Here is a 288358-nt window from a genome sequence, read left to right as displayed (position 1 = left end):
AACAGAGTGCTGGGGGTTTAAATAACTTAATCGGAGACATCTGGTTGTTTTGAAGGTTTATGGTACATGAAACTTCTGCGATCTTCTGCACAAAGTTCTGTGCTAGATATTATCTGAAATAACATTGCTGCAATTATTTTAAACCTGTTTGCGACTTGGTCTTAGTTATTGTTGAACAGAGCATGAGCTAAGAAATATGGTTTTCATGGATCATTTTGGGAAGGGCTCTGACTGTTACCCAGGTACTGTGGGGAGGAACCCATTTAGTCCATCAGAGCACTATGCAGTAGTTTACTGATTCTAACTAAGTTTTCCTTGGTTAGATTACCCCAAATACTTGTAAAATATTTGTGTATTGCAAAACCACTATTTATGGTTATATTGGTGGAAGGAATGAGCTCGTTCACAATCAAGTATACATCAAGTTCAATGGTGGGTGTGAGTTTGGGTGTGGGCAGTGTGTGTGTTTGTGGCTTTCAGGCTGAAGCCCAGTCAGTAGCTGTCTGTGGCATTTTCCCACAAGGAAGTGATGGTTTGCTGTTCCTGATGTAAGGGCAGAAAGATGCAGAAGAGGGGCTGAGGGGCAGGGGAAGGAGCTTCCAAGTGCTGGCTGGTGGTTTCATGAAGGTTACTAAAGGCATCACCATCGAAGCAGGATTTACATATAAGAAATTGCTGGCCCTTGATGCTGAAATGCCAGTCCTTGTTCTAGACAAGCTTGAGATGCACTAATTGTAGAAATGGAGCACTGTGATGGTGGGAGAGGGGAATGAATTTTGAGTTTTCTTGTGTGACGAGGGTTTTTTCACTGCAGCCATGAAGATCATGGTGGAAGAAAAATCTCCAGCCCCAGGACCCAGGAAGCTCTGCTCTGAGAAGACCTTGTTATTAGGGGATAAAAGCCAAAGATGCCATGTGTTTTGCTCAGGACTTAATTGCAGTTGAACAGTTTAACAAGTAAGGTAAAATGAGGCAGACAATTTGACAGGTAATTTTGGTTCTTGCAGGAAGAAATGAAGACTGTTAAATCTTTATCTGTCTTTTTCAAATTAATTTGGCTAGTTGGAGATAGCAGGGTATTATTAACTGCAGTTGCTTGAAATGCCCTTTTTTGCCAGGAGCCTGGATGTCTGGTATACTCAGAATACTGGGGTATATAATTTCTGCACTCAAAAATAACCAGTAGTCTTGCTTGCTAGCTTGGCTTGTGGTTCTGTCAGCAGGACTGTATTTTGTCTCAGTTGGCTCTTATGGAATGATTTGAAGAGGTCCTTGAAGTGGTGACTGTTTGGGGCATATATATCAAGATTTTCTGCTTGTCTTTTATCAATGATCCCAAGGGCTTTGGTTGTCTGAGCTTGAATGTGATTTTAATGAATAGTGATATCCTTGGAATGGGGAAAAAAGTAAAACTAAACAGGCTTCCTCCCCCCCCAATGAAGGAAGCTTATTTTCAGCCTGGATGATGGTACCAGTGTCTTTGTGGGTCTTCCTTCTCAGACTGAGTGCTTGTTTTCTCTCCCACAAGCTGTAGAAGTGCTAGATGAAGGGGAGTTCAGTAGCTGAAGCTCAGCTCAAGGATGGGGAAGCTGAATGGAGATCTTAGAGGACCCTGTCTGTGCTGCAGTGGTAATAAAGGTGTTTTATTGTCACTGCTGCAGAGAAGCTTGCTGGGTAGCCTCAACTTTCAAAACTGTTAAACAAATTTAGAAGCCTAAACTTCTTGATTGGCCCATATGTTGTATCCAGGAGAATCTAGGTGCTAACACAAGTGTCTGAATATTTAGGTTTTAAGCTAAATATTTAATATATATAATATTTATATATATATATATATATAATATTTAAGCTTCTTAGTTGAGCAAGGCCTGCAATAGTCACTGTAGGTGTTGTGAGGATTCCTCTACAAAGCTTTCCATGTATAAAAAATTGAGAACCTCACTTCTTGAAGTACTAGTGTTGGTATTTCTACACATTGACTTTCTCATTACTGAGAATTATAATTTGGATGCTGATAGAAACACTGATAATTGGATGGTTGAAAAAAGTGATCAGTGTAGTCCTCTTGTAAATTTTTCCAATGAAAGATACTGCACAAGAGTCAAGTCCTTTTTTTAAAAAAGAACAAGAAAATGGACATGTCATAGGAACAGCAAAATGTGTTATCTTGAAAGAAAATGGAAATACTCCCGACAGTCTGTCACACAAGATTTGTTTAAGTAAAAGCAAAGTTGGCTGGTGCTCCTCAGTTGGTTGACTGCTGTGTTGAGTTTTTTAGTATTGTTTTTCTAAATGGACTTCAACAGGAGAGATTTTATCAAATCAGAGTAACAAAAAAATTCTGTCCTTCCAGAAAAGGTTTGTTTGTGGTTATTCTTTGATTGTTGTGGGTTTTGTTTTGGTTTCTTTGTTGTTTTTTTTTTTTTTTTAATCCTTGTACAAACAAGAATGTTAAGGTGAGGAAACCCACCAGTCTTAAAGAAAAAACCTACATATTTTAATAATGGTAGGCACAGGTGGAGTTCAAAAATTTGTGAGGATTATGGGAACCACTCCATCCTCCCCTGCCCTCCCAATTCCTGGTGTTTCTTTTATCCATTAGTGGATATGTTTATATGTATCAGTACTTTATATAAATAAAGTACTGTGAGAGTGTATGTACCCTTGAATGTGGAAATGTGCATGCACATCAGTGTTGTTGTCTCTGTGATGTCCCCCTCTGTGGAATACAGATGCTGCCCTGTTGGTGGTTTAACTCCTGTTCTTGAAGTGGGGGCTGGGGGGAATAAGGGGGAAAAGTTCATCCCAAAAATTCTGCTAGTGTTCTTAGTGTAGATGTGTTCACTAATCCTCTCCTGATTTTAGTTTTGGTTACATAATGGATTTATCAGCTGAAACAATTTCTGGTGGGTTTTTTTCCTTGCCCACCTGCAGCTGATTGCAAAGCATCTATTGCATTGCTGAGTGAGGGCAGGAAAGAGCTTTCTTACAATTTATAGTTTGGAGATCCAACTGGTGCTGGCAAGCCTTCCCTGCCTCTTGACAGCAGCGGGATGGGCTGTGATTTCTAGACGGGAGGACTGAGCTCACAGGCTTTCTCACTTTGCTCCTGTTGAGGAGGAGACAGATTCGTGTTGATTGTGGGTAGGGAATGGGTGGCCATTTGCATCCTCTGAGAGAAGGTGCAAATGGGTTTTTTGGGCTTGGTTGGTTTGGGGTTTTTTTTGTTTAAATTAGAAGAAGCATCTGTAAAATCTGTTTGTATTTTCTTATGGTAGTCAGAAATATTTAACACTTTCCATTATGCTTTTTTCACAAAAGGGAAGTTGTCTGACTCTCTTTCCTCTTGGTACTTTCCACTCATCTAATGCAGGTGGCTGGAAGGTTAAACTCGGCCAAAGGAAGCCTTTAGAGTTCAAGGGTTGCTCTTTTAAAACAGCTTTAGCTAAAATCAGTTTTAAAAATAGGTCAATTGAAACTCTTTGGTTTAATACAAATTCATTTTGGTTTTCTCCACTAAGAAGAGGCTTAGAAAAACTGCAATGAGTATGCCCATATAGAGGCTTGCTCTGGTCATCAGTGTAGGCTGAGTTTACAGGCAGGAACAGATTAATGCTTAAGCTTATGCTGCAGAATTTAAAATTAAAAAATATTTTAAATATTTAAAAGCATCTCTTGTTGGGGCAAGATGGCTACCAATTTACTTCAAATTTCTTGTTATATAAAGTAAAATCCGTATGAATAAACATTACATAGAGCTAGTGCATTTTACTTTTTGTGTCTAATTTTTGACAACACTGTTGCTTTGTATCCTCAGCAATGCAGCTGAGTTGTTCTGCTGAAGGTTTTGTTGAAATCCTGTTAATTTGTTATGGTAAATATAAGCTCTCTTTGGACTAGCAAGAGGCAAAACCTTTATAAAAGTTTTTTTGTTTGTTTGCTTGAATAGTGTCTTTGGAAAATGAATCTTAGGTCTGTCTGGCGACACAGCTTGGGATCTTGGACATTAAATAGCAGTTTCAAGCAAGGGAAAGCTAAGGTCTTAAATAGTGGGTATTAATCACTTTCCTCATATCAGAATAGTAATATATAGGATGAAATGCCAGGCCTGGTATTTCAGAAGGGCATGTGAGGAGAATCTGGGTTTGTTGAATGCTTTTTTCTTTTTTTCCTTTTTGAGAACCATGTATCTTGACAGGTTTCTCACATATTAAATGGAAGAGTTATCACTGCTGAGTTAAAAATGTCTTTCTTCAGAAGTGTGTCTTCAACTTTGTGCTAAATAGGTGTTAGCTACACCTGTGTTTTAAATAGCTCAACTACAAATTTCTTCCTTCTTTCTCAGTGACTCAGCTTTCAGTCTGATAGATTTTTTTAAAGGAAAGCATCTAGCAAGAAGTGGTTTCTTATCCGTATCTCACACTATGAAGGTGAGTTATTGCTGGCAAGGGTGGTCTCTAATCCCTGGTTTTGCCATCTCCCACAGCTCTAGTGACCCTGGGACCATGAAGGGATCATATCAACCCACTGGTGCTGTGAATTACTAAGCCACAAAAAAGGGTCTGGGGAAAAAAGTGAGGGGGAATAATTTTCCATTGGTTTAGCAGAGGTTTGTGCCGTGGTATAGCATGATGAAACTTGCTGCAAGGGAGGAGAGAGAATTTATGGCTTGGAGGAGGACTGCTCATTTTGGTAGCACACTTCTTGTTTCAATACATCAAATATCTCCTAATAGGAATAATAAAATCATTTTGGTTGGAAAGGATCTTTAAGGTCATTGAGTCCAATGGTAAAGTTAACACAGCCACATCCACCACTAAACTGTGTCCCTAGATGATGCTACATTTGTACTGGAGTGGAAGGCAATCATGGAGACCTTTTCTGTGCTTTCCTAGAAGGGGAAACTAGCCAAGTCTGATTTTTTTTCCCTTTGCCTGAAAGATGCCATTAGATACTATTCTGGAAAAGTTAGCCTTATCATTTTCCCAAATCACCTGCCAAGTGTCTCTCAGAGCAGAAGTGCTCAACCAGGAGCTAATGGCCTCCCCAGCCTTTCCCATCTGTGAGGCAGGAGAGGGTCATGGATGGAGACTGTACTTCTGGGGAAGGTTCAGTATCAGTTTCAGCATGGGAGGGACTGTTGTCCTCGAGTCCAGCCAAGGGTAACTACAAACACAGCACTCCTCTGCTGCACCCATCACTCTACCTCTCTTATTCAGAGGTCTAAAAAATCCCCGAAACCTTGGCCTTTCATTGAAAGTGACTGTGCAGTGATCTGGGCCTTAGTTTCAAAGTTCAGAGGCAGTGGAAAGTGTCTGTTTGTGAAGGATGATGAAGCAGGGTGATGGGATTGTACCTAGACTTCAGTCCTGGCTGCACACGAGCCTGCTGTAAGCAGCTCACTGTTTCCAGCTGGAGTAGGAAAGGTGCTATGCCAGCTGGCTTGGTCTCCCACCTCTGACATTAATAGGTGTCAGGCAACTAAAGAGCTGGCACTAGTTTTGAGGATGGATCCTTCCTTCCCAGGGCTTGTGCTACTGGAATAAGATGTGAGGGCTGTGGACTCCAGGAATGCAGCCAATACTTCTAAAGGTTTGTCTTTTCTAAGGTAATTGCATTTAATGTTTTCTTATGCCTTTCTAGTTACATGCATTCCAGTCTGTTTGGATCTTCCCTGGGAGTATGAAGGAGTGGAGAACCCTGACATGAAATTAAAATGAGAGGAACATGAGCATGTAGGAAGGTGGCAGGGATCTCACTGACAGCAGACTGAAGACGATGGGTAGCACGTGTTATACTTGATGTGAGAAGAGCATTTTGCTGTGCATGTTCATCTTTTTGGGCCTCAGTCAGTGGCACTAACACCCAAGAGAGCATGATGCTTTTGTAGACCTATTCTGCTTAGCTTTGTCTTGCCAGCAGTATAGTTAGAGTGACAGGCTTGTGCTTCTGTGGGGTTAAAAGCAGGTAGTATGCCTGTGATCCAGAGGGTTTGGTTGTCAATAAATACGAAGTTCTGTCAGGGAACATACTAGCAAAGAAAAATAAAATCAGTTACTCTAGTAGCAAAGATGGGCTTCTTTTGAGTTGCTTAACACTTGGGGTTTTTTTGGCTGGCACAGTTGTGTCCTTCTGCATGCATGTCTGATCTGATGGCTGTAGGTACCACAAAATTCCGTGTGTTGTGGTCAGAGTCTGTATTTCTCCCTTTCTGGACAGGCAATGCTCCTTGTCTAATCAGAAGAGGCCAGGTGTTCATACCTTGCTAGTTCTGGCACAGTCCCTTTAGTGTCAGCACAGGAGATTGATATCCAGCTGTGCAGCTCTGTTTAGACATGGTGATATGACAGAAGTGTAAGGGTCTGCACCTGGGGAATTGCTCAGGTGTTGCTCAGTGTTTTGTTTCTCCCAATTTTTTAAAATCTCTTCACTAAAGTGGATAGAAAATCTGTTAATTTAAGTGAATTCTTTTCTGCTTTCCTCATGATATCTGTAAATGAGGAAGCAGGCACTCCTCAGTCTGGTTGGTGGGTGACTGTAAGTGCTTCAGCTTTTGATGCAAAAACCAGGCAAAGATGAGTCAAGGAAGTGTTTTCTTTCATTTCTGCTCCTCAGGGGGAAAAATACATTGCTCATTGCTACAGATAATTCTCTCAATACTGGTGTAAGTGAGATCCAGGAATTCACTGCTGGCTCTCTTATAGTGTGAGCTCCCAGCTAAGGGCCTTATTTCCCTGCTGCAATTGGAGCCAGGAGTTTAACCTATTACAGGAAGGGCAGTGAGTATAAAAGTTCACCTTCATTTGTTCAAGTGCCATTAAGTTTGGCAGAATCTCAGTCCAAAGGAGAGGACACATGATCTCTGAACATGTTGCTTTCAAATGGTCAGACAATTGTCTGGCTTAAAAAAAAGAAAGGGGGGGGGAGGATGGGTGAGTAAGCAATTTTAAATCTACTTTTTCACAATCTGTTTTCCTTTTTCAAGTTGACATCAGATGCTCCTATCTTGAGTGCTGTCTTTCCTATCCCAAACATATATCATTAATGATAACTATGGTTTTCAATGTTTTGAGCAGCAATGGTGCAGAGGATACCTGCCGATCCTGAGCTATCAGGCAATGCTGTCATGATGGGCCCCACCATATGCAGTGGGGATTTGTGTCAGGAACCCCAGTTCTGCTCTGAACTGCTTCTTGACCGAAGCAATTCACATCTCCTGGCTGTGATACAGAAACGCTAATAGCATATGGGATTGGGTTAAAACTTCAAAACTGCATCATCCTGTAGTTTGAGATAGTGTAAGATAACATTAGGCTGCTTCATTTTTTCTTCTGTGTCTGAAACGATAGTGGTCTCTGTTCCTAAACTTGTGTGCATGCGTCCTGCATAAAGTATGTTATAGTGCTACGCTAAGGCTGTGTTTGCCTGTGTATTTCTTAGGATGACCTGTATTTCTAGGGAAGCTGGGGAGCAGGGGAGGCATAAGTGCCTAATAATAGCCAGATACTACAAGTTGTATAATGTTGAGGAAAACCTAAGGCAGTTTGCATAAAGCCAACACCATGCAACCAGCTGAACTTAGTGCTGAACTTGAAGCATGGTGATATAAAAGTGTTTCAGGATCTGCAGGTGATCTGCAGATTTTAGAGCTTCTGTTTCCTGAAATCCAGGTCTAAGATTTGTGTTTCTGTGTGCTCTGGGTAATACTCCTGATGCTGACTCCTTAAAGCCCAGGGTGCATATTAGCAAGTTTGCTCCCACTATACCTATCCAGACAATTGTCACATACAGGGTATCTGCAGTGTTCCTAGAAGGCATTGGATGGGATTCCATCAAAATGTTGTAGGAGACACATTGGAATATGCCCAAAACCTGGCTGGTGAAACCTCCTGGCATGGCTATGCTGACCCACACTGTCTGTGTGCATGTATGCGTGTCACAAGGCATCCTGTGGGAACACATTTAGGTTGCAGCTTCACCTGGTTTTCCCTGTGGACAAAAACCATGGGCACAGATGTGGCGCAAAGCCAGGGAGATTTGAATTAAGCTTGTTTTAATTCTGTAGTAATCTTGACTTCCTATTTTTATTAAATCCCCAATCCTGGGCTCTGTCCAAAGGCCATTAAAAGTCAATGGAGACATCCCACTTTCTGCCAGTGAGTGCTGGGACAGGCTGCCTGGAGGGTGCTGGGTGTCTTTGGTTTTGCTGTCTCAACCAGCTTGAGATGCAGGTGACCTTCACTCTGTGCAGCTTCTGGAGCTCTGGGGGCAGGGACAGTGGTGTCTTCCCTGGGCTGAAGGAACACACACTGAAAAGTTTGGTTGCCTTGAAGCAGCTCTTGCTGTTACTCCTCTGTGCACCTGCACTGTGCAGCACATCCACCCACAGAGCTGCCAGTGCAGCTCTCCTTGGGAAAGCAGCTACTTCAGCCGGCCACAGTCACTGTCCATGTTGCATAAGGAGGAAAGCATCGTAGTGATTATATAAAAGAGATTATGTAACTGGGTAATTTGGTAATCGCCTCTCTGGTGAACGCTAAGAATAGCTTGTGAATATGCATTTATTTCTGTGATAGCCATCCACAGTGATGAAGTGCTGGAAAAAGTGGGTGCTGGCACAGGGTGAAATCCTTGTGCCTGCTGTGTGTATGCTTGCAGAGATTTTGTACCTCTGCTGCTCCTGTGCTGCTGTGGTGAAACACATCAGCTGCTGTTCTCCCTGCCCCACACTGTGGTGTGACCTGATGCACAGGTGCAATGAAGGTATCCAACTGCTCTTGACAAGCCTGTGCCACCTGCCTGTATCATCCTTATGAGGATGTGCAATACATAGGCAGAACAGATGATGGAGGAGGGAACACATGTTGCTTCTCCATGAATTGGGGCCATTTTTGCTTTCTCTCCTTCCCAGAACTGTCTGTTTTTCATGGTGAAGTTGCCAGTATCTCTTCCCCCTACCTCACCCTGAGAAGTATCTAGGAGGTGCTGGAAAATTTCCAGAAACCTGATGAGGAGCAGGAAGTCTCCTTGCCTGCTTTGAGACAATTGAGAAGACCATGTGTGCTTCAGCCCCACTCTTACTTGCATCTCTGTTCATGGGTTTATTCCTCTCTTGCAGAAGGGAAGGTGACTCAAAAAAAAAAAATCAGAAAGCCAGCGAGAACTCTCTGATGCTAACTGAAGTAAAGGGAGAAACTGTGGAGGAGATGGGTGTTGTTCCTTGTGGACTCTTAGTCCTGAGAAAGCTGTGCAGGGGTGAGCTTGGGATAGCTTGGGAGAAGGCAGGAAGCTGGAAGAAAGGCTGTGGCAGGGGAGGAAGGGAGCAAAAGAAACTCTCTGAGCACCAGTAGTTCATTTGGGAACATCAGTCCTGGCTCTGTAAATGTTCCTGCAGTTTTCAGTTGGGTTTCTGGAGTCTGGGTGGCTGCTGGCTTTTTGTTGTGGGTTTGGGGTTATTTTTAATTTTTCTTTTGTGTGGTTTTAATTTGCCTTCCCATTCACTGTCCTGAAGGTACAGTTTGCCACCTTTTCTTATTGCTACAGCTATATCTTCTCTACCTTGAATTGCTTTATCAGCTCCTCATCTCTTGCTGCCTGAAGCTCAAGCTCTTTAACCTTATCTTCAAGCTGCCACATAATCTCTCCACCTACGGGTCTGACCTGGTTTCTTCCTCCTCCTCCCAGCCTTGCTCTGGACTGTTGTTCCATCCTTCTTGGCTTAGGATGGCTTTCTTCTCTCTTTTCTGCGTTATTGATTTCATGATTTGCAATAGTTTCCACTTCCCTGGCTGCTGCATCCCTGTTCTCTTTTTATTTTTTTTTCTTTGCTTTCCTCTTTTATTTTATATTCTAGGCTTTCTTCAGTTCGATCTATGATTCAGCCCTGGCATAGCCACTTCGCATGTGGGTTTTCCCTCTCCCCTAATTTCTTTACTTTTCCCTACTTGCAGAAGGAAAAGCTGCACCATCTGCCTTTAAAAGTGCCTTATAAATCAATTTTCCATGTATTGCAGTTAGGTGTTGTATGCAGATGAAAAAAAAACAAAACAATTTAAATTCTGTTCCCTTGAAAGAATTAGAGATTTCCACCCTGTCCCTTTTACCTGAATATCTGTTCCCCAGCATGTTTTTTCTCTTTTTTTGTATGTTAGACTAGAGATTTTAGAGTTCAGCTTGCAGCTTCACCGAAAAATTCCCTATGCAGAATGGGTGATTACTTGTTGCAGTTGGCTGCCTTGTGTACAGACGCCTTCTCCTTTTACTAGGGTATCAACCCTGGAATATGCTGCTGTTGCTGTCAGGGCAAAAGAATATTAGGGGAATGTTTTTAATACACATATGGTTGTTGCATAATATAGATGGAAAGTAGGCAGAGGAGACTGCATGTGCAGCACCCTATGAACTGTAGAGGGCAAGGGCAGGCACAGACCATGGATAATATGAAATTATTTTGATGCCATGTAAATTCTCAGATGCTTAATGGACTTAATTTTTCAGTCTCAAATTATACATCTGGAAACAGATATGACTAAAGTTGAGAGTTTTTGTGCAAAAGCATGTAAGGATGTGTAGAGCTGTTATGGGAACTTCTGTAATGTGGAAACTGTTTAGTTTGCATCTGTACAGATACATTAAAAATTATCCTATTTGGACTGATAGGCAAGAGTGAAGTAGTGAGAAGAGAAGGAAGCCAAAATTCATGTACTATGTTTACTTTTTAAAACCAGTGAAACTGAAATGGTATCTCATTTGTATCAATTTTGATGAAAGGTATGTATGTAAACTGCCTAGGATCAAAGAAAAACATTAGTTCTTAGTTTCATGTGGATAAGACAGTTCAAGGTGTGTGAGTATGGTATGAAAAGGTATGAAGGCAATTTTTACATTTGGTGGAGAGACACCATACAAGATTTTGCTTTACTTTTGCCTGCCTTGCCAGTGTCATATGCAGCATGTATAATCTGATTGACTTTAGTATGTTACCGTCCTTGTTCTGAAACCTCCAGATGCAAGCTTTGTCCATGTGGGTTACTAGTCTGTGACAGAAACCCTGGGGCTTATTTGGAGCATACCAATTGTATTGTATGTGATACCAAAACTCTCACTGGTAGGAAGGAGCAGAATGGGCTCCATGTTTTATGGTTTGGATTGGAGCTTGATCTCCAATCCTAATTGGTCATCTGTTTCCTTTGAAGAAAACAGACTGCAAAGATATTAAATTTCTTATGAAGGCTTAAGTTCAGTTAAATAGATTCAGTTAAAAAGATTTCCAAAAGCAAGTCCAGTGGAGGAAATAAATGAGCAATGTCTGCAAATATCCTGCTGTCTGGAAGTGCCTGATGGAGCCAAATTAATAACTTTAAGAAGTTCTCTTTTGAAATGTTCCTGCAGCAAGCTTTAAAAAGTCCCCAAAAACCAAAAAAAAACCCCAAGAAGTTTGAAAGCAGGAGCCTATTGTAAAAAGTCTTTCCTTCAAGCAAGAACATTTAGACATGATGCGAAGCAAGATTGTGAAGAGACAATTAGTACTGGGTTTCCTGATACTGTCTAGAGAAAGCCTGGCAGCTTTTTTTGCTGTGGTAGGGATGGCAGTTGTAATCTCAATGTCAGTATTTGCAAGTGTTACCTCAGCCCTGCTGGTGACTCCCTGGACATCCCCCTGAAGGTGACTGCCTCCTGTGTGAGGGTTATAAACACCCAGGTCTTCAGGAAGGAGTGAGGTCCGACTCTGAAGCCATTTGCAGGAACAAATGACTCTTCCAAGGGGATTGATCTCATGTCTGTGCAGGCTTGCCAGATGTGTCTGGACCTGACTCTCTCTCAGCCTGACAGGTGTTTTTACAGCCATTCAATGGCAGGGATGTGCCATTTTTGTGCCTGTGGCACCAGTATGATGATGACAGCTGGCAGGGCTGACATCCTTCTGCTGGGCTGGGTACAGCTCCTGCCTGCCTGCTCTGCCAGCACCTGCAGGGACAGAGGTGCTCACACTTGGATACTTGTTCCTAGAATGTGGGCTGGAGGTGGCAAAACTACATCATGCTCCTGGCTTTAATACCTGGCTCTTCAGCTGCTGAAAAAAAATCACTGTTCTTTTCTCTTTCAGTGCTTTATATTGTTCTGGAGGAGAAATTCTTTCTTAATAATGTCCTAGACTTGAATATACGTTCTGTATTCATGGTAACAGCTTCTCCAACTATCCATCTTCCAAATTAGATTAAATCTATTTGTACATTTATGGTATTTCTTTATGCTTTATTCAAACATAAGTAATCAAATAAAGAACAATTTATACTGTTACGCTTCAGAAGTTCTTGCCAGCACTTATATTTTTATGGGAAACCAGAATTTTGCAGTTGATTGTAATGAAAAAAGTATGCTTGTCTGCAGTCTCTCACAGAAGGATTTCATAGTACTTAAGCAATATTAAATATGTCATAGCATGTTCCAGTCACATCCAGTCCAGATATGTAGCCTTGTACAGATGGCTAAGTGGGCAGAAAGTATTGAAAATGTTGTGCAGGGTGTTTGTAGAAGAATTAGAAACTTAAACTTTCTGATTCCTGGTTTCCTACTCCAGTGAAGTATAAGAAAACCACTTTGACTTTGCTATAAACACTTCACAATAAGCCCTTCTTTTTCATGAAGTTATAAACATGGGCATTTTTTTGGAAGTTCCAAGCAAGGCATATTGTCAATGGTATGAATCTCTACAGGCACGTGAGTGGTCTGGAGGAAAATTTCCTGGATTAGACTCTTTTCCATGGGAATTGTCAAACTGTAATGCAGTTGTTACAGTTATGACACAACTATTTGTTCAGTGTGTCCTGTTAGTAGCGAATCTGTGATCAATAAATACTTCCAGATTCTTACCCTTGGTCTTTTGATTTATGCATTTGCGCATTTACCACTCAACTATACTTGTATTGGGATTGTATTCTAGACTTAATGACTTTCTGATGATCTTATTAACCTCAGTCTTTTAGTGGTGCCAGTATTTATTTGTGTAGAATATGAATTATATGAATTAATGGAAGTGTCCACCTGCATCTCACCTCTTTGGATAGCTGACTAAATCTGTTTAACTTATTGCTGTCTTCATACTCCTGTGCTCTGAAATACCACAGGAATTAATGCTTGTGTGAGGTTCTTTGTTGTTTTGTTTTTTTTGGTTTTTTTGTTTTTTTTTTCCTTTGGGTTTTAATTATTCATTGAATATACAGTCCTAAGACAGTCAATATTTTGCAAACTTTAGTCAATGCCACTAAGTAGATTAGGTCAAAATAGAAATAACAGATCAAAACAGTTTCAAATTTTCAAAGGCTGTTTTTGTTTAAGCACTTCCAAAAGCGAGGGAATTGAAAGTCCAGGTTTACAATGTGTTATGAGAGTGGGACTTCTCTGAAAAGCTTGGCATTCACCCAGGGCATGGGAGGCCAGTTTTGTCTCCTTTGTGTCCTCTGGATGAGTCCTTGAAACAGTTCCTCCCTAGATGGGGTATACTAGAATTGTTTTATGTCAGTTGTTTGTATTATCCCTCTTTTCCACTTATAAAGGAAACATGTACTAAACTAGGTGGAAAGTTTTACCATTGTTCAGTGGTTTAGATACTCTTTGAAGAGAGAGACCTGTGTTTGCAGCATTTATTCCAATTATACCCCTTCAGAGACTGAACATAGAAAGAAAGTTTCTTTCAGGGACTTTTGAAAGACAGAAAAAGGTGAGACATTAGGTCTACTGGTTGCAATAAACCACCATGGCCTTGTCTTGGGAAGTGCTTACATGAGGAGTTTGAGGAATCCGCTTGTGTGTGTTGGAGAAAGAGATAATTCTATCCTTGCTGCTTTTTTACACAATGTTCCAAAAATTTTGCTACTATCTGCTGATAGAGATGGGATGCTGGTGAAAATAGGTCTTTGCACCTATATTTATGCATTTCATGCAAATGCATATAGTGCATAAATATATGCGTTAATGTTGAAAAGAAACACTGCCAGCACAAAAGTTTGAGGTTCTGTCTCCTTCAATTGCCTGAAATTAAATTCTTTTCACTTCCAGGAGAGCAAGAGAGGCTTGAGTCCTTCTGAGTGGGAGATAGGAAAACAGACTTGTTATATTCTGGCAGAGCACATTAGCTGGATTGCGTGGATCTGGACTCAATTGCTACTGCACCCTTCCCCTTATACCTCTCTGTTCTGAAGATGTGTCCTTTCAGACACCTAACAGATATACAAAAACCCCAAAGGAACACTTCTGTTTTGTTTTTGCTTTAGGAATGCAGGAAGCACAGTTTCAAGATATGAAAAATACGGTTATGTGCCCAGCTCCCTAATATGAGAGGGTTTCTCAGATTTCTCTTAAAGTTTCATATCAAGCTGGCACTATCTGGAATTTACCTGCTGCTACATATTTAATTCATATGATGACATGAAATATTTATATTTAATAAATAGCTCATTAAAATCTATCTTCCCTCCTTTTTGTATTGAGAACATCTCATGGCAATGTCCTGAATGTTGCACATCCAGGCAAGGACTGTGGCAATACTGGAGAGATATATTTTAAATAATCACCATTCCTCTCCAGTAATTAGGGAGATGGGAAAGTGGTACAGTGGAGGATGCAGAGAGGGCAGTGCCTAGTATACCTTTTCCAACCTTATAGACTCTTCTAAAACAGATCCGTATAACATTTAGGCTGAGAATATTGGTAGTGTCTTTTCTAAGCACCTGATTTTTTGCAGGGCTGTTTGAATTCCTGACGCTGCTGTGCCAGGTCATGGTAGCTTCCTCAGCTCCTTCCTGCCTGATAGAGTTGAGGTTAGGGAATTTATGCTGAGGCTATTTTTGGTGCTGTTACCTTTTCCTTTAATGAACATCTTAAGGCTGTCTTGGATACTTATTTCAATTTTTATTTATATGGCCTGATGAGGTGTCCATGGAGCTGGATGTTTGCCACATTAAATGGTGAGTTTATACATTCCTGTCTAAGTCTGCTTAGACTTAGTCTGCTGCTCTCATTTGCTTTGTTTGATTTTTTTTTCCTGAATATTTTTAATTAATCCAATGATTTACATTTTTTTTTTCTGGATAGTCCAATTTTCCAATTTTATGTTTCTGTGGCTGGTGACAGAGCTGGTAAATTAGGATTTATTTAACACTTGCCACCTCTTTTGGTAAGAGAGACCATCCAAGTGTTCTAGGCAGTGAAACCACCAGGAGAAGAGAGGTAAGAATCTTCATATAAAAACATGCATATCAGCAGTATCAATCCTACTGTTCCTTGTACCAATGTGTAGAATTGGCACTCTGGGTTTCTTGTGGAATTGTGGAATTCACTGTGGATTTAAGCTTGGAGGAAACCCTGCATCTTGAGCCTGTGATCACAATTTTATGCGCATAAATAGTGCTGGATTTTACAATGTCCCCTAAGAATTCTCTGTTCTGCTATCAGGCAGGCTTGAAACAAGCTGCCTACATGTGTGCCTTGCAAATAAGCCTCAAACCTGACCTGGAGGGAATACATCTGTGGGTAGATACACAACCCAAGCTCCCCACCTCCTCAGAGCTCTGCCCCTCAGATAAAGCTGTTGGCAAAGTTAATAATGAATCCTGGTGATGGGGATGACTTTCTGTTTGGTGCAGAAGAACCCAGTTTTAACTGTTGTTAGGAAAAAAAAAATCTTACTTCTTTAAAGCGTGTCTTGTGACAGAAATAATCCGTTTCCTCATTAATGACTGTATATTTGAGGATATTTTTCCATCCAGTGCAATCTACAATACTCTGCTATACTCTGTAGTAAGCAGTTTAAAAGTATGGCCTCATGGCTAAAGGCAGTGTCACTTAGGAGAGTGGGGTTCTGCTGTTGGCTCTGTTGTCAGGCATGGGCACGTTTCTTTGTGATTTTTGTCCCACACTCTTCTTTTAGTTTAAGAAATTGTAACTTCTATTCATAGCTAGTATTGGAAGCTGTGGGTTAAAGCCATGGGCTAAAAGCCATAGGAAAGATAGTTTTCAATAGATTGAATTGAGCAGATCCTACCATTATCAGAGGTGAGGATCTCTGATATCCTTTTACTGAGTACTAGGGGTCATGACCAAGTACCACAGAATTATCTCTTGCCCTGCAACATGTTGGTTCTCACATCAAACAATGCTCACTCTAACTATGGGCTGGGGGTCCTCTTTCAGGCTATACTGTTTCATAGTTAGGAGGAGGGTTTTTTTTTAGCTAATGAATTTAATGCCTTTAATAAAACCTTGTTTTATTAAAGTAAAAAGATCTGGGTATCAATTTTATTCCCTATATTGAGAAGGATCAACTTCTCGGATTCTTTTTTCTTTTGTTTAATGCCCATGATCACATCTACTTTTCTCTTGGCCTGAAAAGCCTTAGGCAGTGCTTGGTGTGTGATACAGTTGTCATTGTACCTTAAGGAGCCACAGACATTGCCATTGCATTTTGTTAGACTCTCCTCCATAATTTGCCAGAGCTTGGCTATCCTCTTCCTCTCGCACCTTGATTCTGGAACCTGGGTACATAACTTTGCAAGAAATAAGCAAGTCCTATTTAAATCCGTGCGTCTTTCATCAGAGATTCGTCTTCAAATGAATTATAGCTCCAGCAAAGTTCACTCACAATGTTATCTAGAAATTATGGGTACACCGTGGTTTTCCAGATGCTTGCCTAAGTTTGTCAGAAAATGTTATAAATTAGAAATATTTTCCAGAGGTTTTTATTTGTCTGAAAGCCACAAAAAATTTTATGTTCCATGCTGTGGTTCAACCCTAGCTGGCAACTAAATACCATACAGGTTCTTGCTCACCTTCTCCTGGTGGGATAGGGAAGAGAATCTGAAGGGTAAGTAAACTCCTGGGTTGAGATAAAGACAGCTTAATAGGGAAAGCAAAGCAAGGAATTTATTCACTGTTTCTCCTGGGCAGAAGGGTGTTTAGCTATCCCAAGGTTCCATCACACATAAAAATTACTTGGGAAGACAAATGCCATCACTCTGATTATCTTCCCTTCCTCCTTCTTCCCACACCTGATACTTTGAGCCTGACACCATATAGTATGGAATATGTCTTTGGTCACTTGCAGACAGCTGTCCTGGCTGTGTCCCCTCCCAGCTTCCTTTGCACCCCCAGTGTCCTCCCTGGTGAGGCAGTGTGAGGCACAGAAAAGGCCTTGGCTCTGTGCAAACACTGCTCAGCAATAACTAAAATATCCCTATGTTATCAACACTGTTTTCAGCCCAAATCCCAAACATAGCCCCATACTAGCTACTGTGAATCAAGTGAACACTACCCCAGCTAAAACCAGCACATTCTGTACTGCTGATTCCATCCTATTTGCATCATGCTCAGGTCCCACACTATCCAATACATCCTCATTAACACCTACCACCCTTCGCCCACATCCTTTGGTATAATATGTAGATATCATTCCCTTAGTCAATGAACACTGTTTTAATTTAGGGGTTATGTCCTTGAGTCCATGACTTAGGGGTTCCATCTCTTATGGGGAGAACTCAGGACAGGAGAGATGAGAGATGGTGTGGAGTTACTTGTGTGGAATTACTGGGTACCACAACCAGCTTAGGTCAGGTCACTGCTGTGCTTGCACTGCTTCTTTAAGGCTTGTCTTCTGTTGGTTTGGGTGGTTTCTGCTGTAGTAATTCCCACAACATGCAACTCAAATCCTGGGTTACAGCAACTTAAAGGTATTTCCATTACAATTTCCACCCCTTGTCTCTTTGGGCCAGACCTTAGGGTTTAATAATGCAATGAACTTGACCCTGCTGCGGCTTGGATTTATCCACAGACTACAGTTCCTTAGGGTTGTACTTGGTCCAAGTGGAGCCTTATCTATGAGCCACAGTTTCTTCAGGGGTATGCCTGCTGTGGTGTGGAGAAGCATGTTCCAGCATGGCCTTTTATTCATTGCCCACAATCCCTTCAAAGGTACATCTGCTGCAGCACAGACATAACCATGGCCACAGTACCTGCTCTGGCATGGGCTTATCTGCAGCCACGGGTGCTCTGGAGTGTTCTGCTCTGGTGTGGACTTATCCACAGGTGACAGTTCTTTTGACTTGAGTTCACATTGGAATTCCATCCTGTCCAGCACAGCAGTGATGCTCTGGTCATCTGCCAGCCCAGGAAGGGAATCAGAGTAGTAGAAGGCAGAAAAAAAGCATGGTTTGAGATAAAAGCAGTTAAGCCAAAGGTTGTTCACACAAACAGAGCAAAATGAGGAATACATTCACCACTTCCCATGGGCTGGCAGGTGTTAGCCATCCCCAGGAAATCTGGGCTCCGTCATACGTAGTGGTTACTTGGGAAGACAACTGTCATCACTCTGAACATCCCCCTTTCCTTCTTCCCCCAACTTGATATGCTCGTTTTGATGCTGTATGATATGGAATATCCCTTTGGACAGTTAGGAGCACCTGTCCTGACTCTGTCTTCCCAACTTTTAGTGTACCCCCAGTCTTCTTCGCTGACATGGTGGTACAAGAAGCAGAAAAGGCCTTGAGGCTGTGTAAGCACAGCTCAGCAATAACTGAAACATCCCTGTGTTATCAACACTGTTTCCAACACAAATCCAAACTAGCTACTGTGAAGAAAATTAACTCTACCCCAGCCAAACTCAGCACATTTCATCACAATACTTTCACAAAAATCACCCTCAGTAAGCTACCATACAGACCCATCCATGTGTTACGTTCCTCTTTGGGAGGTGTTGGTCAAAATGGAACACGTCTCTAAATCCTCATCTAGCCAGTTCTGAGGCCATAAAGTTCAGTGGGACATTTGCAGGGGTGAGAGGAGATGCTCTTCCTACTTGTTGTGGCTTTGTGTTTAATTGGATGGTCTGTGTCTTGCAGGCATAGGATGATCTTTGTGTTTGTTGGGGGTTGGTTCTCTCCCTTTTCCCTCTGTGGAATTTTCCCCATTGTCATGCTAAGATACCTGTTGACTGGGCCCTGGTGACAAGGGGGAGGGGACGGGAGGGAAGAGGGAAACCCCGCGAGATTCAAACAGCCAGAAGAGGAAGCGGAAGGCTGGGCCTCGGCCCATTTCCCCCGCGGAGTTCGGACGAGAAGGACGATCGCCGCCTCTCCTCCATCTCCGCCATCCCAGCGTCGGGAAACCACCATCGGACCCTGCCCTGCTGTCTTCTCGCTGTGAACTACCACCATCCAGCACTCTGCTGAGCACCAGGACCCACACTGTGAGCGGAGGGCTCTCTCTCTCTCTCCATCTCTCTCTCCCCCTGGGACAGCGCTGCCATCACCCCCAGCCCTCCTGCGGCTCTGCGGGACCCGCCCGCCCCCAGCACTGGGAACTGCAGCTCAGGGAAAAGGTGCCTGCAGACAAAAAACACTGGGACTGAGTTACTGTTCTGTTTGTGGGTAATTTCATAGCTGTTGTTGTTCTTGTTTGTCTTGTTAGGTATACTAGTAAAGAACTGTTATTCTTACCCCCATATCTTTGCCTGAGAGCTCTCTTAATTCCAAAATTATAATAATCGGAAGATTCACATTTTTTTTTCAGTCCAAAGGGAAGCTTCTGCTTTCCTTAGCAAACACCTGTCTTTCAAACCAGGACAGTGTTTGTTTATGGTTTCATAAATCTGCAGAATGATGGGATTTGTATTCTTTGGCTGCAGCTATACAGAGGAAGTCTGAATATTTAATGGCGTATTGAATACTGCATAACTTTTCCATGTATGAATTTGGAGAAGGTGTTTAGATGGATTGGTTGGTTTGCTTCTTAAACTCTGTAGGGTCAGAGATCATGCGTCTGAAATGTTTTATACATCTTGTGTAGGTTTTAGGTAATTAATATTTCATGCTTGCTCCCAGATATGTGATAGTAGTTAAAACTCAATTGAGTAGTGATTATACAAAATGATGAATATTTAATTTATTTAATATGAAATAGGAAAAAAATATATTGCTGCCATGCTGGTTTTATTTCAAAAAACTTCGTCAAGATTATCAAGATTTTCAATCTCCTTAGTGTCCTGAATTTATTCTGATGAAAAAAATGCAAGTATTTCTTTGAGGACTTAAAAAAATGGATTCTGTTGTCATTCTTTGTAAGGATGTTTCTTCTTGTGCCTTTATAAAAGCTTTTGCCTTGTTCACCATCAGTTGCAGACCAAAATACTGTTCTGTTCACACCATTATTAATTGAGCTCTTGGTAATTGTATGTTCAGAAATATGAGTGTCTGCAACACTGAAAGAAATCAGATGGGTGAGACAAGTGTCTGTCTGTGTCTGTACTCTGTATTGGATGGTGGCAGGTGCTGTGCCAGGAAGGGCCACAAGACTGCCCACTGTGTGAGGTTCATTCCTTTCATGCCTCCCCAACATATGGACCACTTGAATCAGAGATACTAGGGTGTAGCTCCCTTTTTATTTGGTTTAATTACTGGTTTGCATCTGTCTTCCAAGGATTTGTCTAGTTCCTTTTGAATCTGTCATCTTCTGCAGTTTCCTGGGGCAAGACATCTCAGATTTTGTCTGTGTGCTGTGTAAAAAAAGTACTTCTTAAATGAATTTCCTGCTAGGAAAAGGGACACTAATTGAAACTATTGTTAGCGGGCTTGCCAAATAATAGTTCTGTACTTGGCCTCGTTCAGCTGCACATTCAACCTTTTTCTTCCTCATCACCCAGGCATCTGTTTTCCAAGTTGAAGGCTCCCAAACCTTTTAAAACCTTCTTGAAAGGCAGCTGCTCCATCTGATTATTCATTGTAGTTTTCCCTCCCTGTACATGTGATTTCTAGCTGCAAGCACTTCTTGGAAAGCAGAAATAAGGACTTTAAAATAGGGGAAAGATTGGTTACTAGTATCGTCTGAAAATTTGGGATTCACCTCCAGTATGGAAAAAGAGCTCAAATGGAACTTTAAAATACAGCTAATTTTAATTTCTAAGCTTTTAAGGAACTGTAGTAAAATAGCTCATTAATATGAGTTGGATTACAGTAGTGTTACTGACTTTTAGTTGCCTTTATTCTGTAAGGGGTTATTGGTGGAGTAACAGACTTTTCGACACAGAGAGCTAAAGAGCATGAAACCTACCACAAAAGCACATATTGACTCATGCCTCCTGAAGCTTCACTGCTTTTAATGGGGCTGGTTGAGGGGAAAATCATTCTGTGCTCACCTCCTCTGAGAGAAACTCCTCTACTTGAATTTCCAAAATTGAGTGCTCAGAGACTTGCTGGAGTGTACCTGTAGGAGGAGATGGACAGATTTTAGCCTGAAGGAGTGTGGATAAGTGCAGCTGTCAGAAGACAGTTGGAATACATGTTCTGCTTCTGCAGCCAACTCATGCTCAGCTCCCTTCTGCAGCATGAGCATAAAGGCTGCTGATCGTCACAACTGGCTCTTTAGAGCTGTATTACATAATGGAAGTTCTATTGCATGGTTTGTAGCAGGATTAAGTTTTGTTTCATATAGCTGTCCTGCCACTGCTGTGGTGGTGTCTTCCAGCGGTGTTCCCAACAGCACGGCCTATCTGTTCTGGGTCCTCTTCCAGCGAGCCGAGTAGATTTTTTTTTAAGAGGCTTGGTTGCATAGCCGATGAAACTTTGTTGTAGACAAAGGAGAGAAAGAATTAGTTTCATTATGTTTGAGGTAGGGGATATGTGTGGGAGTTTGAGGAGAGTCAGGATGGGGTGTTGGTCTTCTTTTCTGTCTTTTAACCTGTGTTGTTGAGGGAGTGCAGTTTGATGCTTGGTGCCTGTTTATTTTCTGAACCACTGATGCCTTTATGGTATATCACAAACATTGGTTATAATGCCACAGCTGGACTGAGAGATGGCAAAGGCACCCATTCCAAGATACAGACCACAAGATGAAGCTGGGACTTCCAGGGTGCTGGGATCTCTTAATGGTGCTCTGCCCTTGAAATGGTAGGCAAATTTGACCACTTGTGGATGTATATGGAGAGTCAGAGATTAATGGAAAATTGTCAAAACACATTCTACTCTGCATTTTGCACTAGTGCCACTGTGATCATAGTGGCAAAATGCAGGGGGAACTGAAAGTTGTCTGCAGATTGTTAGGATTCATATCCATGTTGTTTTCATCCATTTCTGTATGGCAGCAAATAAACAAATTTGATCCTTTTGAACATTAATTTGGTTGTCTGAACTCAAACTGGTGGTCAAGGAACTGTATTATATGCTTTGTTCTGTGTTGTAGCAATTGTATTACATCGCTGGGCTGTTAGCAGCTAGTGCTTGAGTGTGTCTTACATTAAATACTACAAATCAAAGTTCAGCTGCTAGAGATCTTACTGGGTGGGTTGGTTGCTTTTTTTTTTTTCTGGTGAGCTCCAGGTGCGGGCCTATGGTAACTGTGTTTGTTCATCAATATAGAGGTTTTTTGATAAATCATATGCCTGTGATGATTTCTATGTTCCTCATGGAAAACCAGAAGGATTTTGGGTGCTGCAGTTTTAGAGACATGTTGCTTCTCTGATTTGCCCGTTCTTTTCCAGTTCAAATGCATGCAGCCTGATTCACATAGGTCTTTGTGCATTTTAGTGTTCCTACGTTTTGCTAATGTATGGCTAGTCATATTTTTTTTTTTGAGAAGTGTAGTTTTAAGCACATCTGATTCTTAGAGTCTTTTTCTGTGTCATGTAAATGAAGAGTGATTTAATGCTGTTCCTTAGACCTGAGCTATTGAATGAATGGCACATGAAATTCAAGCACAGTAATCTTCAGTCACAGCTCTAAATTCTTCTGAGAATTTGAACCATGGGTACACTTTTTGTTTTCTTGTGAGTTGAAAATAGTATCATACCACCAACCCTCTTCTTAATTCCTAGGTCTCTTCAAAATTATTCTACAAATTTAAGAATGTCACTTGATAGAGCTTAAAAAAAAATAAGAGGACAAATTATTTGACAGCCTAATACTTAAATTAAGTAATTAAGTTCTGTTTATGTGAGGCCAGAAAAGAAGTAGCAAACTTATCAGTATAGATGGAATGTAAAAAAAAAATAAATTTCAAAATAAAATTTGTTGGTTTTGTAGGAGTGTGAGCAGGGGCTTGTTGAGAACAAAATCCTGAATTAAAATATTTGTAGGCTTGCAAGGCTAGTGCAATTACTGTGGGTGCATGGTATTTCTTTTCTCTACACTCTAGGGAAGACTTGCAGAAACACAGGGACATGAACAGTAATGTTTAAGTTGGTTGTTTGCAAAAGAAACTGGTGAGAGATTCCTTTATACATCTGATGGTTTCCTTGATATTCATGATGCTGCATGATGGTCTTGCTTTGCTCCTGCTTGGATGAAAATATAAATAGGTAGTCAGAATAAGACTTTTTGCATCTGTGTACTATCATCCTTCTCCTAGTGTTTTCTTCCTAAAATCCAACCTAGCTTTCAAATAATCCTCTGTGAAATCCTTGATAAGCCTCCTTCGTCCTGCCTTTTTCCCAAACATTGTGAAAACACTTTCAGTTTCCTCCCTTGTTTATCTGCAGGTACTGCCATGGTCTCTATGCCATGAATGCAAAAGGTGGCAGCAGTTAAGTGGCTGTATGGAGACCAGTTCCTGTCAGGACAAGAAATATTGCTTCATTGTATGCTTTTACTCTGTCTTTGCATCTTGCTTTTTGTTGTGTCTTTTGTTTAATACTTTGATAGTCTCTATTTCCTTTTTGTGTAGTGATTGTGCAGCCATGTCCTGGTTCCTGATATGGATTCTGGATGCTGCCAGTGATAAATGTGCAGTAGCAGTCATTTTGGTATACTTTTTTGTCAAACTCTGCTTCTGGTGGATTTATTTTTTTTCCCTGTGGTTCTAAGTACAGCAAGCAGCTGTCTACCAGCAGAAACTCTGGAGAGCCAGCTTTCCCACTGCTGATTTTTCTTTTGGTCCATATGAATTTCTCCTTTAGAGTGGGGAGCAGATGTACTTTGCCTGCTCAGTGGTCTAACACACCACTGGCTGCTTTTCTGCCCTGAACTCATGATAAAGTAACCTAAATTATTATAAAAGCTTTAGTATCAGCTTCATTTCATTTTAATAGACCAATGAAAGCAACCAGTGTGCAAGCTGCTGGCTCCAGTACTCCTGCACAAACCATTAGCAAAACAATATTAGTGGCTCTTGACAAAGCAAAATGGCAGTGACAAATCCAAGAATTTGCTCTGAAATTAAGTCAATCAAGTAACAGTGAATCCAGAGACTCACTCATATGTACACTGGCTGCTATGAGCTCTTTGTTTGAGGTTGAGAAGTTGGCATTTTCTCATAATTTGTTTTACATTCTGGCTTTGTCTTCTGTAAATACCGTTTGCAAAAGTGTTTGCAGCAATGCTGGTAGCTGCCTAGGCACCAGAGTACCTTTCCCAGTTAGCTTGCATGCACAGAGGTGTTGCATGGGTATTAATGGGTATTGCATTTTATACGTGAGACTGGTTCCTCTGGCTGCCTCACATGCTGTCACCCTGCAATGCTAGCAGGATTGCAGCACAATACCCCATGTGTGTTGGCTTTGAAGAGCAGGAGTCTCCCCACAGGGCCCAAAGGAGCCTCAGCATGTCTCTGCTAAGAATGAGTGCCTGTGGTTACCTCACTGGTTGTGGGCGGTGGGAAAGGAGCATCTCATGGGACCCAACATATGGAGCCTTCTGTACTGAGCAACAATAACAGCAGAAATCCTGTGAGCCTTCTATTTACCTAAGGTTTGTTAAGTGTACCTTGAACGATGCCTGTAGAGTTGTTGTACCGTGTATTCCAAAGTGTGAAACTGTAAAACTACCTACCAACTCTCAACAGATATAAACTAGTACTGTCTGCTTAGATATTATCCTCTGGTGTTTTGCTGTGTCAGATAAACAAAAGCACTGCACGTGTTTGGGTACCTGCATGGACAGACAGTGGTCTGGTATCAGACAGGGCTGCACCCTGGTACTTTCCCTTGAATGGTTAACCTCCCAGATGGTCAGGTCAGAAGACTTCTGCTCTGACACCGTTTTTCTGGGTGCTTTATGTTTAGGCTTTGCCTCAGACCTCTGCAAAAACAATACAAGATTCTGAGAGCTTTGGTCCCCTCTTCACGGTCTCTTCTTTTGCTTACCTTCTTTAAAGGTGAAAACAAAACCCCCGCCTTTTTAATTTTCCTTGCTGAGTTTAAAGATGTCATTATCATTCTTTTCCAGGAAAAGCTGTCAGCATTTCAGACTTTCCTGAGACGTACACTGATGGGAGTATGGGTGCTCCCCAAAATGTCTGGTCAACGAAGCAATTTTAAAATGTAGTATCAGCTAGAACAAGACAGATGCTGGAAGAGGGATATGGATGAACTCAGAGACAGTGGGAGGATAGGAGAGAGGATTAAATTTTCCTAAAACAGAGCTCAGAAAAGATTAGTATCTCTCTGTTACGTGCTATATCCTGGTAGTTGTACACTAAATCTAATAAGGGAACTGAGGCTTCTTTCTGTGCCCCTGTAACCTAAAGGAGCATTTATTAAGTTCATATGGACTTTTTCTTTCCATCTCTTTGCTTTTGCAGAAATGGGTGAACAGCACAGCATCATCACCTTTCCTGCTTGTCCAGATCTTGTTTCTCTCTTAAGATTTGTTTCAATGTCCCTGTACCACATCTCCCAGTCATCTAGATGGATGTGGTTGCATATATGCATTTTTAAAATTTAATTATTCTTTGATTCATTTGTGTTCATCAGTGTCATTGGCAGCAATCTGAGAGTTCACAATCTGGTGTGCTGGCATCATGTGCTTCTCTTCTTGCTTCTTTTGACGGATCTTTGTCTTTTTTCAAAGCTATTATCCATTGAAGAGTGTTTGTCCTGTTGTTTCCAGTCTCCTGATATCTGTTCTGGTTTAAAGCAGGTTCTAACCCATTAAGAATGCCTTTATAGCTAGACTTAAATTTGCAGAGCTCATCTGAAATAGAGTAAGAATTTCCAAATGATCATCCTTAGTCTCTTGGTGCATTGTGGGTTTGTTATTTTTAGTAATCTTTGCCATTTAGTTGTCAGTCTCACATTGGTGATCTTCCTTTTCTCTGCCAAGATCAGCTGCTAGAGTCTAGGGATTATGATTGCTTTAACGAATGAGCAGAGAGCTTTGTAGTCTGATAGTTGCAGACAAAAAAGTTTGATATTTCATTCTCTTTGAACAGAGTTATAGAAAGTCAACAAAAAAACATGTAAAGGATTTCAACAGTATATCACTGCATAGCCTTGCTGATTTCAGTTTCAAAGTGAAGGATTTCTCCTGATGATGTTTTCTTTCTTTCCTTTTTCTTTAAATGGATATTGTACTGTTCTAAGAGCAGTCGATGTGGATGTGCCTGGAATAAGTCATAGAGTTATCTCACAGATCTAGTCGTTATGGATGTAGGGCTTCATTTATGCTTTTCCCCTGCAAAATATATAGTAAGGCATATTTTCTTTCCTGTTTTTCTTCCTACCACTTCTACTACTCAAAAGAAAACACAGTTAGCCCTTTAGTAGTTACCTGGTAATGTAGTTGCAAGTCCTGAAATCTCACTGAAAGCTTCTGGCTGGACTAGGCTTGAAGTGTGAATAACATCATCTGGTCCCTAAGTTTCCAAACTGCTATACAAGCAGTACTTGTGCATGTTCATGTTGGTGTAATGCCAGCTTAGTTCTCCTTGCAAAACCTCTGTATTAAGGTGTTTCTTGGGGCTTAGCAATGAATCGTTTTTGTTTCACCCATTCCACACATCACCTTCGTGTTGCAATGTGTGCATGGGCATCGCTGTGGTGCCAGGTGTGTGATTCTCTGTTTCTGGAGGTTTCCTCAGTTTCCCGTGTTTCTCTGATTTTTATCTAGTTTTGCAGTTGCTCTGTGGCCAGGTAGTTGCTCACTCTGTTGGTAGCTTTAAGATTGGATTTAAAAGCTGAAGAAAATCAGTTCTGCAATCTAAGTTTCTTTCTTTATAGAGAAAATGAAATATGTCAGGAAGCGGATACCTTCTCAGAGAATATACAGTGAATGATCCCTATCAGGGACCTCTGAGTAGCAGCCACTCCTGCTTCAAACAATGAAGGCTCTGTGTTTTATGACTGGAGACTATATCCTGGCAGGTCTGTACCTGGCTGGATAGGTGCTTGTATGCCTTGATACATTTACTGTCCTGTGATGTGACCTATTATGTGGAAATATCATCTGTCACAGGAGCAGCCATACAGGAACTGAGCTGTGGACAGCCAGAACAAGTATCTAATGTGAATAACGAGTTCAGCCATGTTACTGCTGTCTCTGTAGACACCAGTGGCTTTGCTCTGTTAAACAGCAGGGGGAAGAAATAAGGAAGGACACCTTCTGTGTGCAGGATGAAGTCAGGGAGAGCCCAAAAGCCTGAAGAACAGCCCGACACCAAGCTGTCTCCAACAGGCTCTCCGCAGCTCCCACTGTTGCTTTGTCCTTTTGCAGGAAACTCCACCAAATCCAGCTGGCTGCTCTTCTCCACTCTTGGGCCAAGGGCAGGAGCACAGTGCTGTTGGCCCTGGGTGCCTGCTCCGCCTGCCTTTAGGTGCTCAGCAGTCATGGTTTTTGCCACATCTGTGCTGTCAATTGCCTTTTAAAATGGGATTTAAGCTAATCCCATGCTTTACCTGCGGGAAGGCACAGTGCCATATGTACGAAACTATTATTTATGTCTGCTTTTCAACCCAACCAGGCCATTTTCTTCCCAGCTTCAGTCACATTTGCCAGGCAGTTTATTTATATAGAGCTATCTGAACCCAAGTCTCTGATCTGTTGAGTGTTGGATTGAGCCTTTGCTTTTGCGACTGTTGGGCCAAGGCTGGATTGTTGTGGCCTTTTTATTCCTTCCTTGAGTAGATTAAAACTGTATCTGAGCATAATAGAGGGTTCTTGGCAATGTTGCAAGCTTTGTCTTAATTTAAAATTTATTTTCCCCCCTCTTTAAAACTGTTACTCACCATGTTTTAAATTTTGCTGTATCAGTGGGTCCTTAATAAGAGGAGAAGAATTTTTTTCACTAGATGTTAATTCCTAAATTCTCTGGCTTTATGACCTCTAACTGTGTTTTTATCCATGGGAATGAGGCAAATGAAGCCCAACAAAGATGGAAACTCTGTATTTCCAGGAATAGTCTGTCGTTTCCCAATTTCCTTGTCACTTCTGAGCCTTTGAATTTTGCTCCTATACATAGAGTCTTCATTTTTCTTTTGTGCTTCATTCCTCCTTATGGCTGCTGTGTGTGAATTTATAGGCATTGTCTCTCTACTAATTCTGCTCAGTCTGGTTTGTGAGTGGGTATGCATGAGAAGATGCTTAGCAACTGAAGGCAGAGCTTTAGGAGGTGTAACTAAGAAAGCATTTCTGCTGCATCTGACTTCAGTGTCTCAAAAGTGGTTTTAGTATCTAGATTCTCCTTGCCAAGCTTAAGAGGCATGTTTTGTTTTGTTTTGTTTTCTAGAAATACCAAGTACTTTATTGCTTTGTTCTGTATGAAATTTGGGAAACCCACTCATCCAGGCTATAGACAAGTTGGTTTATTCAGGGAGATAAGTGAGCAAAACCTCCCTGTGTAAATCATTTTGCACCAGAAGCACCCTATACTTAAAATAGAAAAATCAGCTCTTCAGCTGTAAAAATATTCTCCACTTCATGAATTTTTATTAGGCGCATTTTTTTTCCTGCTAAGCATGCTAGTAAGTCTGTAAGCCTGGTCTGTTCAGCTGGGGAGTCAACTAATAGCATTAAATGAGAAACAAAAAGCTGGAGAAAATGTTTGGTATGAACATCCAGTGGTTTGCATCATGTTTTCCTCCTTCCATTTCTCTACTTGCTGTAGTCGTTGACTTGCCTTTGGCATTCACATGAGCTAAGATATCTGTTTGCTGCTCAGATAGCCTTGTGCCAGGAGTGAAACTGGAGCATATTGTTCCATCATTAAACGGGCAACATTGAATACTTTGGAAATTAACAACAGATGCAAGTTCTTCAGCTATTTTTATTTGTACTGTGGTCTAATTTTTCTAGTGTGTTTGTGCTGAAGTCAGAAGAGGAAAGGAAAATAGATCCCCCAAGAGGCTGATTTTTTGTTTTTAATTAAAAAAAGCCCCTGCCTAACAAAAGCATCCATAAAACAAATAGTACCAAGGGTTGCCTAGCAGTTTACTCGGTGTTGTGTGGGCCCCTTAGTGTGATTGCTGCGTTGAATTTCTGAGTACTTTAGTGGCACCTTAGTGCATAGTGAGGTAATTGGCACTTTCCACAGTCAGTCCTCTCCTTTAAAAGTTCTGATACTTATAGCATCTGTCTTAGCCTTTTGTAAAGATTGCTGGCAGCAGACAGTTCTCCATATTATTTGTGTTTTATGCTCCTAGTCAGAGATACAAGTCAACCCCCAACAGCCACTCCGTTTGGTGGTCTTTGGATGAGGCCCTATAGGCAAGCTAGGAAAGCTTCAGAGGATGATTGTTAAACAGGATTTCTAAAGTATCCTTCAAGAACTCAGTGGATTGAATTTCTTCCCATAAGTCTCATAATCATGTGTCAGGAATGACAAGGCTGAGCCTTATCCTTCCTGAAGGTTCAGGAAGATGCTCCTTAGAGTAACTGTAGGAACCAGGCGTAAGTGCATTGTTTCTGTATTTGAAAAGTAATTTAGCAAGAATGTATTTTTTCCCTTTAACTGAAGAGAGAGGTGGTCCAGTTCTTTTTCCAGTTATGTGACCTAACTTTTTATTAGGCTGGACATCGTTTTAGAAGACTGCATACCACTATGGGAGTTTATAGACATTCCTTTAGAAGTGTGGAATATTGGTTGGTATATTTCTGGATTTGAGTGGAAATGAATAAAGGCAATGGTTTGCTGTTCATACTCAGTTACTTAAAATTTTATGGGAGAACTAGACCTGTTCTCCTTAACACAGGTGCACTGTGAATAGTAAGAGGAGTCTTCTTTGTATATGGAGCCCTATTGACATACTTGAAGGACTGAGCCTTTCTTTAGTGTCTGGTGTCCGATTTGGGAGTCTCTATGCTGGTGAAAACTTCTGCTTCTTTAGATGAACATGACTTTATTGACATGGGTTAGCACCCTTGCATTTAAGCTATTAGAAGTTTTCATCTTCTTTTTGAAGAATGATAGCAAGCATGAACCAAAGGTGAGCAACCTCTCAATGGTGAGGTGCCAGGCTTTTCCTTTCCCAAATTAGGGGCTAAGCACACTACACAAAACAGGAGATGATTTATTTTTTTTTGCCTTGCACTGTTGGAAGATGATAAAAAGATTTCTGCCCTGGGCTCACAGGAGGAGCTGTAGCTAATTCATGCTGTTATGATTTTGTGTCAGAAAGGGCTCAAGGTACAAAACTTGGTTGTAGGTGAAAAACTGGAACTGCTGCCTTGCATGGAGAACAGGTGTACCAGTTATCTGTCTGTAGGATAAAAATGACAAAGCCAGTGGAGTTGTCCCTTCATCATTACCTTTGCAAGATGCTGTCATTCCTATATAGTGGCCAGTAATTCAGAGACTACCTCTGTGATTTCTTTGGCTGCCACCCTGTTGGCTTCTGTCCTCTGAAGTCTATGGGGAAGCATGCTGGGAAGAAGGTTTGGCTGTGGCTCAGAGTCAGTGCCATTTATTCCAGTTAGCCCTAGCTTTTATTCCACTTCATATTTTTCTGGTTTTCTTGGGCATGTCATTGTCTTCCTTGCTTCTGTGCCCTGCTGCTCCTGTTCTTTCTTTCTTTCTTTCTTTCTCTCTCATCCATGAGTTTGCATTTGTAGTTACAGTATAAAGGGTCCTTTGCCTGAGTGGAATTGCCCTGGAAAAATGTAGGAGCATTAGTGCCTTTGTACTACAGTGCTGTTTCCCCTCTAAGATGAACCCAGCACTCGGAAGAGCAGCTGGCAGGCCTGTGAAGAGAGGGGCAGTAAGCCAAACCATATCCTGTGAAAGCAGAAGCAATGCCCTTGAAATCTCTGGAATTGCCCACTACATGCACAGGGATTAAATTTTCTCTGAAAGTTCAGTTTATGCAACATTATCAACACTGACCAAAATATGCAAGTGTGTCTGCACTCGTCTCTGAGCTCTTGGTGCTATTTCCATCTCCTAGTGTGGGCAGGCACTATTAAAATCCTCAGCACTTTCAGTCTAGTTGAATAATTTTCTAGCTGCTAGGTTTATAAATTAAACATTTATGGCCATATCTCATGCTATTATCCATCCATAGCAATACCTCCAGGCAAGGAACTTGAGCTTTTTTGGAGTGTAGGCCATGTGTTAAAGAAGAGTGAATGTTTCATTTATGCCTCATCTTATTCTTGCACTTCTCAGTTGCAGAACATCCCTGAGGTAACCTCAGATATTTCTTGGGAGGAAATAACCTTAGTAAGAAGATTTTTGATGTCTGTGTTTTCTGTGTCAAAGGAAAGAGCAGAGTTCACTCAGTATCCCAAAATTTTTTTGTGTCTTTTCAAGTAACTTCCCAACACACAAATACGATCTGTCATCTGCAAGCTGGAAAAAAGAAAAACATCGCATGAACCACAGACCACAGGAGTGGTAGCAAGAGGTCTAGCAGTGATAACTGGGACATTTGCATTTTAACTGTTATTAATGGATGCTGAAAGCTTGATGGTGTCCCAGAAATCTCTGTGTATATGGACAGATGTTTGAACGAGGGGCATGCACTGATTAACATTGAGAGGAAGCATGTAAAAAGCTACCCACATCCTGCATGTCCTTCATCAAATTGTGAAGTGAGTGGTTTCAGGGGTGAAAGGAAGTTGTGAGCCAAGTTGTGGCTTCTATACACAACCAAAGAGATTGTGCAAATTTGTCTGGTTATGTGTGTCTAGTATCTCTTTCTAAACAGTTATCTTAAGAATTTCTTTTTCTCCTTCTTCCAGGAAGCTGTTTTGAGTATGATAAAATTCAGGTGATAACTCAAAGCAAGATGATAGAAAAATGTCAAAACTCATGTGCTTCTGGTTTAAATGAAGAGATTTGTGACATTCTTAGTGGTTTAGGTTGAAATTGGACAGTCTGGGCATTGTAGATTATTGTTTAGGTGCATTCAGGTTCCTAATAAAAGAAAAGCAAGTATTAAGGTCTTATGTAGGAAGTTACTTCATTTGGAAAAATGCTTCGCCATCATTGTTACTTGCCTGAAAGAGTTGTCTATTTATTTGCTATTTCCTTTAAAAGGAAATACTCCAAGAACAAATGCTTAGTATCTCTTCCTGTTCAAATAAGTAGTTCTGAGGTACAGCTGTTAGATTTGACTCACTGGAATTTAATAATCATATGCTCTTGCTATGGCAGTGTATTGGACAGTCTGAATAGGAGTCAGTTTAGGTTCTTATTTTAAATTAAAAGGCATTGATGTTTCAGTTTACCTGGTGAGTGTCTGCCTAAAAGCCACAACACAGCATCACCCTAGAAGCTTGAATTGACTTGTTAAACAAATACAAATTACATTCAGTCAACTCTTCTGCTGTTTCTTCCTGTGAGGTGAGTTTTTGATTGAGAGAGATGTTTGCTGCTGATCAGTAGGAACTTTAATAAACTGTGTGCAAGAATAAAAAATTGTGATTATTAGCCTGGATGAACCCAAGCCCATAAACTTCTCCCAGTGTTCTAGTAAGCGAGTGCCAGAGCAAGTGGGTTTCTGGACTGCGACATGGAGATGAATGTATGGCAGCCGTGTTGGATGAGCCAGCCTTGCAGACTAGGCCATGCCTGCCTTTGCTGTGTTACTGTCTGAATTTCAACATTTACTTCAAGGTAGTTACTCTAATGTAGCTGGAACAAATGAACTAAAGCTTCCTTTAGAACTGTTTCTCCAGTCCCAGTATGGTTGTTAAATCAGATTGGATTTGTACCATCAAATATACATTGTCACTTTTCCCTTGAGAGACTGAGTGACCTTGTGAGGATGCGAAGGACACGGTAATGATGGCTGTTAGTATGTAGGTAATAATTGACTTCACTGTTAAGCAGGTGGGAGTTGACCAAGTGGGAAGCCCCCAACAAAGCATTCAAGTAGATGCTTCTCCCCAAAAAAGTACCTGGATTCTCACTTGCCAGGGTGTTTTTTAGAAACTGCTTTTCAAATATCAGAATGTTTCCAAGGTAACCTCTTTAATCTCCATTGTGTTCAAATGCTTACTAATTTAATACACTCATGACATGTGTAATCTGATTTAAAATTAACAGACGCTCCTAAAAACAATCTACACTGAATGTGATGGGGTTCTAGAATAACTTCTTCAAGGTGAGAACTGGCCTTGGCATTTTTTACCTTCCAGGTAACAGGAAAAGCACTTAGATACTATTGCATTATTGACTTCTTTTGTTCTGTGCACCACTGAGTGTGTGATTGGTAATGGACTCTGCATCTTTTTTCGAGACTGGGGATTTGATATCTTCAGTCTTACAGATGTTTTCAGGACTTCTAAGCACAAAGCATTTTGATCCAGTATTTGCAGTTTTGGAATAAATACCTCAGAAAAGTGAGAAGATAAGAGTCTTAGTTGAATAAAAAAAAGTTTTGTTTTCCAACAACTCCTCCTAAGAAGGATCTGAGGAAGGTGCACAAGATTAAATGTCAAGAATGAAAAATAAGGGTATTAGGGAGGGGGGAGCAAGATTTGCTATGATTATACAGCTGTGCTCTGTCCTCTCAGCTCACGCTCTCTCTGTGGAGCAAATGAGCATGTAGAGGGTGCATAACACCAACAGAACAGAGCCTGGGAACTCCCAAAGCAGCTGCCCTATGTCCTAGGGGACCATCCAAGGCACGTATTTTCCTGCAGCCGTTGAAGGGATGTCACAACTTAACTAACCAGAATCTGTACTGCAGTGCTGTTAAGTGCTTCAATCTTGTCTGCACTGTGGATGACTAAGAAAGTTGAGTCTGAATTCATCTTATTTTGCTCAGTCTCTCTTTGCTTTGGTTTTACTAGTTTGGTAGATGAAAGACAGCCCCTGAGGTTTTAAGTGCTAGCTAATTTAAAGGCTGTTTTCATTCTTGAGATGTTAAAGTGGAAGAATGAAATGCATGTAGGAAGCAGGCAAATTAGTCAGCTCAGCATGGACTGGTGTAGTTTTAGATAAAAACTGGGGAAACCTAAAACTAGACGTTGCCCTTAATAGTCCCCTAAATAGCATCAATTGCTGCCAGCAGAAAGTGCCCACACAGGGTTGGAGATGAACCAAGCTTCTAGTTCTTAGTCAAAGAAAAGATGGTTTGGTGTCTGTATTCATAGTGTTCATTAGAGGCATAAAAGTAAAAACTTTGTGTCACCAAATGAACTTAGATTAAAAAATTCATTTAGGTTTGCTTCATTTTTAAAGAGATTGAAGGTGAAAATAGTGGATATCCTCACTCTTGGCATGGTCTTCCTTTCAATTTCTGTCAAGTGAACCTTTCCTCCCATGCACCCTACTTTATGGATTGTTTTATGATGTGACTTGTTCTGTAGTTAAAGAATGCAAATAACAATATCCTTGGTTTTATTTCTCAGGCACATGTAAAAGGAAACAGAGTAATTGCAGAAGCTAATTCAATTTTTGGAGTTGTGGAACCTGCCCAGTACCATTTGGAATGGATCAACCTCTTCAAGTGGAGTTGGGAAAATGTTGCATCTGTTTCCTTGTAGTTGAAACAAAAACAGTCTGCCACTACCCCCTTGAAGCTGCTGAGACTCCAGTAGAATGCTGAGTCTTTTTTGCTTTTCTTGGGTGAAAATGCCTTCATTATGTGGCATGGCTCATGCTTTCTTGCAGGTCCAACATTAGAACTTTCAGTGTAAGGTCAATTCCACCAGGAAGTTTTAAACATCCCCACTCCCCAACTTTAATGTTTGTGCAATTATTGCTGCATTCATGGGTGTAGAAATGAAAGAAAGAAAGAAAGAAGGTAAAGCAAGTCTTAAACTTCTCTGATACCGAGGCTCTCTTGGCACTTTTGTAAGCATCTGGTCTTGACATTCTGATGTAGAATTGAGCTGGGTATTTCACATAACTATGACAAGTATCAGAACTATTCTTTCCAAAGAGTTTGAAAAAGACTGAGTACAGCTGTTCCATCCAAGGCAGTCTGATGATGGTTTGTGTTGATGTGAAGTTGGATATGAGTCAACAGTATGCCCTGGAAGCCAAAAGGGCCAAATGTGTCCTGAATGCATAAAGTGTCAGCTGGTCCAGGAAAGCTGGTCCAATGTCCTGCTCTACACTGCATTGGTGTGGCTCCATCTGGAGTCCTTTGTGCAGTTTTGGGTGCCACAATATTAGAAGAACATAAAATTATTAGAGAGCATGAAGAGGAGGGTGACTGAGGTGGTGAAAGACCTTGAGGGCAAGACTTAATGACAGGCAACTGGGATCACTCATTTTATGGAGCATAGAGAAGAGGGCTGAGGGGTGATCTCGTTGAAGTCTTAAAACTTCTTCAAGAGGGGTAGTGGATGAGGAGGTGCTAATCTCTTTCTGGTGACCAGCAGTAAGACATGAGGGGATGGAATGAAGCTTCATTAATGGAAGTTCAGATTGGACATTAGGATAAAGATCTTTGCTGAGAAGATCACTGGAACAGCCTATCCAGGGAAGTGGTTATGGCACCAAGCCTGTCAGAGTTCAAGGAGCATCTCGATTATGCTCTTAGTCATATGGTGTAATGTTAGGTAACCCTGTGAAGAACAGGGACCTGAACTGAATGATTTTTCTGGGGCCCTTCCAAGATATCCTGTGATTCTGTTGCAGTTGTGCTTATTAATTTCTCATATTAGTGCTCACACATGTGAAGAGAAAATTAGTAGGTGTGGCTACTATGGCTAGGTGTAGGTGAGAACGGAGAGAGAACTGAGAGCTGAGTGAGGTGATATGTGTGGGTGAGGTTTTGTACAGATAATTTATTGCCCCAGTCGGGATGTGGGGAAGGTGCAGCAGCACCGGGGCAGGGAGGGAGGATGCTGTCCGCAGTGCTGAGCGCCGGCCCTGCACCCTCCCTGTGCTGGGCTCTGAAAATAAGGGTGCCTTGCTTTGCCTTTCGTTTCTTCCTTTTTTCCTCCCCTGGATATGGATGAAGGAATTATATTCAGTTGAAATGGTATTGTTCTGGGACTGAAGTGCATTTGCAATTTGCTTCATAATGGCCAAAAAAAAATTTTAAAAAAAGGGAAAAAAATTAAACAAATAAATGAGTCAGGTTCCTGAAGTGAAATGGCACACAAGGGATATTTGTATTTCCACTCTGGGAAAGGTTAATAGATCTAAATGTAAAATAATGCTTTGTGATGGGAAGCTATCTAATTCTAAACCCACATTAATTCTAAATAAAAATATTATAATTAATACATGTTCTCTGAACAGCACAAGGAGTTATAAGAATTAGATGCTTGTGCTGAAAATCTTTACTGTTACAAAACACATACTGATTAAATCAAGGTGGAAAAGTTGTTTCTTTTACAAATCCTGTTACCAGAAATATTCCCTTCTTTCTTAGAGAACAGAAAAACAGTCTAACCAAAGCCAGTTGTCTTAACCAAAAAGTTTTAACCGGAAGCATTTAATTTCCTTATGAAATATATGAAAATCATTATTTATACTGTGAGTTATATGACTTTGTAATCTTGGTGTTGGTGAAAGAGTTGTATAGCAAAATAGTATTTGTTCTCTTTACTATTAAATGGGAGGGAAAGCTTCATAAATGATTGGCATCCTTTTATATGTGAGTTTCCTGCTGTGTTCTCATTACTTCATTAAATAGAAATACCTTAACATAAACCTGAATTTTAGTAAAAGTTGCTCCTGTCTTTTGCAACAAGGGTATATGTTGAAATCACTGGCTCAGTGACTTAGAATAGTTTTGCAGAAGGGCTGCTTTCACCCTCAGCTGTTAGCATCACCAGGGAAGAAGTAGGGATGAATTTTGATGGATTCAGACAAGCCTAAAACAAAACGTGTTTTCTCTAGCGAAGTGTTTTCACCCTTAGGCTGCATTTTCCAGATTCAGGATATGCTGTCTCTTACTTTAATGGATAGTTTGCCCTTTTCTTGGCAATGGAAAACCAGGATGCCTCATATTCTTTCGTCTGCAAATACAGTCTTTCAAACTTTCAGCAAACAGAAGTCCTTCTGATACAGCCCAGCTTGTATCTCATAAAGTTTCCAGCTCTTGTCTAGGCACTGAAGGTGATAGTGTTCTGAAAGCTGATGCAGTTTTAAAGGTCAGATCCCATAAAACATTGTGATTTGTTGCCAATAATGTGCCTTCTGGAACTGCTTATTTAGTCTGGAGTTGCACCATAGACTTTATATTCATTTTGTCTGGGCTTCATCAAATATTTTGCAGGTGCAGTGACCAATAAAACCAGGAAATATCTGAATTTTGCAAGTGGCCTTCTGTAAGAGAGGCAGCAGGTATAGACAGTTGTTTCTCAGATGCTGTGGAGCTGTATGGTAAGAAAGGTGTTGTTCTTCCCATTTTCTCAGTTACTAGTTTGATCCAACAGTGTGGAAGACAGAGTTCTGGCTCTGTGTTGGAATAAGATTGTGTGATGCTTAGAAACAGTAAGATGTTTAAGATGTTAAAGATACTTCTAGCTCTTTTTTCCTGTTCATCTGTGTATTAATCCAAGCAGAGCCTCAGAGGCTGTAGCCACAAGAACTGGCATGTGAATCATCTTGAACCCTACAAATGTGTAGCATATACCCGGCTAAATGGGAGGTTACAGCCATTAAGCAGGAAATCCCAAAATACCAGGAGCCATTTCCATCATATCAGTATGGTAGGTCACTGTTAAATACCTGTTTTTGTTCTGAATCTACCTTGGATCCTTATAACTGTAATACGTAATGGAAAATAAAGGCTCCCCCTGAGTTGCTGGTAACTGATAGGTTTTCATTGGCCTTGTGACTGGTAGGAGCCCTGTGCCTCCTACAGAATTTGGCTTTGAGCAGATGTCACAAATTCATCTGGATGTCCTTTCAGCATACAGATACCAACTGCCCTCCATTTGCCCTCCACAGGCATGGCTGTCCACAGCAGGCTGCTGTTTTCATTGGTACCCATAACAAAAATGGACTGTACTCATACTGGAATATGCATATGGGGCTTTATTTGCTTTTACTTTTTTGTTATTAATTTCCAAACCTCCGCTGAAGGCACTGGCTGTGAATCCCTTGATGATAAAGAGCAATTAATTGATCAGATCTGTTTTATTTTCATTGTCCTGTGGACTGAGAGATAATGGTGTGCAATGTGGAGGATATTCCTACTAGAGATAGGATTTGCAGAAATACTATCTGTGGAGTACCACCCGACATTCAGTGGGCTGGCTGATTGCTCCAGCATCCCCCACACCATGTGCCTATATGTGCATTTTGTATTCTGTATTTTATGGTGTGATCAAAACCAGTCTTTGGCTAATGTTTTGAAAACTCCCATTTCTAACTGCTCTTACTAGCAGCCATAAGATTTGCAATATCAATTTGCAGCAGAAGCAGGTTTCCTTTTTTAAAGGAGATCTGAAATAATTTAGAGGCTGCAGAAAAAGACAGCTTGCAATTCACATTGCTACACATTCGCATTGCTTGCAATTCACATTGCAGAGGAAACAGGCTACAAGACAGATGCTGATTTATTTAAAATCAGACAAACAAAAAACTAAGTCTTGTGTTTTTTCTCTTCCTCTGCTTTCCTTTGCAAACTTAAGGAATGTATTCAAGCATCTGGCTAATTCACATACTGTTAATTCTCTAAAGATTACATATGCACACCCAATTAGACCTGCATAATTTATTTTTAAAATGAATGTACTCTCATATTTATATTTTATAGCTGTGCCAAATTCTTAAAGGGCATAGAAGGGAGAATTCTGCAGAGTCCTTTCCCTAGAAAAGCTGGAAGTATCAGTAGGGCAGTACCTAATCTTAGTTTTAAAACCATAGACAGGCTGTTTTGGCTATTAGTGAATGGGTAATTGGCTTTTTAAATACATGAATGAATGCTTGTTAGAAAGTCTGAGATACAGCCTGTCTTCGTATGGGAGCTGGCAGAGTGGGCACCCATCCTGATGTGTGAGGTCCTATTGTATTGCAGCAATATGACTAATCTTTCCTTTGCATCTGGTTTGTGGGCTGCAGTAAGTTCCTGCCAGCTGTGCTTTCTTGAGGGTTTAATAACCTCAAACAACTACAAGGACATTGGTTTCCAAAGGCTGAGAGCCTGATGTTGATGGCATATGTCTCCTCTTACTCTCGTGTGGCTCTCCACCAGCTTAGTTATTGAGGCCAGTACCACTCAGAAGAATAATTTGGATCTTGGCAAGCGGCGGATTATCATAGCCTTCTTCAGAGGATGCAAGTGGGATGGGAAAAGCTAATCTGTACCCTGACCCACGTTCATCTCTGGTGCCTGAGTGCTAAAGGCTCTCAAATCCTTAGAGGCAGTGACATTCTCGACTTATTCTCAGCATCGAATTCCTGCAAAGTCTGCTAACCAGCAGTAGAGAGGGTGGTTAGTACCGCCTGCTTTGTGTCAGGCTTTACTGGAGGAAAGTTGCCATGGAGATGAGTGGGAGTTTAACTGAGCAGGGAGCTCGGCGGTTTGCCCTTGTTCGTGTAAATCTGTCTGACATGTCATGTGGATCAGATTTGGCTCTGCTGCTCATATTTGAAGTCCACTTGCTTTTTTTGCCCGATTCTCATGTAGGAGAGCTGAACAACTGCCATGCAGTATTCATAGCACTGTGATATTAAAAAAGGCAGAACTGGGATTGGTGCCTGCTCTTCCAGGGCCAATTTAAAACTAAATCTCAGCAGCAAAGGATGTTTAGTGCAGATATCTAAGCCCTGTAAGCTGGAAGGAACTTTCCCAGGCTGGAGCCTTTCTTGTGACAGCAGTAAGCATATTGGCTGTCTGAAAAAGAGTTATTTAGAGGCAGAAACAGAAATCCTACAGTTAGGGAGATGTTGAAAGGTGGAATCTTCCCAATTAATTTTAGGACTTGTAAAGCAGATTAAAATATGGGGGGAGAGTGCTGAATATAAATGTCTGATTTACACACACAAAGGGTATGCAGGCTCCACGTGCTCAGAAACATTTCTGGGAAAACAGCAATTAAAATCCTTGAGACTGACAAAAGACTTCAAGGCTGTTGAGGTAAATGGTGACTCATACTGGCTGAGAAGCAAAAAGGAAAAACATTTAATGGCAGTGCACACCCCAAGCTGTACTCTGAAGTGAAGCTTCCCAGGGGATTAACCTGCAGGCACTGGAATTTTAGCCAACGTCTGCTGATCTACAGCCTTCGAAGGTGAAGAGCCAAAATATTTTTTGGTGACTTGACAGCATGCCTACTGGGTTTTTCAATGCATGTATGTTTGCATGGTGTTATGGAGAGAAACTTGACATATTTCTAATTTTACAGTAAGAGGAAAAGGCCAGCTGGTGAAAATATTTGGAAGGAAGGGTTAAAAAGTTGGAAGCTTTGAAGGAGGGGGGAGAAAGACAGCATAGGGCAAATGTAGAGATGGATCTTTGAACACCACTTGCTTCAGCAGAAGCTAAGGAGTCCTCCTAAATTTACTGCCTGAACCATGGCATCAGTTTGAGAGAGGAACAAGTTTTCTGCTGTGTTTATCCTAGGGAAAAAGGACTGGTCCTTCCAGCATAAGTTAAAGCTTGTGCATCTTGAAGACTGGTGTGAGCCCATTGTGTTACTGGAAAAAGGCCTGATTACATGCATCAAAAGCATCTCCTCCTCCTCCAGTCTCCTGCACCACTCGTAACAATTTAATCCATAGCAGTTTGTCTTCACAGGCTGTAATTGATCTGTCTGTGATTTAGCTCATCAGACACTCATTAAGGAGTTTGCAGCCTTTTTTATTCATGAAGAGTGAGAGTCAAGGATCTAAAACCACTTTGTCTTTGTCTTAACTGGATTCATTTAGTATTCTGGGATTTGGGAAGGCTAATAAACTTAAACGAGCTATTATTTAAAGGTGAGCTGCCAAGTGAACATGAAGAATGATCCAAACACTGGCAGTGTGCCAGGAGCTCTCTGTCATCAGGTGTCAGGTGTGAGCAGCAGAGGGAATTGTTGCTAAAACCTCAGATATTCCTCAGTGCTCTGCAGGGGAGCTGCTGGAGCTGTGTCTGCTGTGGAGATGGCATTTTGTGCTAGTGATGTCAGTGGGATACACAGAAATATTTTGTGCGTTGTGTAGAGCTTGAGCTTGACATCTGGTTTTCTTTATTAGGGGCTGCTATTGTTGTGAGCTGCTGCCTGTGCTCTGGCAGTTCCCGTAATGATGAGTGCTTCTCAGGTCGCTGGCACACACATGCCGAAAAAATGCCTCTCCTTTCACAGGGATACACCGGCAATCCGCAAAAGAGAGCAATGTGCCTGAGCTGGAGAAAGCAGTTTCCTTTCCCCACTACTTCAATGAACACTTGAGACGTTTCCAAGCTGTAGGAAGAGGAGATGGGATAGGTGGTTCTCCGTTCTGCTCCTTCCTGAGCCTGGCTCCACATGTCACACACTTCCAGAAAGATGAATAATTCCCTATAACTGTTGAATTTACTGTGTAGTCATATGTGTAGTATCATCAAATTGATTGTGCCTTGGAGGTCTTGTAAGGGGCTATAACCGTGCATGAGCTCTTAAGTTGTCCATGGTCTTTTTAAGGCAGCAGTTCTTCCAGGGAGCACATGCAGCTCAGTCCTGGGTCGGCGCCAGATGTACTGACTTTGTTCGGGAACTGTGGGAAGCCGGTGGGGCCTTGCAGACAAAGCCCTCCCTGCATGAGGGATCTGAATCCTGGCAGGACATGCTGCCATTTACATGAACTGACTTCCCACTTGCTGTGTGAATCTGGATTGGGAAATCTTTGGGAATATAAACTTTTCCTAACTGCTCGGAGTCACAGTATTTATAAATACTCTAAGCTTGTGTTTATAACTCTACATAATCCTATGTAAATTTTAATACCATATTTTTCTTTCTTTGTAGTGTACAGAGGCCAAAAAGCATTGCTGGTACTTTGAAGGATTATATCCTACATATTATATGTAAGTAGTCATTGCTTTTGATTTTCAAAGAGAATTAGATTCTGTAGGCTCTTAGACTGTTACTCTTTTACTAATTATACTTTTTCTGTAACTTCTGTGAGATTTTTGCAAATTAAAAAATGAAGATGCAGTAAACTTTCATTTCCCTCCTTGCCTGTAACCTATCTCTTTCCTTTTTTCCTTGTTAAAAAAAGCGTACAGATTCATTTTGCTGCACATATCAGATGACCTTTCCAACTGAAAACAAAGCTCAAGTACTTGAGCAGCTCTTATTTCAGAACACTGAAAGGAAACATAAGTAGAGCAACGTGAAGGCAGTTATCCCTTTGTTTTGCACAGTCACAGGTGATCAGACAGAATACCAAGAATGCTTTGAAAGTAACTCTGTCCCTGTGCTAATAGTGTTGTTTAATTTAGAGATTGTTTAATGGATTACTGTTGTTTAATTTGAGGTGATCAGTTATCCATGGCATAATTGTCCTTTTGATGAGTGGCATCTACATTCACATCAGGCTTGGGCATGAACCAAATGTCAGCAACTTGTAGGTGTATGACTGAGGGTCTCTAATTGCAGTTTTCTGTTTCATACTGCCCATGTAATGACAAAAAAAGTGGAGGAAATATGTATGGATAGGAGGTACATTCCATGTGGATTTGGGGGCAGAAAGGAGATAAATGTAGTAAACTTTTTGCCTGGGTTGTATAACTTTAAAATTACAAACAACTGTAAACGTAAATTTAAAAAAAAATAAAGTGAGGTAGAAGAGCATTGGGTTATCTGTTCTCAGAGCAAGCTCTGTTTTGCTGAAGGATTGAAAATTACTGTAATCCTAATTCTTATGCTACCCAAGAACTTCCCTCCCTTTTCCACCTCCACTTCATCTGCGAGAAGCAGGAGAGAAATGCTAGAGACAAAAAGCAGCCAGGAAGCCAGCTGCAAAACAAAGCCCACAGAAAGAATGAAACACCATGATTTAATCATCTTTGATCCTCGATATTAACTGCTGAGGAAGTGTTTGTGCCTAGAACTCACTGTCCTTTTTTCAGGTGACTGTAATGTTGAGAATTACTCATAAATGGTTGGCCAGAACAGATGGGGGAATTTAAATAAGTTCATTATCTTTGCATGCTAATAACAACAAACTTTGGTTCCACCCACATTTTATTTTGCTTCTCTGTAATATGGGAAGGAAGCTGGGATGTTACAAAATTGTGAAAATCCCACTGTACCTTGACATTCAGGGGTGTGTTATTCAACATTGCCTTGGTGTTTTGCTTACCTTTCTGCCCACGTGCTTTCACAGGTAGTGGTTTGTCTCCCATGGCAATACAAAGGGCTGGCTACTTGGAGACTGGGTATTGGTTCAGACCCTTTGTGTACATACAGAGTCCCGCATAAGCAAGGGTTACAAAAAAAAATCCTGTTGTATATTGACACTGTCAGGCCAATCAGAAGACTGTCACTAGTCATGTATTTTGTGGTAGTTACTGCAGCACCATGTTATCCAAGTCATTGCATGATAATGCTGTTGGTTGCCACTCTCCTGAATAGTGTAAGTAAATGGAAAAAGGAAGGGGGAAGGGCCAGGATGTGTGCGCTCAGCAATTGTTCCAATGATGATGAATGTCACATTAATGCTAATGTTGTTGCTGTGGTTATGAGTTTAAGTGGGCAAGAAGAAACTCTAGGAAAAGATGATAAGGATTTGGGGATGGTAAAGCTCAGAGGATCAATACTATGTGTAACAAGTGAAGGAATAGGGAAAGGAGTGGGGATCGGGTATTTGGAGTGCACAGGAGCCCAGTAGGGTTAAAGAAGGGGGTGATGCATCAAAAGCAATAGGAAGGTCATGCATGTCTGCATTGCCTGGGCTGTTCTACTTTGTTACTCTGCAATTTCACTTTCTGTTATCTAGGGTCCCCTGCTGCTTTCTACCTGCTCTGTCTTTTCACAGCTGTATGGTGGAGGAGAGGTGGAACTCCAATCTCAATATCTTAGGGCGAAGTCCCATTGCTTCAGCACTTGTTTCACCCTTCACTGAGTTAATTCAATTTGCTATTCCCACAGAAAGTTGTTCATTTTAGCACATTCGAGTAAGTGTTGAATCAGCTTGGTATAGTTTTTGGCAAACACTGGTGAAATGGGTGGAAGGGAGTATTCTGCATATTGTGGGGGAGGAGGCATGAATAGCATCATCTCCTTCAGCATATGGTTACATGTTAAATTATCTGAAGGCATAATACTTAACTTTGTCCTGAGAGTGCCTCCTCTGAACAAATCTAGATCTGGGTTGTGCTGTAGCAAAACAGGTTTTATTTTATCTTACAATTTCTGTAGTCCATACGAAGCAGATATATTTAGATATACATGTAAAGGAGTTCACAATAGATTCCATTTGTTTCTATCACTGGTTTTCTGAACAAACTTTTTTCTAACCAGTTAATATATGTAGTCTCTCCTTTGGTCTCAAAACTATCTTTCGAGACTTACAAAACCCAGCAGTGCAATCCTTTTTAATGATTTCCCTGTGATTTCAGTCCCATGCTGACACTGTGTCACATCTCTCACTGAGACAGTTGGTATTATAATGAAAAGGTTGGCATGTCAGCTCAGAAATGCCAAGTGCTGTGTCTGTTTTCACAAATGCAGTATGGCATGCTGGGACTGAGAGAGTCCTGAACTGGCCCATCTGCATGTCTTACCACTGCTGGGTAGGCATATCCTCCTAGAAGCTGCCTACCTCTCTTCAAATTACCCAGAGTAATAGAAATCTGGCGGACTGTCATATAAAGTGGTGGTTTGCTTTTATCAGAAGTTTAAAGGCAAGATAGCTGAGTTCTTTCCTGTAAAGGCTCTGCTTCTGCCATCCAAAGACAGATAATGTGTCTGCTAAGCCAGAGGAACAAGTTGCCAGAAGAAGTGTTCTGGAAATTCAGCTAGATTTGGGTGGGTAAAACTTGAAATTATATGACAGTTCCTCTTTTGGAGCTTAAGGTTTTTTTAGGGTTTTTTATTCAATCTGCCTTCCAGTATAATGATTTTAAAAAGAAAAATCTGTCAGAGATATTGTTCAAAACTTTCTTAAAACATGTCTGTTATGCTTTCTGTCTTAACAGCTAGGGCAAAGGTTGGAGACTGCTGTTCCACAACTAATGATGCGTCTTTCTGTCCAATTATTTAATGGTATTAGTATTTTTTAAAAATAATTTTCCTCATGAGCATAATTAGTCTATCCTTCAGATATCATCACTATGCTTTAGTTTAATTCAAGTGTGTTTCTTTCAACTGTAATTCCATTTCTTAAGGCTAGACTGAGGAATTGATAATTTTCCAAAATTTTTTCCCTCTCCTTTGTGAGTAAGATACACCAGAAGTGAACATGGAAAGCTTACCAAGAATTTGAGAGACTTACACTTGTCTTTTGTCATTAACACAGAGAACTTCCAAGACTGCTCTTAACTTAGTTTGCTAACCTATCCAACCGTTTCTCCATGTCCTTGTTGCCTGAGTCACCAGAGACTGTTGTCAGTTCGATATTTTTCTCCTACTTCAGCAAAATAGTTTTTTAATATGACTTAGAAAAATAAGTAAGCAAATATAAAGCGGAAAAGGGAATTAGTCGTTGGAGTCTAATTCTTATCCTCTGGAAAAGCAGGGAACCAAGTTGTTCCTGACTTTTTGTAAAGAATTAGATCATATGTCTTCTTGTGTGGATGCAGAGAAAGTGTTTCAGAGTTTAGAGCTGTCTCAAGAAATTTGACTGATGCTCTACAAGGATCCTCATCTCTCTCTCACTTAATTAAGTCAGCTCAGCCTTATCTCAGATGTGCTGATGGTTGGCAGAAACAGTCAAGGTACTTTTCTTCCACGGCAAGAATGTGAATAGTAACGTAGAGAATGCATTAGATTGCAAAACCACCTTCCCTTCAGGCAAATGCCAGCAGCACTTAATATACTCCGGTTGGTTTTTCACTTCTAAATTGGGCATGAGTAGGAGAGTGAAGGCTGCCTTATGTTTTGCTGATGGGTAGTAGTTTGATTTGAATTATTATAAATGTCTCTTTCACTGCAGGGTGAAGTATATTTCCAGGTATGGCTGATCAATCCTGTAGGTATTTTCTGTTTATTTTTCCTTCAGTTGTTAGCTACCATCATACTGGGGCTTTAAATGAGGTGGCAAATTCGAGATGCATGTTTCTAATCCTCTCCTTGTCAGGCTTCATGGCATATTTATAAAACAGCAGGAATATTTTTGAGTATGAGTGGTAGGCAAGTGTCCACAGCAATAGATATACTATGGCTGATGTCACTGAGTCAGTGAAGGACCCACCCATAGGGAGGGTGACCCATTATCCCCTGCCCTCCGAGCCTCACCATGATGTTTCTGTTTGTGTTTTTTTTAACCCATTTTCCTGCATGCCTGTCCAGACTGTAAGGTCTGCAGTTGGTTATGAGAATTTTGAGGGAGATAGTGTGGAAAGCTGTGCTGAAGTTAGGGTAATGACATCTCCCACTCTCTGGTTTGTCCACAGATGACTTCCACTGCCAGTGTAGTGCTAGAGGCTCTTCTTGCTGGACTTGGTATCCCTTCCAACTACTAGTTGTAGGTGAGGCCTTAAACAATAACAATGCAAAATGTCACAACTAGCTCCAAAAGTCAGTGCCCTTGAGGTGGCTTACTCCTTGCTTCAAATAAGAGGCTAGAGTTACCCAGCAGGCAGGTGCCTTGCAACAAACTAGAATTTTCTTCAATGAATCAGTTATCTAAAGCAATCTGGGGTGAATTAAACTGCCAAATTAACACCCAGTTCAACTTGCTAGGAGTAGGTCCTGGAGAGGAGTTTAATATCTCAACCTTCACAGGCCATGAAACAGGTGTTTGTTGTAATGCACGTTTATGGTTTTGTGTTGCACTGAAGATGGTTTGTTTTGTTTCCCCTCTCGGTTTGTAACGTGATTCTCCCCTCCCCTTAACCCCTCCCTTTTCCCCTTGGCCAGCCCTGAGTGGCTGTGATCCGGGGTTCCACGTCCCCTGAGTTGGGGTTGAAAATACTCCGCATTCTCCATGCTCTTTCTCTTCTCCCTGGAACTCTTCAGGCCAATAAACTTGGATCATCCTGTGAAGGAGAGCCTCCTCTAATCTTTTGCCTTTGTCCATGCCGGATAAAAATCCCTCTTTGACCCCAGCTGGCTGAGGCAGATCAGAAAGACCAGGGGAACCCCGGCAGGTGTTGGATCTAATTTCAGATTTAAAGTTTGGGATGATTAGGGAGTTGGAGACTGACCAGCTATAGGCAGCTAATTCTGAGAAAGGTGAGGAAAGAGGAAAAGAGGGCATCTTCTGTTTTCTAGTGGTACTCCTCTGAGACCAGACCCTCCCCTGGCTGAGCACAGAATCCAGTCCCATCCCCTTCTCATTTCCAGAGGATGTGATGACCATAGTTGTGACTTACCATGAGGGAGCCTCACTTTGTCCTGTGGAGGGTGTTTGATTTTAAATACTCATCAGGTCTTAATTCTTCCATGTCTCAGGCAAGAACCCTAATGAGAGACTTAGAATCAGTTTCTTCTGGCTTCCTGTCTGTGGGATGGGAAGGGTTGCACCTGGTTTGAGCTCTAGTGGACAGTGTCAAAGTGCATCTGACACCTAAGTAATCTTGAAGTTCTAATCCTTTCTAAGTAGGGAGACCCTGAATTAAAGTTTTGAAAGACCTGATGACACTTAACAGTTGGCCATTACTACCCCTTACTGCTTCTCTGCATTTGATCATGCAGTGGCTTGGTGCAGGAAGAAAGGTTTACTATGTGTTAGTGTCTTAAATTGAGGCAGACTGCAAATTCTTGGATACCCATCGCCCCCTGCCAGCAGACTGCTTATGATTTCCCAAAGCAGGGATGAGATGCAGTAGGACTGCCCACCCACTGGGAGCAGTTTGAGGGATGAAAGACTAATCATCTGTTTAATAAGGGGACTGATGATTAACTAGAAGTCCTTGTTCCCATTAATACGAGAAATTTACAATTCCACCTCCAGAAAATTCAAAATTGTCATACACATTATCTGTGGCTTACTTTTGTCAGAGCCTTAAGCAATGTTCCTCTTTGTTCTGTGAAAGAAAAGCCTGCAGCCTGTGTTGAAAAATACTGTTTAAGGCTCCATATACTGCCCAAGTCACTGCAATTCTTTCTAGGTTCTGCCACAAGGGAAGCAGAGAAAATTTCTAGATGGATATATGCTGGCCAGAAAGCCATGCAGTGGTACTTTTGCAGACAGCAAAGAGAGTTCCTCTGTAGGGTGGCTGTTTTCTTGGGATCTGGGAAGAGAGGGCTGGGGTTATGGTAAACCTTTGGGTAGCAGAAGATTGTGAGAAGGATTGGTTTGATAGGAGCACCTGAGCAAATACTTCTCATCCCATCAGAAGTAGGGGAGGATTTCTGTATTCTGCTGAGTTCTTGCACAGAGATGGTGTTTACAGGCTCTTCACCTAAGGAGTAATTGAGAAATAAGCCCTTTTTCAGCTGTTGCCTGCTCTTGTTTTTCACATCTGTGTGAAGGACAGGAGCCAAATATCTTGTCTTTCGGGAGATTTTAGTTGTGTCAAAGCACACAAAGGACTCTAATCTGAGAAAATATTGTTTCTGTCTCTAGTTGTTTCTACTTTGTAGAAAAAAGTTACCTGACAGCCTTTTTCCTTTCTTTTCCATCTTACTTTTTTGTATGTAGTTAAGGGCTGTGTGATTTACCAAGTACCTGGCTAAATATCTCTCTAGTGCTCTCCTTGGTACCAGTAGCAGTGATTTTACTCTCAAGTACAGATGTGCACTGAGGTCACAGCTCATTCATCTACAAAGCAGCTGTATTTATTATAATAAACTTATTCATACTTATCAGACTTGTGTTTTACAAGGCACTGTTATTTCATATGCTGAGAGGTCTTTGCTATTTATAAGAAGATAAATGATTTTGGGTGCTGAGAACCTACAGGTGTAACTACAGGCGATTGTGGTGGAATCGTGTCTGCTGAAAATTAGGCCAAGGAGACACAAATGACCCTAAGACCGAGGCTGGAATGCAGATGTTCCCTGCAGCAGCCAAAGACCTTGCCTATCTTACTGCTCCTCAAGCACTTGAGTGAATACCAGTGGAAGGATGTGGCCTTTCTGTTGCAGCATCTTTCTGGAGAGAGATGAAACCACTTTGGGACTCAAAAAATGTTACTAAGGTGTGACTCCTGAATGCAGAATTGGACTCTGTTTTGGTTTCCATGTTCTGTGGGCACCTGTAGCAAAATAGATTCCTTGGGGTAACCCCTCCATTGTGTGGTGGTCTTCCCCATGTCTGCAGCCAATAGCCTTTGTCTTTCCTTAGACAGTACTACAGGCAATGGGTTCGCCTTGAAGACTGCTTTTTATGGAAAGATGGAAATGCACTTATGGAATGTCAGAAATTAATAGAAGTCTAAGTAAATTTGGTATAAAAATAACTCTTTCTCAGGTACATGGTGCACCTTCAGTTGATCTTCCCCATTTTTCATCTGTCAGGTCTCAGTCTTGTAGCAATGTACCTCAGTGACATCACTCCTCTTTGATAGCACAATCACAACTTGGAGCTTCATCAGAATTGTTTCTGCTAGTCACTTTGTGGTGATTGTCTGCTTTTTCTTTATGTTTCAAGACTTGTTTTTTCTCTGTTCAGCATCATTGTATCCTGACAGCTGAGCTGCAAGCAGATTAGATTATTTAATTTTAAAACTTTCTTTGTTTTAGAACAAGTAAATGTGTATTCGCACTTCAGCTGTCTGCTCTCATCTGTTCCATGGGGGCAGACCTGAACCTTTTGACTTTGAGGGCTCAACATTGAATCTTCCTGGAGATGACCCAGCCTCAGCAGTTCATCCCTTACAGTTCTTACAACTCTTTCTGGTCTCTTGCCCATGCCAGTATTAGGGCTGCATCTAGCACTTCCTCAGCTTCATCTAATGCTATACCAACCCCCAAAATGTTTCCTTTTTGTTCTCAGCTTTTGTCTACTGCTGTATTTTCATTTACATAGTCCTCTGACTCCCTTTAGTTTTCTTGCCCCCCACTCCAAAACTGCCAGTGCTTCTTGTGTTTTAGTGAATCCCAGTTCGTATCATAGAATTTACAGATATGTGCATAATCATTTAACCTATGACTGGTGACCTTTTTTTGGAATTCACATCAGGCTTGTCTTCAGAACAAGATGAGGTTAGAGATGATGCAGTTTACAATATCTGGTTGTTGATGCAGGGTTGTGGTTTTATTTTACCTGCTCATCCTCTGTCTCTATCTACAGTAGGATTTCTGCCACTACATGTGGATTGACAATTTATGTTTTGCTTCAGTCTTCCAAAATATATTACTAATCAAACATCTTAAATGTTAAATCAGGTTTTGGCCCATATGATGCAAAACACTGAAAGAAAAAACCTGAGAAGAATACAGCTTATATTTCAAAGATGTAGTGGTAGTAGAGAATGCAGCTGTTTGCTGCAGCAGCTCTTCTAGGAAGGGATTTGTTCAACTGTGTAGATGCAGGTATAATTGGAGAAGAGCCATTGGACCATTTAATTGAACAGCTATTAGCCACAGAACACATGCAAGTAAAGAGTTGGTTTGTAAGGTTTGGGTCATACCATATATTTTTATGTGAAACTCTATGCTTTGCTTGTCCATGAAGGAAGAAACTTCAGTGCCATGATTTAAGTGTGAGCCCATAGAGAAATCTTGTCCCTGTAAACTGACACACTGTGTAACTTTGACTGGTAACAGCAGTTTTTCGGTGTGCCAGCAGTTCAAGACATTGGAAATGCACATACAGTCCTTTCATTCCACTGAATTATGAATGAAAAGATGTACCTTCTAAATCATAAATCCCATTGCAGACAGTTTTTGAAAGAGAGACTGTATTCTTGGTGAAGTTGTAGATTAGCAAAGCAACTAATTATGTCTTGTACTGTGTCATAGGTTAATTTTTGATCAAGGAAATGAACATTGCCTTAGTTCTGCCATTCAGTTCTTGGGATCATCACTGATCTGTGAAAAGAGGGGAATTGACTTTAGAAAAGTCTTCTGGAGATGTGTTCGGTCCAGTTTTGATTGATAGTAAGGCTCATTCTGCTTCAGTTGGCATTGGACACGTTGGTCTTTCCTTGTAAAGCAAAGCCAAAGCATGAGCTCAATTTAAAGAAAATGCATACCAATTCAATAAATATATGTGCATGTACTTAAATATGGGTTTTTTGTAATAAACCAGGGTCTTAATTCTGCTGTGATTTGTCATCAAGCAGTGAGAGATAGTACATCAAAGACTGATTATACTTAAGCTTTCATGTTACTCTATTAATAAGCTGATTTTGTTGTTGACTTTTGCCAGCTAATAAATACGGCTTTTGTGAGTGAGTTGTCATGTAACTGGGATCAATATTGTCAGGAGTTGTGTTGTTTTTCCATAGTGCATTGAATCAAGAACAAGAGATCAGCGGAACTTTTGCTGTAGCCTCATGGCAGTATCAACAAATGGAATGTTTGCTCTTCCAGTCCTTTTTGGTGCTGTTACCGAAGGAGTACAAACAGCAGGTTGGCATCATCCTTGATTCCAACATTGTTTTCAGGCTGCTACATATGGGTACATGTGTCCATTCTCACAGGCACACAGAATGAAGCACCTGTTTGGTTTTATGGTACAAAGTGACAAAGTTGCCAGTGTCAGATATCAAAGGCTTGTGAAGATTGTGGTCCTGGTTTATTTTCACGGATCTATCCAGCAAATGCAGTGCTCAGCCTGGGATGAACTGGCTCAGAAAGCTTACTGACTGCCAGGAATTGGAGCCAGGATGAGAGGCTCCTCCATTCTTTGCATCATGTTTTCAACCATTTGAAAGTTCAGTCACCTGAAATTTCTTTGATGGCCTGTTTGCTTGTCAGTCAGTGGTCTCAGGAACTTCATAAATATTCAGCAGTGTAGCCTTTCTGTTTTCCAGCTGGTGCTTTAGCCTTCTTTTGCAGGAATAAAAGCTAAGCCATCGAGACTTTAAAATGATGCTGACTCATAACCCAGATAACTTACAGAAAAAATGTAGATTGAGGTACTGTATTCCTCTACAGATGCTCCTTTAATTTTGGTGGTTTGAATGACCATAATTATATATTTTAAAATAGCCATTTCCCATCTCTTCTGGCTCTGGAGAAAACAGGTGCAAAATAAGCAAGGCATGGATGGGCATGGGGGAGGTGTGTGTGCAGTCTGTGACCTCTCTGTTTAAGTGAAGCTCTTGGGGCTCTGGGAAATAGTGCCTTCACCCTCCATCCTGTGTGTGGTCATATGTAGGTGTCTGGACTGACAGAGCAGTGTGTGGAGGCAGAGATAAAGTCTGCTCACATTCCAAAAATCCTTCTTCTGCTTTTGCATAATGGACTCAAGAAGGGCTTCTAGATTTATGGGCTCTGTTTCTTCTCTACTCTTCTGGCCCAACAAAATCCTTGCTTTGCAGCATCAGCCAAGGGAGCAAGTACCCATCACCATGGATTCAGTGCTCCAACCAAAGCATGTTGAAGAGCAAAGGGGTACCATGAGCACTGGTGTAACAGAAAGCAACAGCTTCCAGCCCATTTTGTAAGGAACCTGAATCTGTCCTTGACTTCAACATATGTCTTAAAAGCTCCTGCTGGATTAAACCACTGCGGAAGCATGGAGGAATACTTAATTTCTTGGTCCCAGGGGGACTGAAGTTAATGCTGACTTGCTAAGTTGTGTTAGTAGTTATATGAGGTTTGGTAGCTTTGAGTATGAGCAGTTGTCAGGGTCTTGGGAAGCTTTAAAGAAGAAAAATTGCAGATGAGTCACTTTCAGGTTCAATGACAGCCAAGTGGGTGTTTTCTCTTTTGGTATGAGCAACTTTCTCAGCTTAAGTCTCAAACTGGGTGCCTGAGTCTGTTAATGAACATTGCCATGATGATCATGTCAGATCCTCTGGCTTGACTGAATAAACCCTACTTATTTGTCATCAGAAGAGCATGTAACTGTTTTCACTTGCAAAACAACTGATTATGTATCCATAGAGCATCCTCCTCTGGCCCCAGTTGAGGTTGAAGCCTACATGACAATGTATTTTCTAAGTGAAGCTTTGTTAATTGAGCATGTAAATGTGTAATTGTCTGTACAGTTATTCAACTGACATGGTTTTAGTTTGCATACAAATACGGGAGCACAGTCATGCATTTGAGCAATCCGTCCAAGATCAGATGCTTAAATAAATATGTGAATTCTGCACACAGATGTGAACACCCTTAAGAAGATCAATCCAGCTGTGGTCACCTCCTCTTTTCTTATTGTATGTGGATATGCTAATTTGTTTATTTTCATCCAAGTCTGTAACATACTATAGATTCTGTGTTAACTTGGTCCTTTTCCCTACTAAGTAGACTTCATTGGTGTGGGAATAGGAGTTACCATAGGAGTTGTTCAGAGGTTGCCCTTAATGTATGTGCTTGCTTTTCATGAAGTGGTACCTCATGCTCACAATGTTTCGTGCTGTAATACCTTTAAAATGTTCTGCGGGTAGGAAATATTAATTTGAAGTGTGGGGGTTTTTTAGAGGAAAGGCTGCTTTAATAATGGGAGTTGTTGGCAGCTGTGGTCCAGTGCAACTTCTGAGAAGGAAAAGAGGGCATAAAATTTGCAAATAATGGTAGAATTGGAATTTTCTCTGCACTCAGTGATTTCTCTGCTTGGAAGCTGCTGTTTTCCAAGGAAGGGTGATCTGGCAGTTTTGTTCTGGCAGTTCTTGTCTGTTCCAGTGAAAAAAACTCCAGACATCCGTTGGGGGTCTGCAGTGTTCATTTACTGTGAAAGAAAACACAGTGATACTGTTTTTCTTTACAACTTACCCTTTTTTATATAGAATTGAACTCCATATTCAGTCTTTTTCAGGTGGTTTGAGGTTAAGTATATAGGAAGGTAGTTTCAATAACATGGAAAAAGTTCCTGAATAGGGATAGAGCTGTGCCATGTATATGATTGACAACTTTATCCAGCCAAGGGTGTCTGTTCCTAAACTGGTCGGGGTGTGAATGGTGTCAGGGTTGGGGATGCCATTTTAATCTCAGTGACAACCACTCCTCTAACACCCCTGTCTCTTTATTTCTCCACAGATGTCGCTCCTATGAGGATTGCTGTGGCTCAAGATGCTGTGTAAGAGCTCTCTCTATCCAGCGACTATGGTATTTTTGGTAGGTCCAGGGAATTTGGGAATTTTGTGTTTGTCCTAGTCTTGTTGATTGGACTTAAATCAGGGTATTGCCAGCCCTGTTATTTCAAAGTACAGTAGGTGCAAGTATGTAGGAAAATATATGTGTACACAGAAATGCATGGATTTTGGGGTTTTTTTTTGGTAAAAATTCTCCTGATGTAGTAAGAAAACACCAAAAAAGGAAGTTAATCATGTCAGGCTGACCTTTCCTGCTACTGCATCCTGCTGCTTTGTACAAGCAGTGCTTCCACTTTTATCCAGAATTTCTGAATTCTTTATGGCTGTCCCAGGTATACCAAGCAGTGACATTCTTCCTTTTTTTTTTTTTTTGGCACTCGGTTTTAAAAGAGGATCATATAAGCAGGATTGTGCTTTTAGGTAGGGTTTAATATATTCTTGCCAGCTGAATTGAGGCTTCAATTAAAAAGGAAGAGAAGTACATTTATGACTATGAGTATTTCACTGGAGATGACAGCAAAGGAAAGCAAGGCAGAAAGACTGAGCTTGTGAAACCAGCAGCTAAGTAATCTGGATAAAGCTTAAACTAATCACTGTTATATGCATAATGAAAAAATAAGGTAAATTCCTTTTGGAGAGGAATTTAAGAAAGCACCTGAATAAAACCTTCTCATTACAGTTGAGAGAAAGCCAAGACTCTCCTAGAAAACCTGATTTCAGACATTTTAATATGGAATTTGAGGACTGATTAAAAAAAAAAAGCCTTCAAAACTGAAACAAATAAACAGTGGAAAACAGAAGCCTGATGTATACTGTAATAAAGAGATTTCCCAAAGCTGACTGTGGGATTTCAGTGTACAATCCTTACTGAAAAAAGTGAAGAACTCTCTATCTCAATCTCTAGGGTGACATCATAAATCTCTGTTTTACTGTTCAGAAAAAAATCCTTTGCAGGAACACTGCCAAAGGGGAATGTATTAATATTGGCTCAGGGAAAAAGAATCTCCTTCTGCTCTCATTTCTAATGTAGAAACAAGAACAGAGTTTTAGCCTTTGCATGAAAGAATTCTTGCTGCCCGGCTGCACCACACTCTTCCTCTCAGACACCTGGGAATTCTCCAGAGGAGATAAGCATTGTGTATAGGCTTGCCTCTGGCCAACTGCTTTCCCTTCCAATAAAGCACAGTTGTCATTGTCTTCCAGTAAAAAGCCATGAAACAAGATTGCAGTTACAAGCAGAAGAACCATTCCTATTTACAGGAGCTTGCATGAGTCACTGGATAACTGATCAAGGAAACACAGTGAAAGCCACTGTCCGAAGAACAAAATCTGATGTGCCCTTGGTGCATGTTCCTGTTTCCACCACACCATGGAAAGGAAATGATGAGCACAGTTTAGTGAGGTTGGGAAAGATGATGAGAGGAGGAGAATGGTAGCTAAATTATGTCTTTTTTATGTAGAATGGGATTTCCTATATAGGAGGCACAAAAGTTTGTCGCCATCAGTACTGAATGCTTCAGTCTTCTGGCTTAAGTGCCAGCTACCATATTTCCCATGGGAGATGAAATTAAAATATTGAGTTAATTTAAGAATATCTAAAATTCTTCTTTTAATTGCAAATGCAGAATAGTATTCCTCTCTGTACCCCACAAACATCCTGAGCAGCCTAGATGCTGTAAGCCTGGGGTCTGCATCCAAGATGCGCAGTTGGAACTGTACTGACCTGGAATTTCAATTTAGCATCCCAGTGGCTAAGGTCAGGTGTGAAACCTAAACTTTTGAAAAGTTCAGGTGTTTTTACTTTTGAGTTACACGCCAGAGAACATTGACAATAGTACTAATCACCGAAGATGTCCATAATAAATCCGTAAGTGCTTCATGAGAGCTATTCCAAATGACAGACCTGCTCTCAAGAGGCAATCTATTTAAGAAACCTGTTAAAAGTTGTAGGCTGATGTATTCTCAGTGAGCATTCTGGATTTAAATGCTGCCTGAATGTGCAGGTTTTGACTTCCCTCTTCTTTTTGCTTAGGTTCCTTTTGATGATGGGAGTTTTGTTCTGTTGCGGAGCTGGTTTCTTTATCCGGAGGCGCATGTACCCTCCTCCATTAGTAGAAGAACCTACTTTTAATGTGTCTTACACCAGACAACCAGTCAACACTGCATCAGGTCAGAGACTGCTCATACAAGTTTCACTGGTTTCTTTGGCAAAGGCACTTAAAAAGGGTGGGTTTTGAGCTTTTGTTTCATTGTTTTTTGGAAACTGTGATTTGTACAAGGGATTGCACTGCACTAAAACATGCAGCCACCTCCTACAGTGAGTGATGTCTTCAGCCTTTCCAACAGCATAATTCAGCTGCAGTGTACAGAAGTGGTTTTGAAACACGTGGGATGTAAGAACTTTCAGGTCAGTTTTGGTTCCTAATACTTTACAGGTGTGTGTCCATGCATGGAAGGAGGCTAGCAAGCTCTGCCTTTGCAGTGTAGACAAAATGATTGGTGTCCAAATTCAACAGTCACAGGAAGAAAGAGTTTTAAATATAATTGATAATATCTGGCAGAGGTGAAGGAATGCCTAGCATTTTCTTCTACAATCTGGCCATCTTGCAAGTATTTTTGATTTGCCTTCAGTGTTCCATCAGCTGCAGTCTTTCTATGGCAAAATGGCCTTTTTCCCCTTGTTTGTCTGATTGCTGTCTCTCTGGTAAGTCATAATAACTGTCAGCATCAGGAGGACCTACCTAGTGAGGGCTCCTCTAATAAAACTGCTTTTGAAGTTTGTAATTTCTTCTACTCTGGTAGCTAGTTGCAGTTGGGAATTTTCCTAGGCCTAAATGGTTAAAAAAAATGTTACAGACACTGATATTTTATTAACCTTTCTTGTTTAAAATCCTAAGGGTTTTTTTCAGAGTTCCCATTCTGCATCTGCATCTGTTTTTCTCCTTGACTGAACAGAGTATTTTTCAACTGGCAGGGAGCCAAACCAACTGGACTAATATTTTTAAGCCTGGAAAATAGCCTTGAGTTTATGTGAATAGGGAGTGTCTTTGGCTGGATTGATAAACACCAGATTTAAATGTAGAACACAGTTTTACTCTTTCATGGTGCTTCATGGAAGATAAATTGTGGGCAAATATAAAATAAGCACAGGCTTTTTGATGACCTGATTATGGCACCTGCTTCCAGACTATTATTACTGTTATTTAAAAGCTTTGGGCTCTGACCTAACCCCACCATTTATTTTACTTTTTTGTTTGTTTGTTTTTTGTTTGGTTTTTTTGTTTGTTTGTTTGATTGTTTGTTTTTCTACCGATCTAGAAATATTTAACAGCAAAAGCAATGAGAATTACCAGTCAAGAAGCAAGCTCCCATTTTCCACTAGTTACTCTTCTATGTTTGGTACCAGTAGTCTCACTGTTGAGGTGGAGCCCTCAGAATGTGACTCCTTCCGTCTCACTCATTCCCTGCAGAGACAGCAGCATCTGCTGGGAATGCTTTTCTGGGACCCTGATTGGGAGAATGGGAGGGGAATATCCCTTAGAAGCTGTGTCATTATAGGAAACACAGACTGGAACCAAAAGAAGAAAACCTGTTGCTTAGCCATGACTTTTGTCCCAGTCCATCTTTATTTAAACAGACTAAACTAGCTTGAGATAGTCTTTGACTTCAGTTGCATTAAAGTCATCTTCTACGACCCACTGATATCTGAGGAGGGTTACACACCAGCTTTGTTCTTACAGCAGCAATCTCTGTTACTCCTTGTGTGTCATAGCCAAGGAATTTTGGGTTTGGCCATACACTTTCTTTCCCTGTCCCTGCAGGCTCCGATGTAATTTCCTAAACTGAATCTATGCAAAGTAATCTTGTCCCATTGTGTTAGCCAGCAGTAACTGTCGACAGCTTGGCTCTTTGCTTCATGCCGTTCACCTCTAAACTGTATTGTTCCTAGGAGGGAAATTATCCATCTGAGCTTCACTCTGTCTTATCCACAGATCCAGGACACCACAAAATAATCTCTGAAGTCCTTTTGGAAGACTTGACACTTGAGTCAGGGCCACAGTAGAGATTCCTTTGGCCAGTGTTCTGTGCAGACAGAAAAGCTTTTCTGTCAGAGCAACTGAACAGGGCTCAGTTTTCCCTTTCAAATAGTAGTTGCCTGGGGCAGTCGTGCCCTTTGTTTCACTAAGTGATTGCCATTGAATGCAAAACTGAAACTTTCTGATAGTATCTGAAGAGGTGAATGCAGTTCTGCCAGCCTGGTTTTTTTTCTGGAAGGGAGAAAGATACTCCTTGTCTTTGCTCTGATGAACATTTTGAAAGCCCTCGTCTGAGTATGCAGAGCACAGGCCCTGGGAGAGCACAACGTGATGCCTCTGCTCTTGCTGATACCTTTTCTCTCCTTCTGTTTCTTTCAGGGTCACAACAACCCGGAGTGCCGTATTACACAGATCCAGGTGGACCTGTGATGAATCCCATGGCTATGGCTTTCCACGTCCAGCCCAATTCCCCACAAGGAAACCCGGTTTACCCACCCCCACCTTCCTATTGCAACACACCACCTCCCCCCTATGAGCAGGTGGTGAAATCCTCCACATGAGGACTCTGGCTCTCTGACCTGACTGTGTGAGAAGATGCAATTGCAGAATGACCAAGATGGAGGGCACCTGCCCTTTTGAACACTTGCTAGTTCTCCAAGTCTTCTCTCCTTCCCTTCCCCACACCTTTCCTCATTAAAGTTACTTGCAAAGGGGTGATTTTTAAATTTTTGTTTCTTTTTTCCTTTTTTTTAGTAGAAGTGGATTTTTTCTTCGTCTTCAAAATGAGAGACATTGTCTTTGTAATGCTTTTAATGGAAACCTATATTTAAAACCTGTATGTCTTTCTCTTTATTTATTGTTCATTTCAATCAAGGTTTTAATTGCGTCATGGCAGGTTACTGATAGCAGTTCTTGCAACTCCAGGGTGATGTGCAGCCTCCTAAGACCCCATAGCAGAAATGCCCTCAGCTAAGGGAAACAACAGAGAAAGAAGATAAAGGTAGAAGCAACAGGGCAATGATTTTACCAGAAACTGTGACTACCATCTCTTTCTGATGTAAAACAGAAAGATGCTCTGATAAAAGTCACTGTGACTAGAGTACCAGTATTGGCTGAGTCATGGCAGGGGCTTTGCCAAGTGCCCTAGAAAAAAGGGAGTTGTTACTTTAAATGATGCATCCAAAATTGAGGACTGGGACTTGTCTTTCTTGTCCATCACCTGGACTTTGTCTGTGTGATCAGCATCTTGTCTCCCCTTGTTTTAACAGTGTTGAGATTGTATGAAACAAAATGACCTAGATGTTGGCACAAAAAGAAGGTGTTAAAGCCTCAGAGCTACTTGTGCCTCTTGATAGACCAGTTCGAAACACATAAGAAAGACATAAGTTTTCTTCCCTAAATTGGAAAATATTTACAGTAAGAAGGGATGGGAGCATAGGTACAAGTTTACTCTCTTTAGTGTTGATGGGAGTTCAGTCTCTGAGAAATAGTATCTTTCATTATAGGCGTACTGCTGCCACAAAGAGTACAAAGTAAAGCTGTCATCTTAGGTGACAGATCTGTGAATCTGCTCTCCTCTCTTGGTCAGAAAAATAATAACTTTTTTAGACAGGTTCTTAACAGCATTCTTCCACCTGATGCACAGGTGGTTTGGCTTTTAATATCTCTTAGCTCTTCATGCATTTTGTTGTGAGTGCTCATGACCAGCTCTCTGAATGACCACAAATGAACATCTTCAAATAAACACAGAGCCCCTTTGCCTGTCAGGGCTTTCACATCCATCCATGTCTAGCAAAAATTTGAAGTTGCTCTGAAACATGACTTTGTACTAATGGGACCTTCTGCCTTTGTGTATATTCAGTCATGTCACTGAGCTGTGAGAAAAAAAAAGATGCCATTGCCTCCTGCTGCTGAAAAATAACATAGCTGAGGGTAAGGAGGCCCATGTGGTCTTTTGGGTACCAGGTGAATGCTCCTGTGTGACACCACCCAGGGCACAGAGGTCTCACTGAGGTAGTTTGGAGTAATCTGAAGACCTGTGTTGCACAGGAAGCCAAAGCTTTATTACGCTGTTGTTCTGTGCCAGTGGCTTCTGAGAACTTGTTTCTAGGTGTCAAGCTGGACTTGCAAAACATCCCTTTTGGTGTACAGAATATGAGTGTCTAACAGAAAAACTTTTAAGAGCCGTTGCTTCTGCTGATGGAGTCAGCAGCCATCTGGAGCAGAGCTAGCACTGGAGGAGTTCATTCCTGACTTGGGTGAAATTGTAACCAAGGCTTTCCTTACTGTGCATCCTAATAAGGGACAAAGCAAAGTACTTCTGTGTGTTCGGTCTTAGGCTTGAGGGATACTTCAGATAACAAAAAAGTACATTTTATAGATTAATACGAGGTCCATCTGCACATCACAACTGTATGTATTTTCTAAATTAGCTTGCACTTGAAGTATAAAAGCTGTGTATGTCATTGAGTATGGTTGTGTTTGCAAAACATAATTTTTTAAAAGTAATTCCAACCTTTTTCTGTCAATAGAAATGGCAACAGACCTCATGTTAAAAGATGTTCTTAAGTCCTTTTATATTATGAAATGTATCTATGACAGCTGGCATTGTCCTGGACACATTGAATAGAAGCCTTTGTACAGTGAAATTCAACTTCAGGTGAAGTTTTCCTCAAGTCTGGCTTGTTTATTTCCTGGTGTTGATGGATGACACTACCTCGTACAACACAGGGAATTCTCTGCTATCAAACTTGCTTGGTCTTTTCTTGAAAACACAACACCTCTCTGGGCATCCATATGCATTAATTGCAAATCGTTTACATGCCTTTCCTCTAGTTTTCTTGCCAATTCCAACAAGATTTTACTTTGACAGTGGTGATGCCCTAGGAGCTGCTAGGTGCTGCATCTTGGCTTACGTGAACTTCCCCATGGGGGTTTGGTGCTTTATCTGCTGGGATTCTCTGGGTGCAGCTGCTGCATCCTCTCTCAAACATGAGAGGTTTTGGAGCCTTGCTGATGAGGCAGGGTGGTGTTTTAACTGCAAAATAAGGTTGGTTGTCATGGCTGGGAGCCCTGGGGACGTGTGGAGCACTCCCTTGCCCCTTCCTAGAGGTACTGGACCAGTGTGACTCCCAGGTGGCCTTTGAGATCTCCCCATCTACCTCAGGAAGGCAATTTTTGTGTCTTGAGCATGTATCTCCTGGTTCTTGCAGTGAGGTTTGGTCCGGGGGGGTTAAACCCCTTGGCAGGGCTTGGCCCGAATGGAGATGCTTTAGTGGAGCCAGTGAACCTGGGTGAGGAGCCAGGAACATAAGCAGTGTAACCCCTTGAGGTCCTTTCTTCAGTTGTGCATCCCCAAAATGTGTCTGGTGTATCTCTGAGGAGGCAGGAACCAGGCAGGGAAGGACACCTTTGAGGTCTCTGCTCCTGTGGCTTGGCAGCAGGAAGAATGGAAAGGGGGTCAGTACCCTTCTGCTGAAATCTCTAACTATGCAGCTTTATGAGAAGAGGCACCACCAGACACTCTTGGTTTACTCTGAATGTAACTCTGGTGGGGCCTGTGTTTCATCACTCTCAGAAGTGATAATATAGTGATAACATTTTGTGGGTGTTTTTTGTTTTTTTCCTTTGGAGCCTCTGTGATGGCTTACACTTATGTAACAACAAACAGCTGGGACTGTATTTTCCAAAAAGGTGTTCAGACCATGTGAAGAAGCAAAGGAGGTATTCTTTCTTCCCTGCTTTAAAAAACCCAACTCCAAAACCGCAGAATGGTTAGCTTCGTATACATACATCCAAAACATCACTTTTTGGCATACAGGTTAGCCAAGAAGCTGGAACACTTTTTCAGACAATGAAGCCTATCTTCTTTTTCTGATCTAACACTGCTAATTGAGTAGGTGAGCCAGGATGCCTTTATAGGCCCTGCATCTGTGGGAGCCCTCCCCTCTGATCCCCTGTCACTAGGAGCTGAGCTGCTAGTGCAGTTTGTACTGTTTGGCAGGGAAATTACTACAGAGACCCCACGCAGGGTAAGATCCAGCATGAGACAGCTTTTACAAAGCAATTGCTAGATAATAAGGCAATTAAAGATGAGAGGTGCAACTTGCAGCCCTGTTCCAATCTGCCATGTGCTGCAAGGTGAAGGGGACAGCAGAGGAGGCAGAGGGAACAGTGACAAGTAGCCCTGCCTTCCTGCACAAATCTGTTATTTTAGCTTAAACAGTGAGATGTCAGAAGGATGGATGTCTTGTTACCTGTCTCACTCTGCTTCACTCCTGCTGCCTAAACAGCAACAAGCTGGATTTACCACAATCCACTTGTAGATGTCAAGGACAGGAAGTGGTTTAAAGTCAGGTCCCTGTGCACAAATCACAGTGGCCCTCACTGTGAATTGATATGAAACCAGTGAAAACACAGGGGAAAAGAAGTGAAGTTTCACTAGGAAAGGCTGCTGCATCAAACATCCTGCTGGGCAGTGCTCAGGCAGCACAGTGGTGCCTAGCTCTGAGGTAACACACAGCACTTCTTCCACCTCTCATGTGCTATTTAGATATTAGAGGCTGTGCTAGAAAAGCCCCAGTGCAGTTATCCACCTACATTTGAATTTTTACAGATTACCTACAGACCAGACCATCTCCCTCCACGAAAAGCAGCAGCTTCTCTTAGTGGCAAAGATGGCTATGAGTGGCACAAGGGGCTTTGTGAAACAAAAATACTACCTCTTGCCTGCAGCATACTTGATGTTGCTTTCTGTTAAAGCCTAGCTAGAGGAATATTTCAAACTTCCTCAAAGTTAGGAAACAGCTGTTATGCAGCTGGACAGAGATTTTGTACGTGTGTTTTAAAAACCAGTTCATCCTGAATCTGGCTTTAGCTGCAAATGCTTCAAGGGGATCTGTGTGGCCACAAAGGAAAGCAGAGCTTTGCACTAAGCAATGTACACTAAAAATCACCGGGAAGCAGCAGCAGGAAAGGCACCTGCAGTGCTAAGAAAATGTGAAGGTTGCCTTTTTTGTAATCTGCCCTCTCTGGCATGTGTTTAATCCTGCAGGACTATGAGAGAGGGAAGCAGCTCAGCAGTCCAGATCAGTGGGACAGCTATCAACCACAGTGCTGGAGGGAAGGAAGGAGAACCACAATGAAGAAAAAAAAAAAGACACAAATTACCACCACATAGCTTGATCTTTACTAATAAAGCCAAAGAACAAAACATCAGCATTTTTTTCCTTTTTCTGCCCAAAGAGCATTTCCATTTTTAAAACTACTGTTTTTTGCAACAGGTGGGACTATTACACACAAACAAAGCAAACCAGGGAATATTAAGACATTTTCTACATTTGTAGTTTGATGTCATTTCTGAAGACAATGCCTCAGTGAAACCACCTTCACACTCTATCTCCCCTTAAGGGGCCACCTAGATATCACAACACTATGACAGACAGAGAAGAGGAGCCACGGGGAAAGTCAGGTCAGGAAGATGAGGCAGATGCACTGTCAAGACACTTCCCAGCTTGATACATTTCCAGTCTTATCAGTTCTGAGAGGATTCTGCAGAGAAAGATGGTGCCAGGCCTGCTAGGCCCCACCATGGCAGAAGGCTGGCTATGGTACAGAAGAGCAGGTAGCTGACTCGCTCATCATCTTGACAGGTACATGCCAGCAACTTGGGGATCTGCTCAGCATTCAGATGTTCTGAGTCTGTATATACCTGTATTTATAAAACTAGCAAGTTTTAATTCCCTTTAGGCTCCAGCCACCCAAACTCGCCTCCCACAGGAGCCATTCCAAGCACATTAGCCAAGGCCAATATGCATATAATCACTGAATGAAAAACCTGTCAGCAGCCCCCTAGTTAAACAGTCCATACAACAGAGGCTTGGGATTTGCCAGGGTAGCCAGTGTTTGCAGGCAGTTCCTGTAAGTGTTGTGAGCCCTTCTTCTATTAACACAACCAACATGCTCTGTTAGCCAGAGTGTAGATGAAGGAAAAAAGAGGTGGGGGTTGATGTGAAACAGGATCAGACCTGGCATCTATCTCTGCTAGTATTTCTCTGAGACTTCCTGGGCAAATTTCCTTCCTGGCTTTTCTATGGACAGGATCAGGGATCCAACAAGCTGAAGAAAGAAAGAAAGCTGGCTCTTGCCATTCTTGGCATGGAAGAATCTCTTATCAAGATGGTCTCTGCTGCTGCACTGTGCATTGCCTCTGTGACCAGCTCTTCCTGTTTCTCACTCATCCCTCACATTAATAACTCCCTCTGTCCCTCATTTTCTGCTGCTCTTGCTTCAGTCCAGCTGCTTGCCATGCAGCATTCCCCACTCTCACTTCCTTTCAGCATCTTCCCCCATCCCTGGCTGTAGAGATGCAGCTGGGTGGGTTGTTCCTACCTCACCTTCTGCCTTTGCCAGAGGGGTGGGAAAGTCTCTTCTGCTGCTCCCATATTTTAATCCTACCTGACAAGCCATCAGAGGAACTGCTACACTGTAACATTAAGCTGTTTGTGCACTGACACCGCTGCTGTTGTGCAGCAGAACTGAATGGAGAAATTATTAACAGCCCAAGGGATTTGGTAACAGACATTGGAATACACTTAAAGAAGTCACCTGCAAGGTGACAAATCAAGACCGATTTATACAGGAGCAACTATGCATCTCCAAGCCCAACCACAGATACTAGCACTCAGCAGATGGCCCATAGGTCACAGATATCCCGATGCATGCCCAAAAAGTCAAACTCTGCCATCTGCCCACTCGCATGTGACAGAAGATACCAATTAAAATCAGCACCTAGAATGACAGAGCACAAGGAGACCTGGATGACCACAGAGCCTGAGTGATTGAGAGTGCACAACACTTTAGGTACTACCTGGACACATAAATGAAGTATGTCCCATTTCTCCTTCCAAACCCATGGTCTGATACTCAGGAGCACCTGGAGGCAGGTCTAGTATTTCACAACCCCACCACACTATAGGGGAAAGCAAAGCACTAGCAGCAGTTAAGACTATGGGAAAAGAGCTTTTTCTCTGTGGATTTGAGGATGAAATACACTTCAATTACAGCCACTAGCAATGGCTTCATATTGCTCAATAATCCTCTGCAGCGTCCAATAGCAGCTGGTATTTATCACTCCTGTACTATTACATGGGAGGGGAGGGCCCAGAACAAATCACCACTTTGGTTCCAAAGAAATAACCATCCTGAGCTACCTGCACAAGAAGCTTGCCCTGGCATCCTCCCTTGTTCATCTGTATATGACATACTGCAGGACAGGTTTACTCCAAGTCTAGGTCCAGGAAAGGAGAAGCAGTTATGCTGTCCAGGCTCTGCTGTTGGTGGCAGAGGGAGGTTAGTCCAAGTGACTCCACCTCCAGTTTAATCTCATGGCATGGGATGCAGTGATGGGGAGAAGCATCTCCACCCTGCTATAAGCACCTAACACACTAACCAGCTGCAGGTATCAAAGGGAACCTTTCTTTCAGACTTTCAAAGAAGCCTCCCACAACAGCAGCAGAAGACAAGTCAGATCCCTTCCAACCTGCTAAGTTTCTGAAAATGGAAATGGCCTCATGCCTCTTCATCAAAACCAGCTGATCTCCACCAGCTTAGCTTGTAAGGACTGTGGAGAAAAAGGCAGGAAAAAAATGAACATAAAAACATTTTTCATCTCTTTTTAGAGCTGCCAGCACACCAGTGAAGCTGGGCACTGTCCTGCAGCGAACTCTCTCTGCAGGTGACCACGCTGCAGAAAGCAACACTGCTCTTGTGAGTCATGCACAAAGGTACAGGACAGAGATTCACACAGAGACCAGCTTTTGGCTAACAACAAAAGACTCGGATCAACACACAACACCAATAAACGTGCAGAGCATGGCAAAGACCTGAAGAAGACAAATACAACGGAAAAGAGAAAGTTCAGAACTTGACTTCTCTGGTCCTACATCAGAAGGTATCACTTTAACAGAACTCAAGTGTGGCTTCTCCTGTTCATGCTCTAATAACTTTGTGGTCCTTTGGGGCAGGAGGGGTGAGAAGAGGGCTTCATCCATCTGTCAGTTCAGCGTCAAGTTGGTTCACTATCAGAGGCACTAAACAGTCTCATCTCTTTTGGCATCAGTTTCCTTTCAAAATGATGGTTTTAGCCGTCCTGTTCCACTTTGTTTTCTCTCTTTTGAGGTCTAAGTTCAAACGCTGGAAACTGGGAACTCTCTGGTACTGAAATGTCTGAGAGGAAGTGAATAGCTCCAGCCATACCTAAAATATAACAAGAAGATCTTTGTGCACACTAAAATAGCACAGCTAGCAGCAAAGGCATCAGCCCCTGTTTGAACACCTCCCTCACTAGGACCTTTTTTAAAGAGGTGAACTTAGGCCCTATGGAAAGGCAAGTTCACCTGTACTTCGCCCTGGAAAGCAAATTTTATTTGAAAATATCAAAGGCAAGAATTAAGATGTCTCTGCTAACACCTCTTCAACTGAACAATCTCAATGCTATTTCAAATTAAGAAAAAGTTAATACAAGCTTGAACTGTCCTTCGTAGTTTGAGCAGCTCTTGCTTCTCATTTCACTGGTTAAAAGAAAAAGCCAAAACATTAGTAAACTTGTGAAGTACAGATTCATTTCCTCACTATTCAGGTAGAGATCAACCAGAGCCCAAAGTGCATCATCAGGTAGAACTCATAGGGTGATAGATAAGAGAGGCACAACAAGGAAATCATACAAATACAAGTTCAGTTTTATGACCAAGCTAAAATCCTATTTTATAAACAGCTAAGCACATATAAAGGAACCATTCTGAATGACAGTATCTGATGGAAGCAAAACACTCAGGACCATTCCATAAGATGTACATGCAACTTCGGATCAAAGCATGTACTTTATCAAATGCAGAACTGGACAACTGCAAGCATGATTTTGGCTACAAAAACAAAGTCCAAAGTTAAGAGGTTTTTTTTAATCACAAATATGAGACTTGTATGTTTTTCTAAAAAAAAATCCAGACAATTAAAAACTAAAATAAAAGCTATGTGTCAGCATTAAAGCACAATTCATCCTGCTGTTCACACTCTTTCACCTTCTCAACAAACTTCAAAGCTTTTATATAACAGTTTGCATGCATGCTTTCTTCCTCCCTACAAGAGCATGCAAGAGTGCTCTCAGGAATAGGAATACTCATGCTTTTCTCCTTTAAGCATTAGGAGAATAACTCTGTATTTAGAAGGGCTACATATAAACGCCTGCTCTCTTGTGTTCATTCATGCCCTAAATTGTTAATTTGCAAACACCCCTGCTCGGCTGCTGTAATTTCAAATATCTGCAGCAGGTGGCACATGAAGCTCGTTGTTCATGGAGCAGCTGCAGCCCTACCTCAAATCCCATTTGGATCTGTAATTCCTTGCTACTGGTTCTGTAATATGAGGATGATATGGGGAATAGAAAATAAGCTACATAAAAAAAATTACAAAGCTCTAGGAAAGTATATGGCAACATCTTGAACTTACAGATAAGCCATTAAGGACTCTCCTGTTCAAGTGATTCAGGTTCATATTAAAACTACCTTTTCCTTGATTGAGTATGGCAGAAGAGAAAGCCTAGTTCTGCCAGCTAGCAACTAGTTTGGGACCCCTACCCACAGCTGCTTCTCTGCCCAGTCCCTCTGAAAAACCACCTGTGACAAAACTGTTGCCTGAAATTCTGTTTGCTTTAAACCAAACTGCATCAGCACAGCAGAATTTTATTCCAGAGTAACACTGGCACTGATTTTACATTCAAACTGCTGAAATTAAAGCAGGAGTGAAAGTTGTGATAGTGAATGATTTTTTTTGTCCTTTTCTACCCCCTGTGACCCCACCTTCTTTTAAACAGAGGTGATGCTATAGGGGGGCTTTAATAGTGGAGGATCCCTCCAAAGACTTCCCAACTCCTACGCATGTGCCAAAATTGCAAGGATGCTCCTCTTTCCTGTAATACAATGCTATTTGCAACACCATCACTTTACCTTCAAAGAGGGAATAAGGTCGGTCAGGAATACGACATCCGTGTGCACCATACTCCAAACACCATTCAGCAAACTGGGGAACATATTAAAATATGTATTTTTATTCAAGACTGTTAAATGCAAGCTTGAGTATCTGAATATCATTAAGAGATACAAGATGTGAAGCAGTGTAAGCAGACACACAACACATAAATCACTGAGATCAATCTGTCCTCCTTCAACCATGGCAAAGCCACAATCAGGTTTTCAAATATGTATTTGCATGGAATGAGTTTCAGTTTCATAACCATGTAATGGTGGGCTAGACATCTGCTTTTTGTAAATCAACCCTGCTACATGCCGAGGAAAATGCTGTAAGAACAGATATACTGAGTCAAAATTTTACTAATATTGCATCAGTCTCTTATCTCTCTTGGTGCTTAATTTATCCACAAACTCAGTACTTATAGCTGTTAATTGCATTGTGGTTTTCTTTCATTTCAGTGCACCAATTTAGAGTATTAAATCCTCAGCTGTCATTAATTAGTTTTATTTACTTGCTCTCCCCAAGCCTTATGAAAAAGCATTATAAATGCAATTAGACAATTATGTACATCAGTATTTTGTTGCAGGAGATGGATTACCATTAGAAAGAGTTAACAGTGTCTTTCTCACATTTGATCAGCACTGCTGCAGTAGCTACATTAGACTCACGTGACTTATGAACCATACCTGGATCAAATCAGTAACAACCAGCTATTTCTCCTTTATGGCTCCCCAGAGCATTAGGGGGGCACAAGTTCCACTGGCATTTCTGTGCTTGGATGCAAAGCACTGCTTGTTCAAAACACATGCATAGGCTCCCGCAAAGCAAACAACTGAGAGGTGTCTCCCTGCTTCCTCTGCAATTTGCACTACCTGCTAGCAAACATCAGCCTAATGAGAGGGTGCCCCATCCATAGAGCTGGGGCTCTATGGGGTGTAAGCATGATCTCAGAGCCATTGGTCTGTTCATTACAAGGAAATGGGTGTTATCACCTCTCTTTCTCCCCTCCCCACTCCATTCTGTTTAAATATTTAACAGGGGATGAATTTTCTTCTCTTGATAGAGGTATGTGAATGTGTGTGAGTGACCTCATGAAACACAAGGAAAAACCACAAACACTGATTCACACTGTTACTAAGAACCAATTAAACACTTTTGGGCACCCTCTGGCTATAAATCTCCAAACTATGGTTTAATTTTCCCATTTAATCCTGTCTTGAATGTGAGGACCAAACATGTTTATAAACTATAATCAATTCTTGCAACATCCACATCTGATTGCACACTAACCTTTATTATTACTTCTAGCCTGGGATCTGCAACAGAAATTTTAAAAATGCACCCTAGGCTACCGAAACACAACCATCATTTGCAAGTTCATAGCTTCAGCACAACCCAGATCCAGTAAGCCACAATACCTTTTGTTTAACTGTGGGGGGGAAGGGGGAAAGAAAAAATATTTTAGGAAGTCATCTGACATTATTTGTCACACAGACTGGGCATACTAGCCACCAACAGTGGCAATCACAAGGCTGAACAGTGCAGGGCTCAGTGGTCTGTTACCTGGAGCCCAGGATGCCACAGCCCCTCTCTCCTGTTACAAACAGGCCAGCTAGGAGTGCCTCAGCCTCCTGGGTGCCTGTCTGATAATCTGAGAGGAAAGCAGTGAAGATGAAAGTGTGAATCACAAAACAGGGGTCTCTTCTATTCAAGTTCTCGTGGTTCATTTGTGAAACAGTTTCATGGCTTTTGTGAGGTAACCATGGATTCCAGGCAAGGCTCCTTTCACTGGGCCTAATATTCCCTGTGTGAAGAAGCACCCCTGGGAGGGGAGCCATCTCATTCTCTCAGTTACATGCTTCTAGGTACCAACATTAACTGTATGTTTGCTTCCCTGCATGCTCTGGGTCAGAAAGAAAAGATTTCAAGAATGCCAGACAAGCACATTCCTCTGCCTGTTTCAAGATTTCCCCTGCAAGGGGATGCTGGAGACGTTAAGCAGCAGAGTGACTGCAAATCCACTGCCTGTGGAGGGCACCTCCAGCAAACAGTCTTGGGCCACTGCATCACAACTTCCTTCTTAAAGGGAGTAACTGAGTCTCTTCCTTTTTCTAGCTTTGAGACAGACATGTTTGCTTTTCTCTACAGAGACGTGGACAAACACCAGCGCTCTCTCTTGGGCCAGATATGCAGCACCAACAGGAGCTGCCAATGCTGCACAGAGCTGCAGAAGGTGTGCTAGCATGGAAGATGATAGGCAGAGTTGACAGCCATGCTGCCAGCAATGCCTGCAGGGTACTGTGGCTCACATCAGCAGTGGATGACTTCACGTGTAATGAAGTCACACATTTGCTGTGGGAGTACTAGGGTTTTATTCCAGTATCTAGGATGCAGGTATTCTACAGATGTCCTCATAGCATGATGCTTTGATAAATGTGAGACAAGCAGTAGATCCTTAAAGCTCAGCTGACAGAGGACAGGCTGACTGCAGAGATGAATACAGTAACTTTACATATGGCCAATATTTACTAAAAAGCAGCTAGGAAGCAACTCATCAAATTTCATTTGCAATACTTTGTAACAGGCTTCAGCTAAAAAGCTCCGCATATACACAGTATGAAACCTCATGCCAGTGAATCAACTGGAAAAAAAATCCAATTAAAAAACTCAAGGCCTTACAAGGTAAGGAAACAGGCAGAGAAAGCCTTCTCCTTCAGTAACTGCTAGCATAGTCAAGAGCTGATAGCAGAACTTGGACAATCCAGTGGAGAAATTCTGAGTGTGTCTTTCTCTGCAATTTGTATTAATAAAAAAACTCTAAGTGAGGAATTTAACAACTGCAATTCAGAGCTATAAAAGCCCCAAACAGGCACTAGTCTGAAAACAAATAATTACAAAAGCCTACAAATAGTACTGATTGAGGACTTGAGGAGGACAGTGGATGCCTCAGTGGAATAATTAGCACCACATAACATCAGTCTGTTATTGTTCAGGCCGGCTAATTTTCTGACTCTTATTTTCTTCGGAATACATTTAGCCCCTCCCCTCTTTACAGATCATTTGTGTGTTTCACTCTGCTTATTAAAGACAGTGCTTGCTCCACATATGCATAGTTGAAGTTGCCCAGAAAGTGGAGCAAGTGATGGGCCTTGTTATCCCACCCAATATCCCAGCCAGCCCCAGTGCACATCAGCCCACTCCCACCCCAGTTTACCCTTGTACAGGCACTGGGATGTGAAAGGGAACAGTGACTTTGCTGGGACGTTGCAGAGCTCACCTTGCAAGCTCGGTAGAGGTACTTTCTGTCCTGAGTTAGGTTATAGAGAGACAAGAAGGAGTAACCATTGCCAGCAGTACCATGGCAGATCCCATATCCTTTTCTCAATAAACCTCTCTGCCAGATGACATCACTGCAATCCATAGCATCTTTCAAGTACTTATCCTCTTTAAAAGTCTGTGGAATAAAAACAGAGAATAAACACACATCAGTTGAAGTACTAACGAAAACAAAAGGAAGCTGCCCCTGAGAGATGCTTTGCTGTTTGTATGGGGTTTTTCCATATAAAATTTATTTTGAATTGCAATAATCCATTCTTCTTAGACTTGTCTTTTTTTTCTTACTAAGTTGTTTATCCTTTCCCTACATGGCAAAATAAAAAACTTTTCAGGTTTTTGTTTCTGAAATTAGGACCCCAAAGATAAAACTCAAATTCAAGGCCTTTAGTTCTAAAACCTATAATCTATTTGAAGGGTATGTGGTCTTTTTTTCTCCATTTTCTATTCCCAAACCACAATTTGAAAATACAGAAATGTAATGCTGCCTCCAAGAAATGTAAAACAGCATACTGGACATCAAGTCTGGTCGTAAATTGCTGGTCTGGTCTTCATGACTAATTCTCCCTGGTTACTCACGGTCTACCTTCAATTCTGCATCAAAAATGCACAAGAATATATCTCTGCATAGCACAGGACTATTTTCTCTGTCACAAATACGAGCAGGAACCCTAAATTGTCTTTATGACTACTTGTATTAGTATATTTGTATAGTATATACTCAGAAGCAGTGGTCAGTTTGACCAAAGGAACACTTGCAAAGTTTATTGCAATGGAAATGCACTTTAAACATAGAGGGCTCATCCAGAAAGAAGCAAACAAAAGCAAGTAATTTAGGTGATTAACACCAGAATTCCACCTTTATAAAGCTATTTTGTTGCTCACCTTTGCCTAAGTCACTTTACAGATCAACAAACAAAGGAAACCCCAAACCAACCACAGTAACAACAAACCCTACCAAAATAACCCCAACAAAACAAACCTGATGCACTACTGCAAAACTTTTGTCTTCTGGAGATGATATCCCCTGCCAAACTATTTAACAACATAATGGAAGCAACCAACATACAAGATTCTTAAAATTCACACACTTGATAAAGGAAATTCCTCCCTCTGAACAGGGTTTTCCAGCTGCTTAGCCATAATATTTTGAATTAAGTCCTGGCGACAGCACTTTATTTCCAGGACAAACACTGCTGTCTCTTATCACAAGTCCTGTGCCTGGTATGAAAACATAGCCAGCAAAACATGTGACAATTTTTTCTTTCAGTGCTTCAAAAAGCAGAATGAAAAGAATATGTTTCATCACCTTAACCATAGAAAGAGGCCAAAAAGGAGACTGATAATCAGAATGTGCTCCTATCCTTCTCACATCCTGTAAAAACATTATGTGCTGGGGAAAGTATCACATTGACAAAGAAGGAGAGTGAAGAAGTGTTAAGCCAACCTCCTACCACAGTCCAAAGAAAAAGCAACTGTGACTGCCGTTACACGTAGCAATGTTGAAAGAAATTTAAAGTTCACATTTCAGGCAGCAGCATGAGTAATTATTCCATAAACCAAGCCTGCTTTTCGTCAGCCCACCCAGATGCCAACCAGAGAATCTGTCAAGGAAGGCTGTTGAAAACAAGAACTGATTTGCATAAATTCAATTAAATGGCATACTTTCAAATGTCATGCAAATCAGAAGCACACAAAAGGACAGGTAGCAAGCCTAGTTAAGAATGGAGAAGGGCAAACAGCAGGCTTGTGGTAGCTCAGCAGTTTTATTTATGCCCTGGAAGGGGCCTGGCATCTTGGCTCTGATGTTAAGTTCTCAAGAGTTATATTTTAATAAAGGAGTAATTTATGAAACACATTCTTTCATAAGGCACATGAACCCATACTTTCGAAAACCAACATAATTGTTAAAACTCTTGGGATGTAGATACAAAGAATTTAGGTCAATGTCCTCACACCCAGGACTCTAATGCCAAATTGTTTAAATATATGTCTCTTTTCCAAGAAAGCCTAGTAACTGCTAGTGCTCTGAGAAGCAAATTTACCCACTTATTTCCTCTTTAAAACATACCAATGTAAGTATTCTGAGATTTTTAGGTGTCTGGCTTGGGGCTCTTGTTCAAAAGCCTAGATCCAGAAAGATACTAAATTAAAGCCTTGCAAACTTACAGGCCTGCATATATGTCTCTCTGTAAAGATAGAGGTATATATATGTATATATATTTACACATATATTAGAGTTTCATGCTAACTACACCAAGGTTGTGGGTTTGATCCCTGCATAGGCCAGTCACTTAAGGGCTGGACTTGATGATCCCTATGGGTCTCCTCCAACCCAGAATATTCTGTGAATCTGTGAAATCTATGAACACAGAATGATTCACCTTATAAGCTTGCATGAGCATGTGGATGACTCCGGGGGCACCATGGCACCAGTGAACCAGCCTGTCAGTCTCGTTACTCAGCGATGATGGGTAATTCCCAGATCGGAACTTTTTATGACGTACATAGTCAATGCTTGGCTTCACCAGCTCTGTCAGGGTCTCCTGGTCCACATTTGCAATTGGCTGAAGAAATAAAATAAACATCACTAAACACATCAACAGAAGTAGTAACAAACTGTGTATCAACACTTAATTCTACAATCTGTTTTCAAGTACCCTACATACGTGTCCTTGATCCAAATACTGTGAATCACATCCTACAGATTTAATTAATGCCTGCTTATTACACCCTTGTGAAGAGCATTTTTACAGTCATTGCAAGAGACAAAGAAATTGGGGCACCAAGTTGTTACCTGTCTTAATGGAGATGACACAGAAAGACTATGGAAGAATCGAGAACAGAATATGAAGACTCACAGCTCTATGTCTCTTTTTAACTTAAAATAGGGAGAACACTTACAGGAAAAAGACAGTTTTGTCCATATGGTATTCATAATATACACTTCCAACATACTGGGTTACATATTTTGTTTTAAAAAGTGACTATTTCCCAACAAATGAAGGAAATTGTATATAGCAGCATATCTGGCAAGAAATTTATGAGAGTCAAAGTTTTCCATCATATAAAAAGCTCCCTCAACCTATGGGCTATAAATCTGCATTTCCAATTTCAGAAGCAATAGCTACCTCACCAAATATGTAAACATCTTTGTACTACAAATTCATCTTTCAATTGCTCTTATGAACATTCTTCCTAGTTTTTTTGTTTAATTTACATCCCTGTCCAATGGAGAGTACATTCATTAGCCTCTGTTTCTTGTAACTAAAGGTTTAGAAGCCAAGTAACTTTTGTGCCTACAGTTGCTCTTGGTTGGCATTCCCTCCACTACCAGCCTATTTTCCACCATTTTACCAGCAGAACTCTCTGTTTTTACACAATATATATGACTTCTGGAATTTCTGCAACCACAGCCACTGGAGCTTATAGCAGCCTAATAACTGAGCTTATTTTTTTAAATAACATGTCTTTATTACTGTTTCAATGTTATGAAATGCCACTGTTTCCCACCAGCTCCAGCACATTTGTATTCAACAGGTGAGCACACTCCCACAATTCAAAGTCTGACAGACAAATGAAGGAAAAGTTTCAATATTTTGAGTAACCTGAAGAAACCAGAAGTCTCCATTTCCCCTCAGCCAGAAAACCTCTGCCAGACTTCTGTCTACCAGGTCCCTCAAGCAGTGTCCAGCTTTGCACTTTTCTGAGTAGAACAGAAATGTTCATGCTGTTCATCAGAAATACACCTGAATACTGAGCAGCTTGTCGTGAAAAACACCCCGAAGCTAATCAGCCCTCACTCAGAACCCTTCCTGTGAAGTAGGGAGGCTTCACAGGAATGTTTGTTTTGAGGCTTTTGATTTCACACAGCACTCCTGCAGAAGAAGGCAAAGAGGATGGGCACCAGCAATAAATGCCTTCAGTCTTGAGCTGTGCAAGGCAAGCCCAGCCCAGCTCAGAAATCCTCAGGAGGTAAATCCAGGAAGAGCAGAGCTCTTTACAAACCTCTTTACCTTGTGCTTTCAGGAAGATTTGAATACAAGTGAGTTTTTTGCCCAAGCACTGAGGTTCCCAGCTCTTACTTCAAAAACAGCTCAAGAGTAACCTACAGGTGTGCATTCTGACTTTCTGGCCAAAAGCAATGGTATGCAAACACATGCTTTTGCTTCAGGGTTAGTGAAAAGATCTTGGAGTAGAGACTCCCTAGCTAGAATTTCAGAACTCTCCCTCTACCTCCTGGATGAGTCATTTAATATGGCTAAGCTTTTATTCTTCCAGTAGCCTGTAAGTCAGTCCAGCAATGCATGTTTCCTCCAGTTTAAGAAGTGTTTGGACAATGGTCTGGGCACATGGTGTGATTCTTGGGATGTTCTGTGCAGGCCTAGGAGTTGGACTTGATGATCTTGATGTGTCCTTTCCAACTCAGTATATTCTGTGATACAGGTGTTGTACAGGAATTATCCTCAGTAATCTTCACATCTCAGGTGCAATGCTAAATGCCCTTTTTTTTTGTTATCAAATAAACACTCAACAAACCATCTCTTGAATTCTTCGATGAAAATACAGCAAAATTCACTCCATTTGGCGTGGGAGGGATGGAGAAAGGATCAGACTCTGATATGCAATCTTCTGCAGTGAGTGACTCAACTTTGGATGACTCACAGTATTTTATATACAGTGAAAAGATGGTAATCTAATGCTGCATAAACAATGGCTTTCTGGTAATTCTTAAAAGCAGCAATTACATGTAAAGAAAAAATAACTAGGATTTTAACATGTTGATAGAGTAGCTTCTGCACAAACCAAAAAGTACTGTGCAATGATTTCTGCTATGAGCCTTAAACAGTAAATGAAGGATGGGGCCTTTAAAGAGCCTGCTTTAGAAGACTAGATGTTTCTCTGAAAATCTAGCACTACTGGGGAAAGAAAAATGGAAGCCAGAAAGTTGAAGGAAGCAGAAGGGGGTGAACAACCTTGTTGAAGAAAGCAGTAGGTAAAGATAGGAGCGTGGTAAATCAGAGCAGCCTGAGGCCCCAGTGGGATGCTCACTGCAGAAAATGGGTATAGTGAGGTTAAGACACACCCCAGGTATCAGAGCAGTAGCTTCTTCTATAACAAAGTCAGCTGGTTTAATCAGAACTGCTGGTGGAACTGGTGTAAGGTAATCTGAAATGCAAATTTTTCCTAAGCAAGGAACGGCTGAGCAGTGACAGCCCCAGATACCAGCTCAGTCACTTCTGCAGTGAACATTTGTACACAGCTTCAGACTGTGAGGATGTATAGTGCTTCCATTTGCCTGAAGAAAACTCATTCTGCATGAGCTGGCAAGGAAATTGATATTTACAAAGATGTACAGACTGGCAGCAGCACCTTCAAAAACCAGAAACAGGTGTAATAAACTTTTGCAGCTCTATGGCAATCTTCTATATTGAATCATAAGGGTCTTTTCCCAGACTGTAGAACAGAAATAAGTTATACAGGTTTGTTTGGAAAAAAATCATAATCTAATTGCAAATCTCAGGGTGGGAGGAATTAATTTAAGTGTGGAAAAGAGGAGGTTTATGGAAGAGAGGAATCTCACTAAGGAAAACAGAAAGAGGAAAGCAGAGATCATAAATACACTAAAGAACATCCAACTTTTGTGTGAGAAATAGAGGAGCTAAGGAAGAAGAAAACATCTAAATAATAAAAGCATACTGAAGACTAATATGTGATTAAGGATAGTCTTCCAAAAGCATCAAGACAGTGGGGGGGAAAAAAAAAAATCACTAGAGAAGAGAGGAAGGGCACAGAGCACAGGAGGCATCAGCAGTGCTATCATTTAAAAATAGCAAAAAAATTGAGGAGTGATGGATAGTGAATAAGTGAATTTTCAGCTGTTCTAACTGCAGGTACTAGAAGAAGTAAGTATGAAGTTGAGAGAAAGCCCTTTACTGTCTTTACTGAGGACAAGAAACCAGGTCCTGAAAAACTGGTGCTCTGAACCACAACTCAACAATTAATTCATTCTAATGTGATGATATTCTAGTCAGTTTTCTTCTGCTATGAAAACCTTAGGCAGCACCTCTGCACAGTTCTGTGCTGCAGTCTAACTCCAAACAGTGAGACTCTAATCCAGTGCAACACAGCATATGCATGAAAGCTGAAGAGAAGATCCTCTGGTGTGAAACAAAAAAAAAAATAAAAAAAAATCACTGCTACTTCAACCCAAGCCAACAGAAGATGCTCTTACCTGCATGAGCATGTAATAGATCCCAGCCACTCCATGGGCTGCTCCAACATACTGCTTCCTGTGCCACTGGTACAACAGAGGACAACGGTCTGTCTTCCGTTCCTCCTTTGAAAAGTTTTTCCCCGACTCAATAATAGCATCTATTACCTAAGAAAAAGAGAACACCCTGATCATCTGTGTTGCTTACTTTGATTCAGAGGGTTCTGCTTCTGCAAACCCACAACAAACACTAAGCCACAATACAGTGGTAGGACAATATTCAATTAATTTGGATTTGAGTGTTGAGGGAAAAAAGCTGTTTTCCTTAATGATAAAATTACTTCTATTTTAAGAGTAGAAATTTAATCTATCACTATTTCTGATTACTTCTCTCCAGCCCAGGCTTTTCTGGTTCTGGTCATGAATATTCCCCACACTGAATTCCCTTTCTTTTCACTTAAAATACTTTGACACTTCTGTCTTAAGGTTTTTTTGTAACAGTGTCTCAGGTGGCCAAAACTACTTACATACAGACCTATTTCCTTGGCTAGACACAGACCCACCCACACTAGCCAGTCTCAGCTCCAGCTGGACCAGGCAAAGGGGGAAGACGCTGGATGGACAGATGAGATTGGGTTCCCAGCTCTAGGTCTCTCTTCTCTCCAGCATCCCTCTCTTAAATTGCTTGAAATATGCACGATAGTGATCCCAGTTTAACCTCACTGATAATGTGATGCTGAAGAGAGAAAAGTGTCTTACCTCTTTGATAACAGACTGTGGGACAGTGTCTGGACCGATTTCAGTGTTCAGGTACAGCAAGGCATACAGGTAACCTGCTCTTCCATAGAGCAGCTCATCTGGAAGTTCGGAATCTGTGCTGATGACTGTCCTTTGAAGTTGCAACAACCTGCATCAGACAAGGAAGGTGGGGAGAGAGAGTATTTTCTGTACAGACCACACTGGATCATGCATTGTACAAGCCACCAATCCAACCAGAAGCAGAACAAATGGTGAAGCCCCACCACCCCCCTTCAATCAGCCCAGTCCAGTTGTCTGTCAGGCTTACTTGCAGGAACTCTGCATGCCTGCCATCTTGGAGACAGGAAACTCTGAGCCAGAGCCAGGTCAGTATCAGCACAACTGTCAGGATTTTGTGCAGACAGAAACAGATGCAGGTTAGGAGAAGGAGAAGCCCAGAGAGTTAGCTACTCCAGCAAAGGCAGAAACCTCCTGGAGCCTCTGAGAATTTCAATAAAGTGAGGAACATTTAATTGTACATGTTTAAGAGGGGAAAAAAAAAAAATCAAACATAAAAAACCCCAATACCATCATTTGTCATTCCCTCTCCTACGAAAACATGTTGTCTCAAACATTCAGCAGCTTAGTTTTGAAAAGGACACTGCTATAATGCACAAATGTTTTGCTAGCCTTTTGCAATGTAAAAGCAAGAAACAAGAAGCACTGGCCATAGTAACTCTCATTTTCTCCAGAATGGTAGAGTATTAGCAGAGAGTCAATCTGTATTAGCACTGAGGTGGATCAGATATCTGTTTTCCAGCTGCTCCCTCCCTGTCTCTTCCTATTTTTTTTGATTACATTGATAATTAGATGAAACCACGGTGATGATCATCACCATGATTTTAAATTGGGGGAGGGGCAAAACCAATCTGGATTAAGACCAAATTCAATTCCCAGATTCCCCCAGCTGTTATTTCTCAGGAGAAATGTTATCATTAATACCATTCCACAGCAAAATCACTGACCTCAATCATGTGTTTATGCTGTCCCTGCTTAATACTAGGGAAAAGCTAGTCACAAATAACAGTTTTATATTTCCTTTCTCAGAACTATGCTTTGGATTTAGAATTAAATTGTTTTCTTCTAAACTGTCCACTATTAAGTTTTATTGTTGAACTCATGCAACTGGACAAGGTAAAAAGTAAAAAGTGAAATCAGAGATTGCATTCTGGCATCTCTAATGTACCACTCAGCTCCTGTTATGTATATATTTGTAAACAAAAGGTTATAAACAAATAATCAAACTAAACTCCTTTTCACTACTCCTCACAGAAATTACTTTCCAAAAGAGAGGCAACACTAAAAGATTTACTGATAATCTCATTTTGCTATACTCGTGCTTCCTGCCTTACAGCAAGCAACACTGGTTTCTGAGCTGCTCAAAATGACATGCCTAAGTTTACTGCCAGTTGTAAAAGTGAAAAACCCTAAACCTAACACTCACTTCAAAATTGAAATATTCATTCAGGAACAGCAGCAGAGACTAACCACACTAGGATTCTACACAAGAAAGAGACCAATTACATTTCCAAACATAAACCAGAATGGAGATGAGGACGTAAGCCTTGTTGCAAATTCTGCCAGCCTGAGGTATGCTGCTGAACAGCTAGCAGGTGGACTGTGGTGGTGAATGCAAACCCCATAGGGTTCCAGCGCTTCCAGCCCTTGCTGGGATAGCAATCAACTCTGTAGCAGCAAAGGAACAGTCAGCTCTCTAATGAAGCTACATCTAAATGGGATTTCTTGAGACATTTGTCCCATTTAGATTACTTTGAAAAGGGGCTGGGATTTTTTCAGGCCACCCTTCATATGCTCTGACGTAATTAAATCCCTTGCCTTTACAAATTTGCTCCTTCAAATACTTCCTCTTTGTTATATTAAATTTTTGTAATGGATCAATCTGATACACCATGTTTCTGTCTGGTTGCATCCAGATCCTGCAGTGCACATGTTTTGCAATGAATCTTCAGTTAAGACCCACTTTTTACAGAAAGCATCACATACTGCACAAGCACTGCATATTGCCAATGACAAGCATGTGGCTTTTGTTAAATGTCACTTCAATGTGACAAAATCAGAACGTGCGTGCACTACAGATATGCCCAGGACATCCTGTCCTCACAGCGATAGAGGACTCAAGATAACATTAATATGAAACAAGTACAAGTGAGCTTTAATAAAGATAAAGCCTATTTTGTATTCTTGTACCAAAAACTTATCAGGAGGAAGTGTCCCTTCTTTAATTCTGTCCTCTAAAATTTCACTTGCAAAAGTTATTGAACCAATGCTCTCTACAAATGAAAGGCATGACATTTCCCACCATCAACCACTTACTTGGCAACACATTCTTTAGATTCACTGTCGTTTTTTAGTTTGTGGTAAACCACTGCACCCACTGCCAATGGCCCAGCATCACCACAGAGGAAAGTAACTCTTCTGCCATTCAGATTGCGAAGGATTCTCTTCACATAATCAAGAGATCGCTGCAAATGGCTCTGGTTTTTTGTGACACGGTACAGTTGCAGATATAAGAGGGCAATACCTAGAACGAACACATGAAAAAGAGAGAGTTTCACTTACTTTTCTAAGTGTATCATATTCCCCTCTTTGGTGTCTGAACAAGTAACTCAAATGTGAACAGGTATTTTGGCAATAAAAGCATGTCAGTCCTAGCTTATGCAGTGTGAAGGCATTGGGCTACTATTGGATGACATTTCAATTGGATTGTGGCAAAAATAAAAATTACTGGACTGAAGGCCAATGGTAGAGTCTCAATTTCCATAAAAAAAGAAGAAAACTCATGACACAGGCCTCAACACTGAGCAAACGATATTGGGTTTGCATAGCCAAGCTGCTGATGTGCCACTGGTCAAGGATGGGCCAATTAGAAATAGTGGTAATGCCTCTGTGATAACAGATTTAGAAAGAAGAGGGGGGAAAGTTATTGTGCAGCTGCAACTGCAACCAGAAAAGAGCACAGCGAGAACATGTGAGAGGAACAACTCTGCAGATACCAAAGACAGTGAAGAAGGAGAAGGTACTCCAGGCACTGGAGCTGAGAATGCTCTGCAGGCTATGGTGCAGACCATGGTGAGGCACCTGTGCCCCTGAAGCCCATGGAGGACCAAGAGGATAGAGAGATCCACCTGCAGCCCATGGAGAAGACTCATGAAGCACACCAAAGCAGGCAGATGCCTAAGAGGAGGCTGTGACCTATTGGAAGGAGGCTGTAATGCCTGAGGAGAGAGGAGCTCAGGCTGGAACAGCTTCTGCTTGAAGGGCTGCGCCATGCTGCAGCAGTCTGCAGAAAGTTGTTGCTTGTGAGATGGACTCACACTGGACAAATTCATGAAGAACTTTCTCCTGTAGTAGAGACCCTGTGGGGGAGCAGGAGAATGACTCCTCTCCCTGAGGAGCAGGTGAAACCATGGGTAACGAACTGACCATAACCACCATTCCCTGTCTCTCTGTGCCACTGAGGGAGGATGTAGAGCTAGGAAGAAGTGAGAGTGAGTGGGAAGAAGGTGTTTTGAAGGTCTTATTTTACTTCTCATTATCCCACTCTGATTTTGTTAGCAATGAATTCAATTAATATCTTTAATTCTAGCATGTTTTGCCCATGATGATATGTGGTGAGGGATCTCTCCTGGTCTTTATCTCAACTCATGAAGCTTTTGTTACACTTTTTTCTTCCCTGTACAGCTGTGGAGGGGAGTGAGAGAGAGGCTTTGTGAGCGTCCTGCATTCAGCCAGCATTAACCCACTACACAAAGAAATGACTGAAGATCCAAAAATTTGAGCTAACTAGCACATGTATGTCTGAGTACACTAACTATACAATACTCATCTATTATATGCAAGAAGTGACTTCCCATTTGATTTTTAAAAGGATCTTTTGATGAGTTTTTGGATTCAAGTTGCAAAGTTTTTCATAACCCCTAAAAGTATTTCACAACAAGATTACAAGCCTGTACAAGTCAATCTGGTTTGTAAAAACCAGAAGTCAAACCATGGATCGGAGAATGCAAGAAGGTACTATCAAGCTTCATTCCATTAAACTCATTACATAGTTTTCCATTAAAACCAAAACCTCAGAAATAAAAGCAATGTAGGCTAAAGGAAGTGAAACAAATCCCTCTAAGTTGATGCCTACTGGCCAATTGCAAGCATACAGCTGCAGAAGTAAATCACTTATCTCCACAACACACTGTAACTCAAATCCATTTCTGAATTAAGAGAGCACTCTCCTGAGCCTAGTTCAAAGCCAAGTACACGCAAGGCTCACTCAGCTCACAGAGAGGCTACCTCAGTAGAACAAGAACAACAGCACCACAAGTGCTGCTACATCCTCACATGTTCCCTGGGCAGGCTCTGAGCAAGCCATTCTAGGTGATTCTAAAAAGAAAGCTGCAGAGCTTGGGTAGCCCAGTTCAACATCATGGGAACTTGTGGGCTATTTACAGGGATTTGTGGAACTTTTAAAGCTGCAACAAATGTGTAAATATCTTGGCTTGATCAAAGGATGATTAGAAATGTAGCCACAAAGTCCAGTTCATCTAATCCTTCCTAGCGTTTCTCAGTGCAAAACCCCTAAAATAGCTCCCCCAAAAGGTCTGGCACGTAAAAAAGTACTTGTACGATAAGATTCTCAAATGTGTCCTACTTACATATTGCTACATGCCAACAGTAGGTGTTCCAAGATTTTAAAGATGGTTCACAAAATGCAAGCCAATGCTCATGACTGAACTGTCAATAAGATTTTCTAGACTTGGTACGAAAAAGCAGGACAGTTGCTTACAGCACTACTTTTACCTTCTGATTTGCACACTAGCGAAATGCAGCAAAGAGCAAGTTTGGAGAAAAAAGTATCTGCATTAAGTATTTTAAAAAACAGACCATTTAAATACTTTTATCCAGAACCATGTCCACAGTAGCCTTGAAAGAAGTTAATAGCTTGGAATATATGTAGATGGCAATCCTTCTACAGGATGGAAAAATCCCACACTCACTAGACAACATCACTTGTTCATCTATATTCCTGTTTCAGCTAATGATGCCTGTGTTACTTTTGCCTTATGACTCATTTTCAGATGCTCTGGTTTATCAGCCATAATTTCAGTCACTGTGTCAGAACACAGCTCCCCGGGAGCTATTCTGTACTGTCAGCATGAGAAAGCCCACCACTGGAGATCTGCACACACTCAGCAGCTGGTCACTTTCAGACCCTGAAACACATCTATCTTTTAAGCCTGAATTGTCTAAAAGTTCCCCACCCATCCACCATCTATATGGAAACATCAAGAAGAAAGCAAAGACATTTTACCCTTTAATTGCAGGATTTAAGCCTAAGGATGGATGAAAGCTGGAGAGCTTTTCCAAGCTACTCACCCCTCACTACACAGAGATACAAGAACAGACCTCCTCTGGACACATTTCAAACATGTGGTGCTGTCAAAAGTTTAGTATATGCCTGAAGCTTGAGCTAGAAGAGTAGGAACAGAACATGCCATTCTACCCAGCAAAGTCCCACTTGACAGGCCTAGATGGACACATCCTGGCAACTTAAAGAACAGTAGCCACATCAGACATGAAAAATGTAGGCTCTGCCTAACGGATCCTGGTTTCAGCAGGGATAGAGTTAATTTTCTTCTCTGTAGCTACAGTGCTATGGTTTGGATTTAGTATGAAAATAACACTGATAGAACACTGATGGTTTAGCTGCTGCTGAGCAGTGCTTATCCTAAGTGAAGGACTTGTCAGTTTCCCAGGCTCTGCCAGGGAGCAGGTGCACAAGATGCTGGGAGGGACCATGGCCAGGACACCTGATATAAACTGGCCAAAGGGATATCCCTTACCATAGGACATCATGCTGTACTTCAACTGGGAGGAGCTGGCTGGAAGCCACCAATCACTGCTCAGGCATGGGCTGGACTTTGGTGAGCAGGTGGTGAAAAAAGGCATTCTGCATCACTCATTTCTCTTGCATTTTATCCCTCTCCTGTTTTCATTACAATTGTAATTATTGTTGGTTCCGTTACTATTTTTTTTTTATTTTACTTTATTTCAATTATTCAACTTCTTATCTCAGCCCATGGGTTTTATCTTTTTTTTTTTTTTCAAATCCTCCCCCTATGTAACTATGGCAGAGGAGATATAGGAGGGGAAGGGTGTGAGTGCTCAGCTGTGTGATATTTAGTTTCCAGGTGGGGTTAAATCACACCAATTAGAAGGGCTCATTTATATTTGGACAGCATCAGTGATGCAATGCTAAATGAAAAACGATCCCTAGCAATAACCATCACCTGTACATGAGGAATTTTCTTCATGATCTTCACAGTCTTGAGACTATACCTCTACACCACCCCTCCTCACACAATCATGTCACCATTTTTGTACAGACATAACAAGAACAGCCAAACTACCCAAATTCCAGATTTGAAGGCTCCAAGCTCCCAGCCACAGAACATATTCCCCTCATCTACTCTCAGTGATTAGAAGATGCTGTTACTGGTAGAAAACTGCTAACTAATAGCTTGTTGAACAGAAAAAGGTGAAAATTGACTCATTTTTAAAAGCAAACTTAAAGAAATAAGAGGCAAGGTAAAAACGCTGCCTTAGAATATTCATTCCTTTTGCAAAACAATTATCCCCATATGCAAAAGTCAATTATCATCCTGTATCTTTGTCTGCTGAAGTCAATGCAAGTTATAGACAGCAGTGACCAAGGCTTCAGAGTTAAAAGAAAAACCAACTCACAAAAATACCCATAATAGAGTATTTCTGCCAATCCTATGAGAATATCAGAATCTTCTGTGAATAAATCCAATTATATCATTTAACAAATACATTTCATCCAAATTCTAGCTTTCTCACCAGTCCAGCCAGTATAGGCAGAGCAGTCATGTGGATCTGCCGTCTTCAGCCCTTCCTCCATTTGTTGCAGAAGGTCCTTGATTTTTGCCTGGATCCGTTTTGAGAACCGAGTATTGACCTGAAAGCAGGACACAGGGAATGAGGCAGAAAAGAAACCAATGAAAGAATGCAAAGTGCCTGCTCCACTTTCTTGTTTGGGAAGAAAACCAAACCAAATCCAAACAAAAAAATAACTAGGAAATGAATAACACATACAGCAATCAGTGGCATCAAGGTGGTTCATCCTAAGTGTATCTCACATAATGCATTCTGACTACATTTTAGGGTAAGTTACAAGTATCTACACTAGACAAAAGTTACCTGTGACCTTTAAAGTCACACAAAGAGCAGCTATGGACACTGTGACAGTATGTCATTCTAATCAGGATCCTGGTACCAAGACCACATTATGGGCAAACAGCACAAGCCCCATGTTATAGGTGCTTGCTCTCATCACAAGGTCCCTGCACACCCTTTGTAGCACTACAGAGCAGGAAATAGCCCAAGGAAAAGAAATGTTCATACTCAAGACAATCAAGCCAAAGAAGATGAGCAGAAGCAGCTCAGCATCTTCAGCTCAGGCACAAAGGTAAAGAAACAAGTCGTTGATTTTACACACTGCTTGCTTTTACTTTTCACCAAAAAAAATTATATAGATGAAATACATGAAATATAACAGAGGATACTTTACAGTTGTCAGCATTTCTCTCTCATTATGCACACTTCTAGGGAAGATATCTTACTGATTACTCCCTAAAGCCTATGGAAGATGGAAATTAGCACAGGAGTAAGGTAAGTTCTTGCTTGACCACAGCACATACCAAAAGTGCGGGGTTTGGATAAATTACAGGTCCTGGATGCCACCATGCAACTGATTACTCAAGATGTACCACATTTTGTACTCTTGTTCAGAGTGGAACTTCAAATAAAAATCAATTATTTCAAACATCCATCCAACAGATTCAGAAATCAGAAAGACTGTACGAATTGCACAAGGTCTCTGACACACCAGAAATCTCCAGGGTCAATAGTTCAAATCCATTTAAAGATATCCATGGTAGGACAGGAAGGGAGAAGGAAATTGTGCCATTATATCTCACAGTGAACACGTATCATTCTAGAAACAAGCTAAAGACACCTTAACCTTCTCCAATATCTTTAGAAATAGCAACCAAACACAGTAGGCCTGTTACTCTTCAGCCCTAATATGGTGTTAAGCACCTTTAGGTGTTAAGGAATTGTACTGTGCATCCACGTCACCACCACCCCAACACCCTCCCTTTTTTAACTAGTTCAGTGAGGTCTCAACACACAGAGGAAAACCTTCTCTCCAAGGGCAGGGCTTCTCTCCTTCAAAAGACAGCTATGCCAATGCTCAGGCATATGGTGAAACAGCATGAGGATATGCACGTGGATGCATCCAGGCATAGAGCTCAGCTTATCTGACAAGAGTGAACTAAGGCTTCAGACTCCCCATTTATTTACCTACTGCACATCGCAAACATGCTGGCTATCTTTTTGTCCTGACAATACACCTGCTGTTACCAAGTCAGGATATTTTATAACAAACACCAGGTTAAATTACTTAGATTAGTAGGAGGGGAATACTAGGACCACAGGATGCCTGGGTTCTCCATTGAAAGCTCAGTCCCACACAAATAATTCAGCTCAGGTTGGTAATACATCTCTCTAAAAATTGAATTGTAACTTACTTATCTTGGTTCAGTGCTTGTAAAAGCACAGATTAAAGGATATTTTTAATTAATATTTCTGTAAGTATCTGTAAACCCGAACAAAGCTACTCCCAAACTTATGTCTGGGTGAACAGGTCACAAATGGCAACAAAGTTTTCCCCAGCTATCTACTCCTCTACCACAGCCTCTCTTTTCTCCTAATTGCTCTGAAGCTCTCACAAACAGAGCACTGTCACTGACCATTTTTTAAGATTCCCCTGTAAGCTTGTAACAGATGCTTACATGTACTAAAATAAACTAATTACATGAGGAAATGAATGTTGAAAGGTGACTTTAGAAGATTTAAACATTTCCATCAAGGAATCTTAGGGCAGCACTACAACTGAGCATAACATGCACACGTGTGTGGAGCACAGACTGATTTTCATCAAAAGCACATTCAGCTCATGAGGATGTTTCCAGCTGGCATTCAGCCTTTTCTGCAGGTGACTTGTTATTCCTGTAGGGACAAACAAAAACCAGGAAGCCAGACCTCTGATATCCAGTGGTACATTTGCTTCTGGTTCACAACAGACTGGGTGATAGCAGGAGCTGAGTACCTTTAATTAGAAAAGGCTCTCTCCAGGAATTCCACTGCTGAATTACTCCTCTGCTGCTGCAAAAAGAACAACCACTACCATCCCAAACACTCCTCAAGTTTTATTTTGTCAAAACACAAAAAAAAGAGAGAGCTCATTTCTCATTATACCAAATAGAGCCTTGTGCCATACTGGTTATGGTAACTAAAAAGCTCATTATTAATACAGAAGTAATGCAGAAAACATGAAATATGTTGATTTGGAAATTAATAGTTTTGTTATTTATTTGAACCATATCACTTCTTCCATTGCAGGGAAACAGCAGGCAAAGCTACATACCAGTACAAAGTCTTCCAAAGTTAACAAAAATGTAAAGAACATAAGTACTTACGTAACATCACTCACCTTTGGCACTAATCACAAGATGTCTAAATTACGCTGTCCTTGTCAGCAATACATGTTTCCATGCACCTGCTTTCATTTGTAGGGTTTCTAAAGAGAATTTAACTCATCTTCTATACATTCAGCACTAGAACTACACACCTACATTAGAGCACAGTGCTAATAACACCAAGGTCATGGGTTTGATCCCCATATGGGCCATTCCCTTAAGTCGGACTCAATGATTGTTATAGTTCCATCCCAACACAGAATATTCTGTGATTCTGTCATTATAAAAAATACATCATGATGCAAATAAATATCTCCTGAAAAACCGCAAACATTTCACTTTCAGTCAACATTACAATAACATACCAATTCTTACTGACCATTGCAGCCATACCCAGCTTTACAGCCAAGGCATTAAAACAAACCAGAACCAAGAGCAGATGAGGCAATAAGCAGCTTCTATGTATGTACTGTATATCATGATTTCTGGTAGGTAAGAGAAGTCTGTAACTTTAAAGTCTTGAATGCACATTTGGACCAAATATCACAGTGTTGATGCAAGTCTGACAATATGACCCTGAAGCCTTATGGCACTCCTTTTGTCATTAAAAGCAACTTTGGTTTGACAGACCCGGGATGAGTAATCTCATTTGCATTTGTCAAGGACATTTACTTACCCTTTCGTTGTTCAAAAATACCTCTTGGCAATTACTTGCTCATGACATCTATGCTAAGAGCTTATGCAGGGTCACAGCAGGGCAATGCAGACCTGAGCTCACAGCTTCCTCACAAGCTGCCTATGTACCAATCTTTCTTGCCATCACCAGCTCCCAAAACAACCATCTTGCTCTTAACTCTATTTTAATTCATCAGGTTTTGGGGGACTGATGCTATGTGCAAAACCAGACTGCAGAAGCAAACAACTGATTCTGCAGAAGTAGAAAGGAGATGACCTATATACATACTGCTATCTACCAAACTAGCAAAATACACTTTTATTTCACCTCACTTTGTTGGTGGCAATGTGTAGAACAGGACACATAACATGGTGCTGTGTTGTTTTTCAACCAAAGTGCATTTCAAAGAGAAGAAAATACAGTTCAAGTTGGTACGGCAGCAAGAACTCATTCAAAAACCAAACTTGCATAGAAGATAGCAGAAAAGATATGACAGACAATGGAGAGGAAGAATGTAGTAGGGGAAAACTCACAATTCTGCTGAAATGAGGAATCCTGGCTGTAGTGAAGTCACTGGGAATTTTGCCACTGACTGTAAGGGAGCCAGGTTTCATACCCATGCATTGGAGCATGGGTCTATTGAAGCAGGATAAGCTCTCATGCTCACCTCCACAAGTTCCTGCAATAGCAGACCAGAAGGGATGGCAGTAGGATCCCATATGCAGAATTTAGCAAGGTCTGCCAGGAGGTGACCAGCCTTTTTGTACAGAAGAACAAATTCTACTTTATTTTTACCTAAGTTAAAAGATTCTTACTGCTCCAAGAGCAGCGCTTTCTCCTCTGAGAATAGCAGATGCTGTCAAAGCTCATCGCCCAGCCTCTGAAACACTCACAGTTCTCTGATACTTCTCAGACAGGTCCTCCAGAAACAAACGCCAGTTCTGCAAAACCACATGCTTAATAAATGCTTTGAAACACTGCTGTCTGTAGAACACATTGCACTGTTTTTCAGTGATCTGTCACTTAGTGCCATACATGTAATAATAGGGAAAAAAAGTAAAAAATATTTCTTTTTAAAAAAGAAGGGGGAGGGAAGGAAGAGACAGAGAAATCAATAGCTGTAGGCAAATTCCTACACTGCTACAAATGCCATCTCAGGAATAGGCTTTAAACATAGTCATAACACTGTCTCAGAGGATATAAGGGCATGAAAAACATTATTAAAAGACAAACATTCAAGTTGTAGAAAGAACTACTTAAAGCATGTAAGAAGTAAGAAGACTCTGTCTCTAATGCGTTTGTGTCTGAAAGAAGTTATATGTCTCATTGGTTATAAGACAGCAAAAAACCCAAAGCTTAAAGATCCAGACCACCACAAGGAATCATCAAAAATCGCAAGATTATTGGTAAAAAAAAGAAACATATTATTAACAGATATCCCATGTTTTGGGAAATGCAGATTGAGAAAGCAAAAGAGGAATACTGAAAATCGCTGGTCCTCCAGGTAGCCTAACACCAGCATGCTACTTCTTGAAAGCTGAGAAAATAAGTCTGTCATGAGTATGATTTAAAGTCACTCACTACACAGAAGTCTCTGTCCCAGCTGTGACATTTTTAGGTGGTCCTCAAGTTGCAAAAAGCTAAAACCTCTACCAATTCTGTCTAAATTACATCAATGAACAGAGAGAAGATATATTCCACATATTGAGCTTGACAGCAGAACAGTGCAGTTAGATACAAATAAAATTTATTTTCACCAGGAAGCAAGTAGGCGTTATTACACTTTCCCACACAACCAGCTAGAGTAACAACTCATTAACATGCAGGTCTGCAATATAAAACTAGAAACTGATGAAGAGTGGATAGATATGTTACAATTTAATCAGAAGTTGGGGTTTGATTTTACAAAGTATTTTCATTCAGAACTGGTTGACTAAAACCAAACAGGCTTAACTCTATGGTCACCTCCTGAATGGCAGGAGAGGCTTTCACTACAAAAGCATCAGAAAAGCCCCAAGAAATGTTCAGTGATCTGTGCTGTAGGAAAGAAGCAGTTCTTCCTTTCAGGCTGTGTACAACTGCCAGGACTTAGTGAGGGACAATGAAGTATGACAAAATGATTTTCAGGCTTAGTTTTGACCAAGATTCTCAAAAAGCAAAACAAACTTTCCTTCTGAAGAATAACAGAGAATACTGCAAACCTTGTTTGTTTCAGAGTCCCCTGTAAAATAGCACAAACCTGAGTTGGAGAGCCAGGAACGTCAAAAAAGTAACAAGGGCAAGAAATGCAGCTACCTTGTCCCACATCTCTGAAAAAAAGGTGGGAAAAATTATTTACTGGCTTTGGAGGTTGAATTTTGCCTCCAGTGCAATGAGTTGTATAATTCCCACTAGTGTAAGTTATTGAGTCAGTCCCAGCACACAGAGAATTTGCTGCTCCCAGTGAGATAACTAAACCACCCAGTAAGACAACCCTAAAAAACTCTAAAAAACAAAACAAAAATCCATAATAATAAAGAAAAAGACAAAAGAATCCCCAAAAAACAAGGGAGAAGACAAGTGAGTTCATGACAAAAACCCATATATATATTTAAAAACAGAAGGAAGACTGAAAGCCACATAAAGAAATTACCAGAAGTAACAGGAGATTAAGAAAGCATTAGGAAAGTAAACATCACTAAATCACCCAAATGATAAATCTAAGTAAATATTCTGTATCACTATTAATTCTTATTTCCCAACAAGCACCATTGTCTTTGAAACAGATTCCCTGTAAGGAGTCCCCTGCAAAGACCTATAATGCATTGTATACAATTTCTCAGAACATAGCACTTTTTTCTCATAGTCTTAGAACACCATGGCAAGTCAGGAAAAAACCTATAAAGAAAGAATTTGCCCAAATAAGAACTTAAATTTTGGCATTCTAGTGACCAACTCATGAAGTCTGAATCTACTTTTGCTTCTGTCTTGTGATTCCACAACAAATTCAGACAATCTGAAAGTGAGGGCTGGGATCATATGATCACAAGGATGCACATTTTTTTACACAACCACAAAATCCACACCATTGTCTAGGCTTCCACCTTCCCCTGGCTGAGCAGGTATCAGGCCTTTTTTTCCCCCCATTGCTGGCCTGTAGTCAGTGGGAAGGGGGAATCCCAAATCATACCTGATTATACTGTAAATGTAGTCACAGGGTTGTGGTGGCTCTGAGGACAATGGGCAATAGGTCCTCGAACAAGCTATCACCACTCCTCAGCAGCAAGATCTCGTCACCCTTTTCCTTCTCAGGAAATCCTTTAGAGCTTTGTAACTCTCTACCAGACCAGGGAACTAAGAACTAGGGAGTGTTCTTTATTGAGTCTATTCATTTCTCTGCCTCCCCTGACCATCTACATTGCCATTTTGAAAACTTTTGGACTGATCACTTCAGGATAAGATCTATACGTTTTTAGGCTAAGGTATCTCTATGGGGTCACATGAAAAGGAGAAAGGTTACAGGATATATATTTAATTGAAAGACTCATTTAAACAAAGGTTTACATTTAAAATTATGTTTCTTATTGATCTAGAATTGATGATGATGAATTATTACCTTGGCTTTCTCAGACAAGTTACAGAAGCAATTTAAGTTCATGACACTTTAATGGTGAAGAAACCTAGTTATGAAAACAGTGAATTTCAACTATATGAGCAGAGCCCACACAGATAGCTGCAGTGTTTACTGTGACTATTTATAAGAAAGCAAATCAGCAACCTCAAATTCTGCTCCACTTACTCACATATCTTCAAGATTTCTGAACAATATTTTACCCACACACACTTGTATATGCAGAATTTTGTCCCAATTGTCTCACATTTCAGACAATGCCTTGAAGAGCTTCTTGTCCTTTTATCAACCAGGTCAATTTTAGACGGCAATCATGACAGACAAAGAAATCAAATGGATTAATAATGCATTGCCTTCCATGACAACAGCAGAGCCCTGCACACCTCAGGCTGTCATTACATGAGTCACTCAGCAGCAGATGGGAAGTAGGAATTATGCAGTGCACTGAGGCCTTCTGAAAGATGCTCTCATTTTTAGGAAACCTGTCTGCTTGTGTACAGAAGTTTAAGGAAGAGACTTCCTACCCAATGGAAAGTCCTTTTGTCTTCACTGGGGCTTCAAGCAGGCAAAGATACTTCTCGGATGGAATGGGAGCCATTAAATGCAAAAATAAAACACTAAAACATAAACTGAAAACAAACACCAACAAAAGCACCCCAAAGGTACCCATCATGAAATCTCATGAAACAATAGGACTAGGAGTGGCAGCATGCAAATACTCCAAAAAATATAAACACACATAAATATACTCACAGCTATATTGTAGCTCAGAAATACGTAAGATGACTCCTGAGATTTTACAGATGAAAAAGCAAAAGAAAATGTACAATTGCTTGTGCCTTCTCCTATGAGATGCACAGAATTGCTGTACAATTTTAAGTTACATGGTTTTAAGGCAGTACAGAAGATTTTTTTTCCAGAGGTGCTTCATTCTCCTCATCAAAGCCCAGACACCACCTTTTATCAAATATAGGACTACTCAGGTGCTCTAACATTGTCTGAACATGTCTGCACAAATAGCTGCTGACTGCCACTCTGTAACAAGATCCGTCAACCACCACTGATGCTGGGAAAAAACAACTGCACCCATTGTAAAACACCATTCTCATGCATAGGAGAACATAACAGGAATTCCTAATGTGAACACAGGGGTAGAAATTCTTGACTAACTCATTTCAGCTCTGCTGCAGAATTTAGTCTCTGAATTTAGATTAATTCAAGAATCAAATCCAAAGTAAATTAGATTTGAACTATTCTGCAACAGAGCTAGTATACTCTAAAACGTTATTTTTAAGGGTGTTCATCTCCTTTTGATACCTCACCATTCTTCTGGTTATCCCAGTTGAGAAAGCCTTAGTCCATCTAGAACAGCAGTAAATGAAGGAGCATCTTCTCTCTTAAAAATGGACATGAAGTGTGGGATTTAAAGCAGGTACACAAGAAAGATGATTGGCTTACAAAGGACTTGGTATGTTTTTTACCAATTTAAGAACAATATATAGTTACTGAAGTTCTGCCATCTTCTCTCTGCCTTTCTACTTGAACTCATCATACTTGGATGATTTTTATAGACTAAGCCAGATACAAGAGAACAAAGAAATAAGTTATCTTCCACAAGAAAAAAAAAGTTTTATCAACACTCAGCATACTACCCGGGAGTTGTGTACAAAACAAAGCAGACTTCACTTTTGAACCCACTCTTGCTTGACAGCTGCAATTAACGGCAGCAATTAACACACTGAAGCACCAAAGTATTCTCTTTTCTGCACCTGCTTAGCTATTTATAACTTCATAAACCTCAGTCATAAACAACTTAGTGAAACATTTCATTGCCTTGGACTGATAGTGAGCTGATGGTGTCCTGCTGGCACTTAAAATGGTCAGAGAGAATATCCCTCACACTGCTGGGCACCACCATCCTTGTCTCACTCTATCATCAGTAAGTCAAGGTAATTCCATATTGCCACAAGCAGAAAAGTACAGAGCTGATATCAACAGCTTTCTTTTATTCATCCCAGCACAGAATCAAGACAGTTAGGAAGCTAACCCCCACCCTCAATGCATTTGTGCTTGTAACAGTGTCACCATGCAGTGTTTTCCATGCGAAAGACAACAAAGCTGCACAGTATTGAAGGATGAGGCTGCACAGGGGCTAAATGACAGAAAGTCATTCCTTCTGCAGCTTAATCCAGTTTGCATGGTAACAGACCAGGCCAGAGCAGCTTCTCTGCTTAAAACCTAAGACACTCATAGTATACCAAACAGCAGCACGTGGCATCAAGGAGATAAGCAGAGCAGGAAGACTGCAAACCTCGTGTGGCCAGTCTTACCAGGCAGACGTTCTGTGGGAATGAACCGACTTCCAGGTCTCTATCATGGTGCACCTGAACCTATAAATGTGTGTATGTCAGTAAATAAACACGTGGGAACAGTCTATCTTCACCTTATGACTGAGCGGTGCTACTACTTGAGAACAAACTCTACTTTTCTAGATGGGCGCTTATTCCCTTATGCACTTCCTCTGGTGAAACTCGAGCAATTTGTGCTGACTTCTCCTGAGACACAGAACCACCGTGGTAAGAGCAGCTATAGCTGTTCTGCTATACGGCGTTCCACTACCTCCGTCCGTGGCACCGCGTTCACTCCCGTACCGGAGCAAAACAAACAGCTCGAATGAAGAGCCGCTGCTGCCGACTCCGAGCCGTGCGGCCGGGCCGAGGTCCTGCTCCTTCCCTCAGTTCACCCCGCCGCTCCCTCCCCTCGGGCGCCCCCGAGGCCGCGGTGGCCGCCCCAAGCTCGGCCGGCGTGCAGGCCGCGGGCAGCCCCACCGCCCCCGCCGCCGGGCCCGCGCCCCGCCGGAGCCGCCCCGGGGCGGAACGCAGGGCCACCCGAGCCGCGGGGCAGCCACTGCCGCCGGGAGCCAGCGACCCGCGGGTGAAGCCGGGCCCGGGGCGCGGGATACGGCGCCCGCCCGCCGCCTGGGACTCACCTTCCCGTCGGCGCCGAAGGGGAGAGACTCCTCCTCCGCCGGCGGCTTCAGCGCCCTGTCCCGGTGGGCGTCCGCCGCGCTGGGGGCTGCCACGGCTCCCTGGGGCTGGTAGTCGGGGTAGGGGTTGGGGAAAGCCCGCTCCTCCATCTCAGCTTCACCGCCCAGCTGCAGCTTCAGCCTCTTGGACATGCTCTCTCCCATCTCAGCCGGCCCCCGGCCCGCCTCCCCGCACGGCGAGCCGGCGGGGACACACTCCGCCCCGCAGAGCGGCGGCTTTGCAGCAACGCGAGCGCGGCGGCCGCCCCCGGCTACAGCTGACCCCGGCTACAGCAGCCGTCCCGCGGACGCTGGGGCTGGATCAGGAGGGCGGCTGCAGTGACAGTGCCCACGGCTGCGGGCCCATCGGGGCCGCCCTAGGGCGGAGGCGCCGCCGCCCCGGCCCCGAGCCACCGAAGCCCAACTTTGGAAGGCGAAAGGGAAAGCTGCGACGCCGCGGCTCTGCTCGGCGTCCCTGTCAGCCGGGGCGGGGGAGCGGCGAGCGCGGCGGCATCATCACAGCCTGTACAGGGGCAGAGCGCGGCCGGGGCCTCGGCCGGGCCCCCCCACGGCAAGAGGCAGCCCGCCCGCCGGCGCAGGCTGGGTGGCACCGCTGCAAAGCTCGTTCCAGCGCTTCATCCTCCCCCGCCGGGGCGTCAGTGCCTCGGGCTGCCGCTGCCGCCGGCCGCACGCCGGGCGGCGGAGCGCGGCTGCCGCCGGTTCCTTCCGCCCGTCCCCCCGCGGCGGGGGCGAGCCGCCGCCCGGCGCATCTCAGAGGAGCGGCAGCAGTAGCAGAAGGGGCACGGACAGCCCCAGGAGCAGGCAGTACGCCACCAGCTCCTTCGCCCGGCTCATCCGCACCCGCCGACGGGCCGCACTCATCTGCTGGCAGCCCCCGCGCCCGGCGCGCCGGCCCCCGGCCAGCCCCGGCGAGAGGGAGGGACGCAGCCCTCGGCTACCGCCCCTCAGCCGGCGAGAGGAGGCCGCTCCCCGAGGAGAAGGGGGGGTGGTCTGCTTTCCTCGGCCCGCCCCCGCGATGTAATGCTGGCCTGGCCGCGGTCGCTGTTCTCTCGACCGGGAGCCCGCTCGAACAAGCCAAAGCATACTAAAAAAACACCCCCAAGCCCCCCCAAAAAGACATCAGAAAACCTCACAGCCCTGGATGGGGCTGGCGGCGGTGGGTGGGGAATGCCCGCAGCTTTCGGCGGTGGCGGCTGGACGTGAAGGTGGGATCGCATCCCACCTGGGGAGGAACAGCGTCTGCATCCCGTGTGGATCGCGCGTTTGTGTCTCGGATCTAGTCCTGGGAATGGGGGGCTGAATGCCGGGACACTGTGTCATCATAAATTTAGCTCGTTGTCTTATGACACCTTCACTTTAAGCTAGGAGAAGAGCTCCAGATGAGAGGGCACAGTACAATCATCGAGGATAAATCTTTTCTGTTCACAAATAGAAAATATTTCTAGGGCAGATATTTCTATTCTATAGCTTTCAGGAATTGATACTGTGTACTGAAACATCGTTGTGTAGAGCGAGCTGGCAGAAAGCCTGCAATCTGGCCAAACACTGCGCACAGTATTGTGTGAAAATACAGGCACAGGAGACCTCATTATCCCATGAAATATTTACTCCCAACTATTACATTCCTTTTTGCCAGTAATTGTAAGTCAGATAGACCATAAATCATTAATCCAATAACTGGGCACTGCGCAGGCTTATTGATCTTATTTTTATGCATTGGGTAATTTTATTGCTGTCAAAATACATATTTGTAAGATTAAATATGGTGACATCTGTCCTGGTGCTGGCTTAATTTTACAGTTGTTTGTAGCAGTATACATGTGAATAAATGGGACATGTCAGTCACCTTGTCACAGGATATTAATTTGAATTAATACTTTATTAATTTTATTTATTTTTATTAATTGAGCTGATGACAAACTAGAAATTCCAAACAACCTGTCTGACAAGAAGTACCTTGTGTTTATTCTGGAAGCAAAGATAATCAGTCACTTTAAATTTAGAGTCATCTATAAAATACTCTCTTCTGTGATAATTAAAAAATCACTTTATGCATTATGTATTCTTTAATGAGTAAGTCTTTTGTGCTATATTGTAGGGCCTGAAAAGGTAAATGCAGAACCTTTTAAAAACATCTCTTGTCTCTGAGTAAATATTTCAAATAACATGTTTTTATCTGGTATGGTTTCCTACCTTTAGTGGAGACCAGCTGCATCAGCACAAGGAACTGCATTCCCATGATGAAGATCAGAGTTAAGCATTTAATATGAGTGTGTGTGATTTCTGTTTGCTTACACCTTCTACTGTTCTTAAATCAAAATGATGGTAATATAAAAGCAGGATCATACCAATTGGTACCTGCTCAAGGCCTGCAGATAAGGAGAGAAGGTGCTCCCTGGCACCTTGCAAGACTAGGTTCTTCCCTTCTGGAGCTGTGGGTTTGTGGGTTGCTGGGTTGGCATCTCTTCCCTTTTGCATCATTACACTGTTTGATTATCTGCATGCTGCTGCTTTTAACACCTTGTTTTTTGGAGCACTTCTTTCATGTTCACTGTTCTTCCCATTTGTTGTAATGTGGTACACTTCAAGCATACAATGCTTTCTTTTGTTCTTAGCAGGTGGGACAGAGTTCAAAAGACTTTCAGGCTTCTTTTCAGGGAGTGTTTTTTCCTTTTGTTCTTTTACCCTTGATGTATGCAGAGCTCTCCTAGCCCAAATGGGAATCATGGATGGAGGAGGAGGAAAAAAGTTGGGCTGAGTGAGGTGTCAACCTGTAACGTAAGTTTTAAGCAATAATAAATTCACATATCTCATCTCTAGTAGTAAGAAGCAGGAGGCTTTGCCTACTGAAGTAATGATTACATTTGTGTTTTCATCCAGAAAATATCTAAATGATACTTAAAGCACTGAGCCCTCACCCTTACTTCACCACTCCAGCCAAGCACTCCGGCCTTCTGCTAAGTAACCTGCCTTCTGCAACATTGGCAAATGTGCAGCCCTGCAGCAAGCTGATCTAGCTGAAAGCTGTCCTTTTCCTTTCTGTGATGTAGATAAAATCTAACTAATGTCTAAACAAAGCCTGATTTTTACTTAGAAATCAGTTTCTTCATGTAAATCATGAAAGCTCTTGCTTATCAGATCAATGGGCTATTAATTCTTTACACAAGAGGAAATCATAAACCCTTCTCTTATGGCCTTTCCTTCTCTACAATCCTCTTCACATCCCTCAGCATCTGATACTCTGCTCACGAGACTAGTGCCAATTTTTAATAGTAAAATAAAATATCTGTTACACATTTGGTCAAGACTAAACGATCAGAATCTGTATGTAAACCATTAATGATGATGTGCTTTCATAAGCATTTTGCTTGATTCCCAGCATGCGTTGTAAATTAACCTAACTAACAAGGTGGAAAAGAGCATTGTATATCACAGAGTCAACCCTCTGAGGACTAACACACAGCTGCTCTTCCCATTACGCTCCATGGGAGCTACACCATGATGCAATGTTATGTGGCTTGTGGAACGAGTGTGAGCAACCATCAGGAATCTCCATAGCCCTAGCTGTGACATGTTCAATGGTTCTTTCAGCATCTGTGATCATCCTTGTTACAGTATAATAGTGCTTATTTATTGTCATGCACAACGGCTTCACCTATGTGCAAGCAACAGCCCCATCCATGCTTTGCTTAATAGAGACAGGATGATAAGTATATGGCTTCAGCACCCATGCTAAAGTGCTTTTTAAATTCTGGGAAACCATTATAGCAGCTGGCATTAATCTCATTTTATTTCTGATTGTAGAGATCCAGCCAAAATTAATTGAGAGAAGCAAGAAATTCAGGAATGGACCCTGCTAATGTGACACATAATGGAGAACAAAACTGCACTGCTTTATTTAGTGTGGAAAAACAAGGTATGGCAATTTCTCAGCTAGCGTCAAGTAGGACAGCAGATCTGTGGAGAAGGAGTAGTTTATACCTGCTGCAAATCAGGCGTCATACTTTTATTTAACATAAATGTGGTCTTTCATACTTTCATACAAAACTTTCGCTTTTTCTCTGGTCATCTCTTCAGGCTGCACTCTGTCTGTGGTGTATCTTTTGTGCTCTGCAGAAAACCTTTTACCCCTTGATCACTATCATAGGCCTGTAGTAGCCTATAAGAAATTGCCTCTTCACCTCCCTTTCTCTGCACTTCCTAATTTCTTTTTTACCTCCACCATTGTATAAGGATATATTCTGCTATTAAATTATTTAAAGCTGTTAAGGTCTAATAAACTATGGGGGTTGCTGCTTGTAATAAACATGATATTATAACATAAAATCTGCAGGATCAGGTTTTGCATTTTAATTGCAAAGGACTTGCAGGCTTTGGACCAAGTTCAGTCCCATGTTCAGTAATGCGACATAAGAGCTAACTAGTCTGTGTCAGATGTTATTTCCATATTGTTATCAGTAGCAACAAATTGATGTTAATAACTGATCTCTTTTATTGTATCATGTTGCTATTTAAGATCTCAGAGATTCCTGTGAAACTGAGAAGACACTTTGCTATTGAACCACAACATAAATGTTTCTCTGATATAGTTATCTTCTTATTTTCTGTTCTTGTCTTTGGTTTTGTAGCAGAAAAAAAACAGTGTCTGAAGTCTGCTGTACTTCTGTTCTGATGGCTGCCTACTAATAAATTATAAGCCTGAACTGCAGTTCTTGTGCTTCAACCTGTTTTTAAAGAATGGATTTTGTTATAATCAAACATTTATATTCCTTATCTCCTTATTGCCAGTGTTTTATTTGCACATCCTGAGCAATACAAATAATGCTGAAATCATGCAAAGATGCCTGTAAATGTTAGAGGTCCTTACCATCTATGATGAAAATGGAGACAGCCCGCTGCTATTAAAATGTACCCTTTATAATAATTTGCCTAATGTTCAATTCCAAAAGGAGTTATTTCTAACCCTGACAAGGTTTGTAAGTCTGGGAAAAGTTCAGTTAGAAAACAAATGTAATCCTCCTGAAGCATGAGGAACAGAGGTGAAAGATGAGTACTGTTAGAATAACTGTGGCTGGCCAGTATCAATAAAATAGAGCAACAAAACAGTTGTTGGACAAGAGGGTTTCTTTTGCCTAAGGAAGCTGTTGCAGGCTGGACTCCTTATTTCTTCTGATATTCTTTGAATGACTCAATGTCAGGGGCTTAAAAAGCAGCCCTTGTCACTAATTTGAGGATAGGTGAAAGACTCAGGCCTAGGATTTGCCGGAGATTATGGGCATATTGCTGTGATGCATTGAGTGATCTCAGTCCTGTTTCTTCGGAGTTTGTTTATGGAGGCTTGCGATCTTCAGAGTGTATTCAGAGGTCCATAGGTTTGGGTTCCATCTTCAGTGGTTTTTGCTGAATCAGGACAGTGTGGGGAGCAAGCACCTTCAGGCTAAGTGGTTTTACAATTTTTGCAGGGTAAGAACAACCTACAAGAGTAAGGGAATGGAGAAGAAAAACAAAACAACAGGAATCAAGGGAATGCAAGAAAAACTAGACAAGAAACCATCAAGTGCTGTACTGCTCCTACCTAGTGAAAGATCTTGCTGACTTTAAATGGGGCATGTAGCTTATCTCTGCCCTGACACTGAAAGTGCAAATACAGAGAGTAGTGCTCAAGATAGTGCAACGTTGATAATGATACTAGTGAAATGGTAAGAGAGTCTCTAACACAGTATGTACCATCCACTGCCTGTTGCTGTTGGTAGTCACCACCCTTCAGAATCAGCAATATAGCACCAAGCTAGAGAGCAAACAAATTTCTCACCCGTCTTTCAGCTGCAAGAGGTCAGAGAAGTTCCTTGACGTGTTTGCTTGACCAGGTTTTAAAAAACACCACCAAGAAGGGTTTCCTCCACAGGGAGCCATCTCTGCTGTTGTCCCCTTGATCAAATTATTTCCTGTGTCAAACCTGAAAGTCCTCTGCTGAAGTTTCAGACCATGTAGAAAAGTGTTTACACTATTATTCATGCCTCTGTTGCCTTGCTAAGGAATCTAAACTAGCACAGGTACAGCTACTGTCAGCACAATGTTGGTATGTTGCTGCAAGGTGTGAGGTGTGAAATGGGCTCCATGTCTGAACAATACTCTTCTCTTTCCCCCTGCTTCCTGCCCATCCTCCTCCTTTGTATTTTAGGTATAAAGATCCTTTTTTTATCTTTGTGGAAACAGCATGGGGGGCTGGTATGTTTTTACCAAAGAGCAACCGTGACCAAGGGAGTCATAGCCCCTTTATTTCCATTGCCTAATGCAATCTTGCTCACACATTGTAAGATGGAGTCACGGGTACAAGGCTGTGCAGTACATCCATTCCAGCTTCTCCCAGTCAATGCAGGGCTTCATCTGCCCCTGCGAGGTCTACGATAACACCATTAGCATTGGTCTTCCCATGATTTCTAAATTTTGAGGCTAGGAAGGAAAGACAGAAAGAGGAACAGATCAAATTTTTCCATTAGTCACTGAAATGGTCTGTGTTAGCAAAAAACCTGTGCCTGGATGATTTTATCTTTGGAATTCTTCTTGGTCTCAAGTTCTTATTTGCATCTTTTTAAAAACCCATCTTTTTTCAGAAAGCATGAGGAAAAAGGTCAGATTTCAAAAAATGGAGGTGACTAGGATCTTACAAAAGAAACCAACTACTGCTGTAACAATGGTAAAACCCCTTTAGCTATGTAACAAAGAGCAAAGAAAGAGGTGTGAGGTTTTGTTTTATTTAAGGGAAGGATAAGGTTAAAAACCATTAAGGTTACTAAAGGTAATCTAAATCTAGTGAAAAGCAAAATTAGTATTTTTGCTCAGTATTTAGTAGCAGAGAGATTACAGAATGTGGCTGTGAAACAGGGTAATGGAAATAAGTGAAAGAGAACAAATCACCACATTCTGGGTTTGGGTGAAAACTAAACTTAGGTTATTTATTACTCAGTTTAATTTGGATTATAAAAGTTGGCAAATGAAACTGTAATCTCCGTAGTGACATTTATCCATGCAGTGAGCAAATTAGCCAGTACTGTGTGGTTGGAGAACAGCATATATAGGACCTGTCTAATCAACAGAGGAATCATGAAGCCATCCATTACCAAACATTAGTTCACCTTGTCAGGATGCAAAGATTTAGTACAGACGTTGAAGAAAAGATTAATTGGATAGATGGAGATAAATGGAAGAAAATATTATGTGGGTTTGTAATGTATCATTCACAGTGGCGAAACTCACTACTGTTCTTTGGCAAGCAAAGCAATTCTGTACCTGTCAGTTTTTGTACAATTGCAGTAACATAACTGGTAATTGTCCATGTAGCCCAGTAGCAGGTTAATACAATTGTCTTACAGTAAGTGAGGATAGAAGAAAGGGAGGCAACAATGTGCTATTGTCAAAGGGAATCATGGGGCTAGAGGAAAGGTAATAGGGTTGTTAGTAAAGTAATAAGGGAGTGGATTTGGGAGTACTTTTAACAGACATTTGTAATAACAATGTTTGTACAATAAATAAGGGGGAAAAAACCCTGTGAATTTTGCAGAGGATGATTAGAATGCTGTAGTGTAAGACCTCAGTGGAAAGGGCAGTTGTGAATGAAGTGTTGGTAGCTTTAATAGGGGTAATGGTGTATTGATCAGAGTCCAAGGTCATAGAAACCTTCCTGCAGGGGGGCTGGTCAGTTGTACTCAAAAAAATTCCATTAAAATTGGAGCAGATGCCAAAAATGGGAGAGTCTGTTTAATGAGGAAAGCTGAGAGCATTGTGGCTTGTTTAGCAGAATGAAGGCTGGAGTGATGTATAGTTGCTGTTCATAAATAAGAGAGAGATACAAATATACCACTGTATATACACTAAGGAAGTGAACAATTATTAAGGACTGTACTTGCTGCAGAAAGAATTATTATATGTTGACCATGATGAAATTCAAGCTAAAAACCAAAAAAAGAAAATAAAAGGACTGATTAACTGTCAAAAGAGGAAGATTTTGGAGCAACCTATCAGTGAGGCATTTTGGAAATACTTCAATAAACGTCTTGGGTAAAAAGTGCTATAATGTGGTTGTTCTGAGTCAGTAAACCAAGATTCTCATATTTCTGTGGCTCTGGGAAGTACAGTGGTCTCAAGGGACACAAAAGAACTTCTTATTCATCAACAATGACAGCTTCTAGGAGCCAGTGAATATGCGAACAAAGTTGTTTTTTTCTTCATAAATTCCTGCTGAGGGATGGATATTGGCAAGTGAGATGGTTGTAATATTCACTAAGCTTATGTGTGAGATTTCCCACAGCAGGCTTTTAAAGTCTAATTGCCATTAACAGTTCTGCACATGTTGTGTTTACGTGAGGATGGAGAGCAGGCATCTAAACTTGCTTCAAATTCTGCCAAGGGAATGACAAGCCAAATTACTGGTTTGACAGATATGAGAAAGTTAGAAAAGGATGGATCTAGGCAGTCTTCCATTTTATGGCTTGAAGGGAGATTTCTGTCTGAAGTGAATTCCCCATTCAGACAGTTGCCTGACATGTGTGTTTGTTTCCTCAGCTCTCTCCTGGTGTTTAACTGTACAAATATTTCCATCATCTAGTATTGAGCTTCCAGGTCTAACAATAATGAGAAGACAGCTGAAATATGAAAGTAGGGCCCTCCTGGATGCCATTTCTAACAGTCTGACATAAAAGGCTACTAATAGTGCTGTATTTAGATTTTTCCTAACCAGAACAGATAAGGAATTTATGTGGGATGTTCTCCCCCTTTTCCCTCAGATATTCTAGCTTTGAAGAGCATTTTGGGTCACAGAAAAGAGGAATGACTTGGTTGTTGTTTAGTCCCTCAATCACTATCATACTGCATGCAGTTCACCATAAGGCTTAGTATCTCTCTGCAGTTATGGAGATAAATAATAAGAAATTGCAGAATACAGAAGTTTGTGTGTTTCAACAATGAATGAGGTGACTGCTAACACCACAGAAAATCTAAATTCTGCTGAGGAAACTGCGCTGACTGGTTTAGACTTCCTTAAGTAGTTAAATAAATTAACATTACTTCTTCATATATGTGTTGCAACTCAGTTGTCATATCACATTGGAATTAAACAGATAACCTTTGCACATTTCCAGAGTAATGTTGGCTCTTACCATGCAGTACAAATATTGTTGCATCCAGGCTCAAGCAGGTCATGTTTCATTTTTTCACATCTACTTTTTTGACCAGAATCTTTCTGGCCCAGGGGCTCCTTAACACACTGGACCAATATCTGTAAAAATTATAGATTCCAGGGACTATGGGAGAGGAAATGATTGCAAAACTATTGATCATAGTTTACTATTTTAAGAAAAGGATGGCATGAGAGAAGCAAAATAGAGATAATGGGCTTCAGTAAAGCAGATGTTGGTAAAATTTGTTAGAGGATTCTTTTGGAGGGATAATTTAAGGATAAAGAAGTTCAGGAGAGATAGCAATTACTGAAAGAAGTTGTATGTAAGACACAACAACGAATTACTGTGTTGCAAAGGAGAAAGGAATCAGCATAAAAAGGAATAGCTGGAGCAGAAGCTCTTTAAAGTCTTGAATGTTTAGAAGGGATTTATTTACAAATTAAGAACAAAGACTCTGGCTGAAGCTGGGTAGAGAAAAAAAGACCCAAAGTGTATGGTTGAGCCCAGATAGATAAACCACACAATGACTTACTACTATTGAGGGAGATAACAAATTAATGTGAAAAGATTGTATGAATGCTAAGAGAGCAGAAAAAGGCAAAGTAAAATTCTGGTCCATTCCTTAATAGGCAAGGATTACAAATAATAGGCCATGATGAGAAAGATTTAATGACATCTTTGCTTCAGGCATGACATAAATTTTTAGCAAATGCCTGAAGCATTTAGGTTGTTTACAAGACTGCAGAGTAGGGAAAGAAGAGGTTAGAAAATATTTAATGTGTTACATGTATTAGAGTGGCCTGATAAAACTGATCCTGGAATATCTAAGAAACTGAGGCAATATCTGAACCTGTAACACCCATTGGTAACAAGAGAAAGTTCTCTAGGAATAGAAGAAAACCCACAGAACCCATTCTTCAAAAAAGGAATAGGTTCAGGGAGAGAACAAGACTATCTTTGTTATCCTGAAAAATACCTATGATCTGTACGTAGAGAACAATAAATTGATAAAAGTCAGAGTAGATTTGTCAGGAATAAATCATGTCTAAGTAATGGTTTCCTTCTCTGATAGGATAATTGCTCTCATAGATAAGGGAAAAGCAGAAGACATGTCTTGACTCTGCTGAGGCTTTTGGCATGGTCCCATCTAACATGCTCTGAAGGAAACAAAAGAAACATATACCTACCAAGGTCACAGTACAGTGAGCACACACTCTCATACTATGAGGTTAAACTGGGAAGGCATTACATGCAGGGGTCTGTAGAAATCATATCAGCATTTTCATCAACAGCATGAACCATGAAACACACAAGTGTCCAAACAACATGAGGCCAGAAGGGATTACAAGCTCTTTGAGACACAGGTTGAAAATTCAGAGCCATTTTGAGAAACAGCCAAGAGGCCCAAAATCACAAGGGAAAATTCAGTATTTGAATACAAACACTTAACCTTGGGAAAGGGAAGTTAAAATACATATTATAAAATAGGGAACAGAGGTGCATAGTTGCTCTTACGGAGATGTCTAATGGCGCCATGACAAATTATACTGCCATGATATGATACTTACAAAACTAGGCAAATCTCATGGTGTGAGGCCCTGACAGAAGTGTTGTGGGTAACATATGCAAGGTAATTATCCTTTCCTGCTTGATCCTGGGATGCTGACCCTGGCATGGAACAGTTTTGGACACTACACTTTCTCAAGTGTTGCCAAACTGAGAGGAATCCAGAAGAGGGAAATGAAGAAGGTAGGAGGTAGAGAAAGCATGGCCTGAAAACAAGAGCCAAAGTTGTGACTTTTGAGAAAAGATTGAAGGAAATTGCTTTGTTTCGTAAAGAAAAGAGAAGACTAGAAATAAGATATAATAATAATCCTGTAATCAAGGCCTGTTAAAGAATAAGATGGTAATTTGTTCTCAAAGACCCTTGCAAAATAGACCATGATGAACTAAATGAATTTGCATCACAGATATTTTATGGTGTGGTATTAGGAGTTTATCTGTGGTGCAGTGCCTAAATATTCTACACAAGAGAGTGTTTAAGGAAGGATTTTAAAATCAGGCTGGACAAATCATTAGACATAGTCTAGGTTTAATAGCCCAATCCTTCAGAGAGGAAAATTACTGTTAGATCCCATCCTGTCCTTACCAGGCTTGCATTGCCATTATTCTACTAAATTAAGACCAGGAAAACAGAAGGATTTGACTTTATTATCTTTGCAGTAAATTTTCAGTTCCATACTTCAAATATACAAGGTTATTTTAAGGTATCTTTTGTTTTATATGGATGTTAGACAACCACAAATAAGAAAGGAGCATGATTAAATATTCTTTTTTAACTGTCTTTAATTTTGGGCCAGTTAAGGAATAATGATATGTGGAGAACAAGATATAATTAGGAACTATGGGAGGCCTGTAAAGAATTAAATCTGGTGTGTATGATGAAGTCCCAATAATTTCAGCAGGCTGGTTGAGCTGGTAGCCTTGTTGGCAGAAAACAGGCTAATTATATCTAGCTTGAAAGTCCATTTTTAGGGTTATTTTGGAAAAGAAAATAAAGCATAAGACAGAACCTTAATGTGAAAAACCAAGCATACAAGAAATGGAAAGTCAAGGAGAGGCATAGGAAATCCTGAAGACCTTAAAAGCCAGAAGCAATAGCTGAGAAATATGTTTAATTCAAAAATCTTCTCTGTGTTTGTCATAGAATCACAGACTATCCTGACGTGGGAGGGACCCACAAGGATCATCAAGTCCAGCTCTTGTCTCTGCACAGGACAGTATCAAAAAACACACCATGAGCCTGAGAGCATTGTCCACACACTTTTGAAACTGTGTCAGGTTTGGTGCTGTGACCACTTCCCTGAAGAGCCTGTAACCTGAGCAGAGACTGTAGAGGTTTCCAAAATTGTCATTTACACCCCTGTGTTCTGCAGTCATAGTCTAGAAGGGTGGAGAATGGAGGGCTATGACCCTAACCCTCTTGGGAAGCTGTCACTTCAGTGTTGCTCCATTTGTAAGATTTCTCCCAAATAAAGGGTCTGTATGTTAAGAATATACCAGTGCTGGTTAATGAGGTCTCCTAATGCAGCAGGAACAAAGGGCATTGCTTGCTAGCTGCTGCTGTTTCTGCATTTATCAGAACAGCTTTGGGGTTTTGAATGCCAGTGGCAGGGCCCCAGATGTGAAATGCAATTACAGGAGTTACCTATGAACTGCAAATTGCAGTGCCCTTCGTCCTCAGCTGCTGGATCCATGTAGACCATGCAGTGGCTCTGAATGCTGCTGACAGCCTTGGAGGAGGGTGGCTTCACTGGCAGCAAACGGTGGATGCAAGGCTTTGGCTGGTGTCACCAGCACAGCCTCTTCCAGACAACCTAAGGGTGCCTTAAGTGCAGTGCAGAGGACAAGTGTCTGCAAACTCAGTGTCCTTCCTTGGATCTCATCTCCCAGGCACTGCAGCCTCACCCAGTCAGAACTCATTCTCAGAGATGAACTGACAGAGCTACAAAAAGGACAGAGCTCTCACCCCCCTGGGGACATGGCAGCCTTAAAATGTAGTGCCTGTACTTTCTTCCCCCAAACACTTTCCCAACTGCAACATTTGCATCTGTTTGAACCCCTCTTTTGTGGCAGCACTCATCTAAAGACAGAGGCCTTGGGATCTCTATGTTTAACATGAGTCCTGGGGCTGAATCTGGGCTACATAGCTCCTTTCACATGGGGAAGGCAGGTGGACTACCTCAGCAAAATAAGTGGGTATGCAAATGATGCAAATGAAGCTGCCCCATGGTCTGGAGCAGAAAGTTTTCCCTTTCCAACTCAGTGACCAACATACTTTACCCACCGCACCCTGAATCTTGATGCCTGGCCACAAGAGATCAATTACAATGAGGTTTCCACTCTTCAGCAGAAAGCCTGGCATCTGCTATGGTATGCTGTTTAGGAAAGGCACACAGTAGGAGGGAAGGAAGAAGCCGTTCTGAGGGAACTATATTTTCTGTGAAAGTTTCTGAAGCAAAGGGAATTAAGGTTGAATGAATTCTAGCTTTATTCCACATTAATCTCCTGACTGTTAATCTGGAGTCATTATTCTTAAACACCAGTGACTGGAAATGCCCTTCTTAGTCTTCGGAGCAGAGGCAGGGAAGTACATACAAATTGACATGCCCCTTGGAGGAGCTGCAATAGATAGTGGGCAGCAAGAGCTGGGTAAGGGAGGTAACAGGCCTTAGCAGGTGGGATTTGTTAAATCTTTGTTCTTAAGCAGACTCCTGCTCTTACATAGAAAGGAAAAGGTCTTGATATCTTCTGCATGTAGCTGAAGAAAGAAGAATGTCTGAAATACCTGATGTATGTCTATTCTAGTTTACAGGACTCAAGAATCCCATGTGTGGTATGCTTGGGGATGAAATAGAACTAGACCCTAAGGCATGGTGACCTGTAAGTCTTAAATGTGTCTACTTGATTTTTGAAAAGAGGCAGAAGCAGCCAAAAGGTCAGCATCTTTGCCTTATAAAGCCTGAGGCTTTGAAGAGTTATTCAAGGCAATAATTTACCTTGTACCTATGAGGAGTTAAACCGAAGGTTTTTTTTGCTTGGAGGAAATAACAGCAAAACTTTGTTCCTGTCAAGAAAGAAGACATGGTATCTTAATTAGCTAAGGAACAGAGTTAGTTAGCTCTTCTGCTAATGATGCCTCAGATGATCTCCCTGACCATCAACAATAAAATAGAAAATGGCTTAACATATATAGGACATATTATTTCTCTGCAAAGGGGAGGATTTATGCAAAGTGCTTACTTTAAACTTTGGATATTCTTCTTACAGTATTACAAACAAATCCTCCTCCATTAATGAGTAAGACTAAAATTTAAAATAAAAGCTTTTAATCTGTAATTTCGAGCACCTCAACAGAGAAAATTTAATATGCAATGATATGATCTTTGATTTCTATATTTGGAATGCTCATTATTGCACCTCCAGACAATGAAGTTGCCTGTGATACAGCCTGTTAAACTCAGATTCTCTTGAAGATAGGTGGAGATTTGGCCAACACCCAGTAACATGCTTTCTGTAGAACATGGTCTACTTATCTTCCTGATACCAGGAGCTATTGAGGAAACATCTAGTCTAAGAATGTACTGTGAAACAGTGCAAGCATCTCAATCTCACAGTAAATTGAGCATGTTTTGTAACAGGAGTGCTACAGAGAAGGGAGAAAAGACTTGTTACCAGAGAACGCTGATAATTTGCAAATACTGAAAAATACAGCAGGGTATGGGAACATAATTTCCCCCCTACTCCAGCTTAATCATCATCAGTGATTAGAACTTGCTTATAACATGTAGAATCTTATATCTGGGATTTAATTAAGCAATTGTCTCAATGAAAGGCAAAGCAAGTTAAAATTTGCTTTGGGCTTTCCTAAATGTACAGCATTTTTGTAGCTCACAAGACTAAGATTCAAACAACAATATTTTTATCTTGAAATCAGCACAGAAGATTCTCAATAAATGCCTGTATAAAATCAGCTGAAAAATAAAGAAACACCTTTAAAAAATGGCTACTTTCCTGATTTTACCAACAGTAAAAATATTGTGAAAAATAATTGGGAAGACTCAGTTTTAATGTATTTTAATGTAGTAAAAATTTATTTCTTTCACTGCTTCTTTCTTTGCCTCTAAGTTTACCGATTCATCTCTAGCATTCAGATTTCTATGGTTAAAATAGACTTCTGAGTATCTGTCTTTGCAAGCAATGCGAACCAAAGAGCATAACACACCAATTTCTGCAGCTAGCAAAGAATTTAACTTTGAATTATAGTGTGTTTCAAAAAAACATCTTGGCTCTTCTCTTTGTTACAAATTCTATTCAATTGCCTCTATCCTTATCAGTGGGTATTTTGGATTTTATTCGTGCTTCAGCATACCAACAAAATATCTTTTATTGAAAAGCACCTATGTGACTCTTCTTCTAAATAAAAGATACATTAACCTTATGATAGTTAAGATATTAATTTTACACATAGTATTGTGACAATATCAATTAACTCCACACCTGGTAATAACATCAAGAAAGAGTTAAATGGGCATGCAGAGGTCCTTGTGATGCTTCCATCTTATCCAGGGTGGAAGTTGAAAGGTGTTCACATAACAAGAAAAGCATCTTGTTTTGCTCTGGTCTGGCCTTTCATTAGACAAATTGATTTAAGAAAAAAAAAAGTTTGTATGCTTGTGACAACTTCAGAATTTTCAGTATTAGATAAAATATGGTACATTTAGAAAGTTTATTCTTCAGTAGATTTGCCTTTAGTGGAAGAGACCGACCTTAGTTGCATTTCCTCCCCTATCAAAGATATCACATAACTTTTTGCTGAGTTATTAATGGGTTTAGGTCTTCAAAGAGACAAGAGTAGCTGCTGGTTGCTGTAAAGTTGCTTATTGCAGAAGCACATCTGTCTCAAAGGCAAAGAATATTAAAGTCCTTTTTAAAGCTTTCTGGTATAGAGTCCTGAGCAGAAGCAGCTGCAGTACCTCTCTATTCTTTTGTTCTTCTCATTCTTCTCCTGTCTCTTCTTCCATGGGTGGTGGTGGTGATGATGATGATGGATGATGGAGGATGCTTTTATCACCCCAATACAGGGGTTTTTTAATTCATAAATCATCCAATGAGCTAAAATCACGAACCTAAAGCATTCCTTCTAAACCTACTAGAATTCTAGTTCTATAGTACCAAAGTGGTGTTAATTCTTACACATAACATAGGCATGTAGCTCTATCTATTCACATAAATGGTTCTATCTGGTCAATCTAGAAATTGTAAACAATGTTCTTACTATGTTTTCATTATGTCTGGGGCTAAGTTTCTGAACTTTCAACGAGGCCTAAACTTTACATTTAACTTCCAGGGCTTTTTATTCTCTTAAAGCACTTAAAGCATATTCTTCCTTTAAAACTTAGACTTCTATTTCATATCTATGTGACTTAATGTGACTAGGTGACTTAAATATATTTCTACTCACTTAAAACTAAAGTTTACACTTCTACTTCATATCTGTGTGGCTTAATATACTTTAATTTCTCTAAAGGTCCCTAATCCCTACATTCTTCTCTCTGTCTGAGGAACTCAGAGAGGTTTCTGTTTTACACACTCCAACAGCTTTTGAAAGAACCATTATTAACAGCATCAAACAGATATTGATGGTGACTGCAAAGAGCTCACTGCTAAAGCTGGTTACAATCTAGACCATCTCTAGATTTTACTTTGTGTTCAGTGAAAATTCATTCCTGTGCTCTTTTGGCTCTACCAGCTACGCTAGTAATGTGATATTTTCTGCCTGCTGCCTCCTGGTTTGTTAGTGTTGTGGTTTTTTTTGTTCTTGGTATCTGAATTGAGTTTGCATTGCTTAAATGACCTCTCTTTGTTCTTTTTTATCTCCTTTAAAAAATAAATACTTCCCTGTCTTCCAGTTGATCAAGGCTTAGAAACCCACTGCCTCGGGTGTTTTCAGTCTCTTTTGAGTTTAACCTTGTTTGTCAGGATTCTTGCCAAGTGACTCAGGATGCAAAAGAATCACAGACACATCATCTGAGAAAAGATTTTGTGTTCAAGCTGAGACTGAATTGACTTACTGGCTATATAGGGTACTAGAGAATACACATTCACAACGTCTGTCTTCAAGCCAGGACCTCAGTTAAGCTCAAGAGAAGCAAAACTTAAGACTAAGGTTTTAATAGAATTGTCAAGTATGTTCTGTTTGTCAATTTTTAAATTTCTTTTTCATATGCTCAGTATTTAAGTGGATGTTTTGATGTTTTCTGATGCCTAATGTTTTATAAGAAATTAAATGGCAGTATCGCGTTCAAACTATTAGAATATAATAAAAGTCATCTGATCACAGCACAAATTGTAATTCAGTCTTCTTTGGTTCTGACTATTTTCTAACTTCAAGATGAGGTTAAATATGCTAAAGCTAATCTTTCTAACTCGAAGATTGTCTGAGTTTGGATCAACATCTTGCCAAATTGCAGGATATCCTTTGATATCCTCTATAATAGTGTTGGGTCAAAACCTATGCAATTTCACAGGCATCCTTTGTCACATGGAAGGATGTGCCCTTTCTGGTGACATTGCTACCAAAATAACATGTGCTGGACAGACAACATAGGCTGACATAATGGATTTTGCAAAGTGCCAATACACCCATGTAATAATTCTCATTTTTTCCTAAATTTCATGTGCTCATGTCCCTGCACTGCCATTTGCTGTAGTATTTGAAGCTTTCAGCCATACTGTTTCTGATAATGAATACTACCAAGTCCTTGCTTTAAAAAAGATGAAGGTTGGTGGTTGAATTAGAACACAAACAGAGTCATTGGAATATCTGGAGCCAAGGATATCTAGGGGCTATTAGTATTTTCTTTTGAACTTGGCAGAATGGAGGATGTGAGATTCTGGGATACCAAGTCTCACATACAAGAACTAAGGTTGAGGGGAGCTATAGATCTCAGGTCAGGAGAGGTTTTGAAAATGTTATTTCCAACATGCCTTCCATCCTTCTCTTTACTTCTGACAACAACATTCCTGTTCTAAACTTCTAAGGTTTTTTTTTTTTCTGAAAATTTCAACAAAAATAAGCAGTTTTGTCAGGCACTGAGAAAAAGAATACAGTCAGAAAAGAGAAAACCTGTAGAGGACTGAAGACTATGGGGAATTCTTGCTTCATTTGATCTAAAACAACCTCTGTGACTTCTGTTCCAATTACTGTTCTTTTTTGACAAATCAAGGATAATCAATGTAGAATTAAACCACTTGGGAAGAAGAATAAATCACAGTCATCAAGCTGCAGAGTGCATCGTTAAGTAAAATAATCTATCAGTTTTACATGGCAAAAAACATAGAAAAAAATTGCCTTTCAACCAAAGCAGTACTGAGTCGAGAAGGCAACATCAGTGTATAGTATTCAATGACTGACAGGATGGAGCTTTGTTTATGAGATCTTCCTCCTCAGCAGGGTGCCTGCTTCTTGTGGCTGTGTCAGATCTGGCCTCCCAGAGTACATATTGCTCCAGTCAGGGCTTCATCATAATGTAAAAGAGCACAGGACTGAGGTCAGAGATCAAGAGGGATGAGAAACTGGAGAGTCAAGCAGGTGGTCTGAGGATGTGTAGGAAAGGGGGAAATAAGATAAAGGATCCCATAAGGTGAAAAAATAATGGCTTAAACTAAAAGGATGATGGTAGAATAAAGATGTGAGATGTGAAGGATTAAAAAGAGGAAAAGAAAAAGGAAACCAGTAGCACAGCCTTCTATGACTATTTTGATCAGTAAAAGCTCCTTGATCTTGGCAAGAGTTCTTTGGTCTTTTAACATAAGTAGGTGGTGAGAGTGGAGTGAGAGAAAATTAAAAGCCTGGGTGACATGATCAGAGAGGCACATCTTGCTTAAGAACGATGATAGTGGAGGTAGAAGGTGGGTTTTAGTGTTAAATTAAGCTGTGTGAGATGCAATGGGGCACGGGAGGTGTCAAGTGGAACAAGAGGAACAGACATGTTGCTGGTATGTTGGTATGAGTGATACAGATTTAGCATCCCAATCCTAGAGATGTGGGATGGGGAGGAGGGGTATGCTCTTCTCACCAGGAGTGTTTCCTTGCACCATTTCAGTTATTGCTGAACCAAATGATACTGCAGGATGGGAGAAACGAATGGATTGATGCTTCACTCCCATTCTAGATGTGAGCAAAATGGATGTGTTTTCTTGATTATTTATTGGTCTTGATGCTCAAAGAAAGTTATTGTGGTAGGTGAAGAGGCTGAAATCTTTCATATTAAATACAATCAGACATTTTAAGCTTCTGTGGTACTGAGGTCTCCTAGGGCTAGTTCTGAGGATAAACAAGCAGGCCTCTCTTCATGATGATTAGATTCAACATGTTGGTGATGCCATGATTTTATTTCAGTCATTAAACTGAATCCATCTATCTATATCACATACTTGAAACAGTCACCAGAAGATGACTTAACTTTCATCAAAGACAATTCTAAGTAGCAGTGTACCACCACTTTTGAAATTCATCCCAGTCCCCTACCAATTCCATTGGTTTTCCAGATCTATGAATATTCCTCTTTCCTTCCATCTCTGGTTTTAAATATAAACAGATGGAGAGCTTAGGAAAAACAAAAAGGAAATGCTGCATGGTTTCTGTCTATTGGTAAATACCCAGATAAAGTGTCCTTGGTAGATTAAAGAAGTAAGCTCTTAAGAAGCTTATCTAGCCTCATCTCCTACTATTTAACCTTTATTTTTTTTAGAATTAGCACTGATTTGATTTTTTCCTGAAATCATTTGCTTCCAGTGTGGTCTGTCTTTACAATGTGTGTCTCTGCCCAGTGTGTGTTTTGGTGTGGGCTGCTGATGAATAAATAGGTGGCAGCTCAGAGGACAAGCAAGTGTTCAACCACCACTTCAAACACTGGAAGATGGGGCAAAACAGGAAACAAACCATAATGTAGATAATGTGAGATGCTGAAAGCTGATGAGGCAGCAGGGAGCACAGAGATCTTGTGCTAGCATATGTCTGATAGTAAAATGCTTCATCGCTTAAAGGAAAGAATGAAGATGGGGCTCTGAACTTTTCTGTACTTTGGTCCTTGTTGAATGGGGAAAAATCAACATAAACTTCAGTATACTACCAAACTGTCTGAAAAAGTAACTGCAATTTTGAAACAGTGGATCAAAACTTTCATGAAATTGTTCAGGGGCTGAAAGTTTTAAAAAGAGCTCACTTGGAGCAGGAACTCAAATATCCCAAGACAGCCAAGCAGTATATTAGCACTGCTTAAGTTAGCACTGCTAACTTCCAGACTAAGCCTGTAAGTTGGGCAAGACAGATCCACTGTGGAAAACAACTGTCCTGGTAATCCAGAAGCTTCTATAATCCCACAGAGCTCTGCATAAGGAAGAAATAGTGTGGGTTTATAGGAGGCAGGGACATGCCTTTCCACTATGCAGTGTGAATTCAAGTCCTCTTTGAACTTTCTGGTGCTGAAAGCTTCCCTGAAAGATGAGAAATCTTTTTGTTTGTATGATGGAAACAAATGTTAGCTATATGCCTCAAAGAAGTAAAAGATGTGAAGGTTGTTGTGCGTGGAACTGAGATAAAAGCTTCTGAAATGAAAATATTTCAGAAAATCAATATAATGAACACTAACTTCCCTGTATGGAGGCCTGCTTAAAAGCTTTCACCTGTATCAAAAGATTTGCTCTTCTTCCCACAGGAAAGTTTAAGAGAAAACTCCCATTAGTAGTAGCCCATTGGTGCTTTAATGTATGTATTTGCAACCATTTGTGCACCCCAAAACCAAGAACGTCTTACCCCATTTGGACAACTCTGCTTTGCTTTCAACTCTGTCAGTAAATCATTCTTGAGGAAAACTTTCTGATATATCCAGTTACTCATTAGCAGCTTTACAGACCTAGTTTGTCACTTGCGTAATTTCCCTTAACTGACATATTGCTGAGACTGGTGGAAGTTGCAGCTGGACCAGTAAGTAGCAAATCTTACTGCTCTTGTTTAATTTTCAGTGATGCCAGCTTATCATTATTTTGTCACTGTATTGTGCTGGTTGCTGCAGAAACACAAAAACTGAAGACCTGGAGTATTCAGAGAATATAAAAATGGCATGTACTCTATTGTGGCAAAGCCTGTAAAAATTTGAAATTAACTATGTAATAAAGTATTCAGCAACATTGTGTGACTCTAAAGCAATAAAAACAGTATCAGCCAACAAAGTATATGAGAAAGTCATAGATTTCTAAAGATTAATTCAGCGCAGGAAGAAACACCTTCAATGAAGACATTACTGAGTGTTGAATGGGAAATTAAACTTTATGATCACTTTTCTAAATCTGCTAAGAAGGTTTATGAAAAAAGAGTAAAGCAACGTTTCTGTAAATGAATCAGAACTACATTTTGAAAACAACAGGAGTCAGATGGTAATCCAACTGCTAGGAGATTGTCTAAATATCTAAGCATATGTGTGCATTGAAGAATTGGGCTGTAAGTGATCTGGTTATTCAAAATCTCGTTGTAAAAGAGAGACAGACAGCTGCTTAGAAGTCTATTTCTCTGAGCTTTCATTGATGGATAAACATTATGCCATACAGTATTTTTTATGTAATCTAAGAGGAATTATATATAGAACTGTGTAGTTTGAAATACAGATTAAAAATAAAGTTTAAAATACAGTTTTACCTTTTGGATAAAAATCATAAGCTAGTGAGTTGAACTCAGCTTTTATATTATGCAAAAAAGATTGATGCTCTTGTTAGTGGCATGGCAACAAACCCTGCTGTGGTGAGGCTTCTTGGGGCACTCTCTGGCTTGGACCTTCAAGGGAACCACCAAGCTGCCTCCCCAGGATGCAAGGATGCCAGAAAAAAGCTAAGTCAGAGTAGTAACCTAAGCAGGGCTGAAGGACTTACCAGTACGTGCCAACAAGATAAATGGTCCCAAGGGCCAGTTTGCATCCATCATAGCTTTGCTCATGCTAAGGTTACATTCCTGTATTATCCCAGGAATTACTTCACTGAGTTTCTATGGGACTACTTCACAGAGCTAATATTGTATGCAAGTCTTCAAAGACCCACTTAGAGAAGTTCACTCCAGGAGAGAAGGTGATATGCCATTAGTCATGCTTTAAAGACTTCACAGGGACATAAATGTTGCATAACTTTTTACAGAAGTAGTCTACACATATGCATTTCAATAGCAAACTTAGTGGCATTTGAAGTATTTATAGAGGTGTTTTGCATTCAGTGGCCAAAAAAAAAACCAAAACAAAAAATAAAACTGTGGTTCATCTGATATCTTAAAGGGATATTTAGAAGCTTTACTACCATTTCCCCTAAGGCCCTTCCCATGATAGCTGCAATACTGAGACATAGAAGGTTAATTAGTGAATGTTTGTATAGGACTTAGAAGATGAAAAGCTTGTTTTCTTTCTTTTTTCTCTTTTCTCCTTTGTTTCTTTCTTTTTTTTTTTTTTTTTGAGCTAAACATGATGATTATAAAGGTGGGATTTCTGTCAGCCTCTTAGTTTTGTATGCTGCACTGAAGTGGTTTGCCATGAATTCAGTTTGCTGCCCGATTTTTCAGTAATTAGTTCATCTGCTTTACCTGCTGCTGACTTTTGCCATGCTGCCCTTTATCCCCTGGAGCAGCACTGCTGAGGATGCTGGCTGATGTAGAAGGGGGCTGGGCTCAAGTCCTACCCTGCACATCACCAGCAACCCCACGTGAAATTTCCTCTAACTCCATCAGAGTTACTCCTTGACTTCAACAAGCAACTGAAACATAACCTTGTAACCCAGGACACGAATGGTGCTTATTGAGCAAGATCTGTGGGGACAGCTCTTCGCATCCACAAAGGCAACCCACGCTGGCATTCTGCTTAATAGAATACATCTTAACCATTCAAGTTTGAAAAAAATGACTGCAGCTCTGTCTCTGGGAAATGTGACAAAACCTTCTTTCCAGGAAATCCAGTATAAAATATCTATATTTATAGAGTCAAGTACTAAACAGTCTGCACTAATGCATCTTATTCATTTAAACACGAGAGCTCAGCAGCAGCAATAGGCTTTGAGTCTAATTCTCCGAGCTTCCTGCTGTTTCAAAAAAAAAAAACCTTCCCCTTCTCTTCATTGAACTCATTAGGTTGTTCTTGATATACTACTTCTGCTTCCTCAGGAACTGAAACCTGGAACAAAGCAAACAGCAGTCTCCATCACACAAGCTAGTGTACTTTCATATTCAATAAAATTAGCTAATGTCATTCTACCAGCAATCTTGATGGGCCAAATTTATTAAGCTTTCATTAATCAGACCACTGCAGTATTGGAAAATTTTGTACCTCTACAAGTGGGTTTATGAAATAGCTTAAATTGCTGAAAATATGGTTTGGGGCATTTACATATTTGAATGTGTTTATAGCTGAGACATGAGGATACCTTGAGAAGATGCAAACAACAACCAGTGGACTCCATCTTAGCCACTGCTAGTTACTTGACTGCATGTTGCTTTCTTTGCCTGCATTGCTTGTACAGAGGGTGAAAAGCACCTTTCCTATAAGAAAAGGCATCCAGAGTACTATGACAAAAACCCACCCATATTGCAAGCCAATGGTGTTACTGAGTTTGTACTCAGAGGAATGTGCATACTGAGAATTTTCTAAAATTAAAGAAAAAATAAATGTAAAATTTCATTTTACAAAATGAAAAAACAAGGCCTTCCCTTAGCAAAGAGCTAAGAATCCTCTTTAGCCCAATCTGTATTAAAATATTTATTGTAGAGCAATATGATGTTGCATCCATACCTTCCATGGGAAGGCATCTATGCTACATAAATAGTTCTCCCTGTTTTTCTTGAAAGTGTATTGTTTATTATCACTATTAGTTTATTTAGCACTAATTTCCCAGCACATATGGGTAAGCAGTCTCTCTGTATTTATGTTTTCAATATAAAGAGTGTCCCCATTAGCTATTTCAAGGCAAAAATCATGGTCAATATAACAGAAGACAAGCCATAAATTTGTAAACTGATATGAAGCCCTGCTGGCTCAGTGGCTGTAAACCAGCAGGGTTCTGATCAGACCCTTTTGTGTCATACTCACTGGAGAGCTGAAGCAGCCCTAGCACCAGGAGCTAACTCTTCTGCTTGGTGAACAGGAGTGACCTGCCAAAAATGTTTCAAGAGGAGCTGGAGCCAGGGTTTCCCTCAAATTTCCATCCGTATTAAAATTCTGTCTGGGTGTCATCAGACCAAAGGTTCATATAGCAAAATATCTTTCCCAGTCGCTAAAAAGTAGGTGTTCAATGCAAGTATGTATAAGAGAAGGCATCCACGATCTTGGGATAATTCAGTTTACGATGAACCTATTCATTCATTTCCTGAATGAATGAATAGCCTCTAGGTAATTTTTTGTTATTTCTTAGTGTGAGAAAGCATAAGTCTGAGTCATGATCATTAAGTGAGTTTGAAACAGCCTTTAATAGAATAGCAGCCTTTCATCCAAGAAGGTTTTCTGAACAAACATTTTGAATGGTAACTTCAATACACAGTAACCCAGCATTGAGTACAAAATGTCACCTCTGAGCCCATTAAAGACTCCTTGAGATAATTCCTTCTCTATGTAAGCAGGTGGTAGGCTTGCAAAATAGGAAATTGTACCCTGCAAGAGGATATATATGTGCCTGTGGCTTGTTCTACCTTCTGTGCAAATGTTTCTGCATGGAAATATGAGACCAGAAGACTACACATCCAGCATCTCTCTTCAGAAGGCACACTTGGGACCTTTTTTTCCACACAAAAATCTAAGGGTCTGATTTCAAAGGGACCTAACTGTGCTAAGTACCTACAAAACCTTGCTAAGAAACATGCAGCGTACAAAACAGCCTGCAGCCTGTACATGGTTCAGCTACAGAGCTAATACTTATATAATTGCACTGACCTTTGATAAAGAGCTGTAAAAAAGGCTGCCATCACCTCGTCTAAAGTCAAAAGCATGGGCTCAAAAATTGACTTCTGTAGGTACTTCCTCCAAACTATCTCCTGCTACAGCCCATGCTTCTTCTCACTTCCAGGCAGGACATGCAGTCACTTCTCTTTCTGCAGCACTGCCCCATATGCCCCTTGCTACATCGTCCTCCACTAAGAAATACAAGTGCAAAAGACCATCCAAGAAGCAAATCTATCCAATCCTGTCCAAAATATCTCCAGCAGGCTCAAACCTTTGTCGCAAAACAAAATAACCACATATATAAAGGGATCTAGTTAATGATTTAGGAAATAAAATGCTCTTTGTGTGCATGTGCCCTTGGTCATTCAACCATGACCAAATTCTGGTGCAAATTTATTTTAAAGAAAACACCTGTTTTCCCAAGTCCGTCAACCAGTCTGACATGCCTCTTCTTAGATCAACCGTCCACCACATTTTCTTCCTATCCTTAAAAAATATGAACTTCTTCTATCCTGACAGCCCTTTACAATTCTGCCAGTGCCTATTTGCTCCCTCATCTTAGGCCATCCCACACTGGGCCAAGTTGTGTTTTTATCTCTCATTCTTTTTAAAGTTTTAAAAAAAAAGAAGTTATTTTTATTACCTGTGTGTAACAAGCTTTCCTACTTCCCAGGGTCCTTGTAAGACTAAATAGGAGTCACAAACTGTGAAACAAACAGGTGACCTCCCTCCAAGGTCTCTTCAGGATTTCTTTGGATAAATGTCCACCTACACCCTCTTGTCTCATTCCTTTGGCTTCCACCTTGTAAACCAGCCTGGTGGAAATCCTCTGATGGAGCTGGCCCAGCTACCAGTATTTCAATGAGCTCATCTCTGGCTAAATAATTATTTTAAGCTTTCCAGTGAACATTGTCCCTCTGGGAGAAGTGACCTATTGATCTGCACCAGTTTCTATTGAAGGGAAGCATTAGAAAGCCAATACAAATAGCATGCTGACAAGGCTGCTTACAAAGATGAATTTGGAGTCAATGTTACCTCTAATAACTATTGCCTAATCACATTTGGTTTAATTACATATAGATCACTGATTCTCCCAGGAATTACCTGCTGCCTGCCTGCCATTTTGTGTTGATTTCAAGTGCCCATTGTAGGCAGCTGACCATCAAGTAATTATGAAGGTGTTCCTTGCTGCTGCCTCCCCTGTGGTGGGGGAAGGTGTTGTAGGTATGCAGAGCCTTCCTCATCAGGCTTTGATATGAGACAGGGGAGAAGACAGCCTTTGGGAGGAGGGCAGCTGTGTGTGTGCTCTTGTATTGTTACATATTGCTTACAGACACATGCCTCAGAGGCATGTCCATTGCTTTCTGCTCCTAAAGTTACCAGGTTTTAGCACACATTTTGCCACTTTCTATCATTCATACAACTCATGTCTGATGAAAGCTAAATTTGTTAGCTTAGCACTAAACACCCAAGAGTAATTGAAAGTCACGATTGTTTACAGTTCTGTTCTGGCATCATTATTCACAGCAGCAAAACATAAAGTGGCCAGATTTTTTAGGCAGATCTCCATTGGATTCTAAACCAATAAAACAAGTACTAGAAATAATCTTGCATTAGCAAGCCCCAGGGGCCAATGTACTAATATTAAAAAGTATATGGAGGCAGTATTTGCATTAGGCAAAACCAAGGCATTTCTAAAACTGTCATTAACTGAAAATAATCTTTTTTTTTTTCTGCATTGTGTTCAACCTATGCTGGAACATTCCCATAAGATAAAAAAAGGCTGGATGAAGAATTCTGCTGATTCTGATATCAGAATACTGCTGGTAAGCAATATAATGGTCACAAACCAAACATGAACCTAGATGTCTTTGTTCTGACACAACCTATTTGCATTACTTTAAGATTCTTCACAGCCTCATCTGCACAATATTGCTTTTCTTGCAAGACATGAAGAAACCCAGTAATTGAGAATTGGGGAAATAGAATTATTTACAGTAACATGCCCAGGATCTTTGGAGGGCAGGAGGATGTCACACTTGTTATGATGCTGTCACTTGTGCACTTGTCACCAAGGGGTATGGTCATGTCCTTTGCATGTACATTGCCATGCCAGAAGTCAGCTCTGTGGTGCATGCAATTATCTTGCAAGCCTGCTAAAACTAAGCTGCCAAAAAGAAGGATTAATTTTCCATTGGATCAGTGCAGTGAGCCTTTCTAGCAGCATCCCATACGTAGGTGGGATTAAATGTACCATGAACCTGTACTCCAAATGGACTGGAAAATAAATCACCTACGCAAGCTCATGTTTTCAGCTTGGTTTGCTGGGAGACCTATTTTAAAGCTATGTGTGCTCTGGACAGAGTTTCTTCCTTCCAAGAGAGGGCACTATTTGCTTTCCTTCTGCTGCTCTTTGAAGCAGGGGTAACAGGAATAGTCCCATAGAGGCTTTGCATGATTGGGTTTCTTTTGGAAATCTCAGATAGCTGCAGATGTGTTCTTCGAGTGCCCCATAGGATGTCTGGCCACAGGGGCAAGGGCTGTGCCTGAAGGGTCCCACCACTGTGCTGTGCCAGAGCTGCAGTCCCATGACGTTTATACCCAGCCATGTGTGGTTTGACCTAGCATGGCCTGATCTCCATGGGCAGAAGTAGAGGTTACACATTGCTATATTTCTTACCCACAGGCAGCAAATTCACACAGAGATACCCAGCTTTTGATGATTTAACAGGCTCCAAGAGCTAGATGGAAATCTATATAATCAACCAGCTGCAACCCTTACTAGCTGTACTTTGGCTTGCTAAATCAGTGCCAGGACAAACACTGCTAAATAAAAGCTGTGTGTGGGACAAGGATACCCATCTCTTGTATCATCATTGCTACTACATGAGAGGGCAGTATAATCCATAATCTAGTGCAATCCATAAGTTTTTGTGCTTTGGAAAAGGAAAAAAAGGTGCAAATATACAATACATACATACAATGCAGGATAAAGATGAAAAATACTTATGTGCTATTTCTGAGTTAGTTCAGTTTCAGGGCTGTAACTCACTGAAGAAAGCAGTCTCTGAGGTTAACACACATGTATTAAATAACATTCCTTCTGCTCTCTTTAGAGAGAAAACAGGTTTTCAAGTAGAAGGATTTCTGCAACCAGAGCTCTGGTGTTGAACTTCACACAGATGGCACTTATTAGAGAGATTTTCATTCCCAACAAACAATTTAAAGCACAACCTGATCTGCAATTCCAGCTCCTCTCTCAAATAAACAGCAGTAATTTACATTGTGGGATTGGGGTCCTACTTCCTCTATTTATACTTACAGATGGGCTCTGAGCAGGCTACCTCATGATGTGAGGAGCAAAATCAGCCACCTTGCTGAGCAGGACATGTCCCTTTGTGCCTGCCATGTCAGTGGCACCTCTCCTGGGGGGGTCTGCCACAGGTCTGGAGCAGGTAGGTGCTGACAAAAGAACAGAGCCTATCTTGGATAGCAAACATGATGCCACTTTAAGGAAGGAGCCACCTTCACTGCTGTTCCCACCCCCTGCCTTTGGCAATTTCAAGGCCCCTCTTTCTTGTCAGACCCATGCCTGGTACAAACACCTCTTATCAAATGCTGTTGCAGAAACATTGTCTCAGTCAAGAGCCCTTCCATGTTCAGTGCTGTAGGAGGCTTGTGACTCTGTCACAGGTGCCATGGTAGGTGGTCAAGCTGTGGCTCTGGGTCTCCTCAGGACACATTATCTTATACTGGCTCCCTTGTACATTTCTGATATGTTCTGATGTAATTATTGGGCATTCAGATAGTTCCTCAAAGGCTGACTTTGTTGTTTTCCTGGGCTGCAGTCAGTAGTGCCAAAGGGTAAGGCTTACTTAGGGCTGCTGTTAATAATGACGGAGCGTGTGGAAGAGACTTGTATTCCTCTCCTATCTTTTAAAAGCAATCTTCTATATTTTATCTTAATCTGCCATATCCTGTGCAGGCAGATAGGGATGTTAAACTGCAGCTGTGTTTTTTTGGCTGTCTTCTATTCTTGCACCCTCTGTCACTCTTCTGTTTATTTGAAATTGACTGCACTGAACACTGGAATTTCTGAATGCTCATCCTTCCCAAACACCCACGCCTTTCTATACTTATACCATACTTAATTTTCAGTTCCTCTCTTTTGGTGTTTTGAAAATGGGATTTAGCAAGTCAGGGTCCTCACCTCTCTGGGGCAAGTACAAAGGTATTACTCTGCCTCTGTCAGATACAGACAACAGCAGTTTCCTGTTTGATAAGGACTTTTAAATCTACAAGTTGCTTTCTGATCTTCACAGGGGAGGCGCACAGATGTACAATGTATATTTCAATTTCCTTCTTGATACTAATTATTCTTCTTCTGAGCAATACCAACTTAACTAGAATGTTCTCAAACCAGTTGATTTCGAAGCGGGGAGGAAAGAAATAATGTGCTAAAAGAGCAAATATTTATTTAATTACTTTTATTAAAATAAAAATATCATGCATTAATACGCATTAGACATTTCTGAGAACCAGTAATATGACAATTAAGACTACATAATTTTTGCATAAAATAGGTTGAGCTGGTAAAACATGCAGCCTACGTACTGGAAGGGTCTAGATGGAAAGATGAAAATTAAAAAGGTGCTGCTGTGGCTTTTTTTTTTTTCTTTTCTGTGTACAAAATTTATCTATAAAGACAAAAACTATTTCATTTACTAATTGTGATACCAAGGACCTATCCAGGCTGAATGCATACTGACAGTCCCAGCTCCTCTCTTCTTTACTGTCTTGCCAATGCAGTGTATTTTGCTCTTCTGTGTTGAAGACCCTGCGATTCCTTTAATCTTTGTCCGCCACATGCTCCACCAGTTGGAAATTTAACATCCATACTCAGTGTACACTGGGGCTTCATTTGGCTGCCTTTGCTAACAGAATTTCTTTTCCTGCCTAGTATAGTACAACAATTTAAGTCATCAGTGTGACTCTGGTTGAGACTTTTATTTTGCCTTAGCTATGAACTTTGGAAATGGCCAACACTGTGGCTTCAAATGCCTCAGGATCAGCTTTTGAGGGATTGCTTTCACTCTGCTTCTGCTCTTGTCATGGAAATGGAGTGGGAACCTGACACATAAAAGAGCAGCTTTTTTTAGGGCCCTGATAAGCAGCACCGGGGCTTTCATATTGCACTTCCATTGGTCACAAGGGTTGCCTGTATTATTGCTCACATTATGAAACTCCAGCACTGTGCATGCAGAGAGCCAAAGAGTCTTGAAGATAGGAAAGAGTGCTGTTACTAACTTCACTAAGCTCTGGATAAATTCCCAAGGTGACAAATTTTACCAGAAAAAAGAAATCTAAGTCCATCAACAATGAACCCTTACTGTGAGCTCTCCTCTGGCTACAAGCTACAAGCTAGCCACTGCTTTTTGTTTCCCCCACATACAACAGTATATTACAGCAAAAGTCCTCCAAAAATTAAAAACAATTAAAAAGAATAATATACACCTCATTTTTTCATTGCTTATATACAAACAATCTTTGATCAACAGTATAAACCATTAAAACATATAAAAGTCAAGAGTTTCTTATTTTACAAATAGTGCTTTCATAGTTGAGTAACTTTACAATGCTGTGAGGGTACCATCTGTATTTATGGATATATTGCTTGACAGTTTATTAAAACCAAGTCATCATACCTTATACTCGGTTGATTGCATCAATACAAAGCAGCCTAAAATGGGCAATGGATCCATAGGATCTCTGATTATTGTGAGGGATTTTCAAAAATCACTCAAAACTAGCCTTGTTTTATACTCTCAGTATAATCAATTTAAACATCCCATTAATTTCAAGGAGAACATTATTAGGAATGTAAGATTAAGAAAGCAACGTAGTTATGTGAGCCAAGTCTCCTACCATTGTAGACAACTACTTTGATTATTCCCTTTAATAAAATATGAGGATAACATGGATGGTGGTTGCAAATGCACACTCTCCAGCTAGGTTATGGGAGGTAAGGAGAAGAGTCTCCTTGCTGGATAAATTCCATCCTGACTGGAAATGATATACTGTATTGCCTGTGTAGGAACACCTTTTACCAGTCCAGTTGTTAGAGGCATTTTTGATTTCTGGTTTTCACCTTATTAATCAGAAAAATCCATTACTTCAAAGTGAGAGTTAGAAAGAGACCATAGGACCTGTGCTGCTGCACATCCAGACAACCCCATCCGCACCATGTTAGAAGATGACAGCAAAGTTGATGAAGCACCAGCCCCAAATCCTGGCTGAAAATGTTCAGCCTTCTGACTGCTGATTTAATCAGTTCAACAAGTGCTGTGTCTTTTGCCAGGTAGGTCTTCAGTTACCAATTTTTTCCCTTGGGAAATCCATTTTTGGATGCTGCTGAGAGCTTAACTTAACCACTAACTGTGGTACAGCCAACTATGACTACACTTTTCTCTCCCTGCATAAAAAGAAGGAGTTGCACTAACTGGTAATCCTCAGTCCACAGAGCCATGGTAATAGACGTGGTGATCTGCCTAACACCAGACATAAAACACAGGCAGGAGACATGGCAGAAAGCAAAGCATATCATGGAAGCTCTGTGATTTCAACTCCCCTGCATATTTGAAGAAATGCATAACCAAAAGTGTTACTGTTTTAAAGTCTCACTACCTGCCTACACACTTCCTCACACAAAAAAGGTATTTCACCATGTCTCATCTTCACATCACCATATTTCTTCCCAATAGCGAGCCAAAATATAATGTATTTGCTTCTTTTTTCTTGGCTGTGTTTCTGTCTAGATACTGCATTAAATGCAATAAAGAGTAGAGGTTGTAGGTTTGGCCCTGAAGTGATACATGGTCCTGATATTCAGTTTGGTTTTCCATGGACAGGTCTCACACTCCTGCCAAGCTCTCTTGGCTCACTGGAGGTCTGACCCTGCCCCAGTGAAGGGTAGAGCTCTGTAGCTCTTCTCTATCAACGACGCTGTGGAAGTGGTGATCAATACCTTATTCCTTTAAAGCAAGAAAACAAGACATTACATCTTTGGTCCTAATGCAGCCCATTTGACAAGCTACTTTGAACGTGTCAAGTTTTTCTTTTGTATAAACCTTTTTTTTCTATTATTTTCTTTATTATTTAAAAAGGGTCCTTGAAAATTGTACGTCAGAACAAAGAGAGAACACTTATAAGAAGAAAGCTAGAAAATGGGATCCCAATATAAAAATTTAAACCAGTGGTGATAAAACATTACAAAGCCCTTTTGCTAAGTGTTATACACAGAGTCTCACATTTCACAAGTACACAGTTTCCACCAAGAAGGAAGACACAGGTACATTTTCATTGTTTGTCCTGATTCAAGTGTTTTCTCATAGAGAAGCTTTGGGGAAAACAATGGCCAGAGTACCGTAACTGTTTATTTGAGAGGCAGTGGTCAAACTAACAGAAAATGTTGAACCCTGAATGTGGAAAATGAACACTTGTCTGGAAATGCAAAGTTTCTTTTTGGCACCCTGGAACACCCGCTGACAGACCAAGAACCCCCAAGGCACCTTGTGATGGGACTTCAAGGTTGTTGAAACAAGCAGATTTGGGGTCCTGTGACTGTTGTAACTGAAACTACATCCCCCGAGGAAGAGATACTCCCCGTAGTATAAATGCCATGTACATAGGGTTTTGCACAAGCAATCTCTGCAACCCCCTTCAAATCAAGCTAGGATAAGGGACAGGAGCACCTGCAGAAACAGTCAGTGGCTTCAGTGATGTCCCTGTGCTAACTCAGCAGCTGTCTCAGGTATGGATTGGTCAGCTGCAGGCCTTCCCTGGCATTACTCTCCCTATACAAGCCCCTTCCTTTGAAACAAGCCACAGGACCTCATTTTCTAATTCTAGGGCATGTTTCAAGTGGTGGTGAGGTTGGTGGGATGGGACATCTCCCTGAGGCATTCTGGAAACCACCATCTAGTTCCAACTGCTCTCTCTAAAAAAGCTTACTTCAGTGTTGACTGTCAGCTGGGAACAAAAGCAAGCCCCTGGCCTCTGGATGAATTTACTTGACAAAATCAATTGCAGCATGAAGAAAATTTCCCAGGTCAACTCCCTTTGCAGCTGAAGAAAACAATCCAAGGCCCACAATGAAATCAAGTGCATTGACATTGCACGTAATCACTGGAAAATATCAAAGTAAGATGAAGACTCTTAACTTACATTTTCATACACTTAGAAGTTATAAAAGTCCTACATTATTATTGCAAAAGGAGTTCTGTAATAACTACTGCTTTATGATAGGTACTAAGGAATAAGTTGTGTTTTATTTCGCCTTCCATGAGTAAAAAGGGAAATTTTCCCTTTCTCAAGTGGTAGGACTGTTAGCTTTTAGAATGTAGCATTGTAGGGAATGCTACATTTCCCTAGTTAGCTGTGACTTTAAAATCAGCCTTTTCTATCCACACCTCCAGCTGACCTTTCAAGTTATTTCTGGATGTTGATTTATGCTGCTTAACCATGTTCTCCTGTATAAGCACTTATGATTTGCTGAGGTCTCTGCTGGGGCTGTTTAATGAGCATTGAGCTGCAATGGGAACACCAGGAAATTTCTGCTGCTTGTTTGGGTTTTTTTGAGGTTTTTTTTTTTTGTTCGTTCTGTTTTTTCTCCTTTACTTTTTTTACCCTGGTGGAAATGATTTAGTATATTGCTATTGTCTGCTACCCTGTGAACATCACTCTGTATTAGCACCTGTGTTTCCAGACACAGCCAGTCACTGCACAAACCCATCTGCTCCCAGTGCCACTGTATCTGCCCCTGCAGGCACTACCTAGTTTTTTCTTTTTTTGCTGGCTTTTGAATTATTACTGAGCTGCCAATTTCCAAATCATGGCTTACAGGATGCCTGTTTACCAGAAGTACTTCACAACATATAGTTGATCCCACCAATCTGAACTCTACAATCGTATCAACAGTTTGTGGTCCTACATCCTCTTTCATACTTTTTTCATCAAAACATCACATTTCAAAGAGAGATGTTTTTTCAAATTTAGATTGCTTAAGTTTTAGATCAATCTCCTTGTTTCTAGCAATGAATAACTACTGAATCCCTCCTGAATTATTTTAAAAGGGCAAGTGTTAACCTCTATTCATGCTATATAATGCTGGTGATACACACTGTTATTTCTCAGTGGCTTTCCTGTTTTAGCTAAAAGATTAAAAAGATTAAAATCAGTAAATTCCTTTGTGCAGTAATGTTTGAAAGATTCTGTGGGAGAATATGCACTATGTGATTTTCTAGTGTTCTGCTTTTAGATATAACAGTTTCAGCACATTGAAAAATTAGCTGCGAATTCTGTTAAGATCTTTTTTTAGTTTTATGCACATTTCTGCCAGGGTGGTGGGTGGGGAAAAGCAGCGCTGCCTGTGTGCACATGTTGCACACTTGTGGGAGCAACACAACAAATCTGCTCCCAGGAATGCAAGGAGAAATCTGCTGCTAATTGGTTGTGGGAACTAAATTTTTGTTACTGTTTTAAATATAAACCACTGATTATGCAAGTCAAACATTTCATCTTCCACATTGCTGTGTCTGGGTCTTGGTCATGGTAAGACACATCTAACAAACAGAACAATCTCTGGATTCTGACCCAACATGCCACTTTACCCTGTACTTTAGTGGGATTCATGAGCTGTACACACACAAACTCTAATGCATGCTATTTTAAAAAGGACTCATTTCACATGACTGATGGTCTCATTTCCTCAGTAAATCTGTAAAAACAGTATTCTAAGGATTTGCTGCTTGATCCTGGCCTTCAGATGCAACAGTTAAACTGAAACACATAATGATGTATTCAAAACACAGTAGCAACATTAATCTGAATGTTTCTTGATACTTTATATTAAGACTACAGATCCTCTCCAAGTCAGCTGTCTTTGCCACCCTCAAGCAAGTTGCCAACATTCAACTAGTTAAGGGCCTTTTTCCACAAATGAGAATTTGCTTTCTGGTCTAGTGGTTTGATTAAAATACCGCTGCCAAGCTGCTGGTGGGATCCATCTAGAGGACTGACTAAATTAATATTTTAGGCACTTTACTCCCCCTACATTCATAAGAAATGTTAGCAATGGAATAATTTTAAGGGTCACTGGAAAGAGTAACTGCCTTTGCTGCTGAGACTGATTTATATCGTCAAGCCAAAATCTTAGCCTTGCATTGCCTGCCTATACCACACTAATAACCAGAAGATGATGATGCTTATTTCAAAGAAGCAGTAGGCAACCCTGTGCTTCAGAAGAGGGAGATAATATTTTCCATCACTCCAGATTATTCTCTTTCCTTAATTAATTCTCACTGCTACTCCTGCATTGCCAGGATAGTAAGCCCAAAGTGACATGTAACCAGCCTCAGCCTCTGCCCCAGAATGGGACAACAATTGGCAGTATTTTGCCTTGAAGTGAGTGAAGTGTACTACTTAAGATACCCCTTTTCTTTGCCAAATGTATAAGGGAAAATTATTTCTGCTTTGAGCCCCTTTAGAAAGGGAAATAAAGCTGCTGAGCTATAGGTACCTGTGTTTCTTGCCTTAGTCAAGTTTAATTTAGTAGAGTTCTTCCAGTCTGTCTCATGAGTGCTCCAATTTACCTCTATTTGCATTTCCTTGGCATTTAATCAAAGGCTGTTAAACATTATCTGGCACTTCATTTTTCAGTTACGGCAACATCTTTAACAGTTTTGTTGAAAAAGAAAGGCATTTTGACAATTTGACAGCTGCATAAGGGATCAGAACAGAAAAAAAGTCTTGGGTTTGACCATCAGAAAACAGACTAGTGAGCACTTTATAATCATGTATAGGGGACTTGGAGGCCTGTTCCTCTTGTCAGTTTGTAGTAATAGTGGTCAGCAGGTGATGCATTGTGCCGTTTTGCTCCTTGTGCTAGTTTTCCTCAGACCAATCCTCTCCATACAGCCCTGGGCAGAATTGCCCATACCTCCCTCAGATGCACTTCCCACCTTTGGGCCAAAAGGCAGTATATGGAGCCAATTTGTAAAAATCTGGTGGTTTGGAATAACAGTTTCAGTTCCAGGAGATTTGGAACATAATTATTTTTCCTGCTGGTGATCTGAGCAACACTTAGCAGACGAGCAGTACAAGCATCTGATCATGTAAAAGATCCAAAAATTCCATTAGAAACATTTATAAAAATACAGAATGCATAAAGGAATTTGACTGTACAATGTGTACAGCTCTCAAGTTCATCCCAGAGTGGCTTTATACCATGCTACCATTTGAAAATTAAAGGAATGCATCCATATTTCTTCAGTCCAGGAAGATCCTGCTCCATCCCAACATGCATCCAAGCGCAGGCTATGGACCTCAGTATTACATGGAAATGGGCAAGGAAAGACCCAAACTACCATCAGACAGGCTTTGCAGTTTCAAAGCCCCATGCTGAAAAGCAGAGGTGCTTTTTGATGCATTGTGGTTGCCATTTGCTCTGAGCCAGAGTCCACTCTTGCAGCAGCCAACAGTTCACTTATTTAGCTTGCTTAGCTGCAAGAAGAAATTCCCCATGGTCATGCTGAGGCTTCAATGTATTCACTTTTTGGTGCTGCTACCCTCAAGTACTCTGGGTTTTCTGCTGCAGGAACTTTCAGGAGACCGTTAGGTTTGGTTTCCTTTGGTAAGAAGTCCTGCTGGTAGTCAGGATTGTCCAGGTTTATTTGGTGGTTGCCTGCCTGAATCCAGTATGGAGAGGTCTCAAAGACTGTCTTGGCCAGAGGAGACTGGTTGGTGTTGAGATACTCGGGGTTGTCCACAGCTGTGCTGTGTGAATTCTGGTAGCTGGAGTCTGTGGGGACCTTTGAGTTTGCTGCGAGAGAGAAGTTGTTGTAGATTGGATTCTGGACTGCTGAGGCAGATGCTTTCTTGGGCACCAATTGGTTTACATACTCTAGAATAAATAGAAAATAAAAATGAGAAGATATAAAAAATTAATGCAGCCATTTGTGTCATTTGACATTTAGCTTCAACCCAGCTGCCACTTGCTCTTTGCACATGGCATGTCTCTGAACTTCCCAGAGTGGAAAAGAGCCAAAGGCAGGGACTGCCACTCTGGGGCACCAAACATGCTGCCCTAAGGTTCATCTTCAAGAATTTTGTTTGCCAACCAGCAGAAAGATGGCTTGGACCATGAGACAGTGAGATAGCTACTTCTGATTTTAGTGGCACGTGGGTGGCTGTGTCCCAGATAGTGTTCTGAAATGGCAGTTTGGGAGGTTAGCTGCCAGAAGCTGTTTCCTTGGAAAAAAAAATGTTTGGAGATGAGGAAAATGCATAAAAAGCACAGGACTGGCAGTAAGAGTGACTCCACATTTCACGTCAATGCTATTCCTTGCAGGGTCTTTCACCCTTTTTAGCTATGGCATATTCTTGGAACTGTTGGTTGGGGTTTTTTAAGGACACAAAGCATCGTCACTGCATTATCCAGTCCTGTCTCCCTCAGTGCTCACTGGCTCTCTCTCTGACCGCCTACACTGAAAGTCCATGTGAAAACATGAACTGCCTTCTGTAGGTTAACTTCTGAAAGCAATAAAAGAACCATAAAGACCTTTATAGTATTGAAATGGTAAAAAAAATGAACTCAAATTTTTAGAGGCTATTTTCTTAAGTAGAAAACTTTAAACATATAACCACACATGAAAACTCCCTCCCTAGATGGCACACGCTGCTAACATAAGGAATCTGACTCATGAGGGAACTGAAATGAGAAATGGTCAGAAGCAGACAGATAAAGGCTAGGAAAATGGTATGTGCACACAATTCCACTCCAATTTACTGAGCCAAAAGGGTAGAAAGCATTTGAATTGCTTCATTTCTACAGACAAGGACAGAAAATGATAATATTTTCAAGAAAATGGCCGGTGAATGAGTGGCCATGGGATGGAAAAACAGGAGAGGTACTCACCTGGGGCTGGTAGGAAGCTGTCATCTATGCTGTCCTCCAAGAAAGCGCCTGTTGGGTCTGAACTATACCTCTGGACAAAGCTGTCTTCCCTCACTGGGTGTCCCTGCTAGAATGAAAGTAGAGAAAAACAATATTAAAGGGACTAACTTGTAGAAGCTGATCCACATAGGAGGAGTTGCTCCTTTATTAAAGGTCATTCTACTTACCCCATTCCTGTCAATGCAGGTTGTAGCAGAGTTGTTGCTGGTAGCACTCTTAAAAGACAGAGAAAGAAAATTATGAGACATTATGAGAAGCAGTTTATTCTAAAAATTGCATGTCATGTTTCCACAGTGGAAAATTTTCATACCAATGAGCTCAGGAGAGGAGTGCGAGATGTTGAAGGACTGTTGAAAAAGCCCTGGTGTGGCACGAGGTACTCATCCGCATCCACAATATCTTCCATGTCCTCCTCCTCCATCAGGGTGCGATAAAACTTGGAGTCCGTAGGGCTGGGCAGGTGCATCCTATCATCTCCCTGTTAAAAAAGTCAGTATGAGACAAGACTTGCAGACTCCTTTCAATCCCTCATTCTCGCCTCCTCTCTGAGACAAAGTCATTTAACAAGAGGCACAACATGCAAGCTCTTGATTCACAGATTCATAGAACATTCTGAGTTGGAAGGGACACAGAAGACAAGTCCAATGTTTAAGTAAATGGCCCATACAGAGATTTGTGTATTTAACCAAATTTATCTAGAGTTTAGAGGAACTTAAGCCTGCAATATCAGTCCATGCTGCTGTAAAATGACTGCATTTTGAAGAGGATTAAACTGTTCTCCTCTCACGACTACGGTATGTTTCTGGTCCTAGACTGAGACCAATACTGAGAAAATAGTGACCAGTCTTGATGTTTTGTTTGTGGCTCTAACTGAATGTGTTAAAACCTGGAAAGCAACAATAAATCTGGCCTTCAGTTATCCATATCGTATGTTCTCATATGCATTGACTAGTTACTTTGGGCCTCAGACGAAATGCCCATCAGTCTTCCCACCACAGTGGTTAGTACCTGTATAACAAGATAGCGTGGAGGATCACGGGCCATTTTTGAGAATTCGGCTATCAGCTCACGAAACTTGGGACGGCTGTCAGCATCAATCATCCAGCCTGCAGGAAAATCAATGCACAAACATTGTTTTGGTGATCAAACACAGAGTTTGAAATAAAATATAACAGAAAAAAAGCAGTGCCATGTGTGGAACAAAGAAAGGAGCTACCCTTAAGGGACCATCATAAAAAGTTAATTCACCAGACATGGGTGTGAATTTCAGCATTTAAAATGCAGATCTCAGCAGTTTTGGGAAGATGGAAATAAAACCCCATGTTGAAAAAGCTTCATGGCTGACTCTGTCTCCTCTCCTACTGGCCTATCTCCATGTGGACAGGGGGGTCCCACCTGAGGGATAATCCCAATTAATTTGCACTGTAAAAAGCTCTTGAAGGAGAGGAAGCAAACTGACACCAGTGGGTTCCTGCAGAGGTACCAGGATTTGACTCTCTGACAGTCACTGGACTGTTTCATGAAGTCCTGGGAGGCCTAGAGCAGAAGCCTCCCTCTGTGCCAGATGTCTTCTAAAATTCAAAACATCCTCACTGGAGACATATTGAAAGATTACTACAGCTAAGCTGTATTTAATTAATAAACTGACTTCAACAAAAGTAAGTCCTTACAGCTTAGTTTGGATCAATGTTAGAAGAGATTTCAAATATGGATACTGGAGGTTTTATATGTGATATTAGTTAGGAAACCCACATTTTCTGTAATCAACTAACAGATGAGGTGACCTAGAGGGTCTTGCGTTTAAAATTAAAAAGAATAAAGGCCAAGCTTAGTGTGTCTAGAGGAACTCAGAAGAAACAGCTTATCTATATTAATGGAAAAATGAAGTGATAATATGCATTCTGAAATCCACATTAGAGAAAGATATCCAGAGTAGACAAAATCTTGTCATTTCCAGTGACTTTTTACCATGCTAGAAATATGATTCCCCACTAATTCAAAAAGAAATGCTTCTTGCTATTAGACAAAATGGAGTGTTTGTGAGTTTGCTATTCTTGTAAGAGTAGAATCTACTGTTTCTGATTTTACCTCTAAGTTGCCTATATTTAAATGTTAGTTTTTAAATCAAAGAATAGTAATTATTTTGCAATAACTTTGAACATTTCAGCTTATACTTTCTGATTATAAAAGAGAGGACTGGGAATCCTGAATTCCTTTAGATGAATTGGCACACCTTCAATAGGGTCTGCACTGTAGCCTGCAAACATGAAGTGACCAGAGCAGCAAAAGATTTGCAAGGGGTCCTGTGCCAGCAGGAAGCCTCAGCCCCCAGATCCTCAGACTCTTGCATTTAAATTCAATGCAATGGCATGGAAAGGATGGGGACATTCTATTGGGTGTGCTTTAAAAGCAACAGATACTGGATTAGGCGCCTGGCAAAATGCCCCCTTTCTACATCTGGACTGATCCTAAGGAAAGACAGGGGCTGGCTGGGGTGTCAGTAGGGCTCAGAATCTCTGAGTAGGAGTTTACAGGACATTGTTTTGGAGTCTAGGCACCTCCAGGCTAAGTGCATACTTCTGGATGCAGTTCTTGTTACCCTGCAGAGCACAGGATCAGGCTCACCTTGTGTGGTGCTTGTCCCACCACAGCAATATGTGGATGCTCTAGCACTCCCCAGAAGTGCTGCACTATGGAGTCTTCATGGTAGCATGGCTTCTGTTTCAGGAACAGGTGCATGTTGCTACAGTGAGAAGGTCTTAAATGCCACCTAGTGGGCTTCTTATCACATCCTCAGAGCAGTGAGCAGGGATGTGGTAATCATGGCCAAGAGATGTGCAGGAAGCCAGGAATCTGACATTGAGTAGATGATGTAGATAGAATGGGGGTTTGAGGTTCAGAAGCCCTTTGATGTGACCTAAACTGGCGAAAAAGTGCTTCAGAAACCCTCTGCTCTTGAGCTACTCTACTGCAACAGCTGCATGCCATAAAGGGACCAGTCAAAAATGAGGGAGAAATTTGAAAAGGGACTCTGAATTCTCATGTGTATCTGACATTATGCTGGTGCCTGCACTCCAGACACTCCTTTAGTGATAATACAGTATCCAGTACTGTGCTTGCAGTAGAAAGCATGTTACTGAACCGAGGAGGACCTTGGAGGAGAAGGCAGTGTTGATTTTATTTCCTTGACATACAAAACCAGAGTATCAGGCAAAGTGGTTGGTGTCATGCTAATTTATACTGCCTAACCATATTGGTTTAAAATAATTGACATTAGCAGTCAGTGGGGTGAATGGTGAAAAAAACACAGCGGTTGAATGAGTGACTCGTGAAACCACATCCCATGATCCTAGGTAAAGCTCAAGGTGTGGGAACACACTCTGGTGTCACCTATCTTCACACAACCCTATTTCTGTGCCATTACCATGAACGCAGTATAAAATGAAACTGAGTTACGTATTCAACGTAGATGAGCAGCCACAACCCCAAGCGTGAACTCACACTTGACCATGATCATGTACACGTCGATGGTACAGATGGGGGGCTGTGGCAAACGCTCGCCTTTCTCCAGGACAGAGGAGATTTCACTGGCAGGGATCCCTTCATATGGCTTGGACCCAAATGTCATCAGCTCCCAGACTGTCACACCTGCAGGGTGGGAAGAGAAGATCATGAAGCAGACTGCAAAGAGTGGGACTGCTTGGCCTGGGTGTGGAGAGATGGCAAGCAGAGAGGGCTCCCCTGGAACCACTGTTTTGCCAGAACTCCAACCAGAGAAAGCATTTTCTGCCATGATTTTATAGAGAGATTAATATAACAGCTTTAAATCATCCTGCTTCTATTTAAGGTTCTGCATTTTTCCTTTTTTTTTTTTTGATCTCTGCTAATATATTAGTGCTGAATATTCTACAAACTTCCCAGCCCCACAGAAAGGAGATGCAGGTTACTGTCTCCCAACTCCAACACGGCAAGTGGTTTTAAAAGTGGAAGTTGTCTTTTTGTTTGAAAACTATCTCTCTGGAGACGACCAAAAGCAGTTTTTGAAAGACGTGTAAACTAGCTGCCTAAGCGTCAGTTGCTGACATACCATGGACTCTTGTGATGTAGCTGTTGTGATTGTCTAGTAGCTTAGGATACAAAACAAAATTTTGGATGCCAAGATACATAAATGGATTAAGACCAGAGGCTGTGCTGTTTCAAAAAGGGCATAGGATCTGACCGTCTGCATTAAATATTTTCCAGGAATGTAAGAGTCCATGGGGTGGAAATTTTGCAATAGATTGCTTTGAAAAGTTTCCTTTCTTTCAAGCTGGCTTTACAAACTATACTAAATACAAAATAAATTCTCTAAGGAGGTTATCACACTGCTTCCCTTTTAGCATTGTCCTCTCAATACCAAGATGTCACATTGCAGCTAGTCTAAAAGCTGTAACCCAAAACTCAACCAACCTAGAGGTAGGCAAGTACCTGAGTGAGTGATGATAAAACAGATTTTAAAAAAGTACAAGAATCCCAGCCAATCCATTGAATCCTAAGTGCAGATGTATCATCGGCCAAATAAATGAGTGACTCGAGACTGTAACCAATCACATGTGTATGGCCAATAAATTCAACCCCCCTATTTAAGGAGGGTGCAGAACAATAAAAGAGTTTTTGTCACATAGATCACAGAGGGATGTGTTGTCTGTCTTCCACCACGACCTCTGTCAATGTTATACTAGGACGGCATAACCATTTTAGGCCTCAGAAGAGATACACTGATTGACACTGATAGTGTGGCCAGTGATTTTAAGTCCTCCTAGTTATGTGGTTCTATTGCCAGCTCCATTATTTTTCATGTGAAGTTGCTGAAGAAAAACTTTAACAGAACTTCAGCAAATAGACCAGAGTCTCCTACTTGTAGCCCCTTTCAGGGGAAGGCTCATTACCCAAAGCCTATTCTTTGAAACACCTTACTCCTCACTCACATGCAGTTTCATGGAGATTTTACTTTGTTGAATAGGTGATTTGGCCATAGTGTTTACATATCTGATCTTTTGTTCTAATCACAATACAAAGTAAAAAGGCCAGTATAGAGTCACCAGCAAATCCTGAAAATTTCCAACTCATTTGCAATAATTATAACAGCTTTTAAACTCACCATAACTCCAGACATCACTTTGATGAGTGTAAATCCGGTGTAAAATTGACTCCAATGCCATCCATTTAATAGGAACCTAGGAAAATTCACGAAGAATCCTTTAGAGGCTGACCCAAAATTTATTTGGGATATTTACCACCATGTGGTGTGTAAATCAATAATTTGGTTGCAGAAGGAAAAAAACAAAAACAGCCAACACAACTACCTGAATTGTGAAACAGACAACTTTTGAGTCTCCCTTTATTATTTCCATATATTATGAAGAACCTGGAAATGTGTGGAATACTAGGTATATCAGAAATATCTCTTTCTAAACAGTTTTACAACATATTTAACAGTCAAATAATTTATTTTTTGCCGTCTATCAGAACAGGACACAAATCCAATCTTAGGCTACATGACTGATCTATACCCATATGGTTTCTATTTATGACCTCTGCAATATTTGTAAGCAGCTTCTCTTTAATTTCTCAGCAGCACACATTCTCTCCATTAGCACACAGTACAACATGAAGGCATGTTGAACTAAGCCTGACAGGTCTGTCTTCTGCTATAAATGTACAGCATTCCCTTTCTCTTTGTAAACTGCAGAGCCTTATTGGTGTTGGCTACACTGATGAATTTTCCCAGACATCCTGGGTGGGAATTTCAAAAGCATTTGCTGCTCTGCTACCTCTGCTCCCACTGCAGTCCCACTGGCCCAGTGCTGCTTTGGCTGATTTCAGAGGACTTCCACAGGCTTCAAAGGCAGCATGCTGAGATGGCAGCTGAGAGCTTTGAAAAACACACTCTTCCCCACCTCCCCCCCCTTTTTTTGAGGCTTGTGTGCAAGCATAAACACCGGAAAAATGCACAGTACTTCATTCTGAAGTGTGCTTTACCTTGCCTCCCTCAGCATGATATTCCTTTTCATCTGCACCGAGCAGCTTTGCCAGCCCAAAGTCTGTGATTTTCACGTGTTGAGGAGTCTTAACAAGGACGTTCCTGGCAGCAAGGTCACGGTGCACCAGGCGCCGTTCTTCCAGATAGTTCATTCCCTGCAATGTAACACACTGTTGGTAAGGCCTCGTGCACTCAGTGCTCAGACACACAAGTCACCAAACCTCAGCTGCTTTGTGGTAACTACAGATACCACCATAAACACCTGGTAAAAGTTACCCCACCTGCACTCTCCATTTACGTAATGTTTATAGCAGGGCGAGGATGAGTGCTTGCACTATTACTGCTACCCTCCAGGAGCCTTCTTGTGGGTCCAGGCACTGGTGGAGTGGTGAAGGAAGGAGAGGCAGTAGTGGAGATGTGGCTCTTTTGGGACTTAGTTGAAGAAAAACAAAATCAGGATGGAACTTACAAAAAAAGGGACAAAGGCTTCTTTTGGCTGCACTTGTGCAAAGCCAGTGATTTCAGTCCAGAGTTTAACCATCCCCTGCCATTATGTACACACACCAACCCTACAGAGAGTATTTAGACAATCACTCAAAGTTGCTCATACTGTGTTTTATTACAGGCAGTGTACTCTGCCTTTTGCCTGCTAACAATGAGGCAGTCCACTGCAATGGTAAGAATGGAGGGAAAAAAAAAATTTAAAGTCTGAACTCAGATTTGCATCCATTTTCCAGTCCTCTTTGAAAAAGGCAAGTTTTTCCAGCTTCACTGCCTCCCATGATTAGACTGGATTCGCCATAGCATATGTGTTCTTTTGGTACGATTGCCTCTCAAGGAAGAATATAACTAATTGTGCTGGTTTGACTGCTAAAGCATAAATTTAACAGGTGCGCTTCTGAACAAAGAGATTACTCCCCTTTCCCTCAACGTCAGTCTCTTGGTATATGGAATCAAAAAGCTCATGATTTCCAAGTTTCCTGCAATATCTTTTCAAAACTCACTATTATTCCCAGTCCATACATTTTTGCTGGTGGTAGTTTATGCACTTGTATTTTTATGAAGAGAATTGACAAAAAATTTCTTTTAACCTATGAAGTTGGCACAAAAATGATCATGCTGATGTGATGGCAGAGGACCGGAGGGAATAATTGGCTTCCATCCTCCACCCACTTCCTAAGCCCACTTCTAAGCTGGACCACTATCGAATCCTCCTTCCAAGTCCCTCAGCAGAACTTTACCCATGCCCTGCTAATGTTGCCAAAACAAACCACCCAAACAAACTGGCACAGTGCCACTACAAGCGTGCACTGAATCACACAAATAGATCTTTAGCAAGCAGAGCTCTTGAAACAAAAACTTCTGACCCACTGAGAGAAAACAGACCATCTTAAAAAATAATAATAATTCTGTAATCTAGCCCCAGTAGGACAAAAAAATTTCCTGCTAAAATTGACTTGCTGCAGAGGCTAATAAGACGCAGAGCTGCTGAAAGGCAGAATATCATTGTCACACTAAGCTGTTTAAGGTGCTAATGTCTGAAGACTCATGCACGTGCATATAACCACACACTGAAGATGTTGAACTGCCTGTTTAGAAAGTTCAGCAGATTTTTAATTGTGTGCAGGCCTGGAGTTTAATCCATTTTTCATCACTAAGCATAAGACCGTTGTGTTCAAAAGAGTTCCTTCACAGTGACTCTGCACGTGGAGCATTTATGCTCTGATAACACCTTGCCTGGAAGAGAGGACTCCATACTTCAGGAAAAGATAATGTTTGTAAAAGTTGAAAAGAAAACTTATTTCAAAGCTGTGAAAACAGTAACAAAAGTAAGCTTCCTAGGGAACTTGCCTCCTGCAGGTTAGTTGCCAGACATGTATTTGCTTCAATTTTTTGTCCCGCTCATAAGTAAATTTTCAAAGAGTCAGAGAATGTTAAAAAATCTGGCATAACTTTATCAGTGTAGTACCAGACACATTGGTGAGAAAAAGCTGTACATAAGATTTATGAGTGCTTAGAGGATAACTTCAGTGTTGAGCAGCACAAAGGAGTATGTTGAAGGTCAGGCATCACAGGTGAGAGTAGAAGTTGCTATGGGCAAATGTTGAACCATGAAAATATCAAATGAAAGCAAACAATTGTGAATAGCAGCCTTTCGGGCAAGCAAGACTTGCAATGCCCCAAGGACCCATTTGGGGATACATTTTGCACCTTAAAAACTTAACAAGGAGAAGAAGGAGAGGAGGGAAATATGGCCTACAGCTCATCCTCCAATGAGACTGAAACCAGGACAGAGCACTAACTGATTTTAAACAAGAAAGCAAAAGAGTCACAAAAAGTCACAAAAAAATGCAACTCACATCCCAGGTGGATACATAAATTAGATTTCACTTGTTGTGGAGAGCAATGTAAAAAAAGTACACACACACTGAGATGAAAAATGTACTCTATAGACATTTGATGGATACATTTCTGAGGTCCTCAGTATATTTCCTGAAAGCAAACCACAGCTGGGCAAGCCTGGGATGTATACAAGGCCTCAAGGGATCAATACATTTTTAAGTGTGTGGTTACCCTGCAGACCAGCATTCTTGAAATAAGCAGCATTAAAGCAATCATGTTGTGTGGACACTGCCATCTCATATAATGAATCTCCAACAAATTGCAGGGGTTTCTTTTTGCTGTTTTTGCTTTGTTCTTCCACACTTGCAAATGGCTAACCACCATCCAAACACAGCCTATTGCTGCTAAGGGCTAGAGGCTGCATTGCAGTTTCTTTGCTCCTCCTTGCAAACAGTACCAGGTACAATAATGAGTCTTTTATGGCCATGCAGTTAGATTACAGACCCAGCTCAGCACGTATGAATTACAGAATAGCTCTGGGGTGCCTGAATGCCTTTTGCTGAAAGCCAGCCTGAACAAGGATGGAGCTGGTATTCGGTAGTCAGCAGTTTCGATCCCTGGCCTCAGAGATTTCAGCATGAAACTCTCCAAGGCGCACAGGAAGATGTATTGAACATCGCTGTCCTGTGATAGCCCAAAGAAATCCACTGATGGAAGCAACATTTTGTTATGGGAATTGACAAATTCTATTGTCTTCCTGGCTGCCTGTACTGCATCACGTTTGCATCGCATTATCATTTCAATACTGGGTGTTTGTTTTGGACATAAATATCTAGGTGATAACATTAGGTGGATTAGAAGCATTTTGAACAATAGTTAAGGTTTGCTCATCAGCATAAAAACAGTAAATTGTTAAGAAAAAGTAACCACTTACTGCCCTGCATAACGTACCTAGGATCCAGGTGGTGAAACAGAAAATTTGCAGATACTGATAATTAAATAAACACATTACATGCTGTCAGATCTCTTGAGTTTTAGCTAATATAGAGCTCTGGAGTGCTTACCTTTGCAATCTGCACACACCAGTTGAGGAGGTACTGAGAGCCGATGTTGTCCTTGTGCTCTCGGATGTAATCCAGGAGGCAGCCGTAAGGCATCAGCTGTGTGATGAGCTGAACAGTCGAAGTGAGGCAGATTCCCAACAAGCGACATACATGAGGATTGTCAACACTAGCCATCACATAAGCTTCCTGAGAAGAAAGGCAAAAAAAGAAATGTGAAACACTCCCTTTGGCGTGACATGAATATTTGGAGGCAGTTTAAAATAAGTTGGTCATCCAAGAAGTTGCTAAAATACTATATGCAAACTCTGTGTCTCATATCACATATAAAATACATAAATTTCCCCCTCTGTGGACTATTTTCTGTTCAGTGAAATGTCCAGATTTTGAACATCAAATCATCATGGAGATGTCACAGGAGAGCCAGTCTCTCACTACTGTACACCAAGCAAACATTGGACATAAAATCCTGGGAGATTAAAACTTACAGGCCAAGGAGGAATTAATAAATTGAACACCAACTGGAAGTTGATGGGATTTCATAATTTTGAGCACCCAATTGCAAGGGCAACACATTTTGTGAACATGTGTCATATGGCTTTTGTCCCCACAGACCTTTTAATGAAACTGACTGGAAATCAGTATTTTTGAGAATTCTGCTCCCCTGTCAAGGTTGGTACTAACCCAGAAAGTCAAAGCTGTCATTTAGAATGTGACTGATGGTCTCATTCTTAAAGAGACCATGTTCTTCCTGACCGTGTTTTTCTTCAGTCCATATCAAACCAAATAGATTAATAATCAGTTCACCACTTTAGAAGCTTGTATTTAAGTAACAATAGTGAAAATACTGCCCTCAATTGGAAAAACTATTTTAGACTCAAATAGCAATGTAAATGGTACTAGGAAGGTACTTGGAATGTGGGAGCCCAAGCATTACAGACCCTTTGGTCAACTGGAATTTTGGGCTTAATTTCATAAATATGTGAAAAACTGTTTTTTCAAGTGTGGGTACACACTGTGTAGCTTCAGGTATCAATCTATGACACCCAAGATACCTCCTCTTCTTTTGTTTTTCTGTGAGAAGATTTCCCTCTGAAGGGAAAGATCTCTTCAGAGGCTGGCTCAAATACATTACTTAACATGGCCATGTGGTAAAAATTCCTGAGCTCATGGTTTTTGTGTGCAAAAACTACTTAAGGATTGAAAATTGAGATCTGTATTTATACTCAAATCCACTGACAAGTGCCAGCTCAAAGAATGGATTCCAGTTTGGGAAAAAAAATTAGAGCTACCGTTGTTTGTTTTCTTTAACTAACTTTGTGTCTGATTTACAGTATGTCACTTTTAGATATTTTAGAAGTGATTTGATTGAAAAACAACACAAGGGGAAATGAATGGGAATTTTTCCATTCAGTGAGCAGGTCAGCATCTTGATCCAGCATCTGGAGTAAACTCTACTATTCACCCCTTGGCAATTCGGGCTAGCAGTCCCCAAAAGCCTAAAATCATAATGAAGACACGAATGGTGTAAGGGAAAGAGCAAATCTGCTCTTTCTAAGAGCTTAAGAAAATAAATACCATAGCACTTCACTCATCATCTAGCAAGCGTTCCACAGATGTCACATAGCTCCGTAGCTGGAGAGAACTGTTATTAAACAAAGTTATTAAGGCAATGACGTTCAAGAAATAAGCAACCCAAATTCTTAAGCAATACTTTCTGGCCTGTGTGTTGTTGCTTAATGTGCCAGACTAAGCAAAACATGATGTCATGCAGCTTCTTTTGAGGTACTAGTTCTGCATTTGGTATCCTTTTTTTGGAGCCCTTAGGATGAAAATGGCCTCCAGGTAAACAGGTTAAATAGGATCTCCACCAGAACTGGTAAGAGCTCATCAACTTACTGCATGATGTGGACACACCATTGAAAAACATCCCTCTGCCATAGATAGCACTGATTGTGTGGGCTAGCTCAGGGGAAGATAAAGGGGGAATACAATCTGCTATTCAGTTTGTACATATTTGTGGCATCATTTTTTAGAGATTCTTGCAAATTTGTTATTCAATACTCAGTTGTAAGCAGAGACCAAAACAACTTCATTTCTCAGTGCTTCCAAACTGAGCCATTGTAATGATGAAGGATGCCTTGCTCCCTTGCTGGGATTCAGATCCATATTGTATTCATTTTGGCAGGGCAGGGTGGGGGGAAGACTGCAGAGTAGGAGCTGTTCTCACTGCCCATCTGCTGTGCAGCCCTCGCGGGGCTGACCTGGTGGCTGAGCACTGGGATGCTGCAGGCGCCGGGTGGGCGTTTGGGCCACACAGCTTTCAGAGAGTGTCCAAGTGTTGACACCGCCTCTTCCATTCGATACTGCAAAGGAAAATAGGCCACCGCCTCCTCTTTGCTGAAAGCAGAACAGAGCTATTGTGTGGTTGTGGGTCCCTCTAAGTAGCCCAAGACACTAAAGTGGGTCTTTGTTTCAGCTATTTATCTTGGAAATCTCTTCGGGTGCGCTCTGACCTGCTCCAAGTATGCTTGGTATTTAACAACAACCTTCTGAATTAACCCTGCCCTAATAAAGTCAGCCAGAGCTTGCCTGGATTATAAGAGCTAAAGCTGCTGTGCTTGTTCTATACCTAGTGTGATTCTGTAAGACAAATAATTTCTAATTAGACATTATTATCTTTGAGGTTCCAGTGACCTTGGAAAATTGGTTGTGTAGCAAAAATCTGGTTTGAGAAATGCTTTTGGAGTCCTCCCTCTGACTTCTTTCACTAGTTTGGTTTTTAAATGTAGTTCTGAAATACAGAGTTCCACTAACCAAATTATCTAAAAATTAACAGGATTGAAAAAGGAAGAGCTTTTTGTTAAGTATCCTAATGCAAAGGACAAGATAATGTGATGATTTGCTACAGAAATTTATTTTACAAGAGTGAGCACTTTGATACCACTGAAGAGCACACAGTCCCTTAATCTACTGCCCTGTCTAGTGATCTTGATCTGGTGAAGGAAAGATGAAGTACCACAGGCTTGTTGACTAACCCTTCCTCCAGAATACATGCCTTCAGGAATTTGATGCAGTTAAGTCCAAAGCATCCTTTGTGAATAGTGTGTTATGTTCCTTATCATTGTGAAGAACAAAATGTGGAGCAGAGCTCAGGGCAGGCAGTTTAACAACATCTCTGCCAGTTCCTCAATGCAAGGAATGCCAGTGAAGGGAGGGATCACAGGCAGGTATGAGGGCCACATATGGAGGGACCTGGGAAAGGGCTGAGAGTCTTAACTGGAGGCTAACTAGACTAAAACCAGAATGGATGTTGCCTCCTATATGGATTTGGAGATGGACCACCTATTCTGCACTGCTGCAATATGCCTATCAAATCATATGGTGCATAACACACATTCTGTTGAAGAAGAGTAATGTATTGGAATAACACTGTTTATTCCGGGTGACTTGAAAAATCCAGTGAGCTTTATTATCTTCAGTATCACAAGTGGTGGTTTGTTCACAGACATTTATCCTGACACTTCTCACTATAAGGATGGGCTTTTTGTTAAGATCTTAACCAGCCTCAACCATCTGAGATGTACCTTCCTACCTGAGTAGTAGCCAAAATTGGATTTAAAATAAATTCCTTCTAAATTCAGTCCCTACCAAAATAAAAACAATTCCAGTTTTCCTCATGGCTGAAGGACTTGTGAGCTTGATTAACATCACCATCAATTCCACACAAACAGGTCCATTTGGGACATACCAGGGACAGGACAGAAAGACAGACAAACACATCCTTCCTCTTGCTTAAGACTGAACCACAGCATGGGAAATCTGAAGCTACACTGAACTTCTGAGTGCTCCTCTCCTCACTCAGCATTCTCTTTTCCTTGTACAGAAATGCATATATTCTTGGTGCTGCATGTTCCATGGATTTGGATCTAGTTAAGATTTTCATCAATTCCAGGTTCAGGAAACTTTTGTATTTAGGACTCTGGTTCACTCATTGTAAACTCAAACATTTATGAACTCCTAAATCAGTGTCCCATATTTCTCCTGTTTTCTGAAGGGACGAGCTATATCCAAACAATAAAATAAAAATCCTGAGCTTCTTTCAGAAGGTGAGATAATTTCTTGTGTTCTAGGGCAAAGAAATCAGAGAGCTGGAATTTTTAAATTTTATTTTGGATTTATAATTATTTTAATTTTATTTAATCAAGCAACTATCTTATTACAATCCGCAGGATTCATAAATCATTAGATCTGTTGTTATTTGGCTTAGTTGTACCACCATAATGACAATAAATCCTACAACTTAAGTCCTGAAATATCAAAATAAAGAAGAAAGAAGTAGTTGTAAATGTATGGTCCTGACCACTCCTTATCTTCTACCCCATGAGTGTAAAATCTGTGTTTGGATTGGGTTAATGAGAGACACAAAACCACTTCGCAGACTGGGCTGCAAAGTGCAAAACTTCTAGATGGAGAATTGAGTTTAGGATGCAAAATATTTCTTCCGACAAAAAATCCTTAAACCCCTCTAGTTAGAGAAGAAAATCCACAGACCACTGACTACTTGAGAAAACAAACATGGAAACTCACATCAAGTATTTCCTTGTTGGCTTTTGGTGATGTAGCCTCTCTCAACTCTTTAATAGCAACAGGAATTTTAACCTTCTCTCCTTCTGGGATCCAAAGTCCCTAACAAAAAGAAGTACAAAGAGTTATTCAGTCTCATACCTAACAGGTTAGTTCTCACAGTTACATATATATTTTACATCTTCTGAGTAGACTCAAATATTCTGAACAATGGAAAGACATGGAAGACAAAAAAAAAAAAAAAAAAAGCAAAAAACGTCTTGTGAGCATTACCAAATTCCTCTTCATGGGGTGGCACTTTTTTTTCAGTCGCCTCTACCATACTTTCTTGAAAAAACATGTTCGTTACTATGTCTGTGTAAATAGCTGAAGAGATGCATAAAAAGCAACTTTTGTGGATGAAAATCTAACTAATTAGAACATCACAGCAGCTGCATGTGCAATACCTCATCACTTCCAATTTATAAATTGTGGGATGAAAATAATTAGCATTTTCTCATTAAAAACAGATGGCACCTATATTGTACAAATAATGCAGTCCTATACATATGCAGTGGTAGGGGAGCCTATGTCCCCCTGGTACAGTGCTCTGCATCTATAGTGTCAGGAGGCCATTTAGGTGGCAGGTCAGCAGTGTGGCATTGTGAGGACATGCTGCTGAAATGCCCAGCAGTGCAGGTGCACAACTTTTTGTGCCCCTAAAATTCCTAATCATAGCTGGGAGCCTGATTCAGAATACAGATTATTCTTTATAAAGAAATATAGGAACCTACAATTAATAGAAAAGCCTGAAACACATATCCTGAATAAAAGGAGAAGCACAGAAAAGTGGACCTTGATGAAGAAGCACAGAGGATAAACAAACACCAAGAGAAAAAAAAAACTTCTGAACCTACACAACTGAAGGTGTGCAAACACTTTTACACATCTGAATCAGTTCTAGTGAAAGAAGGATTGAAAATTATAAAAAGAAGATCCCAGATGACACAGAAAAATGGCTTTGCACTGAGCAAATCAAAATGCATTTATTTTTCTTAATATTTACAGTAGGGTGCATTTGACTGTGGTAGTTTTTAAGTCAAGATCTTTGTTCTCCAGGTTCAGCAGTATGACTTTGGCAACGTTTTACATAAACCTTCTCCTGTTACCCAATTTCTAACAAAACTAAAGATGATTTGAGTAATCTCTCTACCCTTCAATAGATAGACACATGATTTAAAATCTAGTTTTAAAAAAATCTACACAATGATCAAAGCTCCCAGTTCTTGCTTTGTTTGGGGGGGCCCCTGCAGGAGGGAGCAGGATGAAAAGGAGAATACAAACAAGGTGATCTTACCTTATATACAGTGCCAAAAGCTCCAGAGCCTAAAACTTTGACCTTTTTAAATTCTGTTTCCTTTAAAATTCTCAGATGAGCCTGGTTTGGTGCCTCCCCGCTGGGTGTCAGTGGTTCAACAAGCTGGTGCAGAGAGAAGATGATGTTAGAAGATTACACAGTCTGGAAGGTTGAATACTTTATTAAATCCTTCCTTTAAAATAAAGAACATTTGATTCCATGTGAAGTTTTTGGGAGGATAGCTCTGCTCAGACTTGCAGGAATAAGTACTTGCAACAAAAATCAAGCACAGAGTGGCAACTGCCATTTTGAAGGAGAATGAAGGAATACCTCTTCTCAAATGGAGGCTATGACTTCAAAGACTAGAAAAACATGACATGAAAAATAATGTAATTACCACAGATGCTAAAGGAGATTATTTTTGTTTTGAACTTGTGAATAAATTATTAAAATGTTTAAATAATGGGCAAGAATCACCTGCAACCTTTCATGTCTGCTCTTGTTTAACTGGATAAAATTCCCATGGTACCAGTGGTGTACAAGCAGCAATTGAAACTTTGACAGTGATTCTTTCCTCAAAAAATAGGATTTGAATTGTCTATTGATTTTTTTCAAAATTTTATCTCAGCCTTATTGCAAACTGGGGTAATGCCTTCCAAAAGATATTTAATATTTTTATGATGCATAAGCCAGCTTTTTCCTTAGTGTTTTTCCTTTTGCTTTTTCTTCAAATAAAACAGCATTTATCTAGATTCAATCTGATTTTAGAGGACAAGCAGCCCCTCTGTTACAATGAAATATCTTCATTTTGAGGAGTCCAGAGGGTACATTATGAGCTGAGCACAAATTGAACTCTACTACCTCAACTGCAGAATACAGCAGCAGTATGTTTTCTTTTTTTTTTTCTTAAGGATATTAACAGCTGACTTTGCAAAGCTGGCAAGTATAGAAAGAAGCTGCAACTGGGATTTTAGAAGAATGTTAAAAACGATTGGCTAATTTACTAGAACCAGACTAGAAAGAGAAGGGGGCTAACCACAAAAGAGCAGCTTCCACCCAGGATTAGGAATTTTGCTGTGTACGATGTATCCAGAGGGTGATGCTGTAATGCACACAAAGCCATGCAGAAAACAATAAGCAGTGCAGAAACCTTGCTCATGCCCAACAGGGTGAACCATTCACTTTGATGGCTTTGTGGGCTTTTTGTGCTACAAACAAACCAAAGACAAGACACAAACACTTCCTCAGTTCCTTTCCCTCCTCTCCTTTTCTTTTTCCACAGGATCAGGCACGCAACCTGATCAAGGGGGTAGAATTTTCAGAAGCACCCTGAGCTGCCACAGGAGCCTCAAGGCTTGTCTGGAGGGACACGCGATTTGAGGCTGAAGGTAGCACGGGTCAGCAAACGCATTGCACCTACACCTAGAGGTGTTGTTTTTTCTGAGTAGATAGTCTCAGTTTCTTCCCTTGGGATTGAAACTTCCAAATCCCTTAAATATTTTGCAAGTGATACACAGAGGGATCAGATTTGAGACTGACGAGGTGTTAGGTGAGTGCCGCCCCTTTCCCGAGTACCGCGGCAGCCGCCACGTTTCCCATCCCAAGGGACTGCTGAGCTGCAAGGCGGATGGAGGGTGCTTTAATGCTCTGCTACGAGGGGGAGGATCCCCCCTGCCCCTGCAGGTGAAGCCGGCCGGCCGTGCTCACCTCCCTCTCCTGCAGCAGCCGGCGCAGGGTGCGCTTCCTGACGATGTGGCGTCTCCGCAGGTACAGGCCGATGCCCAGGCCCACCACCACCAGGCACAGGAGGCCTCCGACAACACCGGCTGCGATGGAGGGGATCTTGGAGCTACAACACAGCAGGGGATGCAGAAAGAGAAAGAAATTCATAGGTGTTAGATTTTAAAGAAGTCCTACAGAGGTTGCAGGAAGCCTTATGTTTTGATCAAACGCGGACTCTGGACACCCACATAAGCCAATTTCGCATTTATTTGGCACCTGTATTTTTAAATCTCATCCAGTAATCTGTTCAAAGTGGTGCTTAATTTCCATGTGGACTTAAATCACAAGTCTTCATTCTTCCCTCGAATTCACAACTGGAACTGATCCTCACAGCCTTCTCCTCCCTCTGACAAAGTCACCAAGCACATGAGCATCAAATCTGTGATGTCTGTGTGTGCCAGCTGTGGGCAGCCCACGAGTGATCAGAGACACCAAGCATGTGGAGAGAAGGCCTCTCAGAAAGGCATACACACTTGTGATACCAGTAATGCAGCTGACATCCCTCCATATTTTTTTTTTGGGGGGGAGGTGTATTGTGTACCATCCCCACTGTACACACAGATTGCTGCCTCTTTATTAGAGCCTGGGTAATTGTAAATGTAAGTTGAAAAGAAAAACCTGTTTTCCAAGGTTGTTTTTTGGTCTGTACTTAAGAGATTCTTCCCAGCGTTTTTCTAAGTTGCCCCAGGGATTACTAATAAATGCAGTCACTTTTTAACAGTACTTCTAGGTTGAATTTATCTTGCCATAGCATGATTTTGTGGCCAGAAACTTAATTCTGCTCTCTAGAGCACATCATGAAGCCAAACAGTGTGATATAAGATCTAGTCTGAGTGTGACAAATGAGCATCCTTCTGGGCACACAGTATTTGGAGATGTACAGATCACAGGACTGGAAAAGACCCTCTGCATATCTGAGTCTCCTGTAACACAGATAACTGTATCAGTCCTAAACATATCTTTCTCTGGCCTTAATCCTTTCTTTTTCCATCCTCTGTTTTTATTCTTCAGTAACAGATCCCTGGTCTCACCTTGACAAAAACTGTAGGCAGAACAAGATTTTGAAGTCTTGTGCCAGTAGCAATATTTCTCAGTTCTTTAAACCATTTTTATAGGTCTGAGCCTGGCCTAATCAGTCACTTCCCTCTAAACAGCTGAAGACTTTAGTCCCAGTCTAGCAGTGTCCAGTGTGGAAATGTAAAGACACACACACACACACACACACACACACACACACACACGTGGAAATGTAAAGACACACACACACACACACACACACACACACACACACACACACACACACATATATTCTTTCCAGCTCTGCCATTAATTGTAGCAGATGAAATACTCACCCATTTGGACAGCCTTCAAGACCTGGCCCTTTGCACCTGTAAAAACAAATGAACGTTACAAGCATAGTAGCTGTGGCCTACATACTTCTGTAATTCCAACTAAGAAGAGCTCTACTGATTTGAAAGTTTGTGTTTCAGAGGAGTCCAAGTGTTAACATAGGAATTTATAATAGTTATACACTCCATTAAATATCAGTAAACAACCTTTCCCCAAAACATTTTATCTAGAGAAACAGCTATGCTGCATACTTAGTTTAAAGAATGTTTTAAAACAACTTTTTTGCATGTGGTAGAAGTTGGCGAGGATATAGATACACAAAATTCATGGATTCCCTGTTTCCCAGAGCCCAGGGCTGACTGTGGAGGAGCACAAAATTAGCCTCCTCCTCCTACATAGACAGAAATATATATGGAAACATGTCATTGCAGACCCTCTTGCATAATTCTTGTTTCTGATAAGGTAAAGATTTCAGTTTCCAGACTTTCTGTTACAATGGAAAACTTGGGTAGCAGATACGTGGACTGCCATCAAAAAAAGGGATTTGACAGCACTCTCTCAGGCTACATTTTGTTGGCATGTGTCCATGGTATTTTTCCTTTAAAATCCAAAGTATTATGTTACTGGTAATGTAAACAGGTACAATTGTTATTCAGAGAACCAGGAACTCTACTAGCAAGTCATTCACCCTCAATTTGAGTTTAAAAAGCCCAAAACCTTGGCAGTGTAGTGCAAAAAAAAAAAAAAAAAAAAAAAAGAAAAAAATAAACACAAAAACAAACAAACAAAAAAACCCCAAAAAACAAACACACACACACACACACAAAAAAAACAACCCCAAAAAAACAAACAAAAAACCCCACAGCGACTGCGTTCACTTGATGGTCTAATGAGTGTGAGAGGAACAGTGCATTCCCCAAGTGCTGCTGGGCAGTGAGATATATGCTCTTCACGGGAATTGTGGTCTTTGTGGTGTCTACTGAGGAAGGAAAGCATTACTGAGATAGTGACATCACCTCTGGAAAACAGAGCGCAGGAAGGAGTAAAGTCCAGTTTGTGGTATCCGCTCCCTACGCTGACTTAGAGAAAATGTATTATCCCAAAACAATTCCAGAGGAGGTCAAGCAGGGGGTAATGAGTGAGCCTATGCCAGGAAAACTGCTCTGGAATCCCTCTCACTGAGAGAGAAACCAGAAAAATTTCAACATGCCAGGTAGAGTTTAAGACCTTCTCTTGAAACTTGGCCTGGGTCTGGGGAAGGAAGAGGTGAAGCAACTACTCATTTTATTGGGTTTTAGTTAGTTTGTTTGTTTGTTTTCATTACTCAGATCTTCCCTTGTGTATTTGCCTTGTTTCTGGGCCAACACAGTGCTCCAAGACCCAGCATCTGGAAGGTCTTGTAAGTTCACTGGACTCCCATGCAAGAATGTGCATCCTGGTGTCCTGGACATGCTGCAAGTGCTGTGCATACCAATTCCTGGATTCCAGGTCCTCAGCCTTGTTAGCTTTCCTACCAGCATGCAGCTTGCTTTGTTTGCTCAGTTGTGTAACTAAGCACAGAGAGGCTGCACATGCAGAGCAGAGCCACCAGATTGTTTACCATCATAGGAAGCAAATCTTGCCTTAGGCTTCTCTCTTCAGGTGCACAATGGAAAACTGCTCAAGGACTCCAGACATCATGGTCTACCTCCCGGATATGAATTTCTAACACAACAAAGTATGTTCAGCTGCTCTTGATAAGAATGTGAAATTGGAAGACCTCACCTAATTTCAGAATACGACTACTGTCCCTCAAAGTATCTCTCCCTCAAAATTCTGATTTGCCATGCTACTTTAAGATGGCAAGTTCTCTATGTGCTTCCTAACAGCAAACAAAACAGGCTAAGGGGATTGTAGCTACAGTCTGATGAATGACTGATCAGTTCTTCTCTTACACATCAAAGTAGAGGCAGGAGAACTGTAGATTTTTATCAGTCCCCTTCCTTTTCCCACACAAATCCATCAATATCAAGTCTCTTAGGATAAAGTAAAAAGATGTTTGGGAAGAAATAGAGAGATCAGCTTGTGCTTTTCAAATCCCACTTGGTTTTCTGATTCATTTCACAAGTCAGAGAAGAAACAAAGCCCATAAGAATTATCCCTCTAAGACTATATATAACTATCTTTCTTAATGTGGAATTTTATGATGACACCCTACATAAGTAACCCAGATTTTATGGAATCTAAATAATCATGTTTTCCATTCCTGAGTAATTTTTCTTCTGCTTACAGAAACCAAAATGACAAATGTGACGTTATGAAGTAACTCAAGATCTTCTGGACATATGAGATGAATATAACAGCAGTTGTAGTCTTTGATACGCTTCTCTACTTAATGGAAAATTAGTTCTGTGTACAGCTCCTGAAAACTACTTCATCCTGAACTATACATTTTACCCATCTGTTTAAATATTACTTGTCTCAGTGCAGACACAACTATTTATTTCCTAAATCCATCAAGATTTTAACCATTTTCTCCTCGACCCATAGTTCCTAGTTTGATGTAATACAATCATGTATTATATATCATGTTACGTTTGATGGCCTTTTAGAGGGCGCTCACACTATAGCACCCTAAGTTACTTAAAAATCATAAAAATAAATGGAAAACCGTTTAAAAATATTTTTAAACTTTACCAGTATTTTACTTTGTCCTTTCTAAGTAACCTTCCAAGAGTGACAAAGGCATAGAATTTGTGTTATGATTCTGCACCCTTCCCTCTCAGATGCCCTGGCTACTTTCTCAACTCCCCCAAAAAAACTTTTAGTATTTAAAATGAAGACTGGTGAGACACAGATTGTTGATAGCAAAACTGTGGATGGAGGCAGGATGTGCCAGCCAGTGGTATTGGCTACAGTGGTGGCTTCTCCTCCTTGCTTATCCACCCCAGTGGCTGTGTCTGTGTTTATTTCCTGTGACACTGGCAAGGGAAAATCAAACCCTTCAACATTGACTAGATTAATTAAGATGGTGAGTGTCTTTAATTGATGAACATATCAATGGGGTTTATATGTTCAGGGCTTTTGAGATGTTGCTTTCTTTATCTTAGCATATATTCTCAGCTGTACTAGAGGCAGGGCAAAAGGCTTGTGTAAAAAATCCCCAAGAAAATACAGGAGAACTGGCAGAGAAGGGGTCTTTTGGCATAAGCAGGGGAAAGCATCCTTCATTCTATTTCCTAATGAAGGCTGAAAAACAGACTCAGCAAATGGACTCAAAGGGATTCTTCATAGCATTACAAAACAAGCAGTGTATGACCAGTATGCATACCTAAAGTAAAAAAATGAAATTCATGACAAAACTCATCTGGGAAGAGAAGTCTTTTACTTGAAGCTTCTTCAAATAAGGAAAACAGAGAGACATCCTGGGAACCCTTGCTTGCATGACTACAGAAGTCAGCACACTTAATCATGCTGATAAGATTTTGTGGGCTCTAGCCGTGAAATTGGACAGGGACAGAAATGAAGTTGTTTCTTGTCATGCAGGAATCGCTGAGATTGTGGTTTCTAAGGATGCAAAAGCTTTGTAAGACAGATGTTTTCCACCCACTGCTGAACAGATCCATTCCCACAGCAAAATGAGGGAAAGATGTAAAGAGAAATGGCATTTCTGATGGATTGCCTTCAGAGAAACAATGCTGTGCCTGACTGCACGTTCCCATATTACATCCCTGACACTGGCTCTCTACTCATCCATGGCCACAGATGTCCTATCTGTACAGCAAATATTGCAACACTACCTCCTTCTAACTCTTGAGCCCTTCAGGGATACAGCCTATTTCATCTGCCACATTTGGGCATTAACTTGAATTGGGCTACTGAGCATGTTCACAATGTAACTGATTCAAAGTCAGCCGAGCTCTTTCAGGTGAAGGATGAAACTGATACTACTTTTAATGTTCTGCCTTAATAACACAAGGCCAAATACACTGAGGCATGTGTTGGGTAGTCCTCATTTTAAAAAAGTCTCCTTACTGTAATGTTATCTCCTGCCTGACTCTTGTGACTTCCCCATCCACTGCTAAAGCAAGACAGGAATTGACTTCTCTGATCAATTTGTTTGGCGAACTTGCTTGTACACTAAGAGCCAGTGTGTGGCTTGCTTTAATCCCTGTCTGGAAAATGTTCTCCAAATCTGCATTCAAGTCTAGTATCTCACTACCGAGGCCAGACAGTGAAAAAAAAGCCTTGTTCAGATGTGGTTACTCATTACACTATTCCACTAATAAGGTGCATTTCCATGTGGCCGATTAGATGGAGGATATCGGACCACTGTGGCCAGTTCGTATCAGTAGGGACTACTGAGGTCATTAATGAAGAACAAACTTATTACAATCCCTTTTAAACTGAGAGCATTTCTTTTTGGGCTTGCAGTGGGAAGCCCTGATGAATCTTGACTGTGACTATAGCAAAAGCAGAAGGCACCACTGTAAATCGTGGCAAATCCACCATATTGTTGTAACAACTGTCTGAAAACCATTGCACTGAATTTCACTATGAGCACTAGAAAGGTCTGTTTCTTGCTGATTCCACCCTTCATCTTCTTTTTTCCCAGGAAGGGGAACCGACAGTTCCCCTAATATGGCTAGCTAATATACAATGTGATGGTTGGTCTGCGTATTCAATACTCCTCTCTTGCAACACTTCTTACGGGCATCATATGGAAAGATTTTGGATCAGAAAGACTTGCAGGGTAAAAAGCAGAGGCCTGTGAAGGAAAAGACACCAAACATGGGCTGGATTTTTGCTTTGAAAGCATCACAGTCCAATAGTCAGCTCTCAAACCCTAAAACCTTTTCCTGTGCATCCTGTGTCTTTTGTAGACTGGAAATCAGGAGAGGAGATCATTATTACTTGTGATGTAGGTTAAACAGATCAATTCACACCTTGTTACAGGTTACAGTTTAAGCATATCCCCAAATGAGGACAAAAATGGCTTGTATAGATTGGATTTACTGTGATGCCTGTTAAAAAAGTCACACTCAAGGTTTTTAACTCAGATCAAATGCCAGCACATGGAAAGAAGGAAAATAAGAAAATCACAGTGTTACCTCACTGGGATTTCCCTCCTGAAAGTTGAAAGGTGCAGAGAAAAATGAGCCCTGGGAACCCACCATCCACCAGATGTCACTGATGTTCCTCTCAAAACCAGAGGACACAGCAACAAGCCAGGTGGAAAAAAAAAGTCCATCACTGGTGGGTGAGTCCTGTAAAATTCCCTTTTCAAGTTATCAAACAAGCCTGTTTCAAACCCCTTAAACAATTTGTTTTTTTCCTTCTGCATAAAAACAAAGTACCACTGCCCTTTTCCTACTTACAAAGTTTGCCACACTCTGCTTACATTAACTGGGTCCTCCTGACCTTTCTTGATCCCTGCTAGTTCTTCTCAGTGGTTTGACATAGGACCATCAGGAAGAGAAAGAGCTTGAGACAAGTTGTTTCTCTGTGTCTCTTCTACCCTGTCGCCATTCAGTGCAAGGTTTTACTCACCCCCGGGTGCAGTTTGGATGGCAGAGCTGGCAAACATTATTCCCATCGGCATATTTCCAGACGAGGGTGTCATTCTCGCCCAGAACCCCTGCTGGGCAGGATTTCACACAGTGGGGGCCATCTATAAAATGGGCACACTTCATGCAATTGTCAGGGCCCTGCAGAGAGATACAACTTGTTCATAATGTCCTTACACCAGCCTATTCAGGAGGAAATTCAGAAGATAAATCTAAATGCCTTCCACTGCGGGAAGTTTTCAGCATTGTCTATTTTTATTACCTTGCCACCCGATTTCTTGCAAGTAATTTCTCTTGTAGGATGGACCATACAAAAGACAGTTCCTGCCACGTTAAAGCTAATATTTTCTTGCATTACAATGTTGTTTCTTTTTTCCCTCTGCCTTGTCTGGTTGGAAAACTTGCATTTTGCATTTTAAATGGGGAAGCATTTAATGACACCTTGTTAAGGGTTTAGCTGAAAAGCAGATAGCAGACATAATTTAAAATAGTGGATATAGACCTCCTGATACTGCCCTGAAATGCTGGAAACAAAACCCTATTTTTCTGGTTTCTCAGCACAGGTTCTTTCCTCTGTTAAGAAGAAGCATAAGATGATGAAGGCAACCCAAGGAGTCCATGTTTTGGTTTTTTTCCCCCCCACTTTGAAAAGCACTAAGACTGTATTTAAAGGCATTGCCTTTGGCCATTTTTGGCAGAACTGTTTTTATTAAGACTGTAACAACATCATAAATGACCTAAATATTTTAAAGCAGGGGAACCAGCAATTGTGGATCAAATTCTACTATGGAGAAAAACCAGACCAGATCCACAGTGCTGGCTGCAGTAGGACAAAAGTAAGGCACACTATGTGGCGATCATTTTAATCACTCTAATGTCTAAGGGCCACTATAATAGACTGATTACTACATGCTAGGCAAATATGGAACAGGGGGTCACTGCCTGAAGGAGTTTATAATGTAAATAATATCCTTGAGGCTATGGTGCTAGGAGGGAGGATGGAAATGCTTCACGGTACTGAGCAGTGACTCTTCAAACTGATGATGGGTGTCCTTGTTCTTGACAGAACAGGGTTAATTTTTGCAGTAGCCAGGAGGAGCATGGTCAGGACATGGGGGTTATTCTATACCCCCTCATATCATTGCCAGGGGCAGGGGGAAGGAGTTTCTTCTGGGGAGAAGGGGCTCCTTCTGTTTGAGCAAGCATAGTAGAGGGAACAGTGGGATAATGCTGGTTCTGAGCAATTATGTATGAATCCTTCACCTTTCTTGTACACTGTTCTTAATCTTCTTGCTGTTACTGTTCCCTTTCTTATCTCATTGCTGTTTCCAGTAAATGGTTCGTCTCTCAACCCATGATTTTCTCCTCTTATGCCTTCAATTCTCCTTTCCTGCCTGCCACAGGGGAAGGGGGGGAGGGAAGGTGGGAGGGAGCAGCTTGTGGTTTGGAGAGTCTCAGTGGGAGTACTAAGTTGGGGAGTATCATTCCTAAAACACAACAATTGCCATGGGTCAAACACTCAGAGGCTGCTGGTGGTGGCAAGAGTTGGGTTAAATAACACAGAGGTAGACCTGTGATGAAAGCAGGAACTTTGATCTCAAAAAAAAAGAAAAAGAGAGACAATTGGACTTTTGCAATAAATATCTGACTTTGACCTAATGTGTTGACACCAACTTGGAATTTGAATGGTTACATGTTACTCAAATGTTTGCCATATTTGCCAGAGTAAGTATTTTTTTTCTGTAAAAATACAAAAAATATTAAAGACTTGATAATGTCTGTGACTGTGGATTACATGTCAGAAAATAAAACTAGCACCCTGATGTTTCCTATCCTGCTCCCTTGCCCCAAGATCCTGACTTCTAACCACCCCCATTCTCTTCTTCACTTCAAATAGGGTTAAAATGAGACATCAGGATTATCTGAACATGGGAAATACATATTAATACATGATCTGGGGCTCAGATTTGCTAAGATGAATCTGCTCTTACAGGTCCAGTGCAGGTTGCATTATACATGGTGGAGTTTTGCACAAGGCACTCAGGGTGGCAGGGGAGGCACTTGGAGTCCTTTTCAAATTCTCTTGGCTCCCTGGAAAACACCACCAACAAAAGAGAAATAATTAAACCTCAGAAATAATAGCAAGTGATAAATGACTGTCTTCTTTTCCAGACTTTTCCACATAAGATTGAGATGATGGTACTGAGAAAGGAAGAGGGACCCTCTTGGCTACACCAGTGGCACTTGCTCAGTGCAGCCAGGAGGATGTAAGAGCAAGGGAAAAGAGACAGTGAAACACATGGCGCTCCAGATTGCACACTACAAATTAGTTTACTTTCCCTTTTAAGCTAATGTCACAGAATACTCACAACCATTTCTAGAGGCTTTTAAATGGTAGTGATGCAAAGAGATCAGCAAAAACAGTTCAAGTGATTCCAAGGCTACAAATAATAATTAGGAAAATTAAACAGCAAGGCACTGATAATTAAATTCATGTCCTCTCTACAACACACAATGAATCATTAAAATACGAAAGTTGGGAACAGATGGTTTTAATAGCAATAAAGCTGTTCCACTTCAAGTAATGGTGTTATTAATTAAACTAAATCTTCCCATCATTTGACACAAAAAAATGCCCGGATCTGCCCTTCAGGTTATTAGAGCTGCTAGAGGGAATTCACTTTAAAAAAAAGACAGCTGCTAAACTGCAAACCACTAGAGAAATACAAACATCAGAGGCATTAGCACCGTGACAAGTACTTGCTTAATACTCAGGAGCTTTAAAAGACAAGCTTTGTAATTTTGCTGCTAGACATGCCTTCTCCACCTACATTACCTGTTGAATTGACACACAAGGCATCAATACTTTTTCCTTGTCCTGAGTGAGGCTGAGGCAATAATTTTGCCTGAAATAGCAGCTCTCAGTGATTCTTGGGTGAAAGTTCATTCTCCCTTGACTGCAACTTTGCAAACTGAAAGGGTGATCTGCTTGTCTGAGCAAATATAAGAGGAAAGAAGTCTACCAAGCAGTGAAGCCATAGCTCTAGGGATGACTGAGCTCCCAGAGACTCTAAATGGCTCTGGCTCTCACCCAGTGTACTTGACATGAGAGTCATAGCTTGGGTTTTAAACTCTTTTCTTTATTTCTTAGCCTCCTTGGGACTCCAGATAGTCTCCTTGTGGGCTTAAGAGGATGTTTTCTTATCAATCACCATGTCAAGTGCAAACTCCTAAGCAGTACTGAATAGAGAAGGAGAGGTACCTTAGCTAGGTACTGTGTTCACGCAACATCTCTGCAAAGCTGGGGAAATCCCATGCAAACAGAGATCCAGTTTCTTGCTTTCTTTCTAGCTACAACACATTTTATAAACCAAAACCCCCATACCATCACCAAAACCTAAAGCACCCCTGAGACACCTTACCCATGCAAGATGTTGCACTGTTTCACACATTCCTTCTGACGATCAAAAAATCTGCAGGAGAAGCAGTGGAAGGGCCCTGGGCCCCAGCAGCCAACGTCTGAGCACAGGGGGTCACAAACATGCTTGGCAGCAGCTGAGAGAGAAAGAGGGACAAGAAAAGACATGAATGTCAAGGCAAGAGAGGGGTCAAATTCTCCATTCTCACTCTATCTGACCAACCAGTTCCCCAGCTTGCTCCAAAACAGATATGAATGGTTCTGGTAGAGTGGAAGAGGAGTAATCATGCTCCTCTAAATCCCAAAGCCTGCAACTGAATGACTTCTGGCCATTCAAAATAAAAGTGATCTCCTCTGTGACAGCTTAACAGACATATAATAAAGTTAAGTCAGGCTGAGGGAGCTGGTGTTGTCCACTCTGAGGAAGAGAGAGCTCTGCAGAAACATTATTGGGGCTTTTTATTACTTGAAGGGTGCTTATAACAACTTTTTAAGAAGGTGTGTAGTGACAGAACAAGGGGAAATGCTTTTAAACTGAAAGAGTAGATAGATTCATGGAAACAATGAAGATATACTTACAGTGGATGGTGAGACACTGGCATGACTTTCATGGGGAATTGGTGGATGCCTAATCCCTCTAAATTCAAGGTCAGATTGGACGGGGCCTTGAGCAACCTGGTCTAGTGAAAGACATCGCTGCCCACAGCTGGGGGGTTGGCCTACATGGCCTTTAAAGGTCCCTTCTCACCCAAACCATTCTATCATTTCTATGAAAAATTTCTAAAATACAACAAATTCATATTCTGCACAAAGAAATAATTAGATTTTTTTGCCCAGGGACCACTGCATTTAATAGCAGTATGGTTGAAAGACAGCTTTGATATGGTCAAAAAAGGCCAGTATTAGGAGCTAGCTTTTATGTCCTTCAACTGATGTGGCTTCACTATGCTTGTAGAATCTGCTGATTTGCTGGACACCACAAAGTCCATATTTTGGTGGAAATAAAAAAAAAATCCCACTCTTCCCTCACCACTTTCATTAAAGCAGTATCACTGATGAATTTTGTAGCCAGAGGAACATGAAGAAAAAAGCCTTGCTTGAATCACGAAAATAAAAGCTTAGTCTTGAATTTCAGCACGAGCTTTGATGGTGAGCAGGAATGCAGCACTCACTTACCACACTCATTTTTATCTCTGTTCTGTAAAATCTTCGTTTTCTGGCTCTCAGTTGCAAACAGGCTGTGCCAGTCCATGGTGTCAGCATAGCAGAGATTCTTGTTCCTCATAATGGCAACATCTCCATCACTTATTTCCTTGAGGGAGCGCAGCCCTAGAGACTGTATTTTCAAGTTAACAACGGCAAGGGAATACTGGCCACTAAAATAGAGATGAACAAATAGAAAAAACATGCAAGAAAGGTAATTAGTAAGCAGGATTTACTCAACATATTTTTCTTTTAGTTGTCAAATGCATCCTGCTGTGAACTACATTTTCTTCATGAGATTCTGCTCAGCCCCCTAAACTTAATGCCTTGTATATGACATGCTTATTATGTAACAACTGCAGCACTCACATCTGGTATTGCAAGGGCTTTTTAAACTAAATCTGTCAGTACACATGTGGTCTGACAAGTAAATGATGCGGAACAATGGCTTCAGGTAAAGCAGCTATTATTTTGTGCTTGTCCACCAAGTCATTCTTCCTCTTGGGGCAAGCCTAGGAGTGCAATGGAAGCATTGCTGGTGTCTGCACTGCCTAGCAGCCTCCATCCATGACTACCCAGCTACCTCAAATCCCACAGTGCTTCTGATGGCATAATTATCCCAGACTCTAAAGAGCACTTTGTGTCCTGCCTGTGCTTCCAGGATGGTGGTGAAGACCCTGGTCCTGAAAGCAGGTTCAGGGCAGCCCTCCACACATGGCAGAGAGATAAGGGTCTTTACTCCCAGGGCATATTATCTACGCTACAGAGATGATATTCTACTCCTTGCATGGTTTGCCCCATTTTGCATCAGTTTTGGGACTTGAGTCTCACACTGCTCGCAACCTTGGTGTGCTCAGTCAAGAGTAGCTCAGAACAGGGTTTCTCTTAGAGTGGCTGTGGCACATGATTTACTTACTGTTGCTTTGTTCTGCCTCGTATAATCTCCAGATTTTCGAAAGCATAGAGATCAGTAGCATTCTCAGGCCAGGCTTGAATCAACAAAAATCCTGAAAGAGGAAAAGAAGATTAAAACATGATCATAATGGAAATAAATTCACTGTTAATACTGGCAGCAGAACCTTCTCCTGTAGCAAATCCTGCACCAGGAGAAGGTGCTTATGCTTTCCCTATGCTTATCTGAAGGATCTCAAAGTCTAACGTGACATTTTAGGGAGCAAGGAGATATTTTTAAACACTGTTTTATAAACAGTTTACTTCTTAGCCCACCATGAGGGCTTAGGAGTGTAAGAGAGCATGTCAACGAGCTGCACATCCTGCCACACCGAGTCACCAGCAACAATGGCTCTTGCCAGTAGATACCCTGGCTGAGAGGCTGCAGGCTCTGGATGTGTGGGAGAAAGGCAGCACTCCATGCCATTTTTCAGCCAGCCTCAGGGAAGAGGAAAACTGAAAAGCAGGAACAGAGAATAATAGTTACTTGTAGTAGATTTTCTGAGGCAAGCAAAATTCCCCATTCAACTGAGGTGTTTTGGAGGAAGGGGAGAATTTGGAAAATTGCAGGCTGCTGTATGAAGCTCTGCAGTTAGTCATTGCTACCCTGAAGGGAACCACACAGGTCAGAGAGAAAGAAAAGGAGAACTAGGATTGTGTCTGTAGACCCAGCCCCAGTGTTACATTCATTTCATAATGGGCTGAACACAATTGCTTTTAATTGATACTTGGTGCAAGACGGTGGCTGAGTGCTCCCCTGGCTGCTTTGTGCTCATGGAGACACATTCACCCCAAGGAAGAGCCCTTCAGACTGGAGAGGGTGTCTCCATAAGGATGACGCAAGCCACTGAGCACGCTTCCCTAAGGAGCTGCTGGAAGGTTTTCCACAAATAGAAACACACTTGGCTTTTTTTAGCTGGAGTGGCACGCCTCTGCATCACCACATGCTTCTTGGGTGGCTGAGGATCTCCACTGCTTTTACTCTTCTCTAGGGCTAATAGCTCAGCAGAAGGGATGCTCTGGCCAAACCACACACCTTGGATGGAAGACCAAGTATGGGTTATGTGGGCGTAATACTGGCAAGGTGCTGCTGACCACCTCAGTTAAGAGTGACCCTTGTTAAGCTCAGAGACAAGAAACACTTTACATGCACTTCTCTTCATGTGCTTAAAAAATTTCCCTCTTCCCAATTTGTGTTTTTGGTAGTATCAGTCAAAAAACACGTCAGCTTAAATTCACTGCTAACCTGATATTTCTTTGACTGTTTTGAAGACATCCAGCTTCTTGGGATCCAAAGGTAGGGTCTTCGTAAAGGCATCACTGAAACAAACAGAATGAGAAATTAGGAAAAGAACAGCTTAGTCTGGATTTTCCCTAGCCCTTTTCTTTCAGGGCTTGGTGGCCAGTAGATAACTCACCCTAGAAATGCAACTGGGAGAATGCTGACATCCCCATTGATCTTGGTACAGTTTTTGAAGGAGTCAATATTTGTAGCATTTATAGAGAGAATCCCTTTAAGTTCACCTATTCCGATGCCATTGCACACTGTTAAAGGAGAGATACAAAAGTTAAGGGGGATAAAAGTGAAGCCCAGTCACATGGCAGGGTAGAAACATGGAGGTGCCACAAGCTCAGAAAGAATTCCCTATGGTCAAACCTACCACTCTAAGATGAGTTTCACAGACTTTTTGCCTATTTTTGCTTTTCAGAAAGTGCCACAGGATAACTGCTTCCTGCTTGCCCAGCTGTGCAGCTCTGGTCTGAGCACATCTGCACACAGGCTCTGGCACATTCCCTTCTCCCTTTGTCCCATTTCTGTTCCCCTTGATGAGATGCTAGGAAGAACAAATGGAGGAGAAGGCTGACATGCAAGACATACATGCACAAAGCACACAGTTTATCTACTGGACTTGTGGTGTATCCCATCTGGAGGGCATGCTCCACAGCCATGCTTCCTGATCAAACCACTTATCGGATCTCCTAACTATCACTGGATCTGATCTATATTGAATTTGCACTTAACTAAGATCATTCCTGCACTTTTCCTAGTAAGTTCTCTATCATCTCAAAGCCTTACTGGTTTACTCCATGCTTTTTATACCTTTGCTGCATAGCCCATCACACTTTTTACACTTTCGAACACCATTTTCTTCCACTTCGTAAGTATCAGCATTGCACGAGCGAACGCAGGAGCCATGGTCTGTCACCACGTAGTTGTCTGGAAAAAAAAGGAACAAAGGTGACTTAAATACAAGAGGGATGCTTTGAGAGCCAGACGAGTACTTCAAGACTTGTAAGAAAAAGGGGGTTTGAGCTTTTGGCACACTTAGGAAAGTACAGGAATTGACTATGAACATCACAAACATAATCTGAAGGTAGATGAACATACAGTGCTATCACCATTTTAAAGGGAGGGGAATGGTCACTGAAGGATAAAACAACATTCAAGTCTTCACAGATTAACAAATGCAGAAATGGAGCAGCAAGAAAGGAAAAGCAAGTATCTGTAGAGAAAACGGTGATCACAGGCCTTGAGACAGAGTGTTAAAATCAAGTACTTTTTAACAGTCCTAATTAAGAACTAGTTAAGATTTGATAATGCTTTGGTAATCCACAGCATTGATCTTATATAGCTATTGTTTTAATGGTTCTTAGAAGATGTCTTTCTCTTCACCAAGAGAAAAAAATTCAGAAGTTAAAATGCAAAGATTAAAAATCAGGCAAGGTGATGGATGCAGACTGTTTGAAGAGGCTCACTTTGTCACCTGTTCTCAGTTCCCACAGAAGCTGAAGAAAACAAGTGCTCTTTTACCTGACCACAACACAGAGGGATGACATATGGTCCTTCCCCCTTTCCTCCAGCTCCTCAGCTCCTCTGGGGCTGCAACCTGAAGTGAACTTACGTGGACATTCCTTCACACAAGTGGCTCCAAAGCTGTATTTTCCTTCAGGGTTCACATCCATCTGGTAAGTGGTGGGGTTGTACAGGACCAATGGGGGACACGTATCCTTGCACGTAGCATCATCCCGAAACTTGCGGCATGCCTATCATTGAACAACAGCACCCATTAAATTGTCTTCTCCTTAAAAAATGACAGTGATGTTACATTAGGTTTCCAAAACACTATGATGGCCTCATCTGCTTCCTACTTAGCTCTAATGGAAACCCCAAGCAGCTACCATCCATGAGGATGGTCCCTCAGGCTTCGAAGTTGTAAGTTTGCTTCAGGAGTTTAGTATTTTTTTAAAAAAAGAAACCATGAGCTTTTCTTTTGCTGAGCAAGAAACCTTGGCACTGTAGTGGAGAGCTGCTGGGATTCACATGGGAACAAGAGCAAATCTACATGCTTTAGACAGGAAAGCTTTCCCTACAAGCAGCAACCAGATCAAGACTAAGTGTACTTTTCTTGGCCAGTTTTTAATAACCTAAATCATATCAAGTCCCTTCCTGCCAATTACTGACTTTTCTGGCTAAATACTAAACTCAGGCCATTATATTTGGCTGAAGGTAATGAACAATTTAGCAGGCATTTATGAAGGGCAAGTTGGTTCTTCCAATCTAAATCTTCATTAAATTAATCATGACTCTCTTTTTCCCTTCTCCCCTGGCTTTCCAGATGAGATACAGTAACTATCTTCTCTGTGAGCCAGTAAGGGGATCACAGCCATTTTAAATGGAAACCAGGAATAGAGGTAACAACAATAAAATCCAGGTTGGACAATTTCTGTGGTGATTACTGAGATGTCACTTAATTCCAAATGAAGTGTAGTGCAAACTTGGGGAAGAGTTAAAACCACAGCACGCACCAAACCCCTGAAACTCTGGTGGAAAAGTAATGGGACCTTTATTGCCTAAAGAAGCTCCATTTGTTCCTTCTCTCTTCACTGCCTCAGGGTTCCCCAGACAGTGCTTTTGTGGCAAGTCAAAGGCAGAAAGGGAAACCTGGATTTCATGTCTGCAGTTCGGTGAAATGCAAAAAAAGATGAAAATCCATCATCACTTCTTACTTCCCATACCAGTTCTTGCTTTAGTAAACCATTATTATTACTGACTAGGGCTAAGGAGTACTAGGCAAAGCTGTGCTGACCTGGAAAAGTGCTGCACTGTGGGGGCAGCTCGGGCCCCATGGACCTGCTCATGTGGGGAAGTTGCCTACAGCAAACACTTGGATGCTCTGCAATAACTTACTGGGCAGTCAAAGGCGCTAACATTGGTTTGGAACACACTAGAAAGGTCCTTGGGCAGAGTCAGTAAAGACCAGCTAAGGATGCTGTGAAGTTCATGCCATCTTCCCTCCCAACAACCACCCATGCAGGGAAGCCCTGGAGCACCCTCCAGGTGAGCATCTCTCAGGAAGCCTTCTGGGGCTGAAGAAGGCTAGAAGACATGCAGCTGAAAGCCCTGCTCGCCGTGTCAGGGATTGAAGCCATTATGGTGGTGGTGTAGCATCATTACCAGGCAGTCACTCTCCCGAGGGCCAGTGCACCCCGCAGCACACTGATTGTGGCAGCAGTCACTGGGCACCTTTCCCCTGCACCGACCAGAGCACTGCTGAGCACAGATGACTTTTGTTACTGGAAGATATGAGAAAAAATGAAAAACATCAGCTGTACTTGCTGCAATGAGATCAAGAAATAGAGGGAAAGGGTCTGGTACAGGCTCTGTGCTAGATTTTCCTCATGGGACGTTCTGCCCTCATTAAAGGCCAAAGTTTGGGAGGGGTGAGAGCAAGTGTGGGTGGTAGTAAGAAGGGCTCATGTTCAGCCTGTAATTATGTTGGTTCTTATGAGGTGCTAAGAACACTGATCCCAGACAGGAAATATGTCCTGCTTAGAAAGAACAACCCTGTTGCATCAATGCCTGGACCAAGTAAAACTGTCACAGAGTCATTGTATCTTATAGCTGGGCAACAGGGTAGAATCTGTCTCCATTCCATGCAGAAAATTAACTATTATTGGTGCTAACTTTGGGAAAAACAATGTGACAGAATTGCCAGAACTTTGTACTGTAACTGTAAACTGTATGTTGTTGGTGTGGTTCTGTAAAATGTCCCTTTAATGCACTAAAATATTTCCAAAATTTGCAGAGATAGGGGAGACTCACACAGCAAGCAGATTTTATATGCACGTTGAATTTTTTTTTAATGTTCAAATCCTTGGCCAAATCTTATCTTCATTACACAATTCCCTCAGGGCTTGCACCAGTGCAACAACCCAAAGGAAGAACTGGCCCCGGTCCAGCTTTTTGCAAGGAAGCAAAAAATGCCTGCAACATTTTGTTGAGAACTGGGAAAGCTTCTCCATTTGAATATCAAAGCAGAGAAAAGGATAATCAGAACAATTTTTAAGAACCCCACAAATGAATGGCTAGCATGTTTTTGTACCAGAACCCCAAAACAGGATTGTTTGGTCTCTAAAAAATAAAAAAAATATAAATTACAGATCCACAGAGCCTGCACAAAGTGCCAGAAGAACCGGATGGCTACTTTGCTTCACACAGAATCCTGAGCATTGCAGATGGGCACTGTGCTAACTGTTACCAACTTCACAGCTGTCACAAATGAGTTACAATATTATCAGGAATTCCTGTAAGTCTGAAAACCATGGTTGTTAATTAACAGGAAGTTATTTCAAAAAATAGCTAGCTACAGGGTATATAAGAGTGAATTTTTAGAATCATATATTCTTTTTCCATTACACAGTTCTGTATCCAAACTGTATTATTTTATTTTTTCTTGTAGACCTGTAAGCAAGGTAGTATATTTTCAAGGAAGCAGATTATTTTCACAATATGCATTAGCTTCTTTGATAGCAATTCCTCCACAGGGGAATAAATGTCACATTGTTCTACATGAACAGCATTTTGATACAATTTTTCATAAGAATTAGCAGGGGAATAAAGCACCTCATCACTTTGATAACTATTGACTAGAGTTTCCTGCTGGAAGCATATATCACATCAAACATTTTTACTTCATATAGAGTATCCCACATCAATTTCCAGGAGATAGAGACATATCCCCCATACTTTCCCACATATGGAAATGTGGGATACATTTGCAGTTGGCCAGACTCTCAAAATGCCTGGAGAGGCAAGGAAGAGCCCACAAAAGATTTTGTTTTATGCACTCGTCAACCTCCTGATTCCAGTGAGGGTTTGTAATGCTGGAAGCTTGCAGGGCTGAGACCTGAGGTTTTGCAAGGTCCTGGGACAGCTGTGCAGCCTCAGCTGCAGGAACCAGCCCAGGAAGGGCTTTGTAAGCACAGCCACTGTCCACCCTGAGAGCCAAACTGCAGAGCCAACAGACAAAAACTGAAGCTTACACTAAATGAAGACAGGAAAGGTACATGGTTCTCTTTCCTCAAGAAATCACCAACAAAACCCAGTGTATTTCCCCACATTTTAAAGAAAAAAAAACAGCAACAGTGAAACAAATTGACATGGTGTTTCTCCTCAACCTTTACTTTAGGAAAAGTAAGCTGTTGCAAAATTTCAGGCATTTGTAAATGGATGTCTCTGCTGCTCTCTTAGTATCAAGGAAGCATCCTACCTGCATAATTATGGTTAGTTTTCCAGTAGACAGAAATGTAGTATGCATGTTAGAGCACACAAGCTATTTCTTAACTAATCTGTGGGCTTACATGTCTGGCAGTTTTTTTCACCAGGGCCCCAGCAGTGGTCTTCTGTGCAGTTCTGATGGCATTTGGGACCTAAAACACAGAGAGTATAATATATAAGAGAGAGTATAATATTCTGTAAACAAAGAAAACATCAATATACCATGAAGAACAGAAAACAATGACTTGAGATTTTCTTCCTGATAAACCAGGGTAGGAAGCACCTATATAACAGTGCTCAAAAAATTTGAGAGCTGAATTGTTTATCCTTTGTTCAACTCTGCTTTCCTACGTGCAGTTCTCCACCTCCGCACTTTTGAGCAAGCAAGGACAGTATCCAGCCAGTCTAGCTTATGAAAGAGGCATATTTTTCCCAGGAACAGGAATCTCAGCTACTGCCCGGCTGGCCCTTCTGCTGGGGTTTTCATGCAATGGCAAGTCACCACTGGCTTGAAGTCAGGCATGTGCCAGCTGCTCTCTACAGGCCATATGTAAATCAGTGTTTCTGAACAAGGCAGTTCTAAAAAGAAAACAAATCCAACTGGATTCACAGAACTGCCAGCTCCTCTGACCACAAAGCAATTTGACTTGTCTGCTTTGTGCCCTCCTCCCATCCTCTACCAAAAATATTCCTTGTGTAGGACCATGCTGCAGATGGACAACTGATGGAGAGGTGGGCAGGATGTATGGACACCTTGCCTGACCTTGAGTGTTCAGTGCTGGGTTCTTTCCCCTTCCTCTCTTCTTGCTCTATTCTTTCTTCTTCTTTCTCTTAATGACAAGTGAAGTCCCAGAGAAACAACTTAGAGTATGGGATCATTATTAAAGCCCTAAAAGGCTCTCTTAGCAGATTAATGTGGAATTCACTACATTTAAAAGGCATTTCCTACTAGAGTGTTTCTTGCCACTAACAACATGTGATTTTCCGTCCCCCCCCATCAGCCATCAAATAGCTGAACAAGTGCCAATACTTGTCCAAGAGTTGATTGATTTGGTGTGGGACCAAAGAACGTGTGGTTTTTTTTTTTTTAAGCTGAAAAGTTAAAGGCTAACATTTCTGTGGTGTTCAGAGCCAAACTCCTGTACTGACACGTATAGTTTGCAACTCCTTGATTACGCCAGGGCTCTGTAGAAAAATAAGTCAACACAGAAGTTGGCTATTAGCTTTCAAGCAATTATGCAACTGGAAGAAGATAAAGAAAATATGTTTTCCTGCCAATTTATAGTGCCAGAAATAAAATGCTCAGAAATGAAAATAAACCCTCCTTTCTGTGAAATGACTGGGGATTTTACAAGGAACTCATAAGACTGAAGGATTAGCTTGAGTCCGCTCTATGCATATGCTGTACAAACTCTTAAATATCCCCTCATCTCCCTGTTGATCTGAAGTGTCAGGGTTATCTACCTGTTTATTATTACTTTTGCCAGGATAATCCGTGTAGCCTAAAACAGGAGAATTTTATGGCATTCAGCTTGGGCCTTAGCTCTAAAAAGGCTTCAAGTAACTCCATGAAACTCCCCATACAGTTTTTCTAGACCAGAGCCTTACATTGTAAACAGAAGATTGCTGGAAAGCAGACAAATGCATTTTTTTTTCTGAGCTGAGCACATATGCAGGTTACTGTCTTAAATCAAGAAGAACATTCCCAAGAACTTTGCTGACCTAAGGACCTAACCATCATGCAAAAATTCTATCTTAGGCCAGTGGCGCAGAAATGAAAGCACTTCTCTTGGAACAGGGCTTGGTGGCCTTCATTAGAAATTTTTGGACAAGGAGCCCACTGCATGAATGACAGGATGTTTGTTTTGCTCTCTGAAATGGAGGGGGAAACATAGCACTTTTGGTAAGCTAATACTTACAAGAAGACAGATTGCTTGCAAATTCAAGCACTGTGGGAGGCTTCTTGCCTGTGTCAATGATGTCATTCCAAAGAACAGTGTCCATGTTGCACAGTTTGGGGTTGTTGCTGATTTTAACACCTCCATTGAGAATTTCTATTACAGAAACAACAAAAAAAATGCTAAGTGAATCAAATCCCTAATTTGACCTAGAGACATCCCCAAAATATCTCTGATCTAAAGAGAGAGAAATAAATTATATACTTCTCCACCTCAGTCAGATGATCCTGACAAAAGGAACAATCTGCAGGGCCTCAGCACTTCTGATGCTGTAACTAACACCAGGATCAGACTGACAGGTTCTGGGAAGTCAGCTTTTTTCTGATGCCACAAAGATGCCACTATGTGTAGTTTTCTGCCTGGTGCCACCTCAAGTGCTCTGCAGAGTAGGACTGCTGGTGTGCATAGCCAGAGACTATGTGAGACACATATATTATTAGATGCCACAGGGATGTAACATAAAATATTGATATGTATTCACTGGAATCAAATAATAGAGAATAACAAATGGGTGCTTCTTTGCCAGTTTTGGGAACAAGGATGAATCTTGATGAATTTTCTTTGTCTTTTGCACAAGACTGGCTAGCAGGAAAGTGATTAGAAAACTCCATTCAGATCCTCACCTTTAAAGTGGGGCTTCATGGCATATGACTCTGAGAGTCAATCTCCAATAGATCTTGACACCAGTAAGCTGACAGTTGAAGTTGGCTTTAGAGGTGCCTCCACCTCTTGCCCATGTCTCACCTGAAAGACGCTTCATTGGCAGCTGTCGGAGTCCCTGGGTTTTATTCATGTGGTAGTTGGATAAAACTGCCAAGGCATAAGAGTTGTCATACAGCACATTGCCTCGGATAATCTGGAGGTTTTCGAGGGGAATGACATCCACCATGTTAAGTGCAATAAGCACGTAGCCTGCAACCTCCTGTATTGTCTGAGAGAACAACAGAAGAAACAAGGTGCTTAATCTATAGTACTCTTCAATAAATGCTTGCCTCCTTCCACTCCTGCAATCCACCATCTTTCAATTTTAAGGAATGACCACTTAATCCCATTAAAAATAAATAAATTCAAGAAGAAAAAGGGACTATGTGAAAAACCTTGGTGGTTAAGCATGTATAAACTCATCCTTTCAGCAGCTACCAGAGGGTCATTCCAAAGGTCCAGCATACCCCTATTCTGTCCCCAAGTAAGGGTAAGTGGAGCTGACTAGGGGATGAAGGTGAAAAGGGCAAGGACACATGAATGATAACTAAGTGTGATGCTTCCCATAAATACTTGCCTGGCCTTAAACAACTGACAGCACACACAACTGACTGCCACCTGATTCAGGCTTTTACATTGTCTCTTCTGTGCCCCTTCCCTTGCTCATTAGAGGGGAAGACTAGGCAACCTTCTCCTCTTCATATAGTATATATTTTTACAGGACAAAAAGAGAAGTGAGGTACTGTTCCTGCATGTGGGTTAATTTCTGTGTTGTGCTGTGAAATGTATGCATTTGTATTCCCTACAAAAATCACTGCAAGTGAAAAGCCTTCAGACTACTACTTATGACATTTTCCTTTTCTATGAAGACTACCAGTAAATTTTCAAGACACTCGTTATGTTCCTTGGAACCCTGAGCTCCGTGATCAGGTTGTGTTTGGGAAAGAAGAATAGCAGTACCATCATATTTCTAAGCATATGTTCAAACCATAGATTTTTTGATCTTGCTTGTTACTTGCTGATGGAGAACCTGGAGGTCTCCATGTCAGCCATGGCTCCTCCCTATTCCATGTCTACATTTTAATAGCCATCCTCCTGTTCACTCCCTCCTCAGCTTGCCTTAATTTGCCCATGAGCTTGTGCGCAAAATGCTGAGATGGGAGTAGCCTGTGTGTCAATCACAGGGGATTATCTTGAAGATCACTCCAAGAATCCATGTGGAAAATTACTGCACAGGACCTGCCTGCCTACTGAGGGTGTGAGCACTTCAGGCTGGAGAGGCACTCACCACCATGGCAAGGGAAGGGATTGCAGTCTGGAGGGCAGGGAAAAGGCCTCCACACTTCAAAATCTGCCACTCGCTTTGGGCTTTGTTTTGCCCAACAGCACCACAAAACCTTTAGCTCTCTGGAAAGTGAGGTAACAGGTAAGGATGTTTATTCTTATCATACATAAGAAGAAACCCATCTGCATGGCATCCAGTACAGGCTGGCAAGTGCTTGAAAAGCTATTTCTAAACTACCTGATTTGTATAGCAGGGTTGAGCACATCCTGCAACCTACAGGTGTGCTTTGACTGTAGGCTGCAATTCCTCCGACATTAACTAGTTATGTTTTTTGGATCACCACAGAATTTTATGAGCAGCTGATACTTTGCACTTATAAAATGAAGTAGAATTTGTTGTAGCAGGGAAGGCCCCATTGTCCATCAACACTAACCTTCAGGAAAGAGAGGTCACGATTGTGCTCCACATATGTAATCTCCAGGTTGCTGAGTACTACCTCGCAATTGTTGTACATCCTCTGCAGGCTGGTGAAATGGTCTTCCACATGTCCCAGTTGGGTCAACTTGTTATTTGTCCCTTGACAAACTGCAAAGGAAAGGAGAAAACTCCATGAAAGAAAGGAAGAATAACTACAGGGCAAAGACTTGATGCTCACTTATCTTTAAAAGCACCACAGTAAGTTAAGCATCAGCTTCATAAGAAACAAGAGCATTGTCTGTCGTGACTGTAATGACAATAGTGTAGGAAGTATGCAGTGCTTCCCAGGGACAGAATTTAGAGCTGGAATAACCCTCCATCACTTTCTGTTATGGAAAAGCTTCAATATGAAGCTTTTGTACATAGGTAGCCCAAAGTTTTCTGTATCAGAGACATAACTCAGTTCCTGAGGAGTCTGATACAGTTCCACTGAACACTACTGAAACTGGCATGCTGCCAGGTACCACCAAAGGTGAATTCCCTAAGGTCCTATTTTACATTGTTTTCAGGGCCATTTGGTCTCCTTGCAAGCTCAGAGGGAGGAAGGGGGACTTCCTGAAGGACCCCTTGAGCTACAAATTCGGGTTTTAAGGTCTAACTGAACCTCCAGGGCTTACACATCTCTCGCCACTCTGACATTTTGGGAGTATGACAGATTCGGGAGATTTTCTGGCATATTCATCTTTGGCACTAAAATACATCTCGGCCTGGTGGGGAAGGAAGAGGCGTCACACAGAGCACCCCTGAGATTCCAAATATTTATAACAGCACGATGGAAAAATTAATCCCCTCATGAAATTATATTACTCTGGTTTATTAAATCTAGAGGAACTGAAAGTTATCACCATTGTATTTGATTGTAATGAATAAGCAAAATGCAAAATTGCTCTGAAGAAAAACACCAGTCACAACCCTCAAAAATTCTGTACTAATACAGTCATTCCCTGGTCTATCCCTCTCTGGTTCAAATGAACACATCTCTCAGTTATGCTAATACAGCGCAAAGGAGAATGATATAGATGACAATGTGGTAAAAAACTTCACAACCCCTTCCATGGGCTCCTTCATCTTTGCTTTGCTCTTCAGTGGGAGCAAAATGAGGCTGTTGTCTCATTGTTTGTATAATTCAACCCCAGCCTGACTGCACAGCTTTCCATAACACATCAAAAGAACTGTATTCTTTTAACATGGAGAAATGAATACATGAAACAACACTTTTGTAGAGTCATAATTCATTGAAGCACCAATCATAAACTGGAGTTCTGCAAAGCAAATAATGCAAAAAACTCTTGACAAAGCTGGAAATATATTTCAGTTCTAGTAACAAAAGACAACACCTGTTGAAGATTTACTGAACAACTGATGTTATTAGTAGGAAAAACAATGTAATGGCAGTGATAAAAACACACTTAACAATAATTAAAACTATTCTCTGAACATGTGGTATTTCTCAGTACAATCATCAGCATTAGGAGTTACAGTGCCAACAGATTAAACACTCTGGACCATGTTTAAAGCAAGGCTGTTCACTCACATTACTCAGTTATTTCTCATATATCTAGATAAACATGATAGTGCTTGGAATCAGAGTGGCAACTGCTGCTGAATGGGAACACTGTAATGGGCTGTCATCTAAGCTACTTGACCCTTTTTATATATTTTGAATTTATGAATTTCTTAATATTTGCTTTAGAAATTCTAAATGAGATTTTCTGTTCCAGTTTCAAACTTAACTGCTGTGTTGTGTTCATACTTCAAATCTGTATGTGCTGTCTGCTTCAAGTACAAGGACCACAATTATCAGAGTCATGGATAGGTTTTTATTCTGTGGAGTGGTCACATTTTGAAAGTTAGAAATACTGTCATATGGCTAGTCTGCTCTGGAAAATGTGTTGTTGTTGGGGACAGGGATGAAAAATCTTTCAGCTGACTGGAAAAGTCAAGGAGTCATCCCAGAGGGCATCTTGAATTTTAAGTAATGTTATCCTACAACCAAGGAAAAACCAGTAATAACAGATTCTCAGACTGTTCAAAAGCTCAGCTTGGATGCTCAGTTTAGACATTTCATATCTGATCTTTAGAACAGTGTGATTTTGGAAAGTACTCCATCACAGTGCAGGAGCAGGTGCAGTTTAGACTGCTCACAGAAATAAAAATGTATAAGTCATCCTTCTGTAGTCTTCATGGTCCATAAATGAGCTGATGCACTTGTTGCATCTCAGAGGTTACCAGCAAAGATCTGCCCTGATACTCAAGACAGGCCCAATGCAAAAGCTGCAGTGTTTATGCTGCACCTGAACCAAAGGATGGCTGGAAGGAGTAGTTTTCTCTGGTGGCATCCTTCTGGCCACCTGTGCCCTTGATTGACTCTATGACACTTGGCAGTGATCAGATCATACAACAAAACAGCCAAGCTTGCTGAAACAACCCCTAAGACAAACAGCACTCCTTTGAATGTGCTTCTCTTGGGATCAGGCAAGTGTTGGAGCTCTGAACTTGGGTGAGCAGTCTTGAGAAAGACATTTTCATTGCTTACTAGGTCAAGGCTAAGCAGCAGTCAGAGGGCATAGTTAACTCTTGGTGTTCTCTCTCTCCCATGGGACCTCTCAGGGAACCATGCCAAAGAGTCGATCCAAGCTATAAATAATATAGGACAATAAATAAATAAATAAATAAATAAATGAGCAGAAGGTATTTTTAACTCGGGAAACCTTGTTGATTTGGTTCACCATGGTGCTCCATGCATTGGAAACAGCTCAGAGGACAGCAAGGAAGCAAAAGCAAATAGTTAAGAGAAGAAACTTCCCTGCTGGTGAAGCTGCTTAGGGAAACCCAGACATAACAAGCTCTGAAAAGGCTTCAGCTTGGACCCTTCCCCAGGACCTACTTTTCACCCCTGTACTGTGAGCAGAAAGCCCTTTGATGGTTCTCTACTAAAGATGTCTTAAGCTATGTGCAAAGCCACTGGTTCCCTCATCACACCCTCCATGCAGTAAACAGTGGATGTAGAAGAGATGTTAATTATGATCTGGAGAGCAGAAGAAAAAGAGCTGCTTCTGTTAAGAAATCAACAGTATGTGTCTGTCAGAGTATCAGTCAGAGCACCACAATGGAGCTTTCTCCCTCATGCACAATTTTTTGTTTGTGGTAAGAGATATAAGGGATCTAAGTACATCCACAGAGTGAAGCTCATCACACCAGTATTTACCAAATGAGAATCTGGCTCATAAGCAGAATATGCTGAGCAAATAAAACCCAAATCAAACAAAACAAGGTAAATCCCTGCAACAGTATTACTGAACTCAGGCAAAGGTGCAGAAAAATTTTCTAACTAGAACATTTAAAATGAAAAGAAAATGGCCTGCATAACATCAGATGCATAACATCAGAATGATGAATAACATCATTCCTGCAATTTCTTTGCTTATGGAAACTGTGTCCTAGAAAGATACATGCTATAATTATCTGTATATAATATCACAGTGGGAATGCCACTCTGGCCAGAGGCTAAAGCACAGACAATGAGGTGCTCACCTTGCTCTGCAGTGTTTTAAGTGGGATGTGCATGCTTGAGTGGATGGAATTTGTTACAATATAACCTCTATCAAATTCAATCTATTTGCCCACTAAAGGACAGATTATGATGCCACATACAATGCATTCATTTTGTAGTTTTGTTTCAATGTGTAGCAAAGCCAGCCTTATCCAGGTTTAGTAGTCAGTGGTAGGTGTGGATACTTGCATGGTACTGCTGGAGGCTATGGAGCATGTACCACATAATAAATGTTCTATGTGGACATTTACACATTTTAGCTAAAAACCAAGAGTAAAACATTCAGGGTGAGAACATCCCTGGCCAGTAGAAAAGCCAGGATCAGAACTGAATTTCGGGGAGTGGGCTGATCCCTGAAAGACGAAAGCTTTGCTTTTATCTGTGATGTTAATATAATAAAACCACAGCCGGTCTGGAAAGTTTTGACACAGAGGGCACGTCCCAAGAGGCTGCTTTCTGTGGCAGTGCTGTGAGCAGGGCTGCATGCTGGGAGTGCCAGGTTCTCCTACCCCAGGCAGGGTGATCTCCTGGACCCTCAGTGCCCCAACCACCACTCCTGTGACATGGGGGCAACCCAGAATTCTGGGGGGCAGAATCATGGGATTACCACCACGAACCATTTAAATTCTATGCAATATAGATTTTAGCCCATATGCCGCAACTCCTAAGTGCCAAAGTGATGTTGATCTTGAATCAGTTGCAGCATTACCTCAACAGACAGTCTAACAAAAATTTAGGTATTGCTGAAATGACCCAAATGTCAGGTGCTGTATAAGGCAGCAGCAATCAAAGAGCTCAGGAAAGAGGCATATAAGACTATACTGATAAATGCAAACTTGTTGAATTTAATGCTTATGAAAAGTGCAGGGTTGGCTGTCCTGGCTACTAAAACCTTCTGTTTCCAAAGACATGCTTGTTCCTCCCTTCTCTGTCTCAAACTTGGACTTACAGGACTATTTCTAGATTATGCAAACTGATTATGCGACCCTTTGCTCCTTGGCCACTTTTTTCTTGTGCAGCCTGAAGTAATAACATGAAGCCAAAGCATTTCCTAAATGGCTTTTTCCACGAGTGATGGTAGAGAGACAGAAGGCATCCATACAGCTGTAATACTAAGTGACAATATTTTCCCAAATCCATACAAGCTCAGAATAAACAAAGTGGCCCCTGCAGAAATTGCACTGATACAAATAAAATCTGTTTTCATCTTTTCCCCAGAAAATCTCTGATTACTGAAGTTCCAAGACTGTCATGCATATTTGCCCCAGACTTGAGAAAAACCCCAAAGAATGCTTTGAAGCCAAATTATCACTGATCCCCAAATCATCCTGTTTTTATCCATGCTTAGCCTGTGTTAGTCTTCCTGCAGCTCTGATAGACACATAAAAATAATAACTCACAAAGGCAATTTTAGAGTTATGCAAGTTCATTTCCATGCTTCATATGTCACTTATAACTATATATGCCCTGGTATGATTAATTTATATACTTTTGCATGTTTTCTAGCCATTACTGACAATAACACAAAACTTCTAGATAAGGGACATTTGTTTAATCTGACAGTACATTTATAAATGTTCCTCTCTCCTCACTGGTTAGCAGTAATTTCACTTTTGATTGTTTTTTGGTACTTCAAGAAGTACCTTGCTGGGTGCTTGGTTGGGATACAAAGTTTCCACTGAATGCCCAGGAGGATAATGCTACTGGGTGTGCTGCCATCAGTGCTGCCCGCACCCAGTACACCTTTGTCAGAGTGTGCGGGAAAAAAACTTTCAAGTCATCTGGAATAACTTGCAGGAAATATTGTTCAATTTGGGTCTGTATGAGCAATCACACCATCCCAAACCTTGCCCCTTGTCATCTCCTGGGTCATTCCTGCACAACACAGAGGGATCCTGGCCATACCCTGCACCTCCATGACCTTCCCTGGGGGAAAAACTGTTTCCCCTTTATGAGGACCTTCATCAAATGGGCCCTCAAAAATTAAATGAAGATGCTTGCCATGCAAGCATAAATATGCACATCAGCTCTAAGTGAAGGTCTTTTATATCAAGTATTTTTAAAATCAGCTTCAAGGCATACTCCTACAACTATCAAATAGATCCACAAAACCTACAGTGGAAACCAGCAAAGTGCACCTTACTAGCTGTCAAATGACCAAAATAATGACATTTGAGCTTATAACAAAGTACTAGAACAGACAGGACATTCCTCATCAAGACTAACCTATCAGAAAAAGAAAGAACCATGCAATGCTTTCCCTAAAGAAAACAGGGTATGAAACATCAGAGGTTGGAATAAGAAAGTGACATTACATTTTATGTAATCAATCACGTAAAAAGAAATGTTTCTCATATACACAAGTTCCTCAACTCTAGAAAGAGAAGGGATGGAGAAATTTCAGTATTGCTGAGTTGAGTGCGTTTAACACAATGAGCAAGAATTTCAAGAGGGAGGAAAGTTCATGTGGCACAAAAGGAAATCCAAATCTGCTGCAATGTGCCATGGGAAGTTCTGAAAAGGAAAGCTAGGAAACAGGTGAGGACTATACACACAGTGCTCACATGCTGGCACATGTCTTCCCTTGAGAACAGTGTTTGCAAACCCATACAATGCCTAAAAAGTCCAGTTTCAGCTTAATGACAGCAACATTTGGGCACTGGAAATTCTTCTGCAGAAGATATTAATTTTTGCAAATACCGAAGTACTTTAATTTAAAACATTGTGAAAAACAACCTCATGTGGCCTTAGTAAGTTCTTGCTCAAACAGTGTGGTTTACAGTAATGCAGTTGCTGAGATTATTTCCAACTTTTAGACACACTGGGACCAAAACAACGACAGAACTCTTTAAAATATTTAGATGGAAACTGTAATTGCAAAAATTACCAAAACTAACACCTAGTTGAGAAAAAGAATGTGCCTTGAGGGAAAGCTTTCCGAGATGGTTTCTTATTTCCATTTATTTGACAAAAACAACTATTCAAAATAAATGTAATTTTAGGTTTCCCTTCATAACTCCAATTAGGAGTGGAGACATGCCCTTCAATGTGAAAAGTCACATCCTAAATTGCACAGGATGGAGGCATCATGACAGATGGTCTGATTGCTGGTGAGTGTCTTTGCCTGAAAGAACAAATAATCACATACAAATCAACTTGCTCCTGGATGAAGACCTCACCAAAGTCACAGTATTTCTGACAAGGGATTCAACCTTATTAATTCCCTAGGGTGCTTTTTTTCCTCCCCAAAATAATTTACTATTATTTCTATTTTTCTTCTTTGTTACCATTATTCAATTCTGCATGTATATTTATTAATCCTCCAGAGATTAAGGCCAGACAAGTATGTGCTGAAATCAGTCTTTCCAATGGCTTCAATGTGAACTGGATGGGGGATTAAATTCTTCTCTTGATGATGCTAGTATAAATTTGGAGCAAGTACATGGACCTGAGGGACTAGCCCAGATTTAACCTTTGCCCTCTGAATGTCTTAGGATAAAACTGTGGTTGATACAGATATTTTCTGTAAATACGAGAAAAATTTGAAAGAAGCAGGAATTGTCACCTTGCGATTTTCCATAGTTTGGGGAAAAGCTGATTTCCAAAAGTGAATAATATATGAGATTTTTGAGAGAGGTATTTCCACCAGGGTACTGAAAGATTACCAGAGTTTAACTCAGTTTTCTTGGTGTGGTTTTGTCAGTGACCTGTAAGAAGACTTCAAATCACTGCTGAGGATTCCTGCAGATGACACAAGCATTGCTGGAGTTCTAAATAACAAAGAGGGACAGATGACCTGCACAGGCTGGTTTGTATAATTTAGGAAAATAAGCTCCCTGAACAACATTACATGAACAAAGGCAAGGTGTTACATAAAAGATTGCAGAACACATAGTACACAGAAAATGGGGTCCCGGGATATAATTGCCCTCAAAAAAACTTGGGAATAATGAGTTGACAAGAGAGAAACCAGGATGCACTGGATCCAACAGTGGCAAAACAGTGAAGGAAGTCAGGTGCTGCATTAATCCCTGGTGGTGCCCTTGCAAACCCTAAGGGTGGTGGCCCCTGCACTGGGGGGCTCTCCTCTCCCTGCAAAGCAGGAGCCACTCGGGGCAGCTCCCACTCCCAGTGGTAGCAGGATGCTCTAAAGCTTCAGCTCTTCTCCAAGCTACATTTCAGCCCACGTCCCTGACACAGTGACTAGTGCACTAGGATTTTGCCTTGACTTTTGCAGGCTATTTATTGAGAATGATGGCTGGAAAGACAAGATCCTCAGGATGTCCTCCCCAGCAGCTGGAGCGCTGTTGATGGGTGGTTCTTCCCACTCACGCCCTCTGGAGAGGCCGCTACAGAGGTAACTAAAATCTTGCATGGGGCTTTCTCTTTTGAGCTATAGCTCAAGGTTAAAAGGCCAGGTCTATTGCAAGTGCAATCACCAGTGAACCTAAATAATGAGCTGCTTCTACAATCTGTTAGTGAGGAAAAAACAAGAATAAGGAAACTTCGTATCTTTCATCCACTATGCAAACATCTGCACACATATATACACCAAGATAATGAATAGTTTATAAATATTAGACACAACATTTAACAAATTTTGTGCAGAAAACCACAGAGGCACCTCCCCCCATTTTTAATCATATTTATGGAAGCTCAAGTCGTATTGACTGCTATGTGAAGTCAGCATGGACTCTGAGGTCCCCCCCATGAAGTTTTTCTATGTGAACCAATTGGAGCAGGGTGATGAGCTTGGCTCTACAAATAGATCAATACCAGGATGGGTAAAATGATGTGTTCATACCCCATCTTGCCATTTTTATTGTTCCCTACATACGACAGAGCAACTGAAGCTGGATGCTATTGAGTGCAAAATGGGGCTCTTCAAGACAAAATGCCAACTGCAGCTTAAACATCCAAGTGGTGTACAGCACAGGGAAACACCACTGAATGCTATGGAAAGGAATGAAACTTTGGGAACCACTGAGGAGGAAATTAAGGAGGGAAAAGCAGAGTTGGTGGTATATTGGTTATGCTGGATGGAAGTTCTGCCATCCCACTTATTCTGGGTCCTCCAAGAGAAAGCATTGCCCATGCCTGCGTTTTAGAATAATGATCTTCATGCTGTGTGAAATCCACATACTGACCAAAGTTCATCTTCCACTTTACTTTGTGTACCCAAACAAGACCATGCAAGGAACAATAGACTCTAGTGCCAGTCCCAGCAGCTCTGTGCACTTCACTGGCTTGTTTCCCCCAAGGATGGGTCTATCCAGTAGCACAGGCCCTGGCTAGAAGTCCATGGCTGCAGTCCTCCCACCCTCCAGCTTCATACATCTGCATAGCTACTACATTCATTGCAAAAAAACCTGTGTTCATCTGCTGGGAAGAGTTCTGGAGTGTGAGAAGGACTGTCACACAGCTCTATTCATGCGAGGTTCAGGCCCTGGGAAATAGCTCATAGAAATAAAATGGTTCTCCTGGCATCCATGGTGAAGTTTGTATTACTGTGTTACTGCAAGTGGTGTAAAAATTTTGCATAGAGCACAGCAGCAAGCAGCCAAGAGACCTCCAACAATGGGCATGGCTCACCAAGCCTTGAATCTGGTGAGACGTCTGGCAGGGCTGTGCCACCTCAAGATCTATACCAAGATATTTGGGAAAATGAGTAGATGACAAAGAATAAATAAGCCTGTGTTCTATGGTCTAAAAACCCCTACATTCTTCATTGGTGTTTGTTCTGGCAACATCTATGAAACAGCAGGATTTTATAGCACAATAAAAATAAATTGAAGATGTGTGACCGTGAAAATATGGGATCAGTTGCTAGTTACATCAGCACTGAATTGTTTAAAATTGTTTCAAAATGAGTTAACTTGAGAAATGAGAGTTAAAGGCATTAAACTATGCTGTGAACATTTTAGCATGTGGGATTTCTTGAGACACTGCAATTGCATATTTCAGTTTGTGCCTTCCAATGAAAAAAGTCATATGTTTTTCTTTATTTGTGTTAAACCAAGTCTTATGGTGAAGTAAGCTGTGGTTCTCATGCACGTATTTCTGAATCCCCTGAGGTGTAAATTCTATGTGAGCACTCACACACTGGCTCAAAAAGTACGAGAAACCACTAATAGCTGATTCCAAGCAGAACACTAAAATCCTGCTATTACAAATACAACACATCCTTATTTTTTTCACCAATGAACATATGATTACACACACACACACACACACACACACACACACAGCTCTCCCAGATAAGCAGACAGACATCTCTAGGGATGCAATGTATGTGGAGTACTGCTGAAACACAACAGCAACTACACAAGCTTCGTTTACTGCCTTGAACTACACTTGCCCACTTTCATGATAACCCCATCTACTTCTGTGCGTGGTTCTGCCCACCGAGGACCTGGGAAATGCTGCCAGCACCCACGGTGAATGCTGCACTGAGCCTCTGGGCCTGTGCAGCTGCATCAGTCCTGATGCTTCCTCCCAAACTGATCTACAGTAAATTCCAGCCTCCTATGGAGTCAGAGTAGAAAGCTACAGAAAGATCTATGCCTCAAAGTTCCCTATGGGACATCTTGTCCCTTAAGAATGAGGTCACCTTGTCGAGCAAGACTAAAACAAGACAAAATCTGCAGACAGGACTAAGATAAACAGGATTTACTGCTTCAAACAATAAAAGGTACTGTTAAGTTACTACTGTAGCAAATGTCCTGTCAACTGACTACAAAGAACAAATGCAAGCTGATAAAAAGCTTTAAAAGTTTGTTTTCAACAACTGTGCATTCATGGGAAGAAACGCTAACACTTACTCTAGGGCTTCCAGATGAAATTTGGATATTTGTGCATGTTGACAAGCAAGCAAGTTAATACACGCTGCTGGGTTTGAAGAGCCTCTGGTAATATTTAAGTTTAAAAGGCATAGCAGAAGAACATATTAGATGTAAATGAGGATCATCTTCTGATCTTCATTTAAACATTGACTAAAACCCAGTGGAAAGACTGCTATTGAAACAAATGGGATCTGAATCAAGCACTTATTTCACTTAATTTAACTGTGTGAAATTTAATAAATGAAGTAAATAGACTTTCTACCACCCTTTATTCTGGAAGGAGGAGAACTACAATTACATTTTGAAAGCACAGCTAAAAAGCCACAAAATGATTTAACAGCACCTGGGTAAGTTTTGAAGATGAAGAACAATTTATCTTCAAAAGTCTGGGAAAAAAACCCCATTGAATTCAGTCTTTGTTACTATAAATGTTGCATGTTATAGCAAGTGGACTGCTTTTAGAGCTGGTCTTATTTAGCAATAGGGAATCTCAGTCACATTTACTGCCAGAGTTCAGTTCTGTGAAGACATGCAAACAAGTTTGAGCACCATAAAAGGTATTTGAAATGCATGATTGCAGTAGGTTTCATGCTGTTCAAACTCTGAAGAAGTTCCCTCTCCATCTCATGATTTGCACTGCTCCTTCTGAATGTCCTTTCACCCTTTTCAGCAAAGCAAATGCTCCATTGCTTAATACAGAGCTCAGAAAACCTGCAATCTGAACTCCAGAAATGTAATGTAATACTGGATAAAGCTCTGCTAACACTCTTAGACTTCTATGATCATAATGTCCATTCATGCAGGTCACAGAGAAAAAACTTCTGAAGTTTGTTTGTTTGTTTGTTTGTGGGGTTTTAAAAAAAAACTACTGTCTTTGAAAATACTAATAAAATAAATATTGAAAATGTGTAAGTGAAACCTTTTTTCTCTGAAAAGAACAAAACCTCATGTTTATCAAAAGGCTGTGCCCTGTATTGACCTGTGTGTCTTTTTAGGTCAAATTATTATTTCAGATATACTCAGAATTAGTGGTTGTGTAATTGTGAACAATTTAAAGTCGTAACAAAGATGACTGCAGCTGCTAAATTTGATTCTGCAACTCCTTTGTCCCTGATGTTTGAGGGATGGTCTTTATCAAGGACCTTTTCCAAGCAATGAGGCAGGAAAAACAATGCACTGTGTTATCAAACATGTCATCCCCTCTACATGAAATATGAAAATCCAGAAGATGACATGTAGATAAGGATTAAAAGAAAATCTGCCCTTACATAAATGACACAAACCTGCTTTAATACATTCTACCCCCTGCAGAAGAAATTGCTGGAAAGACACTGCCCCATCAGCTCAGTGAACATGGGGAATAAATGTCCCCTTGTATACAAAAAGCTGGTAAATCAGCTACAACCTAAGCTTCAGCACAGAATGTGAAAATGTTATCAGTAGCAGACGGTTGGACTGTGCTTATCTTTGCCAAAAGTGTCTTGAGGGGGGAAAAAATGCCAGAAACACTTTAGTAGTGCAGCGAAATGCATGAAGAGACATGGAAGTCGGAGAAGCCTGACTGTAGAACTAATCTCACTTGCTCCTGTTCCCATCTGCTCTTCTGTTCCTGCAATGTTCCTTCTGCAAAAGATTGCACTCAAGTGTTTTGATTAATGGAGGAATTTTTTGTCATCCATTTGGTTTGGTATTTTTTCTATTTTTTTTCCCTCACTCTGACTAGAAATAATCAGCTTTTACCTTTTACTATATTACAATTTGGAGACTTGCTGCTGTATACAGGTCCCTGGCTTATTTTGCTTCCTAGAAGGAAACTAAGGGAAACAGAGCTAGGAACATCCCAATACAAGCTCCAGCACTAGCATCACTGCTGTGGGACCTCTCGGCAGTGTTGCAGGAGGATTGGCCCTGCTCATCTGCCAAGTGCATAACCACATACACATTTGTAACTCCAGTGCTGCTAGGATGCCCTTACACCTTCCAAAATCCAGCTGTACCTGCCTAAGAAACCCACTTCCTTTACTTCATCTTTTTTGTGGGAAGAAGTGTCTGGAACAGTAAAACAATTTAAATCACTTTCTAATATATTTCTGGGACATTGCCTGGAGATGCCACATTTTTCTCAAGCCCATATTTTTGGTGGAAATTCAACGAAAGGAAGGACTGGTGGAGTAGAAACCTCAGAAGATACTAGAGGCAAGCAACGTTAAGATTTGAGATCCATCACTCCAAGAATCTGCATGCTTGAGTCTTCCAATAACTTCTGTAGAGTACTAAAACTATGAGGGAAAAAATTTATGTGAGGCAGGCATTTTGGTGCCTCAGCTGAAAAAAAACACCACACTTTGTTTTCCAGAAGATGACATTAACTTTGGAAAGATCTGGCCTTGGCCATTGCACCCCAGAAAGTTTCCAAAATTGCAAAATGGTCACCTTCTGAGCAAATTGACACATCACACAGCCAATTCTCCCACTCCACTGCAAAGCTGCTCTCTGCCTTGTGAAGTATCTTCTGATAAGCCTTACTAAAACCAGAGCCACCTTATCTGGGAAAAATGACACCTACCAAGTTTTTAAAGCCATAGGTCTGTTTGGCTGCCTTTGATGCATTCGCCAGTCTTTAGTCACTATCTATCACTTCATGGAGGAGCTGCAGCAGCTCTTATGAGCCCAGTAAATCGCCTTGCTGCAAGAGATGAAATGCTACCAGCCCCAGAGAACAGAGCAGCTTTGTGTGTTAGCAGCTTCATGTTTTAGCAGCTCTGTGTTGCCTTCGTCCTCACCTACCAAAATGTGGAAACAAATACTCCTTATGAACAAATAAAATTGTTTCTTCTGTCACTAGGAAATTAACTTTGCAGTGCTGAATGCGAGACTGTGTAGTACCACATTGGATTGTATGGCCAGTCTTGGAAAAATAAAGCAGAACAATCCTGTTCTCAATACTAGAATTAAAGGTCTGCATTACAAAACTTCAAGAGATTTAGACAGATTTTCCAAAGTAGGAATAGGAGTTTGGCATGTAAATCATACAGCATACCAGTGGGTGGTGGCCATCACCACTGGCTATTGAAAATCCTCCAAGATGGATCAGTACTGCTCAAACAAAAATGGGAGTTTTGCCACTAAGAAGTAAAGTTTTCAAGACCTACTATGCCTCCATGATGGAACATTCTGAAGGAACAAGAGGCCCCATTTTGCCCCAGATGAAACATCACTGTGTTGATATCAGTGTTACGTGAGGGTATTGACTTCTCTTAGTTGCACTGGGCTGCAGTACCTTGGAGCAGTATTATCATTTTTAAGCAGAATGCAAAACAACATTAAAAATAATAGTGGTAAAAGGGGGAAAAAAAGAAAGATGGGCTTAGAAGGGACAGAAAACAGCTGCTGGTAGATGCATTACAGCTGCCTTCAGCTTACAAGCTCCCCAAAGGTTCTGGTATAGGAGTTTAAGAAACTCCTTGGGAAAATCAAGCTTCTGATCTGGCTGTGTTATACAGCTACAGGATGTCTCTGCTGTCACCAGGTTTGCGTTTACGAGACAGCGCCCAATAGAAGGGGTCTGTGTTTTTTAGCTCTTGGATCTCATAAATGAAATTACTGAGTTCTTTCAGATCTTTGCCAAAATAAGTTTCCATTAAATGTCTCAAAACTGTCTATGGAAAGTTTCTGCTATGCCTTACTGAGCTCTCCCAGTAAATGGCAATGCAGTTCATACTTATAGGAAAAAGCTCTGCCAGTGTGCATCTATTCAGGAAAGAAAATGTGTGACTCAGAGTAACTCAAATGTGGTGGTTTAGGGTGTTGCTTTTCTCCACATGTTGGAGTCCATTGTTCCAAGGAGAAGTCTCAGAACCCTTGCAACTGCAGCTCACAGGATGTGACTGATGTGCTCTGCCAGATGCTGGGACACAGCAAAATACTGACCTTCTGAAACCTCCTGATTAAGGTTGCACTTTTATGAGGAATTAATCCTATCCAAAAATGTGGGGATGCTCATAAACACCAAATATATTCTTACCTGTTCCTAACAACGTATGTCTTCAAACATGCAAAACTGCCTGTCCTTCTTTTTCCATTTAAGTGCATTTATTTTAAAATTTGGCTTTCTGTCAGGAAGGGAAAGCAAGTTTTACCCTTCTGGAATATAAAACTCATCAAGCTGAAAATCCGCATTGGCCTATATTAGTGACCATCTAAAGATACAGCTGATGAAGCCCTGATGATGATACTGCTGCATTTGAAAATTCTGCCTTAAAGCCTTGTCCAATTTCTTTTGGTTTTAAGTAATTTTTTACATTCAAACTTGACCATAAGTAATCAAACCCTATACCGCACAACTGGAAGGCTGTCTCTTGTTGGAAAGCATTTCACTGTGGCCATTATGTGAAAACTTATGGAGAGGCAACAGGATCTCAGAAGCAGTGACTAAATGTGCACATCTCTCAGACAAAACACTGGAAACTTATTTTTTTACCTGCTTTTAGTAAAGAGATGCTATTAGAACTCTGTGGTTATTACTGCAAAAGTGGATTATCTCATTCATTCTAAGACATCACAATGTGCTTCCTCAACCAGAGATTTTCAATTTGTGCTCAACACCACCCTGGGACAACCTGGACTATTTTCATACCCATGAAAGCTAAATAATGAAAAGCAGGCTTACACTTGTTAGAGAGATTTTTACCCCACCTCCTTTAGAACTACTGTAGGTGCTTGCATATTGAGCAATGCTGGAAACCACTGATATGCATAATCTGTGAACTCCTTTAAAGCACCTCCTACCACTGCCTTACTCCTTACTCCCTGCACCCCTCAGCACTGCATATTCACACAGGCACATATATATTATATATATATAATATATATAACATATATATAATATATAACATATATATATATATATATATATATATATTTTACATGGCCTCTTGATGCCACTGTAAGTGTACCTGAAGTACACACAGCTGAAGGTGAGACTGAACTGCAGGAGAGGGGTGGTAGAGCATTGCACACCAATTTCCAATCTCTCCCTGAGCATGAACAGTGCCTACAACTGTCTCCCATAAAGTCTTGTGTGCTAATGCACAGACCCCTCAACAAGAAAACACTCCTAATCATGCAAATGCTTACAGGAGTCTCCCTATGGAGCCACTGCCATTTCTTCCTTACTTATTTTCCAGGAATGTGTGCCATCAGCTTTAATTTAAACAGAGCAAATAAGTTTTTAAATCAGATTAATAAATACCCCTCCAACTGTATAATGAATATCCCAATGCTGAAGGCACAGTGAGCTAGGAAGTGCCCTTGAGCCCTTCAGAAGAACAGATTCTCGGTACTTTTTATAGATATGTATGATACTAACACATAGTTGGCTGTGAGTGAAAAGCAATCCTGTCTCAATTCCCTCAGGACTTTATCATCACATGACCCAGATACTGTAACTATTTCCTTGCTATGATGTGAAAAATTTCTTTCCTTGTTCACCAATTGGCTGGAAGAAAAGGGTGGGGGTGGGGGAATTAGGTGGGGATGTGGAACGCTATGTTCTGCAATGACAACTGCCCAAGTTAGTGCATTAATTATTGCTCAGCACTATCGTGTAACTGTGTGTGTCTAAATAAAATTAGTCAGCATATTTATCAGTGACTTAAAAATGTACTTTATCCTCTGTGGAACAACATCATGACTCAAAACAGTCTTGAATTCTTCAGCCAGAGGTTTTTCATCTACGGTCATGCTCCTGTCCTGATTAAGAAAATAAAAAATGTTTCTGTTTGGTTGTTTGGGGGGAGGGGGGGGGGGGGTTTGTTTGGTTATTGGGATTTGTTGGAATTTTTTCCTTTTTGTTTTTTCTTTTTTCCAGGAAAGAACAGTATTTTTTTTAGTTCTGTTATATGATAAGATATTTACTACTGAACACGTGCTACAAATATATGACAGAGCAATAACGACAGTTTAATAGCCTGGGAATCTCTTGCTCAAGAGGGATAAGAGGTCAAAAGTTATGGCTCTGACATATAACATATGCTTTCTGAGTGCCTTCTAATTGCAGGAAATGTTTTGATTTTGCAATTTTACAAATATTCCTGAAAACTCCGAGGTATTTCTCAAAGTGATTCATTCATGTGGGATTTTAAAAATGGACACTTCCTCTAACCACCTTACCTTAGCCAAGGCCTTCAAGAATGTGTACTTTAAGAGGTCATGGACATCCCTAGAAGTGTTTCCCCTCCTGGAAGGGGACTGTAATAATTACATTATATGCAGAGCACTGCTGACAAGGGGAGAGATCAGCACTGCTACTCCAGCCACTGGACAAACAAGCACCAAGTCCAGCTGTGCTGCACACACACACAAACCCTACCAGTTCCCTGCCAGATGGGCTCAAACCCTGCCTCTGCAAGGGCAGAAAACCATGTCACGCCATTCCTAACAACTGGGTGCTGCTGAGTCACTCATGCCCAGGAAGGGGAAGCACCAGACACAGCTGCTTTTGAAGGACTCCCTGGTCTGAGCTGTCCTTAGACCCTCTGCAGTCAGCAGGCACAGATAAGCAAACCAATAGAACACTTCATCCTCGCTGCATAGGATACTGTGTCCCTTATTTTTTGCAGACAGCTTAAGATTTCAATAGAGACACAACATAAATCAAATTTCTCCACAAACATCTGGGTTGTAACAAGATCTAACTTGCCTGTGATTTATTAATTTACAAACAACTAGGAGATTAATAGGAATGAATGACACCAGTGGTAGCTATAAGCAGATTTCTTATCCATTAGAACCTATGGAGTCACGTGATGTTTCTACAGGTTCCCTGTTCAGTGCTCATGTGTGCCATGCCAAAGCCCTCTGAAGACATATGGAGCCCCAGGAAGGCAGCAGGGCCCTTTTTGCCTCTTGAAGGTTGCTCCAGGCCTTCATCCCTCTGATATTTGTGAAATTTGCTTCTAAATGTTCAGCCTAAACTCAGGCTTCACCCTTCAGACTACTTGTATAAGTTGTGCTAGCATTGTTCTTTCCATTAAGGTTGCTTCTTCCCAGTCTGATATGGCCTTTTCCAATGCATAAACCATGTCACAGATTATTTTGATTTACTCAACTCTCTTAGCCCTGACTCATAAACCAGCATATTTCCCTGATTTTCCTTTTATTTATATCCATCCAATTGATATCCATATTCCATTAAACTGGGGACCACCAGAACTATACACAGTGTTCCTGCCAAGGTCTTAGCAGTGTATTGTAAATTACATTAATGCTTTATCACTACTGGGACTTTCTGCACAGTGTACCCTTATCTTCTGGATATACACAAAAGCTCCGCCATTCTTCCAGATTAAAGCAGAGTAGGTTTGTACTTTTGCACTCTTCATAATTTTAACTTTTATTTAATTTCTTAGCCTCCTCCAATTCTACTAAAATGCCATCTAAACTTCCTCTTCCTTCTCACTCTCTCTCAGCTCTCCATTGTCAGAAATACCTATACATATATGCTTCATGAAAATATTTAATCAGACATGTCCCAACAAAAATTCTTAAGGATACACAGTAGCTAACCCGCCATCAGAGCTTTTCTTATACAATCTGTTGTTCTCTTTAATCACCTCTTTGTCCAAGTTTAAACTCTGCTGCTAAACTTCACTTCCTTCAAGTTATGTAGTAACTTCATTTCTTTACTTGGGTTACTGAAGTTCAGGCTAGTAATTATCTCCACACAATGAAACAAAAGCAAAAACCCAACCATCTCACCAAGAAAGACAACCTGCTAGAACTGATCTTTGCTAACACAACTAAAGCTTTAGACTATTTTCCATTTACTTTACTTACCTTAATTTTCCTTTCCTTTCCTTCAAAGCACTTTCTGAAGGTGAGCAAGATCTCAAACGCAAAATAAAGGTTCTATAGCTGTGTGGCTTCCTTCATTCCTTGAAAACATGGGGGCCTTGTTTTATTGCACAGACACATAGACTCATGATTGCTTGACGACAGATTATATTGCTTACTTTTAAAATAAAGCATTTATCACTGTTTTAAAACTATACACTATAGGAGCTTGACCTGGGTATGCTGTGACTGGAGAGTGATGGGAAAAACAGAGATGATACATTTCATTCAGTGAAGATTTAAGATTGTGAAATTCCATTAAGAATTACTTTCCTGCAGATCTCTCCTGGCCATGTACCTTTCATTGTACATGCAAACATCCTGTCTGTCTTCAGTACCATATAATGCTTTCCAGGGTAGCAAAAGACAATCTGATGTAACTTGGAGCTAACCTCTGATTCATTTTCTTCTTAATTAATGTAACTTTCTAGCATTCACATCCTTTGCAGAGAAAAAAAAGAAGGTTGGTCTTTTAAAATTTAAGTTAATTTTAAGGGAAATATAATTGAAAAAAACAAACCCAGACAGTCATATCTGTGTCGCTGAAGCTCTATGAGCTGTACCTGATAAAATATCTGTCTGTGATGCCTCAGAAAACACTCTTTGCTACTTCCTGTACACCTTGTTTGCAAAGCTCTGTTGACTTACCTGTTACTTTTTGGCTAACTATTAACCACAATTAACCTGATGGACTTTTTTTCCAAATAGAACAAATATTTATTAGAAAAGCAAAACTTTTAAAGTAAGCCAAATGCAAATGTTGTCTCAGGCAAGGTCAGAGAGGTCAGGGAGCAATGAGGTTCTATTTCCACATGCAGCAGTTTGTTCATTATTGCTGATTGAAAATTAGAGGGAGAAAAGCAGAATATCAGAACTGTAACTTTGTTTATTATATATTTTTAAAAGGTATTATTTACAGAGTGGTTTGGAAACTAATTCCAGATTGGAAAGAGAAAAAAAGCTATTTTCTAGGCTTACTGACAAAAGCATTTCAAAATTCACTGCAATGTTACTGACAATTTTTGGGGTTTTTCTTTCCCACTGTCTGTTTCTGAGCAGCAAGAAAGAAAATATATCAGGGGAGCAGTGGATGTTGCATCCTACCAATTACGCCTGCATCCATCCTTTGGTAACCACTTGCTGGCGTCTCTCTTGGTCTAACATCTGGGGTGATGGCTTCTGTCCCCTTCACGGGGATGGGCCCACCTGTAACAGTCTTATCTCTCACACGTGGTTAAATCTTGTCTCCCCAAGTTTAAAAAATATCACTAGAAATTAAAGCAGGTAATCCCAATTTTTTTTATTAATGGTGCCAAAATTAGACCAGGTGATGGCTGAAATAAAAAATAAAAGAGAGACCATAAGATGATATCATAAGTGCTGGTAGATCAGTCTAACTCCCATCTTTCTTGGCCGGGGAAGGAGGTTTTTCAGCAGATACTGCAAACATCTAAAGCTGAGAGCTCAAATTGTAAAAAAACATTTCACTTTTCCCAGACGGTGTTCCCTATTCAAGGATGTTTGTGAAATTGTGCTGCCAAATCTGTGATTTCACAAACTTTTCCACGGTGATAACATAAACAGTGAGTAGTGATTTATCTGAGGGATCAAGCTGCACTAGAAGGAGAATGTGAAAAATTGTGCATTTGAAGTCATTCTCTCCCCTGAGGAAGGATGAAAGCTCATATACATATATAAAATGAAGCACACACACCAGACCTGACAGAATTCAAACTTTTTTTGTGTATTTTCTGAAAATCCATGTCAAATTAAATGAACTGAAAATAAAGCAAAATAAAAAGTATTTTTTAAAAAATAATTAGCTTTGTCTTTCCTCTTAATAAAGCAAAATTGTGAGATTTTGCACAGCAGAACATTAAGAATATTCTCCATAACTCACTGGGCTTTCACTCTTCCTGTTAAACTAGTAGATGATGTCTATGTCAGGAAAGATCAGATTTTGCTCTCAGTTACATCTACATTGAAGCAGAAGTAATGACACTGACTGAGGAAAAAGACAGCACCAAGAAAGAACAGTTTAAACATAATCCAGTTAATTAAATCCAAATTCATCACACTTTTTAAAGTTGTGAGCAAGAAGAAAAACTAGACTTAACATGTTTGTCTTATTGACAAGAAGCACTCACTATAAAACTCCCTTGAATTCAAAACTGAACATGCACATGTGTTGTAGTAGGGAAGTTATGGCAGAAAGGAGAATACTTTTATGAACTTTGATAATTGCTTGATCTGGAGTTTTGATTGAATGGTCCTTCCAGTATGAAATTATCTTCTAAAAACACCACAGTCTCAAATTCCCCCTCATATTTCCTTAATGGTTTTCACATTTTATTTACTCTGTTGCAGTCAAAACAACTTCTTTGGCAGTTATATCTTCCTGCAGTACATAGCTTCTGCAACCACTCTTATCCCCACAGAAGGCACCTGGGACCACATTCTCTCTTGGATGAAAGTGAGAGCATCTGTCTTTGAAATTAAATACTTCTTATTTTTGCAGAGCTCTTAGGGCCTTGGTTTAAATGCTGGGAGAAAGGGAGGATATCACATAGGGCTGCTTATGCAATTATCAGGTCATGCATTCACAGTACACAAGGGAGTCAGAGGGAGAGATGTGTGGCCAGTTACCTGTCCCAGCATCCACACCTTGACCTGGCGCCTCTCCCTCCATGCTCCAAAAAACCCAACCCACACACACAGGTATATAGCACTCAGTGCTGTTTAGAAGAACAACATAATCAGAAAGCAGTTTTTAAGTTTTGTTTTTCTCCTAAAAAGAGATGCTCAACTGAGTTTAAAAATTGAGATAAATTTGCCTATAACGAAATCTATCCCATAGTTTATTATGTACTTACTTGGGTATCACTCATAGTTGAGCAGAATCATGCAGGGAAACAAATGCACCAAAAAGAATAAAGTCTGTCTTAACACACTGTTCTGAAGGTCAAATGAGAATCAGCATCTCAAAAGCAAGAGGAAGGAATTAGAATCTTGCATATCTTGGTTCATTTTTTTTGTGTGTGCACCACCACTACAACTCCCTGTCTGAATGGGGATGTAGTACTGAAGGGCCAGAAGCCTGGAAAGACAAATATTCCCATCATCAATAGGAGGGCTGTATTTCTTGTGATCAGCCACTGTCTGTTCCTAATCAAGGTTTTCTCTGTATATTCCCTCAGCCTGGACTCCTTGTGGTTTTATCTTTTTACTTGGTGCTTTCCCATTGAGATTAAACTTTTTCTTTAAAGATCTACCCTCTGAAATTTGCCTTCTTCCCAAAAAGCAGCCAGAATACAGTGAACCAGAAGACTGCTTTTCCCCAACCTGTCTCAAAATAGTTAGGAGAAAAAGGCAAAGAGGAGAAAGGTCTTGTTTTAGGAAAACAAAGCCCAGGAGTGAAGAAGGCATGACCTTACTGTGCAGTGAGGAATGTACCTGTGAACTGTAGCTTGGGTGGGTTGGCGTGGACCAGGGGACATTGCTCCCACACCCTTGTGCCCATCCCAGAGCCAACACTGCTTCCTTTCCCACTGCCTGACATCATCACCCAGAAACTCCCAAAAGCAAAATCCTTTTGCCTTCTTATCCACACCATCCAAAACCATTTGCAAGCTGAAAATCAGGGCTGTGACGTGCTCAGAGTTCATTTACCCAGAGTAAATGAAATAACCAACAACAGTTATCGTTTGTTAATATGTGGAGCCTTGTGGCCTATCGCTTTATTAAAATGTCCACATGTATTTATCCACATTCAAGAGGTGTTTAATCTTCTCTGAGACCACTAATAAAAAATCCCTGCCAATATTTGATATTAAAGTACTCTGCCTTAGTGAAGTGCCAATTTCCAGGGCACAAGTAAAAACTCTCTTGTGAACACACACACACATAATTAAAAATACTAGATTAACTGAGTCAGATGAAAAACAAATAAAACCTACCACAAACAACACCAGAAAAAATATGCAAAAATCTAGACAGCCACATTTTAAGGATGTGTTTTACTTGTAGGTGCTGATGGTTCTGTTAATGGCAGTTAAAGGGAAAAGTATTACCGGGGTGATCTGTGACGGCAAGGAGGTAAAAAGTAGCAGCCCAGCCTCCCAACAGAGACACCAAGTGAATTGCAGAGCAGAGAGGTGACACTGTCCTTGCCTCTGGCAGCACTGCTGGGGCTGCTCCCAGCTCAGCTCCTGGTTCTGTCTGGGCATCAGTAAGGGCATTTCCCAGTAAGGGCAGAATCACTGCTTCCTGAAGAATACACCAGTCATACTGACTGTGTATTGTTAAAGAAAGAAAGAAAGTACTTTTCCAATTACTAAAATACATAAGTCTTATTCTTCATTACGCTCTTGGCTTTCTTATAATAATTCCTATTTGTCTGGAGCCACTGAAGATTCTTTGCAGTAAGCCAAGTGAACCCAGCTCACTCTGCACAACTGGATTTCTATTTCCAGCCCCAAAGGGCCACGTTGAGAGATTTCTCAGCCACCACAGGGTACTGAGAAACATCCTGCCCAATTTCTGGTGGTTCATGGCGTAGTCACACTCCTGAGAGGCAGGGCTGGTCTATGACAAAAGGCCAGGTAAGCACCAAAGAGCAAGACAAAACTTGCCTCAGCATGACAGCCGGCTGAAGTCAAGGTTACTGTGGGCTGCAGGAGCTCTTCCCCTGCCATCCCAAGCCACAGCTGAGCAGAGAAGTCAGCATTCTGCTGCAATACAGCACAGTCCCCGGCTGAGTTAAATCAGAAATAATAATAAAAAATTAAATTCACATGCTAAGTTAATATACAGGGGATTTGGGAAGAGCAAATGGGAGGGGGCAATGAACAGACAAAGTAGCTACAGTCAGCTGCTCACCACTAACTCAAGCCAGGGTTTGCATGGCCACTGAGTCAGCTTCTGGGCTGTGAACAGAAAATCCAAACATCAACCAGCAAAACTTGACATGTGGGAGAAACATCTGGGCACTCACTTGGGGCATGGAATCTTCACTGGATCTTTCACCCTCTCAAGTCTGCTTTTTACATTTTAGCAGATGACAGAAAAGCAGGACAATGAAACAACTGAGACACATGATGACATTAGCTCTCCCACCCAGAGGTAAACTCCTCCTCTGCCCTTGCTGGCACTACCAAGTAAGGCACTAAGAATTTGATAGGACAAATCTGTCCTCAAGAAACATGTCACATCTCATTTAGGGATAGAACTATGCTCTAGCAAGGAAGAAGGGAGTTACATATCAGGTATTACCCAAGATTTTATTGCTGCTGGTACCACTCATACAACTCATAAGCAAACGATGTGAGGCCAAATGGGAATTACTCACAGTATTTGGCATGACACAATGTTTTACTATGAAGAAACAAAGGTCACTTTGGTCCACTTGATGCCGGACACTGAGAAGTGTAAAGTCAGTTCAAGTTATTGCTTCTTCAGGACTTTCTGAAATACATGCTAGAGCCATTTAGGTGCCCCTGGGGACACCAACATCTCCAACACCTCCATCTCTCTACCACCCTCTAGGGTGATATCTGCCAGGATGTGGAGGCACCAAGCAGGGCAAGAAGAGAATAATAGCAAAGAAATCTTACAGAATTCTTACACAAAACCACCACCCATCTCTGTTCTTCCTGAGAAACAAAGCAAATTATAGCATTAGGGGGTGATCCTCGTAGCTGATTAAGGCTGCTAATTGTCAAAGAGGCTCTAATGTATTCATGTGTATCTGATATTATAATTACATAAAGTAAAATATTAATTTTCCTGTGATACAGCTCCCTTTTTAATTTCCAGAGCTACAACAACAAAATTTGAAATGGTCTGCATGAAATAATTCCCTTAATACTTCCTCTAACTGACAGCATAAGGGGACTACAACAGGCCACATGCTTAGGATTATTTTACCAAATTCTGTCTTTATTTAACACTATCTTCTGACTTGCAGAGATAAAGACAGGAGGGATAATGCAGTCCTCAACATACAGCAAGTAACAGGAACAATAAATACAGTTACCTGTGTCTTGAAGCAAACAGCAAATACATGTCCCTGAATTGCTGCCACGGGAAAATACCCTGCTGAAACTACCAGAGATTCAGCCCAGAATTTCATATCATGTTTGTGCGTGAAGCACTGGCAAGAACACTGGAGGGGCTTTCCCTATGGATGCTCAAGTGTTCCTGGTGACAGGATCTCCGGCCATAGCCTAAAACATGCGAGGAAGTGCCTGTCCAGATCCATGTGTTATGGCCCAGTTCCAGGACTGCCTTAAATAATTACGCAACATTAGCTTTTCTTTTGCAATGCAAAAACTGCACTCAGGAGCATGAACAAGGGCAGTGTGAAGCTGGTTTCAAAGTATGATTGATCTATATGTGAATTTGAGAGTATATTTGTCAATATTTCTTTGAATCTCCACTCTTTTTTTATCATCTGCATAAATGACAAAGTTAATACCCCCAGGAAGACTGACTCATCTGGGAAAAATCAAGAGCTCCTAATTATTTCTCTTGTACCTGTCCGTTCTTGCTTTGCAGCTTATTATTTGTAAAGAGGAGAACAAGTATTAACCAATAGACAATGTGTTCATACTACCCCACCTTCCTTTTTAAAGCCATCAGAGATCACATCCTATTCTTCCCCTCAAAGCTACACAACTGAGTCTGCAACACGGCTGCACGCAGCTGCACACAGAAGGGGCTTTGCATGAGCAGTGGCAAGATTGACTTTTTTATTTGTTTTGCTTCTCAGCATTAGCATAACTCAGCTTCCCCATTCTTTCTGTCCTCAAAATCTATTTAATGGATGAAAAATTATTGAACCCAAGATCTGAGAAGTGTATTCTCGGAACTGGACAGGAGGAACAAGAGAGATAATACTGCTACTAAAAACTTATACATCTTTTGCAACCTTTCTTTTCTTTTTAGCAAATTATCAGAGCTCATTGTCGGTACTAGCACATGAATACATCTGCAATGACACGTGTCATATTAATGAAGATACCTTTAAAAATGCAAATTATTCATGTCCCATTAACTGTGAAGGGCACACCTGTGTGCAGCTCTCTGCGGATGGAATTGCCCCGACTGACCCGACAGATCCTGGCCTTGCAACTTAAATCCAACACAGCTGCCCACAGGGACACGGGACAGGAATTCAGTGGCACTCAAAACTGTGACAGTGACTTAGTGAGAGCATTTTAATTCCTCTGGGAAGGTTTTGCAGGGAAGGGGATAGCAGGATCTCTCTATCTCTCTCTTTTTTTTCTTTTTCCTGTTACAGGCAGATGCCTCATTTTTAGTGTTTTGTGGCAAGAACAGAAAGTCAGTATCTAGTTACTGTTCTGTATATTTACATAGTCTTTAAATATTTTTATTAGCTCCTAAGCAGTTCATCCTGCCTGCCAGTGACTTGCTTCAGGGCCTCACAGATCTGTCTGATGGGAATAAGGGTGAAAAGAGGTGACTTATTTTTGTACCTTTTTATTAACAAACCCATTCAAATTAGGTCTTCACAAATAAAAGCAGATTTCACTAGGGAAGGTTTGAGTAGAAGGGGTGGTTATTCCATTCTGCTCTCTGCCCCGTGTTTGCCAGGAATGGCAGAATTACACAGAAACGAAGCAGTTTACACAACCACCTGAAATAACAGGATTTGTACTGTTTTAGCTCCATGGGAGTTGGTGACTCATCAGCACTGATACTACACTTCAAATAAAGATATTCAGCTCCATTTCTTCAGCTTAGCAATAGAGCCTAGCAGGAGAGGGAAAGTGGGGGTCCAAGCTGTCATTCCTCCATTAATATTCCTTCAATAATTAGCTGCTTCTCAGAGTTTTCCCTTTTATTGCATGCCAGAAAACAAGCCTGTCCATGAATAACATACCAAAAGAGAGTGTTACTATTTTAAAGTATCAGTGTTCACAATATGAACTGCTATGTATAAACAATGAGATTTTCTCTTGCTTTGAGAGAACCAGATGTTTCAGAAAAAGAACCCCAAACATTCCCATGTGGAAGACAGTTACAGCAGAGAAGAGATTCATCCACCAGGTTGACTGACAGACTTTTTCATCGGAACAGGTCTGCTTTTCACCTTTTTATTTCTTCTGTCTAATCTGCACTTTTCAGGCAGAGAGGCATAAATCAGCTTTTCACAGTCATGTCTTAATAGTGAAATCTTTAAATGTGAGGCTATATCTTCTACTGTGCCAGCCCCTTCTTTCCTATAGAAACTGCCCTTGCTTCATCAAGATGCTGGATATGATTTGTGGTAGTTTCTTGGTTTTTTCTAACTCCAAGCTAAGGTTCATGGACACTGTTGGGCAGTGCACTCAACAGTACTGACTTCTCAAGAGACAAACAGAGAGAGAAGAGAACCAGGCTATGGTTCCTCCTGTCAAAGACTGCTCACATGGGTTAAAAGAGCAGGGATCAGCTCAACAGGACCTTAATTAGTATCTGCAGTGTTAATTTCCAGTGGCAAAATTCTGGAGTTAGAGATAATTGAGTGGCCATCTTACAGTGTTTTATTCACCTCATTAGAGAGAAACCAGCGTTCAGTGTGTTACTGAAAGATTGCATTTAATCAGTCAACATGAAAATAACCAACAGAGCCCTGTATGATGCTCAAAGAAACAAATATTCACATGATTTTCTTCCTCTTACTGTCATTAATCAATGCCCTGCTAAAGTGATATAAAGCTCTTTTCCTGAGATAAAAAAATCTGTGCTTTCCCCTTGGATCCTTTTATTGTTGAAATAAATCCTCAAAATTACAATAGTGAGAAATGAACTTGCCCTCTCTTCTGTCTTAATAAGAAAAATTGACTGTGGGTAACTGTGTTGTCTATCTTTGTAAAAGCGTAAAATGTTCGTGGCCAAGCTCAAATTATCTTTCACATGATGAATGTGAATACAGGAATTGGGTTTCAATACTGAAGTCAAGCACCTGATTTTATTCTCTGCCTAGAAAAACACAGACCTGAATACTGGCTACTGCTAAAGAAATTAAAATCATAATGAAATAAATTGACTGTAGTTGAGTACCAGAGAAGCATGGAGGCTTTATACTGTAGGCTCTATGTCTTCTTGTAAGTCATCAGTCAAGCAAATATATTATTAATCCTGTTTTCTAACAGGTTCACTCAAGTACCCCCAAGGAGTCCCAGTTTCAGATGTGTTTATACTTACATCTTTTTATCCCAGTGTCCTCAGAATAGTGCAAATTAAAACCAGAACCCCTATAACAAGGTACCTAAGCAAAAAATACAAACATGGTCTGCATCAAAAGAACCTGGGCTACAGGATCACAAATTTCTTAAAAATACAGCTGCTGGAGCTACCATCCACACAGCTATTTGTCAAAATCTGTTAAATTGCTCAATCAGAACGGATAAGGCCGGGTATAGTATACAAAAGAAGACCATCATAAAATTAGAAAATTAGGAAGAAGCTGAATTACTCAAATCCCTTCGCCAGCTATAACACTCAAGTCTCTTCATAGCATGTGCTCTGCTACTAGGCAGGCTCAAACCAAAGCCTGAAAGTCAACACGCTCCAGTTAGAGCGTGTTGCTAGACCTGGAAAGGAAGCCTTTTCCAGACCTGCCAGCTGAGCACCCTCTCCCATGTTACGCAGGTTTGACCTGACTGAACCAGGGTTCTGGAAGGTCTCTGCTTCTGGAAGGGGGCACAGCAGCTACATGGCCACATCTGACTAGTGTTCAAATGAGATGATCACATCATAACTTCCTGCAAAATCTGCTTGGAATTCCAGATTTTGGGCAGTGGAGCAAGTTTGCTGAAGCGTGTGTTCCCAGTCATAGTATTTCTAGGAGGGTTGCAATGACTACCTTCAAAACCAGAAACACACACTTTGCCATCACTCATATTACACAAGGAAGTTCATTTCTGGCACCATTAAAAATGTATATTTTAAAATAATTTCCCATCCTGTTGTTATGCAAAAATTGCTTATAGGCAGTAGACTACATAGCCTATTAAAAAGCTTACAAAATGGCCCTAGAATTGATGTACAGACAATCATTTAGTTTTCCAAAACATTTCCAAGTTGGTAAACATGACCTTTCATTTACAAGGAAAAACAGAAGTAGTCTCTACCGCTCTCTTACCTTTCAATTCTCTCTACAGTACACCCAGAGGACCTTAACAGTTTTTTTCTCATCTTGTATATTAGAAATTCAGCTCAAATCTTTCCTGCTTAAACTTAATGAAAATTACAGAGCGACAAAAATCCTTTCTATCTTTTTACCACCACTCACTATCAAATAACTTTTTGGAAGGTTCTGAAAGTGGTAATGCATAGACCAGGGCTTCTAATATGTTTGGTTTCCTAGACTGCATAAGTATTTTATGTTAATGCTCTTTGTATGAAACCCAGATGGATTTAATATAACTACAAGAAACACAGAGAAGTGCATAGGATTAAGGATAGCAGAAAGGTAAGATGCTGTAGTATGGGGAAAAATGTTCCTTCTTGTGCTCTCCAACTACACTTAGTGGTTTGGGACCACAGAATTTAAGAAGAACCTAGAGCATGCTTCCAGCTGCTGCACATTTTTATTATTAGAGATTGTTAAAGACACTTGAATATTCTATTAAAATCCTAAATCAGTGAGACTGCTGTTATCAACACAATTATCCTAAACAGCAATATCTGTTCAGGCATACACCCTTTTTACATCCCAGACAGACTGATGACTATTTGGATGTTGAAGCTCTTATATTTCAGTTGTAGGCAGTTTCCCTCAGAAAACCTCTTTGCCAAAAAATTATGATCACTGTATTTCTTCAAAAACAATATAATCACAAAAGAGAGAGAAAATGATTTAATATTAAAATATTTTGAAAGTGTTCATGTACAAAATAATCTTCAAAGTTTGTTTCTGTTCTTTCTCAAAGTTTGAATTTTAGATATGTCATGAGGAAAAGGCCTCCTATGTTACAAAAGCCACTATGCATGTGAGAACTGCAATTCTAATACAAATAAATACCACTAGTTATTCTCCTATCAAAGAATAAAGTTATTTCTGACCCTGGTAGTATTACTCGCAGTCTAGTATGTACTACATGCTAGTTTAAGTTTGTCATGACATAGCACCCTGCAAAAGAAAACAGTAAATGTGAGCTCCTGTAAAGGTAGGGCTCTAGAGATAGTGACAAGTCATTTTGACTCCTTTATTGGATGTTTGAATTATGATACTGAGCACAACCAGTTCCCTCATGCCAAATAACAAGGGCAGAATTAATTTCTAAGAGTCACATCAGAAGCATATTTAAAAATACACACAACAGCTTCATATATGTACTTCATCTTACATGCAGTCAAGATCCCAGTGACTTCAGAAGAGCAGAATCAAGAACTTAAGATTTGCTGAGCAACAAAGTTACACCATTTAACACAAGTTAAGCATCTCTCCTGAGCTTCAAATACCATTAATCTGGGAAAATGCATTCATAGAGTCCAGTAATTCTGCTTATAAAGTAGTTGATTGTGAGAAGAACATCTAGTATGTAGCTCTGCCGTGAGTTTCAGCTTCATGTTGTTTTCCTAAGTTACCTTTTCAGAATGGCTGAGCACAAAACTCACACATATGTTCTGAAAAGTTATGCTAAAAATCAATTACAAACAGAAAATAAATTTAAAACATCAATTTAAAAAAAATATGCAGGAAATCTGCACTCACAGCTAATCCTCCACCCCAATTTTCTACTTAAATATGTCTGTTACTGCAGCAAACCCCTTATACTCTTCCAAGATACTTCACACTTCACTCAGTAGTACTGTTAAGCATTAGAGCAACAAAATGTTAACTACAAACAAAAGTGTCCTGTTCTTCTTTGCCCCTTCACCAGAAGAGCCAGAAAGCTTAATTCTATGACACAGGGGTTATCCTTTTTTTTTAATGAGAAGACCTGGATCAAAGTTCAGAGACTGAGAATACTGAAGAAAAAGAGACTGCAGATCAGTCAGCTGCTGTTAACCCAATTCATTTTCTCCCTCACACTGGTGTGGAGAAAATAACAAACAACTGCATTCCTTGCATGCATCAAATCAGCTCTTCTTTTATCTTGCTGGGAAGCAAAAAAGAAAAAAAAGAAAAAAAACAAACAAAAAACAAACAAACAAACAAACCCCCAAAAAACCCCAAACAAACTAACAAAAAAAACCAAAACCAACCCCCCCCAACACCCAGACAGACAAATTATAACAAATGTTCGTACAAGATATCTCTGATATAACAGAGTGCTGAAAACATCTGTACAACCAGATATAGTTCCTGTATGCAAAACCCAGCTGAGATTGCAAAGTCTCATGACCATGATGTCATGATCCACAAAAGGAAATGTACATCTATACAAAGCCCTTGAAGTTTTCAAAATTAAATTTAAAAGTGAAGGAGACATAAAAGAATAGCTTTCTGGCCAGATCCATCTCCAGGATTTATTAGGCAAGATGGCTTTGTTGCTGCTTGGTACCTGCAGCTTGGGAGAACAACTGCTTAACTGCGCCACAGATAGCGTATCACAGAGCTCTCCAAGCAAATCACCACCAGCACTGTATGATGTGAGGTGTCTGACGCTTCCCATAAAATAGGGAAGAAGGTCAGTACACACAGCCCTTAACCAGGAATGAGCTGGGAAAGTGCTCTACTCATGCATTAGGCATCAATAACAGCAGCAACAATGTGCCTGCTGCTTAAAGAAAGGGCTGAAGTGTCTGCAGTGCTTAAAACAAAAGGAGCAGTATCTTGTGGACTTCATGGTAACATTACTGGAAAAAATGAGACTTTACACTTAAGTCAGTGTAGATCTCAGTGTGGAAACTTCTGGACCAACCCTTCCTTATTTTAACATCATGCCATTAAACCTAATGCGTGCATGGTGGCTTTTCATAAAGCCTGACCTTTAATAATAAGCCAGTGGTATTACACAACAAACACCAACAAAATACCCACTTCTACAGAGAGATAAAAGAGAAAATTCTGTTCCCAAGGGAAAATCAGGCTTCAGGACTAGAAGGCAGTACCACCTGTCTCAGCCTACCATGATAGGTCATTAGCATGGCCCCAGTCAATTTAAGAGGGTTTATAAAATTTCTTCTTCAATAGATGAGCCACAGACAACATTCTGTGGCCTTGGGAGCCTCCAAGATATCTACAATTCTCTGCAGCAGCCAGGGTGTCCCTCTGAAGAGCATGTCCATGTTAGTGCCTCAGGTCAGGCAAGGGGTGCACTGGTAAAGGAAGAAGTCTCTTCAATTCATGGACACCTGGATGCCCTCCACAGTGCTCCTCTGAACTTTTAAAATGTACTTTGAATGATTGATTCTGGCACTGACTCTACAGGGTGCACACTGCCTCAGATTCAGTGTATTTCCTGTCAACCAACAGAAATTATGCTAACATCAATACTTTGATTAATTTTGCACCTTGGTAATGTGTTGGAATGAATGGAGACCATGCCCTAAGATTTCTTTCCATAACAGTTCCGGGACAAAATAGGCTCTAGGTTTTTCCCTGTTGCAGCAGACAGTAATGCAGCTGCTGAACACCCACTGCATCAGCAATGCAAGGACAATTCAAAGGTGTCTGGTCAATTCAAGTGGCAGGGGTTGAGCCTTGTGTGCAGGAGGAGTAGCCAAAGAAAAAGGTAACACAAACAAAACCTAAACCCAAGCCCCCTGATTTCCTCCTTCTAAACAGTACCAGAATAAGCCAGATGTGAGTGTTACTGCTTTTCTCCAGAAAAAACTCTTATATTGCAGGTTTTTTCCTTCTTCCTTGTCAGACAAGTCAAAAAAAAAAAAAAGGACTGGCAAAGAGAAACATTATGAGCAGTCTCCTCAAGAGGGAAGAGAGGGAAGTTGAGAGATGCCTAAAAATGTAATACATACTGACTACAAAGACTGCTGGACTCCAGGAAATAAAAATAGATATCTCCAGCAAACCAAAGAAACATCACCTCTGATGGCTTAGTCTCCAGTGATCAGCTTCCAAACAGAGAGGAATTAATTTTTATTGCTGTTATTCTATCTCTATGAGATAGGACAGATAGGGCTCTGACTACAAAAAAAGTGAGATAATATAATTTGCCAAATATTTGTATAGGAAAATGATGGAAGCTTTGTAGGATGCATATTGATTGGGAATGAATAACGAAGTGGCTGCAAAAGGTCTCCAGGGTAGCTTCTCCTCACCACCCAGAGGGGAGAGGATCATTTAAGGGAAAGAACACATATGCAACCTACCCTAAAATCTGACTGAACTCCTTCTCCTACTCTGCTTGTAGGAGAAGTTACAAGTCAGTCTTGTACAAGACATGCTAGAAGTCTGATCCAAGGGTTTCAAAATGTGAAAGTGAAAGAAAGCAACTGTTGTGCTCTAAAAGAGGAAGTGCCCAATGTGCTCTAATAACTTGGTTTAGCAGTATCTCTCAACTGCGTTCCTCCGGACCATGTTGGAGAGAAGGTGCATTGGAGGGCTCATTGAGAAAGGTTGTTGGTGATACTCTGCCTTCTTGCCACCTCTCAAGAGCCAGTTGAGCCCTCTTCCTTCTCTCCGTATCTCTGGGCTTTTGAATCCACTACAAAACTCTTTGAGAGTGTGTGTATTCATTAACCTTTAGGGAAATGTCTCACCAGACAAATTAAGTCAGGTGACATTTTATAGCCAGTGAGTGATTTTCCAAGAATGTTTCTGTACTCGGCACTAACATATTTGGATAAAATTTCAGTGTTGCTCCTAAGGCTTAGAGCTGGAAGGAGAAATGAGGACATTTGGGTGATGAGAAATGGGAAACAAGTGGCCCCAGTCTTCGCCTCTGTTGCATGTTTCCTCTGAAGTACCATTGATGAGGAGTGATGGCGTATGTTAGGAAATACATATGTTTTGCTTTTTAACAGCCCTAGACTATTACTGCCTAAAAGTTTGAGGCCAAACCTTTTAAATCACTAAGTTTTCATCCAGAATTCCAGCATAAAGAGACCAAATCAACAGTGCAAACTATTTCAATTTCTCTCCTTCCCCAGGGCATTTTCTCACTATATCACAGGCTTTCCCCTTGAAAAGGCATCCCCAACACCCCAGACAGACTCTCCACATCAGCCTCTTTTGGAAAGCTACTGATTCTAACCTTGCAGCAATGTTTCCCCTTGACAACCGTGCATGTGGGCAAAAAGCCTGCACAACTCATTCCCCTGACTATATACCCTTCTCCAGGTAGGAGCCATAACTGGCAAAGAAACTCTGGTCTTAATTTTATTTAAATGCAATTTACTTTAAATGGAGGCATGTTTTGGCTGGCAGATTTAAAATCTCAAACACTTCAGTGGAAGGACATAATCATGCCTCTGTGCCGACTCTGAGGACATTCACCATTGCGTATGGTAGCACTGAAACATAACAGGAACAGAGAGAGTCTGGTGGCCCAAGAGCACATGGGTGTCTCCAAAAACATTCACAAGGAGGATGGAAACTGATAGTAGACTGCATCTGAGCAGTGGAAGAATTCAAAACCAGGTTGGATGGGGCCCTGAGCAACCTGACCTAGTGGGTGGAGTCCCTTTTTAAGACAGGGGATTTGGAACTAGACGATCTTTAAGGTCTCTTCCAACTCAAAATCATTCTATGCCATCTGGATGCCCCCTGTCTTTGAACAGGTGAAATATGAGGTCAGGTGAAATATGAGGTCAGGTGAAATATGAATTCTGTTAACAGCATCTAGTAGCTCTGTAGAGTTTTATCAAGAACAAAACATCTCCCCACACAATCCATGCAAGAAGGTAATAAAGAGGGCAGAGAAAAGGTGTGGCCATAAGAATGCTTGTTGACTCTCATGAGGAAATGAGATACCATTCTGGATATCATAATTTTACTCTCTTCTGCAGATACAGAAAAAACTTTAAAAAATATCACAGGAGAATTTAAATGACATATTTACAAATAGGTGCTTATCAATCGGGGTGGTCCAGAAGCATTTTTAATAACAGGATCACATTTCCTTCTTCCAAATGCAGAGCTATTTAGAAGCTGAGCACAAATAGAAATATTAACTAGAGTTGTCTGTACTAAAAACCCACAGATTTATTTTTTCAATGTATGGACCATAAATGTTTTTTTAGACAAGAGAAACACTAACACACACCATCTGGCACACATTTTTAACTTAAACACTAAGGCTGTTAGCAGCCCTACTTGAACCATGGATCTATTCTGCTGAGGACATCCTAGCTTCTGACACTGTATTATATTGTTTCAATACACAGCTGACAAACTTCCAGTACAAACAATTTTTCTTCTTTTTTAGAGCCCCGTTTGACTTTCTAATGGTCTGCAAAGGTCTAGAAGCTCAGCTGGTTGAAATCAAAGCAGCTTCAGGGCATGAGACTTTTCAGAAAGCAACAAGTTCTCTAGCAGATTGTACTATACTGGTCTCTTGGTGATAATGGGAAGGGGCTGGAAGAGATTGTGGTGGTAGCAAGGGAGCTGTTAAAACTTAGTTGAAGAGCCTCAGCTACTTAAACAGAAAAGCTCCACTAATATTTCCCAAACTTCCTTTTACAAAGGGTGTGCATACTAAGTGAAAATACCAAATATACCACCTTTTCTGCTTGCATGACTGTACAGAGAATAACCCATACAAAAGAGAGGGGGAGCCTTTTAAGTGAAGGATTTAAAAGTTAGGATGCTAATTATGTGCCCAGTCCTTGAAAAGCAGAGCAGTTTATAAACAATGAGTTCTTTCTGATGAGTGCAAGTGCTGGGGTTGAAGCCTAATTGCAAACTTCTGATCTCTTCCCTGTGTTTCTGCAATCGCAAACTCTCTCCACATGCAGTATGCACCCTACTCCTACATTCAGAGCTCTTGGTATGTTTAGGGGTTTTATTACAGATTCCTGCAGAAACCTAGTGAGCAATAAACCCATAGACGTCAGTAATGACCATGACAAGGGTATTCTTACTAAGGTTCTCTGAATCACCCAGTTATTTATCAGTTAACTAGAATAAATATTGACTTGTTCTTTGCACTGTCCTCTACAAATACAAACCCACCAGAGGGCTCAAAAGGAAAAGGAAAAAAAAAATCAAAGTTGTTAGATAAATACAAAAAAGAGCTGGTTATTTGCCCTGGGATTTTCATGGTGTTTCAGATTTCCAGTTTATCAGATGTTGGCATTTAGAGAATAATCTTCAAGAAAGAAGACCTGATATTAATATAAAAACCTGAGTGGCTGAAGTTTTTGTTCATTTGTTGGCCTGTAGAGAAACCATCCAGAAGAGAAATAAAACCAAGAGACCACTTTTTCATCTGTGGCTGTTTTCTTTCCAGAAACATATAAACACACATACTCTGGTTTGCATGTCTGGTTTGCATTGTTTGAAAAAGTCAATGATAATTAAGCCTGGAGCAATTTCCTACATTTTTAGCTACACGTTTTCTGCTTCTTTTTCTCCTCTATGGCATAAATTCTTATCTGAATGATTTCATTTTTGGTACCCAAATGGAGGCATCTTTCTTTCTATTTTCCAAGAAAATCAAAATATCAGCAGAAATACCAGTCACAATCTGAGGGATGCAAATGAGCACCTGAAAGCAGAAGCCCTGAGCATCTCCATCTGAGCACTTGGCTAATGAGACAATCAAAACCACAGGGCATTTGACAGTGTGATGCTTCTGTTTACTTGCCTTTATCTCACCCATAAGTAGTAAAAAAAGTTGTGAAGTCAATAGAGAAATCAGCCTCCACTCAAAGTCTCTCATGCAGATCAAACATGAGTGTAGGCCTGGCTGCAAGTGGCCTCATACATAACTTTTTCTGTTACTGTAATAACAAAACATATAAAAGATATGGGCTCTAAAAAAAGCACAGGTTCACATGACAACCTTTCCTTTCTCCCCCAGGCCTCTTAATTAGCAAACAAAGGCTCTAGGGAGCCAGAACAGAAAAAATTCTCATTGACCTTGGTGCTGTTTGGGTTAAAACTTTAACCTCTCTCTCCCTGGGCACCAGCATAAAGTTGGCTCTTCTAGTCCTCTACCACTGGGCAAGTTGAACACAGCAACTCCTACCCAGCTGCGAGGTCATGGAAGGGTAGGCCAGAAGTGGTGGAAAAGGAGGTCATGAGATACCAACAAAGAGGGCAACCGGGGTTATGTGATGAGGCACCATACCCAGGAGACACAGGAAACATCAACAGAGAAAGAGCTCCTTTAATTCTACCACTCACAAAGTACTTGGTGCCCAAAGTACTGAGAAGGGAAAGATAAAGTCCAGGAAGTAACACATTCAGGAGTAACTGGCTATGGTTAAATGGTCTATACTATTCTGGATGACAGAGACACTTGTAGCCTGAAAGAGTCTATGATGTATGTATTGATGTTCTGATGCTGGTTTACAGGTAAAAAACCCAAACCACACTAACAACAAATTCCCCTAAGAAATTCTTGTAAGAAAAAAGTATAGTAGCAGAAATATACTTTCCTGTTCAAGGCAGTGAAAAGGCAAAGTCTTTCCATTTTTATGAAAAGAAAAACCTAAACACTCCATTTGGATGGCCATCAGACTGACACTTTCTGTCTGTTATTTCCTCTACAACTGCACATCTGGTGAGCCTTACTTAAAGGGATACCACTGTAGAAAGTGAAGGTGCTCCTTCCCTGATGTTTTCCTTTTTGCATGAACATGGAAATGGAAATTCTGGAGGCAAATGAATTCAGCTCCTCAAATGAAAAGCGTATATTTAATTCCAAGATACTGAACACACTAATTTAATTGTTTTTAATAAAACATGGACTTGAACAAGGTGTTTTTAATAAAGATCAAACACCAAAAGCTTCTTTTAATGATTTCAAAACCAGTTTTAATCTCACATTTAATGAGATGCATTTCACTTTCCTAGAATTCCAGCCCTCTTACAGATAGACTAACTTAAAATAAAAGAAACTCAACTGGCTTCAAAGTCACTCCAGCTGCATGGCTCAGCTGGAGGGAGACAGAAGGCATTATTGACTTCTGTTGACTCCTTCAGGGGCTGGAAGGGCCCAGTGTTGTTCTTGACAGTTTGATACTTTAGGCCTGTGCCAGGGGGAGGAGAGGAGAAGAAAGTTAAGAGCTGTCATAATGTCAGGTGCCTGGGTGGGAATTCTCCCTTGGTTACCCTCGAATGTGCTTTGAGTGCCGAGATGTACGTATGCCATCGGATGCTCTCCTGCTGCTGCCTCTGCTGACAGGCTCCATCAGACCCTGGGGCATTAGGCAGGAGCCCATCCATCCACTTGAACAGCACTTCAGCACCAGATCCCCAAGTAAGTAGGTGGAATTTTAATTAAAGAAAGAGAAAATATGTTAATCTCATTAATAACCGTGAAGGGGAAACCCCACTAAGATGAAAGCCTTGTTTTGTACAAGCATGAGAAGAATATACCTATGACTGGAATGTACAGTGCATTTTGCTGGTCTGTCCATCCAGGCTTCTCCTCAGAAAATTTTGGTCAGTGGGGGGTTTATTTTGTGAGAGGGAATAACATTGTGCTCTTAGTCACTACTCTTGTACTAGATACCAGCAAAGCTAAGGGAAGAATGTGTTGGATAATAAATAATACACTAAGTCAGTAAAATCATCCAAAATGCAGCATTCTAGTGATGGTCCCTGCAGTGTTGCATGTGCAGTGGGATTTTTATAAAGAGCTATTTTTGTGAGGTACATGGCAAAGTACATTACAGTTTGTAATGTAATGAGGCACGTGATAGTAAATACTTTGAAAAAAGGAATGCAACTATGGCAAGTGATGACAATCGAGTGAATCAAAGAGCACCACTAGTACTTAAAATACTACTCTTCAAATAACTGCATAAGCATAATGGTTAGAATTTATGTTATGCTGGCTGTTTACATATACAATCAAAGTAGACTCAGAGCCAATAACAATAACTGATTTCAGGTCTTATTTTAAAATGTAAGTCTGTCCTTTTGTTAGAGAATTAAACAAAAATCCCTTGACATCCAAACAATTTGGTGAAACTTGTAATAGGCTGATGGATGAGAAAGAGACACCAGTTACAGAAAGAAAAGAGAATTTTGGTTGAACAAATTTTCAGGGACTATTTTAGCAATTTATGTTCTACTTTGCAGTTGTGAAAGCTCTTATTCACTTAACTTGGAAGTTTAAATAGTCCCCTGTCCACAAGTAAGTAAAATTAAATGAAGTATAGATTATAATGTTTGTAAGCTCTGGCCTTAGAGCTCCCTGTGAAATTGAACAAAGTAAAGAGTGTTTATCACCTAAGAAACTTTAAAGTGTCCATCTGTGCCCTTACTTTGCAGGTTTATCTCCTGTTGACTTACACCAAGGACAAGATTAGACTCAACAATTAAATTCCCATCAGTTTGCTTCAGCACAGAACCATTTTCTGCTCTGTATTTCACAAGTCTTGGAATCTTGGACTGTGGCTTAGATGCAACTGCTGTAAGAAGATATTCCAACAACCATGAAATGAAAACAAAATACTTGTCTGGTAAGTGGAATGACACCCAGTTCATTAGAAAAGGTTCTCTGGTGGCAATGTCATCCAAGCCACCCTATAAATAAAGTGGGTTTATTTGTATTAGGCAAACAACAGATAATCTAGATTTGCTATCTGATGAGTTAAATCCACACAGCATATCCATGACAGTTTTATTTTTAGGGGATTTGTAAATGCTCTGAGCAGATAAACAAAATAAATCATTTTTCAATGCTCTTATATTGAGCTATGAAACAAATGCACCGGACAAACACCCAAAGAACAGCAGCACATGTTTTACCTAACACACCTTGTTAATATTGCACTGGATGTCTTTCTTTAGTGGTTGGATACAGCACTGAACTGGTTGTATCACAGGGTTTTTACCTGGCAATATAACTTCTTGCATGCAGCTCAGTGCTACTTAAATTGGAGACCTATATTAATTTCAAAAATTTAATTATGTTCTCTAAACAATGAACTGAGAATTCACGCTTGGGAGATGGCTGTCATTAATATAACCTGACCACAATGAAAAGAACATGTGAATTTTATATAATTTCGTCATTGCTTCTGGTTCAGGAAAATTAATCCAAACCTTCCCTGAAGTCTAAAGCCTGCCATTTCCAGGAGACATCTGAAACTTAACAATATTTTTGTGTAATACATGGGATGATCTATGTCCTAAGTGGGTGTGCAGTTTGATACCGTAACAATATATTTATTCCATCAATGGCAACTACCATCTGCAGAAAAAGAGAAATTCCAGAGAATTAATATTATCACCAGACATTATCTACTGGGACTCAGTCTCAGGAATTATGTTTTTCTTTTGCAATGTGGAAATGTTCACTGTGCTGCCTCTCTGCTGAGCACTGTGGACACCATGTTCTCTCATTAACTTGAGCAAATTAATAAACGACAGGGTTTGCATTTGATTGTAAAATATGCCTCTCACCTTATTTTCCTTGGGTACACATAGGAGGCAGCTATTAAGAGTCCTAAGGCATGACTTGTGAGAACAAGAGCACTACAGCAACTGGATACACTTAGGAAAAGCCAAGACCAGCTCCAAGAGTAACATACTGCCAACTGTGATTGCAGTGGTTCTATTACTGGTGCTTCAGATGGTTTTGGAGCTAAAGGAGAAAGAAGAGGTTCAATGACCCTGTTTTTCACATTCAGCAAATCCAAGCAGGCTTTTTTTTTGCATGCCCTCACATTCATCCTAGCCTCCAAAACACTTAGACTAAGAGTTTAATTAACAGATGGTTTACACATAATTTTTTAGGACCATTAAAATGGTCTTAAGATGGATGAAGTGTCCTCTCAGCAACTCACTTGGGTTTTGGGCACAGCAACACAGTGAGGGATAGGCAGGCCACCCTGGGAGTGATGCTGCCCAGCCCCTCTCCTCCTTCACACTCACAGCTCAGAAGATCCCCACATGATGCAGTACAAACTTCTTCCTGGCCATAAGCAAACTCCACACTCACTTGCAACACACATTCACCCTTTATTTGTCTGTCTCCCATAAAGCCCCTTCAAAACATTTTAAGGAAATGCAAACCTAATTCCTGTTGAACTACTGTAGCAGTCAGTAACTTTATTTGGGTGTTCTAAGCTTAAAAAAAACAAAGCAGAAGAAATAAATGCTATTTGTCTAGCAGAGTCTTGCAGACTTGCGTAGTTGACACAGGAGGACGTGTACACCAATAGCTGGTGCATATGTGCACTCATGCAATTGCAAAGGCTTTACAGGCCAAAATGTCCAGATGTTCACCCGTCACCCAGTTTTGAAGAGCACAAACCTGTGGTACAATGTGAAGGTAAATCTGGGCTTCAAAGATTACATAATTATTTTCTCCTGCCCATTTACACTTATACGGACAACTTACAGTCTTTCCTTCCTATTCTACAATTATCAGCATAAAATTCCTGACAAATACAAGATCCTGTGATTTGTGTTATGCACAACAGTTTTTCTAGTGGCTCACCTAGAGGTCAGCTGGATTACCTACTTTATATCTGAATGCCAACCAGCCACAGGTTATCCCAAAGACATGCTAAAGATTCACATCCTCCCAGTCACTGTGCTTCATAATCTCCAGATCCGCTTCAGAATTCCCAGCATGTAATAGCTTTCATGCTCTCCCATTAGCACATTAAAGACCTACTACTGCACCCACAGAAGGGGATAGTTAGGCTAAACTGGCAAACTTCTGAAGCAGCTTTCCTATAAATAAACAAGACCCTAAAATATAAATAATAACCCATTGATATATGCTAAATAGTAGATTAAGGAGAGGAGGAGCTTCTCCATCTTCCCTTGAACTGACTCTAATATCCCTCTCTCAAGCCCCCAGTTTACTGCTGGAATGGAACAGGAACTAGGAGCTCCTGACTGCAGCCCTGGGAGCAAGAGCAGTGCAAACCCCATGGGGGTGGCTGGACCAAGAACTGAGGGCATCAGGTGGTAGTGGCTTGGGGGTCAGGGATATGAGCTGCAGGTCCCACCTGGGATTAAGTGGGCAGAGTGCAGGTGGGGCAGTCACATAAAATGCCACTTCTGCTCACAGATATCAACTGCAGATGCACAAGTTCACAAAGGGCTGGAGATCCCTAGGGAGCCGCGTGCTTGGAGTGTAGAATATGCATTATCACCACAGTCTGGATCAAAGACATACATTTACCTTTAGAGAGGATAGGTATTCATGCTCCAAACCCAGCCAGGGCAAACAGGGAACAGCCCACAAGGTCCTGCCAGTATACACACAACAGGCCAGCCAGTATCACGGGGATGAAGCTAAACCTAGCACCCATCAGTGGAAGTCAGCAAGCATGCATGTGCACAAGCAGGCTGGTGGCTGGCAGCACAGCTGGCCATCACTAAGACAGCCTTCAGAAGCCTTGCACCTGCACTGCCCCTAGCTGGGAACATGTCCACCATGAGATCTCTAGCAATCTGCATGTTTGGACACAGCAGTCCCATATTGGGGTTAGTACACAGTCAACCAGGAGAAAAACCCTTGGTGAAACTTTGCAGCTGATTATCAGGACCCCAACAATATTCAACCTAAACTGTGGAGGAACAAACTTAAAAAGGATAAATCTGTGCATATTGGATTTTTTTAGTACACAGCTAGTCCTTTGGCTGGAGTAATGCCACAGGGTGATTACTGATTGCATTAGGAGCACTGCAAAACAAATGCTACCATCCCATGCCCTTTTTTTTAGAGCTCAGAAGCGCAATTTAAACTTCCAAACAGTTCAGCGGCTCTATGAAAGGAGAAAGAAAATAATACTTTACTTGCTGAATAGTCCTTTCACTGGATAAACAAAATACAGCAATAAACTTCAGCACTTCAGAAGGGGAGTTGAAACTGCAGATCTGCAAAGACTCAGATTTAGTATAAAGGAACAGACTGCATCTTTTCTTTCACGCATGACACATAAGGGAACATTTCTTTCAAGTGCCAAATGATGTGGTAATAACAGGGGTAACTCACGCTACGCACTTACTTGACTTTACTGTAAATGTCACATGCTCATAGATGTCCCCCTGTACTATAATTTGCTCTATAATGTAGCATTACCTTAACAAAATAACACCTTTGGATTTTATTTTTAAAGTTAAAAAGACCTCACAATTCACTTAGAAATTGCACTGAAATTTTCTGCATTTCATGTGATTAACCATACATGTGTTTTAGAAGCTCACTTCCTGAAAATGCGGGACTAGCTCTTGGTCTGAGAGCTGCCTACTGGTAGCTGAGCATCATCTGTTGACCAAGGCCCAAAATCTCATTCTGTTAAGATTTTGAAAAGACGATGATTATAAAAAGATCAGAATCAGATTAGGGATGTTGGATTCTAAATCCCCCTCCTGATAAAGAAACAGAGAATCACAGAGCATTCTGGCTGGATGGGATCCATCAGGATCAACCAGTCCAACTCCTAAGTGAATGGTCTGGCCAATACAAAGGTTGAACCCCAACTTTAGCATTATCAGCACCATGCTATAAGCACCTGAGGGTCTTCTCAGTGCTGTATATGATACTGCACACAACAACCTTGGCAAAAAGGCAAGGCTGGGGCTAACCAGCTTGGAATTATTTCTGACCCAGTCTTTGCTGTCTCAGATCCTTGCATATCCTCTCAGTTCAGTAAGCAGAGTCAGAAGAGAAGTTGCCAAAATAACTGATTGTTTGCTTTTTCCTCTGATGGCAGTGTCACTGCATACATTACTGTATGGTACAGTTCACACCAGCTATTTTCCCAATGTACTATTCCTTCTGAGCATCAGAAACATTTGAATGACAACTTCTAAGCAAACACACCAACTAAAACCCTTTGGGGTTTATCATCCACTGCCTAATCTAAATTTATCACAATATTTCCAGCATGCTTCAAAGCAGAGGAAAGGAAAGAAAAGATAAGGGGTTTTGCAATGATTAATAAAGGAATGCTCTTATCTGATTTTCCTGTTCATGAAATATACAAAAGTACAATAAGCATTTAATATCTTTAACTTCTGGGCAGCCCTAACAGTGAAGACTTCTTTTTCAATCAGGGTTGTACCAACTGATCAGTGCTGCTGGATTAAAGCAGGCATGTAATGCTTTGGGGGTCTCATGAAGGTGAGTCCCCAAAGCACTGAAGAGAAGACTACCAGGATGTTTTATTGCTATAGGTTTTTTCCATCCTCCGTTGTTATTGTTGACTGGGGGGGGGGGGGGGGGGGGGGGGTGTGTGTGGAAGTTTCCAGATGAAAATATGCATGAGTGTAATGGAAATGACATGCAGGCAACAGCTTCCCTCCCCCCATTTGGCCATCAAGTTCAACTCAGTCTAGAGCAGCCCAGCAAAATTCATGTGGGGGAGGGCAGGGGAGGGGAGGAGTTGGGGGGGCATAGGGGAGGGATCAAGTGGGCAGGGGAAGCAGTGAAAGCCTAAATAAACTTTGACTATTAGATAACTGGGCTATTATTGCTCTGTAACACTTCCTGAATGGCCTAGAAAAAACACAGAGACAGCTCTTGTTCCTTCCTGAAGGAAACAAAACACAAGGATGAGTGCTCAGTATGTCAACTAAAATCTGGGTGTTTCCTTCCTTCCTTCTTTCTCTCTCTCTCTTTTCATTAGTTTTAATTTGGATTTGTTTTTTATTTTTCCTTGTTCTTCTTGAAAACCATGCTGTATACTTATCCAAAGCCACGAGGACCCTCTTTCTAGGCAAAACCACCCTGTTCAATTTTCTATTGCAGGACGCAAGCCGCATGTGTTTAATGCAAGGCACAGGCTGCAGCCGCTGGGGCTGCAAGGCGAGGCATCCCACAGCCCTGCCAGCAGCACTCTGGCAGCTGCAGCTCCCCGACAGCACCTCTGCACTGACATCTCACTCCTTCACAGCTTGGAAAAGTTAATTCCCTTCAGTCACTTCAACCAAGGATATTCCCTGTTTTTAACTTTCTTACTTGCATGTACGGTACTGTTGGTGTGCTGAAGCTGTTAGATTCATTAGGGAAGTACTTACACCAGTCATGTATAATTACAATTCCTCAGACTCAAACCAGATGCTCCAGACTGTCACAAAAACAGTAACTTGTGCTTTTTATATTCACCGATCTCTTTGAAGGAGAAAGCAGTGAGAAACAGATTGCTCAACACTGAATTTGGAAGATGGTGTAACCAGGAGTTACAGCTGATCTTTCTCTCCAAAACTATTACAAACTTCTCCCTTCCTCTCCATCTCTCCTGATCCATCAAGCACTCCCCCCATCTGCTGTGAGCTCCTGCTCTGGCTGCTTATCCTGCTGCATCCACAGAAACATTGCCAAAAAATGTGGCAATTAAGATCATCTCGGTGCACTGCCTCCCAGGTGATGACACACACCTCCCCAAACATGCTCACCTGACTCTATCAAACAGCAGCTTTCTATCAGCATGCTTTGCTAATGCTTTCAGACAACACCTGGATTTTCCATTTATTTATCTATTCTTTGTGGTTCTGCTGCTCTTGTATTAAACCACTCCACCTATATAGCAGTTTTCACTTCTTCCTCAGCTCCCTACTGCTCTGTACTTTCTTCAAAAGGTGTTTCCCATTCCTTCTCCACTTAACCACTTTAAAGCCTTTCTTTTTGCAACATTCAATATAAAGTCCCCATAGGACACAGCCTCTGTGGTGGATCTGTGCAGGACTCCTCACACCCTCTCCTATTTTGAGCAGCACAAGGTTGGCCAATGGGATGACTGGGAACAGCCACTGAACAGGAATGTCAGACTGGAAAGTACTGGTCTGCAACTGGAGATAATGGGACAGCCTGACTGGACAGACACCTCCAGCTTCTGTGCGCTCAGAACTGAACAGGAAGTATGTCACTGACACAGACACACACAGTGCAAAAAAAGTCCAACACAAAAAGAAAAAGCCAAACCCTTAAGTGCTTCATTTTTGGTCTAGTGGCCTTAATATGTTGCATCTCACCCAAGCAGGAATATATTTAAAATACAGAAAAAAGCTCCAGATCCAGGAGACCACATGAAGGCACTGGGAAGGACAAAGAGAGGTAAGGAGGAGAAGGACAGTGTTCAGAAGTGTAAAATGGAGCTGGTGGCAAATAAGAGGAAAAAAAAAAAAAAAAGCTTAAATGGATTTCTGCTGCATATAATTGCAATATAAAATTTCCTAACTCCTTTTTGATATCCTCCCAAATTGTTCCTTGTAAGAACTGCCCCTTGAAAATGGAAATACTGAGATGAGGGGAAAAAAAGAAGCAAGTTTGAGTGAAAGCAAATTCTGCATTTGTACTTTAATAACCTGCCAACATAAAGCATTTACCAGCTGTGATCTCATCCAAAATGTTAAGGGGTAGAAAAGTCATTTTGCAGGATTGGAAAAAGTGATGTTTTAAGTGACTTTAAAAAAAGTCTAAGTATTTTTCCCCCAGTTTTAGCATCCTAGGAACACTGAAGAGTCAATTCAGGAGTCCTTGTAATTATAAACAGTTTTTTTTCTGGTTAGTGGCCGCTTAATTTTTTTGTTTCCAGAAAGGCTGTCATTAAACAAGCAACAGGGACCACATATGAAAAGTGAGACATCTTTAAAGCCTGAACAAAGAGAAAGCCATTCCAAAAACTCCTAAAATGAGCAATTGACCAAGAGAGAAGGATGGCATAAGATGTGACTCAAGGTCTGACACACTCCTCCAAGCCCTAATGACTGACCTCGATGGGGTGTTCCACTGGGGAAAATAAATCTCTCCAGAGAAAACAAATCCATTACACACAAAATAGGTGAGGAAAGAAAGGAAGCCTTGACTTGATGTTGAGCATCCTGTAGGTTTGAATCAAGCCTCAGAGTGGGCTGTGGCTTGGAAAGACCTTGTAGATATTGATGAGGAAGTACAGCCGCCTTTTATGTCACAGATGTGGGGGGATAAAACAGAAGAGCCAGGAGTACTTATGTGAGCTGCAGGACACCAACCAACATCTAGTGCTTGGCTAGCAGGTGCTGTGAGGTTCAGCTGTTACAACAATTGTTACAGGGCTCCTCCAGCTCCACCTCAGTGGTAGAGGTGATACCAGACCCTATAAACACATTATTGGGTTCCTAGGAGGTTGTAAGACCCGTCCCTGTGAGGGTGGATAGTCTCAAGACAATACAGCGTGTTGGCTTTAGTCTTTGTCCTGTGATGAGGTTCCTCCCTGAAGAGCTGGCAGGTAAAGTCCTCTCAGACACAAGATTGTTCTATCAACTCCTGCGTGCACCTGACACTGGCAAAAGCCTCACCCTGGGACTGCAGCAGTATACTGACAAGTAACATTGTGCTATTGAAAGAGTAATACAGTGCTGCTATTGAACCCTTCAGGTAGACTCAGAGCTCTTCAGGGCTGCTCTGAGAAAGAAACTGTCCTAAAAATGATGGGTCCAGACCAATAAACATACTAGAAATCAGTTGCCACTGTCTTGGCTGAGAAATTACAATTAAATATCAAATCTGTGTAAGTGCTAACTTTTACTTTTTCCTGTGCCATTATCAAGTTCCTGTCTTCTCTGAAGAAGCTTCTCTGTTGAAAATTGTCCAGAGGTAAAATCACTTGCCACTGGCTGAGTGCAGTGCAGGGGCTGGTGTCTGTCATCACATGGTAGAATGATCCAGTCCATTTATTCAAGCATGGAAGGAAAATTCCCACCATAACTGAAGTAGGGGTTTTGAGCTGAAAGTTATCACCACAAAGAGAAGGCATAAGCAAATTTGGAAAATAATGGCCTCAAAAAGAGACACTCTTTGCAGCAAAAGTATTAGGTCCTCAATGCAAGCATTTCAATGCAAGAAAAATAAAAGAGAGTAATACTATATTGTATTTTTATTACACATCCCCAAAGCAAGGGACACTCACTCCAGCCTGAAGGGAGCAGGTCACCAGTAAGGTGGAAAGGTTTTGTGCAGCTTTGCACTCATATGAATGAAATTTCTTATAAGTGCAGACTACTCTTGACAATACACCATTAAAGTTAAATAACTTTGAAAGGGAGACAAGTACAAAACCAGGTTGTGGCTAACAATAAAATTTTTCTGGTTGAATGCATTTACTTTTATTCATATTTAAATGAAAGGAATGTACTCCATTGAGTCCTATTAGTCTGGGTAACTAAAGAACTTGACCAAAAATGAATGAATGAAAGATAGAACTTAAGTTTCACTGTCGTTTCTTTTATAAAGCTATCTGATCAGTGCATTTCCTTCCCTTGTCCTCAGCTTCCAGAAGCAGTGACAAGGTATCCAATTTCACAGGGATCATTGTAATTTTTTCTGATTCTACTAAATAAATCTGAATCCCATTCCCAATTTTTTACCAAGTGATACTATCACCAGAGCGATGAAAATGGAAATCTAAGAAACAGGACAGAAATGTAAAATGTGAAATGAGTTTCTGAATACGAAACCAGAAGGGGAAGAGCTGCAGAAGGTCACTGTAGACCTTTCATTCACTTTGTACTAAGGCTTCCTGTGACTGCATAGTAATGGCTATAAATTGAGAGTACAAATCTGAAATGTGTCTACTTCTTAGCATCCAGCTGAGACAGCTGCTAAGGAAAGTTTTAATTGTGCCTTGCACGTCTACCTCTAGGAAACATTTTAAAAATCCAAACAAAACTCCAATAAAGCAACAAGAAAAACAGGTGCAGTCAGTTATCAACAAATAAAGTACACTAATATATCTGAGAGTTTCAATGAGAGACATAAGTGCCCAGAATCCCCTGGGAAACAGTTCTTACCTTGTAAAGCTGAATAAACCACATTTTCCAGATTATTGAGGGCAAAAGATAAGGATGCCTGATGAAATAGCAAGGTAAGAACAGCTTGCAGGACTGCCTTTCTTTTGATGTCTGCCCATGTCAAGAACCCCTCATAGTGTGCATTACTGTCAGTACCATGGGAAACCTCAGCCTGTCTCTTCTCCCCAAGAAGAAGGCAGCTCTGGGGCACAGTTTGGGCAGCCCTCATGGTATAAAACTCCTCTGTCTGTTCTTTCCAAAACAGAAGACTTCTTTCACAAATGATACTGAACATAAAGAATTTTTCAGCTATAACAACATGAGACCAACAGCCTGGGCAAAGACAGAGTTTATACATTACCAACTGCTCATTCATTCCAATGGCAATGTGGCATTTTGAATGCCAACTGTCTTGACAGCCTGATCTGTTGTTCATTAGACATCAGTTCTTATGCTCCTCCACTGTTTTATCACCACTAGCCCATGAGGACTCTGGTCTTGGTAGTTAAAGATTGTGGGGTTTATTTATTATTTCCCCACTGTAAATGCTTTCCCACTGAAGCCACTTCGTGTCAACCAGAACGTTAAACATTGAAGTCTTAAACATGGCAAAACCTCATCCAGCATTTCCAATTCTGCAATGGAATTATGTTGCACAATATAAAAAGCAGGATTCTATTTTTCATTTAGCTTGCCAGTGTATGGTTACCTCCAGCCATTTGAGGACCCTTGTCCTTTCCGCTTCTCTCTCCAAGCCTGGTGCCTATCTCTAGCTCAACTCAAAGCATTGCTTTTCTAAATGCCCAACACTTTAATCTCATCAAACACTACTTTCATCTTTTGCCAATGTTCTTACAGCTCTCACTGTTCTCACAGCTAAGAAACACCTTTTTCTAAGCAATCCTAGGAGAAAAGTAGCTAAAATGATGCAGTTGATGATCTAGATGAGGAAACATTACCTCTGTGTGCCAGACTGGGCCCCATAACTCGCCTCCTGCACAGTGCTGGGTAAGTAATTTGCTTTCTCTCTATCTTTGCAGAGCCAGGCACCAAAGAGTTGAAAGAAAATTGGATTTGCTAATATTTGCAAAGCACTGATTGATCATAGCGGGTGTTATTACTACTTTATTAGATGACCAGCTTTGCTGGAGAGACATAGCTCTTCTCCTCCACAACTGAGCATTTGTGAAATAACCAGCTGACCTAAAAACCTCATCAACCACCTGTGAGACCTGCTGTAGCACAGGGAGGTGACTGTGGGGCAGAAATCTCATTTCATCTTGTTAAACAGGCTCAGCTACACAAAGTTAACAAATTGCCAGAGAACCGTGCAAACCCCTGTCAGTGCAGTGGCAGTGCATGACTGCAACAGAGCACACAGACTGTGAGCCATGTGAAAGACTGGTGAGATCATGAAGCAAAAAAGCCGAACTACAGACTAGTAAATTAAGGAGAGCTTGTGTGGGCAAGTCTGCCTCATTCCCTCCAGTTTTTGTAGTAGGAAAGGTGCCATTATGAAGTGGCTGGAGCGAGTTAAACACCTTTCAAGTGTGTTCTAACAATTAGTGGTATTATGAAAAAAACCCCTTGGCATTTGTTTAAAAAGAAAAGTTGTCTTATTTAACTACAACTTCAGTGTTTAAAGTATTAATAGCTGCCTATGCCACTCGTTCCTACATGCTTAAATGCTTTTTGAATTGCATTTGGTAAAGTTCAGTCCATCTGTTTTCCCACACTCCATCAACACACGCAACAGAGTGAGCAGAGGCTACCTAGAGTAGGATTGTGTTTTGTTCAGAGCTTTCTGCTTGCATACCAGAAATACAGTGCTAATTCAACATGCTTTGGGTGAATTCAAGCTACAAAAGGAGGGTGCTGGGGGAGAGGGGAGGGGAGAAAGGTTTTCACTCATCACCATAGATGCATTTCCAGATGAAAAAAAGTGCCAGGGAAGGATCTGTACATCATGGAAGCCTGGTTGCATCCCAGTGCCTCTTGACTCGACTCGAGGACAAACCTGTTGCACCACAACAGTATTATGCAGCAGAAACTGGACAAGCAGCAGCTAATTCGCTGCTCTAACTTCAAAACCCATAAATTTTCTTTTCAAACCCATCCAACAGGACAAAGAGAAGTCTGTTTGAGATTCATCACAGGTTCCAGGCTGGTGGCTAATTTGTATGAAAATAGGCATGGTGGTTCCTGTAAATAGCTCTCCTCAGATACTCTATAGGTAAGTGTTGGGGGGAGCATCTGAAAAGGGATCATTCCCTACCTAATATCAGCCTTCATCAAGCCTAGAAAGAGAAAAATGCTTGGACATCCCGGTCACAAAGAATGGCGAGGTAAGGGGTCTTCATAAAGAGTCTGAAGGAGGAGAAGGAGCAGAGGCAGAAAATGAGGATATGCTAAGGCTCTTTGCGGCTTTTCAGGAGGGTTCTTCACGACTCATAAATTCTGGTCCTCTGCTGCTGCTCCTCTATCCCTTCTTGTCCCTGCCATGCCGCCTGTCTGTCTGACACCCCCTCCATTGCGCCAGCACAACTGTTTCAGCAGCTGCATTCTGTGAACCGGATTAACAGGTCTGGCTCCAAAAGAAGGGAAAAAAAAAACCAACCCAACCTAAACCATTTTAATTGCCGGCTATTTTTAAATTCTCCAATGCTGCACAGCACGGCAGGTACAAGTGAGGGGGTGGCATTTATCAGCACAAGGTAAGGGCAAGTGGAGAATGAGGATGCTCTTAGTGGGTAACACCAGGAAAGATTTTGTCAAATTAAATGTACATCATAACTTTCTCCTCCATTATAGTTCCCAGTGGCTGCTTTTCCTGTAATTTCTTTCAAGCTGGTCTGATTCTGGAGTCATATTAGCCTAGCTGTGTGCTAGCACAGACATTTAAAATAACTTCTAATGTCTTCAAGCTTCTACACTTTGACTTATAAAAATATTTAAATAAATCTACTTGTTCTTAGAAGAAAGCCAACCACACACAAAATTATCAGGATTTATTTTTTTAAGGGTTCTTTGGCACAACCTACATAAATGCTAGTTCAGCACTGCATGGCCATCACATGTGTTATGAAATTGTCTGAAAATACCTGGGGAAAAACACCATGTTGGAGAAACCCCAGTTAGAGTAAAGACTTACACAAATGAACTGGCACTACCATCCCTGAAAACAGTTTTAGGTGGAGAAATGAAGAAGCTGTCATTTAAATCTTTCATGTAAGAAGCTTTGGAGGCTTTTGGAAGCAGAAACAATTTTTAAAATCCACAAGATAAAAAATTTCGAGGTAACTCTATAGGTTTTTTACTAACGTAATTTCTCATGTTTGCGACATCATGACAGATGAGCTGCTGAGCATTTACTACTAGAGATCAGAATGGATATTTAAAATAATTCCTCTATTACAGATTGGTTTCTGGTGATGCAGGTGGGATGCTACATACATTTATGATTAAACACACTGGCAGCAACCACCTGCATGGGCTCTGGATGCCATTTGAATATCAGCCAGCAACCTTGAAAGGGTGCTCATAACAAAAAATTCCTACCATCAATATAAAGGCCAAATGTGAAAACTGTAAGTATTTTTTCCCCATTTAAAGCTTTTGTGCTCGAACACACTGAATTCTAGTTTGTGCTTCAGGACTAAAAGTTATGATTTTAAAATATGCATCCCCACTTGAACCATATCTCCCCAGCCATATATTCAAAGTGACTATAAAGTCTTTTCATACCTTATGCCTATGTAAAACCTGGAATAAGAAAAAGCAGTTCCCATTCAGCTTTTACTGTTCGTGGGAAAGTCCTCAAGTTAGCATTTATTCTTTGGCTAAAGAATTTAATATTTGGTTCAAAGAGTGATATTCCAGTCCTACTCAACTGTAAAATGTGGTGAGGCTAAAATTTAAGCCCAGATTTAAGCTTCTTAGCCTGCCTGCCATGTTTGAAGTACTACTGGTCTCCAAAACCTATGTCATGTAGATTTAAGTATGGAGTCACACTACTTGGCCAATAAGTTTTGTTTTCCTCATCCTCCTTTGCCTGGAGCTCTTCCTGTGACATCAGGGCTGCTCACAGCTCCATATACTTTGACTCCCCCCTCAAAAACAACCCCTGCACCTTATGGGATTCCTCAACCATGCTGTGTGGCTGGACTTAAGGGCCAGAAAATCTCTACTTCCACTGTGTTTATGCTACGTGGCAAGGTGTTATGCTATGACTCTCAGTTACACTGAGGTTTTCTCCAAACAGCCTGGAAATGAATAATGATAGGGGGTCCATAAATGTAAATGGCAACAGAAGATTGGGAGCAGAATTATTCTGTGGTACAAAATTACAAAATTCAAAGAAAATCCAGAAGGATGGGATATTGATCAAATTATCAAAGCTGGACTAACTAAAATATCTCTCTCCTCGGTGCTTCGCCCACTTCTGCTTATGAATACTGCAGAATTTAATATCAATCTGGACCTTCCAGCCTGCTTTTGACATCTATGTAGCCGGCACTGGACACTTGCAGAGGCTCACAGCACCTTCAGCTCCAAACCCTGGCTTCTGTTAAGATCATAGCAGAGAACAGTGAGACTTTCATTCATTGCTTTCACAGCGTCAGCCAGGTTGCAATTTGCTGGGAACAGGATGAGGCTATCAAAGCAGCACTGGGAAATTTTGTTCACTGCAATTTTTCTTCATAAGTCCAGTGTTTGCTTGAAAACTTATCACTTAATCTAGGAGAGATTTTCATTCACAAGCAATTTGTCAAGCGACTTCAAACTTCTGAGACTGTATTGATTACAGAACTGCAATTGCAGTTGTCAGCAACATGGCCTGCTGCAATCTATTAAACGCATTCCTTGAAGGTGGTTAGTATCGTCCCTTCTCTTTTCCTGTGGGAAAGAGAGCCACAATGGGCTCTCACTCACCATACTCTGAAAGGCTTCTCTGGGATAGTTTATTATACTAAACCCTGCTGGTCTTTGCCCTTCCTCCCTGTGAGCTTGCCCTGCAGCGGAGCCAGCTGGGATGGCTGATGTCTGGCTGTAGCCTGCTGACTGATAACTACCAAGTAATGGATCACGCCAGCCATAAGGGCTGGAAATGAAGTGCTCACCACCTCTGCCACCCCAGGACAGGGACAGCAAAGCCACAGGGTCACAGACAGGCAAAAGGCAACCTCAATTTAATTTGGACAAGAGTAAAAATCTCCTCAGTGTATCAGTGTATCTGAACTTAAGGGTTTTCTGTTAGCTTTTTCCCCTTTTATTTTTTCCCCCCTTTTTAATGCATCTAACAGGACTAGAACAAATCAGCATCAAAATGCTTGATCCCTCACATATGGTCAAAGAGCCAAAAACCTGGTAGTTCAGTTGCTGTTCCTTGCTGCTGCTTTGCTTAATTCTGGCTGTGGTAAGCCTCTCTGTAAGAAAAGGCCTTGAGTCACATACAGCATTGAACAGGCTCATTCTTAGGTTCCCTCTTCTTCCATGCATCTTTCCTTTGCAAATTAAACCCTTTTTAAGACACCAGAGCAAGGTGAAATGAGATATAAGAAATCACTTGGGCTGCTTGGCCAGCCCTGCAGCTCATGGAGCCTGGCAGAGAGCCACTGAGAAGCAACGGTGCTGGGCTGATTTGCACCAGCTTAGACTCTGCCAATAACCCTTTTAAGGATTTGGAAAGAGTCCCTGTGAACTAACAGGCTGAGAGATTTTAATCCAAGTGAATGGGACGGGCGATTCTGCCTGACCTTCGTCTCCTCTGAAGGAGGGGGAAGGAAGGTGGGAACAGTGGAGCAGAAATTATCTGAAATAAAAGAAAGCAGGTGTTGGCACACACAAGGTACTGCCTGGAAAACAGAAAGCTGCTGCAGCCTAAAGCAACATTCCTTCATACCAGAGAGATGAATAATATCAAATAATACATGCAAGAAAAACACACACCATTTTCATCGATTCTCTGTTTCCTTCTCCCTTGCACTTCTCAACTAGGACCAAGACCAAAGACCAGGCTATTCCGACGTGTAGCAGAGGCACTTGCTTGATTTATTTTAAAGAAAAATGCAACAAACTTGCCAAAAATAACACTCCCAAGTGTTTGCACCAGAACAATCCCCCCAAGGGTGAAATGTGGATAGTGGCACCAGGGCTAAACTCAGGACAGTCAAAACCCAAGAGGGATTACTTGGCTTTGTTGTAAGAAACTCCTCTCTAAGCACTTTCTCTTTGAACACTGCTGAAATTGTTGCTAGCAACGAAGCAAAGCAAAAACAGAAGAAAATTTGGAACTAACATGCTTTCAGCAAAAGCAGACATTAGCTGGCAGGCTGCATGGCCAGGCAAACCTGCAGGGTTTCTGCTAAGCTCTGCCAGAAACACAATATATGTAGTCAGCCCTTCTGAAAACTCTGCAGTTTGCTTTTAATTAATTTTACTGTCATATCATCTAGGCATATTCAATCCTCCTTACAGGAACTGCTATAGATACCACTGTTATCCTGAAATCATCAAGGACAAAATGGCATGTTTTAAGAGCAGCCACTTGAACTGCAGCTCTTTTTACTAAACTTACTCAATTAGAGACAAGCTTTCTCCATAGGCATCATACACTTAACATCAAAGGCTGCTGGCTTTGTTTTGAAAAAGGTGTATAAATGCATAAATGGGCCTGTATCTCCTTAGAAAGCAGACACTGGATAAATGCTAAGTGCTGTTGAGAGAGTAGGGCATACTAAAGGCATTCATAGAAACACCAGTGTACAGACAAGACTGATGTATATATGATTGCTATTATATAAATTACATTGTATTAGCCATCATGTTCCTCTAGATATTAAAATCCCTTTCTCTAATGAACTGCAACCATAAGCTATTCCAATTCTCTAAGTAGGTCACCAGATACTGGGACATGAAAATCCTCCCATCTACAGGCAGCAGCTACAAGAAGAAGAACAAAATAAAAAACATTTGTATTTCATCTGATCAATCTTGTTTTGCTGGTATGCTTGGCTTGATACTCTTTGCACGTGGAGAGGAAGAGGCAGCACAGCCTGTAAGTCTATGTTTGTATATACCAGGAGCATAGGGGAGCAAGAAGCAGACACAATAGTCGTGCTGAGCTCCCAGGGGAGAAAAAACACTTGGCTACTATTAGAAAACCTTCTCCACTTTCTAGCCCATATTCCATATCTGACGACCTCATTGGATTCTGCAAAAGGTCTGGGGCTTTTAGTTCATGCTTTTTCTGGGGGGTAGTTAATGAGATTTAATATCCCAAGAGTCACCCATGACACAACAGGATTTCCCAAGTTGGCTTTAGTTCTATATTGGTTTTCCCTAGTAGGTACCAAAAATGCACTGGGCTGTCCTCTAGCCTCTCCTGAAAGTCCCCAAACCCCCCTCTTCCCCCCCTCCCCCCAAAAAAAAATCTTATTCCTGTTTTAAACACAAATTAACTACTGTGACCAAAGCACCAGAGACCTGATTTCCAGTACAGCCCTAAGTACAAAGACTTGTACAGGCACAAGGTGGAGGTGGGAAAATATAACAGATGACTATGAAAGAGGGAGCAAAGCAAATATTCCCTAAGGCACTTTTGTGGATGAAGAAAACACTCTTAGAAACAGTTTCCTAAATACATGTATACAATAAATTATATTGGTACTTCATTCCCTGCCCATACCTTCTACTTCACTGCCTATATCAACTTCTTATACACCGTACTTACAAATGTGTTAAATAAAGTAATGGAGGTTACTTAACTGAGGCTCTGTTCCACACAAAACCTTATCCCTTGGGTGCTTCTGATTAATTTTGGTTAAAGCTTAATAGAGTAATACCCATTGACAGGCCTTTCTACATTTCTCACTGGAGAGTCCCCTCTTCTGCTACCAGCTAGACTACAGAAACCCCTCAATTAAAAACAAAAAAAAAAGGTAACAAAGCAGTTGAGATTCATTTAAAGAACTCTTCCTCCTCTTAGACTTTTACAATTCATTAGACCTCCATAATTAAACCAATGGGAAATCTTCCAGTTCCCCAGTGGGCTTTTGTTAGTCAGAAAAAAAAATAAAAGTTTTCCTGCATGTGCCTTTCAGTTTGCACTGAGAATCCCAGGCTTTTCATGTGAGCAGCTGCAGTAGGGTTACCCAGGGTCGGAAGCAAAGATTTCCTCCAGTCAGATAGGGGGAACATAGCCATGGCTGGCAAAAGGGAAAAGAGAAAACAACTTCCCTTCAATTCAAAGTGTCTTTAAAGAGAAGAGCACAAGAAACATTTCAGGAAGGGACTTTGCTAATGGAGAATGATGAAGAGAGGAAAAACCAGAAAAATCTAGATGAAGTGCTAAATATTCAGTAAAATGTAAGCAGAATCCAAATAAACCACTGACACAAACTTTTAATTTTGTAGCTATGCATGCAGCCAAGGTACTTTAAGGTTGCAAACCTGCTTAGTATCTTTCTTCGGATCCTCAGTTTCAGCTGAAGCAGCTTGGACTCACGTGGTCCCTCCATCCTTCACTAAGCAAACCATATCCCTAAGAGCTTAGCATCCCAGGCTTCCCAGGTGTGTGGTTGCACATGACAGCATGAGCCCACACATGTGGCACCGTTTTTTTAATCAGACTGTATTTACTTTGGAGCAGGGCAGGAGGAACATCCCCCCTCCCCCCATCCCTCAAAACAAAGGGGACAAGGGGCAAAACCTGTCTTGAGAGCATTACCTACCAGCAGCCACCTCACATGGGCTCAAATGAATCCCAAGGCAGTATGGGAAGATGCCCAGGTCAGAATGCAGGTATGCTGTGCAGGCTTTGCTGCATCCAAGGTTCCACCTCTCTGAGGACTTGAAAGTCAAAAATAAACAAAACCATCCTCCTCCAAAATCCTCCCAAAACCCTAAAAATACACTGTGACTTGCAAGGGTCTTGGACTTTCCATTTCCATCCTGTTTATGAGAAAAGGCTATTCTTAGTCATAAAAGAAAATCAAAGCTGATCCATTTTAACATTACTAACCCCAAGAGCAGTTCTTTCTATTCTTCTAGCCTTCAAAGCCCCCCTACTTGTACACGTGCTTATTTTCTTTGTCCAACATGTACCACTCATTAAAATCTCTGGGAGACAAGTCTGCATGGACACCTGATGAAAATACCTGCAGAATTATTTTCAGTACTGACAGTATTTATATCTCCTCCCCACTGAACAGGGAAAAAATAAAGCACAAACCAGGCTTGAGAATATTTGCTTAAAACTTAAAAAGAACATATGAGCAAGCTGGGTTTTTTCAGAAGACAAAGAAAAACAAAAACAAACCCATGCAGCACCTGGCAGATTACAGTAGCTGCAGGAACTGAAATTCAGTTTATCACCAGAAAAATGGCAAGGAAGGGATGTAGCAGAAGCTACTCCAGCTAGCTATAGGCAAAGACAGACAAAAATAAGCATATTTCCCCCCACACACCATATATTAGTGTTTCTGCAACCAAATAACTTGGTGGTGTTTTACATATTCTCACTGTTTTCATCCCAAAGCATTAGCATATATAAGTATATGACACACATACATAGATGTTGAAATAATCTCCAAATCCAATACTGATAGGTCATAGATGTTGTTTACCATGTTTTTATCCTACAAGCTGAACATCTCACTGGCAAACCACACACCTATTAAAAAAAAACAAAAAGAAACCCCAAAAAACCAAAAACCAAAAACCAACAAACAAACAAAAAAAAACCCCAAACCCCAAACAACACTTATTATTGGTTTGTGACAAGATTAAGGATTTGAAAAGCAGACATTTGTCTTTTGCTTCAGACTACACCGGTCCTGTAACAGCAGATCCCTGTTGTGAACTGCAAAAGAGTACAACTCACTATGCTATTCATGAATAATCTAATGTGGATACAGAGTTATTCAGCTACAATGCCATTAAGAATGAAAAAGAGAGGGTAGCAGTGGTAAACACCCAGGGATATTTTGAATTTAATTGGGATTAGCATGTAATACTCTTACAGCATTTTGAAGAGAGGCTACACAGTGGCATACTGAGAACATAGGCATTTGAAAGCCCCAGGCACCTCATTTAATGATCTTTTCAGCTGGTGTAAGTTGCTTTCAACAGTGGGTTCATTTGCAAGGACTTTAACCCAGCACTGCTGCTTGAAGCTGAACTCTGCTGAGGGGAGCAGACTCTAAAGCTTAAGTACTTTTTGCAGTTTCAGGACAGGGGAGCTGAAGCATGTGAGGGTATTTCTGAAAGCTCATGATCCAATCACATCTCTGACATTCAGCTCCTCTCACACAGAAATACTACATGTAACACCAGGAAGTGTTTGCCTTGAGGAGAACAGCAAAAAAACCATATTTGGGGTATTGCCAACAGGACAGGGAGATGTGTGCAATGCTTGTAGGCAGATTCTACTTGGAGAGCAAGTGTCATCTATATGCTTTCTGTGTGCAGTTCTTACAGGGAATATATAAATAGAGGGGGGAAATAATCAATGACTATTTTCAAACTATGCTTCAGGAAGATGTATAGGAGGAAATCAGGCAGCTCTTGATGGTTTATCTTCTGGTCACAGAAGTATTTACCAATAACTACCAATAACTTGGTACTGCCCAAGCTGTTTAAAAGGCAACGGTGCAAATATCTGCAGCCTGTTTGCAAAAACAGAGTATTCATTGGCATCTCAGACAGTTGTGCTGCTCTTGCCTTGAAGAATGCCTCAGGGAAGGGAAAGGATTGGTTCAGAGTCACCATTAGGGGCCCCAAAACATAACCAGCAGCAATCAGGCTCCCGAGGGTCTCACAAACCTGAGCATAGGGGCAAAACTGAAGTATTCTGAATTTAACCTTGCAAATTTCCACAGCCTGCTCATTTTTTGGTGAATAAGTCTACAGTAGGGAAACTTGTACACACAGGGGAATGAAAAGTAAGGGATGTCTTTGATATTTTTTCCCTTTCAACCTGCTTCAGATCTCTCCTTCAGATTGCAAGTGTCAGAACGGTTTTATAAAAGCCAAAGTTTGCGGTAGGGCTCTCACTGCAAAGGCACTACTGTCCTTATGCAGTCTTTGAAGATTTTCTTCCAAGCTGTTCCCACCATGTGTCTCCTCAGTTACCAAACCCAGTGGGAATCAGTTACACATGTTGCCTCAAGTATTTCTACAACTGCACAGCTTTGTTTGTATGTGGTGGTAGTGGGGGAAATGGCTTTAGTCTAAATATATCTCCCTCTTACATCTGGGTGAAGAACTAGGGATGAGGTTATCCTTTTAAGTGCTGGTAACTGGGTCTAGTATATTTGTTATTGCTGCACCTCTGAGAAAAGCAAATTAGGGACTGTTGTACTGTGTTGTTTTTCTCATGTAAAGACAACCTCTGCTCTGGTGAGCTTATACAAATCCACGTTCTGCCAACAACTTAGCAAAACATGGAGCACATATTCCGCTGACTTATGTCTACAGCAGTCCCACTGAAATCAATGAGGTTGACCTACTTGTAAATGGAGCAGAATTTGATTCCTGTGTTTATTTGTAAATGGCTATAGAAGAGGCTGACCAAGTCTGGAAAAAAGATAACCCAAAATATCAGAGGTACCTTCTGCTTGGACTAAACTTCAGAGGGTTTGAGGACAGAACATGGGAACGGATGGATGAATCCTTAGAAAAACAACAACTGGACTAAGCAGCTTTGCTTTGTTAACCTGAAAAATGATCAGGGAACTTCCATGCTGGGAGAATTCATGTGATCTCACTATTACTTACTTCCCACTTTACCATTTTTCATGTTGCGTCTCACTTGAATAAAAGGAAATCGGTTCCAGATAAATGACATATCTGAATAACACAGTAGCAGCAAATTGAAAGCAAAAAGCAAAGGAAAAACTCAGTAAAAGCTTTTCAGCTACACCATGCAACCAGCAAGGCAGCAAAGCCTGTGACATGCTGCATCAACCAGGCACAGCATTTGCCTCTGGCCTGAGCACTGAAGGCAGTACAGACCCAAGCATGTGCCTTGTATTGTAACAGGAGAGCACTGGTAGCGGCCAAGCAACTTCTGGTTGCCACATGTATAATGGGGATAGAAGAAGTGAAGGGACATAGCTCAGAGTCAAAGTAATTAAAGGCTGATGACTGGGATTAAGATACCAACACTGCTGTTTTATCTGTAAGCATACAAGAATCCTGAGAGCAGCTGCAACTGTGTCTGAGTTGCTGTGCCAGGTTCAGCAAGGACCTTCCTTGACAGCCTGTAAATACCACTCTACAGGGACAGGAAGGGAAAACACATAGATGAAGCCCCAGCAGTCTGGGGAATACTTCTGAAGCTTGCATCTCAGCTGCAAAAAGGGGTTTTTGGAGACAACAAGTTTTTAAACACTAGAAAGTATAAGCACATAAGAATTGGAAAGACCCAGGACTTGCATTTGGAAACAGCTGGGAATAACAGATCTCTTCAGCATCCTACAGAAAGCAAGCCAGCCTGCTGTCAGACCTGACAGAAGCTGTGGTTCTCACTCATTGACTAGCCAGTGTGGTGGGCTGAGAGACAGATAACATCATGTCTGCACCTTCAATTCAGAGGCAAAAATCTGGGCAGGAAAAAAGTACTACCATTAAGTGAGCAAATACAGAAATTATTTCAAAGCTCACTGGGAACAGAGGAAAAGTCTGAGCATGGGCAAAGTAAAACATCTTAAAAATGAGCCTTCACACAGGGTTCTCCATCATTTCCAGGATCCTCCAAACCAAGCTGGCATGCTGCAGTATGAAGCCAGTTTTCACTGGCACAAAGTAGCTCCTGGCTTTCAGTGATTTCCAAAGTCGGCAAAAGCTAGGAGCCAGGAACCACTACCTCTCACAGACACTGTACAAAAGCATGCTTAATTTGGGAAAGGAAAATAACAGTCTGGCACATTAGCTGTGAACAGCTGTCAGGCCCTGCTGTCATCTATGTGGTGCTAGAACTGGCCAAAATATAGGGGGAAAGAAGTCCAACACCAGGTTGGATTCCCACAGTAACAATCCCCCTTCCCAGCCATCTCAGTTTTAGTGTGCTTACCTCTTTCTGAGCATTACAGAGAATCAGAGCTTATATTCAGAGCTAACAGGAACACCAAACCACAAGCAATCTGGGAGAAATTGGGGGCCAAGTAACACAAAAGTGAGTCTACAGAGGTGCTTGCACACCCTATAATGTTGAATAAAACAGTTCTGGAAATTGTGCCATCCTGCTCGATACCACCACAAAGCATGAAACTTGCCTTCAAGGTTCTTCCACAGTACACAGTTCTGTGCCTAATCCAACTATAACTAAATAAACCTGATTTCAAATGGGAAAATTTTGAACCTATTAAGAAGAAACCTGAATTTATTATATGGATTAAGAAGCATTTTGGAATTATTAATATATGTGTTATCAACACATGTTAGGCCTAAGCCCAATCAGAAGAAAAACTGTAAGTGTGAAAATAATTTTTTACAATCACCTGGATTTTTTCAGAAGTCTGAAAGTAAACAGGACTCTGTAAAAGAGTTTTATAAAAATAAATGTATGATAACAAATGTGGTAAGAGCTGTATTTATTTACATTTTAAACCCTAGGAAGCACTGATGGCTTATTTCATAACATTCTCTACAGACAGGAAGACTAAACCCAGCATTTTGGGTGGGCTTGTTTGGGGTTTGTGAGGTTTTTTAAAAAAAATCATTTTGTAATTTAATCACTTGTTTCCAGGATACTGGGCTTTGAAGAAAATGTCAATTGTCATCAACTGATGCTGCTGAAAATGGAATAAAATATGTTCTTATTTGCAAGTATATACAGGATCTTCGATATGGCTTTGACCAGCACTATCCAGCAGTGTTTACCCTCAAAAAACATGCTCCAGAAAACAAACTTAAGTACACAGGCAAATGTCTTTGCTTGCCATCTTTTTTTGCAAGTAATGGTAATAAAACTGTGAAAGTTTTCTACATTCACTGAAGGAAGAGCAAGAAGAAAGGACTCTGGTAACACACTCCAAAGCAGGACAACAATATGGCATGGAGACCACAGAGTATAATTTAAAGCTATAATTTAAAGCATCCAGAGTCTTATGAAATACTTTTAGCAACAACTACTATTCCTATTCTCCACGCCCAGGAGAGTTCAAGGCTAGTCTGGATGGGACTTCATGGAAGTAGAAGGTGGCCCTGCCTATGGCAGGGCAGCTGGAACTAGATTATCTCTGAGATCCCTTCTAACTCCAAACATTCTATGATTATGTGAAGGGCACAAGTAACGATGGAGCACATTTGCTTCCATCACCCTCCAGTATTCCCACTCAGCCATACCAGGCCACAGAGGAGCTGATGGGTATCTCTGTCCACTACACTGATACTGGCCACTCCAGTGAGTCAATCAGCTCCACACCTCTCACTTTCTTCCCAAACCTGAGTCACCCCAGAGCTTTCAACCCCAGGAATAAGCCCATCCTAGCTGCAGTTGCAATGGGCAGTGATGGAACCAGCAGCTGGGACCAGTTTAGAGAGTTTTCTCATAGAGATGAGCTTGTGTGTGCTGTCTCCTCAACCCATTAATTCTCCAAACCAGAAACAGCTGACAAAGTAAGGTATCCTCCCTGGTCAAGTTATAAATAAACACCATCAAATAATCCATTTTTTGAAATGTTCCTACAATTTATACTACTCAAGGTACCATAAATCTCAGAAAAGCTAACCAAAGCTCACAAGATGCCATCTTAGATTAACAAAATAAAGGCCTGTCTTGAAAAGATAAACTATTGCGAAAGGTCTTAGGACGAAGAAAAGGTTTTTCCAGTGAACCATATAGGTAAGGGAAGTGCCTCATTTTGGAAGCTGTATTGATTTTTGATGCTTTCTTACCTCCTCTTAGGTTCAATCAGCTGCAAATTAACTGCTCAGAAGTGAAGGATAAATATTAAAAGATGAAGCCACTCATTCATGGGAAGCAAACCTTCTTGGAAAGCGGCAGCAAACACTCTGCTTGGTCCACTGCCCAAAAAGAACTTTGAGTGTGTGAAAGATTACAAAAAACTTACATAAATAAGTATGTTTTTCTGAGCCCTGTTCTTACAGAACCTTAATATTCTGGACTTAAATTGCTAACTTTGTGACTTGAGGGAGTTGAGCAGCTGGTCTGTCACACAAGAATGACCCAGCCTCTTGGACACAACATAGACTAAACAATGATAGCCCACTTTCAGAACCTGGCAGAAGTATCCCAGCCTCACCCCATCCTTCTTTAACCACAGGCTCTCTTCCTTGATCTCTTTATTTAACATTCACCACCTGCTTACTGCTCACTGACTGAAAAGTGCCTTAGTCTCTGGAGTTGCAAGAATGCTGTATTTCTCACAACCCAAACCTCTTGGTTTTATCAGAGAAGAACGGAACTGCCTTTTGCTCTTTCTCATAATTTGTTTGAACAAACAATGCTTTCAATAAGAAACAAAAGACACTCGCATAATCAAATGAACTAATAAAGACAAATTCCACTTGAACTGACCATCCCTAAGTGAACAAGTATTTTCTCTTATAGTGCTAGCACTGCCCAGTTGACAGGGCCAAAGAGGTTTGTGAAATAATTGTGATGTCCCTCATGGAGCCCACGTTGCTCCTCCTCTGTCTTCCTTAAGGAGAAATAGTGAGTTTGTAACTACTTAACGTTTTAAAGCAGTAATACTGCTTCACCTATCTTTTCCCTTGGAATTTAGCTAGGGTCAGATGTTGATAGTATCTAATTAAAAGCTTTGAGAGGAGTTCATGATCAGCTATCATTTTCAAACATATGTTGGTAAAGAATGGAGATGCACACAAACACAGTAAGGAAAATAAGCAGAAGAATATGTTTAAATCCCCTGTTTTTCAGTAATACCATCAGAAGTTAAAGTAACAGGAGGACATCTTCTGTCCCATAGCTTTCTCATAGTGATCCCTTCTCCCCTCCTTGCTGGATGGTATAGAGAGAATGCATACTCCTGTTCATGATGTGCTTCCAATCCAGCCCCCTGCAGCTCAGATATTTTATAGGCAGCCACCAAGCAGTCATGTAAAACATGGCAGACCCAGCTACTGGGGTCCAATCAAATTAATCTGAACAATGTGTGATGGGCCAGAAGAAAAGAATCAAGAAAAAAAATCAAAGAGTTCCAACATTCACTCTGGGAAGTTCACTCTGAAATGAAACACAGATCTTCCACTTGCTCTAGGAACTTTGAGTCATGCTGGAATAAAACATACCTCATCCCTACTTTCCTTATAGGCATTTCCATGGGTTGTCCTAGAACAGTATCTTCAGGGCCATACTTCATTATCAGCCTAAGCATCACCTTCTCTAAAGGGGACCTTGGTCATGCCTGGGACCACTGGTAACTCACCCTAGGAATGAGCATAACAGGAGCTCACCTCTTGACTGTCTCACTTGCAGATAGTGGAGACCCAGTTTTAAACAGGCAGAATTTCATGCAACAAATCCTTGTTTCAGCTGCACTAATTCACTATCCCCAAAAATGTTATGGAGAAGCATGCTTTCCCATTTCATTGCATGCACATTGTCTATGTGGGGAATTAAAGCAGGGGATATTAAGCTTCCATAATGATATTTTAAGAAGTCAGCTCATCTCTTCTTATTTTCTTTTTTTTTTTTTTAATTCCTATACTCTATTATGAAATTGAACAAAACAAGACAATTTGTCATTAATCTGTCAATTCAGATAGACCCACTGAGCTAAGATAATGGCATATATTGAGGGTACAAGACTTAAGATTTATGCTGAGCCGAGAATGCATTAAGCTGCCATGAGAAATCTGTGGTGTCTCAGCATGGTATCACACTGCAATTTTCATTCAAGGGAGACCCTCTCAATAAGGATGTATTAGAAATGATCTAAGGTTTCTGGTGTTGCATGAAAAGCTCTCAAAGCACCAAATTTACACCACTGCTTCAGTTTTAGCTTTCTATATAATAGAGACTGTCAGTGGTTGGGATGTTCAATGCTAGCATAAACAAGTCAAGACACATAAGCAAAAGTAAATTAAAAGATGCCTCAAAACTGAAACACAAATATTAGAGCATGTTGGAAAACAAGCAGCAAGTCAATGTGGAGTAAAGTGTTCTGGTCATCCATGGCACACCATAGGAAAGTGAGGAATAAGCTTCATGCCTAAACCAAAGCAAAACAATAAAAACATGTATTTTTCCTTAAGCAAGTGCTAGGGGACTCATAAATAAAGGTTTCATCCAAAAAACCTCAAAAGAATAAGTACGTATCTGCTCTTCTAAAAGAGAACTAATATCTCCAGCTGAAGCTAATGGCAGCCCATGATGGACACCAAATCCTCCTCCCTCCTCAGCCAGGCTCATGTGCAGCACACAGACATCTCTGATGTCTTCCAGCATCACCCGCCCCCTCACGTTGCTCCCTTCTGAATTTTTTGGCTCAAGGCTCACCTGCCCCATGTTATTCCTATGACATGTTTGATCTGTGTACCAAAGTTGCCATGGAGTAGGACAAAACTTAGTAAATCTCTGCTGTTCAAACAGATTCTCTCAAGATGTGTCATCTTAATGCATTTTCTCAGCCTCCCTTTACATACCATCTCTCTGCCCTCCTTCCCCTCCAGCCTTATCTCTCTTCCCAGTACCTTCAAGAATAGTATATGCAGTAAGAAGTGAAAATGCAGCAGCTGCTCTCTTGTTAAAATATTTATATTTTTATTTCTGCTTTACAGATTGAGCCAGTTATGCTCTCTGACCCAATATTAGGAAATATATAGAACCGTATGTTTTATTGAATCGAAATAAACATGCAAAGAGTCCATGACATATGGGGGAGACAAATACAAGTGACAGGTTGGAAGATGGGACAGAAAGAATGTGCTGGCTATTTCTTTTTATGATATAATCCTGCTTTCCTATCCTTTCTTGGGAATGTTTATTTTTGTGTTAACACCACAAATTATTTTTGCTGCACTGTAAATATTTCTATTAGTTTCCTAGTTTAGTTTAAATTTCATTAGTATCCTAAATACAGAAAAAAGGGAAACTTGAAACAATCAACAGTATGCAGAGAATTTTTTTGGGATGCTGGAAAGGCTCCTGATTGGTACTGGGCCCACGCCCTCCAACAGTCCAGTAGTGTTTTCAGTAGCTTGCTCTTAAGCAGTTAAAGAAATTCCCCCCCAAAATGCTATAAAGCTGGAGTAAAACGTAACTAATGTGCATAAAAAGAGGTGCATTCTCTGCAGCGTTAAGTACAGGAATTAAGACCTGCTTGGGTTTCAGCTGCATTAACATTACTTGAGCACAAAAAGGCAGTCCATATGGAAATAATCAGTCAAAAAAACCACTGAAGGCTTCGTTTGAAATTTCCTTCAGTATAGCAGAAAAATATATTACTATTCAACTGTACAAATGACCTTAGCTCTTTTTTCATCTTTTTTTCAGTAGGAAACTCACACTGTTCATTAAAACACCTCACATACAAAAGGGGCCTTAAAAGGAAAAGTGGCTCTTGCCTACAAGCAAGATGGATAGCTACCCTACCCCACCCCTACAGCCTTCTCTGCTCATGAACTGGGGAAAACAAATTATTACTGCAGGTCTATTCTTCCTCCTCTTCATCTCTTCAGTTTTCCTTTTCATTTATCTTTGCTTTTCACAACATTAGGCTGAACTGAGACTGGATAATATGACATCAAACAAGAGCCAAGGTTAATACCTATCCATGGGTTTTAACTTACTTTCTTTTCTGCTCAGCATTTCTCTAAAAAATAGAGGGAAGCAGGTCTTCAGGAGGACAACTACTGTTTCAGACTTTCACTGCTCTGTGGCAGAGACCCATTGACATACCTTTATTTAGCAAACAGCCCAGGCCAGTGAGCATTCACCCATTTCCTGCCCCTGCATATCCTGGCCCTAGTTCTGCTAGCAGAGGCTGATGGACCCAAACACTGAAACTATTGGCTTACATTTCCTTCCTGTCCTGAGCACGCCACCTAAGTTTTAATTCCCAGCAGGTTCAGTGTCTTTAGCTTATTTATTGAGCCAGAATTATAGGTACCATATGAGGGAAGCAGACTATCACATGGGTATAAGGAGCTCTGCTTTAGCTTGTTAGTTTTGCTCATTTCTGATGATCCATCTTCAGGCAAGCCTTGCTTTTTCAACTTCTCCAATTCACAGATGAAGATCTCAAGTCTGTATTCATCATTCCTATTGCAGAGACAGTTTTCTACCCTTGTTTTGGAGCCCAGGTTAGTGAATTTAAAATGCTGGACGGAGCAATGAAGAGGGCTGACCTGAGATGACCATGGACACTGGTGCTGGAGGAAAACCACAGGCCCCACAAATCAGCACAGGAACATTTACAGCAGGGAGCGACGGCTGGAGGAGACGTCATCATGGCAGGAGGCAAGGACACCAGCAGGAAGCAGAGGGGCAAACAGCTCCTTTTCCCTCTGTCTTGCTGGCACTGGTGATGTTTATTTTATCAGATCCAGATACTTCACAAAAGGGTGTAACAATCTCTGAAACAAACTCTAACTCAGGTTGTTTTCTTCCTTTATTCAAACAGTGCCAGTGCTGAATGTATTTTCCACAGAAAGACCCAAGACTGTCAACAACTGTCTGGTTCTTACATCAAAGAACCAAAAATCACTTTGGTCCTTCAGAGACAACTGAGATTACTTCTAAAGGCAGAGGTGAACCCCACCCAGGTCTTGCTATTTAGCCTTCATTCAAGAACTGACTTGCCACAAAATTTCACTGGCTTGCAGCTCAGGAACCAGACAGAGTCTTCTAGCAGCTTCTTTTTCATTCCGGAGCTACAGCATACCTATCCTTGATGCATTAAAAAAGAAGAGATGCCAAAGCCTGATGTTTGACAAGGGAAGATGAGGTCTTGGTAATGCTGTCCCTTGAGACATTGCTGCTGGAGCCACAGTGGGTCATGCTGAACCCTCCCACCTCCCTGTTTGGTTTGAGCAACATGACTGGAAAGCTGTGGCTCCTTGATCACCCATGATAAATAAGAGTCCCATGGGTGGACATGAGGGGCTCAGGCCAGTCACAGGCACATGGCACCATTTCTGTTGTGCTACCTGAGGCAGGTGATGTGATATTTATTGACTCAGTGCATTCACACCACCTTCATGACAGCTGCAGAACAGCCAGTATCTGCTCAGGCACCAAGCCAAATGGTACTGAATTACATAATTCAGATGCCTTTTTAAAAATAAATTAAAATCTTGAGTCTGTATGGTCAAGGGACAAGGATTTACCTCTTTGTGAAACCATTACAAGCCAAAAATAGTAAGCTGTGGAGAGGTGTCCACACAATATAGTTCAAACTGCCACATCAATGCAGTATTGGCCACTGTACAATACTGCACATCACCCTTGTCCTTCCAGTCATGCCTTACAAAAGCCTCCCACAAGAAACAACTTCCCCAGTCTGCCAAAAGGCTTAAGAAGAGCATGAAGTTCCTCCCTGAAGAGAGCCTGAGGCTGAGGGTTTGTATGCAGTTACAGGAAGATGCCCTGACTAAAGTCCTCCCTGCCATTGCCAGGACGTGCCACATACCATACCTTTTCTGGAGCTGGGTATGTATTATTCACAGGACATTTTGCAGGTGCCATGACCCCTTCACCTTCCCTGTCACTAATGCATTTTCAGTGTTTTCAGACCTCTGGCTCCACTATTCCAGTGTGGTTCCTGGTCCAAAGAGCACTAAAAGAATTAATCAGCATGAAAAATATCTTTCTAAGGAAGAGAAACTCTCCTGCAGGCACTCAAGAGCCTCCTATTTCAGCTGGTACAGTAAGGCAGTCAGCATCTTCCTCTTCATTTTAACTCAAACTCTTAAACAATTCTATTTAACTAATAAAGCCATTCTTAATCTGACTACTGCTGGCTTCCAAAGCTAAGGCATAACAGAAACGTCAGATTTTTTTCCCTGTTTCTCAAACATTCTCAGGCACCTCTTTGAGGGAACCTTAAAAGAACATATTTAGATTCAAGGAAGTAGAAGTATATGTTTTTAAAAAGTAGATTGCTGCAGATACATAGAAGAACAGAGAAGAGTTTGCAGACTAGGTTTGAGAGAAACCCCCCCAATCCCCAAATCCAGTGATGCTCAAACTGTAAGTGCAGACTCACTGCTAGAGAATGCATGAAGCAGCACATGGACAAGAACTAGACCCAAGTTTTTCACCTCCTACAGCCATCATTTTAGGTAGCTGAATCTGTGATGAACCTAAACTGCAGAGCTAGATCCAGGTTTTTGGTCTGGGTCTGGCTTTTTTGGAAAGTGAAAATGCACTTACATGCTCATGCATGTCAATGTTTGGGGACAACTTCAATTTTATGAAAGGATCTGCTGTTACTATACCAGATGTCTCTCCATTTACACAAAACTGCAATAAAATTCCACTTCTTTTTGCCGTGTATTTCTGAAATGTAGGCCTAAAGAATTTCATCAGTTTACCTTAAACCACCAAACAAAGGTCCTTTGGTGGCACTGTATTTAAGAGATCTAGTGGCCTTTCTCACCTGCAAACTATCACTTCAAAGACATTTGAGATAACATAAAAACTACTTTTCTCATTTGGAATTTTAGGCTTTAAAAGTCAGAGATTATCTGAGAATATTTAAGCCCCAATTATATTTAATAGTAAAATCTTCAAGCTATTAAATGAGCTTTAGTATGAATTTCAGAGGTTTTAAGGCACTTTGAGGTTCTCCTTGAGCAGAAAATGCTAAAAGAAATATGGAGTTAATCCTACACTGGTTGGTTAATCCCTGTTTTCCAACACAAGTATGTCTGCTGGCAGATGTTGGCAGGAAGCAAACTATAGACCAAAGGTTAAAGCCATTTTCAGGGAGAGAGCATTGCTATAGAAAAACCCATCAAGATAGTAACTAGAGGAAAGAGTTTTCTAAATCATGATTTCTCCCTGCTCTTTTATATAGTTTATGTATCAGTTCCTTTTTTTTAAACGCCTATTTATTTTCTTTTCAGGCAATCCAGCTGACAGTGCTGATTATGAGGTTCAGGTCCCCAAGGGTAGCAATGCTGCAGTGACAGCTGAAGACCCAGCTGATGACTTCAGCAACTGCTTAAGAATGGAAGTCAACCTCAGGAGTTTTTGTCTAATAGCTCTCCTTCCTCATCTCTTACAAGGACTGTCCAAAATGCCTTGCCTACCCATCTGCAAGGGGAAGTGGCATGGGCTCTGTAGGCAGCCTCATCTATACTGACTCAGAAGTTAGGAACTTTAACAGAGAGGACATGGCTGGGAGGAATAAAGCCCAAAACCTAAATAACTCCAAGCACACTTGACATCACAGGGGAATAATTATGAAAATAATTAGAATTGAGCAAAAGGCAATATAAGGTCAGTGGTTATTTCCTGTTCACTTATTTCTTAAGTTTTTTTTCTTAATGTGTAAATTGACCCTGTGTGGTTTTTTTCATTCAACCTCTATAGGGAGAATATGGGCCACAGTTTAATAACAATGTTCCCACAAGACTTGGCAATCCAGCATTACCTCAATACATTGCTCCAAAACTGAGAAGGAGGAACCTCTCAAAAGACCACAAGAGTGCCACATGACAAGCCATTTCCAGAGATCTGTAGGATAAGAGTAAACTGACAGCAGAATGGAGAAAAAAACAAATATAATCCAAGATTAAACACAGACAAAAGACTGTACACTGTGAAAACTACTTCTAGCATGGCTGCAAGCAGCAAGAAGACTATCCCACTGCAAGTCATGACATGAACTTTGATGGTAAGCAGGGAGCAGTAGCAACATTGTGAGAAAGTCACAGACTGAGGATATTGCATTTTAGAAAAGGTATTTTTGGTAATTCTTTTGACATCTCTTCAGATAAAACATTATAGAAAATGAAAAATGGAACAATCTTTCATCAACTCTGCAACATAATATTCTAAATGCTACCAGGTCTTCTCTTAAGAATGCTGTTGAAGCCACTTGAATCCCTGCCTGAGGTAGCCATATTCCTTCTTCCAACAAAGACAAGCATTTCTTCACAGTAACCCATCTTAAACTCTGCTTTTATGTCAGTCAGCTATGGGTACAAGCTTTCAGAGTTAAAGACTGACAGTATCACGTCTTAACAGCTATGTGCATACTGACTGAAACCTTCTTTATGGACATAATCCTTCTGTGTTATTTGCATTTTAGCATTTTTAATACAGATTTTGAATGTTGTGGCCTTGCTTTAGATGCAAGTCTTATTCACGTCTTATTTATAATAGCCTCTTCCTTAAAATAAGAAAGTTGTCATTCATATTTCTACTATACACCTCAGGACTAAGGTAACCAGTCTTGCACATTACCTTAGTCCTCTAATTTGGGGTTATAATCATAAAGCACAAAATTATTTATTGCCCTAGAATACTCTATGAAAGGTATCCAACTCTGAAAATAGGCTCAAAAAAGGGGGAGCTTTCATCACCAGGCTCATAATAGAAACATTTGAAAGAAAAGGAGGAATAAAATAGAAAACACATGCACAACACAGATGTAGGAAAAATCTGCTAGTTTCTAACACACTGGTAAAATTGGTCAAGACCATCACATCTGTTCTGAAGCACAGTTCTCACAAACACAGCTACAAGCAAAGGCAAGGATCAAGCAGAGAGGAGGAAAGATGTAAGGCCTTCTTCACCCCTTTATCTGTGCTGACCACCGTGGAATACATCCTCATACTCTATGACAGGCTGAGGTGAAAACACATACCCCCCCTAGAGATCTGTGACCCTTCTTGTCTGAGTGTGAGACACAGGGATGTGCTCAAACCAACTCGGCACCAGCTCCTTGGGAAAGCTGTTCCTATCTTACTTCATCCATCTGCTTTGGGACACAAGCACAAATCCCATTGCAGATTTTTTTTTTTTTCTGAGAAAACGAGAGACCTCAATAAAAAATAGAACAGGAAAAAGCACCACAAATCAGATGCCTTTTCAGTAGATTCCAAAACCCCCCAGATATTAGAAAAGCTTTAGTGAACATAGATGGAAACTATATTTTTGGAAACACAAAATTCAAGCATGTGTAAATTGAGAACAGCCAAGCACTGTCCACACTGCAGAAAAATGCCTCCAGAGCATTCCCTCTCAGCCCTGCAGTTAGAAAAAAAATCATTTTGCTATAGTGGCAATCAAGTTCTAAGTAGAAATTCTTGCTTTTCAATTTTCATATCAAAGTCAATGGCGAGTTCTACAAAACTAAAAAACGTAGTAGCTTGGCCCAGTGATACTTGTATGTGACCACAAAATTTATAGAGATGTAGTTATAACACTCTTAGGGTACTTTCTGGGAGCAATTGTTAGATGTATATAGTCATAAAATAAAGGTAGAAAAATCAAGCCTGAGAAAGCTTTACATATGTTGTATTTGCAATGGAAATGCATGTAATAATGTACACTGAAATGGAAGAGTGGGAAAAATCCACAGTTACCAAAGAGGAAGCAGCACGAACATAAAACTAATTTCACTCTAAACTTCACTTATGAAAGAAGGTGCTCTAGGGATCCTCAGAGGTAAAATCCACTACCTAAAATCTCAATAAAAGAAAGGCTATGTTATATAGAGCAAATCTTTATTAAGATTAATTACAAAACACTGTGGAACAATAAAGTTTCCTTTGCCATGCTTAGTAGCCATTTTCTTTTAAAACCTCATGACCTTATCACTGTGCCCTTGAATTGTACCATTAGTTATACACAATATATTGTGAACTAAAATGAACAATGATCATCCATGCCCAAACTTTATACATAGATTTGAAAAAACATTGGCAAATGGGCTATTAGAAGTGGATGCACTGTATTGATTCCCCCTTAAAGCAATTTACAGTTAGACAGCACTATTCACTCAGTAACTTGAGAACAAAAATTGCTTGTATTTATCTTGTTGGCACAGAGAAAACACATAAATGCATTAGAGCTGAGATTTGTATCTTGTTAAAACAGTGCTAAAAGACTGTCCCTTGTACCTAGCACAGACCTGCATGTGCTAATGTGACAATACTTTAAAATATGAAGATTATCATAAGAAAGAAATATTTTACCCTAGGATTACATTTCCAAGTGTTTCCCTCTATTCTTCATTCCTCAGTGAGCCTTCAAGACATGTAATTACAGAAAACACTTTCACTGCAACATGTGTGGAGGTTTAATAGTGCATTTAATCAAGACAAAAATAACTTTATATATGATACTTTAGCTGAAGGTCCTAAGAGCAAAAACCATATAGTATAGGGAAAAACAATTACAGAGGCCAGGAGAGGAAGGAACAGGTATCTTGTTGGACAAAACAGTAGATAAATCAAAAAAGGAAGTCAACGTGACTAGTTCCTTACAGTACTGTGGTTCAGCATAAGTTTCCTAACGTGCCTTCTTCCCTCACAGGCTTCCTTTTAGACGACTTTTCCGAGGTCCATTGTTGGAATTCTTATAAAAATTCAAGTGTATTGCATTTTGCTTAAGTCAGTGCAAAAACCACGCAGTCCAAGCTGCACTAGTCAGTGTTTTATTACAGATACACAGAAATTCTCATCAGCACATCTAATCAAGTCACACTTAATGGTTTCAAAATCTGCCTACCCTCACCTGACGTGATTTTAGGTGCATACCTTTTCACTTTTACAAGCAGTCTTTCTTAAAAACACTGAGAAAAGTTCAGTTGGTTAGAGCATGGTGCTACTAATACCAAGGTTGTGGATTGGGTCCCTGTATGGACCATTCACTGAAGAGTTGAACTTGATGATCCTCATGGCTGCTTCCAACTCTGAATATTCTGTGATTCTGTGAAAAACTCGCTTCCCAGAAAGTCAAATAGTGATCAAAATAAGTCATCATGGACAAAAGAGAGACAGAGGAAAAGGCTGACTTTTGCAGCTTTGGAGTAAGATTACACACGATAATCTCTATCCCTACTGACAGCAAAGATCATTTAACTCAGCTAAGGGTTGAACCATAAGTTAAAAACAAGCAGGGATGTCACTGATGACATCTTAACATTATGTAAGATGACTTGAGACTGTTCCTCTGTATCACCAACCACTGCTCCACTGCTCCATGCCCAAGCACCTATCGTTAAACATCAAGCTACATTTGTTCCACCACAATATGATGTCACAACACAATGACACCCTGTTCTTGACCTGCATTCCTCTGCTGCTCTGGTCTGGAAATCTCCTATTTGTGAGTGAATGCCATCTTTCTTTCATACTTGCTACCATCAGGAGAGTATTTCCAACTCAGGTAGACAATTTTCTCATTCTGATAAATTCTGAGGTGGATACATGAAACATTTACTGATTCGGGGACACAGCTGTGTAACACCAACCTGTAAGGATGGAGAGCTTTGCAACTAGAGGATACCAATGCCTCACACATATTCCTGCAGAAATAAATTGATCCTTATTCACTTAACACTAATTATTTTGTTCTTGATGAACTTAGCGGATATCAGTGTTGTAATGCCTAGAACAAGTTCAAGAGTTGGTGTCCTTGTATTTAACTGATCAGCCACAGCAGGAACTGAAAGCTCTTGATAACCACAGACCACTGTCCTTTTTAGACAGTTTATGGTAATGCATTCTAGAGAAACAAGGACTTACCTCCACAGAGCCTAGGGAGACAAGGGTAACCATGGAAATCCTACAGCCCCAAAACTCTGGCAAAAACAGTGAGGCCTTCTCTAAGGGGTGTTTATGTGACATTTGCCATTTTGGAGGACACTAGAAGGCATGTCAGGCAAGCCTCCTGCGCCAAAGCAAAGGAATCATCTGTGACCTCTGAGAAGAGTAATTTTTGTCACATGGAGCTCATGTACATACAGGAACATTTCCAGTGACCAAACATAACTGGCACGTACTGGAGATTGGAATGGGGACACAGAACAATAACAAAAACCTTGCAGCTGTCTTGACATCATGTATTTGGATTGCACAAGTCATCGATAGCATTCTTCTGCCCTTCCACAAAAAAAGCTTTTTCAGTCATTGATGGCTGAATGTGACTGCCTTCCACTTCTTATCAAGGGGCATCATGCTTCCAGACACACGCACTCCTTGTTCTGGTTTTTGGGTGCCCATAAGTACATATGTTAAAAGGCAAAACACACCACTGCACTTCACACCTTGTCCAGCAGACCAGTTTTTACTACCATGTTCACCACATAAACATCTCATCAGTTACATATAAATAACATGAGTGTAGAATAGGCAATGCGTTTGTGTGCTTTGACTGCTTAAAGGATAAAAAAGGAGTTTTGGAACAGGCATGAAGCATAGGCATAAAAAAATTGCTTAACATTCATATGAGAAGCAAAATAGAGCTTCAAGTTTCACTTTAGGCTTTTCACCAGCTTTTGATGCCATATTAGTTATGTCTTTATCAAATGCCCTTTATCAAATGCCCCTATTAGACTTATGCCCTAAGCAACTTAGCTACAGAGATAAAGAGTATGTCACAGATGTCTTTTTTCCTTAAGCAGCTATTAATATACTGGTAATGGCCAAATTACAAAGGCCTGATGCCAAAAGTCACACCGACTTGCTTTCTTCAAATCAGTGTGAGATGAAGTTTTTCAAAGCCTCTCCAGAAAAACCTTAAAAAACAGGTGTATTTCACACTTTTAACTGCTCTTTAAGAATTTGCAGGTGGGACAGTGTTATCAAACAACTGGATAATATTTCCATTACATGCTCCATTTCTATCTTATTGAAAGGGAAGCTAATTTTATTACTAAAACTCAGTTTTCAGTGAATACAACTTTAGCACAGATGCTTTGGTGTGGCTAAAATCCACAGTAACTGCATCTTTAGCTATTATCACCATTAACCAAATGGATCTCTGGTTTGCCAAATCTGTACAGGCAAAATGCAGGGTGTCCTTCCAACTCAGGTAAGTTCCTAGATGTCAAACAGGACATTCTCTCCGAATCAGCACTTCTGGTTCTTTGAGGCATTTACTGAATTCTGCAAACTAGACAGTGGCAATTTGCTCAGCTCCTCTGAGCAACTAATGCTCATTCAAAAATTAGCAGAACTAGTGAAGTGAACAAGCAGCACAAGAACCCTCCTGGAGATATTTGCTTTAGTGGGTGGAAAGTGGAGATTTTTATCCAAGAGGCTTTAGCTTAAAGAGGCATCATGATCATCTTAAAAACGTTTAAGATGATTTCCTGGAGCTCCAACCAGTGCTAAAAGGTAAAGAGCACAGAAACAAGAGCGGTGTCTTCTACGTATCTGAATATGACTGCCAAGAAGAAAACTGAAACTGGTTCCAGGGAATAACAGTAACTTGAAGGAGCTGCTTTACAAAATCATCTATGGCAGCTATGAGAAGCATCTAGGGGTCAAAAGACTGCACTGGCCAGCACCAGCAAATCAGCAGGAATCACATTCAACCACCTGAAGAACTGAAGATTAATAACCTCTAGTCCATTCAGCAGTGTTCTGGTTAAACATCTTAAAATGGAAAAATTGGTTCAAAGGCTCCATAGGTCATCAGAATAAGAAAAGCACAATCCTATTAACCATACAGATACCAGACTGGTAGTGGAAAAACTTCACAAGAGAATTCACATGTTTGGACTCAGCTTCCTTTTTAAAATCCAAAATCTTGTTTAAAACATTAAGGATTGTTGTACTGGACAGTGGTCTGGGATGGACAACTATCCAAAGTTCTTCTCTTGGAAATTGCTAGAGAGTGAAAGGAAATTCTCTGAAGTTTGACATCAAGTTCTGCCATTCCTCAAAATCTTTGCTTTGATCATCCATTTCCTGCTGTCACATCACCCTGTTTTATACTGCTTAAGAGAAGGAAACTGCCTGTGTTTGAATAAACTACTATGCTTAAACTAGGTTGGCAACTACTCAGTGAGAAGAACAGGCCAGGCCAAATTTCTTCAGTACTGGCTTCATGTCCAAGGATACATCTGTTTCTTTTCTCCTTCAAAGCCTATACCATTTCAATCCCTATTTTAACTTGTGCAGAATTCAAGAAAATCAAGCTCAGCATGTGTCAGGACAGTAAAAGCTTTATGTTCATCTGAACAGTAAGTCTCTCTACCTTGTCCCTTCTCCAGTAGTATCAACAGCAAAGGAAAGCAGCCAGGACAGCAGGAAAGTACTAAAAATGCCTTTCATTATATTTTTATCACTCCATCAACCTACCACTAAAATAAATTCTGAAACAAGGGGATGCAGTTCCATTTAAAGACACTTGATAGATATTTCATCTAGAGATTTCCCCTGCTTGCTCTCTGAACTCATGTAAACACTGTGGTAAGGAGTTCAAGGGTTATTTAAAATTTTAAGTAAAACTTGACACAGCCGTCAAACAGGACATAGGATACAAAGCACTGTTGCAGTTCATGATATGTACGTGGTATTTATGAAAAAACAAATGTAGGAATGCTAAAGGCATTGGTGGATGCTTTGAAAAGGGAATGCAGGGGCCCATGTCTCAGCCCCTTGGGCAGGACGAAACTCATTAGTGACACAGGGCCATGCTTGGAGTAGTTAGATGTCCTGAAAACATTTAGGCTCCAGCTCAGTTGCAGTGAGATTCCTTGCATGCTTAAAGCAAAGGCAGTGTGTAAATGTTTGAAGAATGCCCCTTTGGTAACTGTAAGAGCACCGGGTATTTGTTATTGCCTTGGACAACCTGGGAACTCTCAAAGAGATGCTACATTCCTATTCACAGAGGTATTCAGCAGAATTTGGATCCCACAGTAGAGTAGAACAGTTTCAAAGGAAGATTAAGGGAACAGACCTGTTAATGAAACGCTAGAATTCACATCTTTTGCTCTTCCACTTCAGAGCCTGTCACCCGAACCTCTTTCACCCTCAAAAGCCTCTCACAATGCATAGTTCTGTTTCAGAAAAGCAGAACTCTGGAAATGGATACAGTTTCCAAATACTGTCTTAAAAAATAATCTGCAGTTTTTCTTCCTCTAGTCATAATGACAGAGCAAAGAAGAAAATAAATTTAAAGGGAATTGTTTGGGGCTCTTCTAAGTACATTCCTTTGTCTAGGATTAGAAAATAATGACTTTTGCTTTGTTGCAGAGCAATTATAGAAATACTATTTACCTAGAACCTTTTATCCTGAGAGATCCAAGGGACATTTATGAAACACAGGCTAGAAGTTTTAGCTCAGGAATGTGTGTAACTGCAAACAAGCACTTTCAGTTCAAACATTTGCACTTAAAAGCATCCAGCTACATGTTCCATTTCATCTCCTTTTAAGCAAACAAACAAGAAAACATTCTATTTGCAAAACTGATTTATAGAAATAAAATTAATGCATATTTGGGAAAATACTGAAAAAAACACTATGAAAAATCTCACTCTGGTAAAATTACAAATTCATCTGTTGTCCTGTTTCAGATTCCATCATAACTATATTTAATTATACCTGTGCATACCAATTTACCTTCTCGTGCTCTGAAATAGTTTTATTGCCGCAGTACAAAACTATCTCCCAGGCAACTCACCTGGGGGAGTGGTGACAACTGCTGTTTAATCAGTACAGCAATTAACTTACATTCTGCTTAATGGCTGAACATTCAACCAATGGCATAGACTGGAGTGATGCTTAACTCCAGGGATGCAGCAAAGGCAAAAGTTTAAATCACAATCTTGTTTCAGAAGAAGAAAGTCTAATGAAGGTTAAATAAAATAGAAACATTTAAAAAAAAAGAGGTACCAAATACCAACAAAATTTCAGTAAAGCTCATTTTCAGGATTTTTTTTTTGTTTGTTTGCTTGTTTTATAAGTGCAGTATTCTTGGCCAAACGCAGTAACACAATTCCCAAAGTGAACTTCCTAAGGGAGAGCTGAGGGTGGGAGGGAGAAGGAATCATCCTCCCACTGCAAAACTGTTTTACATCCGGTGGCTGAAAGAGCTTTCTGCAGGCACACTGCTCCAGAGAGCTTGGGGCACCACCAGGAAAAGCCTTCCAAATGCTTCCAGATGCACTGTGAATAACTAAAGTGAAAAACCCACCAAGACATCTACCTGATTCCTGAGCAACTGAGTCTCCCGGAGAAGTCAAGGACTGGCTGTGGGCTGGGGGATGGAGTTCTCCAACCCTTCTGGGAAGTGTTGGGAGTCTTATCCAAGCTGTGAATCACAATATAACTGTTGCTGATGAGGTGGGGAAGGGCAATACCGATCTAAAAGCCTTATGGCCCGTGTTAAACTCTGCAAAAGAAAGGCAGAGAGCCAACCAGGCATTTAACATCCGGCAGTGGACATTGAAATTCTGATTTGGGGCTTGATAGCTTTGCCAGGGACCCAAAATCGGGCCTTTTGAGTGTGATGAGAATCCAAGCTGTACTGCCTCATGCTTACATTTTCTTGAATAAGCTTGAATGACTGCTGTCCTACAATTAGAAGTGAAATCAGACCCTCTTTCTTAATGTAGACTACACTGTTATTAATATTATCATTTGCATGAAAAATACCTAGATAAAAGATGCTATTTGTTCTAACACAAGCTAGGGAACTCTTAGTAGTCATAATATAGTACTGGAATTGAACTCTCAAGTGAACTGTTTTTATCTATTCTGTGATATCGGGTGTTATCTGATCTGTAGAATATGAATCACTGCAACAAAGTAATGCTAAACCTCTGCTATTCAGAGGACAGGGCAGAAGATACAATTCCATTTACTTTAAATGGACATAATTCACTAATTTTTAGAAGAATATGAATAGCTCTCCATGTTATGTCTGTGCCACATACAAAGTTCATTAACTTCACCACCTTTCTTTTGTGTGATTTTTCAAGCCTTTCTCCTGAATGAAAAGTGAGGATCAAACCAATTTGTCTCCTCTGAAAACAAATGCACTCAAGTCCAGATCAGAATTAAGGTGCCTGCTGCATGTAAAAAGCATGCAAGCTACAAGTATTGGCAGGGGCGGGGGGGGGAAGTTGGTGCATTAGTAATGGGCCTGTAGCATTCTTCTCTTTTCTTTCCAGTCAAAAATACCTTATGAAAACACTGAGCTGCTAAAAAAAAACCAATCTGCTTATATGATACCAGCTGTCTTAGAACCATGTTCAAAATAACAGAAGAAGCCTTCCCAAGTGCCACAGAACAAATACAAGAGTATGTAAGTTTTAATCTGTGGGGCTGCTTTAATGCAATGCTTCACACACACTGCTCTTCTACTACACCACCACCCACATATTGTACTCTTCAGAAGTACGTGCTCACCATTAAACAGACAGCTTTCCGCTTTCCTAATCTGCTTTAATTCTTCAAAGTGGATCTGGCCACACATGAAGTCACTCTGACCCATCAGTTTACATTCAGCCCTTCGCTTACACCTCTTCCACTGAGGACAGCGCTTGCAGGATGCAACCACATGTAATATAAACACAGGGATAGGAGAGCCCAGGAACTCCTTCTGGAGAGAGACTCTTCTCCATGGAGGCTGTGGACATTGCTCTTTAACCTGATCACTTGGTCCTTCTGCCACCAGATCATCCAACGGGAAAACTGGGTCCCACCTCTGCCATTCCCAGGGCTGAAACCTTGCTGGCAAGGGTTGCTGCTGCAGAAAAGCATCTCAGCTTGAAGCTCTTCAGAGAGGGCAGGGTGTAGTTACACCAATCAAGAAGTTCAAGGCAGAGGAGGGGAAACATGTTCCAGCTTTCAGTGTAAACACAAGGAGCTCTACTCAGCCAAGCTGCAGTTTTTTTTGTCTCCTTTGTAAAGCTCACAGAGGTGTTCCACATGGCGGAACAGAACAACAGGGTTGTTTAGCACCCGGGGCAAAGAGCAAATGTTTATTAACTGAGAGAAAATATTCCTGCTCAGACATGGCCTGGCACGCACAGCTCTGATGAAAAGTCTCTCCAGCCACCTACTTTAATCAGACTAAGCTCTTCCTTAAGACTAAAAGAAGCATCTGCTCCACATTTTCATCATAGTTGTTTTGGTTTTTTTTAATATACAAGTTTTTCCATTTTAGCTTTAATTAATCCATCATTTCTACCTGTAGTAATTTTCTGGATACATCATGGAGTCAAAGTAAAAAGAGTCTGTTCAAAAGTGTCCTCAAAATTTAGCACGTAAACTTCCATCCGTTCTTCCATCTTTTAAGAGACTTGAAAATATACTAATTTATTTTAAGTGCTTCAAGAAAACATGTATGTTAAAAAAATCTGAGATGAGTTTAACATCCCAAAGCTTTAGTAATGTGCAGGTAAAGTTGAATGGATGCTAGGTGTCTATGTGCAAAAGGAGCAGAGATTTCAGAAACAGAATCTGTTGCAGAAGTTAACAAAAGTAACAGAAACTGTTAAAAAATTCTCCTGTAGTGAACAGTAAAAGTTGCATTTTCTATTGGTATCAGAGCCACTGCACACACACACAGTTTCACAGTATAAATAATCTAAATTTCTTTCCCAAGCAATATCCCTTATTTGTACTTCCTGTCTGACAGATTGCAATGTCCCTCCCACATGGGCTAAGTGCAGCCACTGAATTTGGATGAGTAATGACCAGCTGGGCTGAAATGTCTCCAGTAAAATGTTCCTTCACCACAAAGTATGAAACCTTTTTTGTTTTCTGGCTTTTAGTTCAGACTGCAAAGCCTACAGATTCAAGAAAGCACCCAAGCCAAAGATTTGATCTACAGAAAGTTCATGCTTGCTTGGTAATGCAAACAGAGCACACTATCACCTGGAAGGGACCAAATCATTGAAACAGGGTGACATGAATGAACAACACCCCCCCCCCCCCCCCCCCCCAAAAAAAAAAAAACAGCTGAAATACAAAACACGATAGATTACCTGCACAAAAGCGGAATCAGCATTCCTCTCGGTAACACTCTAGGTCCTAATTACATATAATGATCTTTCCAGGTAGCAAGTTACCCAATCAGACGTGCCTGCTCAGCACAAGAGGACAGATGCTTCTACCACAACATGCAGGTTTTCCTGAGAAAAGTAGAAAAAAATAGTACCTACTCCAGGCAACTTAAAGTCTCAGTCTTGACTTCATTTCTCCCATTCAAAAAAGAGAGGTTACAGTAATTTTCTTCACAAGCAGTATTAGAGGGAGTCTGTGACCCCAGGGCAGAGATTCTGAAAAACCTAAAGATAACTCCTGAATAGAGAAGCAGTGCTTCTATGAGATATGTCTGACAAATCCCCTATTCCACACCAACTGCCCATGCAACAGCATTTTAAAATCCAAACACCAAAAAGACCCTCCTCTCCAAAACACCTTTCTCTCCCAAATAATGAGGGATGTAACAACACAAGCAGAACACTTATCTTTTCTACCCCAGCCAGGGTTTAAGAAATGCACCTCTGAGTGTCCTCCATGGAATGGATCCCATGGACTGCAGTGTTGACCATTGGCATTTAACTGTATGCAGTCAAGTACTAATCTGAAATGTGGGAGGGACCCAGAAATCTCTCCCCAAAGACAAATGCATGGAATTCAACCATGTTATCTAGAAGAACTTGGAGACTTCCCAATAACAGGTTAGGACAGCCTTGACATATCTGATGCTTCAGCAAGAGCCCTGTGGGAATGACTCACAGCAGCCTGTGCTGCTTGCAAGCATCCAGCTTCCACACAGAAGTCAGTGGGACAGTGAGGAATGATTAACAACTTCAGAATCAGAGCAATTTTATCTTTTACAAAGGTAGGAGAGAAGACCCAAAAAGGTCAAGCAGCCAAAACACATTTGCTACTGTCCTGTAGCTCTCCAGTTGTAACCTTCTACCTCTCTCCTGGAAGAATTGAAGCACCTTAAATGCTATACTCATGGGATGCATGGAATCCTACATGCTTCCCAAACCACTAGCAAACACAGTTCTGTGCATCAGTAAGAATTAGCAAATGACTTTTCTACAAAATGAGGGCTGCCACCATGAGTCATAAGACACCAGGATCAAGAAGTTCCTCTGTGCTGCCACTCCCCAGAAATTTATATAAAAGTGGGCTCTCTATAACATCCCCTGCCCAATCTCAGTTCAGCTCTAAATGTTCTACTATCTATGGAATAGCTTCTGGTATTAAACTGCTGTTGGTGGGGGGGGGGGGGGGTGGGATTTGTGTCACTGCATGTTTGTATCACTACAAGTTTGAAAGCTGATTAATCAACCTTCTCAATTTGACCTCAGGGAAACAGTCATTCTCTCTCATTATTTACTGGATTTTTTCTTTTCTTTTTTTTTTTTTTTTTTTACATTTTAATACCTCCAAGACCTAGATTTTGAACCCAGTCCCTAACCGAAGCAACATACTTTGTCTTTTGGAAGGTGAAAAGTAAAGATACCTTCCAGCTGAAAAGCGGTAAGTTCTACCTTCACATTAGTGACTCCTCCCGCAGTTCTCCACTCTCTGCACAGCAGGATCAAATCAGGCTAACAGGTTGCACTAGGGTCCCTACCAACCTTATCTTGTAAGTAATCCCACATATCTTTAAGAGGCAGGAACAACTTTGGAGAGTGTAATTGTGAAGAGCCCATGAGCTTAAGTAGTGAGCTCTGGCATGGGCCTTTCAATTCATTGCACTTCCACCTGGGAGGTACAGAAAAACATCTCTTTTTCTCAACTCCATGGAGTTCTAAGCATCTGCTTTCCCCTCAGTGCGTGGTAGGGCTGCAAATCAACATTTTATATGCTGCTCCTACTTACTTCATCTAGCAGTTCTCATTATGTTTTCAAGAAAAAAATAATACAACTGGATTTAAAAAAAAGTAAAGGCTGTGAATTTTTTTCCCCTCACACAAATATGTACAAAGTCCTTGTATGTTCCCATAATTTTCTGGCCTTGTCTTTAAAGACATTAATATGCTTAAATAACTGTGAATTAGGTTTCAATTACCAGAATCCCCCAGAGGTGTTTTTACTTTTTCTTCTTCATTATGCAAAGAACATGAAGAAAGATCATGTTTTTATGAGCCCACCCACAAAGGCTTCAAATATGCTGACTCTTAATAACAAATTTGGAAAGGAGAACCTAGTATTGGTGAATGTATTTTAATGTTTAAAAAAAAAAAACTAAAGAGAAAATAATGAAAGATGTCCTTTCACTCTGACAGAACAATCACAGGACAGGAATGAAAATAACATGACTTCCCAGTTTCCCCAAAACATCATTCAATTTAATTCATCACCTACAAAGGTGCAGGGCAGATTTAACTATTGCTGCTGCCCTCTTTATTAAAAAAAAAAAAAAGAAAAAAAAAAGAAGAAAAAGAAAAGAAAAACATTGTAGAACAAGATAGTGTTGAAAAGACTAAGCTGCTTACCAGAATATCAGTGCAAAAATCAACACATGTAGACCCATAAGAGGCAGCTAATGCAATTATTAATAGATACAGCCATTTAGTGAAACCGTCCACTTGCTTTGTTTATGCTCTAGAAATTTTAGGCCTCCTTGGAAGCTATCTTTCATCCTCTGGGAATGGAGTCTCATGGTTGGCTTCAAAGATGCTGGCACAAAGCACAGACCTTTTGTTTGACTGCCTTCTTTTGAAGTGGAATGTTAAGTCAGGTTAGACTGAGTATGAAAGGGAGAAGCCATACTGGAGTTGATGGGAATGAAAGACAGTAGAACAAACCATATCTACACCCTTCTCCTCAGCTCTAATGGTATTAAGGGGAGCATACTTTCCCGCCCAGATTCTGCAAAATGCTCCAGAAAGAAAAGGGGGGAAAAATATATTTTGGATAGAAAAAACACTATGCTTCCCTGAGTAAATTTTATTTAATTTTATTTTCTAACATACAATAATATCCACAGGCTGTGTATCTAACGCTGACAGTCTCAGAAGTACTGGTGCTGGAATAGCTTCAGTTCTCAGGAAATATCTGATGCTAAGTAAGACTAAGGCTGCCTGATAAAAAGTCCACTGGTAATGTTTTTAAAGAATCAGGGTTTCTACACAGCAGACGTGTGAAAATAAGAATAGACATATATTTCCATGGATACATATAAGTAAATACATACAGAAATGCAGCACCAGCCACACCTCTGTGGACACTAGGGACTGGTTTGCCCCCAGGACTTAGGACTTTTCCAGCATGTTTCAATTTAGTATTTGCATTTATCAAAAAGAAACTGCCAAAGTGAATAGCTTGAACTGTTTTCATTTGCTGATACAAATTGTTACACAAACAAAGGAGAAGGACTACATAGAAGCTATGGGCATGCAGTGAACTGCTTTACTCTCGACAAAGAAAACTTTACAAGGGGAAGAAAAATAGTATCTTCTCTTTTTCCTGTAACAGAAAAAATTTCTACTCTTTACTGACATTCAGGGCACTGCTTACTTAAACCTTACAGAATTTAAATGAAATCACTGCATTGGCTTTACACAGTTAAGTAAGGAATCATAGATGCTACAAGCAATAAACTTCTAGAGTGCAAGGAGGTGGGTTGCTGTCATCACTGTTGAGAGCCTTCAAAATCCTCTTTAAAAACACTGGCACGGGATTTTCATTTAGTATTTGAAGTAATTATTTTCCTTTCTCTTTTAAAGTCTTCATGTCAAATTGGTTATAGCAGGCTGGGATCTGATGAGGCAAGGGACAAAACCCCGTCCTTTACTTTTGGCCCTGGAAAGTGCATGTCATTCCCATGCAGGAGATAGAATGTGGTCCTAAAACGGATGTGCAGGCTGGATTTTGATAGTTGATAATGAGACATTATATGTAACACACAGCAAAACACAGAGGTCGTGTGGATCCTAACCACTGTGCATGTAAGACAAATGCTTTCTTGAGCAAATACAGAAATGCACACTCTTTGCTGCCACAGCAGACAGGGAATTCTCCAGACAGGCGTACATCCATACTGTACTGTAAATTATGGTCTGCTCTAAATGAAAAATGCTGATTTGGGGATTGTTCACTTTGTTATAATTTTCCAAGAGTAATATCCTGCAGGGAACAGCCAAGTTAATACAATGTTTCCACTCAAAAAATTGGCAGTGCAAGCACAGCCGATGGGGTGTATTTAATGAGACTTTGCCTGCTGATAAAATGTTATTGCAGAACGTGCAGGCTAAGGAGAGCTTCATATTTTCCATCCCGGATGAAATATTAGCCTAGCAAAACCCAGAAACTAGCAACAGTTCTCTGGACTTGTAATACAATGTATAGTCTTACTCTATTTTAGACATGTTCTGTAATTCGTAAGATCTTTCAGCCATCAGAAGTGCACAGATGCCCTTATGTCTGGTTTATTCTCAAAGGGAGAGGCTTAGGATCTACCACAGGTATGACTCCTACTGTGTTTTCTTCACACTTGGCTCTGATGTGCCACGCAAAGTGTAACTTCTGTGTGCAACTTTTGAGCATAACTTACAGAGCTAATCACCTCCAACACCAGTATTGTCTCGTCTTTCCTGAGCCTACTCTGCCTTTTCCTCAAACTTCCTAATTTTGGCACAAGGAGTGAATAATTTGCAGTGAAATGTGAAACTACAGTAATGTACAAAACAAAATCTGGGACTGAGCAACTGAACTGAAAAAAATCCAAAGTGTCAAAAAGCCCCCGCTGCTCTGTTGTGAGCACGGCACGAAGGTAACAGATGTGTGCAGCCCTGAAACCATCCTCTCTGCTCCTCTCCCTGCCCTATGCCTACAGTGCTCAGCACTCCTTTTGCATCCATCAGCTTACATAAAGCTCACAAGCTGCTGAAGTCTGAAACTCATGGAAACATAACACGAGGAAAACTCCGTTTCACGCTACATCTCCGTGATCGGCATCATGAACAGATGAAGTTTCAACTTCTGCATCCACTGCCAGATGACAGATCAGTGCGTGGATGCTGAGGGCTTGAAGGAAGAAGCCAAGTACCACAAGAGCCCCTCAGGCTGGGCACAGGAGGTTGTACAAACACACACAAACAAATGTTACAGGTCTACCCCAGGGAACTTGGGGGCACGCTGAACATAATGCGAATTGCAGAGTAACAGTTTTGCCCAAATTTGTACAATATCATTTTGTAGCCTAACTGCTTTACATCCAGCATTGTGCTGAGGAGGAAAGAAGCCCCCAAACACTGCCTTGAGATCACAGGTCAAGTTCTTGCTAGAGCTGCTAACAAACATGTGCCTGTGGGTCAGCATGTGCATGTAACTCCACAGCTCTTTTCTCTACTCCCATACATAGAGCAGGGAAACTGCTAATGCTTAAATGGTGAGGAAGGTCAAAGATTTATTGTGGGAAAGCCAGAAGTAATTCTGCTGCCTCTCTAGAACACTGCAAACAGCCTAATTGCACATCTTAAGTAGAAAAATAAAAGTTACACTTTAATTTCAGACTTTAAGGAAACTGTAGGTTTACTGGTCATAGAATCTTCCACCCAAGGGTACAAACCCACTGTATATTTCCAGAAACTGAGGGCAGTAAGTTACTCTCTCATAAGCAGAGCTCCTCCTACATAATGTGACAACAAACTCTCCGAAGGTACAACTGGAATGTCAGAAACCTCCTTGCTTACAGGCCTGCCAAGAGCCGAAAATCCCTGCCTTTTACAAGGATTTCTCCAACTTTCCTTGCGCCCTTCCACAAGAAGAGGCATGCAAACACTTTGGCAAGAAGAAGAAAGATCTCGTGGAAACACTGTGGAAAGCACCGTGCTTGTCTGGAAGCAGGATTTCCTTTAACACCATGAAGGATGAACTAAGAGAGGTTTTCTCTCTCCCCAGGTGTCCGTTTGCTTCTGGTTACACACACAAGACTTTGGGGAACACCATGTGCTGCAACTGTGAAGTGTCCCAAAGAGCAAACATAACCAAAGGCTTACTCAGTCTCTGGCTTGCAGGGTAGCATTTTGAAAGATGTTATCTGACCCCCCAGGCCGATCCCAGGCTCAGTGTTCACTTTTGGGAATACATTTTTCCACGGAAGAAAGCTGCTAGTGGGAAAGACCCTCTGTGCTCAGGAGTGGCTGCATATTGCAACACCCTCTTTTGGCAGAGGAGGCTGCAGCGTCCCTGCAGCTGTCCTGGGTAGCAGCCAGGGGCTCTTGCAGAAGGTGCTTCATGCCGTGTCCAAGTCTTTTATGAGTCCCAGACTTGCACAAGAGGACCGATGCCAAGTTCAGTATGTTCTTGGTTTTACAAGCTGCTTTTTTAAATTAAATTATCCGAATTCATAATGGGATGAGAAACTATGAATAACAAGGTGCAAAAGCTTCACTTGATTTTGTTCAGGTTCCTCAATGTTTAGCTGGGGATGCTCACTCCACAGCCCAAGACTTCAATCAGTGCCAGTGGCTGATGCAAACTTTTCTCTGGTAAGGAGAAGGAAGCTAAGAGCATTAAAGTGCCAATCCCATGTAAAAAGCATGGAACATCTAGCTGAACTAAGTTAAACTAATGCTAAGTGACATAAAAAGTGAACATCTCTATGTACTTCATCCCAAAGCTTCCAGCAATTTTTTCCATTACTGAACCTCAAACCATTTATTTTTTCAATCAGTTGCATTTAAACCTCTGTGCACTACCTTTTCATTTGTTGCAGATTTGCAGAAACCATGTTCTTTGCAATGTTTGCTCTCTCCACCCTTAAGCATACTATGCAAAAACATGGGGCAACACTCAGTCAAGGCTTCCCCAACTTTACTTTTCAGACCTCACCACAAGCAGACCCCCTAGGCACTGGGCTAACCAATGAAAATCTTCATTGCTGTGTAAGGCCCCAGGCCTGAGCGACCTTCTCTTGCATCATATAAATTTCTCATCCAACTGGCATCTTCTTGCCATGATGACTGCAAAGGCAGATTAACAAGCATTCACCAAATTTGAGAAGAAATCCTGAGGATGCTACTCTGAACCAGCTGGGTTTGGATGGCACATGTCCCATTCAAACAGCTCTATCTTCACCAGTGAGGGTAATGGAGTGAACAAACCAGGCCAGTTCTCTAAAACGTTCCCTAAAAACCACTGGAAAGATAAAAAAATTCAATTGCTGTCCTCATACAGTACCATCAATACATGACAGAAAGCAAGAACTTGGTTTCAAAGGGGTCATTAAGCCTTAAACTGTCCACTTAACAGGAACGCCAGTAGCAATACTGGTCAAGTCAATGTTTGTGCATGATTACACTTCAAATTTAAATGTGAAGCTGTTGTACATAACAGGATCTGTGGAGACTTGTTTCTCTTTCTAATGGGTTTAAATTGTCTATAAAATGGATCCCAGGACAAAGATACAAAACAAGCTTGAAGAACAAACATGTATTTTCAAAACACCATGAAGTTATCAAGGGCATTTTGCACTGCCTGTCCAATGCACACAATTTAAAAGAAAATGTTCAATTAAAAATAGATAAAAATTGTGGGGAAGGAGCAGTTTTTGAATCAGATCATAGAACGGACAGCTATCACATGGTGCTCTTTTCCACTCTTCCCAGATATGAGATCCTTTTCCTTCCTATGAAGCTTTCTCCAAAGGCACAAATCAGTCCTGAGAATGCTCAGCCAACTGAAAACTTATGGTGAGGGCAACAGGCAAGTGGTTGGGCAAAGGAATATGCCTATCCCATTTCAGGAGAAAATAAAGCAAACACAACATGACCAAAATTGTCATCGGGTTCTTTGGCCAAGGAGAAATGTCCAACCCTCTTTTTCATGGCTCAGTCTGGGCGGTTTCCAAGTATCCTTGTGATATAGTAGTTAAGCACAGAAATTGTGCAGCACCTTTTGCAGGCTTTCCAGATATTACAGGGCTGCTTTTACCTTATAAAGGCCTTTTATCATCAGAAATCATGATAGATCTGTAAAGTAGCTATTGGCCTGAGATTTTGCCAATGGACCAAACTCTCTTTCAATGAAAATAAGTTATGCACTCCTCATGCCTCTCAGGAATAAAATCCTATTAAGAAAGAAAGTAAGAATGGAGATGTAAATATCCCACCTGATATCCTGGCATGCTGCAGAAAGTAATATCACTAAAAAAACACCCAAAACCCAGCCAAAAAAACAAAAATCAAACACCCAGACCAGAATTCACTATGCCATGTAGGTCCCTCATAAATATCCTCTTTACCCACACCTGAATTTGGATTGCAGCAAAAAACCTCATTTGTATTCAGCCAAAGGATTGCTGCTGTGCTGCAGAAAAACACAGTGCAGATTAATTTTCAATATTAATGAAAGCAGAATATCCTAAAGCTGTGAACTAATAAATATGCAGTGATGGCCAATGGCAGTTTGTAGACAATATATAGTTCAAAGCTTTAAAAGTTTCTTTCCTCCCTCCCACTCCATTTTGTTTTCTACTGGTCTACAACTTAGAAACCCTGATAGACTTTGTGAGAAAATGCCATGAACAGATAAATTAATGGGACCTTAAGGAAGCTGTTACACAGCCCTCACTTAGAGAAGTTTTAACAGGGTGAATCATGCCTAACCCAAACACAACCTCCCAGCTTATCGAGGAGGTTGCAGACGCCAAGCAGGGGCCAAAGAGCAAAGGTGGAGAGCTGGGCCAGCATGCCAAGGTTGTGAGCAGTGCCAGGAGCCATGGGGCAGGCAGCACCTTCCCCCCCCCATCCCCCCAACATGCCTGGACAGAAACACCCATAAGGGCATCACCCACCCAACAGCAGCCCCAGTGCAGCGTTTGGCACTTGAGGATGCCCACACTCTCCTTGGGAAGTCAGAGGCAATTAGTAAAGGGAACATTTCCCCAGGCCAGTGGATTTTGTGGCAGTTTCCAAACATGCACACACAAAGACATTTTAAGACCCCAGCACTTACACATTGCTATGGCTTCAATCACTGTTTTACATCCAAGAAAATGAAGTCTCTTTAGTGCACACACCTTGTATTGCAGCACATAATTCTTGATAATGCACAATTACTTGGAGGTGGTGGTGGGATGGAGCTTAGACCATATCAAATTTATACAACAGTGCAGACAATTATATTACACAGATCCTGATTTTATAATCCTCTTTTGATTATCTCATAGGAAATCCCTTATTCTCATCCCTATACAATTCAAGTCAAACCCACCCAAACAAAATAAAAACCAAAGGTCTCCCCAAAATCCAGAGCTTGCTAAGGATTTGATACTTAAATTCAGGTAATTTTAGCTCCTCCTTGGTATATCTTTTTCTTGGGCATCCTTCTTCCAGAATTTATTCTGAGATACTAGGCAAAATCCCTTGTTTTATCTGCAACAGATTATGATTTCCGTGCAAAACTCCTTATTGCAGTTACAGTGGCCTGAAAAAAAAACCAAAACCAACAAAAAGTAATTGGCAGACTATAGCATAGGACTTATCTACAATGAATCATAAAGGACAAACTTTTTTTTTTAAAGCAAGTTCTTTACACCTGACAGCCCAGACTGGGAGCAAACCTGAAAGACTTGCATCCCTGCTTTTGAACATTGCTTTTCCTGACTGTAGACCCACGTCTGCTTTCAGATCTGAGCACAGTACCTCAGCATTTCAGCAGAGCTGCAGAAGGTTTACCTAATGGTAGAATGTGAGCTCATGTTTTCATGTCACAGTACTGCAGACACTTACACTGTCCCCTCTTCATACCTGTGCATGTAAAAGTACTGTCAGCTTTAGATAACAGCTGTCCGTGCAGACGCCTACAGCAGAGGTAAATGTTTCTATTCCTTCCTATAAAAGAAAATATGCTAACAAACTTGCCTGGCTTTCAGAAGCCTCTGGTGTTTAACTTAGTCCATAGCAAAAGCAAGCTCTCTCTTTAGCATATCATGTTGTATACAATCTGGAAACGCAGCAAGGGAACACATGCATTTTAAACTGGGACTGCTAAGCGTTGTAATAAATCTAGTGCAATTAAATATGAAGTCCGTGAGATAACTTTCCAAACCTTGGGAAGCTTCCTCTCCCTGACATCAGTCACTCACTTTCCCCTTTGCACAGGCTGTGAGTTATGGACAAAACATCATTTTCAGGTATCAACCGTGCCTACCACCACATCCTTTAGGCAAGGACCTGGACTTAATGTACTGAAATAATGCTACTGACTTGAATTTTAAAATTCAAAACAGACTGTCCTCTCAGTGTCTCTGTGAGCAGATGAACAAATAAATTTCTTACCTGGTTAAACTACTACGAATGGTGAACCCAGTTCCTCTGCCCCTGGGAGCTCCTTTCAGATAAACAGTCATCAGACATTTTAGCTTTTCTGCCTCTATGTCTCCAAAAGAATTTTTAATATGCATCTCAAGCAGCTTGTTAAAAACCTGCTAGTGCTGGAAAGCATTCCCAACATAACATGGAGTTTATCACCAGAAGTGAGTGATTAATTAGATATCAGGCAGACAGGCTGGATTTTTGAAGGTGGATGTGTATTTCTGAGATAAATCACTGCCTACATTCAACTTTTGCTGTACATATTTAATGTACTACATACAAATAACAAAATATATCGTTAAAAATTCTGCTTTTGACCACAAACTGACTTCTTTTTGTTGTCTCAGGCAAATTATCATACATGTTACATGTCTGAACACTTTCATTACACACCTATTCATTTAATACTGGGAGCACACATGAAATATCTTTTATGTGCTGGACTCCCTTGCATATTTGTACCAGAGCTAAACTGAGTTTCTGAAGAAACTTATTAGGGACCCTTTCCATCAGTTTTTCTTAGTGTTTGGGCAGCACCACAAAGGTGCTTTTTCCAGTCCCAGGATACTGTCACTATTGCTGACTGTAACTGTGTGAACTTCCAAGTGCTTTTGGCATTTGTTCAAACAAAACATACTGAGGCTGTAGGATGGTTATCAAGTGTAAACCTGCTGCACCATCCTAAAGAGTAACAGTAAAGGTAGTTACCAAGAGAGAGAACCCATGAGAAAGATCAGAATGAGGATTAGAGAGAAGGAATATCAGCTAAAGTGCTGTGGGTTATACTACAGTGAAGGTGTAAAAGAGGTTCAGAAATCATCCAAAACTGATCTTTCATTGTTTGTGCCTACCTGACCCAGGCTAGGAATGGAAAGCTGCCTTACAACCCAGCATGGCTTTCATGCAAAATTTGTGAATTTTCATACATTTTAATAACAACCTATAGCTTCACCAGGGCTTGGGTTCAGCTGTGAACATCAACCTACAGCAGGGTCTTCTTATACCTCAGTGCCTTAAGAGGAAAATTCACACAGGTTTACACTGCAAGGTCTAAACTAGCTTAAAGCCTCTCCTAGTCTTTTGCCTCCCCTAAAACAATTATATTTTATAGTACAGAAATTTCTACAGTGTACTGCTCTAACATTTAATAGACAACAAAGCATATTTATATACAAACCCCTCAACACAGATCCCTTGCTATATCAAATACAGGTGACGCACAATTCTAATATGAAACCTTGTCCAAAATTCAAAATTATCCATAAATCAAAACTTCTGATACTTCTAGTTAGTTAGTCATGACTTCCCTTTCAATCATTTTCAGTGGCTCATTGCAGAGAAATGCCAGGTATCTGCCCTCACCAGTCACACCCTAAAAGTCACCACTGGAACATCTCAAAAACATCACTCCCTTTCACAATGCAATTTTTGTCACCTGTAGAATGAGACTCTTGAACCTATACAAACTCTAGCCCTTCACAGAACTCAACTGATTTCAAAGTGATTGCACATAGACTTGAAATAATGCATCCATCAAAGAGCTTGCTGAATTAGATCTATAGCTATTTATTTCCATTAAGAACTTTTCTCAACTTCTGAACAAATTCATGATCTCTTTCCACTGTAGCTTTCACTAGGTGTTAAGTTCCTACTCTCACTTTAGCTACATGCACTTTAAAAATCTGTCTAATGTACTTTTATAAGCACTACATAGATGGGAGCTGTTTCAGTACCGTGTGGCATAGCAGTTGCTGTGGTAACACCATTTTTTACTTACATGATAAAGCAAGAGTGCCAGAGGCCTCTATATACTAAGAATTACATATTAACATATCATCTCAGGCCTATAGTAAATAGTTCTCAGGAAGAGAGAGAGGTGTATGCTACACACACCCTTCTTTGCAAGAGTTCCAATGTAAAACTTTTGGCTTCAACACATCCAGTGTGTAAGTGAAATGCCACTCAACTCCATCAAGCTCATTTCAGCGAGTTTAAAGTATCTCATTTTTGCCAATCCATGAGACCACCACTTTGGCTGCCAGAAATCAGTTCCTGAACCCACAGTACTTTATGCAGCCTAAAGAATTCACCCATATTAATCACATCCAAAAATATATCTATAAACAATCTTTTTGGAAAAGAAAGTGAAAGGACAATTATCAGAATATCTGCTTACTGGACTTACCTGCCTTACCCAGGCAAAAGACTCATTGCAAGTTATAACACTGATACCATAAAATCTTGGAATGTGATTATCATCTTACCTTCTGTTTTGGGAGAATTATTTTTTGGCATAGTGTTCATATAGCACATTGTGGTATTCCATATCAGCTTTTGCCTTTAAACTAGATGAGAAGAATTTTCTTAGGCAAATAAAGTAATAAAAAACCTGAACCTGCTGTGGCAGGCAAAATATCCATAGACTTCAAAGGGATATGATGCCTATGGTTTGCTGGTTTGAGCCTGAAGAGAAAATTCATGTCCCTGCTGCAGTGTTACTGTAACTGAGAAGCAAGAGTTCCCGATTTTCTTCTTTGTCCTCCAGACCTCCATAATTTTACCTTTTCCATAAGCTTCCATGAATGTAGCTACAATGCTTTTTTTTCAAAGTTGCACATTCTGAAGCTGGGGAGCCAAATAATTTTGAGCCCCTCCTTGACCTCCATTTTACCACCCACTGTCAAATACATCAGGAAGGTGGAGGTGAAGCAAGCAAGTTTATCAATGGGCCATTCAAGATCATTAAGAATTATATTTTTCTGGGGTAAAGCATTCCTGAAGCTGTATAGGTAGAGACTGGAGAATATATTCCCCCAAGATACTTTCCTACCTCTACTATCACCCCCTAAAGAAAATAAACCAAATAAATATGTGCAAGCAGTAACTCTAGAAGGACAGACCTTTAGCAGTCTATTTAGCATATTTCTGTTCCACTCCCTCCCTCCCAGAGTATAAAAATGAAACTCCACCTACAGGCATGTAAACCAGCTCCTCCTTTCTATCCCATGCTGCAGAGATGGAAAGTCCATGTTCAACTCTTCATTAAGCTTTGTACTAGCAATGCATATGCACTGGATATGTTGAATATCACCCAAAAAATATCAGAGCTGGAGCAATTCACCACTTGACTAAACTAATGGCATATTTTCCTGCTGTCCTCACTGCATTATCAGTGCAGTATTAACAGCAATTTGCTTAATGCACTGTTAAATACCCTCTGCTATTTATTTTCTTGCAAAAGAACTTCCCTCTCTTCACACTTTGGATTAAAGCCCATTTTGCATCACACTATGGCCAATAATTTATCTAACCAATCATGTGGAAGGGATGAGGGAAATAAAAAGAAGATAGGAAGGCAGTAGCTGTGAAAACAATTTGAAAGGGACCATACATTGACACAGCTTGTAAGTTATAGACAAAATTTAAATGCTTCTGCACCTTTTTTAAAATGCAGCATTGATGCTTATGAAAGTAATTAAGCCTTTTCAATTTTCACATTCTAATAGTTGTAATGCCATAAAAACCATAGTGAAAGCTAACAACACAGTAGAAATATAGTAAGCTTAAACTATTTTTTTTATTTTCATACAAATCCTGCGCTGACATTGCCTATTTCTGCTGCCCAACGAGCAACTGGCAGAGGTAATGAAAAAGTGCCAATCCCCTACACACAGGAACCTCAGATGTAAATCCACCTCAACCCAAGCCAGGTAAGGAACAGCTGTAGCAACTGTGAACCTCAGCTGTTAATTTTTAGCTGGCAGTATTTTTTATTATTCACTATTAGAGTTATTACATCTTCAGAGTGAAAGCCTTATTTAATGAAATTGCATAAACACAATTGATGGTAGCAATTTATTCCAGGACCTGAAGACGTTCACTGGCAACCTAACAATGGATGGAATTATTGTTGACAATTTTACAAAAGCTTCTATCAGAGTTTATGGGCCATTAAGCCCAACAATGCAATTACCAGTACGATATCATCTCTCTCAGTAGTACAGTGATGGCCCACAACAATCTGTTTTCTAATCCTCTCTATTATAATCAGTCTGTTTGCTTAGAAATCATATGTTTGCTATTTCTGAAATAATCTAAGTCTTTCAAACTGTATTTTAGTCCACAGATAAGATCCAATAGATACCATACTAAACAGGATAAAATAGACCTTCTTTAAAATTCTAACAGTCAATTCAGATTTTCTCTTCATAAGTTGAAATACAAAACACAGATGTTAGCATACCTGTATTAAATTACATGATACAGGCAATACAATATAAAAGGTAATACTTCTCTCCAGAACATCAAAGGATTCAGTTCTTTACTCGAGATTGTCATTGACACCTTTCCATGCCCTATGCTGTCAGTAATTAATTTGGCTCCTATTAACTAATGACCAGACAGAAAAGAAATAGAGAAGGTGTTAATTAGCTATTTTTACTCTTAATTCGCTGAATAACATGTGCTCATTGATGCAAACCAGACTACTGCTATTCAGATCAAGATGACCCTCATTTAGAAAAAGGGTCTGCTCCTTTTTTGCAACATGCAAAGTCTTTCATGTGTCAGTGAGAATTATCTGCACATACTGATGGGAGCATCTTACACACTGCTGAACACAAACTTCCTTGGTGCTGGATTAGTTCATTTCCCATAGACAACTGTGATAAACTGATGCTGCCTAGGGGATCTGCCTCATTAAGGTGGAAAAGCAAGAACAAGAGCAGATCTGAAATAATAAAATCATTAACAAGAACACCTTGAAGGGCTTATTAGGTAGGAAACAGACTACAATACCATTGTTCAACACCTAATTACTTTTTGTAGACCAGATGGAAATAAGAGAGCATTGCTGTGGTCATCCTTTCAAATTCAAAATAGAAAACAAATATCAAACTCCTCCACTAACTGGGCACATATCTTAAAACAAATGTTTTAAGAAATAATGAGAACCTACCAGATAACTGAAGGTGCTCAAATTTTGACTTCACCTCTGCAAGATGTCAAATTAGGAACTGCAAATTACTTCTACACCAAGTTAAAAATGGTGCAACTCAATCACTTATTCTTACAGGCAGGTGGAAGCTGAACACAAGGCATATATTCTTCTTACATCCTGTGAAATACTTGTCAGTGCTCCTACTCTCAAAGACTGAACTTCTGCTGTTAATTTGGGGGTAGTGATAATGGCATTAAGATCTACCCAGATGTTTCAAACATGGCAATAAAGGCGAAGTGTGGAGCTGATACCACCTTGCAATCATCTCACTCAGTCTGCTGCACAGACACCAATTCTCATGTTGACCTTCCTCTGCTACATGAGTGGAACTCTGAACAGAAGCCTCTGGTCCATCTCCAACATGTTTGGGTACACAAGGACCAGTTAGAAAGGGCTTTATTCTTTAGAAAGCAAACACCAAATGGTCCATTTGTACAGGCAACCAGTGCCCTGCTGATCATTGTGTCTCACTAAGGACAGTCTCGGCATTCTGATACCAGTCAAAATTTCAAATACGGAACCTGAGGTGGAAAAAATTCTCTTGCTGGGCACAATTCATCTTCTGTTCACATTACCACATGTCTCCATTAGGAGAGACCTGGATCAGTACCTGATGGAGGGGAGATGTGACTGTTACTACTGGTTTTTCAACACCTTGTTTATTTTAAGAGTGTTTTCAGAGCCTGACTAAAGAGAGAGGTCACAGCCACACTTCCACCATTTCCCAGCTCTCCTCAAAAGCCAAGGGCCTCATGTTGCACACACTGCTCTGCGGTGCAAAACCCATGTTCATGTGGAAACCTCACAGCTTCAATTATGGTCCAGCTGTGACAAATCAACTTCCAGAGTCAAGATTCTGCCAACTAACACTTCTGCTTCCAAAAAAATGGTTTGTTTTGTTCTGGTTTAATTGGTTTTTCACTTGGGGTTTTCTGTTTGTTTTTAATGGAAAAAAAAAGGCATGTACTTGGTGTTGAAATAGTCTGAAGAACAGTCTAACAAACTGAATCCTGTTCAAGAAGTGAGAATGTCAAAATTCCATTCATGAGAAATAGGTTGCAATAAAAATGGAGAAGAAAAGCCACTCCACTTCTGTAACTTAAGATTTTCACTAAAGGCCCTTGCTATTCAGCAGTTTCCAAAACATCATGCCAACCAGTCGCTCAGACTTGAGGATGCCTCCCCCACATTTTTGTGGGAGAAAATTTCCTTGTCATCATGTGCCCAGTAGATGACCTGTGAACCTTGAGATTTAACACATGAGAAACAAATTTGTCAAACATTAGTCATATCTGCTCATATCACAGCTGCCCCTTCCCAATGATTAAAGGAAATGAAGAAGGTTTTCTTTCTCTCCCAGATTCTAAAGTTTGTGTAAAATTCACCAATGCCTTCAGGTAGGAGAACTGTAGTTTCCACTCTCAGAAGAAATGGTGATCACATATGCAAAAGGGTTTTTTTATCTGGCACTGAAAATCTGTTATCTTCATTATTGTGAAAGTCTTCTTATCAAATAGGTGTCCCTTCTGTTTAATGCACCTTTCATGTTATATTAACTGAAAAAGTTGGAAAGAAACAGATTGCAAAATTTTATCCTGAATAAAGCACATGATCACTTGGCCAGTAGGCCCCAAATCTTACCTATTCTCCGTATCATATTGCCTTTGGTAGTAGGGAATATTTTCTGAAATTAGCATTGTTTTGTACATGACACAAACAGGTATGACACAAACAGGTATGTTTTTAAAAACATACATGTTTTTAAAATACTATTTTCACAACACCAAAACCACCTGGGATTTTTCAGTTTCATAATATAGCTACTTAAAATTAAAACAAATTACAAAATAACATTAGGAAGAAAAGGACACTCAGATCTTTTCTTCCTTGTCTTCTACATCAGATTGCAATGCTCTCATCCCAAGTCCAAACACAAGAGCAGTAGTTGCAGGTGACCCATGCAACGCATCCCCTTGGAAACACCAGGGACAGTGTGTAATCCACAAACACCTCTGAGAAAAGCAGTTTGCTGCACCTCTGGTTATGCACATCCATGGGAGCTGATGGCCAAGTAAGACATGAAGGAAAGTTAAGACTGCAGCAACTGTAAATATTTAGAAAGACCTGCTTGAGAATTGCCCGCTACAATTACAGAAAATGGAGATGTCCTTGGACAGGTGACTTTTTTTCCTGATACTTAACAGTTTGCAGAAAATTCACAAGAAAATATAGGTGTAGAAGACATACCACAACGTCACCTGTGCAAAACAAATGTGCATCTCATTTTAATGTGTGCTCTGGTTAAGTGGCTTGTGTTGAAATGCTACCTAGCATTCCAAGTGTAAACCAGCTTAATCATATCTATTGAAAACCACATAATAAATAACATGAAATATGCAGCATGCCATCCTAATTGCAGAGGTTGTCTCACTTACTAGAAGTCATATATTTATTCAAATGACTTGAACTACATGATTCAATCTGAATCATGGGAACTAGTTACTGATTTGTGCAAACAGCCTCTTACTTCTTTGCTAAAGGCATTGTTGAAATAACTGACCCAACTGCTAAAACAAGCTTCTTCCTTGAGCCCTGCCTCCTGATTTAGTCTTACCTCCTGAGTGAACTTGAGAAAACATCATTGTTCTACAAAAACATTGTGAACTTAATTAAAAAAAATAATTCCAATGTAATGAATTAATAATGCAATTGAAACATTGGTATTTTCAAGATCAAATAATTGCTTAGTAATAAGGAACTACACATGCAGCCATAACTTCACTTTGCAGAATTGAAGTACCTCTCAAGAAGAAACATCCACTGCCTCAGATGTGAATCAAACTCAACTTTCAGAATTGCATATATGTCTCAGATCTTAATGGGTGAGGGGGAGAGAATACATAGCCCCAGACAGAAGCTACTACAATTCTTTTTGTTTGGGGTGGTTGGTTGGTTGGTTGATTTTAAGGGTTTTTAAGTTAGGCCTTACAAATGGGAAAACTGCCATCATAACTATGGTGCAGCTACATAGGAAGCATAATTTAGGAAACAATTCGGACTTTACATATGCTTACACCCAGCCTTGATTTGCAGCTCCTGTCTCACACTGCTGTTATTTCAGTAGGTGCCAGGGTTTCCCCAGGGTGGTGGAGCAAGGGACCAGGTATGCTGAGCCCTACCTCAGGCAGGGAGTGAGCATGCCTCAGCCACCAGGAGCCAAGCCAGATGCATGCCACCACAGGTCACCTCATCCCAGGCTCCGGCCAGCCTCCAGCAAGGGACATGTCCCCAGGGAAGGGCACACAGAAGGGCCTTCAGGAAAGGCAAGGAATTACGCTGCACATGAGAGTTTTTCAAAGCTTGTGAATAAGCCCCAAGTAGGATGTTGGTTACCTTCAACTCCAGGCAGTGTTTATCACAGGCTTGGGCATGGGGTGAGAGGCCAAAACACTAGCAGGCAACTTTGTCAGTGGCTAGATGAATTGCCTCAAGCAAACATTCAAAGTCTCTGTGGCTTCGATCCCTTGAATCATGATAGGTAAAACAATACTTTCCCCTATCTAGGAAAAGTGCTGTGCGAGCTTGCAGTGCCCCACTGCCAAGACTGGCTGATTTCCGGGGTTTTCTTGGCTATCTTCATATTTACTGCAGAATCTGGTGATGGGAAGGAAGGGATTATGCCACCATGTCCTGATTACCAAACATACAAACCCTTTTCCCACAAAGTGATAATTTTCTTCTTATAAAAGCCAGAGCTAAAATGCTGCTATCCTGTCATCAAGACAGCTGGTTTATATCCTCTTGTCCTTCCTTCCACCTCTTACCCAGAAAACATCCTGTCTGGCACGGTCTCTGCCGACTCATCCAACCCCAGTGGTCTCTGCACCCAGGAAGGAGCCATCTACCCTGGCAGAGTGGTTCTGGCACAACTGCCTTTGCTGGTCCTGAATACTTACAGTTTTTCAGTTTGGAACGGAGAGGGCTGGCAAATCTCCCACCTTTCCAAGGAGCTGGAGGATATTCCCGGGGAGGCTACCCACCTTTCACAGAGCACCTTTGCAAGGTAAAGCAACCAGGGAGAGGTAACCACTAGACAGTAAGGGTTTTAACCCACACAGAAGCGTTGCTGGCTCTTGGGCCATTGCTACTGCTTGGCAGTTTCACCCTGCCTGCCCAGAACCCTGACCTGCCTGCTCCTGCACCTCCAGTAAGCAGCCTGCAAAGCCCGGGTTCCTCCTCTGGAGCTCAGCAATGTATGGGTGAAGGTGTCAAAAATGTGGAGGCCAGAGAGGTAATGAATACCAAGCTTCTTTTAATTTAAACATATTTATGTATCCCTATTCCATTATTTTTACTATTTCATTATTTCAATTTATGAAAATAGAAAAAAGTGATCACAAGCATTTTAGACTTCATTTATCTCAGCGTTCACAGAGATCAGAGAGCTATTAATGTGTATACAAATATAGTTTACCCCACTCCCAAAATCTTAATTTTTTGAGCCAAGCTCAGCAAACACGCCTTGGTCAAAAAACTAAGTGGGAGGGAGGTATAAGAAAATCAAGTGGTATTCTGGTACTTTCAACATATACCTGCAAATTTTCATTTCAGGCAACATTTCATTTTGCTTTTTACCCAACTTGAAAAGAAATCATCTCAAGTCAAATTTGATACTCCAGATTACATTGAAACAGGGCTTTTTTTCTTGGAGTTTTGTTGCTATTATTCTTTTCACTTCACTAAAACCACCCTTGACATACTTGTTTCAGTATGAGTGGAAATCAGCCTTTTTTTTTCCGAGGTCTTTATTTCCTCTTCAACCACTGAGACAAACAAAAGCCACCTGTGATTCAAAGCACTCTGTTAGTAGAACATGCATGTGAACACGTAGATGTTTACTTTCATGTAAGCAGATGCGCTGGGCAGATGAAGGAACACTGGCAGAAGGAGAATCCCTGCATCTGCCTTGCACGGATATGTCAACAGGCAAAACATACTTTGCATTGAAGCTTCCAAACAAAAACTCACACATCCTTGCAGGATGCATAAATCCAGCATGTCTCTCTCCTAACTGTGCCTTCTCTTTGTTAAAAAATAACTTTTAAAAGCACTTGCTAGCTCAATGGCCACATCTTTTCGCTCTGGACATCAGAAAGATTTCCTCTTTAAGCACACAGTCTCACAGGTAGGTTTGTCATGTTTCTTCCTTTGAGCAATTCTCAATAACATTAAGCACAGAAAGCACAATACCCACACCTACACATTCACCCTATGAGACAAATTAAAAAGTCGTGTCACAGTTACTAATAAATAACCATCTTGCTTCAGCAGAAATACACATTTATTTTGGTCCAACTTCTCTGTACAGAGGAGTACATATTTTATTTTTTTCACATTTCCTTTAAGAATTAATTCTGCACATACTAATGCCAAATGTTCTGTAACTATTTCTAAAATTAAAAAAATACGCTATTACTCAATAGTGTTAGATCAGCAGAATTCAGCCATAAAAAAGGAAGCATTACAATTCCATTTGCCATGGTTGGAAGACAAGAAGTAACATGACCAGAATGGACTGAAACACCACTAGGTCTCATACTGCACCTACTAACAGTGTTCCTGGAAGAAGGGGCACAGGAAAAGGTCAAATCCATGTGTACTTAATAGGATCAGTGTGTACTGTATTGAGCTGAACAAGGACTGTCAAAGTCCGCACAAAAAATAAAGCAGTGGATTTCCACACTGAAAAGCATAATTCACCTGAACATTTTCTACCAACACATACACAATGCTGATAATCCCATAGTGCAGGCCCTCCATGTCCTCATGCATTTCATGAGCTCTCTAAAGCAGAGAGGTATGAGCAGAAGCGGTCCTCAGGAACAGAGGAGTTCTGATGAGTCACATCCAACACAGCTCTCACAGCACCCTCATCGCCAGAGGCATGTGACATTGCAGAAGCCTTGTTTGAAGGGTGCATCCCAGTGGTGAGGGCCCCTTGTTATTATACTGTTCCCCCTGCCATAGAGCTCAGCGTCACACAGCTCCCAGGAATGGTCCCTATCTCAGGTGCTGGGTGAAGCACTGCTCAGGACCCAGAGAGGAAAGTTCTGCAATTAGAGCAAGATGTGTTGCTCAAGCTAACCTCGAGGTGAGTGTGAGACAGGCAACTATCCCAGACAGGCAACTATCTCTGTCACCACAGAAGCTGCTGCTCGAGTGTTCATCGCAGGCTACACACCTCCAACAACTGCCACAAAGCAAATGCAGGAATCAAAAAGTGAGAATGATCTTCCACTGAGATGCAAATAACAGCTCTGCTGCATTTCCTAATAACTTTCTGATAAAGCTAGTGATTTCCCAGCCAACTTGAATCTGATTCTTGTGCCAGATTCTTGTGCCTGACTGACAGAAGTCTATTTTCCACTAGTAGGTGTTCAAGGAGAGCAGTACAGCAGAATAACGGTTTGGGAAATTATAAACACAGTTAGAAGATGCCTAATGCAATTCACACAATTCCAAAATTACAATTATTCTATCTAACACGTAATATTTTTACAGATTTTGACTAGTCAAGATTTATAAAGGTTTGTCAGCCAAGTCACTCCAGGAAGGCTCCTAATATACAACAGCCAGAAGATGCTTTTGTGAGTACAGCCATTTCTAGTTCACTCAAATAGAAGTTCTACAAGTCAAATTCATGTTACAAAAACCCCTTTGCAATACAGATCCAAGCCTAACATGAGATTTAACACAAGTTCTCATACCTGTAAATGCCAGTGCTTGTAACATAACATGTTGACACCAATTTTGAGTATCAGCTCTTTTTGGGATAATCCACTCACATACACAGTATGACTGTACTGTGATGCACACATATTACTGAAACCTGGACTAGAGCAAGTTAGTAGCAACATCAACAGTTTCTATGCAAAACCATTCCATGAAGGTATTGTCATCCTCCCAAAAATGAAGTAAACCTTCCACTAGGCTTGTTTCTGAAGAGCTATTAAGCAAAGGCAGTTTGTGCTCAAGGAAGATAAGGACACTTTCTGAAGGAACTGGTTTGGCTAGTCAGGTATCTTGCTGCTAAAGTTAGCATATCCCAGTGATTTCAGTGATACATGGATGCATAAATGCAAAAGTCAACCCTGAGGACCATAATGGCATTGTATGACACTCCCCAAGAGTCTCTCTTTATAAATTAACAAATAAATTACAACGGACTACTCTGATTATAAAGTCTCCAGGGCATTGATCTTGATATTCTATTAATCTACAAATTTCTTAATACACTCTTGATATACTCTTTGATTTCTTGAAAGAAATAACATATTTGTATTTAGCAGCACTTCAGCATCTAGTTTGGTCACCATACACAAAACTTTGCTGAGAGGCCAATCTCCCTTGTAAAATTTTGCATATAGTCACTGTACTTTGTACATTGCCTGAATTAAGGTGATGACTGCTAGCATTTTACCTTCTCTTCACTGCATGAGTTTTGGTTTTTGTTCTTAAGCATTCACACACTGAGGCACTGGAGTAAAACAGCTCTACACTCAACACTATTTATTTCTATTATCTCACCAAATTGGGCCATACCAGTATCTAAGTTTCTATTTCCCTAACTGTATTTACCATCAAGACTTCACAGATTTATTTTAGTTTCCAAATCCAAAAAAGTTTGATCATTTACCAAGAAGAATAGAAAATAATAAATGGTTGCAGAGACAAAAACCCACATTAATAAATACCTACACAAACATACTAGGTCCTGTCCACATAGAAAATTCTGCTTGTGTCAGTGGTAATACAAACACAGGAATGAGAGAATAGTGTAGCAGCTCTCCCAGGACTTTAATAGGAGTATGAGACATTCATCACCTGGTAGAATATTGCTGATTCCTCAGCCGAGCTGTAGATGTGTGGCAGCCCTCTGCTCCTGGGAATCCCCCATAGCAGGCACAACTCACAGGCTTCTCCAGCCAGATCTCCAGCAGCCAGGTTACCCTGGAGTGCATCTAAAAAGGCACTTCATGCTTGCATGTAACTGGATCAAGCTCTGCACAGTCCACAAAGACTCGTCTACTTGTACACATCTATCACAAGTAAGCGTGGAATAAGACACAATGCAGAAACTACAAGACAATGTAAAGGGCAGCAATACTCAATATAAGTACACACACAGCTCACACATAAGCACTGCACGGGATATTAGACAAAGGTTTTTTCCACTTCACATGGACATGAATACTTCAATACCGTTAAAGAACTTAGTCCTTGTTATAAGACTCCACAGTCCACTCCGGCACCTCCCGAGCTGCCCCGCACGCCTGTGTGCACACTCCCAACAAGGAGCAGCACGCTCCCATCCCACAACGGCTGCACTACAGATCAAAACTAGAGATATGAAACAAATACATATAGCAACAAAAAGAAATTTGCTGAACTGTCGCTGGGCACTGGCACACAAAAAGGACGCGAGTCAAATCCATCCAGCATAAGTGGCATGCCAGCTATCAGAGGTATTTATCTCAGGTACTTCCAAGCAGTCCTCCCAGGGTACATTAGTGGAAATCCAGATTAGTTCCACTGTGCTTAATGTGGGTCAACATCAGAGCAGGTAGATAGAGGTGGGTATTGATCCCTGTGATGAGAATACTTTTGAGCAATGTTGTTTGGTTCTGGAATATATTAAATTATGCTTTTTTCCTGTGTCTTAATGACTACACTGTTATAACAAAAACAGTTTTCTCTCATCCATCTTCAAGAAAATTAATCCTACAATTTTGGGAGAAGACACAATTGTATTTAAATTACCATTTTAACATTATGCTGATTTTATAGGCTGATTCTGATGTTCTTCTAACAGCTGCCCAGGCACCCTTTCTTTTTCTGAGACATCTCCTTTTGGTAATAGAAAAATCAGGTTGATATTTTAAGAAGTGCCATTTCACATGCAGTTTGAACTTGCTGGAGTATTGCATGTATTTATGACAGCAAATTTCCTTTCAGGATTTCTCTGAATTCTTATGCTAGGTCTTATCATTTGACCAAGGAGGCAGTCCCCAACATACACAGATCCTCTGCTACCTGCTGGACCTGTTGCTTCAAGTCAATATCTCACAGATCTCAGATGCTGCTTCATTTTGTGCCTCTGAGTAATTTTCTTGCTTATCTTCAAGTATGAGGAGAAACTAATAAAGCCCAATCAATTGATTAATGCTTTCTGAAGAAATCCTTCTGCCTTCACGTCTGTCACTGAGCCTCCAGCTCTTACCAGAGGAACAGTTACTCGCTGACACAACACCCTGAGAATAATCTCATTTGGGTTTATCACATAACTGTTGATTATTTAGTAATCCTTAAAAAACTGGCAGCCTCCTGATCTTATGAGACACAGAATTAAACATTATAAACAAGGTATTTCTCCTCACTTTTTACATATTATACAGGTCATGTGCACCTGAGACTGCATCTCAAAAGACAGGCAGAGCAGGTGGGAGGCACTTTACTTCAAAGGGTGAGGAAAAATAAATACAAAGAAAACCAGGAAAGAAAAACTGCCCATGTTACATCAACAACAGGTATGAACTTGATTTCTGGAACAGGAGAATCTTTCTGCTTTTTAAAGGCCGTGCAACTAGTTCTTTTGGATGGGGTGTTCCTCACTTTCAGGGCAGCTTTACAGTCCAGAGTCACGAAAGACTCTAACTCAGTAGCTCTAAGCCATGCAATCAGCCTTTCTAGAAAGTAGTAGCTCTCTTCTCCCGCGTTTTCTTTAAAAAGAATGAAAGGAAAAAGAAGAAAAGCCAAACCACCCAAATCGGCATTTTTTCCTCTGGCTGGCAGATTTCCAAGATAAAGAGGACTGTTCTCCGGCTGGAACAGCAGCCGGGGCCTGCTCTCCAAACTCACAAAAGAGAAACACCACACACAGAGAAAAAGCGACGGGTCTGACCGGCCAGAAACGTCTTCTCACTCTCTGAGACAGCTTCTCCAAGGAAGGAAAGAAAGGCAAGAAAACCCAGGGAAGAGAAGGCAAACCCAAGCGCCCGCGGCAGCCCCATGCCCCAGCCCCGCCGTGCTGTTCCCACGCACCGCCGGGACGGGCGGGCAGCGCCGGGAGGCTCGGGATGGGACGGGATGAGACGGGACGGCGGCTCCTTCCCGTCGGGTCGGGATAAATCGCCCCTCTTTCTGATAACTGGGGAACCAGAACCCGCACGAAGTTTCCCTTCCTTACAGTCACCCCTCCCCAGGTATATACTTCTTCCGATTACTACTATGACTATTTTTGAACAAGACAAGCGGAGGTGTCCAGGTCAGAGCGACAGCGGGTTACCGGAGCGGTGCTCACGGTAACCCCGCGGCTCTTCCCCGCTGTCACGGTGCTGGGGAACCGGGAGCGGCTGTGCCGGGCTCAGCCGGGAGCGCTCTCCGGGGAGCGGCTGGGCAACGTGGGAACGGGGGGAAGAAAAAAGGAGCACTAAAGGAGAAAAGCACAACCGATGAGATATGCCAAGGCTTATTCCCTTTTATTTCCTCCACCCCCACAAAAAAAAATAAGCCAAGAATCAGGAAGTCAGGGCTGCGTGATCGCTGCTATAAGTTTGGTTTTCACACCGTTTCTCCGTTTTTGGGGTGGGGTTTTTGTTTTAGTTTGTTGTTTAGTTTTGTTTTTCTTTTTTCCTTAGGGAAATAAGTAGTTGGGACTTTCCCTCCGCCTCCCCCCACGGGAGGCCGCGGCACGCAGCCGCCCGCAGCCCCGACTCCCTGTTCCTCCGGGACGCAGCCGGCAAAGAGCGGCGGGACACCGCGCCCTGGCCCCCCGAGACCCCTACCTTTCTTGCCTTCCACGGCGAGGCATAAAGCGAGGCGCCCCAGCAGCAGCACCAGGACAGCGGCGCCGCGGGGCCCGGCGGCAGCGAGGGGGCTGCGGCCGCCCATGCTGCGGGACCGCCGCTCCCTCGGCGGAGTGGGTGGGGGTCGGACGGGACGGGCGCACGGATGACCCCGCGGAGCCGCTCCTGCTTTGCTCTTCTCCCGGGGCAGCGATCAGCTCCTCTCCGGCGCTCTGCCCTGCGCGGCTCCGAGCAGCATGCTGGAGGGCGGCCGTCGAGGTCTGTGCGCACACGTGCGTGCCCCGCTGCGGGCGGGCTGCTGCCTTCCTCCCCCTTCTCCTCCTCCTCCCACCTCTGCTCCTCCTGCTGCAGGCGGCGGCGGGTGCACAAGAGCTTGCGGAGCGGCTGGAGCCGGCTGTGGGACGGGGTGAGCCCGGCTGCACTCTCCAGTCGGTCGCGGAGCGCAGGGGCTCCCTCTGGGGACGCCAAGGAGGAGGAGGATGGGGAGGGAGCAAGGAGGAATAGGGAGGAGAAACCGGCAGTGCCTTCCCCGCCTAGGTGGAAAAGTGGGGGCCTCCCACCTGTCCCGGAATATAGGATGAGAGGGGGTGGGACCGGGGGTGAGATAGTTTAGTCATTTCTCCTTGCTTGGAAGGGTGTGTACGTGTGGATTTTCTACTTCCCAGCATTTTCTACCCGGCAGCTGCGGAAGGCATGAGCGTGAATTTGCGCCGCTGCCCGCAAAAAAGCGGCGTGGCCCGAACGCAGCTTCTGCCTTCCCGTGTGTGCCCGCCCGGGAGTGCGGGAGGGGGGCAGAGGTTTACAGCAGCGCGGGTGTCCCGGGGGGATTGCAGAGGGAGCGCTGTCCCGTCCCGTTCCTCAGGGAGAGCTGTCCCGTCGCAGCGCCAGGGAGAAGAGTGCGGGCAAGGGAGAAGTGAGGCGTTTCACGGGGGAGCAGCGAAGCCGCTCCGAAGGTTCGGTCCCCTCCTCAGGGCGGCATCATCTCCCGGGTTCCGGCCTCGTTTCTCCCCTCCCCCGAAATCACCGGAGCCCACTCGGCCTCTGCGGATTGTCGTGCTCTCGCTCTGGTCATTTTACTCCCAATACTTGCAAGGCCAAGAGTGTGCGTGGAATGAAACAGCGCGGTTTTAATGCGTATTTAGCACACGGATAACAGGGTCCATGTCTGCCCGCACTGCTTCTATTGCCCTGCCCACCAGCCCTGAGGAAGGGCTCCTTGGTCCGCGCAGCAAGTTACTTAATGGAGACAAAATAACACAAGTATTCTTGAGGCGCTCCAAGTACATCCGCAGATACTAAGCAAAAGAGTACCCGTATGGTGCTCCTTGCCCCAAGAGGAAAATCCAAACTATTCAATATTCATTAAAATATTCCTATGTTTTTTTAACAGGCCGTTTCTCTGGAAAGTGGGAGGAAGCACTGTCTTGTCACTCAGGTATGTAAATAGGACTTAGACGTGCCACTTGTCTGGGCTGGGGTTTCTCCGAGTAAATCATGATTCGACACTCAAACTTGCTGAACGCTGGTTGTAATTTCTTCATAGAGCTCTTGTGAGGGTTTAGGTTGCACAGTCAATAGGATATGAGGACTTAAAACTGCTGTGATTAAGTGGGAACTCCAAAACTAAAGTCAATAATGACATGAGGTTTGGGAAATTCCGTGCTAAATGCCTGTGTCTATCACTGGGTATTGAACAAAATAGATTGCAAAACAGCCACTGAGTGTACCTTGACTTTCCTCTGTTATGCATGTTTCTCTGAGAGATGCATCATCCTTCTCCTACAAGTCAAATTCCTCTGTAAAATCCCTTTTCTCTGACAGTTTAACTAGCTACTGTCCTAACTAGGCAAAGAAAACTTCTGTCCCATTTACACATCCTAGCACAAAGCCCAGTGCCTGACCACATACCTTTAATCATTTATTAAGATGAGTGGAATTACAAGGCAACTTTCACATGCTGTAGCTGACATTCTGGTTCGATTATATTTTGTAAATAATGTGAAAGATGTACTTTGAAGTAAACTCAGGCATTAATAACATCCAAGGAACTCTATTAATATGATTGGTTTCATGTCTGTAACTGAGGGCAGAACCTGAGCTTACAATACAGTATTAATACAAATTTGCTTCAAAGATTCTCACACAGTGCAACTTCATAAACACTATGTGTATACGGTTTATTTTCATTTATTTGACAAATAGGATGATCTTTAAAAGTGTGAGAGACCCAGGAAAAAGAGATCAGCTTCTAGGGAGGGAAGATTTGCAAAGCATCCTCAGCACACACTAATGATTGCAGCTTACATTATGATAAAGGAAATACAATTCAGACAACCAAGAAATGAACTTCAAATCAATTCTGTAGCTAAATAATAAACAAAAATGTGTCCCTACACACACACATTGAGTATCAAGCTACCACTGTAGAAGGCAATCGGGTTTTTAAAATCTAGAGGAAGAGAGGATTCAAAGTGAAAAATGAAAATCTAAACATAAGAAAAAAAGAAAACATTTTTGCATATGAATTCTGTGGAGAAACTGGTCTAAATCCCATTCTAACATGCTGAAGAACAAATACTTGTTTTGCAGAATTTTTGTGATTCTACCTGCTGTACTGAGAGGGAACATTTCGTACTTGCTTCACCTCCCCATCACGTACTGCCCTTACATAAATACACATAAATTCAAGTATTTGATCCTAATTAAACATCTCTTTCATTGCCCACGTGGTGAGCAAGAGGAAACTAGGCAAATTCCCCTTTAATTTTTTCCCACACTGCAGATATCCACTACAGGATATTCTCATCTGCTGCTGGCAGTGCAGTACTGCTGAAGGGGCTGCACAGCAAGCTACCATAAATTCTGTCCTCCCACCTTTGTGAGCACAAATGTGTTACTTTTGTGGCATTGTGCTCTGCTTGACAAGGTCACAAGACATATAAAGGAACTCTAAGACTGAAGTTTACCACAGGCAGGAATTTCAGGCCTTTTTTACACAACTGAGCAACTTCTGAAATGGTTTCCCATTTTCCCTAAACAGCTGGTTACAAACCCAGTGACTGCCTTTTTTATAACTCCTTTGAAGCAAACATAAATTTTACCAAGAGCATGCAATGTTCACGTTGCAAAATTTTATTACTGGCTGCATGTGTGCATGGAACAAAGGTCATGGAACAAAGGCCAACATTTTGATCACCAATTTTTAAATTGATAATTCACAGTGAAAATACTAAACGCAACATCTCTCTTCAGCTTTCTTTTGATTTGCTTCTTTTATAGTATTTATGCATGCATATATATACATAAATATATATATGTATGTATGTATATATTCTTCTCTGTATATTAAGCATAAACATGCTGACCTGTGAAGGTCATGTAATCTGGTAGTTCTTCCACATGAAGATACTTCTGGATTGTAGAATTTTACTGCAGTTGCTCACCACCACTTGCCTGCACCACTGAGCTGTTTACTTTGCTACATTGAGTGAAGTAACTGTAAGAGGATGAATAACTTATTTCCCTGGTAGTGAAAAAAGCAGGATTAATTCTCCTATCTCTTCCTCATTTCCTCAAAACAGAATAGAGTTTTGAAATCCTCTCAAGAGTAAGAAAAAAAATCCCTGCTACTGAATCCTTTCCTTACACACACACACAAACACACAAAACCCCAAAACAAAAAGAAGTGTTGCTTTTCATTATGCGCCAAGAGTGGGTCAGCATTTGCCCCTCAAAAAAATTTATCAGCAACCATTCCTCAGTTACAATCCTGCTCTTCTCTGCAAGTTGCGAAAGTGATTTTAAAGGGCAGGCTTTTTTACTGGAAGAGAAGAAATTAAATAAAGATGAATTAGTGGAGTTTTACAATCCGGTATGCTCAGACTTTGCATATTGTTTGAGATTATCAACGTTGTATTTTGCATTGTAGTTTGTATTCTGTGACTCCTCACTCAGGTTTTAAAGCAAGGGCTACGATAAAAATTCATGGAGCTTTATGGCACTTTGCATGCTGAAAATATTGCACACACTTTAACTAATTTATCTTTGCAAATCTCCTGTAAAGCAGGTTAGTAGCTATCATTTCCATTTTATAGATGTAAAATAATTTGCCTTGGGCAGAGCATTAGTGGCAGAGCTAGGGTTATCACTCAAGAACTCTATTTAAACCTTGGATCATGCTATTTCTAGAGAGTGTCCCTGATGAAAATGGATGCATTTTTACACAGATTATCTTTCTCTCTCTGCTTAACACTGTTTACAGAATCACAGAATATACTAAGTTAGAAGGAACTCATCAGGATCATTGAGTCTGACTCCTGACCTTGCACAGAACACCCCAAGAGTTACACTGTGTGCCTGAGAAAACTGTCCAAACACTTGCTGAATTCTGTCAGGCTATGATGGCTTCCCTGGGGAGTCTGTTCCAGTGTCCAGCCACCCTCTGGGGGAAGAACCTTTTCTCAAACCTTCCCTGACATAACTACAAGCCAGTCTCTCAGGTCTTGTCACTAGTCAAGACAGACAAGAGATCAGTCTCTGCCCCTCCCCTTCTGTTCATGAGGAAGTTTTAGCTGCAGTGAGGTCTCCTTCAGGCTGAACACACCAAGTGACCTCAACCTCTCCTCATATGACTTCCCCTCAAGGACTTTTACCATCTTTGTTGCCCTTCTTTGGACACTCTCTAATAGCTTTGTATCCTTCTTATATTGTGGCACCCCAAACTGCTCCCAGCACTCAAAGTGAGCCCTCCCCAGTGCAGTGCAGAGCAGAGCAGAGCAGGAGAATCTCCTCCCTTGCCCAGCTGGTGATGCTGTGCCTGATGAACACCAGGACATGGTTGGTCCTCCTGGCTGCAGGGGCACTGCTGACTCACATTCAACCTGCCATCAACCAGGATCCCCAGGTCCCTTTACATGGCACCACCTTCCAGCATCTTATTCATCAGCTTCTCCATACATTCCAGGCTGTTCCATCCCAGGTGCAGAATCCAGCAGTTTGTCTGTCTTTCTGTTAGCTTTTGTTTGTTTATATAACAGCACTTAAAAAGGACAACACCAACAAACACATGAGTGTTGAAATTAAACCTTAATTATAATAAATTGCACAGTCAGTATTTCAACACACTGACCAAGGTGTTATCCCAGGAGGGTTCCTACATGTTCTTTATATTTTTTTTATATCCATGTTAGATTTATCTGTCATCTCAGTCACCAGCTTCACTGTGTAATTTTTCAGCAAAATTCTCTTAAATCAGGAACAGACTTTTAAAATTATTTAAACTCTGTTAGGGATTCACAGCATTAGCTTATACGTTAATGAAAGTAGGCAACAAAAAAAAATCACCAGTGTGGCTGTAGTGGGTTTTAGCACCCAAAGATTAATTTCACCAATTGCATGGGAGAAAGTGTGGGCCACCTATTTTATGAATTATGGCTTCTCTTTGAAAAGACCCCAATTTTTGTCCAGTATAAAGCAGGGAAAAAGTTAGTTTTGTGCATTTTGATTAGCATCTGAAGTAATTACAAGAGACAAAAGAAAGGTATGGCAAATTCTTTCAGTATTGAAGACAAACACGGGAATTGATAAGATAAACTGAGCAAGATTATTGGGGTTTCATAGGAATAATTACCCTGTATTGACAGAAGGATTCAGATTTACTCATTGTATAGCTGTTCTTCCCCTCTCACAAAATCTCTGCTGAACTCCTGGGGAATATGACACCTCCATTGCCATCTAGGAGATAATTTCAAGGGGGAGAATGCACTTCCTGCTTAAAAGCATCTGTCATTTTGTTGTTTGTAACTTCACGTAGAGACTACTATGGTTTATCACAAGCTTTAACAAGTACCAAAACTAGGTATTTCTTACCTCAGTAAGTTTTACAGCCTGTGAGTACAGTCTGTAAGTACATAAGGACATAGGGATGATGGAATGAGGTATATTATATACAAAACCTTTGTTACTAAACAGTACAAGTTTCCTATACAAAAACAAGCTCCTGCTTTATGTCCTCGTTGAGGTGACTTACACCTTGATATTAATATGGTACATATATTCCTTCACTCAACCAGAAATCATACAACTCTGTATGATTGCAGCAAATACAGCTTGAGCCTGGTGTCAATTAATGACGTGTCAGTGGAAGCAGAGCTAACACAAAATCACAGAATGGGTCAGATTGGAAGGGACCACAGTGGGTCATTTGGTCCAGCCTCTCTGCTCAAACAGGGTCATCCTAGAGC

General features: G+C 41.0%; 3 protein-coding genes across 3 annotated transcripts in view; 1 reads left to right on the top strand and 2 right to left on the bottom strand.

Annotated features, from left to right (window-relative positions):
• VOPP1 (VOPP1 WW domain binding protein) overlaps window positions 1-59271 on the top strand; it is a 61211-nt gene extending 1940 nt beyond the window's left edge. The window contains exons 2-5 of the mRNA XM_062497798.1: window positions 42039-42097; window positions 54273-54350; window positions 56361-56497; window positions 58744-59271. Coding sequence (XP_062353782.1) covers window positions 42039-42097; window positions 54273-54350; window positions 56361-56497; window positions 58744-58925 — 456 coding nt within the window. The 3' untranslated portion in view covers window positions 58926-59271. The remainder of the gene's footprint in view (window positions 1-42038; window positions 42098-54272; window positions 54351-56360; window positions 56498-58743) is intronic.
• Window positions 59272-65936: 6665 nt separating this feature from the next.
• On the bottom strand, window positions 65937-95787 carry LANCL2 (LanC like glutathione S-transferase 2). Its single transcript, XM_062497784.1, has 9 exons — window positions 95587-95787; window positions 85610-85727; window positions 81071-81278; window positions 78698-78845; window positions 77960-78106; window positions 74109-74291; window positions 71669-71845; window positions 68367-68439; window positions 65937-66621 (listed from the first exon to the last, which is right to left on the bottom strand). The coding sequence occupies exons 1-9, from the start codon at window positions 95785-95787 to the stop codon at window positions 66506-66508; spliced, it is 1371 nt and encodes a 456-aa protein (XP_062353768.1). The 3' UTR covers window positions 65937-66505.
• A 36138-nt stretch (window positions 95788-131925) lies between these two features.
• EGFR (epidermal growth factor receptor) lies at window positions 131926-282201 on the bottom strand. The gene is made up of 28 exons (XM_062497770.1): window positions 282096-282201; window positions 173892-174043; window positions 172216-172402; window positions 171433-171567; window positions 169597-169665; window positions 167411-167529; window positions 165858-165999; window positions 165056-165172; window positions 164373-164499; window positions 164201-164274; window positions 162920-163010; window positions 161977-162176; window positions 160805-160937; window positions 159374-159473; window positions 157366-157523; window positions 151839-151874; window positions 150412-150553; window positions 148705-148827; window positions 147372-147470; window positions 142785-142970; window positions 139377-139532; window positions 138496-138571; window positions 136857-137003; window positions 134364-134461; window positions 133666-133833; window positions 133523-133570; window positions 133317-133422; window positions 131926-132302 (listed from the first exon to the last, which is right to left on the bottom strand). The coding sequence occupies exons 1-28, from the start codon at window positions 282199-282201 to the stop codon at window positions 131926-131928; spliced, it is 3672 nt and encodes a 1223-aa protein (XP_062353754.1).
• Between the last annotated feature and the right edge of the window lie 6157 nt (window positions 282202-288358).

Source organism: Cinclus cinclus, chromosome 1, assembly GCF_963662255.1.
Source record: "Cinclus cinclus chromosome 1, bCinCin1.1, whole genome shotgun sequence".
Taxonomy (NCBI): domain Eukaryota; kingdom Metazoa; phylum Chordata; class Aves; order Passeriformes; family Cinclidae; genus Cinclus; species Cinclus cinclus.
The sequence above is the reverse complement of the archived record's forward strand: the minus strand, read 5'-3'. Positions and strand labels throughout refer to the sequence as shown.

Bases quoted from the DNA above. Each gene is read 5' to 3' on its own strand.
- LANCL2 (XM_062497784.1), bottom strand. From the start codon at position 95,787: ATGGGAGAGAGCATGTCCAAGAGGCTGAAGCTGCAGCTGGGCGGTGAA. The intron at 78,107-78,697 runs GTAAGACACTTT...TCTTTTTCTTAG, and splicing joins CACAGTCTGTTATCAAAGAG to GTAATAGATGCTATTATTGA. The intron at 66,622-68,366 runs GTAAAGTGATGG...GTTATATTTTAG, and splicing joins ACCTTATTCCCTCTTTGAAG to GTATGGCTGGAGCTATTCAC.
- EGFR (XM_062497770.1), bottom strand. From the start codon at position 282,201: ATGGGCGGCCGCAGCCCCCTCGCTGCCGCCGGGCCCCGCGGCGCCGCT. The intron at 163,011-164,200 runs GTTAGCAGTGAA...TTCCTCTTTCAG, and splicing joins AACAGTCAAAGAAATATCAG to GATTTTTGTTGATTCAAGCC. The intron at 134,462-136,856 runs GTGAGTTCACGC...ATTTTCCTGCAG, and splicing joins GTACATGATCATGGTCAAGT to GCTGGATGATTGATGCTGAC.